This window comes from Cricetulus griseus (genome assembly GCF_003668045.3).
Source record: "Cricetulus griseus strain 17A/GY chromosome 1 unlocalized genomic scaffold, alternate assembly CriGri-PICRH-1.0 chr1_0, whole genome shotgun sequence".
Lineage (NCBI taxonomy): Eukaryota > Metazoa > Chordata > Mammalia > Rodentia > Cricetidae > Cricetulus > Cricetulus griseus.
This window is the reverse complement of record NW_023276806.1, coordinates 120,854,308-121,140,340: the sequence shown is the minus strand read 5'-3', so window position 1 is coordinate 121,140,340 and position 286,033 is coordinate 120,854,308. Positions and strand designations below refer to the sequence as shown.

The 286,033-nt window shown below is 43.0% G+C and overlaps 2 protein-coding genes across 3 annotated transcripts; one reads left to right on the top strand and one right to left on the bottom strand.

The window, feature by feature from the left end:
• Positions 1–14,813: 14,813 nt before the first annotated feature.
• Tmem212 (transmembrane protein 212) lies at positions 14,814–28,667 on the bottom strand. Of its 2 annotated transcripts, XM_027392078.2 has the most exons (3): positions 28,509–28,667; positions 16,796–16,855; positions 14,814–15,399 (listed from the first exon to the last, which is right to left on the bottom strand). In XM_027392078.2, exons 1-3 carry the CDS (start codon positions 28,665–28,667, stop codon positions 15,034–15,036), a joined length of 585 nt encoding a protein of 194 aa, XP_027247879.1. In that variant the 3' UTR covers positions 14,814–15,033. The 2 variants fall into 2 exon arrangements, 1 of the variants encoding a protein (XP_027247879.1); XR_004772079.1 differs by lacking the exons at positions 14,814–15,399; positions 28,509–28,667 and adding an exon at positions 18,863–18,996.
• A 119,194-nt stretch (positions 28,668–147,861) lies between these two features.
• Pld1 (phospholipase D1) lies at positions 147,862–271,761 on the top strand. Its single transcript, NM_001246828.1, is given in 25 exon segments — positions 147,862–148,021; positions 148,930–149,057; positions 153,498–153,643; positions 153,960–154,065; positions 155,556–155,621; positions 164,338–164,396; positions 165,793–165,885; positions 169,848–170,000; positions 172,732–172,881; positions 173,883–173,966; positions 182,011–182,092; positions 189,507–189,617; positions 191,282–191,482; positions 192,867–193,080; positions 201,638–201,766; positions 202,734–202,852; positions 204,480–204,593; positions 213,612–213,722; positions 216,813–216,901; positions 231,208–231,321; positions 233,526–233,575; positions 245,849–245,983; positions 258,401–258,554; positions 270,004–270,121; positions 271,537–271,761. Coding segments are annotated over 25 exon segments (3,111 nt in total).
• Positions 271,762–286,033: the final 14,272 nt, after the last annotated feature.

Here is a 286,033-nt window from a genome sequence, read left to right as displayed (position 1 = left end):
ACACACACATGCGTGTATATACATGTGAACATGTGCACACATGAAGGAACATCAGAAACACATGCACACAGAAGAATTGTCCTTTGGGCTTTATAGACATGCACACATGTGTGAACATGTACACATATGAACATGTACACACATGAAAGCACATACAGAAATACACACAAAGGGAAAAAATTGTCAATTGTTCTCTATATACATGCACACACAGGTGAACATGCATACACATGGAGGAACATACAGAAACACATGCACACAGAGAAATAATTGTTTTAAGTCTCCTGAGGGGATTTGTTTCATCTCAATGTATTGCTTTGTGCTATAACTGTTTAAACTACTGCCCATTTTAATTATTTCCTTGATGTAATTGATATAACCACGATACTCTTTGGAAAAAGACAGAATAAGAAACATTGATGTCAAAATCCAAGTAAAAAAAATGATGATCATTGACAATATGCCTCAAGATTATTTTTACTAAGCCTTTAGATTACATTTTTCTCCCTAACATGTGCTCACTGACTGCCATTCTAACCTGTTGGGTGAGCTTAGGCCAGAGAGAGCTGACTGATATCCAGAAGGTGACTGGCCTTCCTGAGGATGACACCCAGCATTGTCCTCTGACCTTCATGCACACACACACACATAGAGAAACTTACACATATATACATTAAAATAATTTTTTAAAAACCATAGGTTTATTGACCAACCATCAAGAAATAACTAGAAAGAACCGTTTGTACTGTTGTATTGCCATTTATGAAGACTTTAAGAAGATAGATTTCCAAGAAAGAAATCCTTGTAATAAAATCTTGCCATTTTGTTTGGGCATTTTCTTAAACTACCTCCTCCTTTAAACAAAACCTGGCTAGATGTCCCAGGCTGGCCTCAAACTCAGTTCAGGTTGTCTCAGTCTCTCAAGTGCTGAGGTTGCAGCATATAATGATTCATACAATTTGAAATGTTTTTTTTAATATTTTATTTTATGTGCTTGGGTGTTTGCCTGCAGGTATGTCTATGGACCATGTGTATGAAGTGCCTATAGAGGCCAGACAGGCCATTGGAGCCCCTGACACTGGAGGTACAGACCATTGTGAGCTGCCATGCCAGTGCTGGATATAAAACCTGAGTCCTCTGGAATAGCAGCCGATGGTCTTAACCACTGAGCAATCTCTGCAGCCCCCAACTTGAAGTTTTTAACAGGCAGTCATCCCTTGGCACCTCAGAGGACCTGTTCTAAGGCTGCCCTTAGATACAAAAATCTGTGCTACTCAAGTCCCCAATATAAAATGACAATACTTCCCCCAGATTTTTGATCTGAGATTGATTGAACAAGAGAATTTGGAACCCATGTCAAATGAGGGACAGCTATATTATTTGTAAAATGAATGGTTTGTCAATAATATTTTGAGAACTAAGTCCCAGATGAAAAAAAATCAATAGAGGAGATTTATTGGTTCACTTAACAATCCCCAAAAGTGGGATTTATTTTTAAAATTAGTTTTTAAACTAGATAATATCCTGGGAGTGAGAAATCAGAAATAGATCAGAGTTGAATTGCTGTGGCCTCTTCCATCAAAGTTTGAAGCCTATCAAGAAAGTGGCAAAGGCATGTCACTGGACATCAGCATGGAACCCAGAGTTAGCACAGGGGTGGATGGGTCTGCTTAGTCCAAGAATGGCTGGAAGAAAAAACAACTCATAGGTTCAGTCCTAAATTTGATGACAAATACGTCACACCCCTTTCCACTAAAGTTTAGGGAAGAGGGGTGGGAAGATAGTAAGAGACAAAAAGTCAGAGGACTGCTGGGAAACTGTCTTCTGGACATGACAGGGTCATTGAATTCATGAACTCACAGCAACTGTGCTTACCTGAGCAAGACCAATACAAGATCTAGCCAGTCAACATTCCAGCATGGATGAGAGGTGTTCCCAAGGCCCCACCCTTACCCAAGGAACTACTGAGTTGATGGCTATTGGGGAAGAGAGTCAGTTATCTTCAAGGGTGTTGCCTAAGGTAGGTCACCCAAGTTCAAGTGGATAGCCCAGCATCCATGCACATACAGGCAGTACTAACTAACTAGACTCATTGATGAGGAGAAGGAAGAGGAGAAAGAAGAGGAGGAAGAGAAATTAAATTGGGAGGGGGTCTGGGAGGAGGTGGAGGGAAAAGTATTAGGGGCCTATGGTATAAATACATTGAATTCATGTATAAAATTACAAAAGAATTTTTAAAAAGACAACCAAAAACTTGTAGAGAGGGTAACAGAGATAGCCCCCGTCTCCAGGACACTCAGAGCTCAGAAAAGAGCTGAATGCACCAGGCTATGTCAGGGCTGAGGTTTGGATGATAGTCTGAGGATGAAGGGGTCCTAGTCAGTACTTTGTTGTGAAGAGACACCATGACTTCCGCAACTCTTATAAAAAAAAGCATTTAATTGGAGCTGGCTTATAGTTTCAGAGGTTTAGTTCATTATCACCATGGCAGGAAGCATGGCGGCAGGCCAGCAGACATGGTACTGGAGAAGGAGCTGAGAGTTTTACATCTGAACCCTCAAGCAACAGGAAGAGAGAGACTCTGGGATTGGAGTGGGTTTTTGGAAACCTCAATGGCCACCCCCAGTGACACACCTCCTCCAACAAGGCCACATCTCCTAATCCTTTCAAATAATGCCACTCCCTTGTGACCAAGTATTTAAATCTATGAGCCAATGGGGGGGGGGGGCATACACATTCAAATCACCACAGATATAAAGCAAGCAAATGATAAAAGCAGATTTGAACTTGATAGAGATCATTCTAGAATCCAGGTTCTAGAATGGATATAAAGGATATGTCCTGGAGTGAGAGAAGATGGAGTGCAGAACCTCACCTAGCAATCAGTGCTGTGAGGAGACAGTGGGGACGCTTTAGATTGCAGTTGTCAGGATTTGGTAGCTGATCTGAGGTGCGAGGAGTCTGGGAGAATGTCAGGTCTCTGGTGGATCCAGTGTCAGGAGTGCTGGGAACTGAGGTGGAGATTAAGGAACGAGAGCCCGAGAGGAGACCCCCAGCCCCAGCAACGTCTTGAGTTATCAGCTGATGTGCCTGGGAACACCTAGGGGAGGTGTCCAGGGAACAGACAGTTGTATGGCTCATTAGAATGGGAGACTGCACTCAGTTGTAGAAATGGAGGTGTGAGGCTGAAGAACTTGAAAATTGGTAAGGAAGCCACCATCCTAAGAGGTAATCTAAGTAAAGGAGGAGAGAAGAATTGGAGAAAAGAGGGAACCATGGGCTAAAGTATGGACATTGAAGGGGGGGTGCTCTAAACAGAAAATGGTCCATGGGTTCAAAGGCTGAGGAGTAGTCAAAGGACACACATATTAGAAAGGATCAATAGAACCTGGCCACCTTTGAGTCCTTACCCCAGCTCTTTATCATGAGAGAAAGGGAAAGCAGAGAAAATTGTAATGGTTAGAATCACCTAGCAGACAGATCTCTATGAATTTAACTGAGGTGGGAAGACCCACCCTAAGTATCAGCAGCATCGCTTGAAGGGCAAGGGCCCAACACCGAATAAAAAGGAGAGAGAGAGAGCCAAGCAGCAACAGTCATCTCTCTCTGCTTCCTAACTACAGGCACAGTGTGGACAACCACCTCACACTTCTACTGACTTCCTCACCAGACCATCAGACTGGAAGCCCAAACCAGCTCTTCCTCAAGTTGCTTTTGTCAGGCATTTTGTCATAGCAACAGGAAAAGAAACACATACATAAATCATTTCATAATACTGAGTTAAATTAAGACTCTTACAGCCCATGGCATTGAACATTAGATTTATTATGAGTTCAAAGGCAAGGCACCATTTGTATGGACTATGTAAACAACTTAAGTCTGGAGTATTCCAGGACTCTCTGGCTGGACTTGCTGGCCTCTGCTTTCTTTTTGGTACTCACAGTGGCTTTTATTGATGGCGAGAGACTGGGAACTGTTTACCCGTTAGGAATATGACTCACATTAAAGTTGGTCACTCAATTTCACCTCTCATGATCCTTTTGTGTCTGTGTGCACCTCCTATCTCCATGGTAACTGTCTCTGAGTCCTCTAGGTTCCCCCTTCTGAATACTCTGGTGCTGAATCTTGGATGTCCACCTGACCAGATTAAAGGCCATTCAGAAAATTGGCAGATCATAGTCCTAGGCATGGCTGTGAGGGTGTTTCCAAAGAGGATTGACATGTGGGTCAGTGAATCCAGGGAGAAAGACCTGCCCTGAAGGTGGGTAGCATGGTCCAGTGGGCTGGGGCATAGATGAAACCAAGAGGTGGACGAAGAGAAGCCTGTGCATATGCTCTGTCCTACTGAGTAGAGGCCCTCATTGCTGCTGCTGTTGGACTCCAGACTTGAGCCTTCGATTATGACTTTGACCACTGACTCTCCAGTGGTCCAGCAGACCTTCATTCAGCCTCATCCTGGAGCTGTGTTATTGGTCTCTTTGGTTCTGAGATTTCTAACTTCTTCGATTCATCTGCTACTGCTTTCTCTAGCTGGCTAGCCTCAGACAATCATGGTGGGACCCAACTAGTCAGTAACTGATCTTGTAAACCTGCCTTAACATGACATGTGGAGTCTGGTGGGCTTGATGCTCTAGAGAACCCTGCATAATGCAATCTGTAAAATGTGTGTCCTCTTCCCTCTTCCCACAAGTCATTCCTACACCAGACACTGCTGTCCCTCACCTGGCCTCTTGCTTCCAAGTCTTTTGTTCGTTAGTCTCTATTACTCGGCACAGCACAAGTACACATTCTAGCTCTCTCCCCCTCTTCACTGCAGTTTGTGGTAAGTGAGTGTGAATGATGAGTATTTGAAGTAATACTTGAGTTTCTGAATGTGGACATTTAACAGGAAGACCATCTTCATAGGTTAATGGTTCATAAGGTAAATATCAAAGAGGCTCTGACTAGAATCCAGCCCTGATGCCACAGCCCCCTTTTCCACTTGTGACATGAGGTTACCCTACAATATAAGAGAGGAAAGAAATACCTCATTGTTTTCTGCATTTTGTATTGTGGGAGTTTTAGGGAGATAGTACTAGGCATTTATTTTAGAATTCTTTTAAAAAGATTTACACACACATACACACACACACACACACACACACACACACACACACACACACACACACGTTTATATGTATGTATGTATGTACTGCCTGTAGCTCCTGGAGCTGGAATTACAGGAGTTGTGAGCCACCTGATATCTGTGGTGGGAGCCAAACTCAGGTCCTTCAGAAGAGCTGGAACTACTCTTGACTATGGAGTTCTCTCTCTTGCTTTAATTTTAGTTTTTTAAGACAAGGTTTTGCTATATAGAGCAGGCTGACTCAAATTCATGATCCTCCTGCATCAGATGCCTACGTATTGAGATTACAAGCCTGTATCACATGGCTAAGAAAAACGTTATATATATGCACATACATTTGAATTTAGATGTAGATTCCACATATGAAAGAAAACATGCAGAGTATCACTTTGTGGGTCTGGCTTACTTCGCCTAGCATAATGACAGTCAATTCTATCCATTCTTGCAGAGGCTATGACTTCATTTTTCTTTACAGTTGAATAAAATTCCATTGTGTACATGCACCATATTTTCTTTATCCATTCATCTGTGGTTGGAAATTTAGGCTGATCCCATTACCTGCCGGTTGTGAGTAATGCAGCAATAAGCATGTTGATTTCACACCCTCTGGTCTATACCCAGCAGTGGTGCAGCTAGGCCATGTGGGTTCTGGGTTAAGATTTAGTGCAGACTCCATGCTGATGTCCACAGTGACTGCACTGGTTTACACCCCACCAGCAGCACAAGGGAGCTCCTTCCCCACATCCTTACCAGTGCCTGTTGCTGTTGTTTTTGATGATAACCATTCTAAGTGGGGTGAGATGGAATCTCAGAAACAGCTTAGACTCATGTTTCCTGGATGGCTAAGGATAGTGGGTACCTTTTCAGATATTTATTTCTGATCTGTATTTCTTCTTTTGGAGACTGTCAATTCATTTCACTGGCTCATTTATTGACTGCATAGTGTTTTGGTGTTTAAATTTTGCATTCCTTTTTATAGTCTAAATACTAATCCCTTGCTTGGTGCCATTCTGTAGGCTGTCTCTTCACTTTGTTGATTATTTAGGGAAAATATTTTAAGACAACTCTCCTCCTCCTTCTCTTCTTCCTTTTCCTCTTCTTCTTGCAAGTAAATGGAGAACTGTCTCTTATCTAACCAATAATATAGTGGAAAGTTGTTTGTTTTCCCAGACAGCCGACACAAAAATTCTTGTCAGTTTGATATGATAGATTGAATATTGGGTGAAGGAAAATTTACTGAAAATGCACTGAAGTGGTTGAAGTAAAAAAAAAAATATCAAAAAATGAGAGAGTGGTTAGAGTGATCTGAGGAGTTCTGAGTAGATACATGCTTCTCACACGAGCAATGCTACTAGTATGTACTATGTCATGGGCTGACGACGTAACTCAGCTGTAACCTAGGGACACATGAGTGTATTCAAACAGGGGAAAAAAACATGCAGTCCTTAAAACAAAACAAAACAAAACAAAACAAAAACAAATAGAAACCTCCTTTTCTGCTTGTTTGCACATAGTGCTCCCTTCTGGGATCTCAAAATACTGTGTCTGAATAGTGTGTCAGAAGAAATGAAATTTTCACTTCAGAGTTATAAACTGTGAGAGATCTGGAAAGCTGTTGGGAGGCTGTCTGTGCAGCGCCCTTCCACAAGATGAGCCAACAGAGGCCATGGATGATGTGTGTAGAGCACAGCAATGTGGCCCACACAGTCCCTCCCACATCCTCAGGACAGTGTATAGGGGAGAGTCACAGTGTCTCTCCTCATGCCCATGCTCCACTTCTCATCCTAATTATGTCTCTGATTTTCTTCTTCTTTGACTATGAGGCATGAACCCAAGCATCCTGGGATAGCTAGCCAGGGTTTCTTTAACCTAACATAACGTAAAGTAGGAAGTGTTAGGAAGTGTAACTGCAATGTTCTTTGAATTCTTTCACAGTTCTAGAGAATTATTTTTTCTCTGTGGCTTTGGAGGCAGTCCTGGGACTAGCTCTTGTAGACCAGGCTGGTCTCAAACTCACAGAGATCCGCCTGCCTCTGCCTCTCGAGTGCTGAGATTAAAGGCATGAGCTACCACCGCCTCACAGGTTGCAGAAGTGGGAATACCTGCATTGTGATTCTCTCTCTCTCTTTCCTCTCTCTCCCTATCCTCCTCCTCTCTTCTATCTCCTCTTTTTCACTCTCCTCTCTCTCCCCCTCTTTCCTTTCTCTATCTCCTTTCTCCTTTCTCTATCTCTTCTCTCTCCTCTTTTACTCTTTATCTCCTTGCTCTCCTCCCTCTTCTCTCTTCTCTCTCCCTTCTCTCTCATCTCCCCTCTTTCACTGTGGTATGTGTGTGGCTATGTGCATGGGCAGGTACTGTCACCGGTGTGTGCACATGTTAAGGCCAGAAGCTGATGTCAGCTTGCTTCTATCTCCCTCCACCTTGTCCTTTGAGACAGCCCCCCCCCCAACCTGAAGCTTCGTATGATTGGCCCATGAGCCCTGGGGATCTGTCTGTTTTTTCTTTGGCACTTTAACACCCCAAGCTGTCTCCCCAGCCCTGTGATTATTCTTCTAGAGTCTAATTTCTCTACTGACTATCTGAAGACAATGCAATAGACTACAAGAGGAAGAAATACAGTGGATTCGGTCTATTACGTGGGCCTACCTCAACTCTACTGTATCTGCCTGGGGATTTGGTTCCCAGGATTCTTACAAAGATCTTATTGTAATTCAATTTGAGGCCTCAGGCCCTAATGCAAGAGTTATAGATGAAAACACATCACCCATGTTCCTGGAAGCAAACCCAATGAACCAAGAAAAGAACTAAACACATGAAAGCAGAAGGGAGCCAGTTGGGAAGAGGAAGGGGTTTAGTGGAAGTGAACAGGGACAAGAGAGGGTGATGGGGATGGGGTGGGAATATGATCAAAGTGGACTTTACACTTATGGAAACATCACAATGATAATTACTATGAGAAATTATTGTATACTAATAAAAAGTAAAAAATAGCCTCAGGTGAATCCATTTCAAAGTACATTTATAGAAGCTGCATGTGGTGGATCATACCTGTCATCCCAGCACTGCCCAAGCAGAGGCAGGAGGATTGCTAAGAGTTCCATTCCAGCCCCACCTACGTAGTGAGATCCTATCTCAAAAATATATTTATATTTGTAATGAGGCAGAGAATTCTACTCAAGATTTGGGCCATTGCACGGCAGCTTATTTGTCTCCTACTGTGGGAAAGAGCTGCCTATTAATAAATATTTTGCTCAAGTGTCTTTAAATTGCACTTGAAGGACTCACCAGCATCTTTTATGTGAAGCAAGCAGATCTCCATTCATGAAAAAAAAATAAAGCTCCCATTCATACGACAAGGCAGGAGGGGGGAAATGTTTTCTTACCCCTTTTCATTAAGGAAGCCACAAACATAACAAAAAAAATAATGAAAGAAAAATAAAAGGAGCCGTCCCACCAGGCAGGGGAGGGGTAGAGCAGCTGCAGGGAATGCCTGAAGGGTGCCAGAAATCCTTACTGTTATTTACCAAGACCTTGATTACTTATTGGACCAAGAAAGCAGACAGTTTTGGGTATAGTGTTTCTGGTTTTGTTGTCCTACTGAAATTGTGTGAGACTATGTGGGCCAGTGTGGGGCTGTGTGGGGCAGGGGGTCCATCCTATTTTTACAGTCCAGAGTTCTTCCCATTCAGCCACCGAGGTCAGAATGGCTGCACATGTCTTCATGTTTCTCAAAGTCTTCAAATGCTCCATGCCTCTTTCAATCATTTCTCAGTGTGATTTGGTTGGTATTGAAGAACTGCCCTTTCTCCATGTGACCTGTAACAAAATGACTTCAATTCTACAAAAGACAGTTGAGGAGAGAGGGGAGTGTGGCTGAAGATGAAAGTTTCTGTTCCACCTGGTCCCGCAGCCATTTAGTCCCAAGTAAACACACAGAGGCTTATACTAATTATAAACAGGCTTCTTATTGGCTAGCTCTCTTAATTATTAACCCATTTCTATAAATCTAAGTATTTCCATGTGGTCTTGGCTTACTGGAGAATGCTTGGTATCCATCTTTCTGGTAGCTACATGGTGTTTCCCTTGAGACACTCTCTCTCCCTCCCTCTCTCTCTCTCTCTCTCTCTCTTCTCTCTCTCTCTCTCTCTCTCTCTCTCTCTCCCTACCTGGCTACTGGCCAGTCAGCGTTTTATTTAACCACTAAGAGAAACATAAATTCAGAGCATACAGAAGGCCCTCCCCCATCATGTGATGTTCTAGCAAGTGCCTAGCTCATTTCTGAAAACATGTATCTAAACATACAGGGAAAACCCTCAGAAAGATGTACCTGGTTGTTAGAGAACAAGTGTGACGCCCCACCCCTGCCACACACATACCATGCCCTCCCATTCCCCTTCAAATCGTCACTGCTTCTTTACCTTTCTTTGTTTTTCGAGCATAAATTATTATTTCTCGGAGGATTGTGTATGTTGGCAATGTATTTTGATCATTGTTTTCCCTTTTTAAAAGACAGAGCCTTCCGACTCTCACAATGTTGTGCAGTGTTCCTGAAGAACAGGGATGTTTGGAGGGACACTTAAACTTGCCATTTTAGAGTGTTACTAATGTTTTATTTGTAAGAAAACAAAAGTACCATCCAGGAGGAGCATGTTTTATAATATGTATCATAATTAAAGTGAAAATTTAGAGTATTATTAGGAAGAATAAAAACAAAACAAAAACATTTACCTAGTCACTTTCTAGCAGCACAGAATGGTGAGATGGCTTCATGGTAAGGACACTTGCTGCCAAACCCGAAGACCCAAGTTCTATTCCCAGAATCCACATGGTGGAAGGAGAGATCCAGCTCCTAGAAGATGTCCTCTGACTTCCACATACATATTGAGTATTTTGCAGTTATCATTGGCATCTGAGCACAGTCCCCAACAAATGAATGTAATAAAGGAAAAAAATCTATCCTTATAACTATCTATAGGCTCATCACAGAAGCACTATGGAGGGATCCATACCTAGGTTGATCACTGTTTTTTTCTAAGCCTGTGTTTTCTGAAATTTTTATACATAATATACTAGTTTTGCTGTTGGAAATTATGTCCAATATTTCAAGATGTGCATGGAGACTGGCTTGGTTGGGCTGTGTAAATGTGGGTCAGGGGGCAGAGTCCTATGTGCTAATGTAGACCTTTGGGTCCCTGAATAGTGGCTAGCCTTGAATAGTGGCTAATGAAACTGGATCTGCTGCCATTCTGGATTAAGCAGTGTCAAATCATCCAAGAATGCTCTCTCTTGGGAAATGCCACTTAGTAAATTTATCTAGATGTTTACCTAAATTTGGTGCTCCATTGTAGGCAGATAGGGAGATGGGACCTCTGTCCAGAAATGGCAGCAAGAGGAAATTCTTTCATAAAGAAATACGGTCTAAGGGGCTGGGCATGTAGCTTAGTTGGTAGAGTGCTTGCCTAGCATGCATGTGCCCACGGGTTCAATTCCTAGCACCTCATAAACCAGGTGTAGTGTTCACACTTAGAATCCCAGAATTTAGGAGGTAGAAGCAGAAAAGCCAACCAGTTCAAGGTTAGCCTTGGTTACATTGCAAGTTCAAGGCTAGCCTGGGTTATTTGATACCGTATTTTGAAAAAAGAAAAAAAAAAAGGGAATGAAGGAAAGAAACAAGTTGTAACGTCAGTTCTTTGACTTCTACAGCCATTAGCATTTCCCAAGATGTGTGTTAAAAATGCACATTGTTTGTGTTCTTCCTCAGGATTCTGACACAGGGCACAGGTGGGGTCCAGAAATTTGTTTTAATAAGAACTCTGAAGTCAGGCATATTACAGCCTGTCTGTAGTCCCAGTAAGAGGGGGGGCGTGGGCCGAGGATGAGGAGACACTTATCTCAAAGCAAACAACAAACAAATGGTCTAACCTGCCTGAGTGCTTCTGATGTCATCTGCTATGAGAAGTGTATTAATCTTGTCGTGGGTTCTATGGGCTGAGAAGCTCTGCTGCAGCAACAGGAGTGACTTCATGTTGGTGTACTTTCCCTCTAGCCCAGTGCTTCTCAACTTTCCTAATGCTGTGACTCTTTAATACAGTTCCTCATGGTGTGGTGACCCCCCAACCATAAAATCATTTCTTTGCTACTTCATGACTGTAATTTTGCTACTGTTATGAATTGTAATGCAAATATGTGATATGCAGGATATGTGATATGTGACCCCTGTGTGATGCGGATGTCTTCTGTATATGTTTGTCTTATTGGTTGATGAATAAAGCACTGTTGACCAATAGGGAAGCAAGATAGGTGGGACTAGGAGATGAGGAGGATTCTGGGAAGCGTAGGTAGAGTCAGTCACGATGTAGAATGCAAGAGGAGTAACAGGTCTGGATTAGTTCTCTGGTAAGAGAAGACCACGTAGATACACATAGACTAGTAGTTATGGGTTAATAATTAAGACAGAGCTAACCAATAAGAAGCCCTAGTCACCGGCCAACAGTATTCATAACTAATATAGCACCCGAGTGTTTATTTGGGGCTCTGAGGTAGCTGTGGAACTGGACAGGAAATCTGTAACACCTGTGAGAAGGCTGTTCGAGCACCAAAGCAGTTGAGACCCGTAAGTTACTACTTCTGCTTCCTATTCATTTTCTCTCTCCAGGGACTTCAGGTAGCCTCCCGGCATAACTTCTGAACTCACTTAGCAAACTCTTCATCCAGTTTTCCTTTCTTTCTCCCTGCCCTCCATCCACGCCAAATGTAAGTATTTTGAGCATCATGCATAAAGAGGACAGCCATATACCTAGGGAATCCCCCAAGGTGGGGGATTATGATGGCCAGTACTTGACTGGTTCTCATAGTCATAGGTTACATCCGACAAGAACTATAGAAAATGTGGGTTGTTCACTATCTGGGTGAAATCTCAAGTCCTAAATTTCCAGATGCCCTGGTAGTTCAGGGAGGGGGGTAATGTGGGTTGGCTTGCCTTGACTTGGCAGGCCTCCCTGTAAAATCAGCTCTGTTTTAGGAATGGACAGGATTTCCTTTACAGACTTAGGTAGAAGCCGATGAGGACAGGATTGACCACAAAAGGCATTGAGAGTGCCAATTTCCTGTATTTCAGCTTTGCCGGTTGGGGGAACACAGAATCAAGCTGGAAGAAAATAAACCAACCAGCACTACCTGACCCCAGTAGATACAAATCTGAATCACAAAAGCAGAGTTTGCAGTGGGAGCATTCCTGCCTAAGGGAGGCTCTTCCAACAGCAAAGGACTGCCATCAGCCACACCTGGAAGAGGTAGGGGCAGAAGTCATTTCTGTCTTCCACCTTCAAGTCTGTGGCAGTGGGGCTGGGCTAGGGTCAGCAAGCCAGCAATAGTAACAAGAAAGCAACAAGGCAGGCCAAATGAATTGGGCTTGGTCAGAAGGTGGTCTGCATTTTCAACTGGGTTCTGTTCTTAGGTGAGTGAGTTTTTCCTTGTTTGTTTGAGGCTGGTCTCATGTACCTCATGAGGGTTGAATTTGCTTATAGCCAAGATGACTTTGAACTCTTGATCCTCTTGCTTCCGCCTTCTAAGAGCTTGGATTACAGAAGTGTACAAACCATCCCTGGTTTTTGTGGTGCTGGGGATCAAACCCAAGCTTTGGGCATACTAGGCAAGTACTCTACCAACACCCCCCAGCCTTTAAATGGACTGGTTAGGCAGAAATTCAACCTGTAAGATGCAAACGGCACCACACAGTCCGAAGCTAGCTAAGATCATGCATTCATATTATAACTAGCTCTCTTGGAAAAAAGTAGGAAGTTCAGCTTGGTTTGGGATATGCAAACTTCTCTATCATGACCCAAACAGAAATACTGAGAGAACTTTTTCTGCATGTTATTTAGCTGCCAAATTAAAGCAGCTTCCTTATTTGACTAATATTTAAAGCATAGAAGATGTCTCTACAATCATTTTCCACAACATTTTTAGTATTCTCTATGTTTTAAAAAATATTATATGGTAAAGCCTAATGTGGTAAAATAAAGCAAATGATTAACTTTATTCTAACACCAGAGGAATTACAAAGGAACATGTCAAAACATGATTTAAATTTTGGTTTGTGGCTGGCATGATGTCAGCAGGCAAGAGCCCTAGTTGCTCTTACAGCAGACTCAGCTTCTGTGTCCAGCATCCACGTGACAGTTCACAGCTATCAGTACCTCCAGTTCCCTGGCCTCCACAGACATTGCATGCATATGCTCCACAGACATACATGTAGGTAAAACACTCAAACATGAAATAAAAATCGAAAGAAAATATGTAAGTGTAAGAGTCAGGAACGGTGAGGCACAAGTATAATTCCAGCATATAGGAGGCTGATATTGCCAAGATGTTGAGGCCATCCTAGGTTACATAGTAAGTTACAGGTTAGTTTTGGCTACAGAGAGAGACTGCCTTTCAACATAAAACAAGCAAAACTATTTTTTAAGATTTGAAATTTGAGGTTAGTTTCTTTTAATACACATTTTCCCAGAAGAAATGCTCACCCTGCTCTTACACTCTGTACAGAACAGGGTGGACACACGCCTCTTCTGTAAGTAAGAAACTGAAGCAAACATGGTAAGTAATACCATCTAAATTGAAGTTGTACCATACAGTGTGTCGGCAAATGTCTTTCCGCAGTCAAATTAGTGAATCTGTCGTCAGTCAGCTCACACATTACTGTGTGTGTTTGTAACATGTATTTGCATGGTGAGAACACTTAAGACTTACTGCTTATGGGACCTGGGGAGGCAGCTCAATGAGTAAGAGCACTTGCTGTGCAAACCTGGAGACATGGACACCCACATAAAAGCTGTGTGGAGACAGGCCGATCCCAAGAATTCACAGGTCAGTCTAGCCCAATAGGTGAGTTTCCAGGTCTGTGAGAGATCCTGTCTCAAAGCAGTAATGGGGAGAGCAATAGAGAAAGCCACTTGACAGCTTCCTTGGGTTTCTACATGTATACATGGGCAGTACACCCCCAATTCATGCATGCACACTCACATAGAATTTACTCCTAAAGACCCCAAAACACTCACTTTGTAGAGGATGGTGGCTACTGCACACTCATGATTGCTCGAAGTGCTAAGTGTGGAAATTGTGTACTCAGCCTGAAACTTCCATGGCACCTCCTCCAAAGCCTCGCAGAAGTGGGGCTGGGGAGAATGCAAAGGCTGGAGGATAAGGAGGCAGGCTGTGAAATGCTTCTAGACACAACATGGCCAGTGAACTCATGAACTCACAGCCGCTGTCGTTACCTGAACAAGACCTAAGACCTGCTCATAAGACTGGATCAGCCAACACTCTGTCATGGGGAGGAGTAGAGAGACCCTCATGCGGCCCCACCCCTTCCAGGGGAGCTCCTGGCAGTTAATGATTGCTGGAACAAGGGGAGATGTTTTCTTCAGTGGTGTAGTGACTGGTTAACTGCCCGTGTGCCAGTAAATGTCCCCTCAACCATGATCCCAAAGAAACTTCAGTGAACCCCATAGGGCCAACTGAGCTCATGCATGTACACACACACACACACACACACACACACACACACACACACACACACCCATTCACACTTGCACACACACACACACACACACACACACACACACACACACAAAGACATGAAAGTCAAAGGGGAACTAAAAAGAGATAAATACTGAAGAGGTGAGAGTATGTGTGCACCATTGTCTTGTTCAATTTTAAAATTCTAGGTTGAGATAAAAATTGGCAAGTGGTGCCGACTATCGGGGAATGAACCAGTTAGTCCCTCAACATGACCCCATTCATCCCAAATCAATTATTGAGTATATGTAACATGCTGGACCCTGGTTACCATGCAGCAGATGGAGTGAGAACACTTAGGGAGTCCCACCAGTCCTCCTCTTCACCGTTCAGGACTGAGCAAGTCCAGCCTCTGTCTGTTGAAATCTTACACGTATGTGTCCGCTCTGCATCAGTCTGGCAGAAAGCTTGATGAACACACCCAGGGACACACAGAACAGGATGAAGCTCAGGCACAGGTCCAGGGCTTGAAGTGTCAGGTGGTACTCTTCATAGTGGAGTGGATCCACGCAGACTGATGGAAACTTTGTGTATGGGAAAGGAAAGGTAACTGCATAACCAAGATAACTGGTCCCTCCAACCCCTGAAAAGGAGTAGAAGCAGTATGGACCAAGGAGGGCAGATTCCAAGGCTATTGCAAAATGAAGTGGACATCCCATAATGCTCAGAATTACAAAGGTGAAGCCAGCTTCCCACTGAAAATAAGCAGAAACAAACTGTTACTTGGAGGAGAGCTGGTGGCCAGTAATTTCCTCAACATGGAAGAGGAGAAATTCACACAGCTTCCTTATCTCATCTAGGTAGAGTCTACTGTAGCCCAGGCTGGTCTCATGTGGCCAAGGTTGGCCTTGAATGCTTGATCTTTCTTGCTTCTCCATCCCAAGTGGCACACTGGATTACCTCGCACCCCACCCCACCCCACCCTCAGTGCTGCCGTTGGAAATTTAGACCCAAGGCCTTCTGTATGCTAGGCTAGCACTCTACCACTGAACTCTCCCACTAGCCCCTTCAATCTTCCTTTTAGGACCCTTTTCCCTTGCTACCAATCTATGCTACAGGAGGAAATCATGTCAGCCAATTTGAGCTAAAATGAAATCAATTCAATAAAGTTATATTTGTTTGTTGGTGTTGGGAAAAGAAAGCCCTTCTTTGGGACCTTGCTGCTAAGGGTGCCATCTTTTTTTTTTTTTTTTTTTTTTTTTTGGTTTTTCAAGACTGGGTTTCTCTGGGTAGCTTTGGAGCCTGTCCTGGAACTAGCTCATGTAGACCAGGCTAGTCTTGAACTCACAGAGATATGACTGTCTCTACCTCCAAAGTGCTGGGATTAAAGGCATGTGCCACCACCACCTGGCCTTAGGGTGCCATCTGTGGTTGGGTAGTGCTACACTGCTGAAGAACCTCTCAGAAAGGCTGCCTTTCAGACCTTTCCAGACCCCAGTCAGGGCCTGGCCTTTAACCCAAGGTCCAGCTGACCTGTCTACAGCCTTTGCCACAGAAAAGAGGCCAAAAGCAGATACTGCACTCCTTCTGTGACATGGGAAGAGCTGGTTTGGTGCTGTTAAATACAATCTAGCTTGGAGTTCTCATCCTTTTTCAGATCTGAGAGAGCTCAGAAGGTGAGCACAGGCTGAGGAGTTGAGATGTGACCTGCTGGGGGTGTAATTCAGTGGGTAGGGTGCTTATCTAGCAGGCACTGAATCTTGGGTTCAATCCACACCCCACCATACACTCACCATGGGCACTTACATTATATAAACAGAAGAGCATGCTGTTTTGTCCCTACAACATTAAATTCAGGAGTACTGACACTGACCCCAATCGAGAACTTAGAGAAATTATTTGGAGTAAGAATTGGATAAAAATGATACATTTTAAACATAGTTTATAAAATTAGGCACATGCCTGTGGTCCCAGAACTTGGGAAATGGAAGAAGGAGGATGAGAAATTTGAGGTCAGCATCAGCAACATGGCAAGAAGAAGGACAACCTAGGATACATGAGACTCAGACTTCACACACACACACACACACACACACACACACACGACTGTCAAACCCACTGTACCATCCCTGCTGACATTTTTGTATTTACCAAGTATCTTTGGCTCCACTGTCTGTGAGCAAGCAGTACAAGTGCCCCAGCTGTGATGGCCTGTGAAAAGAAAATTGGAAAAAAATAACATCCACAATCGAAGAGACCTCTGCAAAGAGTTCAATCTGTCGCACAGCTTGACAACTTTATCACAAGCTTGAAGGCAGGGCAAAGGGTGAAATGGATTTACAGCTCTGATCCCTTCTTCATCTGTGAGAGGAACTGTGTTGACAGGGAGGAAAATAAGCCATTAGAGTCCTCAGGACAAGAGTCACACCAACTCATTTTCCTTTCTCTATGTTGCCTTTGCTGTCACAGTCACCCCCTCTGCTACTGGTCAGGTCACCACAGTTAAGTCTTGTTTCATAGGTCTTGCCCTATGCTTTGTGAGGTGGGTTGAATGAGAAAAGGCCCATGGATTTGAACCCTTGGTTCCAAGTGGATGGTGCTGTTTGGGAAGGGAATAGACTCTTTAGGACTTGGAGCCTTGCTGGGGGTGGGCCTTGAGGGATTGTACTCTTGCCCCATTTCCTGCATATTCTCTGCTTCCAGCTTTCTGTGTGGGAATAAAATGTACACAGCCAACTTCCTCTTCCTGCTGGCATGCCATGCTTTCCTGCTATCATAGACGCCAATCCTCTGGAACCATAAGGCAAAATAAACTCTGATTTTGCTTTTGGTTGTGGTATTTTTTGGGGGGGGGGGTTGAGACAGGGTTTCTCTCTGTAGTTTTGTAGCCTATCCTGCCAGTTGCTCTGGAGACCAGGCTGGCCTCGAACTCACAGAGATCCGCCTGCCTCTGCCTCCCGAGTGCTGGGATTAAAGGCATGCACCACCAACGCCCGGCTAGTTGTGGTATTTTTAATCACAGCAACAGAAAAGTAATGGGTGTGTGCACATGGGTGCACACACACACATTTTAAATTTTAAACATTTTAAACATTTATTTATGTTTATTTCCCCCTCATGTGTATGTAAGTCAGATAAAGTGATGGCACTGGTTCTCTCCTTCTGTCATGTGGGTACTGGGGATTGGACTCAGGGTGTAGACTTGTCTGCAAGCATCTTTACTCTTGGAACCATGTTGCCACCCCAATATTCTGTTTTCATCTTCCCAGCTGCAAATGGGACAAAATGAAGTGGAGACCTGTCTCCAAGCCCAGAATCATTCCTAGCCGGGAACTGGTCATTCACAGCTTGCTTTCTTTTGATCTTGTAACCTTTACCTACTGATGGGATGCAGACACATGACCACTGTTTCCTAACTAACAAAGACAGTCATTAGGAAGGATGCGCAGCATGGCTTTTAGTGCTCTGGGTGCAGGGGTGTCCACTTTTATGAAGATTTTCTCTATAGTCCATGTTTAAAGAAAGAGACCCAAGGCACAGAAGGAAAACAGTTAATAAAGGAGGGCATGGTGTGTCCAGAATGTTGCAGTAGATAATGGAAAAAGAATTTCTGAGCTCATCTTGGATTCATCATGAGGTCTGATGAAGGAGCCGTTTGTGGTTATTGAGACTAGAAATCACTTCTCCCCAAACCACAAAAATCCTCACTCTCAAGCAAAGCGTGGGCTTCTGAGGTCCAGAAAGAAAGTCCAGAAGAGATGAATGGAGTGTGGAAAGGTTTCAGAAGAGCACAACTTTGATTTTGACAGAGGACTAAATATGATGGCATGCACAGAACTGCTGGATTCAGGCGAGAAAGCAGAGCTTTGGGCATGTGATCTAGTGGCGTGCGGCTTGCAGAATTCCAAGTTTGGTGTATTTACTGTTTTGAAACTTGGATTTAGAGAAACTGGGAGAGGGGAACTCCCGCTCACACATGACTCTGGTTGCTGAGCTCAAGATGGCAGACTTGGTGTGTCTACCATGAATGTCCCATGGATAAAAAGAGAACCGTCTGTAGTAGAAAGAAGTTTCTGGCTTGATTCCGAAAGAGGGACCTTGCCAGGGGATGTTAAGGAGGCAGAGGCAGCACACACAAGCATAACAAATGGGAGACGTACTAAGAGCAGAAAACTGGAGCCCGGGGCTGTCTAACTTCCAGAGTGACATATCACTCACCTGTCATCAATCAGAGAAACTCAGAAGCAGGAGTGTAAGGAAAAGCTCCTGTCCCTTTGCTGGCTGAGCTCTGGAAGACAGCTGCCATTATGGGATGCTGAGAGTCTAGCTTGCCATAAGTGTGTTGGCAGGAGTTCCTTTCCTTTTGAAAGCTGAAAATCGCTGCAGAATTGCAGTTTCCTGTTATTTTGGTCACAGCAGCCAGTTTGAATTTTGCCTTGTTTACACACAACTCTGAAAAAGCTCTTTCACTGAGTAGCAGCCTAGGATATGGCTGTTCGGTAACTTGTTAAATCCATTGGCTGATGGGGATAGGTGTACCAAAGCAGAGCACACCCACCTTCATGATGCCCCCTCCTATATTTAGATAAGAAGGGAGAAAGAATTAAAAAGAAAGAGATTTGAAAGTAGGGAGCAGAAGTCATGAGGGAAAAGAAAAGGAGGAAGGAGCGGGTGTCTGGGAAGCGAAAGCCTGGTGAATCAGTGTGGGTTGGGGGAGGATAGGGAGGCGAGGAGCCTGCTGGTAGGAGAGAGAGCATTCCCTCCATCTGCCACACTATTGGCTTGCTTTCCCGTTAATTGTGAGCCTTTCTACTAGATGTTTAAACTGCTTGAATACAAGCATGGGGTTCCCAGAAGCAGGTGAATTGAAGGAAGCAATTGTAGCGGCATCATATGAAGATAGGATATACAACTTAGTCATGTGAAAGCCTCTATTGTGGGTCTACTACAACAGGAGCGAGGCAATCCTGGTGCAGGTAAGTCATGATAGCAAGTCTCATACCAACTGGATATAGGGCAGGCGCGGTGGTAAGCACGCCGGTGTTAACACGTTGCATCTATACAACGGGGCTGAAGAAGCAGTTCTGCTAGTGGCATGCCTTCCCAACACACAGAGTGCTGGTTGTGATCCCAGCTTTTCATGAACTGGGCATGGTGGCACACTTTTGTAGTACACTCAGTCCACAGAGGCAGGACAATCAGAAACTCATTGTCATCCTCCATTACACAGAGAGTCTGAGGCCAGCCTGTGCTACACGGAACCCTGTGTTACTTACTTTCTTATTTCTGTCATAAAAGCAGCTTCAGGGAGTGAGGATTTATGTTGGCTGAGTTTCAGGGAGATACTGTCCATTGTGGACAAGAAGACATAGCAGTAGACTGAAAAGGTATGGTGGCAGGCTGGGGAGGCATGGTGGCAGGAAGGCATGGCAGCAGAAGCAGGAGGCTGTCTGTTCAGTTGCATCTATACTCATGATGCAAGTAGTGGGCAGGAAATGGACCTGAGCTACAAGGCCTCAGGATCTGTCCTGCGTGACTGACTTTTCTAACGAGGGTCCATGTCCCCAAGTTTCCACAACCTTCTCAAATAGTGCCACTAGCCAGGGACCAAGTGTTCAAACTCCACACCTATGAGGGACATTCCACATTGAAACTAGACTCTTAAAAATAAAGTTAAATAAACTGACATGTAGCTATTCTCCTTCTTTTCAAAGGAAGCCAAGAGGCTGTATGAGATGAAGAAGAGCACCAAGTAACCGCATGAATCATGATTCCCACTCTCGTTGGAATTTGTAATCTAGATCAAAAAATAATGAATACATACAATGCCACCATTGAAGAGGCTAAGAAAAGATGGCTCAGCAGTTAAGAGTGTGTACAGCTCTTACAGAGGACCTGAATTCAGTTTCCAGCACCCATGGCAGTGGCAGGCAGCTCCCACCTACCTGAAATGCCAGCTCCAGGGGGCCTGATGGATCTCTTTTGGCCTCTGAGATACCCCCTTTCTTTCTAGTACATGCATGCACACACATTAAAAACAACACAACAAATTTACTATATAAAACAAAGTAAAAATAGCAAGAATGAGAGTTTGGCATCAAGAAGCATGTGGTCTTAAGTTTGGGAGGAAAACAGATGAAGGCTCCAGGACAAATAGAGCGTGGAGCAAGGCTGAAGGATGGCTTCCATTTCCATGGCCGTGACAGGTGAGAGCAGGCCAGCTGGAGACCAGCATCTGCAGAGGTGAGGAAGTGACATTGTGCTTGGGGCACAGACAGGGAGGAGCCAAACCTGCAGCAGGGTGGGGTTTTGGTGGAAAAAGCAGAAAATCAGAGTTGAAATCAACTATGTTACACCGGGGTGAGGAGGACCTCAAAGGTGAGGTCAGTGCAGTTGGGGTGAATCTGGGGACGGCCAAGTAGCACTGGTAGCTTTGAAGAAGCTAGCCCGATCACAGGAGAATTTAGACATCTGACACAGATGTTTCATGTGCATTGAACTGGAATAGGTGTGTTCTTGGGGTCCCTGCAGGATCCTGAGCTTTAGACTTTAAACTTCACTTGTGGTGAGCAGTACATCTTGTATCTTGATTTAGTTACAAACCTTTTTTTTTTTTTTTAACAGGTTCTTGTTACCCATGTTATTAGGGTCACATCCTAGACCTTTGCGGCCCTAACAAGCCACATCAGCCACCCATCCTCCCAGTGGGAAGAACTGAGTGGTCCACCTGCCTCTGCCAAGTTCCTCTTCAGGATCTTCTTAAGAAGTTTGGGTTTATACACAGAACCATAATTAAGCAGGCACAGGTGAGCAGTCCTGACTGGCTAAGATGGGTTCCTGCCATTGTTTTCCCAAAGTTGTTTGGGATTCCTGGGGATACTCCAATTACTTAGAATTCATTGTTTCAATGGTCTCATGGTCAAAAGGAGGGCACAGTGTCTCTTTAGACAATCTTCATTCCTTCTAGGGCAGTTACAATGTCACATGACTCAGGTTAGCCTCCAGCTCCCCTGAGGGTGACTTAGAACTTCTACTCCTCCTGCTTCTGTCTCCCAAGTACTGAGATCTTTCACCACCACGCCCAGTTTATGTGGTGATAGAGATACAGCCTAGGGCTTCACAAAGGATAAGCAAGCACCTTCGCAACTGAGCTACATCCTGAATCCTATCAGTCTAATTTTATATCTAATATATTTAGTGCCATGTCTTCTCTATTCTATTGTATTCTGTTCATTACAGTTGCTGTTAACTACCTAATACATTGGTTTTATAATCTGCTAATGCATATATCTTTTATGTTTGGCTTTCAGGGTTGCCTAGACATAAAATCTGAGTAGGCCTGAAAAGGGAAAGAACACAGTGAGGAGCAGAAGGAAGGTGTACATTGGGACATGTGCTGGGAAAATGTAATGTCCCATGGCAGGTGATTTAATCAGGGCTGGCTTAGGGCATTGCTCCACAGTGCAGGCCTAGAGCTGACAGCATGGCATTCTCTGATTCTACCAAAGTTTTTAGTTGGCACTAAAACTTTTAGTTTGGACCTTGGCAGGATAAGTAAGCTGGACTAGGCCACCTGTCCTCAAAAGGCCAAATAATGAGAGTAGAGAGAAGTAGAGAAAGGTGATCTATTCATTGAGGGCATGTTAGGAAGAAGGACAAATACTGACCCTCCAAGTCCACCTTCCAGTCCCCAAATGAAGTTTGTCTTCAGAAGATAAGAGATCCGAGCAACTATGCAGTCTTGGTCAGTATGTGCACACACCATGACTGACCCATCACTGTCCAGGTCCAAGTCTGTCTATCAAGGTGGTCTGACAAGCTTTTGGAACTATGTAGAACCTTCTTGTGGAGATAGGTGCCTAATGGCACCTTTCCCTTCCTTCTGTCAGCATGAGATTCCTGGGGGAATTCCAATTCCTTGGGCTCCGTGGTTTCCATAGCTTAATGAACAAAGGGAGGGGTGAGCCTATTTGTCTTTAGAATCTCTTCCCTCCTGCCAGAACTGGTTAAGCAGAAGCTGCCTAACAAGCACGACTGAGGCCCCAATGTAATCCAGCCCTAACCCTGCCATCTGTAGATCCCCAGTGCTGACCCTGCCATCTGTAGATCCCTAGAGCTGACCCTGAAGTCCACAGATCCCCAGTGTTTGCACAATCTGAAGATTCTACTTTAGCAGAGAGAATTGAGTTAAAGGCCATTTTTGGTTTGAAATTGATTTCCCAACACAAAGAAAGGGAAGTTGGAGAAGAAAGAAATGGTTTGGATGATTAGATGACTAATTTGTTTGTAGACAGGCTGACTATAAAGAGGCTTAGACTATGTAAGTGGGAAAAGAACCATTGACAAAGATCAGTTTGCTTAGCCCGATTTCAAGCAAATTACCAGAATCAGCACTTCCTTGCAAAATCTAAGTTGGGGGCCTATGAGACAGCTCAGCAGGTAAAGGCACTTTCTACCAAGCTGAAGACCTGAGTTTGACCCCACTTGGTGGGAGGAGAGAACTGGCTACTGAATGTTGTTCTCTGACCTCCATAGGTGTACAGGGGCACCCGTTTGCATTCATACACACAATAAATGAATTGAATAAATAAAGCATGGCAATGGGTCAATAGAGAAGCCCATCCTCAAGACCAGTCGTGTTTGATTAACTATACACTTGGTCTTTTCATCCTTCATCATCACCTGCCAGACAATGCCTGATCACCTAGTGTGTCCTCAGAAAAAATCCCCATCATTTCGTCTTGCTGCTTCCTCTTAGTAATTTCCTATCCACTGCCCCACACCCTGCTTGCTCCTTGACCTACATTCTCTCTTGTGCTGTGGTATCTGGAGTTGAACCTGGGCTTGTACTGAGGCCTCCTCTCTCCATTCTGCATTAGTACTGAGTAAACTCTGCTGTCGTTATTTTACCCGATGCCAAACATTGTCTTTCCTTTGCAACTGTCTGGTAGACGGAAGTCCCTCTGTAAAAGTGAGATGCCTGCTCTGCAGGCCTCAAGTGGAACCCTGATCATGTAACCTCGAGGCTCTGGGAGCTAGTCTGTGGCTTGTTTCTGGCCAAGACCCCAGGCTCTCTAGATGTGGGTCCTTTGATGAGACTTATGGGACCCAATCTCCATCAGAGATGGCTCTGCAGGCCATGTGTTCCAGGATTATCAGGGCTCAGCGCTGATGGTACTGTGACCTGCTGGCTGCATGCTTCCTAGCAGCTGATGCCTTTAAATAACCTTGCTCAGACATCTTAGGAGAACTGTGTGCCATGGGGCTTTCAGAACAGCTTTAGGAGGGCGGGTAGACCAAACACGGGCCTGACTTTAAAAAGTTTTGAAGAATAAAAACTTTGAATGAATACAAGGGATTGTATCATATGCAAAACTTTCCCTTATACATCTCAAAACCAAAAACCATTTGTAAAGGAAATGGCAACGCGATTGAAATACACAAGTCATCATTTCACTGGAGTTTGTGTCTCAGCAGCCATTAAAGAAGTGATTGGCAGGGGTGGTGCGTAGTAAGGCAGAAGCCTTTTGAAGCTGACCTTCATCAGACAAAACTGTAGCTCAGTAGAAAACTCTAGAGGAAAAGACTATTGTTGTTCCGAATTTAGACATGGGAGGAGTGAACACTGTACTGTTTCCTTCTTGGGGGGGGGTTCTTCTGCATAGACCCCAGCCTCACTTGTAGTCCTCAAAACCTAAACAGAGTTCAACTCTCTGACACAGTCTGTGTTGCCACAATGCAGGGCCCAGGAGTAATCCACTCAGTCAACAGCATCCATCAAATGTTATTTTTTTGTCCCCAAATCTATGGGGTAGCTGTCTTCATTCTAAGCTCTGGAGATAGAGGAACACAAAACAGAGGCAGAACCCCATCCTTGTGTGACGCATGGTAGGTAGTTTGAAGGAACCAGCTCCCCATTTCGACAGCCATGACAGTAACACGTGCTTGCCATAACCTTGCCTTGATCACTTAGAGGTCAGACGCCTGCCTCATGACAAGGAACCAATCAGAAGTTAGCTGGTGGCGCTATGCTTTACGACCCTGGGTGTACTTTACAGACAAGCACACAGCAATGACGCACAGAGCATAGCAACCACCCTGGGAGGGCCTATGGGCCATAACAACCAGTTGGCCAATCAACACAGGGCAAGCCCTCCAAGCCTGGAGGGCACACCAATCCTGAGCCTGTGTGTACCCCTAGACACTCCCCTTACGCTGCCCTACAAGGTCTCTCGGGAGCCCCTTGGAGCTGTCTTTTGTAGCCAACCACCATGGCAGGTGGACAAAAGACCCGAACTAACATGGGGTTAGCTCGTTAAAAAACAATAAAGCCTCATGCAGTTTGCAGCAAGCTCTCGAATCTGCTTGGTGATTGGGATGACCGAGGTTGTGGCCTGGGACCCCGGATACCTGAGTTTTCCGGGGGTCTAACAGTTAAGGTTAGTAATGCAAATGGGGTGGGCCACAGGGCTGGGAACAGCAGGTGGGTGCAGGGATGACAATTGTAAAGTTGCTCTTTGCATTTGCTTTAGTTATTTATTTTGTGTGGGGCTGGGGGAGTGGGAACATGGGTACCTCTGATGGGAACTGGTTCTCTTCTCCCACCATCTGGTTCCAGGTATGGAACTTGGGACTTCCAGCTTGGCAACAAGCACCTTTTCCTGCTGGGTCATCGCTGCTGGCCTCTAGGGGATTGCAATTTAAAATAGAGTAGAAAAGAGAAGACACAGGTGGAAAAGTGGCCCTTGATTGAGAATTGATGCTGGGGAGTTGGGTGTGCAGCTCAGTCAGTCATGTGCTCACCCTGGGCTGGACCTCCAGCATGGCTGAAAGGCCCAGAAGCTCTAGATTTCATAGTGAGTTCTAGAACAGCTTTCAACACATGAGATCCTGCCTTTGAAAAAGTGGTTTGGCAGCCAGCCAGATACAGGAAGATTTTAGACAAAGAGTCCCCAGAAGCAAAAGCCCTGGGGTGAAACACACCTTAGCATTCTTGAAATGGCAGTCATGAATGTGAAGGGGCAGACATAAGCTAAGGGCAAACTGGCTGACTCTGAGGTCCAGGAAACTGCACTCCAGGGGACAGGACAGCAGAGCAGGGTTGGTAGGGAGTTTGGACAGAGCACAAAAAGGGAAAGGCTTGGTGTTAGCTAGCAATTGAGTACAAAGCTCTCAGCAGTCTGTTCAAATTGCCTTCATCCTCTCCAAGTATCTTAGGGATAGACAGTTGTTCACATGGTGTCTTTTTTGCCCGTGACTGTCCCCATAGCACAGGAAAAAGGCAAGAAGGAACTAGCTTGCCTAGACTCCTGCTTTGAACCACATAATAAGAACATTAAAGTCAGAAATTAAACACGGGCTTTCCCCTACACCTTGTGTCTCTGACTTTGCCCAACCCCTGCCTGCCTCTCTTACCTCCTATAGCCACTCAGTAGTGGCATGCTAGAGACACTCATGTGATTTTTCATTTGACCTATGCCTAAAATGTATGTTCAGCCTATATCAAATATACACAGTCTTAGTCAAAACCAAGTCCAGTGTGGTGACAGGAGCTTGTAAGTGATGGACAGTTGCATAATAATCGAAGCTTCACTATATAACCCAGGCTGGCCTCCAGCTCACATCCCTGCCTTAATCTTCCAGGTGCTGGAGTTACAGGTCTGTGCCACCATACTCCATAAAGAATTTCTTTTAAGTCAAAATGGATCAAAGACCTCAACATAAATCCAGCCACACTGAACCTATTAGAAGACAAAGTGGGGAAATACCCTTGAATTAATTGGTACAGGAGACTGCTTCCTGAACATTACACCAGTAGCACAGACACTGAGATCAACAATTGATAAATGGGACCTCCTGAAACTGAGAAGCTTCTGTAAGGCAAAGGACACAGTCAGCAAGACAAAATGGCAGCCCACAGACTGGGAAAAGATATTCACCAACCCCACATCTGACAGAGGGCTGATCTCCAAAATATACAAAGAACTCAAGAAGCTAGTCTCCAAAACACCAAACAATCCAATTAAAAAGTGGGGTACAGAACTAAATAGACAATTCTCAATAGAGGAATCTAAAATGGCTGAAAGACACATAAGAAAGTGTTCAATATCCTTAGCTATCAGGGAAATGCAAATCAAAACAACTCTGAGATACCATCTTACTCCTGTCAGAATGGCCAAAATCAAAAACACCAATGACAGTTTATGCTGGAAAGGCTGCAGAGAAAGGGGAACACTTCTCCACTGCTGCTGGGAGTGCCAACTTGTACAGCTACTTTGGAAATCAGTATGGCGACTCCTCAAGAAAATGGGAATCAGTCTACCACAAGATCCAGCTATTCCACTCCTAGGCATATACCCAAAAAGATGCACATTCATACAACAAGGACATCTGTTCAATGATGTTCATAGCAGCACTATTTGTAATAGCCAGAAATTGGAAACAGCCTAGATGCCCCTCAACCGAAGAATGGATAGAGAAAATGTGGTACATTTACACAATGGAGTACTACTCAGCAGAAAAAACAATGGAATCTTGAAATTTTCAGGAAAATGGATGTAACTAGAAGAAACAATTCTGAGTGAGGTAACTCAATCACAAAAAGACAAACATCGTATGTACTCACTCATATGTGGATTTTAGACACAGAGTAATAGATTACCAGCCTACAATCCACACTGCCAGAGAAGCTAGTAAACAAGGAGGACCCTAAAAGAGACATACATGGTCCCCTGGAGAAGGGGAAAGAGTCAAGATCCCCTGAGCAAACTGGGAGCACGGTTAGAGGGGGGAGGGATCTAGGAGAATGAGAAGGGAAGAAGAAGAGGGGTGCAGAGGACATGAGGGAGCAGAAAGGTTGAGTCAGGGGAAGAACAGAAGATAACAAGAATGGAGATACCATAATAGAGGGAGACATTTTAGATTTACAGAGAAATCAGGCACTAGGGAAATGTCTGGAGATCTACAAAGATGACACCAGCTAACAATCTAAACAACAGAAGAGAGACTACCTTAAATGCCCTCCCCTGGTAATGAGATTGATGACTGACTTATATACCACCTGATAGCCCTCATCCAGCAGCTGGTGGAAGTAGAAGCAGACACCCACAACTAATCACTGAACTGAACTGGAATCCAGATGCAGAGTAGGACGAGTGAAGAGCAAAGGGGTCCAGACCAGGCTGGTGAAACCCACAGAAACAGCTGACCTGGACATCAGGGAACTCTTGCTCCCAGATTGATAGCTAGGATACCAGCATGGGACTGATCCAGACCCCAGGAACATGGGTTTCAGTGAGGAAACCTCGGAAATCTATAGGACCTCCAGTAGTAGTTCAGTACTTATTCCTAGCATAGGTGTGGACTTTGGGAGCCCATTCCACATAAAGGGATACTCGCTGACCCAAGACACACAGGTATGGGCCTAGGTCCTATCCCAAAGGATACAATAGACCCTGACGACACCCTATGGAAGGCCTCACCATCCAGGGTGGAGCAGAAGGGATATGTGATAGGTAGGGTTTTAGTGTGGGGGTGGTGGTAGGGGAGGAGGGGAGGGAGAAGGGAACTGGGATTGTCATGTAAAACAATCTTGTTTCTAATTCAAATAAAAAATCTGCAAAAAAAAAGAATTTCTTGAACATTACTTTGTTGTATACATTACATACAAATACACATGAAACAATGCTAACAAATACATGTTTAAAATTCAGGTAATAGAAACTCCCACTCTAAATTCAGGATTATGATTTTCTGTAGGATATAGACTTTGAATTATTGGAAAACTCTTAACTGATAAATTATTTTACTTCCCCTTTCCTTTCACCTCCCTTTATGTCAGTATGTTTAATGAGATATGCCCTACCAAAGCCCCGTTCCAGATGGGACAGGCAATCCAAACGCTCCATCCTGTGTACCAAAACTTGCAGGAAAAGACTGGGAAGAAGGCAAGGACTCCTGAGAAGACGCTGAGGCTCCCTAGAGCAAGCAGGGTCCGGCCAGCAGCCTGGTAGAGGCCCTTCATCTTCCTCTGTGACTTGAGTCTTTGCTCTGAGACAATTTGCTACCAAAACACAAGGTAAGCCAGGCCTCTGTAAACATCAGTTTCTTAGAGACTGTAGCTGCGATGACTGCAAACATGGGCAACAAAATCCTGCAGACAATAGCCATTGTTTCTCCAAAGGTGAATGGAAGGAATGATAGAGCCCTGGGTTTAAGTTAGACAGGATAAACTCTAACACAGTCTTTTTTTCAGAGCATGTGTGGAGGTGGGGAGGGGATGTGGGGGAGGACGGGACACACCACCTAGGACGACAATGACTGATTTCTCATTTCAGAGTGGCTGCCTTCACTCCCCTCATTTGCTGTGTCCTGGGGAGTGACCACTTCCTGGCTTAATCAGATTCAAAGGCTCACTGACTGAGCTAATTGTTTCTGAACTCAACCTGCCTGGTGGTTACAGCATAAAGCCAACATCCTCTGTGTACAATAGAGCCACATTCCCAGCAAAAGTTCCCACAAAACAGGGCAAGAATCATACATGCCAACCACTTTCTATTTTTCATTATAATTAATTTAAACGGTTTAAGCAAACAAGTCTTTCCTTTCCAAGTTTAATCCCATACAATTCTTTATTATTATTTTAGACAAGGTCTGGGAACTCACTATGGAGACCAGGTTGTCCCTGAATTTGGGGATCTTCCTACCTCTGTCTCCCAAGAACTGATATTATAGGCATCATGCTCAGCTATTTTCAATTACATTTATTGGTACTAAAGAAGTGGCTTATTGGTTAAGAATATGACTGCTCTTCCAGAGCACCTGGATTCTAGAAGGAATAGACTGGAGTTATAGACAGTTGTGAACCAGCAAATAACTGCAGTCTCAGGCAGGGGATCTGATACCCTCTTCTGGCGTCCTTGGGCACCAAACATACTTGTGGTACACACACATACATACAGGCAAATTAGCCGTACACGTTAATTACATTTTAAAGTAATTATATTTATTTACTCTCTCTCTCTCTTTCTCTCCCTCTCCCTCTCCCTCTCTCTCTCTCTCTCTCTCTCTCTCTCTCTCTCTCTCTCTCTCTCTCTCTGTGTAAGAGGGGTGCTCATGCCATTGTATGACAACTTGCTGAAATCAGTTCTCTTCTTCCCCCATGTTGGGCCCAGGGACCAAACTTAGGTCTTTGGGTACAGATACAAGTGCTATCTCATCAGTCCAGAACATGGGTTTGAAGTCAGGCAGAATGGGGGCCTGATTCTGGACTCAACCTTTACTGGGTTTGTGTCCTAGAGGAAGAACAAGCTACTTCTGGGTCCATTTCCTCACCAGAGAAGCAGGGGAGCCTAATTTTTATCTTGCCAGGTGGCTGGGCGAGAGTGCCAGTTGAGCTCATACATATAGATGCTTAGGATGGAGCCAGTTCTTCACAGGGCACATCCTGAAATCACCCTTCTTTGAGGTTCCTGTGACATGGCTCAGACATCATTGATTCTGTTGTTTGTCACCTTGGGGACATTAGGCTGGTCTCTTCTGATCAGTTTGATAAAGATCTCCGAAGGACCCTCCTAAAAACTGGAAAAGGGACACCTCTCACCAGTTCCCTGCATTTTCCCCAGTCTGTCTTCTGATCTATAACAGCCATTCCTCGAGTTAGATTTCAAAACAGTTATATCGCAGCTACACAGAATCCGGAAAAGCTGCTCAGACTGCCTGGCATGGCCACTGTGCTCTGGGTCCTCTCAATGCTGTGGGCTAGATCCTCAAATTGTTTTCTTTCTACATAAACTAGAGAAGTTCCTGGAGGCCAGAGAACTTGTGAGTCTCCTGCATTCAGTAAATACATATGAGCTCTCCAGCAGCTTAAGACTGGTCTCTGACAGTTTAAGACTGTGTCTATGGAGCAGATCCACACCAGTTATCGAACACTTGCTGAATCAATTCATGGAGATGTTAGTCTGTCCAGTTTGCATTTGGGGCCCAGGGAGCTGAACAAGGGTGAGTGTATGTGAGTTCAAGTTCACTAGATCTCACACCAAGGCCAGCTTGTTCCCTCATGCCCGGGGAACTGGTCTGGGGGAAAGGCAGATTTGTCTGCATTTGTATTTGGTTGAGCTGTTTTGACTTTTTCCTTTACTTCTTATCTCAAGATTACAGCTCTGTGGTGTGCTTACTTGCACACTCCAGGTCAGCTCACTCTCTGCTGTTTGCACGTTTGGAAAACAGACTGTTGAAATCCCCAAGTTTAACAGTACACAGTGCTAAGGATGTCAAACAAAAACAATGGTTTGTTTTAATTTGGGGAGACTTTAAATGCCTGTAACATTGGGGACTAAGGCAGATGTTGTCAATACAACTTTATTAGTGGTTCAAAAGCATTACCACCAAATATGACCCAGTAAGAAGTGAGGAGGAACTAGGGACATCTCCCGCCATGATTTTCAGAGAGGTTGGGTACATGTTAACTGTTAAAACAAGAACATCTTTCAGGGAGAACAGAAGTGGGTGGTGTGCACCTGTTCCCAGCTTCCACTCTATCAGCCAGGGCTCTGTACCTAGGCACTGGCAGTTACCACCGCTGGGAGAGCCCTTCTTCTTGGCAGTAATTTTCTAGAACAGGAATTCTATAAATTGAAGGCGGCAGAGTCAAAGTCTTTGCACATCTTCCCTTCTCTCCAACTCAAAGAAACCCCAAGAACTCAAGGAAGAATGGTGGAGGCTCCACCAACATGTCAATCCCACTTTGTCACTAAAGACAAAAACAAAACAAAAACAAAAATCAAACCAAAGCAATGTTGGGTGTTGAATGCCTCTAATCCCAGTACTTACGAAGCTGAAGCTGGAGGATCAGAACTTCAGTATCAGCTTGGACTACACAGCAAATCTCTATCCCAGCCACTCACAGAAAGAAAATGAAATAAAACAAACAAACAAAAAAAGCCATCCTAAGTCAACATTTGAATTCAGCTTCCTTCTGCATACTGCACACAATCAAGCAAGGGATCGCAGACTCACAAAGGTGAGATGAGGTCAGAGAGGCTGAGGGGATGCTGATTCCATCATGCTGTGTCTTTTTAAGTACATTCCTTCACATGTGATCCCTATGAATAACAGCCCTGTGGGTGATAGAGTTTTAGTGTTTAGAAAGGTTTAAAATTATGGGAGAGATCCATTTATATGATGAAAAATCATTTAAATCATATAAAGCAAAAGGGAACGGGGCTTCCAAAGAGAGATGTACTTAAATGTATTTTCCTAGCAGTTCCAGACATCTGTCTTATTTTTGGAATCGAGGGGTAGTCACCCATATAGGAGACAGAGCATACACTCTGATGTTAGAAAGGCCTGAGTTTGCTACTTTGATGGCACATGCCTGCAACCCCAAGGTAGAGTTGGAGGATCTGGAATTCAAGGTTACTCTTCACCAGTAGCAAGTTAGAAACCAGTTCCACGAGACTCTGCTTAAAAGTTGGTAACTGTGATAGGGAGATGGCCCAACAAGTAAAGTGCTTGCTGCTCAAGAAAGGAGACCAGGACTGCAATCCCTAGAACCTGTGTGTGTGTGTGTGTGTGTGTGTGTGTGTGTGTGTGTGTGTGTGACTGTTTGTGTATATGAATGTGTGAGTGTGTGTAATATTCACTAGGCCAGATGGGGTGTATAGAAACAAGAGAAGAGTATAAGAGAATTTCCTGGACTCTGTCAGTCCAGCTCTGCTTACCCAATGGTAAGGACCCTGCCTCAAAGTGAAAGCTTGAGGTGGACACCTGACTTGTCATCTTACAACCACATGTATGCCATTCTCTCTCTCTCTCTCTCTCTCTCTCTCTCTCTCTCTCTCTCTCTCTCTCTAGAAAGGACCTTAATTTAGTATTGAAGATTCCTTCTAGAAAGGTTCAGGCATTACACTGGCATGGCCCTGTACCTGTAACCTGGCAGGATCCATTCAGGCAGTACCCTGGTCAGCCTAGGGTTCCATGGGAACTAAGTCTGCACGCAGGTATAAAGGACCCCTTTAAAAGACAGACCCCTGCCCACTTACGCTATCTTCTCCTACTCTCACGCCCTCCTCTCTTTGCTTTCTTCTCCTCTCTTCTCTGTCTTCTTTCTTACTCTCTGCTCTGCTCTGTTCTTCCATTTCTCTCCACCCCCTCGCTCTCCTGCCCAGTAATAAAACTCTGGTTAATGTACTCTATAGTTCATGTTCTATTCTTTCTATTTTTCTAATTTTTAAACTTTTTCAAAAGAACAACACTTCTAGTATGTAATAACATACCAACAATAAAAAAAAAATAACACTGGTGACACAGTGTAGTAACTGAGTCCAGCAGGGGCCATGGAAGGGTATTAAAGGGAGAGAATGTCGGTGTAGTATATGTCTGTTGCCATAGTAACAAGTATTCAAACTATGACCTGTAACAGGACAAACCAATATCACCGCCTCCTAATATGACAAAATGGCCTGCACAGGGTCACCTGTGTAGTATTTGTGCAAGAATACCTCAATGGACTCTAATAAAAAAGAAACAATTAGATAAATTCAGGTATTAGAGATATTTTATAAATGTCTGAACTCTTCGACATTATTTAAATATTTAAGTCATGGAAAAGAATAAGAAGGATGCTAGGACAGTTCTGGAGGTCTGAAATTTTCAAGTTAAAAATTGAGTGTGCTGGCTCCATGAGCTTTGATGGTTCAGTGAATTTTGGTGGTGTTGACAGACTGATGGTGCAGGGACACACAGTTCCTGTGTATCCTTCAGTAGCCAGCTAAAGCCTGATCTCTAGCCTAACATGGAGGCTGCATGTCAGGCTGCACTGTGGAGGTTCACCTCATGCTTAGAGGTACCTTTCTGTAGACTTCTGTTTCTTTCAAAAAGCCCGATTCTCACCCATGTAAGGAAGCCTTCCCTGTGTCCAGGTACAGCTTGTTTCTTCTGCTTTTGCTGCTTGTTCAGTTTCAACTCTGACAGAGGGCAAAGTTCAATGTTTATTATCCCTAAGTGGCAACTGTCAAATTTCAATTTTAAACCCTCCAATCTGCAAGATATTTGGACCTACTTAGAGATTGTTGCACCAACCTATACTTAACCTAATTCCAGCTGTATCTGCTTTTGGTATACCTCCCCGAAAGCGTGTTTTGAAGTCATCTGGAATCTATCAGCCTTTCCCTGTTGTGGGGGGATGGGCAAGACAAGTTGACTGTCACCAGCAAGCTTGTGCAGCTAGTTATCTGCATCAGCCCAGGCTTTTCAGCTCAGGGAGCAGCTGTGACTTGTGTTCTTGTCTCTGCCAGCAGCCCCCCTTGGGCCACCATAGTCACTGTCCTCTGCAAAGGCCTCTCCTATCTTGTTACACCATGGAAATAAAGAAATCACAAGGGGAACAGTGATGTGACAGACTGTCACTCTGGCCACCAAGAAGAGTAAGGAACTTAGCCAACAGGAAGGAAGAAACAGTAGGGTGTCTGAGGGGAGAGGTGTGGGGAAGATGGAGAGGGCAGGAGGGAGTCAAGTTGGAATCAAGAGGGAAAGACTCCTGGGGCCACAAACAGCTTTCTGTGGAGATCACAAATTTAAAGTCTGCACCTGGAAGCATTGGTCTGGGAACACAGAAACCATAGAAGTTTTGAGCTGCTTGTGTAGAGGTCACAAAATGTTTAAGGAGTGGAGGAAAGAGAAAGAAATAGAGAAAAGGACAAAAATAAGCAAATCAAAGTGAGGAAGATACTCAAGGTGCCCAGAAAATTCTGATTTTGTTTGTTTTAAAGGTTGCTTTGAGAGAGAAAGCTTTGACTCATGTATTTATGCATATATATGTATATATGCATATATATGTCACTATGTAGTCTTGACTGGTCTGGAATTTGATGAACAGACCAGGCTAGCCTTGAACTTGCCTCTGCCTCCCAAGTTCTAGGATTACCCTTATGTACCATCACCTCAGGCTTAGTCCTTTTAATTAGGAAGTGTACCATCATTTAACTCCGTGTTTTGACATGCTAGAAAGAAAGAAAGAAAGGAAGGAAGGAAGGAAGGAAGGAAGAAAGAAAGAAAGAAAGAAAGAAAGAAAGAAAGAAAGAAAGAAAGCGCCTACTCTCCCTTGATTTACTTTGTGATCCAGCAGTGGTGACACATTGCTGACACCTTGTGAGGCGTTTGGTTACAGTCCTGTGCTGAGTTCTGCTTCCTCGACTCTGGTGATTGAGGCTTTATTCTTCTCCACTAGATTAGTGTACAGGTGTCTCTCTGTCCCGCCCGCCCCTGCCCCGCTGTGTGTGCACATGTGAACATTTTACCAAGCACGTAGAACTGCACTCAGTTTAAGCACACCTGAGAGGAAATGGTGGTGGAGCTGACACACCAAGAAAATGTCAGAACATGGGATAATGATGTCACTCCCACATTTAAAAAAGAACCCAACAAAGAGACTGCTTACTATTTCTCCCCACCACCGCACCATTCTTTTAAATTAAGCTAAAGGAGAGAGTTAAAGCCAAAGCTTTGTTTCTATACACAAATATAAAAATTCAGGCTCAGGTAGGTGACTCATTGAGAAAAAACACTGTTGTTCACACCCGACATCCCCGTTATCTCCAGAATCCAAGTAAAGGTAGGAGGGAGCCAGTTCCACAGAGTTACTCTCTGACCTCTACATGTGCACCATAGCATGCACCCCCGTGGTAACAATGCATACAATGTCAGTTAAAATGTGTGTGGGTGCATACATGTAGGTGTGTTTACCTCTGTGTGCGTGCATGCGTGCGTGCGTGTGTGTGTGTGTGTGTGTGTGTGTGTGTGTGTGTGTGTGTGTGTAACTTCTCAATTTCACCTAGAGTATCACTGAGGATTAAGCTTTTCAGTGTTTCATTCCTTAGTTCCTGCCCTATATATGAACAGACTTGGAATGTCTGCTGGAAGTTTCTAGAAAAAAAAAAAAAAACACAACTCCTGGGGAACAAGAAGGGAAAAAATGACCTCGTGTAAGTTGCAACCCTTCCTACTCTTGGTATCCTCAGTAAAATGTGGAGACGGAACTTGACAGTTTCTGAGATGCTTTATCTTTGGGTTTTTACCCTAGGAGCAGAGACACCTGTGAGATGAAACTGCCTGCACCAAAGATGTCTTCATTCCTTGCACTGTGGTCTAAAAAGTTGAGATCAAGTCACAGAGCTCCTCTATGTACAAGCCAAAGACAGCAACAATGGAAAGAATGGAAGAATAAGCCAACTGAAGAGTCACAGACAGAGCCAGAGGGACATTAAGAATTAACCACGCTTAGTCTGTCATCCCATGGAGTGAATCCATAGTTAACCTTCAATAGCTTTTTGTTACCATTCCTCTGCTATGTCTGTGTTTAGCACTAGGTGCTGCTCTACTGCTATTTATAGACACGCTTTTCTTTGCTAGGGGGAGGGAGCCTAACCTCTCAGTTACACTCTCTTTCAATCATCCTCTGTCAGCACAGCCAATGTCATGTTCAGTTTCTCTGAACTGGCCAGGTGTGATACACTGAATGCACTGAGACAGCAGCCCTAGGAAGGAATAATCGATACATCCCTTGGAAAGGCTACTCCAAAGTTAGGCTTTTGTAATTGCCCTAATCAAATATTTACTTAAACTCTGTTTTTATATTCGGCCCAATTCAAGGGGAATGACATTGTCAGCTGTGTGTGTTTCCTGGAACTGACTGTCTGCTACAAGGCCACAGATAAAGTTTGTTTATAGAAAAACAAAATATGAAAAAAAAGGACACTGTTCTTTGGGGATTTACACTCCCACACATACTTGAGTGGGAGAGAGAGGACAGTGTTCTAGGACTTTCCCTCTAGTGACCAAAGGCAGAAACACTTTCACTCCATCTAGTGATGAGTGTGTCATTACCAGACAACTTAGTTATCAGTGGCTTTTCTCATTGCTGAGACCTGACAACTGACAGAAGTAGTGTAAGTAAAGAAGATGTCAGCTTGTCTGATAGTCTGGGGGAATCCAGACCATCATGGCAGGGATCACATAGTGACAGGGAGGAGACATGCTCTGTCATAATGTCGTCTACAGCCAGGACACAGAGGGAAGAATGCTGGCTCTCAGTTTTCTTTTACCTCTTAATTAAATCTTGGGACCCTAACCCATGGAATGGTGTCACCCACATTTAGGATGGACCTTCTCACCTTAACTAATTCAGTGTAGAAACTCCCAGATACACTCCAATATTTGTCTCCTGGGTGCTCTGCATCCTGACATTGTTGGCGGCATTAACCATCACAGAGGGTTTAGGAAGAAAGCAAATTTTCAATTTACCTTTAAGTTTTTTGTTTTTTTTTTGTTTGTTTGTTTGGTTGGTTGGTTGGTTGGTTCGTTGGTTCATTGGTTTTGGTTTGGTTTGGTTTTTCGAGACAGGGTTTCTCTGTGGAGCTTTAGAGGCTATCCTAGCACTCGCTCTGGAGACCAGGAGATCCACTTGCCTCTGCCTCCCGAGTGCTGGGGTTGAAGGTATGCACCATCAATGCCCAGCTATCTTTAAGTTTTAAAGAACTGTCTAGTTATGGTTCTTTAAACCAGCTGAGGCAGGATGATTGCTGTGAATCCTGGGCTACGGTGTCTCAAAGAAGCAAGCAAACAAACGGACAACTGAGCAACAACACTGTTTTAAGACTCAAAATTCAACGTTTACGTGTGAGTCCTCAGCATCTTTGCTTGGTTCTGTGGGATCAGATGAACTCAGGTAGCTTTGGCACAGCATAGAGGTTCAAGGCCTACAAGTTGCTTGTGCTGCGATTGCCTGATGCTAAACTGGAAACCTTTCTGGATGTATGTAACAAACCAACATACGACTCATTGTTGCTACCCATGCTATCTTTTTCCTATTTGTGTTATTTAGCACTTACTAGTTAGAGTAGCAGCAGTCAGGCAACATTCTCTCAGTGCTCCAAGAGCTTGCCTTTTATTTTATTGTTTTGTTAGTGGTGTTGGATACTGAAACCATGTGCACACTTAACATGCATTCTCTAGTGAAATGCACCCCTATCCCTAGCTCTTTTGTTGAAAGAAGAGTGGGAAGGGAGGGCTGGGAAGATGGCTCAGTGGTAAAATGCTTGCCTTGTGTGCAGGAGGACCTACCTGAGTGTAAGACCCCCCCGGAAGCTCAGGCCTCCAGGATCTCAGCCCAGAACAGTGGCCACCCCATTCACCATGTGGAGGTGGAAACTTGATGCAAACTGCACGAGGCTTTATTATAGTTGTTTAACGAGCTAACCCCACGTTAGCTCGGGCCTTCCATCCACCCGCCATGGCAGATGGCTAGGAAAGACAGCTCGAAGAGTCTGCATAGAGATCTTATAGGGCAGCCTAAGGGGAGTGTCTAGGGGTACGCACAGGCTCAGGATTGGTGTGCCTCCAGGCTTGGAGGGTTTGCCCTGTGTTGATTGGTCAACTGGTTGTTATGGCCCATAAGCCCTCCCAGGGCGGTTGCTATGCTCTGTGAGTCATTGCTGTGCACTTGTCTGTAAAGCACACTCAGAGCCATAAAGCATAGCACCACCAGCTAACTTCTGATTGGTTCCTTGCCACGAGGCAGGGGTTTGACCTCTTAGTGACTAAGACAAGGTCAGACAAGCATGTGTTTGGCTGTTATGGCTGCGAAATGGGGAGCTGGTCTCTTCATGAGTTCCCTTCCCAGCATCCATGTTTTAAAAAAGAACCCAAGTGCCAGTGTGACTGTACATACCTATGATGCTAGCACTGGGAGGCACAAGGCAAGAGCATTCTCTGGGCTCTGCCAGTATAACTGAGTCAGCAAGCATCAGGCTCAGTGAGAGACTCTGTCTCAGGTTCAGTGATTGACTCTGTCTCAGGCTCAGTGAAAGACTCTGTCTCAAGAACTAGAGAGCAACTGAGGAAAGCACCTCATGTCAGCCCCTGACCTCCACACGTGTGTGTATACATGTAAACACATATGTGCACAGAGACAGAAAGGTGGATGTAGGAAGGGGCTTGAGAATGTAGTTCAATCAATAGAGTGGTTGACTCCACAAAGCCCCAGGTCAACTCTTAGCTGCATAAAACCGACCTGGTGGTACACACCTGTGACCTCAGCACTCAGGAAGTGAGGGCAGGACAACAGGAAGTCCAAGGTCACCCTCAAGAATATAGGAAGCCTAGCCACAGGCCAGCCTGGGATTGATGAGATAATGTCTCAAAGAGGTGAGGTGGGGCAGAGGGAGGGAGGGAGGAAGGGAGGGAGAGAGGAGAGTGGAAAGATGGAAATCTTTATTACAGAGCCTAGAGAACAATGGAAGGAAGCTTTGAAGAGTTAGCTGATGGGACCACAGCACAGGCCCTCCAATCTGTCCTAAAGAGAGGGTTTCTTCTCATTTTTATAGTGCTGGCCTAAGGGTTGATGGAATTAAATACTTGGCTAAAATCTGACTCTTTTACAAACTGTTCTCCCAGCTCTCTCCCTATGACAAGCACAAATGGCTCTTCTTTCTGAACATTCTATTAATTTCTACCTTTTGACGATAGAATGGTGCACCATGGAACTTTGTGATAATCAGGACATTTAGAAATGAAGGAGACATTCATTCTCCAGACACACTAAGGAGAGGCAGCAGTCTGAGGCTTGGTGAAAGGCTTTTGCTTCTGAGGGTTCATGACGACAGGATTGCCAGTTCAGGTGGGTAGAGGTAAGAACTATTGGCTTGGCTGCTTTGCTTCTCTGATCTTCAGCTTGAAGCTTGAACCCCAATATCTGTCTCTGGTTTTTTTTTTTTTTTTTTATTCGTACTACAACTATCCTCCATGCTTTCCTCATCAAGGTCTTGTTTCCCTGTTCCCCACAGTCTGAATACATACGTACACACAGGAGAGATGCAGATAACCAGATAACGTGAGGCAGTAAACCCTTCCTCCATACAACTTGCACTGTGTGGCTAGGAGAGGTAGGCAAAAGTGGCCAGATGTCAAACCTTGACCCCTGCTCCCTTCAGCCTCCAGGAAGAGATGTTTATATATCCATCAAATTTTCCATTTCCTGTAAGAATGGGGAAAGAATTTTTTGAAAGAATTCATTTTGGATATAAATGGTACATTAATGAGAGAAAGAGAAGACAAAGTGAGTAGGCTATGCCTTCTTGGATAATGGGACTTCTACATAGCTAAGTCTGTGGACCTGCTCATAGTGGTGAGCAGGGATGTAGAAATGGTAACGTCTGTGCTGCTAAAGCACACGAACCCTGGTGTGGTGGTTTGAAAGAAAACGGCCTCCCAAAAGGGTGGCACTATTAGGAGGTAGGTCTTTGCAGGAGTGGGTGTGGCAATGTTGGAGGAAATGTGTCACCGTGGAGACAGGCTTTGAGGTCTCATATATGCTAAAGTCACACCCAGTGGCTCAGGCCACGTATTGTTCCCTACAAGTCAAGATATAGGACACTCAGCATCTCCAGCACCATGTCTCCCAGCATACCACCATGGCACACCATGATGATAATGAACTAAACCATTGAAAATGTAAGCCACCCAGGTTAAGTGTTCTCTTTTGTAAGAGTTGCTGTGTCATGGTGTCTCTTCACAGCGACAGAACAGTAACTGAACACCTGGTTTGGATCCCTAGCACCACATAGAAGCCAGACATGCTGGCTTGTGTTTATAACCCAGGGCTGGGGTGGCATGGCAGGATGACCTGGTGCTCTCTGGTCAGCCAGTGTAACAGAGCCTATAGTCTCAAAAATTGGTGGGAAGCAATAGAGTAAGGCACCTGATGCTAACCTCTGGCTTACACACATGCATATACATGTGAACACATGTCTATGGACACCTATATGTAACAGATTTAAAAAAGCCATTTTAAAAAACCTGTGAAAATAGACATATTTGCATGTCTAGACATATTCACAAATTACCAAATATTTACTTTCAGGTCTTCTTTCGGCTGAATTGATAGACGTTATAAAAATTCTGGTGTGTGCGCTTCTATTAATCTCTTCCATCCCTTACTATCCACCTTCAGGTTTCATTTACATAATTCCAGAAGGTGACTATGATGTCAGTTAAACAGTCTATGAAATAGTCTATGAAAAACTAGTTACAGTATTGTTTGACAACTATTTTTCAATTTTATTCCAAATTTGAAACAAAAGTTTACTCTAACAGTAAAACAAAAGCCTACCCTGTTGCCTCATTGCATGTTCTTATTCTGTTTTCTAATAGTGAATGTCTATAAATATTGAAGAGAAACATGTTCCGTACTACAGAGGCAAGGTTACACACATGTTAACCCAAGTTGCAGTCCCCAGAAGACATCCATTTCAGACCACATATGATTTTCCTACTTCCTTGATACAGAAAAAAAGAAATTACAAAACTCAATTACAGGGGCTGGAGAGATGGCTCTGCCACCAAGCCACACCCCCAAGCCCAACCAAGGATCTTAATAACAAGAGCAGAGTTGGTTTGAGTTCGGGCTGGGGGATTGTTTGATGTCAGTTAAAAATAAAACACACAAGTCATAAAATTCAGTGATGAGACTAACTATGTCATCATAGCTCTTACTGCAGGGGGCCTAGACGTGTGGGCTGTGAAGGTGCCTGCTGTCAAAGCTGAGAACCTCAGTGGGGTCTCTGGGACCCATATGGTTGAAAGCCATCCTTTAAGTTCCACACTGGGGCCATGGTACATTTATTTGTGCCTCATCCCCATACCAAATAAGTAAAACATTTAGGATGTATGTATATAAAAAAAGAAAAAACTTCATAGAATTATGAGTTATCTGAGTACTTTTTTTCTCCTTTTTGAGACTGGGTCTCAGGTGGCGTGGCAGTGTATGCCTTTAATCCCAGTACTCAGGAGGCTGAGTTCCAGGCCAGCCTCATCTACATAGTGAGTTCTGGTACATCCAGAGCTGCATAGTAAGACACTGTTTCAAAAACAAACAAATGAACAAAAAGAGACAGGGCCTCGTGTAGCTCAGGCTGGCCTTGAAGTGCCTGTGTAGCTGATGTGATCTTCTGGTTTCAACCTCTAGAACTATGGGCATGTACCACCGGGAGTGTTTCCCGGGGGGGGGGGGTTCTGAGTTGTTGGGGTGGAACCAAGGACTTCATCATGCTAGGCAAGCCCTCTACCAACTGAGCTACACCCCAATCTATATTGCGTCTTGTTCAGCCAAATTTCCTATTTAAGGTACGTGGAATTGATCTGTCAAACTCTATACTTATTATAGTTTAACTTCTTGGACATCTTTACCTAGTTTTCTGCTTTACTGAAGCCATTGTAAATATTTAATCTGACATTTTCATGAAGTTTCTATCTGCAAATTTATTAAACACAATTACTTAAAATTCCCACCCAAGCTATTCAATGCTGCTTCACTAAAGACTGTTCCCTGGGTGTTTGCCTCCTCCTCCTCCAAGCCTCAAAACTAAGGAGATATGGGCACAGTAAAAAGGAAAAAATGGGGCATAGTGGCTCATGCCTATGGAGGCCGGGGATCACAACTTCCTGGTCTCTGGAGTGAATACTATGACAGAATGATGGACAAGATCCTGTGGTGGTGGGGGGGAGGGGAGGGGAGAGGAGAGCAGAAGAGAAGGGAAAGGAAGGAGAGGGGCCAGAAGGGAAGGAAGGGAAGGAGAGGGGGCAGAAGGGAGAGGAGAGGGGAGAACAGAAAAGAAGGGAAGGGGAGGGAAGGGAAGAAGAGGGGAGGGGAGGGGAGAGGAAGAGGAGGGAAGGGAAGTAGGGGTGGGAGAGGGTCATTTTCTTCAGTGGTATAGCTCTGGTAAGTGAACTATGCTTTTTTTTAACAGGGCCTCAGCATGTGGCCAAGATGGCTGTTGACTTCTCACTCTTCCTTCAATATCCCAAGTGCTGGTATCACAAGGATACATTAATATGCTCATGTCAAATGTCCCTTGTAAACATTGATTTGGTTTTGCTTTCATGTCTGTCTATATTCAAGTGTGTGGGGGTGCACCTGCAGAGAACAGAAGACACCACACATTGGACCCTGGAGCTAGAGTTACGGGTCATTGTGAGCCAATAGATGTGGGTGCTGAGAATCAAACTTCAGTCCTCTAGAAGAACAGCAAGCACTCTTAACCCCTGGGACATCTCTCCAGCCCCTGGACTATTTCTGAAATTCGATCCCCGTGGTCTGGAGGCCATTGGGGAGTGTTGGATAGAGGAGACTAAGTGCTGACTTTACATTAAAGGAGTTAATGTGAGCTAGTTACGATGCAGTTTCAGCACTTGGAAGTTAGAAGCAGAAGAATCAGGAGTTCAAGCTCATCTTCAACTACAGAGTGAGACTGAGGCCAGCCTGAGATGCATGAAATGTGTGTGTGTGTGTGTGTGTGTGTGTGTGTGTGTGTGTGTGTGTGTGTGTGGGGGTGGGGGTGGGGGTGGGGGGCACAGTTAAGATTCCTCACTCTGCAATCCTAAGGACCAGTGTTTGGATTCAGCATCCATGGAACAAGCCAGGCATCCTGCAAAAACCTCGTAACTCCAGCTCCAAGTGGAGCAGAGACAGACAGGAGGCTTGCTGCAGTTGCCAGCTTCCTATAAAGCTCAGAAAATCCTGAGCCCCTGGTTCAGGGAGAGATGCTTCCTCAAAGGAATAGGCAGAGTGATAAAGGACATCTGCACTCTCCTCTTGTCTGAGTTCATGAAAAGTTTGCATGCCTGCACACACACAGACACAGACACAAATAGATAAAACACAAAAAAATGTCAATGATACCCTTCAGATTAGAATGCAAAGTAGGAATTGGAAATTAGGGTAAGCAAATCACATACCAGCACATCTCAATCCCCTCACACTGGGGATGCCCATGCTGTCTTTGTTTGTAAGATGGTCTTTAGCTATGTCTACAACCTTTGCCACTACTCCACTGTGGTGTTCTCCTCTAATTGTTCCAGAACTCTGACCTGAAAGCACTTTCCTGTCTCATTGCAGGATATGACTAATACACCAGACCTCAACTGTGAAAGTCTTCTAGATATTTCTTCCTTACAGGGTTACTTTTTGTCCATTTAACTCAGTAGACCTAGATTACCGAAGGCACGTGTTTTTCTTCAGTTTTGATCAATAAGTCTTAGCCCCAGGCATAAAAAATGTTTTTGATTTTTAAGTTCATGTAGGAGTTATTGTTGCCTGAGTCAGAGTCTCAAGTAGCTCACATGGACCTCAAAATTGTATGTAGCCAAGGAAGATCATGAATTCCTTGTGTTGGAATTGTAGGCTTAAGCTACCATGCCTAGGTCAAGCTCAAATTTTAATTTATTTTGCTCACATTTTATCAATTAAAAAGCATTTTAGTTAGCAATCCCTCAGCTTCCAGGATCAATGCAATCAGCAGGACAGACACTTCCCAGATCAGAGCAATCATACGTGAGCAGGAGGCTGCACTCCATGCACACAGCCAGGAGGAGCCACACTGGTCCTCTTTGTGCTGGCAGTGATGAGCAGTGAGGAATTAATCAAGTTGGGTCATAGCTGATGCCTTTCATCCCAACACTTGGCAAGAAAGGCAGAAGGATTGCTGTAAGCTCCATGACTGCTTGGACTGTGTGGTGGTTTGAATGAGGATTACTCAAAGTGGGAGGCGCTGTTTGGAGGTGTGGCCTTGTAGGAAGAAGTGTGTCACTGGGCCTTGAGTTTTCAGAAGCTGGGGCCAGGTCCAGTGACTCTCTCTCTTCTTGCTGTTCCAGATATGGAACTCTCTGCTTCTTCTTTAGCACCATGTCTGCCTGTGCACCACAGCCACCATGCTTCTCACCATGATGACAAGGGACTACACCTCTCAACTGTAAGCAAGGCCCAATTAAATGCTTTCCTTCACAAGAGTTGTGGGCTGTCATGGTTCCCTTCACAGCAATAAACCCTAATAAACTATAAAATGAAGCCTTGTATCAAAACAAAGGAACAAACACAACCATCTTACAGGACCAAGCTGAGACAATGGATACAACCACCCCTTGACAAACCGCTTGATTCTGCACACTTCTTGGACCCCAAGATGACTTGAGATCTCTGTCTCCCTTTACATCTTCATCTTCCCAATGCATTAAGTAAACTTCCATTCTTTGTTTTCACCATCACTTGTCTGTCTGTCATCTGTGTTTTTGAGACAGGGTCTCAATATAGACCCAGATAGCCTAGAATTTGCTATGCAGAACAGGCTGGCCTAGAACCTTTAGTGATCTTGTCAGTGTCTGACAATGCTAGAATGAAAAGCGTGTACCACAATGCCTGGCATCCTGTCCATTTCTTTAGTTGGCATGGTGGGATGGGTGGCTGATCCTAGCTTTTGGGAACTGTATAAGTGGGGCTTCAACCCCAGTTGTAACATTTGGCTTTTTTAATGTTAATGCAGTGATCTCCATTGCTATCTATGCTCCAGCAATTATTGAATTTTCTTCTTCATCATGGTCAAATTGTGTATGTGATGGCTATTCTTGATTGTCATCTTGATTGTATCTGGAATGGACTACAATCCAGAAATGGAGGGCACACTTGTGATCCAATCTTGAGGCAGGATTACACATGCCTTTAATGCAGATATTGAGGTGGGAAAATATACCTTTAATCTGGGCCACATCTTCTGCTAGGAGCCTATATAAGGACACAGAAGAAGGAAGCTTTCAGTAGTTCTTATCTGCTTATTCTCTCCTTGTCAGCACATCCATTCCTTCACTGGTGTTGGAGTCTACTTCTAGATTCCAATATATACAGAAGACCAGCAGAGGCACCCTCGTGGGACTAAGCAATTACTACATTCTTGGACTTTCCATTCAGAGTTAGCCATTGTTGGACTGTAGCTTGTAAGTCACTCCAACAAATTCATATACATATACATATATATATATATATATATTCATTTTTGTAAGTTTTGTAACTTTGGAGACCCCTGATTAATGCAGTGTATATACCACATTTTCTATAACCATCCCTCTGCCCATGGGCATGGGCTCCTTACTTTGTCTACTGTGAATAATTAATAATAAACATGGTTGGGCAGGCATCTATCCTGTGACAGAGTTTTTGTTGTTCTTGTTTTTTGTTTTTTGTTTTATCATGAACTTTTGACATGTACATGCATACATACTCACACTTACACACACACACACACACACACACACACACACACACACACACCAGTGTCAGTGTTACAGGAGTGCACCACCATGCTAGTTTGTGCTGTGCTAGGATTTGACACAGGTTTATTTGAGACGAGATTTTGCTCTACAGCCCAGATTGTCAAACTCATTTTGTAGTCAGTTTGCCTCAAACTCATGATGATTCTCCTGCCTTAGCATTTTAAGTGCTGGGATTGGTATCATTTTAACAGATTTTTAATTCTATTTAAGATACAATAAAACTTATAAGATATCCTCAATTTAATGTCAAGGGCCAGAGAACAGAATGGATGAGGGATGGGGACAGTTCACCAGCTACCAACATTTATATCCAAAGAACAAAGACCCTTTCACTCTCCTGAGTGTCATGACTGGGATATTTCCTGTTCAGTGTCCCAACCAACTCTACGCAACTGTCCCTTCTGCAACAACTGTCCCTTTTGCTGCCTGTGCAAAACCCAAACTTTTTATTCATAACTAGTATAGGTATAATGTAAATCACTTAAGACTTTCTTTTCCCAAGTTCCATTATAAAGTAATGATCATAGAGCTGACCCAGTGAAATTTTTCCAATAGCTGCCTTAATTGCTAGAAGCTGTGGGAACTGGCTTCAAGATACTGTCCAGCCACAATGGCTCAATAAACCCTTGTTGATTGGATGGTTTACTCATAGTATGTTATGCAGCCCAGACTGGCCTCAAACTCACTGAACTGTGAAGGGTGACCTTGGATTTCTCATCCTCCTGTCTCCACCTCCTGGAGAGCTAGGATTACAGTTCCCTCCTCTAGGAAGCTTTGGCTTATAAATCACAATAAGCAGAAATGAGATGTAATTCCTAGCTAGTCCCACACATCTGAAGGCCTATAGAAGAGGGCATAAAGCCCTGGGGCAGACACTCTGGTAATGTCCCCACTGAGGTTCTCCCCTCCTGCTCACTGTCCTGGCCCTAAGCAGCTCAGCCTCGCAAGAATCCTGTCCACCTTTACTTTTCCTCTTCTGCCTGGTTGGAGGGTGGCGGGGGAGGGAGGCAGGGAAAAACTGGCCAGTCACCTTCACATCTTGCTCTATCTTAGTCAATGTCTGAGGTGTTTGACAAATCGTACCACAGCCTGTTGGCACCCACTGGCCTCTAGGACCACCACCAACAGGTTTCCCTTCCACAGAAGCATGCACACCAGAGGCCTGTTAATACTTGATGTCAATGGTGCTTGCCTCATCACTCATCCCTGTATGGCATCCAGTTCCCCAAATGTACATGCACCCTGTTCTCATGCTCTTAGGAGCTCTAGTTTATCTTCTGACTTGACTATCACAAACGCTAAGGGGAGAGGCTGGGGGACACCTCCCAGTGTTCCTCTGGACCATTTACCAACCAGTGCTCCCTTTGTCTTAATGTACCCCTTACATCAGAGCTTTCAGTGCAAGGATGTTACAAGTGAGAAAAAATTGGAAGTTGGTTGGGTTTGTCTTTTTGCCAGACCGAGACTTGCAAGGGACATCATCACTCTTCTTTCTTTGTGGGCCACAGTTTAGACACCACTCACAGTCTCTATCTAGCCCGAAATGGGCAGATGTTTTCTAAAACAATTTTTATTTTTGTTGCCTTTGCTTATTTTCTTATTTAACAAAGGACCTCATACATCCCAGACTAGTCTCTAACTCACCAAGGGAGGCTTTGAACTCCTGATCCCCCTGCTTTGGCCAACTGAGTGCTGGGACTACAAGCATGTTCACTACAGTAGGCTCACAAGGTGCCACACAGTGAACATAGGACTTCATACATGCTATGCAACATGAAGTGAACTAGATCCCAGCCCATAGTTTTCCATTTGTCTCCTCTGCCATCTTCCTCACTACAAGTAAAGGATTTCTTAACTTGGAAAGTCACTGTTCAGCCTCTCTGTAGACTGCATTTCTTTGAAGGGACTCCTCTCATTCATCTTTTTCTTCAGTAGTAACATGCAAAAATCTTTGACACATAAGTAATTAATGCAAAGCTTCAAATTTACATTGCTTATTATCCATATGCTTTTAGTGGTGTGCAGCCAACAGACTGCATAGAGACAAAACACAAAAGGAAAAAAAGAAAAAGAAATGAAGTCATTTCTCATTTGCAGCTAGCAAATCTGAATTATTCTTAAACAGACATTGTTGAAAAAGACAACAAAAAACAAAACACCTCTCTTAAATGCTAGCCTGGATATTTTTTAAAAAATCTACAGATCTTTAAGTAAATTTATAAATTTGTGTCCCTGTGTGTGTGAATGGGGTGACTGGCAATTAGAGAACAATTTGGTTCTATCTTTCCACCACGGATCCTGGGGATCTAACTCAGGTCGTTAGGCACTTTACCTTCGGAGCCATCCTGCTGCCCCAATATTTATGTTTTTGATTTATGAATACTTTGTATGAAATCAACCTGTTTTTATTGGTTGTAAGCAGGTAAAATATTTATATAGTAACCAATCGAATATAACTAGTGTACAGGGGTAGGATTGCTCACTATGTAAATATGAGAATCTGAATTCAAATCCCCAGAACCCAACTAAAAAGCCAGGTGTGAGCCCCTGTGCCTGTGACATCAGCTCCAAGTGTGAGCCCCCCTACCATGCCTGTGACACCAGCACTGCTTGAATGAGGGTAGGAGTAGGGCTGGGGGTGGTGGGGGTAGAGGACAGAGGTGCTCTGGAGTGTGCTTTCTGCCAGCCTAGTGTGGGTTCAGTTAGACAGAGATCCTGACAGAATGAACAAGGCAGAAGACCCCAGCAGAAAACCCAGTGTCCTCCCTTGGCCTCTCCTGCACCCGAACATAAGCACATTATCACACATTCACAAAACATGAATAAAATATTTCTCTGAAGATGTATTTATGTTACTTGTAAAATCAGAACTCCTAGACATAAACAGGAAGCTATGTAAGTCAAAGCAAAGAGATGACTTCATTATCCCTTGTGAAGTGGGAGATGGTTTTAAAACGTAAAAACTGAAATATTGCCGGGCGTTGGTGGCGCACACCTTTAATCCCAACACCCGGGAGGCAGAGACAGGCAGATCTCGGTGAGTTCGAGGCCAGCTTGGTCTCCAGAGCGAGTGCCAGGCTCCAAATCTACACAGAGAAGCCCTGTGTCGAAAAACAAAACAAAACAAACAAACAAACAAAAAACCTGAAATATTGTTTGTTACTTTTTTCTGGTATGGATCTTTATTTCTTTATTTTCACAAAACTACAAGTCTCCCCATACACAAGTATTCACGAAAACCACTTCCTTTTGTTTTTGCTCTGCTTTGGTTTTTGAAACAGGGTTTCTCTATGTAGTGCAAGCTGACCTTGAACTAAGCACCCTCCCTCAGCCTTCAGCTTGTGGGAACTGCAAAAGTTTGCTGCCCTGCTCAACCAAATATTAAGTATTCATCACATTTTTTTATTGACAAAACCATTGTCCAGGGTGATGTCAAAAGATATTTTTACTTTGTATGTGTGTATTTCCTGTTTTGCTTTTGTTTTATTTTACCTTGACTAAAAGCAGGTTGAGGAGGAAAGGGTTTATTTGGACAGGTTATATAACCCATCTTCAAGGAAAGCCAGGGTAGGAGCTCAGTGCTAAAAGCTCAAGGCAGAAACTGAAGCATAGACCATGGGAGAATGCTATTTACTGTCTTGCTCTCTGACTTACTCAGCTAATTTTCTTATTACAGGCCAGGCCCCCTGCCCAGGGATGGCACCTTCCACCATGGGCTGGGACCTCCCACATCAACTAGCAATCAAAAAAATTCTGGGGGGGCACACTCACTAATGGAAGCAATACCCCAATTAAGACTAACTCTTTCAACAGTGTTTGGTGGCAAAGGCTATTAATCCCAGCACTCAGAGGCAGGTGGATCTGAGTTCAAGGCCAGCCTGGTCTACAGAGTTCTAGGACAGTCAGAGCTACACAGAGAAACCCTGTCTTGAAAGCCAAAGAATTCCTCTTTCCAGGTGTGTGAAGCTGACAAAAACTAACCAGCATACTGTGTGTGTGTGGGGGGGGGGCGGGGAGGACACACACATGTGTGTAGGAGGGGTATACGCTATGGCATGTGTGTGAAAGTCTGTGGACAACTTTTAAGAATCAGCTCTCTCCCTCTATCATGTGGGCAGGGATCTAACTGTCATAAGTGCTTTACCTGCTCAGTTACCTTGCTGAGCCTGTGGAGACATTTCATGAAGTGAAAATGATAAAAACAGAGTAAGGGCAGCAGAAAAAAAAAATGGAATTTTGAAATTTGAAGGAAAAAGGATGGAACTCAAAGAAACCATTCTGAGCGAGGTAACCCAATAACAAAAAGACAAACATGATATGTACTCACTCATATGTGGACCTGCTTTATGATACATAGTAGTGACCGTGCTTTATCAGAGCTGTTTTTAATGATGTTGCTCAGAATGTTTTCCTTCCAGATGATGATTGAGAAGCTAATTTAAAAAAAAAAATGGTGCCAGGTACCACAAGAGTAACAGAACTGTGCTGTTTTTCTGGGATTTTGTTTTTTACTTTTTTTTTTAAATGGAGAGTGCTGGATGTCTCTACAATTTTGTTCAAATGACTGCAGAACCTGGAAAAGCTGTTGCTGCTATTGATGCATAACATACTGCCATTATTGGTCTATATATATATATATATATATATATATATATATATATATAATTTGAATTTTTGAAAACTTTAGCTGTGTTGTCAATTTTGGAAAAAAGTATCCCAATTTACCGTGTTGAGTTGGCATTGTACAAAAATTAGCAGCCATATTGTTCTAGAAATGTTGAACTTAATTTTTTTCCATTTGTACAGGGGTAACGCACTGTATTAAATATATACGGTCTTTAAAAAAAGAAGAAGAAGGGATTTTTGAGAGCCCATCCCATGTGAAGGGATGTTCTCTTGGTCTGGACACACAGGGAAGGGCCTAGGCCTGGCCCAGGATGATGTAGTAGACTTTGGGGAGCCCCTTTTGAGGGCCTTACCCTGCCTGGGGAGTGGAGGGGGGATGGCTAGGGACAGGTGGCATATTGGGGGGGAGGGGAGGGAGAGGGAGAAGGGATTGACATCTGAAGCAAGCTTGTTCCTAATTTGAACTAATAAAATAAAATAAAAAACAGTAAGGGAAACAATATAGGAAGCAAATGTGATCAAGTAATTTTTGGAAGAATCAAACTGTACAATATGGGATGCTTGCTATACGGTGCAGGGAAAAATCTTATGGATCAGTCTTATGCTGGAATCTGCTTAATTAGATACTATCAGTACTATTATACCTGTAATTTGATTATGCATACAGGATCAATGGTGGAGCTACCAAGAGGTTAAAACATTTGTTGAATGGCAATTGCTAAAAAGTAATGCCTGTCTTGGGTATTTAGTTAGAGATGGGTCTGCAGACAGATAAGGGGTAGCCTGGTAGGTTATTTTTTTTTACTCTTTGCTCTTTTGGGGATGCCCAGCACTCAACACCCATATAATCACAAGGGGAGGCTTAGTCTTACTTATTAATTCCTGGCCTAAGCTTGGCTTGTTTCCAGCCAGATTTTCTTAAATTATGCCGTCCATCTTTGCTCTGGGGTCTTACCTTTCTCTATTTCTGTATAACTCTTCTTTCTTTCTTATTCTTTTACTGGTTGTGTAGCTGGATGGCTAGTCCTTGATATCCTCCTCTTCTCCTTTTCTTGTTCCTTGATCTTTTCTTCCCAGATTTCTCCTCCTATTTATTTTCTTTGTCAGTCCCACCTAATCTTTTTCCTGCCTTGCTATTGGCCATTCAGCTCTTTATAAGACCAATCAGGTATTTTAGACAGGCAAAGTAACCAACTTCACAGAGTTAAACAAATGCAACACAAAGGAATTCAACACATCTTTGTATCATTAAAACAAATGTAACACATCTTAAAATAATATTCCACAACAATGAAGTCTGGATCTCATCTCGAATTAACTCCCCCAAAAAACACCAAAACAAAACAAACACCACCTTAGTTTCTGAATCCAGAATCTAATTTTGTTTTATATATAAGCTCAAAAATGTTGTTTGTACATGTTTATAAGTATTACATTTTTTCCTGAGAAAGGAAACTAGTGTATAAATTGGGGATACTATTTTATTTAATTGAGTGGCTCAACACCAAGTTTTATTTATTCAGTAGCCACAACTGTTCATAACTTACTTAGTGGCTGAACCAGGGCTGAGTTGATTTGAGATTATTTTAAAAATCATGGCACCTCCAGCATCACTTTTCTATGTACAGAGAAAAGCCTAACCTTCTTCCTCATTCCAAATGTGGTCCCTGGGGCTTAAAGTGGTCAAGAGCAATTGCTTCACTTGTTTGATGTGAGGCCTTGTGCTTGTTCCTTGTTATGCAAAATAAATAAAAATAAACAAATTTGGCCAGGCAAAGTGGTTTGGCCTCAAATCCCAGCATTTAAGAAGCTGAGGAAGTAATGTTTCTTTTACTAAAATGGGTGCCTTTGTATTTGGTGCATAGATGTTCAGAATTGAGACTTTATCTTGATGGATTCTTCCTGTGATGGATATGAAATGACCTTCTTCATCTCTTTTGATTAATTTTAGTTTGAGTCTAATTAGTAAGATATTAAGATAGCTACACTAAGGGTCATTTGGTTGGAAAATCTTTTCCCTGAAGAGACCAGCTCTCTATTTCAGCAGCCATGACAGTCTAACACGTGTTTGCCTGACCTTGCCTTGGTCAGTAGGAGGTCAGATCTACAAAGATGACACCAGTTAACAATCTAAGCAACAGAGGAGAGACTACCTTAAATGCCCTCCCCTGGTAATGAGATTGATGACTGACTTATATGCCACCCGATAGCCCTCATCCAGCAGCTGGTGGAAGTAGAAGCAGACCCCACAACTAATCACTGAACTGAACTGGAATCCAGTTGCAGAGAAGGACGAGTGAAGAACAAAAGGGTCTAGACTAGGCTGGTGAAACCCACAGAAACAGCTGACCTGAACATCGGGGAACTCTTGCTCCCCAGACTGATAGCTAGGATACCAGCATGGGACTGATCCAGACCCCAGGAACATGGGTTTCAGTGAGGAAACCTCGGAAATCTATGGTATCTCCTGTAGTAGTTCAGTACTTATCCCTAGCATAGGTGTGGACTTTGGGAGCCCATTCCACATAGAGGGATACTCCCTGAGCCAAGACACATGGGGGTGGGTCTAGGCCCTATCCCAAAGGATACGATAGACTCTGATGACACTCTATGGAAGGCCTCACCATCCAGGTGGAGCAGAAAGGATATGTGATAGGTAGGGTTTTAGTTGGGGGGTGGTAGGGGAGGAGGAGAGGGAGAAGGGAACTGGGATTGTCATGTAAAACAATCTTGTTTCTAATTCAAATAAAAAAAATCTGCAGAAAAAAAAAAAGAACCATGGGTGTCAGCTAGGAGCACTGGGCAGTCTATGGGATCTCTGGCAGTGGAACCAGGATGTATCTCTAGTGCACTAAGGGGCTTTAGGAGCCCATTTCCCATGGAGGGATACTCTCTTAGCCTTGATACACAGGGGAGGACCTAGGCCCTGCCCCAAATGACTTGACAGATTTTTGATGGTTCCTCATGGAAGGCTTCACCCTCCCTGGGGAATGGATGGGAGATGGGATGGGAGGGGTCGGTGGGGGCATGGGAGGATGGGAGGGAGAGGGAACTGAGATTGATATTTAGAATAAGATTGTTTCTATTTTAAATAAAACTTACATAAAAATAAGCTGAGGAAAGAGGATTGCTGAGTTTCAGGCTAATTTGTGCTGTAGAAGGAAACCTTGTGTAGGGATATTTGGGGTCTGCTCAAGACACCCCAAGACCAAGTTTGAGGCATAAAAGAGATTTATTTGCCCCAGAGGGACAAAGGTCATGTAATAAGAGTCAAAGACAGGAAATAGAATGCGAGAGAGAAGGGGAAGGGAACAAGGGAGAAGGAAGGAATATTTGTCCTGGTATGGTACAAGGACTGCCTCTGGATAGAGAAGAGACAGACTCTGTCTGTAGGAAAATGGCAGTTTATAAAGGTAAAAAGGGAAACTCCATGTTAGGATGAGGTGTTTAATTTTGATTGGGCAGGTTTATTAGGGAAGCCACAGGGGGCTTTTGATTGCTGGACTTCAATACTTTGGTAACTGGACCTTGGTAGTCAGCTTCAGGTGGAGGAAGTGGCCAAATAAGGAAATAGACCTTGGTGGTTAGCTTCAGGAGGGTAATCTAATGGTTTTTAGCAAGGTAGAGGGAAGGCCCACCAGAGCCATGTTTACCATGTTCAGCTAGAGTCCCTTCACCTTTTCTCAAAAGGAAGAAACATAAATAAACACAAAACTTCAGACCCTATGTTACCATCTAGAAATCACTCGTGTGCTTGCTGGAAGAGGACCACCTCATACCCATGAATCAGAATCCACATTTGATTAATTTGTTTGAATCCACAATTAATAAATTAACTAATAGTTTATTGTGTTCTAAGAAAGGGTCTCATATAGCCCAGGTTGGCCATAAACTCAATGTATAGCTGAGGATGACTTTTGGAACTCCTCTCCTCTTGATTATGTTCCCAAATTCTAGGATTACAGGCATGTTCCACCATCCATGTTTTACGAGGTGCTGAAGATAGAACCCAGGACTTCATGTGTGCTAAACACTCAACCAAATGGGCTCTATCCCTAGCTCCCAGAAGTCGACTGTAACAAGATCCACCAGTGACCTGTATACACATACAAATGTAAGAGGTAAGCAGTAATTAGAATTGCTATGTCTCATGTCAAGCCATATTCATCAGGGATATTGCAGACATCTGGCTCTGTTGTTATACAGTGTGGTTGGCAGATAATTTTGCAGATACTCTGTTTTATATGAATTGAATTTCTGTTTTTCTCCTTTACTGTTAGTGTGTTATGTGCATTTTTGAAACGATAGTTGATTTCTAGATAATAAGGAAGCTTGTTCCACTAGAAAACATGCTGTTCTGTGGAGCTGAGGACCAGGGAATAAGGGGAAGTTCACTAAGGAGAAAATGCATTACCTGTACTCAGATTTTGAGAATAAAGAGAGTGTTATGCAAAGACTGGCTTATGCAAACCTGTGCCAACACAAGTGAGGACAGAATATTACTTGGACTGCAGTAAAATTTGGATTCCAGGATTTTATAAATAGCTCCAAAAGCCATCCCCATTGCTTTCATTCAATGAATGAAATTCTTGCAGCAATGATCCAAACTTGGGTCTGAAAACTGCTCTCTCATGTCACTGACAGGGTACAAGAGTGAATCGGCTGAAGGCTACTGAGACAGCCAGTGAGACACCATGTCTAGGCATGTTTATGAGGGTTTTTCTGGGAGAAATTTGCACAGGAGTCCAAAGACAAGAACTCAAGCAGGGCAGGAACCTGGAGGCAGGAGCTGATGCAGAGGCCACAAAGGAGTGCTGCTCCTCCTGGCTTGCTCAGCCTGCTTTCTTATAGAATCCAGAACCTCCAGCCTAGGCATGGTTCCACCCACAATGGGCTGGGCACTCTTCCAGCAATCACTAATTAAGAAAATGCCTTATAGGCCTGCCTATAGCCAGATCTTACTGAGACATTTTTCTTAAATGAGGCTCCCTCCTTGCAGATGAGGCCAGCTTTTGTCAAGATGACATAAAACTATCCAACACACATCAGTTTGGTGGGCGTCATTCTGAAGCAGAGAGAACAAAATGGCAGGGATATGACCAGTTGAGTCTCTCTGAGGTGGGATCTCCATCTTCTGCCCTTGGGTGCCTGCATGTTTTGTTCTCAGTATTGGACATGGATTGGAATTTACCCTTTGCCTGGAGCTGCTCTGTCAGCTTTGCAGCCTTTGGCTTGGGGATAGCTCAGCATAGAACTTCTCAGCCTCTGTAACTGTATAAGACACTTCTTCCTAGTAAGTCTATATTTATTTTTATGTGTGTACAGGAGTTGTTTCTCTTCTTCCACCATGTGGGATCCTGGATCTAACTCAGGTTGGACTTGGCAGCAAGTGCCCTTATCACTGAGTCCATCTCACAGTCTCTCAAATCCATAATTTGTGCATCTCTTTTGGTCCTGCTGCTTCTATGGATAGGGCCTATAGTTTAGTGTCAAAATGTTAGTCAATGAACACACATACACACACCACACACAGGCATGTGAACACAAATTTTTCTCTTTCATTTTGTGCTTACCAGGAAGTCCTTATTCCCCAGAGTGCCATGAACTCATCTGAAACCGAGAAGTGACTGGGAGGTACTGTTGTTTCAGCTGGGTTGTGTAAGAAAGCTGCCTTGACTACCTGAAAACACAAGTGTGAAAATTGGTGTCATTCACAGTTGTGTGTGCCCATAGGGTCCACATTCATGTGGGAAAGTGAAAATTATGGCAGAGATGAAAATGATCCGCCTTGGTTGTTAACTGATGTTTGCCAGTGAAACACTTCCCATGATTCTCTGGAGGTCCAAGAAGAAGAGGAAGCACACAGGCAGGCAAGGATCTAGATCAACCCTGGAAGAGACTTTCATCATTATGGCAAACTTTATGACAAGCCATACCATCGCTAGCCTTTGTTTCAATTGAAAACATTTGCTGATACCACAAACATGACTCCTTAAATCTGGAGAGTGTGACATCAAACAGATATTTGCAGAGACATGGGCTTAGGAGCTGTAGAGTGCTAATGTATAACCATCTTAGGATGGATGACTTCCGAGACCTAAAGGACAGATATTGGCTTTACAACTAAAATATCTCAACTTATCCTATCTTTATCTAGGGGAAGGTTGAAACACAGCTTGATGGGAAAGAAAATTTGTCTTTAGGACTTATTAGACAGCTCAGTGGTCAAGGCTGCATGTACAGGCTTGATGGCCTGAGTTCTGTCCCTAAGTCTGAGGTAGTGAGAAGAAATTCTACAGAAATGTTTTCTGACATTCACACATCCATACCCCAGCATGTGAGCATTACATACATACATAAACACACACATATTGCTAGATGATCCGAAGTCTGTAAGGCCAAGATTTCTTTATTCAGATAAACACCAGCCCAAACACAAGCCAGAGCATGCCCAGAGGCCGAAAGCTAGCGTGGCCAGAGAGAAGGGGCCTCTATGTGTGCGAGGTCTTTTAAGAATTGTCCCAGCATCATCTTTGACATCCCCTGACCATGCCCTCATGGGTGTGGCCAGGCACACCTGTAGGGGCTACTAGGAGGCGGGGCTACAGTGTCTCCCTACACACACACACACACACACACACACACACACACACACACACACACACAATAAATGAGCACAATTTTTGAAGAAAAACTGTCTTTAACGTTGCCATGAAGTGCAATCTGACACTTGTGCTGGCCTAATGAAGGTGGAAACACAGCTTGGACTTACACTTAGAATACAAACAGAGCATTGTTTAGCCAAAGTTTAAAAATTCAGGGGCTGGGAACATAGCTTGGTTGGTAGAGTCTGTGTCTAGCTTGCATGAAGCCCTGCGTTCAGCCCCCGGCACCAGAAAAAACAGGCCTAGACTCAGGCCTGTACTCCCAACACTTGGCAAGTGGGGAAAGAAAGATCAAGGCTGTTCTGAGCTGCACAGTTAAAGCGACCTGGGGTACAAGAGAAACGGTCTCAAAGCAAAACAAAGAAAAAAAGTGTTGCAACTTCTGTGGCCCACTGATGTCTCTCCTAATCCATCTCCCCATCATTTTACTCAAGGGCTGAGTAATCCCCCCACCCCAATAAGGCTCATTTGGTGTTTCACTGACATGCTTACTCTAAAACACACGTTGGACCTAAACACTTTGAACACCTCTGTGGCTGGAGTGCATCCTTGCTTGGACCACTGCTTCTTCTGTTTTCAAGCTTTCACTTTGTACCCACACAAGGTTTCTGTATAGCAGTCTGTTGTAGTTTGAATGTAATTGGTCCACATAATCTCATAGGGAGTGGCACTACTAGGAGGTGTGGCTTGGTTGGGGTTGATATGTCCTTGTCACTGTGGCAGTGAGCTTTGAGGTTTCTTATGCTCAGGATAACCCCCAGTGTCTCAGTTGGCTTCCTGTTGCCTGCAACATGTAGCACTCTCAGCTCCAGTACCATGTCTGCCTGCACGCCACCTTGTTCCCGGTCATGATGATGGTAGACTGAATCTCTGAAACTGTATTTAAACCTTCTCAATTAAATGTGCTTCTTTATAAGAGTTGCCATGGTCATGGTGTCTCTTCACAGCAATAAAAAACTAAAACATTCATTTTTTTCTTTGAAAAGAATTCTATTTATTAGCTGGGCAGTGATGGCACATGTGTTTTAATCCTAGTTCTCAGGAGCCAGAGGCAGTGGGATTTCTGTGAGTTCAAGGCCAGTCTGATCTACAGCGTGAGTTCTAGAACAGCCAGAAGTGTTACACAGAGAAACACTGTCTCAAAAAATCAATAATAAATAAAAAATATCATCTATCTATCTATGTATCTATCTATCTATCTATCTATCTATCTATCTATCTATCTATCTATCTATCAAGACAGTATCACTTTGTACTGCAGGCTGTTTTGGAACTCATAATATAACCCAGGCTGGCTCTAAAATTGTGGCACTCTTCCAGCATCAACTTTCTAAGTGCTGGCATGATAGGCATGAGTCACCATGCCTAGCTGTTTGGTCCTTCTATAACAAAGGTAGATCGTACTGCTGTCTGGTCCAGAGCTTTCTATGCCAATCTACACTTACTGGGCACTCCTTACCTCTTGGAGTGTGCCTAGCCCTTGCTCTGGCCCCTGACCCCATCCCCAACCATGGTCTTTCTTGATCACCTTACAATACAAACCTTTGTCTCCTTATCTGCCCTTGAACATTCCACATACTTTCTTGCTTCTCAGCACTATTGGTTCTTCTGCATGGATGTTCTTTCCAGAGACAACTGAAGGCCTTGCTCCTTTTCCTTCTTGGGTGTTGCGACTCCAACTCAGGTATTCTGCGAGAGCAGTACATGCTCTTCACCCCCAAGCCAAGTCTCCAGACCCTATGATTGATTTTTGTTAGACAAATTCTCACACTTAGTTCAGGGTGTCCAGGAAATCAGTGTGTAGTCCAGGCTGCTTCAAACCTGTAATGATCCTCCGGCCTCAGTCTCCAAGTGCTGGGGTCACAGGTAATCACCATCATGCATGGCTTATGACTGTTTTTCCTCCCCACTTCATGGAGTGTTTCTGGGATCTGATCACAGCTGCTTTAACAGTAATCTGAGTGCAGCTGAAGTAAGACATTAGCACACAACTGTTTTGCTCCAAAATGCATCCTTAATTTTAAATGTCTTCTTGTATGTTTGCTTATTTAATAGTCATTTTAGTTTTCATAAGTGTGCAAATCCATAAAAACACAATTTAAAAAGTATGCCAATAGCAGGAATTTAGAAGTTAGTTTATTTATTTATCTGTTTTTGAGATAGGATCACAATGGATCCAGGCTGAGCACAAATCCCTACAGGGCTAGGATAATTTTTAAATTCCCTGTTCTCCTGCCTTGACCTCCCACATTCTGGGTTACAAGCTTGGATTGGAGACTTGTGTTGGATCTCTTGAGGTCTGCTGGGTGTAAAACGCCCATGGCAGCTGACTGTGGGTGACTACAAGGCTTCCCTCCATGTTGTGCCTATGACTTTTTATTTTTTTATTTTTTGAAGTAGGTGTCACGTGATTGACATCCCACTAGTTGCCTGTTACTATACAAATTTAGGAAGCTAAAATAATGTTACAGAGTCAGGAATTTCCCTACACCCTGGCAGTATCTGCACTGTTTCTCATTCTCTATGGAGGCTTTTGGTCTTTCTCATGGTTGTTTCTTTCTTTTTAAATTTTGGTACTAAGCATGTGATTCTCTTTCACTCCATATGCCCTTGTGGTTGACTGACTCATGTTGGCATGTGGCTGAGGCACAGATATCTTGCTCTACACCCTGTGTCTCCAGATAAACATGCATGTGTTGCCTAGTTAATCAACATTGTTTTTGGATACTGGGTCTCATGTAACCCAGGCTAGCCCCAACTTGTTATGTAGCCAAACATAGCCCTGACCTTCAAGTTGTCCTGCCTCTGTTTCCTAGGTTCTGGGTTCCAGGTGTGCACCACCGCTCTTGGCTTACACCATGCTGGGGCTTCCTGCAGACAGGCAAGCATGTTATCACGGAACCACACCACTAATTCCTTGATTACCATTAGTAATTAAATGCTTGTGAGTGAATAAAAAGGTGAAAGTAGGTGTGGTGGTTTGAATGAGAATTACCCCCATAGAATTCTTGGCTCCCTGTTAGTGGAACTGTTTGGGTAGGATTAGGAGGTATGGGCTTGTTGGAGTGGATGCAGCCTTGCTAGAATAGGTGTGTCACTGGGGGGGGGGCTTTGAGGTTCAAAAGCCTGTATGAGGTTCTCTCTCTCTATATATATATCTATATATATATAGATATCTATATGTATCTGCCTGCTACTTCTGGATCAGATGTAAGCTCTCAGCTATTGCCTCAGGGTCATGTCTGCCTGCCTGCTGCCAGGCTCCCTGCCATACGGATCTTGGACTCATCCTTTGAAACTATAAACAAAAGCCGGGCGTTGGTGGCGCACACCTTTAATCCCAGCACTCAAGAGGCAGAGGCAGGTGGATCTCTGTGAGTTCGAGGCCAGCCTGGTCTCCAGAGCGAGTGCCAAGATAGGCTCCAAAGCTACATAGAGAAACCCTGTCTCGAAAAACCAAAAAAGAAAAAAAAAAAAAAAAGAAAAAGAAAAGAAACTATAAACAAACCCCTACCTTCCTAAATGCTTCCTTCTATGGGCTACCTTGGTCATGGTGTCTCTTCATAACAATAGAACAGCAACTAAGACAGGAGGTCAGGAAGGAAGGAATGAAGAAAGAAGCAAAGAGGGAGGGAAAGAAGGAAGGAACAGAGGAAGGAAGGGAGGAAGAAATGCAACAAATGGTTGCTATTTGGTGGAGTGGATGACTTAGGGATCATGAAGATTATGCCAGAGACAGTGTGGGGGACAAGCAATGGATGCAGACTCTCCACGTCTGAAGAAGAAAAATACCAGGGACTCAGAATCAGGGTAAGGCAGGCGAATAGCAATGCCAGAGATGTTCCAAGGAGTCAAAATAAAATTGGGAAGTCCAGCATCATGGCTGCATAGTGAGTTCAAGGCCAGCTTGGAGCTACTTGAGATCCTGCCTCATTAAAACAAAACAAACAAAAAGGCCCCTTCAACTTACATCTGAGAAATCTGATGCATCTCCATCTCATCTTGGTTTCATAAATGCCTCACCGAAAGGCAGTAGTGCTAATCACTGTTTTCTGTATTAATTGACATCTATATCATTTATTCAGAACGACTAGTCTGTTCATTGTCTGGCTTTTCTTTCCTTCCTTCCTTCCTTCCTTCCTTCCTTCCTTCCTTCCTTCCTTCCTTCCTTCCTTCCTTCCTTCCTCTTTCTTTCTTTCTTTCTTTCTTTCTTTTCTTTCTTTCTTTCTTTCTTTTTTTGTTTTTTGAGACAGGGTTTCTCTGTGTAGCTTTGGAACCTGTCCTGGCCCTTGCTCTGGAGACCAGGCCGGCCTGGAACTCACAGAGATCTGCCTGCCTCTGCCTCCCGAGTGCTGGGATTAAAGGCGTGTGCCACCAACACCCGGCTTTCTTTCTTCTTTCTTTCTTTCTTTCTTTCTTTCTTTCTTTCTTTCTTTCTTTCTTTCTTTCCTTTCTCTCTCTCTCTCCCTTCCTCCCTCTCTCCATACTTTCTTCCTTCCCTCCTTTGTTTCCTTTGAGACAGGACCTACCATAAAGCTCTGGCTGGCCTGGAACTCACAGTATAGACCACACTGGTCTCAAATCTGTAGCAGTCTCAGCCTCTGCTTCCCTGGTGCTGAGATGTTCATCAGGATGATCAACTTATTTGTATGTTCACTGTTTGTGTTTCAAAGTTTTCTGACAACATTTTTATTTATTTGGAGACAGACAGACAAACAGACAGACAGACAGACAGACAGAGAGAGTCTGTGCCATGTGGCAGGTGTGAGAGCACTTGCAAGTGTGGCAGCCAGAGGACAACTTTCCCCTGGGTTGCACTCAGTTTAGCGGGTTTGGTAGTGGATCCCTTCACCCTTTAAGACATCTCATTTGCTTGATTTACTGTTATTTTGAGACAGGGTCTCACAGAGTCCAGGCTTGTTTGGAACTCAATATATAGCTGAGGGTGACCATGAACGCCTGATGCTTCCACCACGACCACCGAAGTGCTAGGATCACAGTCATGCACCAGTAGGCCTGGCTTTGGAGAGTGTTTGTGTAATATCACAGAGTCTTTGAAATACTTATCTATGTTGTTTTTCTTTTAACAGTTTACCTGAAAAGTTAAGATTTTGACCCAGGTAATAAATCCAGTGTTTGTCCCAGCATCAGTTATCAACTGCAAATAATTCTGAAAGTATTCTAGAAATCATAAGATTCAAATTGTCTATGTAGCAGTTTTCTAAGGTTGCAACACTTATTCATAAAAAAGAAACTGAAAGGAAATGTCCCCAAGTATTAACACTGAGTGTATATGTGGTGATTGTACATTATTTTGATTAAATGGGCTTTTCCTGAAGAATTACTGTATCCCCCAGGTTCTCCCACCCAAAGAGAGTGGTAGTATTAGAAGGTGTGGCTTTGTTGGAGTAGGTATGGTCTTGTTGAAGAAAGAGTGCCACTGTGGAGGTGGGCTTTGAGGTCTCATGTAAAGTGAGTTTTCTTTCCTGCCAGCCTAGTCCCAGCTGCCTGGCCCCAAATGAACACATGGATGCTATATTAATTATAAAACTGTTGGCCAGAGACTTGGGTTTCTTATGGCTAGCTCTGTCTTAATTATTAACCCATAACTACTAAGCTATGTATTTCCTTGTGGTCTTATCTTACCGGGAAAATGCTGGATCTGCAACTCCTTTGCCTACTACATCTCGACTGCTCAGTATCTCCACAAAGAAGAGAGAGACTTCCTGTTTGTCCTTGCTTATGTCCTAATTCTGCCCAGCTACATCACTTCCTGCCTGTCTATACAGACCTCCAGACCTCTATAGTTAGCTAGTAACAGTTTCTGCCCAGCTATGTCACTTCCTGGGATCACTTGATGACTCTTCTCTGCCTACACTTCCCAAAGTCCTCCTTGTCTCCTATTCCCACCTACCATCTTGCCTCATTGGCCACAGTGCTTTATTTATCAACCAATAAGATAAACACATACACAGAAAAACATTCCCCATCAGTCTCATACATGCTGAAGCCACTCCCAGTAACTCAGACCACTTCCTGTTGCCTGTGAGTCAAGATGTGAGGACTCTCAGCTCCTGTTCTAGCACCATGGCTGCCTGCATGCTCTCTTGCTTCCTGCCATGATGAAAATGGACTGTAAGCCAGACACCACAATTAAATGTTTTGTTTTGTTTTAAGAGTTGCCATGGTCATGGTGTCTCTTCATAGCAATAGAAACCCTAGCTAAGACAGAAGTTGGTACCAGGTGTTCAGTTGGAGCCTCTGGCTCACTCTGCAATATCCTGAAAGCCCTATTCCTGTCTCTCCCGTCCCCCCCCCCAAACTCACATACTCAGAGAGTCTCTAACAAAGGAAAGTCACAAAAAAGCCCAGTTCCACATTCTTAGTGGCTATAGCAACTCCTCCCCTGAAGTTGCCAGCTATCCAAGTCCTTGCCTAAAGCATTCAGCTTTTGACCATACTTGTGTACAAACTCAGCTTGTGGTGGACATATCATTCCTCACCTACAAGCTACATAATCTTCCTGCTTTAGTTTGGGCATGTGGCTTCTCTGGCCTTGATCTCTGGGACTAGAGAACCCACCTGGGAGTTTCTTTGCTCAAATAAACCTGTTGTTATACTTTTTCAGTGAGGCTTGATCTGGCTTACTGCATCAGTGCAGAAACCTATTATTGGGAGCAGAAAACCTATTACCAGGGACTTAGAAATTGCAGTGATAGACCTGACCATCTTTTGTTTGAAGGAATATGGACCTTGGGAGATTGGATTAGAAAAGCAGTTGAACTCTTTACGTGATGCTCCATGGGCCATCCTAATAGGAACATGGAAGACAATGGTGCTGAGGGTGATCTGATGAATTGTGGGGGGCTGGCTCAAGATGTTTCAGAGGGGAAGAATTTTAGTACATTGCCTACAGATTGTTCTTGTGATATTTTTGGTGAAGAAAGTGGCTTCTTTTTGCCCTTGTCCAAGGAGTCTGCCTGAGGCAAAAGACAAGAGATTTGGATTAATTCCACTGTCAGAAGAAATCTCAAACCCCGGCCCTATCCCAAAGGATATGATAGACTCTGATGACACCCTATGGAAGGCCTCACCATCCAGGGGGAGCAGAAAGGATATGTGATAGGTAGGGTTTTAGTTGGGGAGGTGTTAGGGGAGGATGGGAGGGAGAAGGGGACTAGGATTGTCATGTAAAACAATCTTGTTTCTAATTCAAATTAAAAAATCTTAGAAAAGAAAAGTCAAAAAAAAAAAAAAAAGGAAGAAAGAAAGAAATCTCAAACCAGCCTAGTATAGACTCTGTTGTGTGGTCATTAGTGGTCAATCTTATACAGATTTATAATTAAAAAGAACAGGAAAATGTAAAGTTTGAGGAGAAAAAAGAGCACCAGGAAATGGAATGAAGCTAAATCCTGTGTTCAAGGAGATTGGCAGATTAAGAAATGGAGTAACACAAGGTACGTTTCAACTATATATGTTGTCATTATTGCTTCCATATAGCTCCTTTATCTTCTTTTGTATTATTGTTAAATTGTGGTAAGGTAGTAAAAGATATGCATGTCCAAATTAAAAATAAAATGGAGTAACAGGAGTGGTAACCTCAAAGTAAGATCCCACCCAGCTAAGTTTCCAATTTGTGAAAAGGAAATAAAGAAAAGTTTAGAGCTGGGTGTGGTGGTACATGCCTTTAATTCCAGCACTCTGAAGGCAGAGGAAGGCAGATCTCTAAGTCTGAGGCCAGTCTGGTCTACAGATCCGGTTCCAGAACAGCCAAACCTAGGCAGTGATGGAAACTATAGAAAACAAAACTGGTGAAGATTTAATTGAGCCGTTGCTTGCTGGGCCATGTTCCAGCCCCAGCAAGCAGTGGAAGTTGGCAGCTTCTGCCATGTGGTTCTGGCTTTAGAGTCAAGGATTTAAGAAAGAGTTTATGGAATATCTCTCCATGGCTAAGGAAAGCTGCTAAGGCCAGGCATGTGTCAGAGATGTCCCTTCATGGAGGTCTAGAAAAGCCTTTGTGTGAAGCTGTGGAGGTAAAGCCTGGATTATCTTGGAGACTTCAAGATGTTGGAGATGCCAGAGTTGTGGGATGCCTGCTAAGGAGAGCTGCTAACAGGGAGTGGATCCAGCACAAGGGAAAGAGGTATGTTGCAGTCAAAAAAAGCTGAAAGGAGTTGGAGATCTGAAGAGAGCGCTGACATCAGACATGGAGATGCAGAGTTTCGAGTTCTGGTCTTGTTTCAGTCCAGTATTTCCTCCCTTTTGGAATAGTAATATTTATCTTATGCCATTGTATGTTAGAAGTATGTGATCTGTTTTTTCACTTTGATTTTATAGAGGGCTGTAGTTAAGAGATTGCCATGAGTATCAGAGACTTTGAACTGTGGACTTTGAAATAGTGGTCCAACTTTTGAAGTTGTATTAAATGCATTTTGCATTATGATATGGCCACAAGGCTATGGGGACCAGGGATTGGAATGTGATTGCTTGAATGAAAATGTCCCCCCATAGGATCATAGGGAGTGGCATTTCTTGAATAGATTAGGACTTGTGGCCTTGTCCTTGTTATAGGAAGTGTGTCACTGGGGATGGGTTTTGAGGTTTCAAAAGCTTAGACCAGGCCTGGTGGCTTTATCTTTACCTGTCTTCTACCAAAACGGATGTAGAACTCATGGCTCCTTCTCCAGCACCATGTCTGCCTGGGTACTGACTTGTTTCCCACCATAATGATAATGAACTGAACCTCTGAAGTGTAAGACAGCCCTAACTAAATGTTTTCCTTTATAAGAGTTGCTGTGTGCCGGACATTGGTGGCTCATGCCTTTAATCCCAGCACTCGGGAGGCAGAGGCAGGTGGATCTCTGTGAGTTCGAGGCCAGCCTGGTCTCCAGAGTGAGTGCCAGGATAGGCTCCAAAGCCACAGAGAAACCCTATCTTGAAAAACCAAAAAAAAAAAAAAAAAAAAAAAAAAAAAGAGTTTCTGTGGTCATGGTTTCTCTTCACAGCAATAAAACTCTTAACTAAGACAGAGGTCATTGTCTGAGAGAGTCCCTAAACTTCCCATTCTCCATCTGTATCTATTTTGTGCAGACAGTGTCATCCCTGAATACACTGTATCTAAATTATCTGGCCAAATTTATATTACCAAACAGTTTTAGTTTTTTTTTTCTATATACTATGAATTGAGATGATATGTTCAACTAGTAAGTTTTTTGGTACATTAAAAACGTAATTTTTTAGCCGGGCGTTGGTGGCTCACGCCTTTAATCCCAGCACTCGGGAGGCAGAGGCAGGTGGATCTCTGTGAGTTCCAGACCAGCCTGATCTACAAGAGCTAGTTCCAGGACAGCCTCCAAAGCCACAGAGAAACCCTGTCTCGAAAAACAAACAAACAAACAAAAAACCAAAAACAGCAACAACAACAAAAAATGTAATTTTTTTCATTAAAATTTTTCCTAGGGTCTCCAAAAGCTTTGTATTTTTGCAAAATACAAATGCAAACATTATGAAGTAAACATATATTACTTTTATATTCAGAAGAAAAAAAGTTTTAAAAGATTTAGAAAAGAAAATTGTGTGATTAAAAACACCAACTCTGAGATAAATGTTTGTACTAGTTGCCTATCTCCTTGCTGTCAGCTGCCAAGAAGGCACTGAAAAGTGGAAGAATTCATCCCAGCTCACAGTTTGAGGTGCACAGTCCACCATGGCAGGGAAGGCATGGTGGCATAGTCAGTTTGCCCTGAAAGTTGGAAGCAGAGAGAGATGACAGCTGGTATCCAGTTCAAATTCTCATCCTATTCAGTCAGGACCCCAGGGAATACTGCCACCACATTCATAGCAGGTCTTCCCTTAACATAAAACCTTCCTGGAAATGTCCTCACACACCTGCAGATGAGACAGAATTTCTCAGTCTCCCCCCACCCAGACAGATCTCACTTTGTAGGCCAGGCTGGCTCAAACTCAAGGAAGTCTTCTTGAGTGATGGTATTATAGGGTTTTCTTAGTTATTTTTACCCTGGCATCCCTGAAAAGAAATAACCATGGTAAAATCTCAGAGGACAAGAGCAATGAATTCTAGTATGTCTAAAATTCATGTTAGCTACAGCTTCACTTCCCTGCTGGCTGACACCTGGGGGGTGGGCAGGGGGTGGTAGAATTCTGGTCATTGTACAGTACTTGTGTTATTTATAGTTACAGTTACCAGAAAGACCCATTGTTATGTAGCAATTCCAAACGTTTCAATGATGACTTTAAGTAATCAGGATGTAATTTTACAGCCAGTGATTCTCAACCAAACAGCTCCCATTATCTAAAGGCAAGCTTGGAAGAATGCAGTGGCCCATAGGCCTGTGCTTATCAAATCACTGAGACTAATAAAGTAGAGAACAGGAGGAAGGAGGCTCAGGCAGCCTTTCAGTTACATGCTTGTCATAATCTTGCCAAACTCCCCTTAGGCAATACTCTGTTTCTCAGAAGGCTGTGCACATAATTGCAAAAATCTGTGAGAATTACAGAATGCAAAAGACATCAATTATTTATGTCAACAAAGAAAGAGTGATGACTGTATGATTCTTCGGTCATTAGGAGCAATGTGCTCAAAAGAGATGAAGCTAGGGAGGGCTGGGCAGTTGCAGGTTACAGGAAACGGAGTCAACACTGTAATTCCATCTCCTCCTCTGTCAGGACTGAAATATTATATTTTTTATTTCATGCAGTGCCGTGAGCACAGTAAGACATTATGTAACTGGGTCTGTCTCACTGTGTAATAGTCAATAAACAGTTTCAAAAGGCCAATGGCATTAGTGGTTTGATGTACAGGGGATCATTGCATATTTGTGTATTGTTGGATGCATTGTTGTGCAACCAACTTGGAAGTGAACTGTACTCAAAATTATATTCCAAAAGGGTTTTTATTTAAATACATGGACACTGGTTTTCTCTTGATGATGGCTATCTTAAGTGGATAGCAAAATTGTTATTTGGACAATTCCATAGGTGTAATGGGAATTTCTCATGGTTTCCTCCCATTTGATTTTATTTTTCCCATTAAGATTTCTGAATTAGACCCCGTACTGATGGCAAGTGGGATGGAGAAGTGTGGAGTGTGAGGGTAATGTGTAACTGAGACAGGGGGATCATGTAGTTTGAGCTCCACCTGGTCTGGTCTTCATAGCCAACCAGGTCAATAGCAGAGACCTATCTAAAAACAGCAACAACAAAAGAAAAAAGCAAACACACACACACACACACACACACACACACACACACACACACACACACACACACACACACACAGTGGGTGAGGGAACCGGAGGAAGAGAGCGGGCTGGAGAGGAGATTCCTGTCTTCTGCAATCTTGGCTGGGTGGACCAGGCTGGTTACTACACTATTTCCAGACTGTTTCCTTACTTGTAAACAGGCCATTCCACCTACCGAAGGGTTTGCAAGAAGGCCACAGTTGATCTCCATAAAGCCCCTACTTAAGTATGTCACGCAGGCCAGGAATATTTCACCAGTTGGCTAGCTGTTGGCTTGTAAGTGTCTTGGCGATTAGATGTTATAGACAAGGACTGACCTCAGAAATTAGGGAAGTGACTTCGGTAAGAGCAACGCTAGCGTGCGCCACGCGGATAACTGCAGCTGAATTAGGAAACTTGGGGAGAAGAAAGTGTAAGAACCGAGGCTTGTAGGAAGGCCGGCAGAGGCTCTGTCACCACGGCTGGCCGGCGCCGCCCCGCCCCACCCAGCAGACGGGCTGGCGAGTTCCGGGCGGCAAGTCCCCGCGCCTTCCCCTCCTCCAGCCGTTCCAGCTGCGCGGGGACCCCTCCCCCGCCCGCCCCGCCCCGCCCCCGAAGCCGCCTCCACCGCCGCTGCAGCGTATGTGCTCGCGCTGCGCTCCAGGCCCGCAGGTAGGAGCCATAGGGGCCAGGCTTGCGGGGCTTCCGAGCTCTCAGGGCGTCCTGACCCTCTCTCCTTTCGTCCCGCCTTTCCTGGCCCTCTTGGAGCTGATCTCAGCTGCGGCGTCCCTGGAGGTCCCCTGGGACGCCGCACCCCCTCCCTCTACCCCCACCTCCCCCCACGCCCCTCGTAGTCTTAATTCCTGCAGTGTCTGCACTGGCGAGAGCTGCTCACACCGTGGCCGCAGGCGAGGACCGCTGCCCTGAGCGCAGAGCTGGGTCAGCTGCTGGTGTCCTAGACCCACGGCATCCTCAAGTTCCTGAGGATCCCGGGCGAACTCTGCAGGATGCACACCCCACTCCACTCCTCGGGCCGGAGTGCGGTGGGTCTGTATGCTCCCACTAACTAGATAGTCTCGCTCTCCCTGAGCTGGTTAGCGCTGTGGGCCGACCGGGATGGCGATGGCACCAACATCCCGGGCCAACCAGGAAGTGTTGCATTCCAGCGGTTTAGCTGAAGCATAGTCCCAGGCTCTGAGCCACACAGCTGCTGCCTCGGGGCTAAAGATGTGCAGTGTAGAAGTGGAGGAGGGACAAGGGTAGAAATCAAGAGCAGGGCGTGTTCAAGGTGGTTGTTATTTTAGCTCTGACCCAAGATATTTGAGACTGAGTTCTCTGGTCAGGGAGTGAGGTCCTCCAAGCCATGGACTGTTTGTGTGAAACTAAGTTTTCTGTAGCCCAGGCTGCCCTTAAAGGCTATGTAGCAGAGGTTGAGGACTCCTCCTGCCTCCACCTCTCAAGGTTTACACATCAGGACTTTTTAGGATTTTTTCCCAGGGCCTTCCCCTTTACCCTGGGGCTATCTGCCACGCCCGTTTATCCATTTCCCCGCCCCCTCCCTCTAATCTCAGATCACTGCCATCCTTCATGAAGCTCAAAATACAAGTACAGTCTTAAGAACCACAGGGGCGTCTGCATTTGACCATTTCTAGGTCTGTCCTTGGAATGGACCGATCTGTTAATCAGCCAGGCCCACTAGTTTGAGATTGGCCCACTGCTGATCATCTGCCATGGGCCCCTGGAGATAGTTACCTAGGAACTTCAGAGATACTTAAGAGAGGTGTGTTAGTGGCTCCGGCTCCCAGGCTTCCCTAGCCTGAAGAGATCAGGGAATCCAGTTAGAACTATTCTGTATGACTATTTATGCAAGAATTTCTTCTAACAGTCAGTGCCTCTCAACACACAAGTGAATTTGTACTCAGCGGTTAGCTTGAATTTGTAAGTATCCTTTAAATGACGTGTTATGTAAGCTAGTATCTCAGTTTTTATGAGCCAGTACAATTAGCTTTACAATTAAAAAGTGAGTGGTGAAGGCTCTCTTAGGTTTATTGATTTACTGATACCTACCTGAGTAGAAGGCAGTTAATGCAGATCCTGCTCATCAGAAGTTCACTTAGTATGCATTTCTTAATCTGAATTTATAAACGGTCTTATGTAACCCTGTACAATTAAAAAACACAATGACAAAATCCATCAACCTTTAACTTCAACATATTTTAAAGGTTTATTTTATTTTAATTTATTTAATTATTAACATTTAACTATGTGAATATGTTTGTCTTGGCATGGGTATGTGCCGGGGTCCGGCCTGTATCAGTCCCACTCTGCAGGGGCTATTTATTCCATACTGATGTCTTTGGGGCTGTGATCAGAACCAGCCGAACAGCCCCAGGTCCGACCCTGAGTGAGGGAGTGTGGATGAGGGAAAGCCTAGCTACCCAATGACATTAAGGACGAGACAGAGACATCTGGTCATCTCAGGAGGGCTCTCAGTCAATACTGGAGACCATGGTTTATTCCAGCATCATCTTTTAATTTTAGAGATATTTCTAAACTGCATATACTCAAGCCCTCAGACACTCCAAAATAGCATGTCTCACCAGCCCTCAGGGTGGGTGTAGATTCACCCAGGGCCTAGATGTTTTGTTACACAAACTAGGAACCATTCCCCACCACCCAGGCCTTCTGGAGCAACCAGCCGACATCTAAAAGACAATAGGAGATCTGAGCACCTAGAATTCTGTCGGTTGGGCTAAGGCATATTTCTGAAATATTACCTTCAGGCCCCAAAAGGTATGTGCATATGGGTGCTGGTGCCTAAGAAGACCAGAAGGGGGTGTTGCCCAAGCTGGGAGCTATGAACTAAGTCCAGGGCCTTTGCAAGGGCAATATGTACTCTAAACTGCTGAGCCATCACCAGTCCCACTTCTGCAGGTTTTAAAAAAAGTTTTACGTTTGTTTTTATTTTGTCAAAATACACGCACATGACTTTGCCATTAAACAACTTAAGATGTTTGGTTGTGCTCAATCCTGTCTGTCACTGTGCTGTCATTGCCCTCTCCATTCCCAAAGCACATCTCAGTTTCCTTCCATGGGATTAATGACTCTTTAAGAATGACAATTGCATTGCAAGCTTCCATTTTCTCACTGAGTGGAGTCATGTTCTTCTTTTCATAGCTTTAAAGAAATGCACTTGAAAACAACTGTTTTTGAGATAGGGTTTCTTGTATGACCCTGGAACTCACTATAAGGTGAAGGTGACTATGAGTTACTCATCTTTCTTTCTTTCTTTTTTTTTTTTTTTACTTTTCCTTTTTTAATTTATTTTTATTTTAATTAGAAAAAAATTATTTTACTTGTCAATCCCAAGTCACTCTCCCTCCCCTCGCCCCCTGACCCCCCAACTATCACCCTACCTATCCTATACCCTTTCTGCGCCCCAGGGGTCATCAGAGTCTATCATATCCTTCGGGATAGGGCCTAGGCCAACCCCCTGTGTCTAGGCTCAGGGAGTATCTTTCCATGTGGGATGGGCTCCCAAAGTCCATTCCTATGCTAGGGATAAGTACTGATCCACTACAAGAGGCCCCATAGATTTCCAAGGTCTTCTCACTGACACCCACATTCAGGGGGTCTGGATCAGTACCATGCTGGTTTCCTAGCCATCATTCTGGGGATCAAGAGTTCCCCGATGTTCAGGTCAGCTGTTTCTGTAGGTTTCATCAGCCTGGTATGGACCCCTATGTTCATCAGTCCTCTGCAACTGGATTTCAGTACAGTTCAAGGTTTAGCTGTGGGTGTCTGCTTCTACTTCCACCAGCTGCTGGATGAGGGCTATAGGATGGCATATAAGTTAGTCATCAATCTCATTATCAGGAGAGGGCATTTAAAGTAGCCTCTCCTCTGTTGCTTAGATTGTTAGCTGGTGTCATCTTTGTAGATCTGCAGACATTTCCCTAGTGCCTGATTTCTCTTTAAACATATAATGTCTCACTCTAATATGTTTTCTCTTATCTTGCTCTCTTCTGTTCTTCCCCCAACTCAGCTTCTCTGCCCCATCATGTCTTCCTTACCCCTCCTCTTCTCCCCTTCTCTTTCTCCTAGCTCCCTCTCCCCCTCCCCCCATGCTCCCAATTTGCTCAGGAGATCTTGTCCCTTTCCCCTTCTCCAAGGGACCATATAAGTCTCTCTTAGGGTCCTCCTTGTTTACTAGCTTCTCTGGCAGTGTGGATTGTAGGCTTGTAATCCTTTACTCTATGTCTAAAATCCACATATGAGTACATACCATGTTTGTCTTTTTGTGACTGGGTTACCTCACTCGGAATGGTTTCTTCTAGTTCCATCTATTTGCCTGGGAATTTCAAGATTCCATTGCCCCCCTTCCTCCCCTGCTGGAGTTACTCATCTTTCTGCCTCTGCCTCTACCTCCCAAATGCTGGAATTATAGGCCTGCACCATCATTCCTAGCTCAAGAAATCCACTTTTGTTTTCAGGTGGTTTGGGCTGGCCTCTTTGAACTTGCTGGGTTACAGATGACTTGTGCCTCTGAACCTCCTGACTCCACTCTGAATGCTGGGATCACAGGCATGCACCACCATACCTGTTTTGTGTTGTACCTGATAGGCAAACACTATCAGTTGAGCTACATTGTCAGCAAGACATGCACATTTAACGAGAGTGACAAAAGGCTTAGCCAGATAGAGAATGTTTAGTAAATCCTGCCTCCAAGAGATGAGGAAGCCTATTTGAGGGTCAGTTGGTAAGCTAATTTGAATTTGTGGTAGAAGCACCACAATCTCTAGCTGTCTAGAGATGAGAACAGGGAAGAAAGTTATTCTTAGTACTTCCTCCTCTGTATATGTAACAACAATAACAAAAAACTCAATCACTTCCTCCCCTTTAGCAGTGCAGTGGGACCAATCCATACCACACATTAGCCCAGATGATGACACATTTTTAGTACCCAAAGACCTTTTGATGAAACCAGTTGCTGGGTTTAGCAGTTTCCTGTCTTCCCCAGGCATAGCCGAAAGATAGGTTAGAGGACGTGGCACATGAGATTTGGTCTTTAAACCTGTAGTTCTACTGAGTCATTGTGTACAGGAGAAAAGCTGTCCTGTTGGAGGCCAAGTTTTATGTTTACAGTTCTTTAAGTCTTAATAGCACACAGAAAATGTATTTGCTAAGGTGTGGTTAAGAGATGTTTCAGGATTCAGATGAGAAGCAGAACCTCAGCTTCTGGTAAGCCTGGAACATTTCTGGTTAGGAAGGGAATCATATAGATTGCATCATATAGTTCGGTGTGAATGCACTATATTAGCGTGTTTCCCCGAACTCACAGTGCCACGACAAATCTGGATCCCAGATGTTTTAGTGGTGGGTTATTTGACAACAGCATATGTTAGGTAGCTGTTCCATAGGTTCACAGCCTTTTTTTTTCTATTGTGAAACTTTATCAAGTTTTAGATTTATTGAATAAACAGTATAAATAAGATACATTATTAGTTTAATCAACAACTACATGGTGTCCGCTTGGCTTTGGACACCATTGAGAGCAGGAGAAAATGTCTCTTTTGTATAGATAAGGCAGTTAGAGGCACCCGAGGTCACAGTTTGCACGAGGTATAGCTGGGGCTCCAGCCCAGGCCACCTGACCATATATCTTTTGTATTGCTATCTCTCTAAGAGAATAGACTTGGATTCTACCTCCCTAACTAGCCACCTTTCTAGTTTTTTTTTTTTTTCATTTTGTCCTTGTTCTTAGGCATCAATAACATGTCAAAATTGCAAAGTATCACACAATTTACACAATCAGTTCATCAGTTCAACTCCTTCATTTTTTGAAGAAGGAGGCAAAATGGATTGTGGTCATGTTGCTGGTGAAGGGTTGTGTTTACGGCTGGGCCAGGGTACTCCAATCCTGGCTGTGAGGAATAATTTATCCTATCTATCTATCTATCTATCTATCTATCTATCTATCTATCTATCTATCTATCCATCCACAGGTAGGCCAGTCTGGCCTTGAACTTGATATGGACCTTTGTAGTCCAGGATGACTTCTGATCCTCATGTTTTCACCTCCAAGTGCTAGGATTTCAAGCCTTTCTCATGGTTTTGTGGAGTGTTGAAAACTGAACTCCGGATTTTAAGCATGCTAGAACTGCATTCTGCCAACCGAGCTACACCCTTAACACACTCTAGTATTTTAAGAACCAGTTTGCTAAATAAGGGCCCAGGTTTGTGTCAAGAGCCCAGAGTAGACTCTTGCAGTGATTCTGGGCCATGGGGATTTTGCCCCAGATTTCCAGTCTCCTTTCCCAGCTGCTTCATGGCTAGTGACACTGGGCTGTCTTCAGGATGAAGGGAACATCTTGTTTTATGGTTCAAGGCTTGCCTCTGGATGAGGGGAATATCTTATTTTGTACTTAATAATTTTTGAGTGTTTGGATCTGGAGTTGGAAGTCTTTCCCGTGACATACAAAGGGAAATCAGCCAAGAGCAGCAAGGAGTAAAAATAGCCTGCTTGATTCTTTAGAGGTAATCGAGAGTTAGTTCTGCGTCTAAGACTTACACACTGTGTGTGTATATATATATATTTAGTTTTAGAGACAGGGTTTCTCTGTGTAACAACAGTCCTGACTTTCCTAGAACTCATTTTGTAGACCAGGCTGGCCTCAAACTTACAGAGATCCACCTGCCTCTACCTACCTCCTGAGTGCTGGGATTAAAGGCATGTGCCACCACAATTGGTCCTGCAAACTGTATATTAAAAACAGAAAACGTTTATATTAAATAGTGATTCTTTTCAAAGTAGACTTGTACAGACAGCCCCTTTGGAAAGGGGAGACTGAGGATTGGCACAGGAAAGAGGAAAACAGAGCTATGGCTGCACCCAGTGGAGGAAGTCTGTGTAATAGAATCTATGGCAGGTGTCTGTAAAAAGCATGGAGACTCCCAGGAAGCACCAGGCTTAGGGAAAAATCAAAGACTCTGGCTGTTTCCAAGTGATTTTAATTTTAAACTGTTGCTAAGTATCCTAGTTTGCTTTCTAGTTCTGTGATAAACACCACCATCAAAAGCAACTTGGGGAGGAAAGGGCTTGTTTCCACTTACACTTCATAGCATCACTGAGGAAGTCAGGCCAGGAACTCAAGACGAGAACCTGGATGCAGAACTGAAGCAGAGGCCGTAGACCAATGAAGCTTACTGACTTGCTCAGCCTGTTTTCCTTCCTTCCTTCCTTCCTTCCTTCCTTCCTTCCTTCCTTCCTTCCTTCCTTCCTTCCTTTCCTTCTTCTATTTTAAATTTATTTATTTTACATCCTGGCCACAGTTTCCTTTCTCTCCCTCCTCTCCTCTTCTGTTCCCATCCCCAATCCACTCCTCCTCCATTTTCTGTTCAGAAAAAGGCAGGTCTCCCATGTGTATCAACAAACCATGGCATATCAAGTTGCAGTAAGACTAAGCACCTCCCCATGTATTAAGGCTGGACAAGATGACCCAGTATGAGGAATAGGGTCCCAAAAGCCAGTAAAAGAGTCATAGACAGTCCCTGTTCCTGCTGTTAGAAGTCCCACAAGAGGACCAAGCTACACAAGTGTGATGTAAATACAGAGGACCATGCAGGCCCCCTGGTTGTCAGTTCATCTCTGTGAGTCCCCATGAGCCCAGGTTAGTTGGTTCTGGGGTTTTCTTGTGATGTTCTTGACACCTCTGGCTCCTACAACCCTTGATTTCCTCTTCTGCAGGATTCCCCAGTCTCTGCCTAATGTTTGCCTGTGAGTCTACAGCTGTTTCCATCATTGCTGGATAAAGCCTCTCTGATGACAGCTAGGCTATGCACCAATCTATAAGTATATCAGAATATCATTAGACATCATTACATTGACATTTTTCCCCTCTAGTCATGTTTGGTTCTATTTTAGGTCTCTGGGTCATCTAGCCTGTGGGTCCTAGTGCTCCAGGCAGTGTCAGGGATGGACTTACTCTCCTGGCATGGGTTTTAGGTTAGACCAGTCATTGGCTGGCCACTCCCTCAATCTCTAGGCCACCCTTACCACAGCACAAACCATAGGCAGGACACACTGTAGGTAGAAGGTTATGTGGCTGGGTTGATGTTCCACTCCCTCTACTTGAAGTGTTGCCTGGCCAGGGGAGATGGCCAGTTCAGGCTACAGATCTGCTATTGTTAGGAGTCTTAGCTGGGGTCAGACTGCTTTCTTATACAACCCAGGACCACCTGCCTCAGGGTAGCACTGCCCAGCCCACAGTGGGCTAGGCCTTCTCACATCAGTCATTCACTAAGAAACTGCCCCACAGGCCTCTTTACAGATAATTCTAGTTGACAGCAACAAAAACTTAACCATCAAATTAGTTAAAAAAAAAAAAAAAAACCTACAGTGGAACTGTCTCCAGAAATCCATTCTGCTTCATGCTGCCTGTCATCCAGGTGGGCTTTCGGGGAACATGGTGGTGTTGGAATCCCTGCATCTTCGTGGCTTGCTGTCTATAGTCTGGGAGAAGGCACAGTCTTGGAGGCCATGGACGGCATCTTCTGTGTATCAGCAGTTTGCAGGCCATGGGAGCTGAAAGAAGAGTTCAGTTAGTGCTGCAGGGAAACGGTTAATCACTAAAGATCTGTAGGCATTTCGGGAGAATAAGACTGTCATGGTTGGTGTTTTGTTTATATGTCCTTCACTGTGCCATTTAATCACTTTGTTCTAGTTTTGTTGTTGTAATTGTTTTGTTTTGGAGACAGGGTATTAGATAGCACAGGCTCACCTTGAACTCTCTGTATTAACTGAGGCTGACCTTGATTTGTGATCCTCCTGCCTCCACCTCCCAAGGGCTGGGATTGTAGGCACAAACGTTTATACCTGTCTTAAATACTCTGTGTGTGTGTGTGTGTGTGTGTGTGTGTGTGTGTGTGTGTGTGTGTGTACAGGATTTGGGGAGGAAGTGAGAATTTTTTTAAATCTAACATTACAGGGTTGTCAACAACATTTTTAAAAAATGGAGAGAGGCATGTGTTAGAAATCCAACCAGATCTTGTTATCCTGAGCAGGAAAAACCACCTGTTAAGGTATTGATGATTCTAAGTGTGTTACAATTTTATTATTGGTGTGTGTGTGTGTGTGTGTGTGTGTGTGTGTGTGTGTGTGTGTGTGTGTGTTTCTGCATGTGCATGAGGAAGTCAGGCAGCTTTTGGGAATTGGATCCCTCCTTCTTTGGGCTGGAGAGAGGGTTAGTGATAAAAGCACTTGCTGCAGAAGCCTTGGGACTATGAGTCCAAGTCACTGACCATCCTGTCAGCCCAAAGATGGTAAATATCTTAATGTAGTCATGTGTAGCTACTATCTCACCTCTAATTCCATGCCCAAATCTGTCAGTTTCCTGGTTTGAAGCTGGCAAGGGGCCAGTGACTGGGCAGGCTTTATCTGGGTGATTTATCAGTCAGTGCTGAGCTCCCAGGGTCCTCCCAGGCGATGGCTTCAGATCTCTAATAGCCAGCAGGCATGGAGTTAGAGGTCGCCTTTCTGAACTCATTTGCACATGCCTCAGTTTCCCCACCTGTATAGTGAAGATAAAACAGCTCTCTCACATCATTCTCAGGAAGTGTCTGGGCAGCATCTAGAGCCCAGGACATTGAGTTGGCACCATAAATGTTAGTTTCTCCTGTTTTATATTTGTCACACCACCCTCCCCAAATTTAACCAGAGAAACATTCATGAAAAAAGCAAACAGAGTGGAGTCAGTGCTAGCATGAACAATGGAATGTGGTTCCATGAGGATATGAACTCAGCAGAGATTAGCTGTGTGCAGGGAGCTCTTGGGTGAGAGTGGGGTTCCATGAGACTCTCATGGTATGAGTCTGGGAAAAGATTCTGGTGGCAGAGCTGGTCACATTGAAGATATGAATCATAAGCCTTTGATAATCGAAATTTTAGGGTATATGGGTTGACAGTAGCCAGGCAATGGTTTTTGTTTGTTTGCTTTTGAGACAGACTCTCATTTTGTTGCCCAGGCTGTCCTCAAATAATGTGGCTGTCCTCTTATTTCTGCCTCTTACATGCTGGGATTACATGTGTGTGCCACCAAGCCCCACTTACTTGTTCTTAATCCATTAAGATATAGCATTTGATTGAATGAGTATAATTCATCGATGTTTTCCAGTGTGCATATGCATAGACATGTATTTTTCAAATCTTTCAAGAATTAAAAACATAGGTTTTATTGTCTGTGTGAGAGTAAGCTACCTCATGTTATGTTGAAAAAAAAACTCTTCACATTGTTTAGCTTCATGTTAAATGTGAGAAGAACCCCCCTGACAGTATTAATTTCTCCTTTAAAATTGTATTTTGTGTGTGTGTGTGTGTCCTTGTGTGTGTTGTATGTGTGTACACTGCAGAAGGATGTTGGGTGTCCCGTCACTTCTTCATGTTTTGGTCTTCTTGAAGCAAGAGGAAGGCTATACCTTACCATCTGCCCCAGATTCAGAATTCCAGGGGATGGCAGGAATGGGGTGGGGGGGGGGCAGGAGTGAAGGAGGCACCCACATTGTTCCCATTCAGGACACAGCAGGGAAAGCTTGTTATTAGGGTTGTAGCTCAGTTTGAGGGCACTTAACTTGCATTCACAGAGCCCTAGGCTCAGTCACCAGCATGGGAATCCTCCCTTCTCCAAAACAAAACAAAACAAAAATATGATTTCTTCTTAAACTCAATAAATTTAGATGGAAAAAGAAACCACTCTAATATTTCATGGCAGAATAGAATCCTTATGATCATTTCATAGAGAAACTTGGCAATATGTTTAATATAGGCAAGTATTTTGATTTAGGGAATAAAAATAGTAATAATCCAAAGGAAATAAACATGTATAGGAGGACATACTTTTAGTATTTTTTAATAATGATTTCATAGTTTTTGACACAGGGTCTCATATAACCCACATGGGCCTGGAACTCACTGTGTAGCTGAGAATAACTTCACACTCCAGTCACCTGCCTCTGCCTCCCAAGTGCTGAAATTACAGATGTGTGCCACCACAACCGATTTAAGACAATAGTTTTGAAGCTTTTGTAATGGATAGAATTGGTTCATTCTGAGAGCTGCTTTTTCTATTTCTCAGTTTTATTGAGCTAATTGTGAAAGCGTGTCATTATTAAAAAGGTTTCTGGGGCTGGGGAGATGGCTCAGAGGTTAAGAGCACTGACTGCTCTTCTAGAGGACTTGGGTTTGATTCCCAGCACCCACTTGGTATCTCACAACCGTCTCTAACTTCAGTTCCAGAGGATCCGATGCTCTCTTCTGGCTTCTGTGGACATGGAATGCACATGGTACATGGACATACATGCAGGCATAACACCCATAAACAAACAAACAAAAGGAATCTCCTACATTTACCTTAAACAATTACATTAACATTAAAGGCTACTACTTGGGAAAAACCCATCTTTTACTGGTTATTACACCCACTGCCTTCTATTCTTTTGAAATTATTTATACATGTTGTTTTTGTATAGTAGAAATGCTGTAAGTACTATGTCTTTCTTTCCGAGGTGCGTGTTCTGTAGTGATGTAATATTGGCAGCTTGAGAATATCTACGCTGGGAATATGTGCATCAAGGAAACGATAACCACTGCAGCGAGACCACCCTCCCCTCCCCCACCTGATTATTAAGCGTTTGTCAGCACTTCAGGCACATTACCTGTGTGTGACACTGGAGCTTTCCCACTCCCTGCTTCCGGCCCACCGGGCTCAGTTCTTTCCTTTTACCTGTCCTGGTGCTTTTGAATCTAGAAATGTGGTTGGTTGGAACGCAGTTATGCAATATTCTCTTCTCGATGTTTACCTGCTGGAACAGGTATAACACATTCTAAGGATTTTAGTCCAGCTTATCTCTCAGTTCTGTTCTTTCCATTTTTGTAGAGCAGGGTGCCTCTGATCCCACCCCATTCCCCAGGAAGAGCTCTTCCATCACAGCACTTCCAAAGTCTTGCTAAAGAAATCAGCAAGAGCTGGGCATTGGTGGCTCACACCTTTAATCCCAGCACTCCGGAGGCAGAGGCAGGCGGATCTCTGTGAGTTTGAGGCCAGCCTGGTCTCCAGAGTGAGTGCCAGGATAGACTCCAAAGCTACACAGAGAAACCCTGTCTCGAAAAACCAAGAAAAGAAAAGAAACCAGCAAGGAACTTAACAGAACACAGATTCCTCAAAGTCCCAAGTGAACCCATAAAATTGACATTCCTGGGGGGATGGGACTCAAGCGAGTATATTGTAAGTTTCCTTGAGACTCTGACCACCCTCATTGCCTGCTTGGCCCTTCCTGAGGATTCTTTCTAGGAAGGTCCCTGTACCTGTGTTTCTTGCTCAGTATCAGCTAACTTGGCTGCTGGTCCACCTTGCTTGATAGCCTAGGTTTTCCTGTTTAAATACAAATTCTGGGCCTGAGAAACTGTAACTTGAGGTGTTCATTTGTACATTACCCTGTTACTGATGCCAGGCCTCATCCCTTGCGATGACTTCTTTGCAGCACACACCCCTCCCTCGTTGGCCACAGATGGAGATTAGCTGGAGAAGCAGGTGGATTTACATTTCCTTAGGCCTCTGTTGGACATTAGTTGGTTTTGACTTTGTTGTAACGCAGCTGCCTTGCTCTCTGTCGGGAGGGGTCTCCTCTCTTACATCATGCTCTTCTCTCTCTTCTTTCTAACTGGAGTGTCTTGCCCCAGTTGTCTGCATGACTTGCTTTTTCTGTCCTCTGTCTGGATCAATGACAAAATGGTCAAATGTTACATTCATGGACAGGGAAAGCTACTGCTCATCTCAGGCTACACTGATCTGTCTATTGCCTCACCTGATTTTAGCTTTTTGCCTTGGGTTATCTCAATGGCAGCCATTTCTACATAGGAACTTGAGCTCCATGAGAGCAGGTGTGTGCCTGCTATATAGTAGCTGTTCATTAGCCAACTGGTAGATGAACCTGCCTGCATATCATTAAATGCATCCGATATTGGTCTTAACCCTGGGTTCCCAAGCCACTCATCTGTTTCTCTTATGTTTCTTCTCTGCCCTCACAGATACTCAGTGTTGAGAAACCTCTGTAATTTGGAACGAGTACTGCTGTCAGTAGACAAGAAAGAAAACATGGGACTTTCTCTGTGAATGCCACCTTTCATTTTCAGAAAACTCACAAGGACCTGATTCAGTTGTCGTATTTGTCCTGTGGGTGAGTACTCTATGACAGGAGCAAACTGGAAAGCAGTAGGAAGCAAATGCAGGAAGCAAATGTGACAGGAAAAGGAGACCTTTTCCTTTTTTGTATCCTAACAGTAGTTTTTGGTTGGGATGCTTTGGACTAGGAGGCCATCTCTCTCACTCTTGAGCTACCTGGAGGCTAGAAGTATCTGTTGGCCACATGTGTCCTGACTCACCTCAATGGAGGAAATAGGATTGTGTTGACTAACAGTGAGGTAATTTCTGCAGACCTGTTGCAAACAAGGTTAATAGGTTACAGTGAAAGCCTTCATCCTGCATTCATAGGGGTCCCTGCTCATCCTGACATTGGGGAATCTACCAGACACAGTCTTTGGTGCCAAGAGTGCTCAGTAGGAGTTAGTTGGTCTAAGAAGTGATTCCTGCAGCCCAGTGCTGACAATCTAGAACCTGTAATGATATCTAGCCTCTGGCCTGTGGGCTGCATGAGGTTGAGAAAAGATATGCATCCAGCCCAACACAAACACGTAAAATTACTTGAAACAGGAAAGAGTTTTCTAACTTGACAGTGCAGTTCTCGGTAGTGGAGTTTGTAGCTGATGACATCATGCCAGTGCTGTGATATCAGAAAGCTGGGTACAACTGCATGCATCCATTTGAGCCAGGGCTGGACTGTGTAGAAGAATTGAGCCAGATCACCTGAAGTGGGCTGGTATTTTGACCTGATAGTAGGGTTCAGCTTTCCTTGATGGCGATCTTCAAACAATATTATGATTTTTTTTCCCTCCTTAAAACCAATCCCCACCCTCAAGGCTATGGTGATATGAACTGGCATCTTTGGGAGGTGACTGATTAAATTCTGGTGGCTCCTCATGAGTGGGATTATTGACCAATCCAGGGTCAGTGGAATGGGACCTCATACACACAATAATAATATGTATTTTTTTTCAAAACCCAATTTTATATACTTAAAAGTTGTGGGCTGGGGGTTGGTGGCACATGCCTTTAATCCCAGCACTCGGGACGCAGAGGCAGTCGGATCTCTGTGAGTTCAAGGCCAGCCTGGTTTTCAGATCGAGTGCCAGGATAGGCTCCAAAGCTACACAGAGAAACCCTGTCTTGAAAAACTAAAAAAAAAAAAAAAATTGTGTTTGTTTTAGATTTACAGACAGGTTATGGAGGTGATAGAGAATGTCCCCGAAGGGATGCCAAGGGGTGTTAGCCTTTGGCTTCTCTGGATACATGAGTGAAGGACTGTTTTAGGCCAAACATTGCATGGCTCCTCTGTGTAGTTGCATCTCTAATGCTGTATCTCATTACTAACTAAAGTCCATGCTTTATTCAGAATTCATTTACTCCTAATTGGCTTTTGTTCTGCCTGTATCCTGTCTAGGACACCGCCTCACAGTTTGCAATTTGGTAGTAACCTGCTTCTGTGCTGTGCTGGCTCTCCTGTCTAGGACTTCCCCTGTTTCTGATGACCCTAGCAGTTTTGAAGAGTACTGGCTAGGCATTTTGTTGAATGTCCATCATTTAGGTTTCCTGATGACTTCTTATGAACAGACTGGAATTATGGGTTTGGGGAGGGAAACCACAGAGGTGAAATGCCATCCCCTTGACTTCATAACAAGAGGCACATGATTAGACTGACTTTATGAGTGGCATTGGCCTTGATTGCTGCCTGAGAACATGTTTGTAGCTATTTCTATTATGACGTATTTGTAGCTATTTCTATTATGTTCTCTACCCTATCAACAGTGTATACACTTTGTGAAAGCAGTCATAGTTTAGGGGCAAGGTGTTACTAGACACTTCTTAGGAAGGTGAGTAGCTACTGAAATTTGGAATTATTGCATATAAAATATTTGTCTCTGAACTCATTCACCTATTTGTTTATTCAATTATTTATATTGTATGAACTAATGCTATTATCTTATGTTTTGAGCTATTATCCAGGGCTATTTTTCTTATTTAGTTATATTTTACTTTTGAACAACTTTATTTGAATACTGCTCTATGTGTATGTGCTGTATGTGTGTGTTTGATGTGTGTGTGTGTGTGTGTGTGTATGGTTTGTGTGTGTGTGTGTGTGTGTGTGTGTGTGTGTGTGTGTGTGTGTGTGTGTATGTGTGTGTGTGTGAGTAGTGTGTATTGTTGGGGTGAAATTTAGGACCTTGGATATATTAGGCAAGATTTCTACCACTAAGCTATTTTACCAGTGCCTGTTAAAAATGTTAGTTATTTCATTTTATTTTTTAAGGATTTATTTATTTATTATGTATACTGTGTTTTGTCTACATATATGCCTGCATGCCGGAAGCAGGCACCAGATCTCATTAAGGATGGTTGTGAGCTATTACATGGCTGCTGGGAATTGAACTCAGGGCCTCTGGAAGAGTAGTTGGTGCTCTTAACCTCTGAGCCATCTTTCCAGCTGTGTTAGTATTTTCTTAATATGATGACTTCTTCCTGGGCCACCTGTGAGTTTTCTGTAAACAAAATGATCATGTGTTTATTAAGTAGGAATGACTAGAAGTGATTATTTTTATCATCATCATCATCATCATCATCATCATCATCATCATTAATTATTGCAGGGTCTTCTGTGACTCAGGGTGGCCTTAAACTTACTATGTTGAAGATAATGACCTTGAACTTCTGATCTTCCTGACTTTACCTCCTTAGTGTCAGCATTGCAGGGGTGTATCATCATACCTGGTTTATGCAGACTGGAGCTTGAACCCAAAGCTTTGTGTACTCTAGGCAAGCACTGTACCAACTGTTCCAGCCTCTAGAAGCAATGAACCTTATTTTATTTCTTTGTCATAGAACATAAGCCAAGCTGGTCCAGGAGGAGGCAGATGTTATATTTAAATAAGGCTTGCATTTTATCTGGTCTGTGGTCCTCATGACTACAGCCCTCAAGCTGACTGGGGTCTTTAGACCCTGAACTGGCCCTTGGGCTCCTCAGCCACCCTGGATCTTCTTTCCCTCAGGGGGCAAGCCTGGAATTGTTTCCCCAGACAGAAGCTAATGTCAGAGGCTGTTTAAGTGACTGATTGCTGGGCACTGGCTTATTGTTGTCTCTGCAAGTTCTTCTGCAACATTTGCATCTGTTTCCCTTGTTTCTGTCCCACATCGTCTCCTGCCACCCTGATTATATGGTAGGCCAGTCTCACTTATGTTATGTGGATTCGGTGGTCTGAGAGTGTCAAGAGTCAGTGACATTTACTTTATCTGTTGTTTAACAGAGGCATGGGAAATGACAACCTTATGACACATTTGAGGAAAGTTATCGAGATTAAGATGTAATAAACCTCTCAAATATTCTAGCAATGGAAGGAAGAAGAATAAATTTAGCCAGCTTCGTTTATACCAGGAGACCCAAAATAAGTAAGTTTAAGATCCTTATTCCTGGTGGTGCATGACAACCCTTTTCCTATTAGTAAGGTATTTGCATATACCACTTACCTTTCTGGTTGGAGTGACAAAATACCTGGCAAAAGCAATTTAAAGGAAGGAGGGGTTTATTTGGATTTGAGATGCACGTTGACATGATAGGGAAGTCACTGTGGTAGGAGCTTGAGGCAGCTGGTCACATTGCATCCACAGTCAGGAAGAAGACATTGAGAAATGTTGGCCTCGGCTCACTCTCTCCTCTTTATGCAGTTTGGGAGTCAGTCCAGCCCATGGACTGGGGCCACCCATGTTTAGGTGCCTGTGGGGGTCAGAATGCTAGATCACCTGGAGCTGTACTTGCAGGCTATTGTAAGTTGCTGGACATGGATGCTGGAACTTGGGTCCTCTGTAAGAGCAGCAAATGCTCTGAGATGAGAGCTGGAATTTCGTGCTGAGGTGTTCTGGGTTTTGACTTGGTCAGCAAACAGGCCACAACTGGACAGCCATAGCATTATGATGGTTGGCTTGGGAAGAAAGTGATTTCAGGAGAGTAGTTAAGAAATTATTGCTTCGAGGTCGTGGTGCACACCTTTAATCCTAGCACTTGGGAGGCAGAGGCAGGCGGATCTCTATGAGTTCAAGGCCAGCCTGGTCTACAAAGCTAGTTCTAGGACAGCCAGGGCTACACAGAGAAATACTGTCTTGAAAAAAAAAAACAAAATAAAATTATTGAGACAGCCTGACCCAGATGTAGGATGGGCTGAAGAAGAGCCCGAAGTGTCAAAAATGAAGTCCTCTGGTACACCTGCAGCAAATGTGGGGACTATTTCTTTGGTGGGGCGAGGGTGAGTGAAGAATCAACACTGGGGAAAGATGTAGTCAGAACTCCTGCTTTTCAAAAACATTTCTATAGATTGCTACCAAAGAAATATACAATTCCGCTGTTATTCCCAGTTCTTTACGACTCCATGTTCAGTTTTCAGAAATGTTATAAGTAAGATGTTAAATGCAGCAATGGTTTAATTGAGGAGTATTCTTCTAGAAAACCATGGAATGCATAATCATGAGGCTTAGTAGACAAGTGAGGCCCAGGAATGTACCTGGTCTCACGGTCCATCTCACACTGAAAGGAAACATGGGGACCTTCTTTCAGCATAGTTTGGCTATAGATAAAGGAGTTCAGCAGAACCTAACAGGACCTGGTAGAATCAGTTACTACATAAACTTTATAAAGAAGACTATTTTATATTCTAGTATTTAGAAGTTACATGCTATATATCTTTATCTAAGCATCTTTACAGTAGACATGTGTATACAGTACACATAAATAAATGCCTATGTTTCTCTGTGGAGGAACACAGCTGTGGCTCAGTAGGTAGAGCGTGTGTCTAGCATGCACAAAGCCGTGACTTCTAGCCCTAGCTACACTATCACCTAGTGTAAACCTGGTGCAGTGGCACACTCCTGTAGTCCTAGCAATTGGGGAGTGGTGGCAAGAGAATCAGATATTCAAGTTACCAGTTTGGGCTAAATGGTGAATTCAAGGCTAGCTTGGACTACATGAGACATTATCTCAAAGAGAGAGAGAGAGAGAGAGAGAGAGAGAGAGAGAGAGAGAGAGAGAGAGAACAATAGCCCCCTGTACTAACCTCCTTTATGCAAACCTTCAAATCCTCTCCAGCTCACCTTTGATTCCCACCATTGCTAGTAGCCAGTTCTATGAAGAGTCCTAGCAGCCACATACAGTGCCACCAATGTATCACTATGAGACTCTCCTCTCCAGAAGTAGGGGAGAGACACTGTTAACTGATGGCAGAACAGAGCTACTCCCTTTTCTCTCTAGGTGAGCTGTTCTGAAAGGCATCTCAGAAAACTTCTCAGAAGGCCCCAGGGTTCCAGCAGTCAGCTGCCTCCAGATCTAGTTCAGCTCTACAAAACTTCCCTGTGTGGGCTGGGACTTTCCCCTTGGTCCTTCATCCTGTTTCTTGATGGTATTCTCTACAAGCCACCTGTCATAACTCACTGTCGCACAGATGTGGACAAGCTCTTTTGTTGTAGTGGAAGCAGTCTTTGTTTCCCTTCTCTTTTAGTTCCCATTGTGTCACACCTGGTCCCAAAGAGCAGAGAGTCTTGCCATCCTTGATGTTTTGTTCATGCTGGACCTTCTGCTTAGAATCCTTTAGTATTACTGTTATTATTATTAACTCATTTTTATTTTATGTGTATGTGTTCAGCATGTCTATATGTGTGCCACTTGCATTCCTGGTACCCATAGATGACTGAAGAAGGCATTAGATCCCCTGGAACTTGATTTACAGGCAGTTGTGAGATGCCTGACAAGGGTGTTGGTAACCAGACTCCAAAAGCAGTATAGACTCTAACCGTTGAGCCACCTCTCCAGCCCTGCTTCCAAGAATTCCAGTGCATAAGAGTGCTCGGGAAATTACAGAATTTCCTACAACCCCAGTATCACAAGAGAAGAAACTGAAGCTCTGAGTGGAAAGGCCCCCAAGTTTTCAACATTGATGTAAGGCAGAGGTGAACCCTATTCTACGTTTTATGATCGTCTGTTTCTGGCTCCTGAAGTATCCACAGATCTCTCCGCTCTGGTCCTGGGAGTAACTAAATGTTTCCTCCTCCTATCTCCCAAGATGAGTAGCATCCATTCAACTGTGATTCTTTATTGCCAGAGATGCTTAGTCCCTCTCTGAAGACCAGACAATAGCTTACTTTTACTGAAAAATTGAATCTGATTCCTCAAACATTTGTTGACCATGTTTGTTTGTTTGTTTGTTTGTTTGTTTGTTTTGAGACAGGCTCTCACTCAGTATGTAGTCCTGGAACCTGTTTTGCAGACCAGGCTGGCCTTGAACTCTCAGAGACCTTCCTACCTTTGCTTTCTGAGAGCTAGAACTAAAGGATTGTGCTATCACACTCAGCTTTGCCGACCAGTTTTTATAGGTATTTATGATTAGTGCAGTGGAGGACTAATTGAGGAAGAGTTGTTCCTTATTCAGGAAGAGTTCGTAGGGACTGGGGATTTAATACAGTGGGAGAGCTGTGTTCACAGCCAGAACTACAACCACTACCAAAGTCAGAACTCAGTGGGAAAGAGAGAACTGTCTATGTATGATTGGGATGTGAAAACAGCGAGCCGTATGGAATACCTGCCCTACTTAAGTAGAAAATGCGCATAGCTCAGTTGAACAGTGCTCACATTTCCAGTATACAGAACGAGAAGAACAAATGAACATGTTAAGGGAATGGTAGTCTGATGCCTGCAGCTTCCGTGTCAACACCCTGAGGAAATCCTTACAGCCTGGGGCTGGGGAGCTGTTTCATATCCAGAAGGCCCATAGGGACCTGACTCCCTTTATCTAATGACACTTCAAATATCTCCAGTTAGGAATGCTGGCTTGGGCCAGTAATTCTAGCACTTGGGAGGTGCAGACTGGAATATCAGGAGCCCAAGGTCACCTTCTTTGGGTTTTGCTAAACTCTGGTATTCATGGCCAACTTGTGGTTAACAATCAGTGAAAACAAGTCCCCTGATTCCTTTTCAGTTAAGGACGAAACAAATGTGAAGCCCGACACATCCTTCAGGTCAATTCTTCACCAAGCATCGTGCTTATGAATTTAATGCTGTGCTAGAATAATACTCCCCAATTGTTTGTTTATTCAGTGTGACAACTACAAGCACCACACATCCCATCCACATTTTACCCATCACCTCAGGGTTAACAACAAAAATCAACTGTGATGGACAGTGTTTTTCGATTTCCGTGTGGACACGTTCAACTAACGGGGCTGTGGGGAGATGTCGCAACACAGTGCACTGTGTTTCACACTAGTAAACAGACAAAAGTGTCCCTGAGAGTGGAGGAATTAACAAGATGTAAAACCATAAAGCAGCAGTCGGTTTTGAGTATTTTATTGCCCCCGGGGCTTAATAAAAGTTACTTTAATTTAATTTTTAATCATTGCTACATCTCACAAGTGACTTGTAACATTTCCAAGTTTTCCTCGGGAGCCCAGGACGCCATTGGAGTTATGTTTGACAAGATTGCTGTGGTAGCTGTTTGTAGATATGTCTTGCAGAGGAGGGCAAAGGCTCTGAGTGAGAGTTATTAGAGAAGAACATGAAATGGGTTAATGGAATGTCCCCAGAGCCCACTTCTATGACTTTAAATGAGATCCACATTAATAAAGAACAGCATGGAGACCTAACTGCAGGACTTATTCTCCTGAGACATGATCTTATTCATGTAGCCCAGGCTGGCCTCCAACAACACCTTCATGTAACCTTGAACTTGATCCTCCCGCCTCTAACCTCCCAAATGCTGGAATTTCAGGCATGTGGTTCCATAGCCCTCTTTAAACTTAATTTGTTCTTCAGACGGGTCTCATTGCAGAGCCTACTCTGGCCTCAGACTTGTTATCCCCTTGCCTTAGTTTCCAAGTGGCTGTGATTTGTTTACACCAGGACGCCCCACCCCCACCCCCACTCCCCAATGCAGGCCCTTTAATAAAACTCTCCTCTGCGCATCCTTGGTGATATCTTGGAGTCATCTTCCATGTTTACAGAGCTGTACCCCATTCACAATCTTTTGCTGTGCTGCCTGCTTGGTGACCACCCACCACCTGCAGCTGGTCAGATGTCAAGACTTGTACTCTCAAGCGTGAGCGTCTAGGTGAGAGGGCTCTAACCAATGCTGGGACCCCATATTCACTCTGCAGCACATTCCTAGCTCCCTATGTTGACTGGAGCCTGGGGGTGCTGGATGTGGTTCCTGTGAATCACATCAAGGGTGGGGACGACTGGAGGGGGTGACATGGGGAGGAGAGAAGTCCGACGGGGTGGGTGGGGGAGGCAGCCCTTCCTAGTTCTTCCTGTGGCCTCCTGTTGCAGTGGCTGCTGGAGTCTGCCTTTAGGCAGGAATACAGAGCCTCTTCCCTGCTCCAAAAGCTCATACAGGCTCTGGCCTTAAGGCCCCCTCTCTCTTTGCAGATCCTCAGGGACACACTGTGTGTCCCAGATCCATTCTTGCTCCTAGAATGTAGGAAGTTCTTTCTGAGTTGTCCCACAGCCCCCTATACTTCATAGATGGCCTGCAAACAAGAAAGGTAAAAATGATGGTCATAGCTATGGTGAGTCCACGGGCTTGAATTGGAATGCAGTTTAGGCTTAGGCATAGGACAGGGAGGGAGGACCGCTCTTGAGATTCAAGATCATATTTGATTTGAACTTGATGAAATAGATACCTGTGGGAATTCAGAGGGCCCTGAGTATTCCAGAGAGAGAGTACAGAGGGAGCGTGGTGTTTGGAAGAGGAAAGCTTTATCTAAGTTTACAAATGTTTCCTAGACTCCCCTCTCTGTGGAAACACAGAAGGGCGAGAGGCTTAGGTGCCAAATAGACTTAAGGAGATAGAAGAACTCTGCACAACGTCTGTGTTTAAGGGAGGTTGTTGGCAGAGAAGCCCAGAACTCACCAGTTGGTACCCCTGTGAAAGGAAGCAACATAAACAAAGGGCCTGGGCCCAGCATTGTGACCCAGGATGGGAACAGGCGGACCCATTGTACTGTTCATGTATTCATAGCCGGGATCACAGTGGAGAATCCCTCCTTCCTGCCTACGAAGAAGGATCAGATTTGCTGCGATACTGGGATGGCCCATGACGAGGAAGATATTTGATACCCCTGTACCTTGTCAGTGCTGTGATCCCACTTTTTATAGTTAGCCCTACCAGACACATTTACACAAACTGAAGGGAAATATCACTGTCTTCCTGTTTGATAGTCTACAGGTCTTGTCCGTAGTCACTACATTTTCCCCTTAGTCACTGGCTTGGTATTCTTTTCCTCTCACTTGTCTCCTGCCTGATGTGTCAGGCAAGTTCTTTACTGTAATTTAGTGACACAATAGATCTCAAGCTGTCCCAGAATGTGTGTTGCTCTTGGTGATTCTGTTACCAGGCATGCAAAGAGACTGCTGAGCAGATAGGTTTCTGAATGGCCACATAGTTGAACTGGCATTCAGCAAAGGGTACACTGAAGAGGTGTGAGACGGTTCAGAAGATAAAGGTGTGTGCCACCAACCTGATGACTTGAGTTCGAATTCTGGAGCCCGTGTGGTGGGAGGGAGAATTCACTCTCATAAGTTGTTTTCTGGTCTCCATAATTATGCTGTGATACACAGAGACTCACACAGACACACACATGCATGCACAGAATAAATAAACTTAATAGCATGTCCTGGACATGTAAGAGGTTGTTGGTTTAGGAAAGAAGATGTCACAAGCATGAAAAGGACAGAACGTAATTGGGAGATATCAAAAAGTAAAATTTCTACAGCCATATCTTTTGACAAGTGAGTTTGGCTATAGCCCACAGGCTTGACGTATGAAATTCTATTCCACGGGAATTAAAGTGTGTGGTTTTGTAAAGGCATTTATTGCAGATGGTAAAAACTTTTCTCATGTTCTTGTGCCAAAGCCTGTAAAAATAAGGATGGGCTATTTACTGAGGCTGTGTGTCTTTTCTTATCCCCTTAAACATTTAATGTGTCCCCTGCACACAGCAGAGAAGTTTAACATTGCTATTCTGTATAACTTAAATGTAGAAGTCTGTTGCTAAGGAAATAGGAAAATGGGAGAAAGACACTTAGGAATTGTGTTATTGTGTTTTTCTAAGAGTGTCACAGATCCCAAGGCAATGTCAATGTCTCTTGCAAAGGCAGTTTAGATGCAGGCCCTTGGGAGCTGGCATGGTTAGCACCAAGGTACCTTCCACATCTGCAGCTATTCTAATGTGATGTCTCCAAGACGTGGGCCTTGTCAGAGAAGCAGTCTGGTGCTTGGCATGTCTCATTCACACTGTGGGCAAAGAATGAAGGTAAGGCGAGGGAAGGTTCTGCCTCCTTGTGAGGGACCTGCTTCATATTCTAACACTGTCACTAGCCAGAGCTCAGTCACCTCAGCCGCTGCACTTGCCACACTCTGAATCTCTTAATTATTATGAACCTCATTTAAAAACAGTTAAGTAATGGTCTTGTGTTCTCTTTGCCATTGTAGCTATATACTAAGAAAAGTCTCCTGTAAAGGGGGACTCCCAGGTGTCTTTCTGGATGATTTCATATCAGAAGCCTTCCCTGTGTCCTCTCTCCAGTATAATTGTATGTCAGGAGCTAGCTAAGTTTGCCACAGCCATGGGTTAGTAAATTACATGTGTTTAGGGGTTTATTACAGGGAAATGACTTACCTGCAGGGTGGGATAGGCCAACTAGAAAGAGGTAGTACAACAGAACCCCCATTAGCAGAAGTGGAGGCCTGGAGTTACTGAAGTGTGGGGCTCCTAAAGGACCGTCAACGGATAATTCAGGCCTGTCAGGGGAATCGTCTGCTGCTAATTATTCTCAGTGGAGGCTCCAGAATCCCTTCACAGCATCAAGGCTGGTAGCTGATTGGTAGCTAGGGAGCATGTGTGCATACATGTGCACACACCATAAAATGACTGCTGCCTCCTTCCGTGTTTCAGCTCTGATGAGTCGTGGTGGCTAGCCCTGACTAGACACATGAAGAAAGGACATTTTGGGGACTGATGTTCATCCCAGTGAAGTCAGTATGTCACGTATTACTATTTAATTGCCAAGCAGTGACAGAAAGTCAATGAGTATGTCCTCATTTCTGGTACCTGACGGAACTGCATGGATGCTGTTGTAATTATCACCTCAGATGGCAATGTGGAACTAGTTAGGCAGTTTATTCTTTTGACTACTTTGTTCTAATTTTCCATGTTTCATAGGTAGTTAAGACTTTGGTTTTTTATTTTTTATGAGATGAGTGAAGAATTTTGAGACTCATCTGCCATTGTGAAAACATTCAATGCAGCAGCAGTTAACATTGTTTTAACAACTAATGAAAATATAACCAAGTTTTTAAGTGCTCCAATACTTTTCCTTATCTGCACCCATTTTGATCTTCTGTATACACATGCTCACTGCTATTTTTCACCTTTGTTTCTCTGTGTGTGTTTGTGCATGAGTATATGTCTTGTGCATGTGTGTATGTGTGTCTGTGTATGTGTGCATGAGTATATGTGTGTGTATATACATGTGTGTGCATGAATGTGTGTGTATGTGTGTGTGTACATGTGTGAACACACACACACACACACACACACACACACACACACGTGCTTGTGAATGTCACTGTGCTTCTGTGGATGTCAGAGAACAACTTTTCTGAGTCAAGTCTCTTCTTCCACCACAAGGGTCCCAAAGATAAAATTCAGGTCATCAGGCTTGGTAGCAAATGCCTTTACCCAGCAAGCCATCTTGACAACTCATTTATGACTTTATCATAATAAAACCATCCATTTATAATGGGCAAAGCCGGTTTAGATACACTTCACTATATACAATTAAAGACTAACATTATAAGCAATTAAAATGTCATACACAACAAATGTTACCGGGCATTTTCTATCAGCAAACTATTTAAAATAGTCACTGTTGCTTTTCTAGTTCAAAGCAAAGGAATTTTCTACAGTTACCTTTAATGTTATTCCTTAAAATAACCTCATGCCTCCATTCTTGGATGCCAGAAGTATTGGGTGGAAATCCAGCCACTTAGCTAATGGAACCTGGCATTGAGTCAACATTTGGGAGATTTAAGGGTCCAATTATTTTTGTTTGCTTATGAAAAGAGAGTCAATGTTCTATCTGATTTAAGTTTCTTTTCTTTTCTTTTTTTCCCCCCTGAGACTGGGTATCTCCATATAGCCCTTACTGTCTTGGAATTTACTTTGTAGACCAGGCTGGCCTTGAATTCACAGAGATCCACCTGCCTCTGCTTCCCAAGTGCTGGGATTAAAGTCATGTATCACCATACCCAGCCCTGGAAGTTCCTTTTTAATTGAATTTTTATGTTCTTGTTTTTGAGTATGTGCCACAGGGTGGAGAGGAGCTAGCAGGAGTCTGCTCTCTGTTCTACTACATGGGTCTGCAGGACGGAACTCAGATCCTCAGGTTCTACACTTGGCTTCCAGTGCCCATACTTGCTGAGCAATCTCACCCCAGATTTAAGTTCTGGAAACAGACAAAAATGCATAACTAGTTGCAGATGTTTGTTTCAAGCAGAGATGCTCCTTTATTGTGGGATTTTCTGCCCCGGTTGGGTCAATTCTTCCTGCAGGTGCCATTCTCAATGGAGGCTTTCCTTCATCCCTGCAATGCCTAGTTCTGGTCCTTTGCTAAGTGCAAGCTCAGTGACAGACACTATTGATCCAAGAGTCAAGTGAGACTTTCCCAGGATGTGGTTCAGAGGTGGAGAGACTGGAAGGTTATCTGGTGTTCATGAAAGATGTTTATTTTGTTTTGTTTGAGACAGGGTCTTACTATGTAGTCCTGGCTGGCCTGGAATACTCTGAGTAGATTTCTGTGCACAGAGAGCTACCTGTCTTAGACTCCTGTGTACTGGGGTTAAAGGCATGCAGAGTTTCAAGTGGCCTGGGCTGGCCTTGAACTTTCTGTATACCTGAGGCTAGTCTTGAATGCCTGATCTTCACGCCATCTCCACCCCTAAGGTCTGTACATGTATCACTTCATGACAGCATCTTGTCCGTGTTCTCCCTCCCCAGCACTGGTGTTACAGTACAGACATGTAGCCATGCCCTTCCTTTATGTAGGGGCTGGGATCCAGACTCAGGTACTGTTGCTTGCAAAGCCAGCACTTTACCCAATGAGTGGTCTTCCCAGCCCTTCACTGATCCATAGCAGCATGGCTCTTCTCACAGGACAAGAAGATGCCACACTCAGGTGTGCCCTGTAGGCAGGATGCCATATCTATGACTTTCAGGAGGAAAGTGGGCAAAAACTATAATGAAGATTTTGAGAATTCACTGGAGGAAGAGACCCAGATCTTCCCAGGGGCTGGTTTCACCACAGATGCGCCATACACTGCTAAGTTCTTCTATGAAGTGGATGTGATCTCTGAGGAGAGTGGGGGATGCTGCTCACTGGAGTAGATATGAGCTGAGGGCTCTCACTGTGTGCTTGCACAGTCACTCCCTTTGGAGCGCCACATTAACAGTGGTCATTAGAGATGCCTTCCCCAACCCTGCATCTACAGTATATCCTCACCCTGTGGTATGACCACTGCATTATACACAGGCATTGCTTCTTCAGGGACCTTGCTTGCCCCCACTGCTGTTCAAATGAGCTGTTGTGTCCTTTGTAGTGCCGTGTCTGGCAGGCCGTGAGTGAGAGTACAAATACCGTGCATGCAGGAAGGAGCCAAATAAAGATACCAGATCTTGAATTCGGTTTATACAGTTCCCTCATGAAAGCACTAATGGGTTATCTGAGTAAATACCCTGGAATATTTCTGTGTTGGGGATGTCAGATTTGATTGCCTCATTATAAAAACAGCATCTTTGACCTCTCCTGTTCCTGTACCTCTGCATGAAGCTGAAGATAGTGGGGGATGGGAGGGCCTGGTAAATGGAGCAACTTCAAACACATTGATAAATAACTAAGTAAACAAACCAATAAACATTTAAAACCATAAGAATATAAAGTGTCCGTGTGCACACACATGTCATGGTGTGGAGGGTATGGAGGTCTGAGGACAATGTGTTGGTTCTCTCCCTCCTCCTTCATACGGCTTCCATACCTTTACCCACTGAGCCACGTCTCTGTGTCTCATTTTTAAAAATTTTAATTTCCCTGATGAATATTAAGTTAGCACTTTTTCTTGTGCTTGCTTAGGTTTTCCCCAAACAGAGTCTCAGGTAGCCCAGGTTGTGTAACTGAGTTCCACAGGAGCAGGGAAGTTCCGTGTTCACCCTCATATTCCCAGAACTTAGAACAAGACGTGGCACACAGGAGAAACAGCGAGTGTCCATAGGCCTCGTTGCTTCCTTCTCCAAGAAAACCCTCAGAAGGAACCCCCTGTGCTCATCAACAGCTCGGAAGTCCTTCTCTGAGTGCTTTTCTTTTCTTGGACTGTCTGTGGGATCCCCTTATCCCCTCGCTTTCTGGTTATTATCTTAGGCACTTTTATCGTCGTTGTGGCAAACCATCTGACAGAATGCTACCAAAGGAAGGAGTTCTTTCTGTTTACAGTCTAAAGAGATGCCATCCATCATGGCAGGCAAGGCCTGGCCACAGACCTTGATGTGTGCTCACAGTGCATCTGTAGCCAGTAAGCAGAGTGGATAGGACTTGAGGCTGGATTTTAGAACATCAAGGCCAGCTCCTCCTGGAGTGAAACTCCACCTCCTAAAAGTTCCACAGCCTTCCAACACAGCACCAGCAGCCAGGGCCCAAGAGCTCAAACACACAACCTGTGGAGGGAATTTCCCATTCAAATCACAACAGCTCTGAGCCCTGTAACCAGGATCCCATCTTTTCTGTAAGTGTACTTTGTGTGTGAATCTCCAATGCACAGAATGTCTTGCTTTCCTGTGGTCTTTCACCCTTCTGATTTGGCCAGCCCTATTTCAGACTTCTCCCCAGCTCTCTCCAGTCCCCTGGAACCCTGGCCTTGGAATTACCCAGCCCAGCCAACAGTCTGGGCAGCTCTCCCACTGCCTGGCTGGCTTGGTCCTGTTGATTTCCTCCGTTCTTCTCCTATGTTCTTCCTGCTTTTCTGCATCTGGCCTCCTTGCCTCAGTGAGTAATGTGGATGCTGGCCTTTCTGTCTCTTCACCCCTTTCTGCTCCACTAATGCCTTCCTCATGAGCACCCCACATTTCACACTGCAGCCACCAGCCCTGTGAGCTCTGATCTCACAGAGTACTGGTTGTTCTCTGTTGCCAAATTTACAGTTAGGTGTGTTTCCAAAACTCAGATTCAAACTTAAAACCTCCTATGTTCCTCATCGGATTCAAACCTGCCTCTCCCACTTCCTCAGTCTTCCTCTACAAGGGTTTTTAGTGCGAGAACTTGCCTTGTATACTCCTGCACTGGGACTCTTTCACTGGGATGCTCTTCCTCTGTTGTAGATAGGCATCCCGTACCTTTATAGAGTCTACCCTGATGCACACTTTCCTGCATGCTGAGTCATTTCTGCTCTCTTCCCTGTCCCTAAAAGTCTGTGTACTACATACTTGTGTTGGTTGGACCATAGACACTGCCTCATCTATGAGTTTTCCAGCTTTGTGAGGTCCATTTTTTAGTCAGCGTTGAACCTTCAGTATCTACAGATTTCCCATCACATATTAGGTATTCAGCAGGCATTGGAATAAAGGTCCCATTAACAGATGCAGAGCCAGACATGGTAGCTCATGCCTGTAAACTCAACATTTTGAGAGCCCGAGGTAGAAGGATTTCCATGTGTTGGAGCCAGCATGGGCTACATACTAGGCTAAGCTCAGCTATAGGGTAAGATGCTGTCTCAAAAACTAAACAAAATAAAACAAAACAAAACACTACAAAACAAAACAAAACAAAGGTTCAAATTAGTCCTTCTGCTAACAGAAGGTTTTATGCTTTGGACCTGTCTCAATTTGTACCCCAGGCTGGCCTTGAACTCCCAAGATCTTCAGCCTCTAAAGCACTGTGATGACAGGCCTGAGTCACACACTCAGCTAACAGCAGAGAATTTAAGCTCAAACAAGTCAGGAGTAGCATTGGCAGTAGAAGCAGCTAGATGAAACGTTAATAAATGGTCTTCTTTGTCCTCTCAAGCCAGGCTTGACAGTGGGTGCTTTGACACATGTGGAAAACCACTGGCAACAGTCAGAGCTATTTGTCCCATTCCGGTCCCTGTAGTATTTTCCTGGTCAGTTTGTAAGAGACATGATGAGTTTTAACAACAGTTTAGGCACAGTGTAATAAAAATTTGCTTAGTTACTTCAGTTTTTGCAGATTGCCTATTGCAGTGGTTCTTAACCTTTCTAATGCTTCGACCCTTTAATACAGTTCCTCATGTTGTGGTGACTCCAGCCATAAATTTATTCTTGTTGCTACTTCATAACTGTAATTTTGCTACTGTTATGAATTGCAATGTAAATATTTTTGGAGACAGAGGGTTGCCAAAGGGGTCTCAGCCCACAGGTTGAGAACCACTGGCCTACTGAGTTTTGTTTTGCCTTGGTTTGTTTGTTTGAGACAGGGTCTCCTGTAGCCCACACTATCCTGGAACTCCTGATGCTACTGGCTTTGTCTGTTGGTTCTGATTTGTATTTGGGAAGTGGGTAAATGGGTTATTAGGGAACCAGTGTCAAACCGTTTGTTTCAATGAGATCCTTACCAAATGAGTTCAGTTGGATAAGGGGTCTTGGGGTCCTCTGCCTTTAGGACCACTTGACTCCACACTCCAGGGTGTTGGTAGCTGGTGAACCTGGCCTCACTTTCTCAGCATCTGGGAACCCAAGTGTAGTGTTTGTCAGTCACCGTCTTCATTGGTACAGTGACCACAGACTCTCCTTTCACTCTTCTCAGAAAGAAAAGGCAGCTTCCAAGCTCGAAAGCTAATATTGCTCTTAGGGCTTGTAGTTATAACAGTTTCTTTTCAAAAATCATTGTCAGGGATGGTATCAAACTCAGTGGGTAAAGTGGTTGTCTGATGTGCAGAAAGCCCTGGGTTCGATCCCCAGTATGCCATAAGTCAGGCAATGGTAGTGCCTGCCTATAATCCCAGACTCAGGAGGCGTGGGTTCCATCCCCAGTACTCCATAAGTGAGGAAACAGTAGAGCCTGCCTATAATCCTGACTCAGCAGTTGGAGGCAGGAGGATCAAAAGATCAAGGTCAACTTTGGCTACAGAATAAATTGAGACCAAACTGGGCTATTTAGGACACTTTCCCCGAAGGGGACAAAAAATGTTTGTCTTCTGTTTTTGAAGCCAAATTAATTCTTGTATCTAATTTTCATTAACTTATCAGGGAACTATATTTATATTCCCCAAATGATAATCCAGGGATACCCTTATTGCCATTATCCTCCTTCTCCTTTTTTTTTTATTTTTTTTTTTTGTGTGTGTGTGTGTGTGTGTGTGTGTGTGTGTGTGTGAGAGAGAGAGAGAGAGAGAGAGAGAGAGAGAGAGAGAGAGAGAGAGAGAGAGAGAGAACAACTACTTTTGGGAGTCAGTTCTCTCTCTTCTTCAGACAGGTGGATCAAATTCACATTGTCAGTGTTGGTGGCAAGCCCTCCTACCCACTGAGCCATCTTGCCAGCTCTAACAGACACCATTCCTGTTGCTAGGAAGATGACTCCTGTCTGTCAACTTGTATTAGCCTCCTCTGTGATAGTCTGCCCACCCCGACCCAGAGGGCATATATTGTACCATAAATGTTCACAAAGGGAATGGTCTTTATTTTAGTTAGTGGAAATGGTGACGTCTAAATGAGTCATATCATGTTTGATACATTCCAGAAACCTTTCCAGGTGTACAAATCCATCATAATTGTTCATTGGTAAACATTATGCATGATCAAGAGGTTGTTTTTTTGTTTGCTTGTTTTTGTACTTGATCAGCTCTTGCAGTAGGAGTGGGAGAGAAGTATTGGTTACTTGGGGGCACCCAGGCATTTATTTCACAAGGACAGTGGAGGTATTGCCAAGGAAAAAGGAACAAAGGAGAGAACAACTCAGGTAGATGATGGCACAGGAGCCCAGCCAGGAGGCCTGTGTTGAAGGCAGATACCCATACTCTAATGAATTCTGACTCAATGAACAGGATCATTGAAAACCTGGCCAAATGATGCTTCATGGGAACTTCTGCATGGCAGGCAGCCTTGGGGACCTCGGGCAAAGCCAGAGGTGAAAGAGCAGAATGGTCCTGATTGGTCAGCTTCCCCATTTATTTTGGACTTGTGCTAGATGCCTGATAACTGGCTGAAGTTATGCATTTATCAGCACTGTACAGTACATTGCTATAGATGGAGGTGTGGATGGCAAAGGCTGGAAGGTTTAAAGTGATGATAACACATTCACGAAAGGCATTATCGTGAGGCATTGTGTGTGCTGAAAATTCACAGATGCTCCTCATCTTCTAATGGGATACAGAGACAAAGCAGGGCTCTGAGTGTATCCTAGTGGCCTCTGTATATGCATGCAAGCATGCATACTTGTGTGCACAAACACACACACACAGGTTTAAAAGTAAAATAAATTATGAAAATACACTTAATGAGCTGGGGGGAGGGGTCTGTCAGTAAAGTTGCAAGCATAAAAACCTGACTTCCTTCCATTCTCAGAACCCACATTAAAGAAGTCAAGAGTAGCACAGTCTGTGATCCCAGTGCGGGGGAAGCACAGTCAGGAAGGTTACTGAGGATCAGTGGCCAGCCAGCCTCACAGAAGCAGCAGGTTCCAGGCTGGTGCAAGACTGTCTGACAAAGAAAAAAAAAAAAACAAACAGAGTTAGAGGGCATCCCCTGAGGAATAATAAACCAAAGCTGACCTCTACACCTGTACACACACCACACACACACAGGAGAGAGAGAGAGAGAGAGAGAGAGAGAGAGAGAGAGAGAGAGAGAGAGAGAGAGAGAGAGAGAGAGAAATAGAGAGAAATAGAGAGAGAAATAGAGAGAAAGAGGTAACACATAAAATATGTTTTAAAAGATTAGCCACCACACTTGTGATTATTTTCTCTGCCTCTCCTCCTGTCAGACTTTCCAGAAAATCCATCCATGTTAAATCACAGCTCCGCACTTTCCCAGCAGCTGAACAGGCCTGGAAAACACCCTTCCACAGCTCTGATGATGTAGGTCGGTCATCTTCCCCTCCATCTCCTCACCTTGCCTCCACTCACACTCTTTGGCAGCTGTATCGCATTCTCCAGTGAGTTAATTGTCTTATCTTACTGCATATCTTTGTTTCTTCCCCCAAACCTACATTTCCTCCTTCCTTTCCCAACTAAGGATCTTATCTCCTGAAGAACCTAGAAGTGGACAAGAACAACCCTATCTCTCCACAACCAAATCCTCCTGTGTCCAACTGCCGTTCTGTTCCTCCAGGCCCTGGTCTTTAACATGGTGTGTTCCCCTGAGCTCCATTGGTCTTACCCCCAGTACAGAGTCTATTTCTGCCTATTCAGAACTCTGCATCCTCCTACATTTTGTGTCATTAGACTTCCCTAGCTTAGTGGATAATTTTTATTATCCACATACTCTATAGAGTCCTCTTTAAAGATTTCCCCGTGTATCATGTTAAATGAGATAAACTAGGCACAGAAATCCAAATACCACTTGTCTCTAATGTGGATGCTAAAACATTGATGTGCTAGCATTGATGTGCTAACATTGATGGGAGAATAGTGCCTCCCTGAGCCTAGGAAGGGTGCTGGGAGGGAAGACAGAGAGACGAGGGTTGGCAGGTACCAGGAGGCATTGTAATGGGAAATTAACATCTGTATTCTATATACAGTAGAGTGGGATAATTAGGGTTGACATCAGTTACTAATGTAGGATTTTCAAGTTCCATATGTAAACTAATTCTAAAGGTTTAAGGTTATGGTTGTGCTGGTTATTGTGACTTGATCATGACACATTGTACACTTATCTAGAAAGGTCACACTGTATCCCAGAAATATGCACAATCACTGTTTCCCTTAAAAATCTAAAAACACCCTCTTAATCTCTTGTCCCCTCTACTTTGCCCTGTATTTCTGTTTTTTTTTTTTTTTTTTTCTTTTGACACACAAGACATTAGCTCTGGCAGTGCAGGCTGGCTTTGAATTTATCGTGTAACTGAGAATGGCTTTGAATTCCTGACCTTCCTGCTTCCCCCTTGCAAGTACTGGGATTACAGGTGTGTGACACTAACCTGGTAGACAGTTTCTGTGGTTCTAGGGACCCAGGGCTGGATGAGTGCCAGGCAAGCACTCTACAAACTGAGCCACAGCCCCATTCGTCCCTCTGCTCTTCAAAACTGTGAGTAAGTTAATCCTGCTTCCAGTCCTTCCCTCACAGTCTCCCCTATGGAGTCTTCAAATGAGCATTTAGAGGCTACAGATGGACCCCTCCCTTGCTGTTTTGCTTAGTTGCCTCCAGGTTCCTGCATTAGCCTCTCTGATAATTGACTGTAACATGTGATCCAAATACAGCATTCCTCCCTCAAATTGTTTTTGTCATGGTAGCAAACCTTCATTAAGATCTCTCTTGAGACAGACCCGCTCTGAGCACCTGAAGAGCTTGCCACCTCTCTGCTCCACATCGTTCTGACTTCCCGTCCTCTGCTCTGCTCTTCATGGCATGTAGCATTGTATGATTTCATATTTATGTCTTTTTGTTGTTGTTTGCTTGTTTTCTGTTTTAGATCAAACCCAGGGCCATGGCATGCTAGGCCAATACTGTACCATTGAGCTATATCCTCAGCCTGCATGTTTTAATTTTTGGTAGTCTGTTTTCACTAATAGAATATCATCTCCCTAAAGGCATGGGCATTTGGTTTTGTATAATTAATTCTGATAGCAGTGCTCATGACATAGTGTGTATTAAATAAACAAATGTGGAATGAATGACCTCAGCCAAGTCAACATTTCTGGCTTAGTTTTCTTCATCTGAGAAATGGATATAACAGTATCTACCATATTTGCTGCACATGAATACAAAATAAGATATCGAGTATGATACATAATGGTACTATCACTTTGCTTATTTTGTGACTGTCAAATAATAGAGATGGCTTAAATTGCTTAGGATCAATCAATATAGATGTGGTGGGATTTGTCTAAAATACACTGTTTGCGGGGATTGCTTTCAGTGGCAAAAGTTGGAATTCACAAGTCCTGATGTCCCCATAATGACTTCCTACTTTGTGGCATGACTGTGCCCACAGATCATCCAGTTTTCAGTTTTAGTATGGTATTCCTTAAACAACAGGATATTCAATCTTTATTATAAAGTAGGCTTTGTGTTGCTGGACTTTGCCAAACTCTAGGCTAATATTAAGAATTCTTAGCATCCTTATGGTAACAAGTTAAACTATGATAGTCAAGCCAAATGAAATAGAATGGGGCACAAAAAAAATGTTGTTGGGGAAGTGAGGAGTAAAAAGATAGATGATCAATGTTATCAGAATATGTCATATATTAAATTACAAATAGTTTCTAAATTATAATGCAATCCATCTAGCTTCCTTTTGAGGCAGGTCTTTTGACTTCGATTCTTTTTTGAGACAGGTCTCATGTAGTTGAGGCTGGCCATCAACTCACTGTGTAGCCAGTATGACCTTGAAGTTCTAATCCTGTGCTAGGATACCATGTGTTTACCACTATGCTTAATTTGGGTGCTGGAGACCAAACCTAGGGCTCTGCTCATATTAGGCAGTCTACCAACTGGGCCATGTTCCTAACCCCTAGAATGGGGGCATTAATTGTACCTTGACTTTTAGCATTTTCAGCTTCACCCTGGGTTTGTTGGAAGGTAAGATCATGATAAATCAGGGGACATCTGATACATGGTATGGGAGGTTAAATGAGAAGGGCTCCCATAGGCTGGTATGTTTGAATATGTGGTCCCTAGTTAGTGTGTCTGATTGGGCAGGATTAGGAGGTGTGGCCTTGTTGGAGGAGGGGTGTCACTGGGGTGGGTTTGAGGTTTCAAAAGCCCATGCCCTACCCAGACAGCTCTCAGTCTCATGCTTGTGGATCAAGATGTAAGCTCTCAGCTGCTGCTCCAACATCGTGCTTGCCTGCCTGTTGTGATGCTGCCTGCCACGATGATCAAGGACTCTAACTAACCCACTGGAAGTGTAAGTTCCAAGCAACTTTCTTCTCTAAGTTACTTTGGTAATGGTGTCTAATCATAGCAATAGAAACCCAGCTAAGACACATGTAGAGTTAAGTGCTATGCCATATTTAAATAGCCAACTTGGGCAATGCAAAAAATGTACTAAGCTTTTGGCTAAAGGAAGCACGGGCAACAGGAATCCCTTACTTAAGTCATGTAGGGAAGGAAGGAAATATTCTGGGTTACTGGCTGAGAAGAGAAATTATCCTGGGCTTGTTGCCCATTGAATTTGTTCCTCCCAAGAGGGCAGGGCCTAGGTGTTACCTTTTCTTCCTTCCTCTATAGCCATGTAGACTGTGCACAGTGTTCAGGCCACCAGCAGGAAGGTATAAGAGCTTCTGTTGCTGGAGTCCAGGAATATAGCTGCCTGTGATCTTGAATTACTGATTCTCTACCCTCCTCCTCTAAAGTGCTGGGATCACAGGTGTGTACCACCAAGTCCCATTTATCGGGTACTGGTAATCAAAGGTGGGGCTTTGTGCAGGCTTTGTAAGGGTCCTACCAAATGAGCTACATTCCTAAACCCCTTCAATTTTTTGTTTTTGATTCACAGATTTCTCTATGGGCAAAAGCTAAATTGCCATAAATGAGAAAAGAAAGTGGGCATAAGATACGGTGAGCAGCCAGTGAACTGAATGGCAGGTTCCCTAGTCAAACTTGAGATAAAATTTGCTTGAAACTATACTGGGTTTTTTTTTTATCATTTTTTATTTGAATTAGAAATAAGATTGATTTACATGACAATCCTAGTTCCCTTCTCCCTCCTGTCCTCCCCTACCACCCCCCCCCCAGCTAAAACCCTACCTATCACATACCCTTTCTTCTATTGAAACTATACTGTTTTGTATAAAATTACAGTAATATAGAAAGGCTAACGAGTCTGGAGAGATGGCTCAGAGGTTAAGAACACTTGCTGTTCTTTCAGTGGACCTGATCTTGGTTCCCAGCACCCACCCTGCTCATAACCATGTGTAACTCCAGTCCAGAGGGTCTGACAGGCTCTCCTGGCATCAGGCATACACACACACACACACACACACACACACACACACACACACACACACACACACACACGCACATGTCCACATAGATCAAAATAAAATAAATCTTAAAAAAATCCAAATATAAACTTTAAAGAGTTTTAATCACCAGAACTTTCAGTTTTGTGCCATCAGTTCTCAAAATGGTGTTACATTTTGGAGGATTACACTAGATTTCAAAGTAATTTGCAATAGTTAAGGAAATAATCCTGTAAAAGTAAGAACAGCAAAGTAAAGTTCACAAACAGGAGGAACCATGAGAGCTGCAGAAGACCATGGAGTAGACATGGCAACAATGAGTACCATTGTCCTTTCTGGCCATCCTGGCAACATGCATCACAGATCAAATAAGGTATGCCAGTTGGCAGGCACAGAGAGCAGAGAACAAAGCCCCATGTCAGCTAGTCCATCTAATTCCAAACTAATTTCTTTAACAGAGGCTTCTGTTTGGGTTATGGATGACAGAAAATTAGACAGGTGTACATCGTAAATCTCATAATTCACACGTTGACAATCAGAAGAGCGGTGGCTGTGAATGGAAACCTGGGAGAAGGGTGGGGTCATCAGTTGGCTCTGCACTCACTGGCACTTCTTATGATGAGTTCTGACCAGGGATAAGAGTGGGATCTCTTGCACTCATGGCTGAGGGTCCACTATGTGGGTGACGGTTACCCTATGCCAAAAGGCCTGCCCCAGTGTTGGGATCAGGGTGTGGTATTGTCATAGCTGGCAGCTTCTGCTGAGGTTGAAAGCAGGCTGGAGTGCCTGCCAGTCTGAGTGGCTGTGCTGAGCTGATGTTGTTTCTGTCAGTGACAAGATGGGTGTTCTTTATTAGGGAATGGAGGCAGAAATCCCAGTTTTGAATTGTACAACTGAATTCTGGCTTCTACTGACACTAGTGTTTTCTCTTTTTACTTTTTATTTTGTTATTGTGGGGAAAACATGCCATGGCACACATGTGGAGATCAGAAGATGACTTAATGGAGTTGGTTCTGTCCTTCCACCTTTACGTGGAGGATCAAGCTCAGTTCACCAGGCTTTGAGAAAAATCACCTTTACCCAGTGAACCATCTTCCATCTTGCTACCCTGCAGATGCTTTTGTGAATGCCACTCCTGAGAGTCTTTTGTTGTTGTTTTTCTAGATAGGGTCTCTCTGTGTAGCCCTGGCTATCCTGGAACTCACCTGTAGACCAGGCTGGCCTTGAACTCAGAGCTCCACCTGCCCTGCCTTCTAAGTGCTGGGATTAAAGGCATGTGTGACCACCACTACCGGCTCTTCAGGGTCTTCTTACAATTTCCCCTTTTTAACATGTACTTTTTAGTTTTAGAGGCAGTTCTTTTGTAACCCAGGCTAGCTTCCTTGAATTTAGTATTTAGCTCGGGATGACCTTAAACTTTTTTTTCTTTTTCTTCTCTATTTATTTATTTATTTACTTATTTTTCTCTGAAACAAGATTTCTCTTTGTAGCTCTGGCTGTCCCGGAATTCCTGCGATCTGGCTGCCTTTGCCTTTCAAATGCTGGGATACAAGTTATTCTCCACCTCACCACATACCACATGACCTTAACCTTTTGATCCTCCTGCCTTTCCTTCTAGAGTTATTGTCATGTACTGCCACACATGGCTTATGTCTTGCTAGGGACCAAACCCAGACCCCACACATGCATCATGGATGCTCTACCAGCTGTGCCACCTCACTCCTACAGATCAAATATTCTTCACTTTTTGTGTGCCACAGAGACATCTGACATTCCAAGGGAACTGATGAATCCTTTTGAAGAGAATAATCTTTACTGCATAGAATTAAAGTGCCCAGGATTACAGAGAAAATTAGTAACTAAGAATCATAGGTATGACATGAAAAAAATGTTGTACTCTTTCACCCCCCACCCCCTGCCAGCCCCCAGCTAGGCTGTTCTTTCTGTATTGGAGCTTCCTGTTGTACATCACCTTCCTGAGGGCAGCATTGGAGTCCCAGAGCCTCCCGGGACATGCTGGACCTTTCCCTAGGTAGTCAGCAGGACCTAGCCTTCCACAGTTGGGCTGGGCATGGCCACTCTGGCTTGTTCTTCAGCCTAAATTCCTCTTGTGCTCATTTGCTCTGTGAACAATGTTTCCACCCTCTGATCAGCTCAGCTCAGATCTATGTTCCCGAGAGAGCAGGCTTAGCTTTGGAGCCTTCCTTTTCTAAGTTTCAAAAGAGTTTTAGATTGTGGGGGGGGGCAAAGGGGGGGAAGGCTTGGAGGCCACGGGCCACCTGATATGAGTGTTGAGAACTGAAATTCTGTAGAAGAGCAGGAAGTACTCTTAACTCCTGAGTCATCTTATTAACCCTTGGGTCCCTGTACAGCTTTATTTATTTATTGGCTTATTTTTATGTGTATGGGTGTTTTGCCTGCATGTATGTCTGTGTACTCTGTGGGTGCCCAGAGGCCAGAAGAGGGCATTGCATCCTCTAGAACTGGAATTACAGATGGTTGTGAGCCACCATGTGGGGACTGGTAATTGAATTGGGTCCTCTGGAAGGATAACCAGTGCTCTTAACCATTGAACCATGTATCTAGCCCCTCTTCAGCATTGCTGATGATACTTGCCAATATAAACTTGAGCATTTTGTTTATTTTTATTGCATTTTATTTATCCATTAATTTACTTAGTATTTTATCTTTCTCTCTGTGTATGATTATGTGCATGTGTGCAGATACACACCTGTGTGAAGGTCAGAGGACCACCTTGGCTGCTGGTCCTCATGTTCTACCTTGTTTGAGATGGCAGAGTTTCTTGTTTCTCATTTCTGCGTATGCCCAGGCTGGCTAGGTGGCCCAAATATCCTAAGGATTTTCCTGTGTCTATGTCTCATCTCCCCATGAGAACATTGGGATTACAGAAGTGCATTACTGCATCTTGAGTTCTGGGTAACCTAACTCCCATCTTCACACTTGTGTGGCAAGTACTTTACCCTTATTTATTTATTGTTGCATCCATTCATCACTCATGAGTATATACATATGTGTGTATGAAACTGTGGTGTGTGTGTGTGTGTGTGTGTGTGTGTGTGTGTGTGTGTGTGTGTAGGTTAGAGAACAGCCTGCAGGATTTATTTGGTTCTCTTCTTCTTCCATGTGGGTCCCAGTGTTCAAATTCAGGTCTTCTGGTTTGGTGGCAAAATGTATTTATTAAATGAGCCATCATGCCTGATGGCTTTCTTAGTTATTTTTTGGAGACAAGGTCTCTAGCCCAGACTGGCCCTGAATTCATCATGTAGCTGAAGGAGACCTTGAACTTCTGATCCTCCTGTTTCTACCTGGGGTTACAGGTTTGCCCACTATGTCTGACTTATGCTGAGCTGTTGAGCCCAGGACTTTGTGCATACTAGGCAAGTGTTCTATCAGCTGGGCTTTATCTGGGCCCTGAAGTTCGACATTTGAAAACACTACCATGCACCTGTCTTTCCTTTTTTGTGGATGTCTTCTGTCTTCTACTTCTCTGCCTGGTGCCTTCTTCTTGTCTCTTCACCATGCTCTCCAGTCACACGCAAGCCTTCATCAGGTGAAGTCAGGATTTGCCTTCCTCCCGACATCCCCGTGGTATGTTCTGCCAGTCTTCCAGGCTGAACATTGCCACCCATGTCTCTCTCTGCCTTGGCAGGATGAGCAAGTGTTTTCTGTCTAGGCACACTTGCCTTCCCCTGTCACTTCTGGCTGTCAGTCCTGTACTGTTTCTCTGGAGAGTCTATTGAGGACTGTCCCAGGGGTCCTTGCCTGCTTCCCTTCTCTAGTACGCCAACCAGAGTCTGTCCAAGAATGTGGCCAGTTCAGTACAGTGTCCCGTGGCCAATGGAAATTACTGCAAACCTTCCCTGGGTACTCACAGATTTGGATTGTACACATCCTTTATATAAAATGACACATGATTTGCCTGAAACCTACATGTCTTCCATAGGCTTTAACTGGCCTCAAGCAAGATTCCCTATGATACGTGACGTAATATATTTGCTGTTTAAAGAGTTGCTATGTCATACAGTGACTCTTTTACAATATAACAGCAATTATGCTGTTAAACTGCAATTGCTTAGGGATAATGACAAGAAAAAGTTCAGACATGTTCAATACAGACATTTTCGCCACAGCTATTTTCTGTCTGAGGTTGGTTGACCCATGGATGCGGAGGGTGAGAAGCTCATAGTTAGGACCAGTGGCTTTCTCTCTAGACCTGGCGCTGTGGCTGTGGGAATCAAGGCACTCATTCTTGGACAGCTCTGCTTTCTCGAGTTAGCCAGGTGTGGTTTTGTAGTGGTGAGGCACCTGACATCCATTCCTGACTCACAGCAGGATCTTCAATAATGTCTGTATTATTCATTTTTACTTAAATGCATGGAACTTTTGTTTTGTTTTTTTTGAGACAGGGTTTTTTTTGTGTAGCTTTGGAGCCTATCCTGTAACTAGCTCTGTAGACCAGGGTGGTCTCGAAATCACAGAGATCTGCTGCCTCTGCCTCCCAAGGGCTGGGATTAAAGGCACACACCCCCACCACCAGGCTATGTTTGGGCTTATTTAGAAGTTGCATCCCAGTGTAATTTCACTTTGCTGCAGTTTAAATTTTTTTTACCCTCTCTGAAGTTGGTATCAGGCTTGGATTTTAGAAACTTATCTGTGTGAGTCCTGGGAAACACACCCTGGACACACCTGTGGAGGTCAGAGGACAGCCTCAGGTGTGGGTTCTTATCTTCTACCTCCACCTAGTTTGAGGACAGGTCTCTGTCCTCTCCCCCACGCCCCCCCTTGTGCTGTTTGCCCAGCTAGTTGGCTCCTGAACTATCTGGGATTCTTCACTCTCTGCTTTCCATGTCTCTGGGAGGCCATAGACATGTGCTACCATCTCCAGCTTTATGTAGGTTCCTGGGATTTGAACCCAGGTCCTTGTGCTTGCACATTGACACTTTACTGAGCTGTCTTCCAGCCTGAATTCTTTTTGCCCCTCATTGAGACAGAGTCTGGAGTAGCCCAGGCTGGCATCATACCCTGTAGCTGAGGATGGCTGTGAGCCACTGGTCCCTCCTCCTCTTCTCTCTACCTCCCAAGTGCCAGGATTACAAAAGAGCTACCACACCCACTGCTTCTAGAGGGTGAACCCAGAACTTTGTACACAGCAGGAAAGCATGCTGTATCCCCATGCCTAAAAAGAAGTACATTTTGATAGGAAAGATAAATCCTAAAGATAGACTTTCTTTTTTAAGATAGGGTTTCACTGTAACCAAGATTCCCCTGCCTCTCCCTCCTGAGTGCTGGGATCACAGGTGTGCACCTCCACACCCCGGGAGAAGAAGCCTTATGAAATGAAGGAGGCACACTCCCACCAACAGCTCACCTAGCTGAGTTGGGATCTATTTGTACATTTCTATTTCACAGCTATGCTTTTGTGACTCTTGTAGGGGGAGAAAAAAATATATTAGAAGATAGAGGTGTCCTTGGGAATACAAATCAACTATGTTGGCAAATTAGAGCCACACAAAAGAAATGGCTTTAAGTTTAATTATTTTTGGCATCAACATTTTCCATAAATAACCTACTTTTGTAGGTGAAAACATTTTAATGATTCCTAACAGCACACCACTTGTGACATCAATGTTGTCATGACCGGTTCTTCCTGTTAATTCTTCCAACACTAGGACTTCCTCCCCTGAGGTTTGTTACAACAGTCCTGGCTTCTCCTATTTCTGCCAGCAGGTGGGGTACTGGCCCTTTTTAAGCCACCAGCTATTTACCTGCCTGGGCTGGTTTTCCTCTCAGTGCTGGCATTCTCCTGTTGAACTCAAACCTGAGGGAGGGAGATGGAGGTGTGCATGAGTTTTCCAGCCTGACACTGTTGGCTAATGTGCTCAAATGCCTTCCGTTGCATAGGTATTGAGGAACAGTTTTAGAAGAAATGCTTGTAAGTCTGCTTGGCAACAAGTGGATTGGTTTTTCTTGCCCTATTTAATTCTGTGTTATAGCAGAGGGGAAATCTGGGTTGTTATGTTAAAGTAGATCTCACTGAAATACATTAGAATTTTATATATAAAAGAAGAGCAACTTCTTGAAATTAGCATCATTCCTGCGGTTGAAAAGTAGGGTTCAACTGGATTTACTGTGAGTGCATTTTGTTTCAGAGCCGAGTGAGCGAGCAGTCACTGGAACTATATACACTCTGTTTTAGGGTTTAGCCACTCGAAGAATATTGTTAATTGCATTTTTGTAGAATGAAAACTAAATTGCTTATTTAGAAACCACGATATATGATAAGGAAAGATAATAGCGATCCACTTGAAAATATCTTTGAACATTTTACTTTTTGTGAGTACACATGTGTTTGAGTGAATGTGAACACGTGGAGATCAGGGGAGGAGCCCTGGGAGTCAGTTCTCTCCTTCACACGTGGATCCTGTGATTGATCAGTCTTCAGGCTTGGCAAGTGCCTCCTTATTGGACCATCACCCTGACCCCTTGGGGAAAAAAAAATCTTTTTTAATCCTACAAATGTATCCTAAATGATGAACTGATGTGAAAAAGTTGACATAGATTTACAGACACCCAAGTCAGGCCTAAAGTTAGGAAGTCCTTTGTCAGATTTTCCTTGTGAGCTGTATTAATTTTTGAGCTGTTGTGAGTAATGAGGTTTCAAGCTTATTCTATGTAAAAATTTGGAAGCTAGCGATATTATGAGTTTGACTCTCGGAAACAATAATGCCATACATCTCTCTCATAAAATGTGAAATTACAGAGCTGCATGTTTCGTGATCAGCACCACTTATAAAAGTCATGTCATGGCCCCCTAGAGGGGAGACTGTGTTGCCTTTGTTTAATGTGAATCAGCCCCTGTAATGCAGTGTCTAGGGGAGACAAGTGAATGAGACTTCCTTTGTTTAAGCGTGTGCTCTGGTTTTGTTGGGGAACCAGTGCAACCCAAGTCCTGACGGAGCCTCAGCACAATCTCTGGTGGCAGTGGCATTCCTTTCGCACAGCAGAGTGTCTATTTAGCATATGGGGTGTGGTTTCAAGTTCATTACTGAAGCTTATAGGCTAAAGTTCTCTGTGGGCTTGGCCGACTTGACTTGCCTTTAGGGAGCCTGCAAAACTGAGCTTGGAACAGGAGGGTGTTCCCTGTTTATGTGCATTCTTGGGGGCAATAGTTTCCCCCATTCCCAACTTTCAGCTGCTTTGGACATTAGTTTCATAGGAGGATTCGTTCTTTAGAGCGAAATGGAGCGACTCTACTTGGCAGGGGCCTCAGGTTAGTAACGCTTTGAACTTTCTGGTTTGTGTCGGATTTTTTTTTTCTGTGCTGGCAGGGAGAAGGGGTGACAGAAAGGAGGAGACTTGTCCTATTGTTGCCTTAGAGAAGAATACGTTTGAGTAGCTCTATCCTGCTGGGCTGGAGCTTACATCCTGCTGACTAAGATATTTTTCTGTCAATCCAAATGGAGCCAAGATGAGATAGCTATGTGTGTCGGAGTGGTAATTTAAAGGGTTGTAGTTGTTTGTAAGCATTACTTATTTTTTACTTTTTGGTAGTGATTTTCTCTGTGTCCTCCAAGGACATGTAGGCAGAGCTCTGATTTTATTTTAGTTTTTGAGCTAAGCAGTGTGTTGTTTTCTAGCAAGCCTATTTTCTTTCATTCCACTTGTTGGATATAGTTTCCCCTTGGGCCTACTCCTCAGAGTCACAGTGGATCAGGTGTCACTTCATTTTTACCCTGGAAACCCTGGTGCTTTTCTAGATGCCTTGTGAAACACCTACAGAACAGCCTATGTGGATGCATCCAGGTGGGCTCTGAGGGGCCCAATTCCTCCCTTGTTTGTTATTGTTTTTATTCACAAGTAGCTCCCTAGAATATGAGGTCACCCTAGAAATAAATATGATTGTAAAATTGGAGTGTGATGTGTAAGACATGAAAGTCATGTTAATAATAATAAAGAAATGAAGCCAATAAAATTAAGTGCCAAGAGAATAGCTCTCTCAGTTTCCCAGAGATAGGGAGCTAGGGAGCAATTTTCCCTCCATTCCTTTCCCCAGGAGCCATCTGGCATGTGACCGCTCTGCAAGAGGGGTTCCATTTGACAGTGTTTGAAAGCCTGTACTTTTTAGGAACTGTGCTTTCTCTGCCTTGTATGTGTAAGTAAGCATCTGCTCAAGTGGATGAACTAATGTTTTAAATATGCTAATATGTGTCTATTATTGCCATTCTCTTTTTGTCGCAATGGGACAGGCAGTGCATTAATGTCGTCTATCATCTTTTTCTCTTTGTTATTTTTAAAGTTGGAGGGAAAGGGGAAGCAGAAATTCGTGTGTGTGTGTGTGTGTGTGTGTGTGTGTGTGTGTGTGTGTGTGTATGTGTGTACCTTTAAGGTGCTAAACTTAAAGGCTGCAGCTAATTCCTGTCTATGCTGAGGCTGATGCTATAAAGTGAAGGCTGTGAGCCATTTGAGATTATAACCATGTACTTTACACCTCTCAGAGGGTGGCGCAGTTACATTATTGTCCCCACCTCCCCAGATACTTCCTTTAACCTCAAGTCCACCAGGCAGACTTTAGCTTCCTAAAAAAGACAGATTGCTCTGGCTTTGCTCTACTGCAAGGATACACTATGTGTATGCTCCCACTGCATAAGGCTATGCTGTTGTGTAGTTACTAACCTTTTGGGATGGGTTCTAGACAGAGTCTCTCTGTGTAGTCCTGGTTGTCTGGAATTAGCCCCATAGACCAGGCTGGCCTTGAACTCAGAGATCTAACTGCCTCTGCCTCCTGTGGGCTGGGATTAAAGGCATGAGACACCAAGCCTGGCTAATTGCTATTAATTTACATCTAAAGGAGAGCATTTATCAACCTGCTGATTTTATTATTGATACCTGCTGATTTTAAAGTATTAAAGCATTTCACTCATTGATCACTTATCTGTGCTGAATAACTATATGTAAATCTTTAAGACTTAGAATGTCTTATGCTTCTGGCAACCTCAGTTTGTTCTGTTGTACTTTGGAGCTTTTTCATCTAGCAATGAAAACAGAGTAACATTTTACCCCTGGTTGGAAACAGAAACAAACAAAATGACAAATAATGTAACAAGTGGGAAAATACTTACAAACCACATTTTAGGGGCTTTCCCAGAGCATATACACATGAAATTAAGCGTTCTCCAAATACAAGGAATGGGAAGGCTATGTAGCAGTGTTCAATATCTGAAAACTATGGCTGAAGTAAGCAATCTAGACCTGCACCTTATGACAGCCACATAGATCTCATTACCTTGGCAGACCAGTCTAGCACACCCCCTATATCACTGCATTTTCCGCTCAGCATTTTGCTGGTTCTGTGCCACCATATCTCAAGTTGAGGTTTAAACTGGTTAGTTTTTATCCCACACCTGGTTGCCAGTCAGGGTGCTGGAGATGTGGCATGGTCATCAGGCACTTCATGACCCAGCTGATGATCCTGAAGCTGATAATGATGAATGGCAGTTTTGCTTTTAGAGCAGATCTAAGCCAAGGTTGGAGACAGACCTTGGGCAAACTATTCCACCCTGAGTTGGCCCACACCTGAAACAAATGGTGCTAGAAGGAAAGGCCGCAAAGGAAAGACAAGAGTAGCTGAGAGTGGCTGTGCATTAAGAGGTGGCTTTTCTGTCAACATGTTTTCACTTAACCATTGAATTCCTTTCATCCTTCAGACCACTCCCCAGTCCCACAGTCTTCATCTGTGATGTATAAGTTTGAGAGGCTCCTGAGCCACAATGTGTGGCCCTGTCAGATTTTATTTAGGGACTACAGTAAACACCATGTTCTCTGCCTTTGCCATCCTTAACTCCATGGTTCTTGTCCTTAACCTTGCTTACTCAAGACACTGGCATGCTTGGGTCTTGTGCTCATCAACAAAAATGAAGGAACAGAGTAATCCCGTCCACCCTGGGAATTCACTGTTTTCAGAATGACAGTAATAGCTAACTTCCCAGGATTGTAAAAGCTGATAGATTAGCTCTCAGAGCTTTACAAACCACACCCTCACCAGCTCTGAAGAACCCAAAGGAAGTTTGAGTTGATGTGTCCTGGAGTGGTGATAGGAATGGTTACAGTAGGAACAGTAACAGAATGGTCACCAGATGCCACTCAAATGGCATTTCCTGGTGTGGCTACTCATCTGAGTCTCTTATTCCATTCCCCCATTCACCCCTAAAAGCTTGACTATCTTTTATTTGTTTGTTTTGTTTTGTTTTTTGAGACAGGATTCTCTGTGTAGCTTTGGAGCCTATCCTGGCACTCGCTCTGGAGACCAGGCTGGCCTCGAACTCAGAGATCTGCTTGCCTCTGCCTCCTGAGTGCTGGGATTAAAGGCATGCACCACCAAACCCGGCTAAGCTAGACTATCTTAATTATCACCATTTTACATTTAGCAACTGCCCCAGGGAGTCCAGTAAGGCAAAGGTCTGTGCTGGCAAAGACAGGTTTGCTTTCTTAGAAAACATCCCCTGGTGTTTATTACTAATGACAAGTGACCATGTAAATGCTGACATATGTGCTGATATTCCAAGCAAAGGTACAGTTAACCGCTGGCACTCAGGGAGGCATGCCTGTCCCATCTTTACCCACTTAGATATGTGTGAACTTGTGCTGTGCTTCCCTACCTGCTCTGATGGTGACCAATGGCAAAAGCCCAGTGACACATCACAGAAATATAGAGGTTGCCTGTGGCCAGTAAATAAGGCCAGTGATGGACGGGGAGATGGCCAGTTAGTTAAGTGGTTGCTCACAAGCATGAGGACCCTAGCAGTTGTGATGGGAAAGGAAAGAAAAAAAAAAAAAGCAAGCCAGATACAACCATGCTCACCCGTAGTCCCAGCACTGGGGTGGCAGATGCAAGACGATCTCCTGGGCTTGAGAGCCAGCCAGCATAGCCAAAATCTGTTCCAAAAGCTCCAATATCCAAAGTAAAGTGGAGAGCAAGTGAGGAAGACACCTGATTCTGGCCTGTCTCCATGAGCTCGAGCTCACATGTGCATGCTCCCCAACAATGCCTGCCATGTGCATGCTCACCTCCACCCCCAAACACACCTATGAAGGCTAGAGGTGGCCAGTTGCTGTGGAAAATGAGCTCTACTAGGTTGAATTCTGTCTTCTACTGACCAAAAATTAGTCTTGGAACTATTTTAGACTTTTTAAGGCTAAAGTTATCAAATCACTAAGACTAGGAAACTTCTTACTGTTTAGTTTTCTGTCCTCCTCATTCCTGCCCAGCATGACTTCCTGTTGATAAAGAAAGCTTGGGTTATTCTGTAGGCCCTCAGGGCTTTCTGAAGCTCCGAAGAAAGCCAAGAAAATGAGATGTGAAGTTTCCTTAAAAATGTAAACACTCATTTAAAAATGTTGGATGGACATCTTACGCTCAATTTAGCTAAAACATAAACAGTTGGCAAATGCATTTACAAAATTTACTGAAGCACAGTAGTGTAGTCCAACTAGAGTAGACACTGGTGTTTGTTTGTGTGAATGTCTCTCTCTGCCTCTGTGTGTGTGAGAGAGAGAGAGAGAGAGAGAGAGAGAGACAGACAGACAGACACACACACACACACACACACACACACACACACACACACACACACACGGTGGCGGGGGGGGGGGGCTTGGGGTCCCATGTATGCCAGGTTGGCCTCAAACTCAATAGGTAGCCCGGAATGATCTTGAACTTGTGATCCACTTGACTTGGGAGGTGTCCCAAGTGCTAGAGTACAGATGTGTGCTACCCAACCTAATTGATGCAGTACCAGATCTGAGCACAGGCTTCATGCATATCAATCAAGTTCTACCAACTGAGCCCCTATACCCAGCCATAGAAGTGATTATGGTAATATTTTTTTTTATTTAAAGCATTTCTTCCTTCCTTCCTTTCTTTTTTTTAAAAGATAGGATATCTCTCTAAATAGGCTCATCTGCCCTGGGACTTGCTGTGTAGATCTGGGTAGCCTCTAACTCATAGAGATCTGCCTTCTTTGACACTGGAATTAAAGGCATGTGCCACCATGCCCAGCTAAGTTTTCTTTAATAGGGATTACTATTGTTATTATTATTATTATTATTATTATTATTATTATTTGTTAAGAATAGTACTTGTATGTACACAATCCAGCTGTGTGTGTGGCCTGTGTGGAGGACAGAGGTTGTTATAGGGATGTCTTCCTCAGTTGCCCTTCATCGTGTGTCTTTCTGTTCTGAGTCTCAGCCTCACTGAACCCGGAGCTTACTACCTAGGGTTAGACTGTGACAATGAGTGTGAGCCTTTAGGACCCCAATATCCCTGCAGTGCTGGGGGACAGGACCGTGCCACCTCTTGGCTGTTACATGGGATCTGGGGATCCACACTTAGATCTCATGCCTCCCCAGCAAGTGCCTTACCCACTGGATCATCTGCCCAGTCCAAGAATTGATTTTTTTTTTAATCATACAAATCAGAACAGATTGGGGTTGACAGGAGAGAGTTGAGGCAAGATGACTTTCTATAGCATGGGATGATTTCACTTAATCCTTGAAAGACCTTTGGATGTGTTTCCATATATCCAGTGTGTTGGTGACACTTGTTTAGTCTGACAGAAGTGATGATGTGCTGGAAGGGCACACCAACATCCTGAGGCATCCTCAGAGAAGATGGGGAAATGAAGATGGGAGGAACCTGGGAACAGCTTTCTCTCCCCCCCCCCCAGTTCTTATTTAATCGAGGTCACTGAGGGTCAGGAGAAGTGAGTCCTCAGGGCCACAGTTTCCAGGGGAGCTTTCCAGTTTCTTTCATTGTCCCATTGTTACCGGTTCTACTCTTCACTTCTGTTTAATTTAACACATTTCTGTGACAATGAATAAAACAATATTTCCATTTAATCTAGGTTGGGAAAAGTCCAAGTGAATTCTCCAGCTCTTACTGAATGGTACAAAAGGCTGACCACCACTCCCAAGGAAAACCAAATGGCTTCTAAGCATAGCCATGGTTCTCATCATAGTTGTTTGAACATTCTGATCTTGGTTCATACATCTGGTTCCCATGTTTATTCTGGAAGAGATCGGTCACATGGGGTGATCTGATTCTTGGATGTTATTTTCTCATTGCTGTTTTAGTTTTCTTGAGGAAGGATTTCATGTAGCCCAGGCTGACTGTGAACTCTTGATCTTCTTGCCACCTCTTCCCAAGTGCTAGACTTACAGTCCTGCACCACCGCTTTCAGTGTGTAAAATTATTATTTTATTATCGTTTTCATTTATTCATATGTATAAGCACATTTCACAATTGGAGAAGCTGTTTTCCTCCTCCCATGCACTTCCTAGGGACTGACCTCGGGTTCCATGGCTTAGCAGTAAGCTCCTTAAAACCTACTGACTCTGGAAATTGTGTTTGAATATTGTTCTTGATATTATATAATTGACATGTTGTGAAGTTAGCACTTTGGTGTTGTTTAGCATGAAGCTTTGTGCCCATCACAATAATCCATTTTAAAATATTACCTCCTTTCTGTACCAGCCCTAGGCAGCCTTTGTTCTCCTTTCAATCTGCTTGGTTGTTTCCCATTCTGAGCAGTTCATCTGCATGAATCAGTAAGACTTCTGGAAATTTTAGTTTAATGTTCAGATGTTGTTCCATTGACACAGAGGCTGTGCTTTAGTCTGCTGCCGTTTTAGCCAGCAAATGTGGCTCCAAGGTTACTGGCCTGCTTCTCTGGCAGGACCAGCTACTCAGGCTGCAGCCTGGCAGAAATTCTGTTTCTGCAAGTGCCAGCTTTGTCATTGCCACCAAATATGCCTTTAATTAAGTCTCTATTGTTCTATTTATCAATAAAACTTGGGAGTTAAAGGCTGGGGTGAAAACCCTCTAGCTCAGAGAGATTGAGTAGCAATTAGCTGACCTTCTCTCTTTGCTGTGTCTCCAAAAGAGAGTGTCCTTCTGCTACACCAAAACAAAAGAACCCACACTACACTAAGTTCCTCCTTACTCCTTCCTGTGTATCTCTCTGTCAGCTTACAGATACAATATGACTTTCTATGATTACTTTCTGTTAACTCAGCCTCCTGACCTAAGGATGACTTTATTTAATCAACACAAACTTGGATTTACAGTGTTTCAAATATCCCACAACACTCAAAGGCTGCTTCAGTGAGCATGTCCTCATCACTGTGTGGGACTCTCTCTTCTCTGGTGTCTGGAAGAGTGAGAGTAAGACAAAATGATACAATTTTGTCATCTATTTTACTAGACTTAGTTATTTTTTCTTTAAGAGCTACAGATTTGCTGGGTGGTGGTGGTGCATGCCTTTAATCCCAGCACTCAGGAAGCAGAGGCAGGAGAATCTCTGTGCATTCCGAGACCAGCCTGGTCTACAAGACCTAGTTCCATGACAGCCTCCAAAGCCACAGAGAAACTCTGTCTCGAAACCTCCTCTCCCCCCAAAAAGAACTACAGATTCTTTCCCTATTCAATTTTCTTAAAAAAAAAAAAGAATGGGAATACATAGTTAACATGAGATGGCTGTAAGTTATGTTGTAAAATTGTTGAGTAGACCACTAGTATCAATTGTCACCTTGGATGAATGACCTACTCTGGAAGGTTCAATTACAGTATTTCTAAAATAGAAATAACACCAGTATTTACTTCAGAGGACTGTTTTTAATGACATAAAATGCCCATCACAGTGTTGATGCATTATGCATATTGAGCAAGTGTTAGTTATTGTTCACTGAAAATAAACTGGTAGGTGTTATTTTATTTCTTTTGTTTGGAGTTTGCTCATATTCTAGTAAGGATTTAAGTTAGTTGCAAGGATATTCATATACTATTAAATACAAACAAAGGAAGGAAATATGCAAACATGAGACCATAGCTAATAGTGTTGGCAGAAAGATACCATCAAGGAAATATATAAATAATAATGACAGCTAACATTTATATAACAGGTTTTCTTTCTTTTTCTTCCTCTTTTTCTTGTTCCATTATCTTCCTTTTCCCCCCATCCTTTCCTCTTTTCCTCTTTCCTTTTTTCTCTTTCTTTCCTGGGGTGCTGGTAATTGACTCCAAGGCCTGGCCCATGCTAGACAAGTGCTACCTACCTCCAAGTTATGTCCTTAGCTCTTACCCAGGTTGTAGGCAGACTTTCCTTTTTCACCTGCCAGTTCCCATATAATTGACACAGAGACTTAACATTAATTGTAAAAGCTCAATTGATAGTTCAAGCTTATTGCTAGCTAACTCTTACATTTAAATTAATTCATATTTCTTATCTATAGTTTGCCACTTGGTACCAGTAGCTTGGTACCTTTTATCAGTATGGCGTGCCCATGTTGCTTCTCTCTGTGTCTACTGGTGTCTCCTCTGACTCTGTCCCTCTTGTCCCACCTATACTTCCTGCCTGGCCAATCAGCTTTTTATTAACAATGAGAACAACATATTTTCATAGTATACAGGATTATTCCACAGCCTCCAGAACCCTTTTCTTTTTCTTGTTTTAATTAAATGAATAACTAATTTTGTAATTGTTGTCCAGATAGGGTTGAGACAGGCCTGAAACTTTTGGTGTAGACCACTAGGCTGGCCCTCACACTCAGAAAGATACTCCTGTTTCTGATTCCCAAGTACTAAGGTTACAGGCATTTGTGACCATGCCCAGCAGATTTTCCGCAAACTTTTCTTTTAGTTTCTTTCCTTTTGAAATGAGAGAATAATGGGAAGATGTGATCAAATGACAGCCAGGCTTGGAGAAATGTTGATTATGTTTAGTCTATTCTTATATGTATGGGATATGAACTCACAATATTAGGGAGTTCAGCACCTCACTAAACAGCACACCACACCTGGTTCCTGGCTGTGTGTGTGCATGTGTGTGTGTGTGTGTGTGTGTGTGTGTGTGTGTGTGTGTGTGTGTGTGTTTAGTATAGTGTAGGGTAGTGTAAGCATTTTCGAGTTGACTAGAATCAAAACCCAAAAACTGTCTTCAAAAATGATACCAATAGAAATTAACATTGCCTAGTCAAGACAACGAAGCTGTTCTGCTCCTAAAGCCAGAACAGTAGCACCTGGGGATTAAGACTGCCCGGGCTTTCCATTGGGCAGTCTTACCTTGGCAGATTGTAGACTGACATCCTGAGGGAAGCAATGGGCTTTTCTGTGGCATAAGCCTACCACCTTTGCTCAGTGAGATTTGGATAAGATTAGCTGGACATTTTACTGTGTGGTCAGATCCCAAAGTTCATGATAGCGTTAACTACCAGTGTTTGAATCCATGCTGATAAACTATAGTCCAAAGTCACGTGAATGCTACAACTTCAGCAGCAGCTCATGGAGTGTGGACAGAGATTGTTCCTCAGTGCATGAAGGAAGGGTTTCTTTGAGAACAAGTCTGTTACTGAGGAGACAATCTCCATCTGAACAAGAATGATTCTCACCAACTGTTTGCTGCAATACATAAAACTTTGTTCATGTCTTAGAGCTGGGTAGATAGATGAGTTGGCCTAGCACAAGGACCAGAGTTTGATCCTTGAGTGGTGCTGGGCATGGGACCCACATTATCTGAAAGAGCACCACTCAATGACTAACAACTATATGTAACTACGTTCCTAAGTGATCTGGTCATCTCTTCTGGCATCTTCAGGCACTGTACACACACGGTCGACAGACATACATGTAGGCAAAAAAACAAAAATTAAAGTAAACCTTTTTAAGATTTAATTAATTCAGGGTCCTACTGGATCACTGTCCATGGAATGAGCTCCATGCTAGTGATGATGTTGATGGATCTCTTACTCTGAGAACTGACACTCACACATACCCACTCCGTGAACCCTGAGAGCTGACCCTCATGCATACCCACTCCGTGAACCCTGAGGGCCCCACAGCCCTGCATCTCACCCCAAGTTTCTCTTGGCCAACTTCCTCAATGCAACTTGAGTCTTTGCCTTTCAGGTCTCCTGCCGCAACACTAAACCCCAGCAAATCCTTCTTCCTTCTATGTTGGTGGGTTAGGAAGCTACTTCTGATCTGAGTGGTCCCCAAAGAATTGGCCCAGGTCTGAGGGAACATGGTAGCTATAGAGCTCTGAATCCAATAGGAGGCTCCTCTAGAAGGTGCTCACATGGGTGACATGAGCACTGAACAGGAGATACTGTATTTCCTGATGCCTACTTACTCTTGAATTTCTCACTGGGTGACTCTGACATTACATGGGCCCCACTGAAGTACACTGTGGTGTTTGAATAATGATGGCCCCCAATAGGCTCATATTTGCATGCTTAGTCATTAGGGAGTGGAACTACTTGGGTAGGATTAGGAGGTGTGACTTTGTTGAAGGAAGTGTCACTAGGGGTGGGCTTTGATGGTTCAAAAACCCATGCCAAGTCCAGAGTCTCTCTTTCTGCCTGTGGATCAGGAGGTAGCAGCTCTCAGCTACTGCTCCAGTGCCCTGACTGCCACCATGCCCCTGCCAGGATAATAAACTAAACCTCTGAAACTGTAAACAAGCCCCCAATTATATGTTTTCTTTATATAGTTGCCTTGGTTGTAGTGTTGCTTCATAGCAATAGAACAGTGACTAAGACACACTCTGTGTTCCCTATTTTATCCTCTGGAGCCAGAGGCACTATCAGTTTTTGGATTATTGGATAGGCCTCTTGTTTTATTTCAGCTGAATAGCTGCAGACTCTGTCAATTGCACCCTGTAATAGCTTTCAGATAGATTCAGCCTAACGGCTGTTCTCAAACTCTCTGTGGTTCTCTCTTCACTGTTCCTACTGAATGCTATGTTCCAAGTACAGAATGACTGAGGCCTTGTTTCTCAGCTGCTTTTCGTGGGTACTGCCTTCATTTTAATTCGTTCCTAGTCTGCATCAGCTCTGAAAAAGCAATGCTGTTCGCATATGCCATTTTATAGTTATGAGAGAGGGAGAGAGTCCAGGGAATGAATTCATGTTGTCAGGCATGGGGTAAGTGCCTACACCTACTGAACCATCTGGCAAGTCCCATTGCAAGGCTTTAGCAGGGTCCATTGCTGCTGTCATTGGAACTAGGAATGTGGGGCTGGTATGAAGACCATGGATGTGGTTTACTCCCAACATTGCTCTGACCTGGGGTTTGCCAGGTCAATGTCTCCTTCACTAGTTAATATGTATCTGGGCTGCAGTGGCCTCTGGACTTGGCACTGAGTCAGATTGCTTGGGGGCTACGCTGCCCTCAGCTTTGCTTAGTTTCCTGCTGGCTCTTCAACTTCAAGCATGCTCACCAACTTCCTTTTCTGTGATGCAGTTCACAGACAATCTCATAAGCCAAAGGATGATTCTTGACAGGCTGAGAATGTGGAGAATCCAGGGGCTGGGGAGAGGGTTCCATGGGTTCAAAGAGTGTTTGCTGTGCAAGCTTGAAGTCCTGAGTTCAAACTCTAGCACCCATGTAAAAATCAGACATGGTAACTCTAGTGCCATGGGGAGTAGAGAGAGGAGAGTGACTGGGGCTTGCTCACTGCCACTCTAGCTCAAGCTTCAGCAGAGAGCCAGTCTCAGGAAATACACACACACACACACACACACACACACACACACACACACACACACACACACACAGTGTATCTCATGTAGCTCAGGCTGGCCTCAAACTTGCTATGTAGCAGCAGGTGACACTGAACTTCTGACCCTCTTGCCTCTACCTCCTGAGTGTTGGAATTATAGGTGTGTGCCTCCACACTGGGTTTTATGTGGTGCTAGGGATCAAACTTGGGCTTCATGCATGTGAGGTGGACACAACATATCCTCAGCCTTTTAAGATGGAAATGAAGAAAAAGGTGATTGAACATCTTCCTGGCAAGGCCTCTGTAGGCAGAGCTATCACAGTTTAACTCCAGTGAACCAGGAGAGCAATGCTGAGCCAACTGGCCAGGTGTTCCTTTAGCTTCTGACTCACTGTCTCATGGAAAGGTGGCTGCCCTTCACTTTGAAACTGAATTTCCTGTCTGGAGATGACATGCCACGTAAAAAGTGAACCATGAACTTTATTGACAGCTATCTCATTTAAACCTTGTATAAACTTAAGTTAGGCTTACTGTTTTACATGTGTTTATAAATATGTCAGTATTCCAAATGGTGCTCAACCTTGATAAGAAGCAATTCTTCTTGATAAGAAGCAAGGCGTTCTTCTATACCATGAGCTGCCAGTGTGCACAGCTCTGTGCCCCTGAGGGACTTCCAGAGACATGTGCATGCGTGCGTGTGTGTGTGTGTGTGTGTGTGTGTGTGTGTGTGTGTATGTGTGTGTGTGTGTGTGTCGTGGAGACCAGAGGCCAGCTTTGGTGTTGTTCCTTGAGAGCCATTTGTACTTCATATTTTTCTTGTTTGAGCTGCTCTCTCACTGGGAACTAGGGTGGGCTAGCCTGGGTGGACAGCAAGCCCCAGAGATCTGCCTGTTCCTGATTCCCAAGTGCTGGGATGACAAGCATCCATCTCCTTGCCTGATCACTTACAAGGGTGCTGGGGATCCAAACTGAAGATGACAAATACCTTACCAACTGGGCCACCTCCTTAGCCCAACATAGTATATTTTTGTTTCATGATGCATGCTTCCAAAAACACAAATTTCAGAACTGAGTGGAGTTATAGAACATTCCACATACATGATGTGGGTCTTTTGGGTTTTGAGACAGGGTCTCTCCCATGTAGTTCAGGCTGGCCTCAAACATGAACACTCCCTGTGTATTCAGCTCTTGCCTCTATTGTCAGCTCGTTCCAAGGAAGGTCTGTTGTAGCCAGGTAAGCTGTTTGCATTGTCTCTAGTGTCCAGCTTGTTCCAAGGAAGGTCTGTTGTAGCCAGGCAAGCTGGTTGCACTGTCTCTAGTGTCCGGCCTCAGCCACTCTTCCTTCTCCAACTTCTTTCTTCCTATCCCTATAGGAAGAAAGGAATTGTGTTAATTTGGAGCTAGTTCAAATCATGGCTCTGAAACTGAGCACACTTAGCCCCTGAGCACCTTGTTAAAATGTGCATTTTGGTTTCTGAGCATGGCCAAGATCCTGCTTTTACTGTGAGTGGATGGGAGGTTCATGAGCTTCTAGCCTAGGGCATGACCAGCAGGGTCTCTGAACCTCACTGCCCAGCTTCTCTGGAGACAGGGCTGGAAAGCAAATAGTAGGCAGGAGAGACTCGTATGTTTACTGTTCGCTCTCTTACATTGGCCAGTTCCTAGCAGCCAAACTCACTGAATATAAGAACTCTTCCATCCTTTCTGCCAAAGAACAGAAGAATCATGAGTGCCTGTCAGTAATCTCTGTAGAGTTTGACTCGTTCATTCAAAACATGCAGATGGTATGAAAGCATACTTTTTAGTGTTATTGAGCTGATTAAATGAGATGTGGTGTGTAAAACACCTACTAAGTGCTTGCTGAATATTAACAACCTAAAGCAATTCAGGAAGCATTTATTGAACACTTACTACATGAAGGTAGTAGCATGTAAAGAGTAAAAGTCAACCATCTCATTTTGCTATCGATTTTTTTGTTTTAATTTGTGTAGTTCTGTCAGGACAAGATTTTATGTAGCCCAGGCTGGCTACTATTTCTAAGTGTTAGAATTATAGTTTTGTGCTACCATACATGGCTGGATTTTTTTTTGGGGGGGTAGGGTGGGGGGTTGCTTTTTTCTTTTAATTTTAAAATTGTACCTACTGTGTGTGCATGCCTATGTGTGCCCACATGCATGGGCATGTTATATTACACATATGTAGGTCAAAGGACAAACAGTAAAAGTTGGTCCTCTCCTTCCATCATATTGGTCCTGAGATTCAAACTCAGGTCCTTGGGCTTGGTGATATGCATTTCATCCACTGAATCATCTTGCATTGTCTGTTCTGTTTTTTGTTTTTGTTTTTGTTTTTGTTTTTTTTAGACCAGCTAGGTAGCTCAGACTAGCCCTGAACACGGGACCCTCCTATTTGATCTTCCTAAATCAGATCTAAAACTTGACTGACTCTAAGGCCAGTGTTCTGTCTATGATGACAATTGAGAAGGCACATTAAAACAAAGCTGGTTATAGACCAGCTTTGATCGTGTGTATCCCGTGTGTTAGAGAACAGCAGTTATAACATCTAACTTCAGAAAGCCATAGCATAGTAACACGTGCGCCCTTGGGAGCTATGTACCTTTGCTTTCCCCACCTCTGGTACCTTTGTTTGGAATCCTGTCTTAGAAAGAAAATGACCACTGATGCAGAATGTTTCTTCTTCTAGTCACTGAGACTTGTAAGATGCTCTTTCTAAACTTTTCACAGAATGCTGTGTGATACAAATTAAAAAGATGCTAGTCTGGGGGAAGCACCCAGCATGACACTGTTTGGGGAGAATTAATCACCTCTAAGTGGACTTTTCCCCTGCAGGAATTGAAGGCTGTGTTCCTGCAGGCGTTGACAGTGATTTTTTGCAACATGTGACAATGTCTGTCTTCCCTTCCCATCTTGATGTTTTAAGTACTGATATATATATATATATATATATATATATTATATATAATAAATGATTCCTGCTGCTGATTTTCATTTCTTGGGATCAGAGAAAATTACCTGCTTTTCCTTTAATCACTGGTGCTGGTTGACTTTTCACTATTGCTTGTTCTTTTAAACATTTTTTTTTTTTTTTTGGTATATAGCTTACACCTGTAAAATGAACCCCACTTGAGGTGTATAATTTGATGGTCTTTAGTATGCTGTCAGAGTGGTCTCTGCAAGTGCAGTTTTTCTCTTATTTCTGTGTGTGCTCAAGCCTGCCCATACTATATTTTTGTTGCTTTGCTTTTGGAGACAGGGCCTCATGGAGCCAAGGCCAACCTCTTAAGCTCTGGATCTTCCTAACTACTACCTCCCAAGTGCTGAGATTCCAGTTGAGTGCCACCATGCCCAGTTCATACTGTTTGTAAATATTTTTGCTGCTTATATAGTTGGGCAGATAACAAAGAACTTTTTAATGCTTAATAATTTTACTTTATTGTATGTGATGAAAATAATATCAGATCATAAAATATTTCTATATTGGAATAGTTCTACAAATTGCTATTTTCAAAGGAAAACAAACAAACAGAAGGTATCCATGAAGTCAGAAAAGAAAACGAATATAGAGATTTAAGAATCCAGGATGCCTGGAGAGATAGTTAGTCCTAGGTGCTGGGAACTAAACTCTTATCTTTTGGGCTATGAGCCTAGCCTTTAATGGTTGAGCCATCACTCTAGCCCAACAAAGAGCTTGTAAACTCTATTAACTTTTGCCATTTCCTAGTTACTTTGTGACTTTTTTATTAGCTTCCTATCAATGCTGTCTTATCAGTGCCGTTTTAATGGGTGAATCGATAGTTTGTCAACTGTGTCTCCAGGTTATTAAGCCTGGCATGTCCTTTTTTTCAGGTTTCCAATGCTTTCTTCCATCTGAGCTCATACTCTACACTTCATCCTCTTTGCTTACTTTTCTTTTTGAACACAACAGAGTTTTACTCTTTTGTGTCTCTGTGGGTTTGTGAGTGTGTGTGTGTGTGTGTGTGTGTGTGTGTGTGTGTGTGTGTGTGTGTGTGTTTGTGGTCTACATGTGTGTACATTTTTGCAACTTTGCAAAACCAGAACCACCATCAACTGTCAATCATTCATTAGCTGTCAAACACCTTGTTTTGGTGTCTCTCATTGGTCTGGAATTGCCAGCACCATGAATCCACCTCCCCAGGCTTGGGATCACAAATACATGCTGCTATGCCTGGCTTCTTATAGTTGTTATGTAAGTTCTGAGGATCAAACTCGAGTCCTCATGTTTGCAAGGCAAGCACTTCACCAACTGGGGTACCCTGAGTCTCCAGCACAGCCATAAGACTGACCCTGCTGACCCCTCTAAGGCACTGCTTTGTACAGCTGATGCTCATATGGAAGCCATTCTGCCCTGGAAGGACTTGGAAGGAGGAAGGAGCTCGTTTTCTACTTAAGTAGCAAATGGTTTTATATTTAGGAGTGAGCATTACTGTTTAGAAGGGTAATGAAAAATAAACATATGAAAGTGATGTTTCTTATCCTGTATAAACCCATTTGAGTAGTAAAAACTTTCTTGCTGAAAACCATTTAGCTACAGGTCCTCAGGACCAAGACTACCCTGCCCAGAAGGCCATTGACTAATACCACTTGCCCCTACCCAATGCCTAGCTTTGAAGCACCTTCTCTCATGTCCTTATACCTGCTGTGCTGAGGGAAAGAGAATATTATGGTCATAGAGGACATCTTTATAGCTGGACAGGACTTACTAGCTGATTGATACAGAGAATTAGGGAAGAGAATTGCTAAGAATGAGTCCCAAGATTTCACTCTACACAGCTGGGTAGATGACGCTCTGAGTTCTTCAGGAAGCAAGCAAAAGACAGGAAATGTTCTGTGGTTAGAAGATGAAGAAGTCTGTTTCAAGGCTTGGGCTGGGACTTGGTAGAAAGCTTGCCTTGCCTGAATGAGGCCTTGGCTGCAATCCCTAGCACCACATAAACTGGGGTGGTAACTCAAGCCTCTTGGCAGGTTGAAAGAGGAAGATCAGAGATTCAAGATTGTCTCTGGCTACATTCAATCATGCTACAAAATATAATATAAAATAATGATATCTATCTTGGGCAGAGTGAGTAGAGATTACTTATGGGGTTGGCCAATGGGAAAGTTCACAAGGAGGTAGATGCTAGGACTGAATCTCAGGAAAAAGAATGCGATGGGACAATTACTCAGGAAAAAGACTTGTCTCGGGGACAATTACTGAGAGTCCAGTGGGCACCAGTAGCTGTCAGTACAAATGGTACCTGTCCATAGGAGTCTTCTGGGGGACATATCAAGTGGAAAGAAATGTACTCTGTGGTGATTTCATTTGGGACCATAGAGGTGCCCACAAAAAGAAACACCAGAATGTATTTTCATCACTAAAGTAGAAGTCATCATCTGGAGAAGTGTGTAGAGTGAGAAAGAATGATTGAGTGTCTCAAAGAAGATTAGCGTGCAAGTGCTGTACAGCATCAGGACCCCTTTGCAGTGGCAGGAGAGGGAAGAAGAAAACTTGAACATCGTGGAAAGCCAGCCAAGGAAGGGGTTTGAGCAGGATGGAAGCGAGGCTGGCACAATAGAAAGGCTCCATGAGATAAGCATGGGACAGTGGCCTGCAGATTGTGCAAATCCAGGTGGCCTAAGCCTTTGATGCAAGAGTTTGTTGAAGAGTGAAAGTGGAGAGAGATGAAGCAGAAGGACCAAACACATACTTGAGGGAAAGTTGAGAGAAACATGATGGATGGTCCAGGGATGACAGCTTATAAAACTAAGGATTTTTTCCAGGCACTGAGAAGATTTGGGTAGGCGCCAAGAAGGGAGATGTCTACATTGGGTTGGGATTGGACAGAACAATGGGACATACAAGTGGAGGTTTTGGGGTAAGAGAGGATGATGCAGTTGGCTCCATGAACAAGTGTGCAAGGCCGATGGAGAATCCACAGCTTGTTGAATACTCAGTGTTCTTGGGTATCAAGGGCATTCTTAGATAAAAGTGGCCTGCATAGTTATACTACCAGATACGGTTGTGATTTTCTCATTTGAGGCAGTATATGAGTGTGTGTGTGTGTGTGTGTGTGTGTGTGTGTGTGTGTGTATGTGTGTGTGTGTGTGTGTGTGTTACATCTGTCTGGCTATCAGTTGCCTAACTGATGTGTTTGTGATTTCATTCTCATGAGTAGTTTGGTTATGTGCAGAACAGGGAGACTGATTTTCACACACCAGCTTTTGATGAAGAGAATGTAAAGGGAATCAGCCCACCAGAATCTGGAGGCAACAGTTTGTACATAAAGGAGAAATCAGTGACCATGAACTTCAGAGGTCAGGATTTGAGTCTCAGGCCAGCTGGTGATAGACTTGTCACCATGGGCACTTTGAGCCACTTACAGTTTTAGAGAAAGAAAATTGAGAATACTATTATTTTCTCGGCTCAGCATAGACCCAAAAACTACATGGTTTCTCTGTCCTGCTCATGCCTTCACCTCTAAGTCTTATTTGCGTCTATTCATTCCTTGTTTTCCCCACAAACGGTGATGGGGAGCCAATAGAAACCAGGGACTTGGGACCTAGACATGACCTTTCACCTAAAGGAGCACAGTCTTCTGGAGGGGATAGGGCCCAGCAGAAAGGCACAGATTCATGCTCCAAGGACTCAGTGGTTGCCGCAGAAGCCCTAAGAAAAGGTGTACAACCTGCCAGCCAAGCCCCAGGAGGCTTCCCGGAAGAGGAAGCACTGAGTCTGTCAGACAAAGAAGTCTGAGGGATGTGGAGGAAGCTCAGTGGGTAGAGTGATCACATCCAAAACCCATGTTAGAAAAAAAAAAAAAAATCGGGAGGCAGAGGCAGGTAGAGCTCTGTGAGTTTGAAGCCAGCCTATGCTACAGAGCTAGTTCCAAGACAGCCAGGGCTACAGAGAAACCCTGTCTTCCCACCCCAGAGGGGGAAAAAAAGCTAGGCATGATGGTGCCATTCTATAACCCCTTGCCAGGAAAGTAGGCAGATTGCTGGGATTATTGGACACTGAACCACACCTATTTAGTAAACTCCAGGTCAGAGGGAGACCCTGTTTCAAAATAAATAAATAAATAAATAAATAAATAAAAATTAAAAAGAATGGTTCCTGAGGAATGACACCAAAGATTGTCCCCTGGCTTATACACACACACACACACACACACACACACACACACACACACACACACACCTATTCACACACACATGAACACATGAACCCATAAACAAAAAGGGGATCTAAAGATGACCAAGCCAGGGGGAATGGGGGCAGTCTATAGGAGTGAAGCTTGTCTAGTTTGGTCCAGTTGAGCAAGGGAATAGATACTTTGAGAAGTTTGTCCACAAGTCACAATAATAGAAAGTATTAGCAGAGGGGGCTTTCCGTGGAATGTGCTTAAGTTTTAAGGGATAAAGGAAAGCCAAAAGTTGGCGGGGAAGTTGATGATGGATGGAGCAGAGAAAGGAGGGTTAGAAATAGGTCTGGGGTCTAAAAGTAGAGGGCAGCAGGAATGGCTCCCCCACAGGTGTGGTAAGGAAGGTGTTCATTGCCTAAGTAAGGTGAGGAGGAGTGAGAAGTGCTGGTCCCCAAGACCCCCTCTCCACTTTGAGCTAAAAGGCATTGGCTGCTTACATCCCATCCACACGGAGTGGTGCTCAGCACCTAGTGTGTGCTCAACACATTGAGGTTGAGGGAGTGACTGTTACACTGACAGGAGGCTTAGTCTGTCCTTGAAATGTCCTGACCAGAAAGCAAGATGGTACAGTCAGTTGGCTGATGAATGCCTTGGTTTTCTTGCTGTCTGTCTGTCTGTCTCCTACCACTTCTCTCTCTTATTTTTGGGAACAGGGTCTCACTTCAAGTCTAGACTGACCTGGAGCTCACATTATAGCTCAGACTGGCCTTTGACTCACAGCCATCTTTCTGCCGCTGACTTCCAAACACTGGGATTCCAGGCCTGGAGCATCACACCTTGCAGTATTTTTTTGTTTGCTCTGGGGATGCAACACAAGTCTTCCTGACTTGGGCAGGGTATCTGTGAAGACAGCTGGTCTCAGGATAGCTCTGCTCCTTAGCCCAGTGCAGGATAGTGAGGCTTCTAGAGTGAGGACTGAACTGGTTCTTTCCAGTAAGTATCCTGTCTACACATGCTGGGTGGAGTTTGGAAGCCGAACAAATCAATTGGTTTATCCTGTCTGTCTGGTTGGCTTGCTGACACATTTGCAGTGGTGATTCAGACTTCATGCTTTGGAAAAAATCCACTCCTGAAACATGTCTGGGCAGGTCATGTGTGAAGAGGCCAACTTCTATTCTCTTCTGTCTCAGGCTCTGTCTTCTCAGGGCATTGACAGGAGTTGGGCTAAATGGATGCCCAGGTCATCACATGTGCTGGCTTTAATGGATACAAGTGTTGCTTACTTAGTCACTCTGAAGTTTCCCTGGGATCTTAACAGTGCTTGCCACCAAATGCATGGACTACAGGGACTTACTGAATTTTATCACACTAACTTCTGATTCTTCATCTAAATGCACACATACACATGCTCACTGAGTGAGGAGTTGCTTAATTCTGTTGCTCATAATAGGTACCGAAGACATGGGGTAGAACAGACTGGATTTTCGGTTGTTGATGATTGGAGGTGGTGGTGGTTGTTGTAGTGTGCTCTGTGTGTGTGTGTGTGTGTGTGTGTGTGTGGTGGGGTGGGGTTGGGGGCAAAGGTCAACCTTGAATAGTTCCTCAGGAGTTACCCACCTTGTTTTTGTGAAGGGGTCTCTACCCGGGACCCAGAGCTTGCTGATTAGGCTGGCTGGCTAGAAAATCCCCTGTGCTTGCTTATCCAGTCCCCTCACCCCCATCCCTGGGATTGTAGCACATGTTACCATACCTTTTAAAACACGGGCTCTGGGGAATCGAACTCACAGTACACTTGCATGGTAAACCCTACAACTGAGCCATCTCCCCAACCCTAGGCTAGACTTCTTCTAGAGCTGCCTAGGATCTGACAGCTGCTAAAGTTTGGATGCAAAGACTAAAGAAGGACTAGTAGTGGAATCAAAGAAGAAAATGGACTACAATCTTATGGAGATGTCCACCATAAGGACACCCTGAGGGATTCTGGGCAAAATTTCATCCTGTTGTCAATCCCATGTTCCTAGGGCGATCATGGCACAGTAAGAGTGAAGGAAGCATGAGCAGATGACCTCAGTTCAGTAAGGAAAAGACTGTGCTGGATTTGCTGGTTGCAGATGAAGGACAACTGGGCTGGGTTACTTTTCAGTCTGTTAGGCACTGAGTAAGCAAGTCTGTTGCTTTTAAGTTTTCACTTCATTCGACTGGACTGTTAGGGCCCAATGATTGGCATGCTGTCCCTTTGGTGATAGTTATTGTTAACTGTTAACACACTTTGTGTCAGGATCAGGGAGAAGTATTTTTACATGCACTATTACACCATCCTATGAGGTAGGGTTATCCTAGGATGAAAAAAAAAAAAATCAAAGCTCAGAGAGCTTAAGCAATACAGTATAATATGAGCCAAGCATTGGTGGCACACGCCTTTAATCCCAGCACTTGGGAGGCAGAGGCAGGTGGATCTCTGTGAGTTCGAGACCAGCCTGGTCTACAAGAGCTAGTTCCAGAACAGCCTCCAAAGCCACAGAGAAACCCTGTCTCACAAAAAACCAAAAAATAAAAAAAAAACAAAAAAGCAATGCAGCATGCTATTGTAATATAAAAGCAATACAGTATACTATAAGTCAAGTAAAAGGTAGTATAGTAGAAATAAAGTAATATAAAAAGCAATGCAGCATGCTATTGTAATATAAAAGCAATACAGTATACTATAAGTGAAGTAAAAGGTCACAGTTCCACCACCACTGAGTCAGCCTGGTTGGGAGAGTGCTAGCATAGCATCAGGAAGGCCCAGGGTAAACCTGGTACGGCTCATACCTGTAATCAAAGCAACCAAGAGGGAGAGGCAGGTGGATCAGAAGTTCAAGGCTGTCCTTCTGCACATATGGAGTGCAAGGCGAGTCTGCATATTGGTAGTGAATAAGTCCAGTAGTGTAAGGGTGGATGAGAGGCAAAGGAGAAGCTGGACTTAGTAGATTAAAAGTTTGACTTTTAATTGACTATTACCTTTTTCATTCTGCAAATACACCTTGCTATGCACATCTGTGGGGATGATACTGATGCTCCCACCCCGAGAGTTCACAGACGAGGTGGGGCATGTCCTACACTGAGGAGCACGTACCTCCAAGGAGCTTCACTGTGGAGTGCAGCCAAGGGGTGCATTGTCATTTGCTTTCCAGGAATGAATTCAGGGAAAGCAGAAAACCATTAGGAAGGCTTAGGAGGTAGCATCAGGCAGACAACCGAGGAAGGTGTTTAATGTAACAGAAAGTACAAGGGTAATGGGGAGACCAGGCCCTCGGGGACAGTGTGACAATGATGGCACATCATTCACCAGTTAATCATTACTCAGATCATGAAATAGCAGAGCTCCTCCCGGAGCCCATGCCACTCACGTCTCAACCCTAACCCAGTCATGGTGTGTGTTCTCAGCCACCTTTAACTGGAGGTTCCACTGTATCTTTATTATTTCTCTATTGACCTCTAGAGTTACCTTTGCTATTGTAACAATATGCCTTGTGGGTGATCCTCCTGTCTCTGTTGAGTACTGTGATTACAGGTGTGTGCTACCACACCTTGCTAAAACACAATTTTGCTGTATTTATTTCCTGGGCTGCATAGTTTTTTGTTGTTGTTTTTGTTTTTTTAAATAACCCTCACACTTTTTTGTTTTGTTTGTTTTGTTTTGTTTTGTTTATTGGGGTAGCGTCTCTGTATTAGACAGTCTTGACTGTCTTGGAACTCACTATGTAGACCAGTCTGGCCTCGAACTCACAGAGATCAACCTGCTTCTGCTTCTTTCACACACCGTTTTGGTTTCTTTGTTTGTTTTGTTTTAAGACAGGGTCTCTTATAGCCTGGGATGGACTCCAATGTTGTATGCAGTTGAGGATGATCTTGGCCTTCTCTTCTGGGCACTTCTACCTCTTGAGTACTGGGATTATATGCGTGCCATTTGTGTATAATGCTTGACCCTAAAGCAGGTTGTCTGCTCTCATGGATGTGTGTCTTAGTTATCCAATTTCCTTTATTGTGATCAGAGTATCAGAGCATGTTCTTTTACACCCTTATGGAGGAGATCTTTTAAGACTGTACCTAAGGGAAGACTTGTGGGACAATAGGTTGTGCCATCTTTAAGTTCACTGACTGCCACCACATTGCTTCAGTAAGTTTATTTAGCTCACATTCTGATGAGCAGTGACTGAGAGTTTCTTTTTCTCACTGGTGTGAAGTGGCTGTGGGCTTGCACAAATCTTATCGGTGCAATGGGGTGAAATGGCCCTTGTTTCAGTGAGAACACAGCAGCCAGCAAGGCTAAATGTCTGAAGGACTATATTACTCTACAGTTAACCATGTTGAGATGCTGATATGTACACAACCTACCTCCTATCATCTCTGGATCTCTTTTTCTTTCATATTTATAGTCATTTCTTTTCTTCAATCTGGGATGCTTTTTAAATTTATATAGTTATGCCACTTGTCCAATACAAGTATTAAACTTCAGCCTGGTTGAATTTCTCAGCATTTCCATGGTGATTTTTCTATTTGTTTGCTTGCTTGGTTGGTTGTTTGCTTAGTTATACACAGACAGGCTTGTGTCACATAGCTCAGGCTAGGCTCACATTTGCCTCAGTCCCCGGAATGCTGGGATTAAAGGTAAGAGCCCCCACTCTGGTTGTGTTTTTTTGTGTTCTGTTAATATCCCTTCTCTTATGGCCCTAATAGCAAATTTTTTAATATTTTATTTCAAAGATTTAGGATTTTGTTGTGCACATTTAGATTTTAATACTAAAACCACATGTTGTCTATAAAAGGACTATAGTCCAGAAGTGTATTTATGGAAAATCTCAGGGAAACAACTAATTTTACTTAATATCTCTTTATGAATTGTCAGTTTCAGCATTACTTACTGAAGAATCTAATCTCACTAATGGTTTCCATCATTGTCATAAATGAGAAACTCATATTTACATACCCAATTTGGGGATCTTGATTTGGTTCCCATATTCCTCTGGTGTAACATGGATAATAAAAACCCAGAGACTGATACGTGGGTTCAAGCTGAAAATCAGAGATGCAAAGCAGGCAGCCACTAGCTCTTACCGCTCTCTACCTCAGGCTAAAATGGGTAACCCTGTCTCCATGAATCTTCAGAGTGCAATGCAGACTGTACTGCTCTCCACCCAGCCTCAGACTGCAATCCCTCAGTTCCTGTCTGCTCTTGCCTTACATTCCTTTCTCCACCCAGCCGTATCACTCCTGTCTCCACCTCCCTAGTGCTGGGATTAAAGGCATGGGATCCCAAGTGCTGAGATCATCTTTGTGTGAGCTATTTCTCTTTTAGACTGGATCAGTTCTGTGTGGCTCAGTGTAGCCTGTGTAGCTCACTGTGGTGTTGAACTAACAGAGATCCATCTTTATCTTATGAGTCCTGGGATTGAAGGTGCGTGCCACCACTGCCTGGCCTCTATGGCTTGTGGCTAGCTTTGCATTTTGATCTCCACTTGCTTTATTAAATCATAAATAATATATCACCACACTCCAGTCTTATAGCAATTCTTGATATATATATATATATATATATATATATATTATGAAGAAGACATTTCTTATCTGCTTATTTTTATAACTTCTGATATGAGTTTTAATATTATCAAGGTTGGTGGGATAGTGTATGGAATTTGAAAGAGTAAATTAACACTACAAAGCAAACATTCAAGACTACAATTTTTGAACATTATCTTGTGCCCTCCATTTTGTTTATTCTTTTTTATTGTTCCTAGGTTTTATTAGATAATCATACAAAATATTCCAGATAAATAGGTGTGGGAGCCCACAAATGACTCAGTTTCCATCTGGAGTCTATTCTGACTTATAAGACATTAGAGTTCAACCTTTCTTGTTTCAGTCTCCTTGAGAGCCTTAAGAAAGTTCTGATTAAGCCTATGGAAAAGAGCATATTACCTAACAAGCTTCTGATGCCAGCTGAAAGGCACATAGAAATAGGTAATAAAGCTGCTTGCTGCTAGCAGGACTCACGTGATAGATGGTGAACCTGACTGCTTCTCGATTCAGAGACAGTGCAGGGTGACGGTTAATTGACTATGCTGCTCTTTGTTCTGCTTTGCCTCTTGTCTGTGTATAAGCAGGGTCTAAATTAACCTTGGGGCTGTCTGGTGTGCTGAAAGGCATGGACTGGGCAGGCCTCTCCAATCTATCCTATGTTTCTGTCTCTGTTTCTTTCATCTGCCTTTTCACAATCCTCACACCCCTACTCAGCTAACTCATGGTAGTAGGCTCCAACAAATAGGTTCTTCAGATTTTCATTTATTATTATTGTGTGTGCACACATATGATGTATATATAAGCATATGTGACATGATAATGGGAAGATCGGAGAATAATCTGTGAAATTGGTCTTTTCGCCTATCTGTAGCTATGACAAATACCATGACCAAAGCAGCTTTGGGAGAAAGGAAAAAATTATTTCTTTTTACACTTTACAGTCTATCATGAAGGGAAGCCAAGGCGGGAATGCAAGCTGCTTTCGGGTTTGCTTCCCGTGCTCGGCCAGCCCTCTATCCAGCCCCGAAAGGGCTGCCCAGCAGTGGCACTGTTCACAGTAAGACAACACCCTCATACACATTCCACTGGCTAATCTGATAGAGCCAATTTCTTGATTGGGGTTCCCTCTTAGGTGTATCATCTATGTGGCCTCAAGAAGCTTCAATAGATGTTTCTGTGTTTATCAGCACCTGTGTGAGCACTAATTAGCACTGAGGAAGCCTGGAATAGATGGCAAATGTCCGTGTGTCAACTTCCTTTGGGTCCTAGGTGAACCTGCTGGGTCACTGAAAGGGCTCTCTGTGTTGCCTACACTTGTTACAATGTGGGTTGTTGGCTCATTCCTTTGGATGGAGTCAGATTTTGGATACCTGGGAAAAATTTTGTTGATAAGCAGTTTACACAAGAGAATCGAGTTCTTCTAGCTAACTGGGGCTGTCTGTATAAGACACCAGCACTTTCAGGAAAGGAAGCAACCATAGTGGAAATAGTTAAAACTACTAGGCCTGTAATCCCAGCACTTAGGGGTTGGGGGCAGGAGGATCAGGAGGAGTTCAGGGCAGCCTGGACTACATGAGACCCTGTCTCAAAAAAAAAAAAAAAAAAATCTTAGCAGCTAACCAACCAATTCAAATGGAAAATAAAACACCCCTCCCCACTTTTATCCTTTGTGCATGTATACATGTTTCTTATTGCTTTTTGTCAACAGCATGAGGTTTGCAAGGAGTAAGAAAATGAATGAGTCTGGCTTAGTCCCCAGTGGAGAGCCCCCAGATTCTGCCAGAGCTCAGCTGCTGCTGGTATTGAAGTTGTTCAGAGTCATTTTCTCTTGGTCAGACATTACTGGGTCCAATGGGTAGGCTGCATAGGTTCTCAGATCTGCATAGTCTTCTCTGTGATATCAATCAGACCCCGGCTGCCAGGTATGGGCCAGTGTGACAGCAATTCACACACAGGTGGCAGATGCAGCTTTGGCTACTTTTGTCACTGTCATCACCATTCTTGCTGTAGCCTTCATCATTTGTGCTTATCAGAAAGTAACCTCCCTTGTTCATGTGTATAGTTACTGAAAGGAAGTAATTTCTTTATGTCATTTCCATGTAGGTAAATGCTATTTGTGTGTTGAGGGGATGTATTTATTTTGTCTACTAAAACATTGGTGGACTAAGTTTATCTTGTTGAGACGTTTATCTCACCTTGCTTAGTATGACTCTTTCCACAAGAGTAAAGTTTTCCCCATAATTCGTGTGCAGTCATCACCCTTTCTTGAAATGCATTATGTGAATATTCAATTCTTGGCCATAAAAAGTTGAGTATTTATTTATGTGGCAATTTGAATGGTGATGACTATAATAGGCTCATGTGTTTGGATACTTAATCCCTAGCTGGTGGAACTGTTTGGGAAGAAATAGGAGGTGTGGCCTTTGCTGGAGGAGGTGTGTCACTGTGGGTAAGCTTTGAGGTTTCAAAAGCCCATGTTCTATCCAGTTAGTCCCTTGTTTGTGTCTCATGTTTGTGTCTCAAGATGTGAGCCCTTAGCTACTGCTGTGGACTCATGCCTGCCTGCTGCGTGTTCTCTGCCACATGGATTCTAGCCCACTGGAACCATGAGCCCCCAAATGAAACACTTTCTTTTACTAGTTGCCTTGGTCATGGCATTTTGTCACAGCAATGGAAAAGTAACTAAGACAATTTAGAATAGAAAGGTGTGGTGTTCTGTAGCTGGAGCTGGATGAAGAATGTGTTTGATGCAGGTAGCTCATGTTGCAGTGGTTGGCCCAGAGTAGGAACTCAATGAACGAACGTATCACTTTCCCATAGTAGTTGGATGTGCCTCTGGAAACATAGAACTGACACAAACTAGAATCATCTGGTTCCTGCAAGGGGGCAATAGTCAGCTCCAGGATGCACAAATTAAATGAGTTGAAAGGCTCTTGCCAGGGTAAGTGCACCTGGGGTGTTTCAAGTTTATCTAAGTAGGTCCAAGGATTTAGGGAAACTTGGGGGCAAACCAAGAAGCATCCCTTTTGCTGTCTCTGGGATTGTTCTTTCTGGACCCAATGGCATCTGTGGGAACTGACTGCTGTTTCTATGTCATAATGTTGCCCTGGTTGCTTGGGGTCAATATCTACAATGGTTGTCAGGGATCATTATTATAAGTATGCAAATGACACACAATACTAGTTGAGATTTGCTAGTGGAAAATTAAGCGTGGATATGAAGAGATAGCTCACTGGTTAAGAGCACTGTCTGTGCTTCCAGGTTCAATTCCCAGCACCCACATGGTGGTTCACAACTGTCTGTAACTCAGGTACAAGAAATCTGAAGCCCCATCCAGGACTCTGTGAACACCATGTACTTGTGTTGCACAGGTATACATCCAGGCAAACAATGACACGTAAAATTAAAATAAAATACCAGAGAAGACAATAGAAAATGAACTATGTAAACACCTCCATGTAACTGGACTTGCTGTGTCTTTAGCTAAATAAGAGAAAGAGTAATCATCTGTCTCCTGGTTCAAAGGATCTGAGTTCAGGTTTCTTATCAGCATCTCCTCTAGTCTTGACATCTTTGGGAGAAAATCATGCCATTGTTAGACATTTTTTATGAAGGGTTTACCATGAAGCCTGGAGAGGAGAATCATGGAAGATTGTTCTGAAATCACCAAGTCAGATTTGCTGTGGGATTCTGAGAGAAGACTATGCTTAGAAATCACACTTAGTACCAGCCAGAACAGCAAGCTGTCCACACAGCTCTGGGCAGGAGAGGAATGCAATTCCACATCACACCATCTGCTCTTCTTGGCATGGGTGCAAGTATAGGGAAGTAGAGACAGGCCTGTGACTTTCAGGTCAGCTAGAGCTCAGCTGCTAGCTGGTGTCCCTATCTCTGGTGTCCTGGGCCAGCTTGTCTGGTTATTGGTTGCAGTAGTACTGGTTTGTGAAGCTGTTGCCAGGACTACTTGAGGTGGTAGAGGAGAAGCCCTTGGCAAAGGCCTGGTGCAGTAAGTTCCCACAGTAATTCTCTGTTAGTTTCCAATGATCCATGTTTTTGTTGTCTTCTTGGGGCCTTTCCCAAACAGTTTAGGAGGAAGACATTTTTCTGCGGTCTGTATTAGATGGCCTGTAGACAGCAGATTCTCTGTGGACTGCTCACTCATTAATAACAAATAATTTCTGAGTATGTGTTCTGTGAGATCTGAGTGGTCATGGCATTGCCCCATCCTTCCCCAGGAGTGTCCCCATCTCCTGGAGAGGAGACCCTTCACCTCAGAATGTTACTACAGTTCAGTGGACATGGCTTCTCAATGTGTACACCACAGGGCGCTCACAGGCCCAGGAAATATATGCTGTAAAAGAACAGCTGTGCTTTGTGGGGCTGTTATCAAAGTCACACACACACACACACACACACACACACACACACACACACACACAAAGACTGGACCCATGTTAGAGACTTTTCTCACTGCTGTGACAAAGACATGGCAGAAGCAACTTAAGGAATGAAGGGTTTATTTGAGTTCACAGTTTGGGGGTACAGACCATCATGATAATGAAAGCATGGAGGCAGGTGTTTCAGGTGACTGGTCAAATTGTGTCTGGAGTCAGGAAGCAGAGAGAAAAGAATGTTAAGGGTCAGCTTGCTTTCTTTTCTTTATTCAGTCCAGGCCCCCAGCCCATGTGTTGGTGTCACTCACATTGAGGGCTTGTCTTTCCAGCTCAGTTAATCCTATGGAGAAGCTCCCTCACAGATGTGCTTGGAGGCTTGTGTCCCAGCTGATTCTAGACTTTGTCAACGTAACAGCTGATATTTCAGCACTGCTGTGAAGCAATCAGGAGCCACTGTAATGGAAAACAAGGGGACAGTTCCATTTCGGGACCAAGGAAGAATTGCCAGAGGGGAAGGGAGGGCAAGGACCCAGGCCGGGGAGGATGAGAGGGGCAGTGTCTTGAAGGCTAATTCCATCCATAGTTGGGTTTTCAATGGAAGGCTTACTGGCTTCTCTACAGTTTGTGTAGTACAGTCCAGAAGTCAGAGGACTTGGCTGACAGGCAGAGCTAGAAGGACAGCTGTTAAATGGCATTGTTACTTTGGGCAGCTAAGTAGAGGTAGAAGGCTAGACACTGCCTCGCATGTCAGCCCTGAAGACAGCTACAACCAAACAGGCTTACCTGTGTATATCTTTTCACCGAGTCAGAGGACACACTGGCAGCCAGGATCGCCTTTGCCCAAAGATACACATCTTTCTCAGCTTCCTCAGCTGGGAGTGGTGATGTAGTTCTCAGAGGTAACACAGATGTTCCAGAGTCGATAGTTGTCAGCCACTACAATAAGGACAGAACCATCATGGTCATCTGAGCTTCTCTGTACCACTGACATTTAATTTGCATTTTTAAAAATTAATTTTATTAGCCGGGTGTTAGTGGCGCACACCTTTAATCCCAGCACTTGGGAGGCAGAGGCAGGCGGATCTCTGTGAGTTCAAGGCCAGCCTGGTCTCCAGAGCGAGTGCCAGGATAGGCTCCAAAGCTACACAGAGAAACCCTGTCTCAAAAGACCAAAATAATAATAATAATAATAATAATAATAATAATAATAATAATAATTTTATTATTTTAAGTGTATGGGCCTTTTGCCTGGAAGTATGTCTATGCATCATACGTTTACATCACCCATGGAGGCCAGAAGAGGGTGTCAGATCACCTGGAACTGGAATTATAGATGACTGTGAGCTGTTAAGGGGATTCTGGGGATTGAACCCAGGTCCTTTGGAAGAGCAATCATTGAGCCGTCTCTCCAGCCCCTGACATTTAATTTTTTGGTAAAGGAACTTAATAGATTTCCCACTGCCTCTTTGTGGATGCTATATTCTTCTTAAAAATTTCTAGGACCCAAGAAAACATTAAAAGGTTTTTTGTTTGTTTGTTTGTTTTAAAACATGTTTTATTTTTTCAAAATAGGTAGTTTGGAAGACGAAATATGCCAATACTTTATTCAAAGTCAGCTAACCTCAAAAATATTTACTCAAGGCTTACTGTATCACTGAAGATTTAAGGCAGTTTTTGAATTTTCAGTTATGAATTTCATGCTTTAGGGAACATCAAGTCTGTTCCATATAAATAACTTCTGTGTAATCATAGGGAGTTCTGTGATCTGGATGGTACTGCCATCATGGACTATGGTATACCATAAATCCTATTTTTTTGTTTTTCAAGACACGGTTTCTCTGTGTAGTTTTGGAGTCTATCCTGGCACCGCTCTTTAGACCAGGCTCAAACTCACAGAGATCTGCCCGCCTCTGCCTCCTGAGTGCTGGGATTAAAGGCGTGCGCCACCACTGCCCCGGCCTCTACTAATTTTTTTATATAATGGTTTTCTATGCTTTAACATATTCCTGGTGAGTGTCTCTCAGTGACCTTCCCTCCCCACCTCTAGTGGCAGATGGTTTGTTAGCTGAACTTTGGAGTTAGGGGTTGGTTCCCTCACTTCTTGGACTTGGGACTCTGTTTCCTCTTTCCTAAGCCACTCTTCAGAGTATGGCTGCCAGTGGAACCCAGCTTCCAAGATGGCTATGGACTTGTACAGTGCCTAGCACATGGGACATACTCAAATGGTAACTAATGTTAATGTTTAAAGTAAACATTAACATACTCAAATGGTAACTAAAGTAGCATCAATAACTACAGTTGGCAGTATTATTGTTATTTAGCTAAGAGCATGTTTATGTGTTTATAGTGTGAAAAGGAAAATACCTGTTCGTTCTCTTTCCCAGTCCTGTTGAAAAATGAAGAGAAGCCAGGTGGTGGTGGCACACATCTTTAATCTCAGTACTCAGGAGATAGAGGCAGGTGGATCTCTGTGAGTTTGAGGTCAGTCTGGTCTACAGAGCTAGTTCCAGGATAGCCAGGTATACACACAGAGAACCCTGTGTGTTTTTAAAATATTTGAAGAGAAAACCCTATTTCTCTGCTTCCTTCACTGAATGATGAAATTATCAAATGGTTGCTGCAATGCATTTTGACTCTGGTATTCAAAACCAGAAGAAAGGAAGAAACAAAAGCAACTTTATTTACTTCCCGGATACCATTGGCAAATAGAATTACAGCCCAACTGCTCTTATCTCACTGCTGCAGCGATTCTTCTTAGTACAGAGTGAGATAAAGACCCACAGTTTAGAGTATAAGAGATAAGAGAATGGACTATGTTATCTCAGATGTAAACATTAAAGGGCTTATCCCACTGCTAGGTAACTCAGGCTGTAACTATGGCAGCTGCTCTCCCCCAAGATAGACAGCTCTAATTGAAATAACACAGTGACAGACAAGTAAAGACCCAGCAGAGGAACAAACATGACCTTACCATTTGATTCTGAACTAGCAATAGAATTGTGGCATGAAAACTCATGAAGTGGTGTGGAGTCCAGTAAAACAATGATGCTGGAATCATGCCTTCTACTTACTACTGTTAGTGCTAAAATCTGCACAATCTGATGTGTAAATATCCAGACCTGTTGGGTCCCCTAAAATTTCTTATGATCCTATGTTATGAATCATGGAAATTCTGGGAGCTGTCCCGTCATGTTTCCATCACTGCAGTGACAGTGGGTTCAGATGATCCCCCCACAAGGTGTGGTGTTTAAACTAGAGGACATCTCTTAACTGTCATAGAACACTGGCTTCATAGAAAAGATTAAATTTCTAGTCACTGAAGCCATAAAATAAAACCAGTGTATGTGAACCTCAATAGCCAAGTTTATAGTATGTTAGCACCAGTCAAATCCCCTTCAAAAAAGTCAGCTCTCCATAGAAGAGATCACTTAATTGTTGGTTAAGAGTAAGTGGTAGTTTGAATACAAATGCCCCCAGAGGCTATGATATTTGAATTTTTAGTCATAAGGGAGTGGCACTACTTGGGAAGGATTGGGAGGTGTGGTCTTGTTGGAAGAACTATGTCTTTGGGGGTTGGCTTTGAGGTTTCAAAGTCCATGCTAGGCCAAGTGTCTCTCTTCTCTTGCTGCCTGTGGATCTGGATATAGAATTCTCAGCTCCTTCTCTAGAACCATGTCACCTGTGTGCTACCATGCTCCATGTGATAATGATAATGAACTGAACTTTTGAAACTGTAATCAAGTCACAATTAAATGTTTTCTTTTATAAGAGTTGCCTTGGTCATGTTGTCTGACCAAGACAGAGCTCTGGTGGAAGACTTGAGTTCTGTTCCCATCAGCCATATAGAGTAAGTACCTCATAACACCTGTTATTCAAGCTCCAGGGCCTTTGATGCCTTCTGACCTCCTCAAGCATTCCCACACACATATTCACATATAGACATAAACATGTTCACATAACTAGAAAAGGAAATCTTTAAAAATATGAGATGAGACCCTGACACAAGTTGAGTGCCCTTGGACAAATATCTAAATTTCATAAGGCAATCATAATTCTGAAGTATTAAATAACCAAATTATGCTAAAATTGTTCTTATCATACAATAGATGCTTTAAACTAAATCATGTGGGGTTTTTTTCTTTTACACTTTCTGTTTCGTTTCTCTCGTTTTTTTTCCCTGCAGTTAACATTTCCCCACGTGTTATCATGCTTTTCTCTTGGCCTGAAAGAAGGTATTTGATTTAGTTTGAGCCAATGCCTTTTCCCTACTTACCCCAACATATAGAATAGACTTACTATATTAAATATATTTATGTTTTTATTTATTTACAGACTAGTGCTTTACTCAAAAGGAAGGTCATTTGGAATAACCCCCCTTTGCTATACTGAGGCAGTTGGGAAAGTTAACCATAAGTCTATTTAATCAATAAAACCCTCTGAAATCTTTAAAAGTTAACAAATGATAATAATATGATGTAATTTCTGACTCAGTTTTCCTTATCTCTTACTTCTCATTACCTTGTCTTTTAAATAACACAAAATTTGGCTCATGGTTGGCATCTAACAAGTGGCTCTTTGTTGAATTAGAAGAAAAGGAAACAAATATTTTACTTGTGGCTCAAGGCAACACCTCCCCAATGGGAGCTGAACAAACATTACTTAGATAATTTTGGCTGGAAGGCATTCTACCACCTACTCTCTTATTTAAATGCAAAGCTACTTGAAGTAATTCCTGGAGATAAGAAGATGGTTAGATTATTTAAAATATCATGGAGGATAAACAACTTTATGGAATCTTTTCTATATAGTTAAGGCTTTATTGTTAAAGTGGCACTGGGAGTGAAATTTGTAAATGAGAAAGTCAAGACCCTAAGGCTGAAATGGCTTTGTCCTGTGAATACTAAATTGTAAGAAAATTTCATTTCCTGTTATGCCATTACAGCTAGTATTTACAAAGACTTGCCTCAGGATATGTGTGAATATCAGCCCTTTCAAGGCAATTTATACATCTCCCAAAATTAAAAAGATAATTTGGAAATGAGTGAAATGAAAGGGAGAGATACAGGCAATGATAGCCCAATAATTTGGCAACAGTAAGGTATAAATTTAGATTTAAACTTCCTTACAGTCAACAGAGGGAAAGAATGAAGTGTAGTTAGTTACTCAGTTCAATGTATGATCACATGTACAGGGCAACACAGAATTTCCCTTCTCTACCCGGCTTTGCATTTCCAAACAAGGGTCTCCACCAGACACAGAGGCAATCGAGGCTGTGTGTCTAGGTTTTGGAGACTTGTTATCTTAAGAGCTGCCTAAGTTGGCCCCACATGGCACACCCACCCTCTCCACAGAACCAGAATCCAGCCAGGTGGCTCCTCTCAGGGCATTCTATTCTCAGGAAGTTCAAGGCCTTGGAGGAGGCCTGGGATGAACTTGAAGTTATGTAGCTGTTTCCCCAACCCATACAACCGGTGTACTGTTGTGGAATATTCCTTTACACTGTATGAAGATATATGTCACTGTGACTGGTTTAACAAAAAGCCAAGAAGCCAATTGCTAGGCAAGATTTTCAGGGCAGAGAGAATGCTGGGAAGAAGGGTGGAGAAGCCAGCCAGATGGAGAATGAGTGAGATACACAAAATGGGGTAAAGGTAAAGTCCCATGGTAGAACGTAGATTAATAAAAATGTGAGTTAACTTAAATTAGAGAGCTAGTAAGAAACAAGCCTAAGTCCAACGACAGTGTTCCTTAGCTCATCTTCACATTTTTTAAAATTTGTATTTGATCTATCAGTGTATGTGTAAATAAGTATACATGAGTGTGTGCATGAGTGCATGTGAGTGCGTGCATGTGTGTGTGTGTGCCACTGCACACATGTGAAGGTCAGAGGATGACTGCCAGGAGCTGGTTCTCGCCACTGTGGGATCCAGAGGCTGAACTCAGCTTTGTACATTTTACATTTTCATCATTGCTATTGCTTCTTGTACACGGTGAATGCTAAGTGAATGTTTGTGAGCTGCAGTAGACAATGAGCATGTGCAGAACAGTTAGCCATGTAAGACTCCTCTCAGTTTAGGCCCGGCGGTATCAGAGATGGTTTCTATATTGGACAATATGAATTTTTCATCTAACTCTGTCAGTGTGTTCAGGGTTTAAGCTTCTGTATTTTAAATGAAGATAAAATCTATATGAAGTCTTCTCCCTGGGTACTGATGTGCAACGACTCAGGTTATGAAGTGTCAGGATGAAATAGAGCCCACCAGCTTTCATAAAAGGGGGAGAGAAATGCAATCCTAACACCTCTGCTATCTTTATGAACAGGTATATGAATCCATTTCTTTTTAAAACGCACACACCTCAGCTCATGCAAGGTCATGGCCTCACATCTCCAAGTGGTAGTTCACATCACTTGGGAAAGCCAGCCCAGAGAAAATGTAGAAGGGCTATGTCATAAAATTTTTATTTTTACTATTGGTTGTGCCCGACATTGCCTGTTGTTGAATGATATTGCAGATGAGTGTCAGAGGACTTCTGGGTGTCAACATTAGTCTTTTCAGTGTGGTTTTTAGGGTCATCAGGCTTGGGTGACAAGCTCCTTTATGCACTTAGCCATCTCACTGGGCCATAAAAGTCCTTTGATTTTCTTTTGGAAAGTGTTACTTATTTTACATGTATTCTGCATTTTATGTGCACCTTTCTTCCTTCCTCCCTTCCTTCCTCCCTTCCTTCCTCCCTTCCTTCCTCCCTTCCTTCCTTCCTTCCTTCCTTCCTTCCTTCCTTCCTTCCTTCCTCCCTCCCTCCCTCCCTCCCTTCCTCCCTCTCTCCCTTCCTTCCTTCCTTCTTTTCTTCCTTCCTTCCTTTCTTCCTTCCTTCCTTTCTTTCTCTCTCTTTCTTCCTTATTTATTTATTTATTTATTTATTTATTTATGCATTCATTCATTCATTTATTTTGAGACAGGATCTTACTATATAGCCTTGGCTGGTCTGGAACTCACTATGTTGCCCAGGCTGGAGTTGAACTCATATGATGTGCCTGCCTATGTCTTTAGAGCACTGTTTTGTATTCTTTATTTGAACATATTTATTAAACAAGGAGGCATATCTTTATCTCTGAAAAAGCATCCCAGTCACTCTTTCTTCAGTCTTCTCACTTAATCAAGTGCATAAAAGGCAATTAAATGCTGCCATTTTGTTCCATGTGGAGTTGCTTTACTTTTTTCTCTGCAATCGCTTTGCTCCATGTCAGTTAACGAGGTAGGAACTGTTTGAGTGTGCTGCCATGAGTGCAATCAATAGAATGGCTGTTAGAGATATCCAGGCCCCACCTAGAGTTGGTCTCTTTGTCTATGCTATAGCTAAGCCTGGTTCCAAACTGTGTGAAAGAAAGGGATTTTCACAATGGAATGTATCTGAGTGATGACTGTTCTTCCTCCTCAGCCCCTCTGCTTACCTCTGAGAACTCAGCATGTCACTGAAAAGCGAGCACAGGGTGAACACCTCAGCACTGCAGAAAATCGCTGCAGACATGAGCAATCTAATAGATAACCTCGACACCCGGGAACTCCACTTTGAGGGAGAGGAGGTAGAGTTTGACACATCTCCTGGAGACCCCAAGGCTCAGGAAAGTAAGTACAGATGATGCAGGGACTGGTCAAGACTTCCTCAGGGTTGGTTGTGGGGCACAGAGGTAAATAACAGAGCAACCACCTTTCTTGGAGAGAGGGCTTCCAGAAACTTTTTAACTATGTTTTTTTTTTTTTTTTTGATATTCTGTTTGATCATGGCTCTGTCTCTTCAAGACATTGATCTCTCTGAGTGACCAGATCCCACAGTCGGCATGACCAGATCCCATGTCTCCCAGCAGCTCTGAGGCAGAGTCGGGCTATGCTCTCCTGTGGCTTTGCGGCCCCTAATTTATGGTTCTGCCCAGTACCTAGCTTATTTCCTTGTTTTGCAGGCTATCCCAGACTGAATCACAAGGTGTATAACTTCCCCAGGAAAGTTACAAGAGTAATTTCCATTCCTTTGTCTCTGGGATTTCTCTGCATGTCCTTCTCTGGGCTTCCCTGTCACTCTGTGCCCGTCAGCTGCCTCCTACTCTTGATTTAAGCTACACCTCTCCTGTCCAGACCTTAAGAGGAAGCCTCTCTTCCCCTTTAAGGACCCATCATGCTGTCTCTGATGGAACATAGCGTCCCTTCGTGCTCTCCCATCTCAAGGCCCAGTCATGGCTCCCTTACTCCTGGGGCCCTGTGATACTCTCCTACCTCAAGGCCCAGTTGGTTCTGAGGCTCTGCCTCCTAAGAAAGATGATTCCTGGGTGGAGGTGGGGGTGGGTGGGGTGGGGGCCAGTTTTATGTCAACTCCTTTCCCAAAACGATCATGTGGGTCTCCTGGGTGAAACTTGGGTCATCAGGCTTAGTGGCAGCACCTTCACCCACTGAGCCATTTCATCAGCCTCATCTTAGATTTTGAAGAGGTGCAGCTGCTTCTGTCTGTGACTGGAATAACCTGTTCCCTCTGTCCTTTGCAGAGTACATCCCATTCTCTTCCATTTACAACACTCAAGGATTTAAGGAGCCCAATATCCAGACCTACCTCTCCGGCTGTCCTATTAAAGCCCAAGTACTGGAAGTGGAGCGCTTCACGTCTACAACCAGGGTCAGGGCACTTTGGGTTCATCCGGGTTTGGTTTTTGTCAACTATGTGTCAATAAACAGCCCTGACTTCCTGACTCCGGATTCCGTTCTCCCAGCTGTGATGCTATTGGTTGAGCTTTAGCTACCACCTCATGTAGTTGTTTCTTTTTTTTATACTCTTTGCTCTTTGGAGGGCCCACCACCCAGCTCCCAAATAATCACTCAGAGACTTATTCTTACTTATGAATGCCTGGCCTTAGGTTGACTTGTTTCTTGCCAGCTTTTCTTAAATTATCCTGTCTACCTTTTGCCTCTGGGCTTTTATCTTTCTCTATTCTATATATCCTCCTTTGCTTATTACTCTGTGGCTTGCTATGTAGCTGGGCAGCTGGCCCCTAATGTCCTCCTCTCCTTCTTTTCTCGTTCCTTGTTCTTCTCTTTTTCTCACTCTATTTATTCTGTGTCTGCCAGCCCTACCTATCCCTCTCTCTCCTGCCTAGCAATTGGCTGTTCACCTCTTTATTAGACCAATTGGGTTTTAGACAGGCAAAATAACACAGCTTCACAGAGTTAAACAAATGCAACATTAAACAAATGTTCCACAGCATAAATAAATGTAACACATCTTTAACTAATATTCCACAACAACATCTAAGTGCTCTTTACATCTCAGGATTTCACTTCCTTCTCATGTATTCTTTATTCTTATCTACCTCTTTTCCCCATTTTATGAACAGTGATCCTTGTTGTTGGAGATGGGGTCTCATGGAGCCAAGCCTGGCTGTCATCCCTTGCTCTTCCTTCCTCCACCTCCCCAGGGTTGAGATTATAGGTATGAACAGCTATGCTGCTACAGTGTTTCTTTATTTTTATCTTGGATAGCACTCAAGAGCAGGTGAGGTGGTTTAATAGGTAAAGGCTCTTGCTGCCAAGCCCGAGAGCCTAAGTTTGATCTCTGAAACCAGGTGAGGGAGTGGAGAACTGCCTCCTGGAAGCTGTCCTTTGGCCTCCCCTTGAGGTCTGTGACATATGGGCATGCACACAGGCACACAGACACTTAGAAAAATAAGTAAATGCATGAAAAGAAACGAATACGAACATATCATTCCAGTAACTTGGCTTACATTTGTTAGATCTTAAACCTAAAACGAAGGCTAACTGAGGTGCCTATTTAGTACATCAAAGTGGACCTGGCCACCAGGTTCTCCCAACACCCCTCAGTCCCTACCTGTTACAGGGTAAGTGTTCCAGCACAGGGCTGGATTTCCCTTCCCCAGCTGCCCTTCTGTATATAATCCTGCCATTTTCGTTACCCAGCAATTTCTGTCTATGTTCTCCCTTCCATCCACAATAAGCCTTCTCCTCCACTAAGGAGCAGTCTTGTCCTTCCTTCTGGTTTCTTTATTTCATTCAATATCCATTCTAACTGAAGGCCAAGTATAAGTCAAGAGAAATTTTTAGCCGGGTGGTGGTGGCGCACGCCTTTAATCCCAGCACTTGGGAGGCAGAGGCAGGCAGATCTCTGTGAGTTCGAGACCAGCCTGGACTACAAGAGCTAATTCCAGGACAGCCTCCAAAGCCACAGAGAAACCCTGTCTCAAAAACCAAAAAAAAAAAAAAAAAAAAAAAAGAGAGAGAGAAATTTTTATTTTTCCTATGCCTTCTTTATCAAGAAACTATGAGTGCTACTTATCTCTTAAAAGAAAAAAAAAATGTCTGGACATTGGTTTGTAGATGCTATTATATTCATAGGCACCGCTGAGAGAATTCAGTTGGCAAATTCTGTCTCTCATTTATTTTTGGGACTTTACCCTTCAGTCCCTGGGACCCTGCTCTTCAGCCCCATGGATCCTTTCCTCAGTCTCCTACATGTCACCTTCAGTCCCTGGAGTGCCACCTCCGTCTCTGATACACCATCCTTTCTGTTTTCTCTGAGCACAGCAAGGCTTTGGAGTAGACTATCTCTGTGGAGCAAAGCTGCGCCCTCAGAAACAGACTGGATCAGGAGAGGTCTGGGTAGCTGTTTGCTTGCTGCCGCTTGGATTTCATAGTAGTAGGGGACCTTTGTCCCTCAGATTAAGCAGTAGTCAACATTGAGTAGGCCACCACCAGCTTCTGCTTTCAGGCACACACAGAATCATACATAACCTTTGGTCAAGGGGCCGTCAACAGTGCCTGTCCCCCCACCCTCTGCCTCCTCACTCCCCTATCTCCCCCTGGCCCCACCCCCTCACTCCCCTACCCTCCACCCTGCCCATGGCTCCAGCCCCTCCACTCCCCCACCCCTCAGTGTTCCCAGTCTCTTAGGGGCAGCTAGGCAATTATGCCTTCCTGTTGGTTTAGAGGCATGATCTGTCTGATTTTGTTCTATAGACTCCAATTGACACCACCCTGTGCTGTTTGGCTCTTTTCTTTCCTTCCCCCTCTATCTCTCCTGTTCTTCTCTTTCAGAGACAGTCTCATGTAGCTCCACTGACCCTTAAATTGTTGTTATGTACCTGATGCTGACCTTGAACTCCTGCATCTACTGAGTGCTGGGATTTATTCACTGCAGGGGTTCTGAATCTAGACAGAGGTACTGAGCCCTGCTTTAGGCTTTTTCTTTGTGTTAGGTTCCCATCTCTTGATGAGCCATGTCTCTAATGCCCTTTGCCTCTTATTTTCCTGCTAGCTTTTAGATGGCAAGGCATATTGTTTAGGGCTTGCACACAAACTCTGGAGCCTGACTACAGGACTGAGTTTGTGTCTTTGATTTGAAATCTTGAACAGGTTACTGAACCTCTGAGTTTCTGCACCCTCATCTGAACACTGGGTCTAATGGTGCTTACCCTCTGTGTTTTCTGTTGTTAAACCCATTGGTCAAGAATAAGACCACTACCACAGTCTAAGGTCAAATTTGAAGCAGCTTTAATTAAATACTGATCAGGTTGATGTACTCTCTGGCCTGGCCTGGTCCATTTCTGGTTTTTTGGAAAATGGCCTTGAGCACATTTTACAGGGGCTTAAAAAGGCAAAACCCATAATTCACTGCATTTCCAACAAGGTCCAATCAGGGGAAAGAATACATCCTGACATACTTCCTGACTGCATACCCCCCACCTACATCCAAAGAGGGGTAAGCATACATCCTGATGTACTTCCTGCCTGCATACTTCATGCCTACATCCAATCAGGGGTGAGGGTACATCCTGACATAGTTCCTGTTCGTGTACTTCCCGCCCACATGTGATCAAGCACATCCGGTACAGATGAGTCAAACAAGCTTGTTTAGGGGAGTGAAAACATGTGGCTTGTTATCTCCCATAAACAACAGACTCTAACAATTCAGGAACTATCTGTCCTTGCTCGGGGGCTTACAGATCAGAATCATTTTTCTTTCATGGACCTCTTAAGCATAGTAATTAAAACTTAAAATGCAATTTGGCTCTCACACTTTAAAGATTTAGCACCGATGCTGACAAGATCACACTCATGTTATGCATGTATATTCAAAACTGTAGCAACTTTCTCTATCCAGTGTTCTTGAAGCCTAGCAGTGCCTTAGGCAGGGGTTTGGGTAGACAAGACTGGACCTTGGAATGTTCTTTTTTGAGAAGAAGAGGTGGTATCATGATATGTGCCATTTGTTTAGGACAGAAATGACTAAGACGCTGGTCCTGCCTGCTTGGAGTTCCTTGCTGCTGCCTCCTCTCAATCTGCAGCAAGTCTTCACTTTCCATGTGTGATGAGGGCCATTGGTATTTATCAGGGTCTCACTTACCATCTCCTTCATTTCTGTGTGCAAATATGTGTGGGTGTAGTACAGTGTCTATACGTTGAGGGAAAAGGGTTGGTAGAGGTTTGTCTGTGTGATACATAGCTTGTTTCATCTAATTTATCATGTGAACATTTAAGAAAATATTTCTATAATTGATTGCTTTAAAAGAAAATGTTAAGCATGATGGTTTACAAGTCAATTAGATCCCTAATTGAGATGCCACCTACAATGAATGGCCACTGTGAAATTGAGAGTTAATTTTCTGTAAGGGTGTGGCCCCTGGTGTGTCTACCATGCTCTGGTGGGTGTGGCCCCTGGTGTGTCAACCATGCTCCAGTGGGTGTGGCCCCTGGTGGGCCCAGGCTACTCCAGTGGGTGGTTCCTTCACATGAGTATATGGGCACAAATTGAACTGGGTGATTTATTTTTAAAGAGAGAGAAAGGAAGGATAGAGGAGGTAGAAGGTGGGGAGTGTATCTGGGAGGAGGGTCCAGGGGTGAATATGATCAAAATACACTCTACGAAATTCTAAACAAATTAATAAAGATAGTATGTTTTTAAAAATGCTAAATACTAACACAAAATAAATAGACAACTTAGGTGTACTTTACTATTACTTGACAATTAGCTGTTGTTTGCTGAGAAATTTCAGAACTTTCCCCATCTAAGATAACAATAATTTTTTTTTAACATCTATCACTGTAGGTGCCAAGTATCAATCTGTACACTATTGAGTTAACACATGGGGAATTCACATGGCAAGTGAAGAGGAAATTCAAGCACTTCCAAGAGTTTCATAGAGAGCTGCTCAAGTACAAAGCCTTCATCCGAATCCCCATTCCCACGAAAAGGTAACCACGGCAGAACTAACATAGTTACCCCACTATGCATGAATGGAAGTGCGTTTTATCCTTTTCATAAAATGTCCAGTTGGCGTAAACATTTTCAATTGCATAGCTCTTATAAAAGTTAGTCACCTCAGCTGGGTACATTGGTGCAAGCCTGTGGTTCCCAGTGCTTAGGAAAAGGGAACAAGAGGAATTCAAGGTGAGTCTGGCTACATAGTGAGTTGGAGGCTGGCCTGGGCTAGATGAGAATGTTTTAAACATTGACAGAATGAAAATAAACCATGACATGAAAGATAATACACATGTATCTATATTTTAGACATACTTTTAGAAGACAAAATGTCAAAGAAGAGCCCCGAGAGATGCCCAGTTTGCCTCGTTCATCAGAAAACACCATCCAGGAAGAACAGTTCTTTGGCAGGAGGGTGAGTTTTCTCTGTTCTGCTGCTTTATGCAAATGTAATTTTACTTATTACCGTGTGTGTGTGTGTGTGTGTGTGTGTGTGTGTGTGTGTGTGTGTGTGTACACCCATACACACTCATAGAGTGTGTATGTAGTGATTAGAAGACAACTTGTGAAGTCAGTTCTCTCCTTCCATGTTTTCATGGCTTATCAAGATCAAGCCCAGGTCTTGAGGCTTGTATGGGAAGCCCCTTTACCTGCCTTCTCTCTGGCTCTTGTGCGGTTTTGAAATCCTTTCTCAGCACTGTAAGGACCTAGTACTTAAGGAGGGGAATGTGGTTGATACACCCCCACCCCCAACCCCAGGCTGACTGACACCTGGCTTTGCTTTTCTGGAACTTAGACATCTCCTGGTTTCCCAAGCCAAGGAGGAGGCAGAGTGTTTGTTAGATAATGGACAGCTATCTTCCCGATGGAACATCCCTGGGCTTGAGGGGAGAGGAAGACAGCATATTCCAATAGGTTTTGAGAGTCACTCCTAAAAAGCAGACATTTCTACCCATTTATTTGATTTCTAAGAGCTCATTTTAAATATATGTGAAATCATATTCCTCCTCCTTAAATGGGGTGGTTACGGTCTGAAATCATCGAGATGGAGCACAAACAGGAGAGAGAAGACAAGGTCAAGGGCATCTCTGCCCACCCTGCTTCAGTGACTGTCTGGTGTCACTAAGGCAGGGGATAGATTTGTATTAGCATATTAGTAATTCTGTCATTTTTATCAGTTCAGTTCTGGAATCTGAAATGTGTATGCTGTAGAGAATAGAGACCACCAAACTAGTCTACATGCAACAGTCTTTAAAATAAATTCAAACACCTAACTCTTATGGGCAATGTTGTTCTGCTAAGTACAGAAGAATAAAACCACACAGCTAGAGGCTTGTTAGCTTTAAGGTTAGCACTGCCACTTGACAGGGTCACTAGGAGAGAAGCCTCTGGACATGCCCAGGAGGGTTCTCTGGATTAGGTTTACTGACGGGAAGAATGACCTTAACCATGAGCGCTCATGGGCTAGGGCTCAGGACTGAATAAAAAGGAAAGAGCAAACTGAGCTCCAGCCTTCCCCACGCTGCCTCTGACTGTGAGTGCTGAGAGACCAGCCAGCCTCCCATTCTTGCCATCGTCCCTTCTGCTCCACAGTAGACTGTGTCCTCTCAAACTGTAGGCCAGAATAAACTCTTTCTTGCTGGGTATTTTGTCACAATAATGATGAAAATAACAAATTCGAAGACCTAAACATCTTGAAAGTTAAATATTAATAGCAAGAAGAGCTTTAACTAACACCCCAAGAGTATGATAGGTGTTACACCTTACTGCCTAGCCATGGAGTATAGTTATATATGACTGACAGATGTTTAAATGAGACCTGATATCATCATTTCGATTGTTTAAATTTTCCACAGACATGATTGTGTTCAAATGTATCCAAAATATTATTTTTTTTTATTGTAGAAGCAACTGGAAGATTACTTGACAAAAATACTAAAGATGCCCATGTACAGAAACTATCATGCCACGGTAAGTACCCTCCAGTGGTCTTAAAGGAACCTATAGAATCCTAAATTGAATAATTTCATGAACATAAGTGCTTTGGGTTCTTGAGCTGCACTAAATTAATAAATACAAAATTGTTTTGGCAGTCGATCTGGCTTCAAGTTTACAGTGATGACTGTGTTTAAAATACTGAGTAGAACTTGGTCTGTCTGCACCAATAGATCCAAATAAAGTTGGAATGCTAAACCAGCCCTCTCCTCCCCTCAGGTTTTTAGAATAAAACAAACAAACAAACAAAAACCCCAAAAAACATTTCAATGCAAACTGTCAAGCAGAGTTGCATACACACAGATTAGATGAAGCCTAATTTCATTGCCATCTGATTGGTGTTTTCTTCTGAAAGTGAGAAGCATGGGAAAACCAGGGAAAGAAAGACCTCTTGCAAAATATAAGAAAAGAGAAAGAGAAAATGGTAGTGCTGAGAAGGGCCACAGAGGCTGAGCCTGGAAGGCCAGCAGCCAGCCAGCAGGAGGAAGCAGGCTTTGCAGTGTCAGCAAACAGAGCTTTGCTTCCCAGAGGCCCTTGAATGGGGAGTGGAGTGTTTTTTAAAAGATTAGCTTTCAGTTCTGCTGAGGTCTGAACAATGGTGAATGCCTGGATTATAATATTTCTCTCTGGTAGCACCGACTGAGGTTGGCTACACGGAAGTGTTGCATGTAGAATGTATGAATCCACACAGGTGTGCCTTGGCCTGTGCCTTGGAGAATGGTGACTCATAAACACAGGGACTGAAGAGGGGAGAGGAAGGGAAAGTGCCTGGCTCTGCTGTTTCTTGTGCAAGAGCTTCCCCATTACTGTCTGCTGGGCCAAACACACCCAGATGATCCCTATTTACGCACATGGCCTGACCCAGGCTTCTGATGCTTGTGCGATGGTCTGCAGTGAGGTGGTCATGGACTTGAGGAGCCTGTAGTGGCCTTCAGTGAGGAACTTGTGATGGCAACAAACCCCACTGTTTTAACAAGGAAAGCAGTCCCCAGCTGTGTTCTCTGAGCTCAGGAGTGCTGCTCCTTTTACTTTAGACCTATGCACATGTGACCTAGCATCTGCCCTCCCTCTGGCTTGCTCCTCTGCTCGTGACCTGACCTGCATCATTTTTTTTTTTTTTTTTTTTTTTTTTGGCTTAGAATAGTTCTTGCTGAGTTCGGTCTTCTCTTTCCAGCTGCATCATTACATTTTAGATTGTAGTGTGTAGTAAAGGTGTGTATATTTTTAAAAGATGTTTGGTTTAATTACTGTTCCAGTCACAGAAATCTTTCCAAATTGAAGCCACATTATATTTATAAACCCCAGGGTACCTATAAGTACCACTTTTGGAGGAGAAAAGCTAGCTCCCAACCTAATGAATGTACCCTCCCCACTTGTTCCTGATGGTTGACCAGATAGTCCCTACAACAGCTGAATCCTCCCTAGCGATTCAAGCAAGGGTACTATTGATATATCTTAATTTGCTAGCATTTCCGTTCATGGTAAATTTCACCCAGCCTCAAGACTAGATACACAGACAGCCTATCATTTTGTAAAATTAGATTATTGTCTATGTGTTTCCTGTAATAACTGAGGAATATTTAAAGTCCCAAATGCAAAGGACATATTTCAAGTTATTTATTTATTTTGCAATGTAACATCCTTCTGCTTAATAAATCAAGCCTCTTTGAAGTTAACTCAAGGCTTTTGTTTTCGTGTGTGATATATGCATGCTTAGAGGTTCACTTGTGTGCGTGGGTAGGGGGTCAGAGGTTAATATCATATGTCCAACTCTATCTCTTTCCAACTGACTTTTGAGACATGATCCCTCAGTGAACCTGGAACTCAGCAATTAGCAAAGTTGGCTGGCTGTGGACCTCCCTTCTCCAAGGTCTGGGAGACAGGCATTAGTTGCCATGCCCAGAGTTTATAAGGGTACTGGGGATCTCAACTAAGGTTCTCATGTTTACATAATAAGTTCTTTACCCACTGAGCTGTGTCCTTAGCCTTTAGTTCAGGTCTTTAAGACTAACCACCGGCCATAAGTCAAGGGACTGGATAGGATACATGTTTAACTCTACAACTTTGCAGATCTATATTTAAGGACAGGGGTATAGCTTAATTTATAGAATGCCTGCTCTAAGTTCAAGTCCCAGAATTGCACAAGACACTGTGGTGCTGAATGCCTGTAATCCCAGTCATCAGAGCGAGAAGGAAGCAAGAGAATCACAAATTCAAGGTCATCTTCAGCTACATAGTTTGAGGTCACCCCCAGCTAATTTCACAGAGATGAGACCCCACCACTTCAAACAAGCCTACAAACAAACAACAAAGTTAACATGCTGTCTTTGGAACCTGTATTTTTAACAAAAGTTTGGGTGGTGGTTCTCATCAGGAGATTTGGGAACTAAATTGCCATGCTATGGCTTATTTGGACTTGTGTGAAGGACTTTAAAGGCCCAAGAAAGGTTTGCTGTTACAGTGTTGGTTTAGGAGGATTTACCCAGACAGATGGAGCTGGGCTAGGCCTCAAAGGCTGAGGTCTGTTTTGCTGAGAGCTAGCCATGACTAGTTCTTCCCTTCCTGCTACACCGTCCTTTGTTGATTTTCCCCAGGAGCATGGAGACTTCTTCTGTTTTTAATCTCCTTTTTCTAGCTCTGACAAAGTAGCCTAGCTTTTAAGGGGACTCAATGTCAGGCTCCCCAGGGAAATTGCCTCATTAGGTTCTCCTGACTAATATGTAAAAATTGCACTCGGCAATGCAAAACTGCAGCGCTCACCTCAGAGTAAGAGATGATTTGGGGGCCAAATATGACTGGTCATGTGCTGGGAACACAGCCTCGGGCTTCCCCAGATCCCATGTTCCCCCTGGGAAGTGGTTATGTGAGATCTCAATAGTTACAGAATGAAGAAAATCCTTAGTCACATCGGTGGGGACAAGCAGGTGGGTGACTGCAAAGCAGGGACAACTCAGATACAGTTTTAGGTAATATTTGATGAATTTCTTAGCCTTTGGATTTATGAAAGCCAGTGGTTGGTTAAGTTTGTATTGTGAAGCTTTGGTAGTCACAAGGAAGTTAGGTCATACACGGGGATGACAATGACTGATTTTCAAAGGGACACTAAATAGTCCTATAATTTGACTCTCGTCTGCAAGGTTGTATCTTGCCATAGTTAGTCATTTGTGGAATCTTTAAGGCAAAGACAGCATTTCCCTCTTTTCATCATCATGTTTGAGAACTATCACAGTGTGTTTCACTTCTATTGACATAATCACACACACACACACACACACACACACACACACACACACACACACACACACACACACACAGAGAGTCACCATGTGACTGAGCTGTGCAACACCAGGGAGAAAACTGCAGGCAGAAAATCTTGTGGTCTGAGATTTTTCTGGTATTGGGTGTCAGACAGAATCCACAATTTGGGTGTTTTAGGTGCAAACTGGAAAATGCTTTTCTCCCAGGGAATTAAAGGAAGTGGATATGTAACAGTAATTGTGTTGTTCCCCTTAAGATTAAAATCAGGACGTAGAACAAAATGCCCAGTTTCCAAGAAAAGGCCATAAACTGCTGGCAGCCCTTGGCAGTTGATTGGTCAGTCTGCTGAGGTGACGTCTCTCCAGGGTAGGGATTAGCTTGAAACATTAGATAAAACACTATAAACACTTCTCAGATCAATATTTCTGACTTCACTTCTCCCTCCTTTTGTAGGGCAAGTAAAATTAACTGAAGGTGAGGAATAGGTAATAAATAAAGAGGCCCTGCTTCCATAGCAACAGAGAGAAACTGTGCTGGCTTGAAAGGCTACATTTTCAAATTAAGTGGTTTGTGTGTTGTTTTCCACGGCCGAATCTTGGGGGTATGGGGCGGGGGGAGAGTGCACACATGACCATGAGTTTTGTCTACCCTTTCTTCTCTCCATAGATTGGATGTCTTAGTCTCCTATAGCTGTGTAAGCTGGTGTATACAGGAGAGAGGCAGAGATTCTTGGAGTACCTGGTCCTGCCTCTCTCCATCTATACTTGCACGTGGTTCTGCTGAAAGCTCTTGTCTTCCTGTGTCTTATAGCTTCCTGATCAGCCATCTTTAAAGTGTTGTTGCTACTTGCAGCATGAAAGGGGTCTCTGAATATTGCTCTCCCTTATAATACAAACCAAGATGTCCGAAAAGGACAATGTGGGTGTGATCGATAAATCATCTCCACAGCAGGTTGCTACCTACCCAGACAGTTTGCAGCTTGCTGGTTGGCATGGAAACCTTTGTGCTCCCTTGTTTCCCCCATTTTGCTAGCTTTTAAGTTTCCAGTTGGTAAGGCACAGTGGCATTTTGTGCCAGAGACCCCTTCCACCCAGTGCCAAGAATATTTTTCATTGAATTGGATGCAACTGCCGCTTCCAAAATGAAACCAAGATTAGTTCTTTTTACTCAGCCCTGTGGGATACTATTCTGATAAATTGGTTTTAAGTCTTGGTTTGAGAAGCACCTGTCTCAGTGAAGGACCAAATTCTTACTTAGCATTGTCAAAACACTGAGAATGTTAAACAATATAATCTTTTTAAAATTTTGTGCTTTGCTAATTAGTTTTGCCTCCCACTTCACCTCGGCACAATTAAGTCTGTATTAGAATGCCTAAAGGCTGGACAGCCTCTCTCTCACAGTGCTGGCTTTTCCTCCACATGTTTCTAGTCTACCTTTTGTAACTATCAAGTAAAACCTTTTTTGTTCTTGTTATGTAGTGTTTATTTTTCTAAGTCCATGTGTTTATGTTTATGAGTGTGTGTGTGTGTGTGTGTGTGTGTGTGTGTGTGTAAGTTTGGGCATATGTGTTCCACCACACACCCATGAAGGTTAGAGAGCAACTTACCCGTGTCTGTTCTTTTCTTCTATCATGGGACTCGGAGGTCGAATCCAGGTCCTTAGGCTAGTGAAGCAAGTTCCTTTACCCACAGAGCCATCCTGCTAGCCCTTGTGTGGGCTTTTTGAAACAGGGTCTCACTACATAGCCTTGACTAGTCTAGAATTCACTATATCTACACCCAGGTGAACTTAAAGTTGTGGTAATCCTCCTGTCTCAGTTTTCTGAAGAAAATTCTAAATTTTAAATTAATATGTAAGTGAGATGACTCAGTAAATAAAAGTACTTGCTATCAAGCCTTATCTCCAGGACTCACACACAGTAGGAGAGGGCCCATTTCCAAAAGCTGAAATCTGAGCAACATTCAGGAGACATGGCAATTGAGTACACACACACATATACACAAACACACACACTTACACATACACCAAATAAAACTACTTTTTAAAGAAAATATCTATGTGTTAATAGACATGTGGTTTCCCCTAATTTTTTTTTTTATTATTATTTGAGACAGTGTCTCATGTAGCCCAGGCTAGCCTCATACTTGCTATGTAACAGAGGATGAACTTGGCTGAGTTCCAAGGTCTGGAATTACAGGTATGCAGTACCACCCCTATGTTGTAGAATATTAGTTGAAGATGTGTTACATTTGTTTATGCTGTGGAATATTTGTTTAATGGTGCAAAGATGTGTTGCATTCTTTTATGTTGCGTTTTAACTTTGTAAAGCTATATTACTTTGCCTGTCTAAAACACTTGATGGTCTAATAAAGAGCTGAATGGCAAATAGCTAGGCAGGAGAGAGACTAGGGCTACCAGGCAGGGAGAATAAATAGAAGAAAAAAAAGAGAAGAACAAAGAACGAGAAAAAAGGAGACGAGTATGCAAGGGGTCAGCCACCTAGCTACACAGCCAGCCATGGAGTAAGAAGTAAAGAAAGATATATAGAATATAGAAAGGGGAAAGCCCAGAGGCAAAAAATAGATGGGATAATTTAAGTTAAGAAAATCTGGCAAGAAACAAGCCAAGCTAAGGCTGGGCATTCATAAGAAAGAATAAGCCTCTGTGTGAAATATTTTGGAGCTGAGTGGTGGGCCCCCAAAGAGGAAAGAGGAAAAAAATCCAACTGCATCCTGCTTATTGTTTGTTATTATTTTTTTCTTGTTGGCTTTTGTGACAGGGGCTTGCTGTAGCTTGCATGGGTCTTCCCTTAGCCTCCTGACTGCTGGAGTTACAGATGTGTGTATCACATGCTGGGCTTGCTTTCCAGAATCATTACTTCCACGTCTTATTCTTCTATTTACAAGTTCTGTTAAGTTACACAAGTTAGCTGTCCCCAGTAATGGTTTTTTCAGATGTTAACCAGGATGGACATTGTCTGTTTGCTTCTTGGAGATAAATTAAAAAGCCATGACTTAGGATTCTAAAAGATTTTGGTTCTCATATTTACAATCTGTCATTTCTAAGTAACTACATTTCCCAATTGAATTTTTTTTTCCACAAACCAGATAGAAATTGTGCAGGGCTGACCCACGAGAAATGAAAACCAAAGACCTGGACTTTCAGAATCCTAATTTATAAAAGTGCCATATGTAAATATATTCAGTGGGGGATTTTAGAAGTTATTTAAATCCTTTTAAATTTGAAAAGTTTACTTTCTTCAAAAACACATGCAGGAACCTTCAAAGTCCTGACAGATCTGAGACAGTTCTTTTTTTTTCAAAGCTGATATTAGATATTTTTAAATACGTAAATGTTTCAAGGAAAACTGCTGTTTCCTTTTGTTAATCGCAGTTAGAAGCCAGGTACAGCTTCCTCTGACCATCCAGCTCTGCCCTGATCTGGGGTTTATGACTACTATGTGACTAAATGTTTCTTCCACTGGAGTCTGTTGCTTGTATAATATCCCGTCTGCTTCCCCATCCTGGGTGAATATTTTTTCTGTTAAGGGTTTCTGTTTTGAGTACACTATGTGGCAAGAGATTGAACTTCTGATTTCTCTGCCTCTGCCTCCCCAGCACCAGGAATGCTGGTATGTTGAACTTCGTTGGCTTATGAAGAGCTGGGGAGAGAAGCCAGCCCCCTGCCAACTGAGCTACATTCCCAACTTGTCTTTGTTTTCTGTCTGGCTATTATTGATCCGGTACAAGCATTACTGGAACACCTCGGCTTATGATCCTTTAAAAAGGAACCTGTACATTGGGAGCATCCCATGTTCAATTCTAGTTGTTGCAAACACTTTTGAGACAAACCCCTGGCCTGTGTTAAGCACTGCATGTTGTAAATTCCCATGTTTCACTGCCTGCCTCTATGTTTACAGTGTGCCCTCACCTCACTATCATATGCAGGGAACTCATTTGAAAGTAAATGTTGATCTGGGTATGACAGTATGCGCATGATTCCAGCGCTGAAGCAGCAGGTCATGGGCTTGAGATTGTTCTGGGCTACCTAGGTAAGACTTGTCTCAAAATCAAAACAAAATAACAAAACACCAAACACACACACACACACACACACACACACACACACACACACACACACACACACACACACACACGAGAGAGAGAGAGAGAGAGAGAGAGAGAGAGAGAGAGAGAGAGAGAGAGAGAGAGAGAGAGAGATGAATGTTGAATGACATTCTAATTTTGGTCTAACTTGAAATCAGTTCTACCACCCCTAGCTCTATGGTCTTGGTGGGTTAGTTTCCTTAAACCATGGATTGGCAGATCAAAACCTTTGTGCCAAATTGAGTTCGCAGACTGTTTTTATATGTTCTCTGTTAAGAATAGCTTTTGTAGCTTCCCTCTCCTCCCCTCCCCTCCCCTCCCCTCCATTCCCCTCCTCTCCACTCCTCTCCCCTCCCCTCCCCTCTTCCTTCCCTTTTTTCTTTCTTGAGACAGGGCCTCATGTATTTGTGCTAGCCTTGAACTCACTGTATAGCTGAGGATGACTTCAAATTTCTGGTCCCCAGATTTTACCTCCCCAGTAGCTGAACCCTGTTTTTTTGTTTTTGTTTTTGTTTTTGTTTTTTATTCTCTTGTATTCACAAAGTCTCACTTGCTACAGCCACACCCACTTGGGTATCCCCCCAGTCTATGTTCACATTATAGTAGAAAAGCTGGGCATTTGTAACAAGGAGTCAATGGCCCACAGAGACCAACATATTTGTATATTTTTGTTGTTTTGATGCAAAAAAGCTCTACCTATGCTTGTATTAATCTTAGTCTCCTTTTTATGCTGGGAAATAGTAATATCAAAGGGTATTTAAGAGAATTTGTGAAGAACCACTTAATGCAGTATGAGCATGTAAAAAGCCCCCAGTAAACTGTGTCAGTAAGAGTCATTATCGTCCATCCCAACTCACAGAGGAGTAATTCTGCCGGTGGTAGCTCAGCCCAGCAAGCCCAGATTCTCCAGAACTTGAGGGGAAAAGTTCCAGGCCTGGGCCACTAAGTGACTCCAGGTCCACTTGGACAACTTAGTAAAACCCAGTTTTACTAAGAACAGAGACTTGGAATGCAGCTGAGTGACAGAGCCTGGTGTGTGTAAAGACCTCTTGGACTCCTGGTGCAGGGGGAAGTTCTGCTGCACCTGATGTTCCTGAATCTCTGGCCTCCTAGGCAGTGTGGTTTTTCATCACTCCTTTTTCCTTTTCTCTACAGCTCGACTGCTTCTGTCTGTTCTTTTCCATCCCTTGTCTCCCACTTCCATGTGCTTAAGATCAGTCCATCTTCTAGAATCCTCACCATCCTGTCTTCACACATGCTTTATTTTGCATACATCGTGCCATGAAACCCTCTCCTCTGAAAACAACTGTTTTGTGTTTCTTTTTTAGACAGAGTTCCTTGATGTAAGCCAGCTGTCTTTCATTCATGATTTGGGACCAAAGGGCCTGTAAGTTTCAGGGTTGGGTCTTTACAGAGAAGTGTGATGAAGCTGGTGGGTATGAATGCCTGATGCCATAGCTGGTGACAATGATGGGACAGCTAGGCCTTCTTGGGGCTTCTCCCGCCATACTAGAGTGAGATACTCTAGTCTGCAGAGCGCCCCCTGCAGGAAACAGTGGCGGCAGCCCTCTCATCTTCCTGGTATCCTGACAGCACCTCGTGCTAACCCACCAGTGGGAACATTCAGTACACATAGTACTCTCCCAGCGGTGAGTGATCAAATGCAAATACATAAGACACCTTCTCCCAGTCACTTATGCCAGGCATTACAGCTCCTTTAAATGAGGATTTAAAAGTAATATTCGTAAGGAAATTTACTCAGTGGCTCTTTTTCCTTCACAATATTAGGGCTTGCTCCTACAAAGGGCTTACTCTTTTGAATAATATTTTTTATTAGTTTTAGTTATGTGTCCATGTATGTTTGTGTGGGTATATACACACAAGTACAGGTGCCTCTACAGAGTTCAGACGAGGGTGTCTGATGACTGTGAGTTGGGTGACTGTGAGCCCAAGGATGTGGGTGCTGGTCCTCCAAAAGAGTACTGGATGTTCTTACCCACTAAGCCATTGCTCCAGCCCCAGAGCTTACACTCCAATTTTAGTTAAGCGCAATGCTGGTAGCCATTTCAAAATTATTTTCTCAAGTTGTTGTTGTTGCACATTTTTCAAAATCAAGACATTAGGTTTGCTTTTTGTTTTTGTTTTTGTTGTTTGAGACAGGGTCTCATATAGCCCAGGCTTGCCTAGAACTCTTTTATGTAGCTGAGGATGACCTTGAACTACTGAATCTCCTGTCTCTACCACCCAAATGCCAGGACGATAGGCACATGCTACCATACCCAGCTAAAAAGATCAGCACTTCATAGCCAGTAGCTTTGGTCTACTTTCTTCATATGGCTTGATTGATAGAATTGTGTGTGAAGCCAGACTCTGGAGGGGGGCAAACCCCATCTCAGCTGCAGTCACGGTGGCTGTCCCACTCACCATCTCTGCTGCAGTCACAGTGACTATCCTACTCCCCAGCTCAGCTGCAGCCATAGTGGCTGCAGGGACGGTTTAGCCTTAAGATACAGAAGCCAGGGTGCAAAGATTCTACATCGTGTCCGATAGATTCACTGGCCCATGAATGCTAAAAGGGTTACATTTGGCCACAGTGCTTGTAAGAGTCTACTGTTGTGCCCAGGCTGATAAAGAGAGCAGTGAGCAAGTGGAGAGTCAAGGAGGGGGAGAGGAGAGGGGAGTAATATGAGAGATGTTTTATACAGTCCCGGGCTGTGAAGCTGAGCAAGGCAAGTGGGAACTGTAAATGTGAACTTGATGGCTTAATGTGATGTCTCCTTCAGGGAGGGGATGATCATGAAAAGATCTGGGGGACACAGGATACCAGGTTTGAATTGCTGTGGCCAAGGAAGAGCCTGCTACCGATGGTCAAAAAGGTAGGACTTGGGAGTTTTATGTATTTGGTTGAATAAACTGATCATTTAGGTGTTTATAAACTAGCTTTGCTTGTTTGTAGCCTAGTCTGGACTCAGCCATTATGTCTTACATGAACCTTGAACTCCTGGTTGCAGCAGTACTTTCTTGTTGGGACCATCAGGTCACCAACAATAACACGAGGACTTATTATTAATTATGAATGCTTGACCTTAGCTTAGGCTTGTTCCTAACTAGTTCTTATAACTTAAATTAACCCATATTTTTAACCTATGCTCTGGTACATGGTTCGTTACCTCATCTTCATATTGCCCAACCATCTTCTTCTCTGTCTGGCTGGCAATTCCACCTTTCTTCTTCCCAGAGTTCTCTCTCTGCCTAGAAGTCCCACCTATACCTCCTGCCTAGTTATTGACCGTTCAGCTTTTTGTTACACCAATCACAGTAGTACATATTCACACAGTGCACAAATATTTCCCAACACCTGGGCTCCTTCCTTCACTTCCTAAGTGGGGCATTACAGATGTTTACTGGCATGACCAGCTCTCAAATGTGACCTTGCATCTCCTTAGACTATAAGCAATGGTATAGGAAAGCCAGAGACTCCCACATGAGCTGTCTTCTTACCCTCAACTGTACAGAACCTTGGGCAGAGGCTAAGGTACATGGAGTTTGTTAGATGTTGTAACAGTAGCAGAGGAAGACAGAAAGAAAGAGCAGTGAAGGGAGCTCCAGAGGATCATGGGTAACACAAGCTCGCCATGCAAGGATGAAGTTGCAGGACTTAGCGGTCACCAGGGCTTCCCTTCTCCAATGGTGGCCTCTCCTGGAGGTGGGTTTCCCAGCCTCCTGTGGCTCTGCTGGCCTCTCCTCCCCCTTTTCCTTAGTCATCTGCTGTGTGGTAGCCATAGCTTTCTACACTTAAGCTTTAAACCCCAGGGATTTTTTTTTCTTCCCGGAGACTTTGGCCTGCTAGAGTTCTGCAGCCTGTGAGCAGACCAGACTAGAAGAGTCAGTGGAGTCATCAGTGGTCAGCACCACCTTGTTGGAATGAGTCAGACATGCCAGTAGCTAATGATTGAAAGTATCAGTCAATTCTGAGCAATGACAGTGGGTGTGCTGTCCTTCCTTCCTTCCTTCCTTCCTTCCTTCCTTCCTTCCTTCCTTCCTTTCTTCCTTCCTCTTTCTTTCCTTCTTTCCTTCCTTCCTTCCTTCCTTCCTTCTTTCTTTCTTTCTTTCTTTCTTTCTTGAGCCTCAAATTGAAATACTCTACATGATCCCAACATCATACATTGGATACAAATACTATGTTCATATAGCAGGAGGATTCAACATTTAAGATAAGTCCACACATGAATTCTTACTGAGGAAAATGAGGTCTTATGTAAGTGGAGAGGTGGCATGGATTTAAGTAGTGATGGGGGTGACATGGGGAGGACCCAGGCACTGTGGTGGCAAGGGATCTGGGGTTGCAGCATTGACTCAGCCCCAAGAGCCCCATCAAAGGTCCCAAGGATACAGTTCTGAGCTCTATCCCCTGGAGGAGGGCTGACCACAGATGGTAGGGGAAGATTTTGTTACTGATGTATACTTGGGGAGGAATCATGTTTCATTCAAAAGAACTATGATTCTACCTGGAAGGGAATTTTGTCTTTTTAAATTTGGTAAATGTTTGGGTAGAGACTATAGCCTCAACTCCATATTTGCATGTTCTGCATCACAGCTGATGAACCTCAGGTATCAGACATCATAAATAGATGATAGTGTTCAGAGGACAGTTAGTGGGGCAATCTTCCATATGGCTTGACTGGTGTTTAGAGGTAATAGTTACTTCTAAAGGTGACATTTATTCACAATGCTTAGGTTTAGATTTTTAGACTTCTTGGCTGGCCATGGTTGTGCTTGCCTTTAACTCCAGCACTGGAAGTGGATTGAACTTTACAACAGTCCCCCTGCTTTGGCCTCCCAAGTGTTGAGATTGTAGGTGTCAGCCACCATACACTGCTGAGACCTTATCTTTCTTCCCCTTTCTTTCTTTCTTTCTTTCTTTCTTTCTTTCTTTCTTTCTTTCTTTCTTTCTTTCTTTCTTGAGGCTCAGTTCCATTTTAGTGTGCTGTCTGTCCCTCTAGGTGCATTTACCTTTGTGGTTTGCCCCAACCTTGATCATTTTCCTTTTAGTAACTTAATCATATATTCATCCTTTACTGTAGGCTGTAGTTGGCTGTTTTTTACTCTTACCCTTTGAGGGAGGGGCTCACACCCAACTTCCAAAGAATCACAAGACTTATTCTTACTTATGAATGCCTGACCTTAGCTTGGCTTATTTCTAGCCAGCTCTTCTAACTTAAATTATCCTATTTACCTTTTGCCCCTGGGCTTTTCCCTTTCTCTACTCTATATACCTTTCTTTACTTCTTATTCTATGGCTTGCTGTGTAGCTGGCCCCTGGTGTCCTCTTCCCTTCTTTTTCTCCTGTTTCTTGCTCCTCCCTCTTCTCCTTCTATTTATCCTCTCTCTTGCCTTGACATTGGCTGTTTGGCTCTTTATTAGACTGATCAGGTGTTTCAGAAAGGCAAAGTAACACAGCTTCACAGAGTTAAACAAATGCAACATAAAAGAATGCAACACATCTTTGCATTATTAAACAAATGTTCCACAGCATAATCAAATTTAATACATCTTCAACTAATAGTCCCCAACAGTAGGCTACTTGCTCTATCTCCATGTTCCAATCAGGAAAGAGGCAGCCTACAGGAGAAGCCAAATGAATGCAACAAGACTATGTAGAAGTCAATGTAGATTTGTCTACATTGCCTCTACTCATAAAGCCCACTGAAGTACACCATGGCTAGTAGTTTTAGTAAAGAACTGTTCTAGATTTCTTTTACATTTATTTATTTACTTATTTGGGCGGGGGAGGGGATGTGGTCTTCAGCTTTCAGTCCCTCACTGTGGTCTTAGCTCATGTCCTGCTGTCATTGTACACATACTGTCCTCAAACTCGAAGTGTTTCTTCACTTCAGTATCTCTGCTGTCTCTCTACTAACCAGGATGACCTTGACCCTGCTCCACTTGTTGGGCTCCTTCCTACCTAGTTCTTTGCAGCCAATACCAAGATGCTCCTCCTGCCCCCATCACCCATTTATCCAAGAAGGATCCTGGCTTCTACCTCCATGGGACTCACCAACTCCTCTGGGAACAAATATTTGCATGTTTTCTATTTGGGCTGCATTTACGCTATACCCACTTTGCCACTCTACTTCATCATGAATGAAGCTTTTGGGTATTGAACTAAATGAAGCAGTTTTGAGAGCTACTTCTGTTCTGTTGAACACCATTCATTAATGATCCTTATGCCAGAAATATTTTTGAATGAACAGCAGAATTGTGGAGTATTGGATGTAGTTAAGTTTTCTAGACTCAGTTGCCTAAATGATAGTTTGTGTGAGCAAACTCCACCCTGTTCCATTCTTCAGTAAGGGGCTCTTCAGTGTTTCCTGTCAAAACTGGGATGTTCTTCCAAGAATGAATGAATTCTTTTTAATTGCCTGGTGTCCACACACAGAGAAGGGAAACCCACAGGCCTGTTTTTGTAGTAACTACTCTCCCCCATGGGAATCAGACCCAGTACCCTGTGCGTGCTAGGCAAGCACTGTGCCATTGGCCCACGTCTCTAGCTCTTGCTTCATGGTGATCTTTAAAAGGCACCACCAGGTGAGACATGACATTAAGACTTGAGTAACAAGCTGGACGTTGGTGGCACATGCCTTTAATCCCAGCACTCGGCAGTCGGATCTCTGTGAGTTCAAGAACAGCCTGGTCTACAACAGCTAGTTCCAGGATAGCCTCCAAAGCCACAGAGAAACACTGTCTCAAAAAACCAGAAAAAAAAAAGGACTTTAGTAACAGTTGATTCTCTCACTTCAGTTATTCAGCTTTGAAACCTCCTGTTGTCTCCTACCAGGTGGTTAATAGTGAAAGACTCTTTCCTGCTGTACATGAAACCAGACAGTGGGGCCATTGCCTTTGTCCTCCTTGTAGATAAAGAATTCAGAATAAAAGTGGGAAGGAAAGAAACAGAAACGAAATATGGACTTCGAATCGATAATCTTTCAAGGTAAATCTTTCTAATGTTTAAAACATATTTCTCCCCATCTCTCTAAGGCCAAAATTTTCTCTCACCCATGAAAAATGTTAAAAGAGTTAAATATTTATGATTGTTGCTTGAAGTTCATCTTCTATCAGAAGTAATGGAACTTACCTTCGCCTGTGTGTGTGTGTGTGTGTGTGTGTGTGTGTGTGTGTGTGTGTGTGTGTGTGTGTGTGTGTGTGTGTGTGTGTGTGTGAATTAATATAGGTGCCTGCAGAGATTAGAAGAGGACATTGGATCCCCTGGAGCTGGAGAACAAAGTTTGCCAACCTATTTACCAGTTTGTTGAATGAATTAATTGGTAGTTGGCATTTTTTAAGTAATACAAATTAATATATTTTGTTAATGAACATCTTTAGAGTTATTTGATCTACAAAATTTTGTCTGAACACAGATTTTGAGAAATATAACTTGAAAGATGGTGAAATGTTCATGTGCTATATATTTTATTAATGATCACATTGTGTGTTGATGTAGGTTTCTTTCTAGCAGACTGTAATCATACCTTGAAAAAGTGTGTGTGTGTGTATAGTCACTCTCATTCATATGAATACTCATAATTTCTCTTTGCACAGTTGCAACAGATATGTATATCTCTCCTAACACATGTGTGTGCAGCCATGTGTGCTGGCATGATGCTTGGATGTGTGCATGTATGTAATGTGATGTGGGGTAAAACAATATGGAGCTTCCTACTTCTCTCTCAGAGGTAGCTTTCAGGAATGTTACTGAAATGCCTGTTTTGTTAGCTTCCTCATCTCCACTCCCCACACCAAGTGGAACTGTTTAAATCTAGGGTTCTTCAGTCTCCTTCTAGGCAGAGGTGCTCCTTGTCATTTTTTTAGCTGACAAGACCAGCTTCTCCATTTACTTAGGGCTATTTCTCTCCGTGTTTTATTTGTGAGTGTCCTTCCTACAGCCTTTTGGTTCTGTGTTGACAGTTCTCTTTACAATCCCTTCGCACACATTTATTTTTGTTTTGCCTCCTCCCTCTTGCTCCATCTATTACTTATTCATCCACTTATTTGTGTATATGTGTGAGTCAGTCCTTTCCTTCCACTGTGTGGATCTCAGTGATTGAACTCCCTTCATCAAGCTTGGTGGCAGGTATGTCTACCCACTGAGCCATCTCACTGGCCCTCCTATCTTTAAAAAAGATTTTATTATTATTATATGCATGTGTGTGGTATATGTGTGAATGGGGGTGCATGAGTGCAATATCATACATGCGGAAGTCACAGAGAATCTTTGTGAAGTTTCTTCTATCTTTACATGGGTCCCAGGGATGGCGTTTAGGTCATCAGGCTTGTCCTGCAGCGCTTTTGTCTGCTGAGCTATCTGGCTGGGCCTCGTTCTATTTCTATGCTTGGAATAGTTTTCCCTCCTCCACCACTAGGTCTCTGTCTGATACTCATCTCTCCCACACAAACATCTTCCCAGAACAGGTTTGCCCCAGGGGTAGGTTGACCCCAGGCAATTTCTGAGCCCTCTTGCTCCTGTATGGCTGCATTGTTACACCTATTGGGGATGCTTCTCTCCCACCCCACCCCTCTCGCCTACCTATCCCCACACTGCACCAGCCCTTCTGTTGGACAATGGCTTTCCAAGGCCAGACTCCATCTGTGAAGTATTGAGAGAAGCTGTTTGGACACTTTTGATCTTTATAAATAATGAATTATAGAATCTGTGCTTATTATAGAATCTGTGCTAATTATAGAATCAGTTCCTTGTTTTCCACAAGAACTGTTGTACACCCCCTTCCCGGCAACACAAACAAAAGCAAAGCTCTGCCTTCTCACCCTGTTCCATCTATCAGCATGGCATAGGGCAGCTAGTGCCAGTGCCTTGTCCTTTGAACTTCAGTTCTTGGTAACTTATTTTCACTCTTGGTAATAGCCATTCATTCTGACACTTGGGATAAAGTTTTTTTTTTTTTTCCTGTAAACCACCAGAATTTATTCTCAATGTTTTTAATTCTGTAATGAGTTAAGATAGCTTGCTCCAGTGATAGAAAAACCTAATGCAAACTGGCTTATTGCAGAGCAAACTGGTTAGTCATGTTGGGTGATTAATTCTCAAGCTCAACTATACCATTAAGACATATTTTCTAGGTTTTCTTAGCTGTGGAATCTGCCTCATCCTCAGACTAGTCTTCTTGCTGCAAGATGACTGCTCACCACCCTCACTGCACACCCAGTGGGAAGGAGGGCTTCCTTTTCTCACTGCTGGGTTCTCAGATCTGCTCTCATGGGGAGGGGCTGCCTTTTATGCCCTTACCCCAGCCCACTAGCACTAGAGTAGTAGGGGATGCTACTGCTTTGCATAGCTTTGCTGGATTCCAAGAAGAAGGAGATCTCCCCTAAGACAGCAGAAGCCAGGGTAGTCAGTGCAAAGAGAACTGTGTTAGAGGAACCAGCAACTCCGACAGAAATGTAACCTCACAACCCTCCTCATCTCCTGGTGTAGTTCAGGGTCTACTTCAACTCAATTCCTGTGTGTCTGTGTACTTGCCTGAGCAGGGAGCCAGACAAGAAAGTTATGATCCACTCTACCCAGGTGTTTTAGAAGCTTGTTTTTTCAAATGTTCGTTAACTAGAAACGTCAATTCATGTTCGCTGTGACATTTCATCTTTAGATTTGTTTTAAGAGCTAAAACTCAGAGTAAACCCCCAACACCCACTTTTGCTTTTCCTTATAGGACACTGATTTTAAAATGTAACAGCTACCGCCACGCTCGCTGGTGGGGAGGAGCCATAGAAGAATTCATTCAGAAGCATGGCTCGGACTTCCTCAAAGACCATCGCTTTGGTTCCTACGCCGCTGTCCATGAGAACATGTTAGCTAAATGGTGAGGTGTTTGTCATAATGCTTTAAATTTACCTGAATCAGCCTCAATACTAAACCAGCGATTTACTCGGTGATGTCCCAAGGTCTCTCCTTTCCTAGGCCAAGGTAGGGCCGAGGATCATACTTAAAGAAAGGCATGATCACAGGTTAGTCTTTAATTTTGGAATTTGAGCATTTTCAGTGGTGAGCTTCCCTGCCTTTAGATTTTGAAGTTTGACTTCTTTTGTGAGATAGGATCTAGTGAAGCCCAGGTGGACCTTGAACTTGCCACATAGGCAAAAATGATCTTGAGCTCCTCCTGATCCTCCTGCCTCACCTCTCATGTGCTGTGATAGCAAGCCTGCCTGCACCACTGTGCCTAGATAGAAATCTGATTTTTAAAATCAACTTCAGGGCTGGGTACATAGTGCAGTTAGACAGTACTTACTTAGCATGCATGAATCCCTGGTTGGATCCCTACTACCCCAGACATGGTGGCACAGGTTTGTAATCCCAGCAACTGAGAAGTGGAAGCAAGCAGATCGTTAGTTTAAGGTCATGTTTGGCTCCATGAGTCAGAGGCTCAGCTATCTACCTGAGACCCAATCCTAAAAAAGAAAAGTAAAATGTCACTTCATATCTCTCTGAAAGGTACAATGTGAGTTTAGTTAAATCATTTATGTTTTCCACCAATGGATTTGAGCTGGTCTGTTTTTAGGCTCAGATGAAAACCCCATTTGATAAGGCGGCTCTCTCAGAGTGATTGACATGCTGTCCTCCAAACAAAGATTGCTTGGGTCAGTATCCAAACTGCCTTCCAGGTAATAGACGGAGGCAAGATCATGTTTGCAATCTTGTTTCCAGTTATTCAAAGGAAAATGGTGGTAATCTAGATTAGACAGGCAGAGCCCTCTATGCTTTGCCTTAGCCTAGTATTGTTTGCTTTTATTTTTGTCTTGTTTTATAAAAATAATTATAAAAATAACATCAAAAGAAACCCAGGAACAAACCTCTATCTTCCAGGTACGTGAACGCCAAAGGTTACTTTGAAGATATTGCAAATGCAATGGAAGAGGCGGCAGAAGAGATTTTCATCACTGATTGGTGGTTAGTATCTGTCCAGGAGAATGCTGTATGGAAGCCTCTGTTTATAAGTGTGTTATTGGAGAATTCCACACTATGGAAACCAGTAGCTATGATAGCTTGGCCAAGCCTCAACCAACTAGGTAGTAGACTGCAGCAGAAGACTTTTCCAAAATTGTCCTTCAAATGTTATATTGGTCACATTTCTAATTGCTGTGACAGAAATAACATAGGGGAAGGGCTTGTCTTGGCTCACAGTTTGAGTCCATCATGGTGGCAGGCATATGAGAGCTGTCACTTTGGGTGCATGGTCATTAAGCAGAGGGAGATGAACCCCTGTGTTCTGCGCACATTCTCCTTTTTATTCAGTCTGGGATGCCAACCCATAGATGATGCTCTCTGTATTTAGGACAAATCTTCTCACTTCAGTTACCCCAATGTAAATACTCCCTCATGGACCTGCCCAGAGCTTAGTTTCCAAGGTGACTTAGATTCTGTTAAGTGGACAACCAATGTTAACTATTGCAAATATCTCCTTAAAGTATTTAACTTGATTTGGTTTTGGATGCAAATATTTGTGTAGATATGCGACATGCAAGTGTGGCTGTGGAGACGGGAAGCCCATCCTCTCTAGCTGTCTTTTCATCTCCTACCATGCCCTTCGCTCGATCCAGGGAACAGCTCCTGAACTTTCCCTTTGAAACTGAAATAGTTACTCTTGTTATTACTGTTGAAAGGACTAGGTCTGGGCAGCTCTTCTGGCCTTGCAGTGTACTTTAACTGTCTAGTCCGTTGTGAAAACCATCATGGAGTCATGGATTTTCATGTTACCTAAGTCACTGGAAATCTCATATCTAAAGCTCATTAGTTCTTGAGGAGTGCAACCTGTGGAGTTGGTATTGGCTTTGTATTTGTAGTCTGTCTTCAGTTCTGAGTATCCACTATCTTAAAATGTTGAAGCCCATCACAGATGCCAACACTGGCTAAGATGGAGATGAAAATAACTTGGAATATGTTCCCTCCTAGGAACTGAAATGAATATCTTTTTTCTTTTAATTAGAAAGACGATTATTTTACATGTCAATCCCAGATCCCTCTCCTTCCCCTCCTCCCCATGCCCCCCAACTAACACCCTACCTATCTCATACCCTTTCTGCTCCCCAGGGAAGGTGAAGCCTTCCATAGGGGGTCTTTAGAGTCTGTCATATTCTTTGGGATAGGGACTAGGCCCACCCTCTTGTGTCTAGGCTCAGGGAGTATCCCTCCATGTGGGATGGGCTCCCAAACTCCATTCCTATGCTAGGGATAAGTACTGATCCACTACAAGGGACCCCATAGATTTCCGAGGTCTCCTCACTGACACCCACATTCAGGGGGTATGGATTAGTCCCATGCTGGTTTCCTAACTATCAGTCTGGGAACCAAGAGCTCTCCCTTGTTCAGGTCAGGTGTTTCTGTGGGAATCACCAGCCTGGTCTGGACCCCTTTGCTCATCACTCTTCCTTCTCTGCAACTGGATTTCAGTTCAGTTCAAGGTTTAGCTGTGAGTGTCTGCTTCTACTTCCATCAGCTGCTGGATGAATTTTAGACATAGAGCAAAGGATTTCTAGCAGGAACCTATGTGACTTCTCCTCTACCTTCTGAAGGAGAGTGAATTAGGTGCCATTTGTTCCTGCAGCAGCCCTGGGCCCGCATCTTACCACAGCACACATTTTGAAATGAAGCCTCTACTGTGACCATTATTCCAGAGTGCATGCAACCGCCCCTTGTGGTTATGTATTTATGTATTTATGTATTTATTAATCAGCAATTTCTTTAAACAATGAGCATGTTCTCATGTACTTTGGGGGCACTTGTTTACTTTTTAGAGACACCCCTCCTTTCCTACTCCCCCTCCTCACTTGCTTTCCCTCCCCCATAGCCCTTTTTTCTCTGCAGGTCTGGGGAATTCCTTCTGGATCTGGATGTCTTCATTGTCCATTGTCAGGATCTTTTTTTTTAAGTTTCTTTTCTTTTTTAAATATTTTATTTATTTATTTATTATTTATTATGTATACGACATTCTGCTTCCATGTATATCTGCACACCAGAAGAGGGCCCCAGATCTCATAACAGATGGTTGTAAACCACCATGTGGTTGCTGGGAATTGAACTCAGGACCTCTGGAAGAGCAGCCAGTGCTCTTAACCTCTGAGCCATCTCTCCAGCCCCATTGTCAGGATCTTTATGCATTCTGGTTAAACAGTGCTTCTGAGGAGAAATTTTTTAGCAATATACTATTTTTCTCTTTAGTGCGTTCAAAAATTTCCACTGTTTGGTTTCAGCAGTTTGGTTATGATTTGGGGTTTATCCTGTTTGGTACCCTGAGGTTCTTCAATTTATTGTCTTATGCATCTAGCCAAATTTGAGAAGGTCTTCCCACTGTTTCTTCAGATATAAAAAGTCCTCTTCCAAAGCTTCCAGTTCTCAGACTCTCCTTCATGTCATCTCACAGTCTCCAAGGCTAGCTTCATATTTTTAAATATTTTCCCTCTTGGTTGTTGTATTGGATAATTTTTTTTAATTGATATTGATTACTTATTATGTGTGCATGTGTAGGTTTGTGTATGTACATGCATGTGCCACAGCCATCACATGTAGAGGTTAGAGGACAATGTGTGGGAGTCACTCCTCTCTTTTCACCATTCAGGTGCCAGGCCTCAATTGGGGGTCATCAGGCTTGATGGCAAGCATGGTACCCACTGAGCCACCTCCCCAGCCTCTGGGCTTGATAATTTCTATTTAGCTACCTTCATAAACCTTCATTCTATTATTGAGCTTAGGAAGCGAAGTTTGGTACTTTTATTTTTCCTGTTTTTGTGGTGATTGTATTTCTATTTCAGAATTTTCTGATTCTGGATATCTTCTGTTTCTCTGAGGTGTTTTCTCTTCCCATTCATCCTGATGTATAGTTGCATTTTTATAATATCTCATAAGGGATTAAACTAGATAACCATCCCAGTGAGATGGCTCAGTAGGTAAAGGCACTTGCCACTGCCATGCCTGATGACCCAAGATCCAGTCCTAGAACTCCATGGCTCAATGGGAAAACTAACTCCTATGAATTGTCCTCTGAGCTCCAAATGTGCAGTGCACCCCCCCAACCCGCCCTGCCCAAATAAATAAACAGATATGGTTTTATGGTTTTTAAACATATGTAAATAGTGATAATCTCATACAAGTTGATTTTTTTGTTGCTGTATGCCCACTATTTTTTAAAAATTGTATTCTAGAAAATTTAACATAATGATGTTAAGACTTTTCTTACTTAAATCTGTGGATAGTTTTCTCTTTTTGCTTTTTGTTTTTGTTTTTTGTTTTTTTTTGTTTTTGTTTTGAGACAGGTTTCTCCGTTTAACAGCCCTGGCTGTCCTGGAACTTGCTCTGTAGACCAGGATAGCCTCAAAACTCAGAGATTCTCCTGTCTTTGCTTCCAGCATGCTGGGATTGAAGGCATGTGACAATACCACTAGAAAATTGCATTTTCTAGAATGAAATTTAAAAAACATACAGCAACAACAACAAAAATCAACTTTTGTGAAATAAATACCACTGGCTTCTTTTTTTTTTTTTTTTCCTTAGTAAGCCATGGCCTCATTTGGGTTAGGCAGAAAGCTCCAAGCAACATTTGGGGTGCTTAACAATTTCTTTTAGCTTTATTTACTTCATTTTTGTGTGTATGAGTGTTTGCTGGTGTGTGTGTGTGTGTGTGTGTGTGTGTGTGTGTGTGTGTGTGTGTGTGTGTGTGTGTACTGTGTGCTGGCTGAAGGCAGAAGAGGGTGTCAGATTTCGTGGGATGGAGTTATGGGTGGCTGTGAGCTATCATATGAGTGCTGGGAAATGAACCTGGTTCCTCCACAAGAGCAACAAGTCCCCTTAACTCCCTCTCCATCTCTCCATCCTATAGGGGTGGAGTTTTAATGCCAGTTTTCCAAAGCCTTTGCTCTGCTGTTGTCTGCTCTATATAATGTCTGCCACCTGGTGGTCGATCTGTGGCATGGCCGCAATCAATCTGTTAATTCCTCAAACTCCTTAGATGGATTTTGCTGTGGTTAAATCTCCACAGGGACAACTTATGAAAGAGCCAGGAGACCATAGACAGCTTCACGGCACAGTTTTCCTGAGCTCTCCCCTCTCCACGGTCGCCCAACTGTTTTCTAATTCTTCACAGCTTCCATTATAAGTGCACACTCTGGAAATGGGGGTTTTGACTTACCCAGCTTGGACATGTGACCCTGAAACAGTGCCAACATAAGGAGCTGTTGTCACCCTCTTGGGATCAGTTCTGCTCTGATTGGAATCATCTCTTCCGTGGGCTCTGGGCTGCTGCCCTGGCCTCTTCAGGCAATCCTGTTCTTTCTTGTCAAGATGCAACTAGGGTTCCCTGTGCTAATCCATTTTGGAGGTTTTTCTTCAGACTAAATAACCAATAAGCTGATTACATGAGCTGTAAATCCTTTTGCTGCCCTTCACTGAACCTTTCAATTAACAAGTATTGCAGTTCATTTAAATTTTTTAATAGTGTTTTGTACTGATCTGCATAGAGAGCTTTATAAAATTGTCGAGGCCCTGCTTGTCTCAGCTTTAACCCACGACAGAGGTTCTGCCTAAGTGGGGGTGTGTGAACCAGGAAGCTTCTTGGAATGCAACGATGATAAAGACCAAACACAGGCATCTTGTCATCTTCAGAGAGCTCTCAGTTCCATGTTTTGGAACTAGAGCTATTTGTTTATTAGCCATCTTTTCTGATGTCCTTTAACATCCTGCTAACACTACGAGGCAGCCATTTCTCTCTTGTTCTCTCTCTCCGCTTCGCTCCTAACCTTCTCTGCTCCCGTGTTACTCCCATACCACCAGCACCTCCGCCCAGGTGAGGGCCTATTCAGATGCTTAGGCACATACTGATGCAAATAAGAGGCATATTACCCTCAGGCCAGGTAAACAGTTACAGCCTGGTGTTAATTAACAAGCCACCGCTATTTATGTGGTCAGGGCCTGGAACCCAGAATATTCCATAACAGGGATATTCGGTCCCCCACATAAAATTGTGTGTTATGCATGTATATGCATGTGTGTACATGAGCCACAGAACCCACGTGGAGGACAGACGACAACTTGCAGGACTTGGTTCTCTTCTACCATGCAGGTCCTTGGGATGGAACTCAGGTTTTCAGGCTTAGAACTTTCACTCACTGAGCCATCTCACCCTCACCAACCTCTGTAGGAGTCCTATAGGTACAAGTTGATAAGTTTCTTAGTAAGCACTTCAGTTTTTTTAAAGTATTTATTTTTATTTTATGTGCATTGGTGTTTTGCCTGCATGTGTGTCTGTGTGAGAGTGTCAGATCCCCTAGAATTGGAGTTACAGTCAGGAGTAAGCTGCATGTGAGTGCCGGAAACTGAACCCTGGCCCTCTGGAAAAGCAGCCAGTGCCTTTAACCTCTGAGATTTCTCTAGCCTGCGCTTGACTTTATATCTTATAACAGTGTTAAATTCACTTAGTGCTTGTAAACTTTCTGTAGATTTTTTGGGATTCATGACATCCATGAATGAAATTTATTTAGCCTCTGCCTTTCAAATTAGTTTGATTTATATTTTGTTTTCCTACCTTATTGTATTGCTAGAGTTTTGAATGTAAATGGATATTGAATTTTGTTTATTTTCTCTGCATGTTTTGTTCTGGTTTTAATTTTTCTTCCTTTTTCCCAACTAATGTGAATTACATTGTTTTTCAACTGTTAAAAATAATTTTCTTTTAATTTTAAGGCAGAAAGTGTTTTTAATTTTTTAGAAGAATTTGAAGGTTTTATTTTCAAGTATTGTTAGACCCCCGGAAAACTCAAGTATCCAGGGTCCCAGGCCACGACTGCGGTCACCCCAATCACCAGGCAGATTCGAGAGCTTGCTGCAAACTGCATGAGGCTTTATTGTAATTTAACAAGCTAACCCCATGCTAGCTCGGGTCTTTCACCCACCCGCCATGGTGGATGGCTCACAAAAGACAGCTCCTAGGGGCTCCCGAGAGATCTTATAGGACAGCGTAAGGGGAGTGTCTAGGGGTATATAGGACACAGGCTCAGGATTGGTGTGCCTCCAGGCTTGGAGGGCTTGATTGGCCAACTGGTTGTTATGGCCCATGGACCCTCCCAGGGTGGTTGCTATGCTTTGTGCATCATTGCTGTGGGCTTGTCCGTAAAGCACACCCAGGGTCGTAAAGCATAGCGCCACCAGCTAACTTCTGATTGGTTCCTTGTTACGAGGCAGGCATCTGACTTTCTAGTGTCTAGGACAAGGTCATAGAAGCACGTGTTTTGCCTTTATGGCTGCCGAAAGGGAAGCTGGTCTCTTCATTATATATATTTTCTCTTGAGAATTTTGTTTTTTGAGACAGGGTTCCTCTTGTAGACTTGGAGCCTGTTCTGGAGCTCACTCTGTAGACCAGGCTACCCTTTAACTCACAGAGAATCCACCTGCCTCTGCCTACCGAGTGCTGGGATTAAAGGCATGTGCTCTTGAGAATTTTATACATGTTCACAAAGTAATTACTATATGCCCCTCCATTTCATCTCAACCCCACCCCCCATCGTGTCCTACTCTAAACTTCATGTCCACTAAGTATCTGTCTGCGTGTGGATGTGGGGTTACCCACTGGAACTTGGCCAACCTTCTGGGGACCACACCCCTAAAGAAAACGGGCTTTCCCCACAGCCAGCAGCTGCCTGCAGCTGGAGGCAAGCTTTTGATCCCCACCCCTATGAAACTTTAACTGGCTTGATATTGTGCAGATGACCAGAGCGTGTGAGCTCATGGTGCTGTAGTCTGTCTGTCCAGGGAACACTTCCACAGCAGGTATGACTCTTTCCGCCCACAGAAGCTGTTCATGTTTTTAATGGATGCAACAGTCCATATATATATGCTTTTCCTCAAGTAGAGGACCTCTTGGAGGTTCTCCTGCTCCACCAGGCTCCCATTTTGGGGAAACCTCATTACAGAAGAGTTATATTGGATAGAGATTGTGCTTGAGTTGCCTTTAGACCCCAGTAAAGCAGTTGGGGGAAGTGTGACTCTGGGGGGTATTCTTAACTGCCTGTAGCTGGACTTACTAAGGGAAAAGAGCCCAGGGGTAACTTTTACCTTCTCAGAATTTAATAATTTTGGTGTTCCTAATCAGAGAGCCCCAGTTCCCACAGACACTGCCTTTATAATTGGAAGTCACTGTGTGTACAATTGTGTCAGTTAGAGGCCTCTCAGCTAGCTGTAGTTGAATGCCCATTTTAAGAGGGCTTTGTCTCATTTAATGAGATACCCAAAGTTGAGCAATCCTGAGGTTGGGGAAATGGCCTAGAAATTTCAGGGTTCTTGTTATCCCCTTAGTATTTAGCTGTGTCTAGACCCCTCTAAGCATTTTGCCCACACAGCACCCATCCTACAGCTACAAACATGGGCCGTCCTTTTTTTTCTGATGTGTGTGTGTGTGTGTGTGTGTGTGTGTGTGTGTGTGTGTGTGTCTGTTCCATCAAGGGGGAAACTTTCTCATTAACTCCATTTACCTTGTCAAATATCTCATTGTCTGGGATCAAGTCAGCTCTAGCTGCAGAAACATAGAGTATGTAAATTGAGTAGTGGAAGGTGGCTATGACAGCAAAGAAGGAAATGGTAGAGAAATTGGGTGGATAGTCACTAATATCTCTCCTGCCCTTCTCTCCTCTCTCTGTTCTCTTCTCTTCCATGTGTGTGAGACAGGATCTCATGTATCCCAGCGTGGCATAGGGGCTCGTGTAGCCCAGAGTCCTCAAACTCTATGTAATTGAGAGTGGCTTTGAACTTGTGGACCCTGCTGCCTCCACCTCCCAAATGTTGAGATTAGGGGTGTGGGTCTTGAGTTAATTTGACTGAACAAAATTTCCTCTATGAATTTGCTCGTAGCCTTGGGGCAGAGACCTGCCACAGTAGACTTGGTCTGATCCCTGTGACACAGAGACCTTTATCTTTTGTTTTAGTCCCTTTCATTTTTGTTTTGTGATTTCAGGTTAAGTCCGGAAATCTTCCTGAAGCGGCCAGTAGTGGAAGGCAACCGCTGGAGGCTGGACTGCATCCTCAAACGGAAAGCAGTGAGTATTCCCACAGGACACACACACATTTTAAACTCTTGCATGGAAGCATGAGGCTGGGTCATAGCTGGAATACCTGATTAGCCTGTATGAGGTACTGGCTGGATTTTATCCCAAGGAGCATAGGAAACTAATTGTGGTGACACACACCTTTAATACAACACTTAGGAGGTAGAAGAAGGATTAGGGGTTCAAGGCCAGCCTAGGCAGTATGGCAGTGTCAAGGTCAGCCTGGGCCTTTTGAAACTGTCTCAAAATAATTTTTTTCAAATATACTAATAACTTTTGATTTTAGAGCAGCCGTTCTCAGCTTTTCAAATGCTGCAACTCTTTAGTACAGTTCCTGATGCTGTGGTGATCCCAACCATAAAATTATTTTTGTTGCTCCTTCACAACTGTAATTTTGCTACTGTTATGAATCCTAATGTAAATATCTGCTTTCCAATGGCCTTAGGTGACCCCTGTGAAAGGGTTGTTCAACACACAACTTGAGAACCACTGCCTTAGAGCTTGAAAACCAACACACACACACACAGAGTACATGTACACACACACACAGCAGATGCACCTGTGCACATACATGGAGAGGGGACTTCTTGTTTCCCAGTTTGTTTCAGATAAAAGAGTATGGGATGGAGAGATGGCTCAGCAGGTAAGAGCTTTTGCTGCCTGCCCAGTATAAATCTGAGTTCGAATCTTCAGTACCTACATTATGAAGTCAGATATGGTTGTGTGCCCTTATAACCCTATAACTGTGTGAGATGGATACAGGAGCGCTGTTGGCTTCTGTTGGCTGCCAGCCTGGCTCTGGATTCAATGAGAGATCCCATTTCAGAGGAATAAGATGGAGAATGATAGAAACGGGACATTGATGTCTTTCCCTGACCTCCATACACATGCATGTTGGCATATGCATTAAACAATCCCCCACACACCCCTCACACTCCCCCACATACACACATGCATACACCACATGTCACACCCACACACCATAGAAGGGAAGATGTTAAAGACTATGCGGTTTGGTTTTAGTCTGAGGACAGTTTACAGTGAAGCTAGCCTGTAGATTCTGGGTGAACACTGAGTATGTTCTTTTTGTTAAAAACAAACAAACAAACAAACAAACAGTTGAAGCAGTGTAGCTACACTGATTTTTTTTTTTTTTTTTTTTTTTTTGGTTTTTTGAGACAGGGTTTCTCTGTGTAGCTTTGGAGCCTATCCTGGCACTCGCTCTGGAGACCAGGCTGGCCTCGAACTCACAGAGATCTGCCTGCGTCTGCGTCCCAAGTGCTGGGATTAAAGCTACACTGATATTGTTAATGAACTCTGTTTATGTGACTAAGTTAGAGTAAATCTGGATTTATTATTAATCTTCTAATTAGGGGACACTAACCCTTTTACTCTGGTTTGAGTCTATCTTTTTTTTTCCTCCCGTGAAGCGTGTTTTGGCAGATGTTTAGATTTTGAGTTACTGGGAGCAGCATTTCTACTCCTAGAGGTCTCCACACCTTCTTCCTCCTCTCCCCACTGTCTCCTCTCTGCCACCCACTTTTCATGCCTCCTTCCATTGTCCTTTCCCCATACTTCCCAGAGAATTCCATCAGTACAAAGACCTCATTGCTCACCCTAAGGGAAGATGATATTTTCTTGTATTCATCCAGCATGGCTCTGATGGATAGCATAATCCTTTCCATTCATAAAATGGGAAACTCTGAGCCTGGGAAGTTCTATTCACGTATTCCTTAAATAGCTCAGTGTATCTCTGATGAGCTATATAGGATGCAGGTCACCAGGGAGGCTATAGCAGATGTCTTTCCAGCCCATCCCAGCTAGCTCGTATGAAGACTCATGTCCTAGGCTCACACCTAGACTTACCAATCCCCCACCTCTAATTTTTTTCTATGAAGCAATGCCTCTCCTACTTCTCCTTAAGAGGTGTTTAGATGTTCAGGGGAGGAGGGTGGGTCAATAAAGTAGGATTGGGATGTGATAATGAGAGAGAGTAAAGGGAACCATGGATTCAGAAAGCTGAAGTCTTCCTCTCTCCCTCTCTTCCTTTGACCTCCTTCTTTTTACTTTCTGTCTCTCTGTCCCCTTTCCCTCCTCCCTCCCTCCCTCCCTCCCTCCCTCCCTGTCTTCCATTGACTTCCTTCTTCTTTCCTCGTTCTGTTTCCCCCTCCCTTTACTCTTTCCTTCCTTTCTGAACTGGGGATCCAGCCCAGGCTGTTAGCTGAATGCTTTATTCGTGAGCTGCATCCCCAAGCCTAGAGAGGTCCAATTGAGATGCCCAGAGTATGAGGGGTCTGTAGACATCTACATAACCCACAAAAGGTAGCAAATGTTGACCAGGGCTCAGGAGGAAGAGTCTGCAGCCCTGGTCCTCCACCAAGTCCTTGGCCTTCTACATCACTGGTGTAGCTTCTCATAGCTTTTGACCCACACATCCTGCTGAGGTCTCTGATGAACACCATAGTGGATGAACATCACGGCTTGATGGTAGTGTTGCATTTCCAGGTCAGATGCTTTCTGTAGCTTGTAATCTTTAACTTTTGGATAATGATGTGTTTTAATGTCCCGGGGAACAGTGATGCCCTGAAGTGGCTCCATCGCACGTTTAGTGGAGTGTTCTCCTTCATCTCAGTGCACTGAATTTGCACTTTGCTCATCAAAGTTTTAACGTCTGCCATTCCAATCTGATATGTCATATGCACATGAACATTGCTTCTCATGCATGATTTAGCTTCTGGAAGCTACATGCTAGATTAGAAAAGAATGGGGTATGACATAGTACTTATTTTTGTATTAGTGTGTCCCGGAGGTATGTAAGATTGAAGATGAAACATTTATCTTGTATTATACAGATTGGTTGGTTTTTTTTAAACATTTTTAAGAAGAATCTACAAATTTGCCTGCCTGGTGGCTGATGAGCATGTTGGTCAACATCTCTTATGATGTTATGTTTTGCTTTTCTGGTAACAGCAAAGTTGATAATCTCATCTTTTCTGGGCCTCCTAATATGTGATGCCATCTTTAGTGCCAGCCAATCTTGACAGTCAGGTTGTTTATTGCTTGGGCATCCTACTGCCTCATGTTGCCACAGCTCTGCAGTTAGGACCCTAGGAGCTAGGAAGATAAGTTGCCACAAGTTATGGTAGCCAGAACTCTGCACCACAGTTGTGTGTATTTCAATCTTAGAAATATGAGATTGATACCAGAGGAATTTTTCAGAGTGGTAAGATGGCAACAGTCAAAGGGTTTTGCTTTTCATATTGAATTTGTCATCAAGTTGATTCTTTTTTCCTTTTTGGACCACAAGACACAAGACTGCTGGAGTGATAGCTGCCATCAAAGGGAAAGATGTCCACATTAGAGAACGGAGATAGAGAGATAACCTTCTACCAGGAAAACCAGTGGGGTCCTAAATAGGAGGCTGTAATGGCTTACTGGAGAAGGCAGAGGGTATCTTTAACCACCAGGACCATATTTTAAACAAAACTGGTTAAAAATGCATAGGTACTTATGCTGTGGTAATCTAGTGTTCCTTTTCTTTAAATAGTGAGGATATGATTACCTCTTTTAAAAATTTTTTTCTTAAATGATATTCTAAATTTGTGTGTGTTACACATGTGGGGAAGTCAGAGGACACCTTGAGGGAGTTGTGGAATTCAAATTCAGGTAGTCCAGATTGGAGGCAAGTGCCTTTATCCACTGAGTATCTCACAGGCCTACATTCTGCCCTCAGTTTTTTGAGATGGGATCTCAGATAGCCCAGGCTGACATCTAACTCCTGATCCTCTGCCCACTCTCCATATGCGCTGGAATTACAGCTGAACACCTCCACACAGGGATTTTAACTTTCCTTTCACCATTTGTTTCCCATTACCTACCATAGTGCACCCCAAAAGAAGTTCTTGGGAAACATGGAATTGTTTCTCTGGGGTGGGATTGTATAGGATAATGACAGGCAGCCATTGGACAAACTTGGCTTTGCTTTGGAGATACTTGGACCATGTTACTTTCAATACTCAGAAGAAGCAGGCTATGAAATGGGATCTTGTTGATGGCCACTGTATTTTTTTTCAGTTGTCTTCATGTGTATTTTGTGTATCCAAAGCCCCTAAAATTCTTGTGTTTGTCATGTTGTGCTTTTGTATCTAATGACAAGTTACTTAGGAAGGAGGACTGAATGTGTGTCTGCCATTTCAGCTCACTCTAGAACTTTGTTTGCTTAAGTTCAGCAAAGATAAGAAACATGTTATCTCATAAAGGTCCCTCCAGAGAGCCTTCTTACTTACCAATAGTGCCCTTCTTCTCTGGGCATAAAAGAATGGAACTTGTTATGTAGACCAGGCTGGCCTGGAACTCACAGGCTGACCTCCCAGGTGCTGGGATGAAAGTCATGCCCCACTGTCCCTGGCCTGAAGCTGACTTTTGTACCGGATGAGACATCAGGATCTAGTTTCATTCTTCTACATTTTGAAACCTAGTTCTACCAAGACCGTTTGTTGAAGAGGATGTCTTTTTTTCCAATCTTGTTTTCTTTTTAAACTTTTTGCCAGAAAGCAGGTGGCTTCACTGTATGACTTTAATTCTTGGCCCTCTCTTCTATTCCATTGAGCTACATGTTGGTTTTTGTGCCAATGCCATGCTGTTTTTGTTACTCACACTCTGAAGTGTAGCTTAAAATCAAGCATCACAGTGATACATCCAGCATTGATTTTTGCTTAGCATTGCTTGGTTATTGAGGTCTTTTATGCATCTGTGAATTTTACACATTTTATGATTTTTTGTTTTTCTCTGAAGAATGTCATTGGAATTTTTGTAGTGATAGTATTGAACCTGTAAGTGGCCTTGGGGGACACAGCCATTTTCACAAAATAAATTCTGCCAATCCTGGAACATAGATCTTTCCACTTTCTGCTGACATTCCACACAGACAAATATATCCAGGCTGACATTGAACTCATTATACAGCCAAGGATGACCTTGAACTTCTAACCCTCTGGCCTCAGACATCACCATGACTGGTTTATGCAGTGTTGGGGACTGAACCCAGGGCTTCCTGAATGCCAGGCAAGCAGGCTCCCAGCTGAGCTATACCTCCAGCTGGTTGTCTTAATGAATTGTCTTTTTTGTGTTTGAAATGTTCCACGTAGAGGACTCTTATTTATTTGGTTATGTTTATGCTGAGGTAATTTTTTTTTTATTTTAAGCTTTTATGAATGGCATTGTTTTACTGATTCATTATTTCTTCACAATCACTGTTTGCATGTAGGAAGGCCACTTCAAAGTATTACTTTTTAAATTACAAACAGCCTTGTCTTCTGTAGATTTGGCTTTTGGTTTACCGAAATAAGTTTCCATGGTTTCATAAGCCTGCACTGTTACAACAGAGCAAATAGCTTTATCGAAAAGGAACAATTTTCCTTTGCCATTTATAGAGTTTATGGCTGCATTGTGATATGGTGCACACTTTGCATCTCTTGAGTTTGTGGCTGCTCTGTAATATGGTACACATTTTGCCATTTATGGGGTATGGCTGTGTGATATGGTGCGCACTTTGACATTTACGGAGTTTATGGCTACGCTGTGATATGGTACACAAAAGGGAAATTACTGTTTTATTATCTTGGGAATCTGCCAGGTGTTAACTGCTTATTACAGGTATAAGCATAAGTATATAAGCCCCATTAAAAATAATATTTGTATAATTGCTTCCTTGTTAGTCATTCGTATCTAAGATAAAAGGGAACAAAATTTATATGCTATTTTCTTTATATTCACCTTATTCAAGTGAGAGAAGACACAGTATAGAATAAAATACCAGGTGTAATATTTGGAATGTATTAGTGCAATCCATAATCTTTATCTTAAAGGCCCACCAGTTATTTGGGTAAGTGGGAAACTTGGATTTTGACCAAGTACCTAATTTTTGAACACTGTGCTTAATGAATAATAATGTTTTAAGCTCAAGAGCCAGAATTTAGAGGGCTGGAGAGATGGCACAGTGGTTAAGGATGTTTGTTGCAAAACCATAAGGACCTGAGTTCAGATCCATGTCCACAGGAAACAAACTGGGCACGGTTTAGTGTGGACCTGTCACCCCAGTGCTGTGGAGGCAGAGACAGGAGGATCACTGGGGTTTACTGGCTTGCCAGCCTAGCTTAATGGGGGGGCACACACGGCCCTTACCTGTTGTTCACACACTGATGAATCCATGTGTGCCACACATCACCACACTCATGGGGTCTTGTGCATGGGAATGCATGTGTGCCACACATCACCACAGTCACCCCCACACACAAAAGAACACTCTCTAAAAATAAAAGCAGACTTTGAAATAAATGAACCACAAGGAATGATGTCAGGTATATGCATATAATACTTAGGTTGAAATTTTGGGTTGAATTAGACTTTTCCCCCCAAGAGACTTCTTTTTAGCACTGACTGTAGTTCAGTGATAAATTTTAAAATATTTAAATAGAAAAATATAGCTGAATGACAGAGCTAAAAAAAATTTAATTTTCCTTTCGAGACTGACCAGTTTATCAAAAATCAACCTATTCCCTTCTTGTTTATATTGTTATGTCCTTTATTCCTTTATTCCCATTGTCTTTTGCCTAAAAGCATGAACTCTTTATGTTATTTGAAGTTGTGGTGTGAAAACACATGGTCTTGTTGGTCAGATGGTACCACTTGAGAGTTGTTCACTGGGCTCTTTCTGATTTAGTTTGACAGTGAAATGGCCCCCAAGAGCCCTGTCTGTGTTCTTCTGACCTAGTCTAGGGGCAGATTCAGTTAATCTGTGTGCCCATGTCACATAGTTACTGCTACAGTGAGGTCCTTTTGCTAGGAGCATAGACATGGCAAATCCAATTGTGAGTTAAGACTGAGCACATTCGTCTTTGAAGATCTAGAACTGTTCTCTCCGTTTAAACCATTGTTTTCCCAGAGACAGTTAGGGTACATTTGGCCCTAGCTGTTGCCTCGAGGGTTCAGGTCACAGTTCTCCTGAGTGATAAGTGCTTGGGGATGTCTAGAAAGGCAATAAGGCTACTGGGTACCTTCAGGAGCTAAGGTGTTGGTCTTTGCATCCTGGATCTGTAAGTAGTCCGGTACTTGTACAAAGGGAAGGAGGATGGCTTTCTTTTGAGATATGTAGCCTAGGCTGGCCTTGAACTCCTGTTCCTCCTGACTCTACCTCCCCAGTGCTAGTATGACCAGTATTTGCCACCCCAACAAAGTTCTATATTTTCTATTTGTGTCTTGACAAAATACATTCCCTTCCTTGCACTGCCTGTTCATTAAGTGTTGTGATACCAGTTTATTGAATAAAGGAGACCTAACCTAGGGAAAGAAAGGAGGGAAGGGAGCCACAGCCCTCCAGGGACTCATTCCTGTTTTCTCATGACAGCAACAAGGTGTTCGGATTTTCATAATGCTTTACAAAGAGGTGGAACTAGCCCTCGGGATCAACAGTGAATACAGCAAGCGGACTTTGATGCGGCTGCACCCCAACATAAAGGTACCCTTCTACCAGTGCTTACTATCTCACAGGAGCCTTTCCATGTAGATTCCCTTAATCTTCATTTTGAACAGCATCAGATCCTCAGAAATGCAAGCTCTGTTTTCTTTTCAAAACTAGCATGCAAATACCCAAGGGATGGTTATTTTAGACATACCTTGTTTTTGTTTTTTTTTTTTTTTTGATACTCCTTCCCTATTTCCTTTGCCCAGCCTCCTGCTCCCCCTTTCCTTCTTCCCCATAGAACCCTTTGCTTTTCTTTCATGTCACATGTCTTTCCATACCCTCTTTCCCCTTCCCCATTCCCTCCAGACTTCTCTTCCCCTCTCAAAATCCCTTTTCAGTTTCTTGACCCTACTCACACCCCATAGGTATGCATATATATAAATGTTTAAATGTAGGATCCACATGTGAGAGAAAACATTTGGTATTTATCTTTCTAGGTCTGGGTTACTTGAATAGTTTCCTTTTCCATCATTTTCCTGCAAATGTCATTATTAAATTTGTTACTACTAAATAAAATTCTATCGTGTATACATACCACATAGTCTTCATTTGTCTGTTGATGGGCATCTAGACCGGTTCCATTTGCTTACCATTGTGAATAGAACAGCAATACACATGGATGTGCAAGAATCTGTGTGGTGTGACTTAGTTCTTTATGTGTCCAAGAATAGAGCTGAGCTCTATGGCAGTTTTCATTTAGTTGTCTTCCTCCTTCCTTCCTTCCTTCCTTCCTTCCTTCCTTCCTTCCTTCCTTCCTTCCTTTTCTTTCTTCTTTTTGTCTTGGAAAAATGATCTCACTGTGTAGTCTGATTGGCCTGCACCTCTCTATGGGACAAGGCTGGCTTCTGACGCAGAGATCCTCTTGCCTGTCTGTCTCCTGGGTTCTGGAATTAAAAGCATGCACCCTAACTCTACCCTAACCCTAACAATAAATAAAAGCATTAGCCAATATTTTTGGTGTCTTCCTACTTACAAACATGAACATAAGAGAGGGGTTCCAGTGGGGTCATGTAGGGAATAGTCATCCAAGCATTTATCAGTGTCTCCAAGAACCTTCACATAAGGAGCTGTCCAGGTATCCATGTGCTTGTATCATCAGAGCAAAAATACGATTTATTAAAAGTCTTTCCACAGATGCATGCTGTCTAAGTATTATTTACTTAATCATTAATTTATTTATATTAAGGGTAACTATTGGAGGGGGTGGAAAGAGAGCCTCGAGCTGTTAACTTGACATAGCTTTAATGGCTGCCATTCAAGTCAAAGGACAGCTTCCTTAAACCAACGCATCTGGCTGAGGACTTAAACCATGGGAGGGTACATGTGGCACTTGGAATGTCAGCATTAAGGAAACTGAGACAAGGGGGGTCTCAATTTCAAGACCAGTCAGAGTAATCCAAAAAAAAAAAAAGGAAGGAAGAAAGAAAGAAAGAAAGAAAGAAAGAGCAAGAAAAGAAAGAAACACTGGATGGAAGTCTTTCTCTGCTAATGCTGAGAATGAAATCTGAAGTTTGTGGGACTCTCTTTGACATATGTAGAACACATTTTTGTGCCTGAATTATTTTTTAAATTGCTTTTAGGGAGGAAGCAGACCTATTCTATTGGGACGTGAAGGGCACTTCTAAATCACATTCTCTGTGGATTTTTCTTGTCTCCAGGTGATGAGGCACCCAGACCATGTGTCATCCAGTGTCTATCTGTGGGCTCATCATGAGAAGCTTGTCATCATCGACCAATCGGTGGCTTTTGTGGGTGGGATTGACCTAGCCTATGGAAGGTGGGATGACAATGAACATAGACTCACAGACGTGGGCAGTGTGAAGCGGGTCACCTCAGGACTGTCTATGGGCTCTCTCGCAGTAAGTACCTGTCACCTTTGTGGGACAGCACAAAATCGACAGCCTTGTCTAAACCCATACAAATAGCATGACTGACCCAGTGATTCAGAGGTGGCATCTGAGAGGTGTGGTGGACACACCTGCTTTCCTTTAGAAGCCTACCCTGCCTGCCTTACCTGGAACCTGGCCTCTCTCAGCTTCTCCCCTATAGCAAGGGAGAGCAAGTTCGGTATAGTGTATGTTATCTCAATCAGCACTCTGGTTTTCTATTTAAATTTAATTTTCTATTGAGAAAAGATGTTTGTGAACAAAAATGTGTGACAGTCAATACTGAGGTTAAATAAGAGTAAGAAGCCCATGCCAGGCGGCTGCTAGAGCTGGGTTTTGTTCACGTATGAGAGTGTGCTCAGCTACGGTTGGCATCCGTTTGTTTTTAGCATTTTCCCACTTATGGACACAAAAATCAGTAGATCATTCTGGGGTCATTTAGAGTGAATTGGAGCAGGACATTAACTAGTGACTTCTCAAAGTACCTGCTAATCAGGAGCTGCCTAAATACTTGCTCTGTGTTTCAGCTTTACACGGCCCAAATGCAACATCCTTGTCCAAACATTTTGTGGGCTTTTCTTATTTACTGATGGGAATGCTGCTGGCTTTTCTGAGGGTTGAGAAAGAACAATGCACTGCCTAGATACGTGGGTCAACTGTTCCCCTTGCTGTGATGAGAAACGGCTTAAGGGAGGCGGGGCTTGACTCCACATGTTAAGGAGTACAGTCCATTGTGCTGCTGAAGGTGTGGATGCAGGAGCTTGACTCCTGCTAACCCCATTCCATCTGCAGTTAGGAAGATTGGGAAGACAAGCCATCAAACCTCAAGGCCTACCCCCCAGTGACTCTTCTCCCCCAGCAAGGTTCCATCTCCTTCTAGAACACTGCCACCTACTGGGGACTAAGTTTTCACATAGCCTGCAGAGGACATTTCACAGTCAAACCACAGCAATGACAGAGGAAGTCTGTTCATCAGAGAAGTTGTGTGCTTTGACGGTGAATTTAGATAGTGTAATTACTGTGAGGTAAAAGCATCAGTAAAATGAAATTTTGAGAATTTTAGCTGGGTGTGGTGGCATGAACCTTTAATCTCAGAATATGTGAGGCAGAGGCAGGTAGATCTCTGAATTTGAGATCAACCTGATCCACACAGAAAGATCCAGGACAGCCAGGTCTATGGAGAGAGAGCTATCTCAAAACAGCCAAGGAATCTCCACTCTATGGAGAGTCTGTTCTGGGGCCATCACTGGTCACCACTTGTAAACGGCCTCTCTGCTCTCTGCTTGGGTGAAAGCAAATTGCAGTATACTATATGCATGGTCTTTTTTTTTTTTTTTTTTTTAAATAACTTTCTCAGGCAGCAACAATGGAATCTATGGAATCCTTAAGCCTCAAGGATAATCACAGATCTCATAAAAATGAACCCATCCTGAAGAGTGTGGATGATGTAGACCCCAAGCTGAAAGGAGTAGGAAAGCCCCGGAAATTCTCCAAATTCAGTCTGTATCGACAACTGCACCGTCGCCATCTTCACAACTCGGACAGTGTCAGCAGCATTGACAGCGCCTCCAGTGAGTCACATTTTTGCTAGAATTTGGCTTGGCTGTGCTGTGACCTTCGCAGCCAGTCCCTTACCTATCTGTTTTTCAAAAAAAATCTGTGGTGGCATTCAATGAGTAAGTAATGCCTAAAAAGTGCCATGCCATCTTGCTTGACACCATAGTGCCTCTGGCACTGTTTGTATTTTGAGACAGAGTCTCATGTAGCCTAGGCTGGTCTCAAACTCACTATGTGGTAGAGACTGATCTTGGGTTCCTGTCAATTCCATGATGGGATTGCAGGCATATACCACCATGTCTGTTTTTATAAGGTTCTGGGATTAAACCAAGGAAAGGCTCTGTGCATGAAGCAAGCACACTACCAATTGAGCTCCATGTCTGGTCTCCTTTGCCTCATTTAAAAAACATATTATTAAATACAAAGTAATCATAACAACCACTATTGATACTTTTGGTGGTCACATAATGACTAAACCTTTCTAAAACATGACAAGTTATAAAGGGAAAAGGAAAGCATTTAGGTGTACTTCATAAACATTTTATAGAAATGTATTTCTTTTCATCCATGAATATACTGTTTGTATCAGTAGACATCAGATATTCTATATTCTTACTATTTATTGCAAATCATGCTTAGAGTACTGTGATTTTCTATCACACCAGATCTCATGGCTAATTCTATACATCTGCTTGTTTTAAAAATAATTAAGCTTGCTTTCAAGTTTGGAAAATTTGATGTATACATGTGCACACACATACATGTATATGTAAATATGTTTCTTTGTAAAACAAAAAAGAACTCTCAACTTTCTCCAGGTTATTTTAACCACTATAGAAGTCACCAGAATTTAATCCATGGTTTAAAGCCACACTTGAAACTCTTTCGCCCTTCCAGGGAGTCCCAGCAGGGACTCACTGGGCACAGCACTGGTAAGTGGCTTGCTAGTGTCAGAACCCCATGGGCTTCAGCTTTTGTTGCTTCCTCTGTTGCACAAGTACAGTGAGTGTGTGTTCATACCGGCTTTCTGCTCAGTCTTCATGTCTCATGTTAGGTAGGTGCTGCTCCATGCAAGTGCAAGCTCTGTACTTCTAAGAACCTACACTCCAGTGGTGAAAAGAAGAAAACACACTCAACAACTCTGTGGCACACACACACACACACACACACACAACTCTGTGCAAGGCAAAAGGATATCCATCCTCTTGCTCACCTACAGCAATGTTTTAAGGAGGCAGCCTGTCTAGATGGTCTGACAGTAACTTGAGTAGGTAGGTGAGGACAGGGAATTTGAGGGGCTAGGCAGAACAGGAAAGAAATGAGCCCAGCAAAGGCACTGGGATGGAAAGACCAACATCTTACTTGTTAATAGGGCATGCCACTTTCAGCTAAGGCATGGTGACTGGTGTTAAGAGGATACATTTGAGGCACAGAGTCCCATGCAAAGTGGGGAAAATGCAATTTCATTTGTTGAAAAAAATCACAAAGGTTTTTGATAGAGCTATCATGTTTTACATGGGACTGGTTAAAAATTGTTGTCTGATACCTTTTATGAGAAGCATCAGATATGTGAGGAATGAATTAATCAGGGTCTAATTATGAAGGTGAGAAAGAAGAAAGTTTTGGTAACTGATCTGACCTAAGGATGGGGAATCATTACAATAAATCAGCAGCCAAGTGCTCAGACGGTCCCACACTGCCCTGGACACTTGCAATGCCTGACAGGAATATTATCTTTTTGTCACAAATGAGAAAACTTGACCAGATGGCAAGAGACTCATTTGCCCAGTGTAGACCCAGTACATCAGCATCCTCGTGTTTACACATGTGGCTTAGCAGAAATGCAAACACTCCATCCATCATGACCTCGGCTTCATGCCGAAGCTAAGATTCTGTTCTACTAGATTGGGATGTTGGAAGCCAGCTGATAGGCTGGGATGAATCTCCAGGGAACCTGACTAGTAAGGCTGGAACTTAAGGAGTAGCTCCAATATTCTTTAGGAATCCAGCTTCTAATTTTTTAATGATATGTGTTTATTTTTTGTGTGTCTATGAATATGCCTAGGCTATGTTGTCTGTGTGGAAGTCTGAGAACAATTTTCAGGAGTTGGTCTTCTCTTTCTACTATGTGGGGCCAAGGGATTGAACTCAGATCTCCAGGCTTGGTGGCAAGCCATCACATGGACCCAGACACAGCAATTTTTTAAATGCATTAACTATATGTAATGAACCAAAGCTCAGTGTAAATTCTATTAATATTGACACACAATTAAAAATGGAAAATATTATATGGGATTTGTCTTAGTTATTTAACGTGAGGTTAGTTCTTGATTGGCACATAAGTTTAGAACAACTTTCATTTATGTCTGTGCCTACGTGCACCTCACTATTCTGAGGTCTGGAAGCTTTTGGGTAACTAAGGGGACCAAGACAGGGTACCTGTGCATCTGTAAATATTAAGAAGAATTCTTAGTTAAGGCAGTTCTGGAAAGTGGCATTCTGGTGTGTGTGTTTGCTGCTTTATAACTGAGCTTTAAATGAAATGGAAGGTTGCTGAAGTGTGTAAAGGTCTGCACGCTGATGGTTAGTGGTGTGCACAGTGGAAGCAAGTGGAACTGAGGCAGAAAGGTATGTGGCACATTAGGCCAACCCCTGGCTGACGGCCTGAGACCCACAGTGATGATCTAGGACATGATGCTGCTGTCCGTGACAGGCATCCCCCGTCTCCTTCACTCACTGACTGGAGACTTGTTTATTTTAAGAGAAAGGAAGAAGTAAATAACCCAGATTTTAGCCTCTGGAAATGATAAGGAAGTAGGGAGTTGGGTCATCCTTAATGAGATGGAGCAGACATTAAAGCAGAGGCTCACATGGTTCTTCAAAGATTTATTTGAATACTAATTATGTGTGTGTTTCTGGTGGATGCTGGAAGCCAACCCGGGGTCCCCTGAAATAACAGCATGCACTCTAACCACTAAGCCATCTCTCTAGGCCCCTTTTATGCTCAAATGAATAAATATGTACTGAGCTCCTAAGAAATGCCAACCACCGTCCTAAGTACTATGGATGAAATTAATGTAATAAGGATGGGGTTAGTATATCAAACAGTGACAATTATTATAGTGGAAACCAATGGTGTGAAAGCAGAGGGATGGATTACTATTTTATATAACTTGATTAGAGAATCGTACTCTTATGGGTTGGAAGTCAAAAAGGAGAGGAGGAGCTGGGCGTTGGTGTCGCACACCTTTAATCCCAGCACTTGGGAGGCAGAGGCAGGCAGATCTCTGTGAGTTCAATGCCAGCCTGGTCTCTAGAGGGAGTGCCAGGATAGGCTCTGAAGCTACACAGATAAACCCTGTCTCGAAAAACCAAAAAAAACCAAAAACCAAAAAACAAAACAAAACAAAACAAAACAAAAAAAGGAGAAGAGGAGAGTAAGAAACTGTGTGGGGTAGTGTCCTAAGCAGGAGCTACAGCAAGTTCAAAGAACACATGGCCAGGGATGATTGGGATGTTCTAGATATGTGGCTGTGGAGATGGGAATGTTAGCAAAGCAAGGTGGGGGACCGGATAGACTACAAACAGCTTTGTAGGCTACTGTAAGAATTTGATCTCTGGAAAGTCAGTGAATAGTGTTAATGTATAGATAGCCACATGGAAGGGCCTCCCAGGATGCCTTGCCATACAGAGGTCACAGTGCAGGGTACAGGTGTGAGGGGTCCCTGCAGGTGTCCATGTGGGGAAGGGAACTACATGAAGAGATAAGTAGGAAAACAAGGTGCAAATTGACTTTGTCAACCTGGATCAGACTCCGGGGAGGCAAAAAAGAGACATTCTTCCCAATGTATTTCAGCACAGCATAGTTTAGAAAAAGGCTTCCTGGTGTAACGCAATCCCTGGTGCACAAGGAAGCGTGATTACATTGAAACTCAACTCAGGGTACATGTCATTTCCTCCAAGACAATGGATTCTCCGGACAGACTGCCTGTGCTAGCTTAAGGGCCTAAAGGTCTGGCCTGGTCTGGTCATACAGAGAGCATAGAGGTCATTTGAACTGTTAGCCACCTCTGGTCCTGGTTGTGGGAGCTTGGAGGAGCCTCTGACTATAAGGGTCATTTAGATGACTAGTCACCTCAGGTCTTGGTTGTGGAAACTTAATATGACCTGGCCCAACAGATGGCACAGAATACCAACAGTTTATCACTCCCAATTCTCAGCTTTCTGGATGGAAGAACAGGTTTTTCATCTTTCCCACTGGAAAGACAATCCTGTGTGCTTAATTCAACATTCCTAGTTTCTCTGGAAATCTGTGGGCACAAGGAGCTTGGTGCTATGCTCCCAACACAGGAGAGATGATTGGCGGGTTTAAACAGAAAGACTTTACTAAACACAATTCTGCTTTAGGAGTTCAGTAACCAGGGTAGGTTCTGTAATATGTATTTTAACTAGAAAAGCACCCAGCCACCTCCAAGGATTTCTCTTTTCAGAATTATGTTCTAAGGAGGGTTCTAGGTTTCTATTGCTTTGTTTGACACTGTTTTAAATACAGAATTTGATTCCTATAACATTTATGGAGCATTTGCTGAGCTTTCCTTTGTAAATAATACTGACCAGATCAGTAAGCAGGATTTCACATTGATTGGGCTGATAATTGGGCTGTGGCTTCTCTAGACTTCTGTGGGCCGTAGTGCACTGGGTGCAAAAGACTTAGCGTTCTCCCAAGAAGCTTAGCTCAGGTAGACATGGTGGCTCGTATCTGCAGTCTCAGCATTTGGGGGGACAGAGGCAAATACTGTGACAAATTCCAGGCCAGCCTGCCTTACATAGTGAATTTAAAGCCAGCAAGGGCTAGATAGGTCTTGTCTGAAAACAAAACAAGACAAAACAATACAAAACAAAAAACAAAAAACAAACAAACAAAAAGGCCCGCTTACTGTGTGCTAGTTGATCATGAAGCAGTTTGGAATGTTTTGCTGGTTAGCACAGTGGTTAGTTCTCTTCCTTCAGGTGGAACCTTATTAACAGACCCAAGACATGGTCACAAACCCTCACATACACTTGGAAATTAGAAAGTTGAAGACTGAACGTTTTCAAAAACACATAACTTAATCAGGACCTGGATTGGAACCAACCTTAGATGTGAATATAGATTCAAAAGGTAGGGTACTGAGGATGTAGCACAGTGGTAGAGTGTTAGCCTACCATGCACGAGGCCCCAATACTACAAAAAAACTTGGAAGATAGGGACTAAGAAAGGAGAGAACAGTTGTTTCAGGATAATTTTTTATCATGGGGCACAGATTTGAAAATCAGTACCAAAAACACTTTCAGTTTTCAAACTTAACTATGCAGTGGGACAAACCCACAGAGGTCTACGGGAAGCCCTGGAGCCAGACATGCTCCCGTAACTAGAATGTGCTAGGGTTTAGAAGAGTGATCTTGTATCTATACCCTGTATTATATGTCACTTCCACCAGGCTCCAGCAATACAGGCGATGTAAGCATATGTGCAGCTTGAGTAGGGACAATGCAGTCAGGAAAACTTCCAGGTCAGTTCAGGGTAGCATCTGATAACAAATGAATGATGAACACACCATTGGGTCTTCAGAGTTTGGGAACTTGGGGGTTGTGATTAAGGATTAATTTGTGTAAACTGGGCTAATGGAGTCTATCTGGGTCAATTATGGAGGCTCCAGAGAGTCAGGCTAAAAGAGTCTAAATCAAAAAATGTTGGAGAACACCATGATGGGGGTTGGCTAAAGGTAAAGATTCATGAAGAATATACTTGATGAAAAGGGATCCAACCAGGTTGTGCCAATGTGCTCAAGATTGAAGGAGATGGAAATTTCCAGAAGAATTATTACAATGTCCTTATGGTTTTGGAAGTGGTGATGGGAGGATGTGAGGAAGATAACTGGAAGAGAAATGGAGAGCTGCACAGACACCTGAGAGGGTGGAACTGAGTCACCCATGGCTCGGAGAGGGGGATATTGATGCTGTAGGCAGCTGGCAATTCTAGTATTAGGTGTGACAAAAAGAGGTGACTACAGCAAGGCCTGGAGACTCCTGGCAGGAATAGGAAGATGCTCTTGTGCAAACTTTGGCTGCTGACAGACAAGGGCCAGAAAACTGGCATGAGGCCCCCAAGGAGAAGAGATGCAATTGTGATGATGTCATTCGGGAGCCAGCTATAGTGCTGCTGTGGCTGCTCACAGATGTCCATGTGTGCTCGGCTGCCTTCCTGTGTTGCGAGGACCGCCATCCTGTGAAATACTTGAACCTTGGCTACAAACAAAAGCAAGTTTGAATTGTGGGCATCTGAATCCAGTTTTCTGAGACTAGAAAGTTACTTCCATTTTTGCCCTCAAAATGATAACCAACTATCATAATAACTATCATAATATTTCAACAAGCATATGGGTATCCATGTTAAAGTCTTCTCTTTACTTCTTAAATTGATGAGAATCAATTATGTGTATGCATATATTTACAATCACCACACACAACTAATATCATATCTCAAACTTATTCCATGTTTGTATTTCCTAATTTTCTATTACAGTGTGTGTGTGGTGGGGGTGGGTACACCTGTGTGTATGTGGCACTGGCAGGCCTGAGGAGATTAGAGAACAATTTGAGCAAGTCAGTTCTTGCACCATTTGAGTCCTGGGGATTGATTCAGAGCCCTAGGCTGGGTTGCAGGTACCTTTATTTACTGAGCCATCTCTCTGTTCCTATGTTTTGTAAATCTGGAATTGACTCATCATTTATTTTATATTCTCACCCTCTCTTTGCTTACCCCCATCTCTCTAGCCCCCCTTCCCAACAATATCCATGCTTTCTGTGAAGAACCTACAGGGCAGCCCACAGCCACCATGTGCTCTTTCCTTTCAGGGGTACACATCAGGAAAGCCAGTAGCTGAGAAAAGATAATAGAAGTCTGTTTCAAACGTTAGTTGCTTTTGTTGACATTGGCAATTTAAACTATCTTTCATACGATATATTTAATGACCTTTGCAAAGTTAATTATTAATTTTGATATATAATGTTAGGTGTGTGGTGACTGCATAAAAATATTTGTTCTGCAAACATTTATTATTACTTCCTGGATGCTAGAAGCTACAGCAGGTGGTGAAGTTATATAGTACCCACTCTGAGTTTATAGACTCCTGGAGGAGGATTATCCACTCAGTGTTTTGTGCAATTGCCTGGCCTGGTCAAAGGCTTTTGGAAGGCATTTCCAGACAGGACAACATCGATGCTGGGGACGCCATTCCTTGCAGGGGTCTGTTCTGTCTCTCTTGAGGCCAGGATGATGTGGCTCATAATGAACAACTAAGAGATCAAGCAAAAGGGAGGGAAGGACATTCTACACAGAATGGGTAACACACAAGCTGCACAGAGGCAAGGCGGGTTAGCCTGCCAAAATACTGTGAAAAATAAGGCATGCTCAAGCCTGGAGCTAAGCGAAGGGAAAAATGGAGAAGAAAAAGACAGATGGCTGTAGGTCTGGGAAGTACCTCCTACACACACTAAATCCCTTAACACTTGAACCTCCTGTAGATGGGAGGTGATTCTAGAGATGTTTTTAAACACTTTGCATTTGGAAGGGACATGCAAGGACAGCTCTAGGGTGATATGTCAGTGGTAATGTGTGTTGGCCAGCACGACTCTCACAGGCTACTTCAAGTGGTACTACTGTTATTCATCTAACAATCGTTCTTGCACCCCATGCCTGCCTGTCTAATGCCTCTCTTGTGCCAAGTACTGCATTTGTGGTTTCAGTTCTGCTTCCAAGAACCCCTGCTTCGTTGTCTTTATGACTGGCACATCCCTGAAACTTTCTCACTGTTTAACAGTTCTTAAGTAGAGTGGTCCATTCGGCTCTGTAGAATGCTGCTGCAAACTGTTGCTTTAGTGCCGCGATTGTAAGCTTCTGTCTGTTATATTTTTATGGATGATGTTTGTGATAAGAATGTTAAAGACTGAAAGATCTTAGCTGTCATCTAGGCCAAATCATACACTTTACATGTAAGGCTTTATGACCCTAAATGTAGGCTCTTGGTGCCATGTAGCTATCTAATTCTGAGGCTGGAACATGGACTGCCTATATGTATGAGACTTGTGCTTTTTGAGATGAGGAAGGCGTGAAGTATCCACCGTGTTGGTAGCCTGGCTTCTGTTGCCTCTGCCTAGTGTACCCCCATCCTCACTTGGTTTTAGTGTTCTCTTGGAGCCCCACCTGGGGAATTCTTTATAGTTTACTCTGTGGTCTATTCTCCCTGACCTGGTAGGCTGTGAGAATAACCTACTCAACTGCCAAGAGTTAACTGCCCTGTTAACTAATGATGACTCTGGTTAGGACCTCTGTTGCTACTTAAAGAGAATCTCGTGACTGTTGGAATACTATGTCAGCCCACAGTCCCTGACCAATGGACACAGGCTGCCCTAGTGACAGGATTCAGGAAGAAAAGTGAGGGGGGATGGAGTGTTTAGCAAGGTACAGGAGGTTCCTTTCCAGGGCCTAATCAACTCTCAGCCTCTGAGCCAATCTTGCAATGTTCACAGACACTGGCTCCATCCGAAGTGTACAGACGGGTGTGGGAGAGCTGCATGGGGAGACCAGGTTTTGGCATGGGAAGGATTACTGCAACTTTGTCTTCAAGGACTGGGTCCAACTGGACAAGCCTTTTGCTGGTGAGTACTGGGGAGGAGGGTAGCTCAGGTTCCAGGCTTTTTTTCACTTTGGGGCATCTCAGCTATGCATGTGCATGATCTAAGTGCCTTCTGTTTTGTTTATTTCAAGTTTTAAACTTGCATTTATTAATTATATGTTGTGAGTTTTATTATGAACTTTTCATACATGTATATATTTTGGTTCTCCCCACCCCCTGAATTACCCTTTTCCCCCCTCCCGTTCCCACTGGTCCCCTTCCTCTTCCCAATGAAAAGCCCTTGTGCTCCTGATGGTCTAGTGAGTTTAATTAGATTTGCTGTCAAGAGCATGGGTAAGGAGTTACAGGAGCACAGGTAACTGACTACAAGTGGCTACATTGCTGAAGAGTGCCATTCCCTTCCCCGCCTACCATTAACTACCTAAAGATCCTCAATGGATGTTTTATTCTTGTCTTTGAAATTTTGGTTAAATTTTGGAGATCCGATTTGGTCATACCCATAGGAGTTTTTTGCTGTAGTGGTAAGAAAACATGAAACTTAAAATTCCAAATTTCCCACAGCTATATTTTAGGGTATAAACTGAAATTCTCCACCAGAGGGTATCCCTCATTTGGTCATATTCTTTTGTATTTATTTTCTCAATCTTCCTTCATTAGAGAGATGTCTTAGTGATTGTGCTTGTATGTCTAAAAGGTAGGCAGTATGGTGTTGTGTATATTGATAGCCTGCTGTTATTTCCACAGATCTAAAGGGGAATCCTATTAAGCATGTAGGCTTTGATTTTTTGTACCAATTCACATTTTGCTCTGTCTGCAGATTAAAATTGAGCATATAGCAGGGTCCATGGAGAGGGTAGATGATTGAATTTCTTGATTGAATATCTGTGTTTCCTTGACCATGATTATGTTGTATCCTAGTTGAGGTCAGAGTATTTCTGTCCCCTGGCACCGAACTCAGCGATGGGTCCTTGCCTGGTGCCCCCGGGCAGATTTCATTGACAGGTACTCCACCCCTCGAATGCCTTGGCATGATATTGGTTCTGTGCTTCATGGGAAGGCAGCTCGAGACGTGGCTCGTCACTTCATCCAGCGCTGGAACTTCACGAAGGTACCAATGTTGTTAGAACTTGGCCCACATTAGTCCCTGGCTGAGGAGAAGCTCAGAGGGTTGGAAGGAAAGGGCTGCTGTGGCCACATCTGTGACACCATCCATTGTTGTGAATATCATTGTCATAATGCTGGGCTGTGGAGCACTACAAAAAAAGGGAACTGTTTTCTAGAGTATTATGCCAGACAGCTCCTATGTGGAGTGATAGAAGTGGCGATCACGGCCTGTGAATTTAAGCAAGGGTTAAGTATTTGCAGAGACAGAGTCAGTAGATGTGTAGACACTATTATAGGGTCTGTAGGGCTTGTTTAGATGAGAGGTTCACCTGCAAAGTCCCTTCCGATCTTGGGCTGTTCTGGCCTTATACTGGCACTGAGCTGTGGAGCTGGCTTTGCACAGGGAAAGCAGGATGAGCCCGAGCCAATTCTTTTCTCCAGATGGAGCCTACTTACAAGCTGCCATTGCTATTGCTTTAACAGCAAGACCATACCATGCAGAAATTCAGCCAAATCATTGGTGCTGTTAAGGACCCACTGTATTTACTTGAAATAATGATGCTAGCTACTCTCATAACCTGGAAAAGGGACCTAGTTGAGTTACTTTCATGAACAACTTAGGGTATCAGTTTACTTACCGGTCATATGAAAGTAACAAGAAAATCAGTGCAGTATTTTAAATTCAAGTTTGGAGAGAATGCATGAGTAAGCAAAGCAATATTACTTTTATTACTTTGTGTTTTCCACACAGTTTCTTTGTGTAGCTCTGGCTGTCATGGAACTCACCCTGTAGATCAGGCTGGCCTCGAACTCACAGAGATCTGCCTGCCTCTGCCTCCTGAGTGCTGAGACTGAAGACATGTGCCACCACTCCCTGGCACAATATTACTTTTAATCTACTGTGCTATCAAAAATAAAAATATGGCTAATATTTAGAGTTGGATTTTTTTCTATACTCCTGTGCCCTGCTCCTAAGAGGATAAATTAACATAACACTCAATAATATTTTTAGGTATAAAAATCTCTTCCCAGAAAAACTATTTCTACATCACTTCTAATGGTTCAAATACAGCTAGAATTAGTTACAATGTTAATTAATAGTACTAAAAACATTTTTGAGACAGTGTTCCTATGTAGCCCACCATGGCCTGGACCTCACAGTATTCCTCCTGCCTTAGCCTCCAGAGTTATAGAGTGACAGATGAGCTCTCAAATTCCTGAATAATATAAATCAAATCATGATTCTTAGTCCGATTTTATGTCGAAGTTGTTTAAAATGAAAACATGCCTAATTGCTGTGGTAAGACATTTACAACATAGTAAAACATTGGCCCACAACATAGGAATTTCATTTTTGCAATTATATATCTCTGTAACTGTGGATCACATCTGATTTTCTCTTATAATATAAAAGAATGCATGCCTGCTGCAAAGGTGAAAGGGAGAAAAATGGACACTGAAAACAAAGACAGCTTCCAGCTTTTAACTTAGAAATATCTATTTACCTTATTTATTTATTTATTTATTTATCTATTTATTTATTTATTTTGGCTCCAAGGAACTACAAAGTGAGAAATAAAGGACCTCTTTTCTCATTTGAATCTCTTTTGAATTTGCCTTTTCTGTTTCAGATTATGAAGCCAAAATACCGCTCCCTTTCTTACCCTTTCCTGCTCCCAAAGTCTCAAAGCACTGCACATGAGCTGAGGTATCAGGTGCCAGGGGCGGTCCCCGCCAAAGTGCAGGTGAGAGACATACTGCTGGGTAATGTCTTTGTGATGGGACTGTCTGCTATCTTTACTTCAGATTTTCCAATAAGCATTTTTCTGAGGTCCACCTAAGTGGATCTTTGAAAATTCAGTGTTATATTTATTTACTCTTAATGAATTCAGTTTGTCATCTAAAACTCACGTGTTATGTCTAATAAAATGCATGTCCTCATAAAGGCCACAGTGCAGGCATAGCTGTTCCCACGATTCCTTGAGGGGTTCCCATAATTCCTTGAGGGTGACCCCGACAACACTTACACAGTAAACCTGTGGCTGGTGCTGCTTAAGCACGAGGGATGAAGCTGGAAACTTAGAGTCTGAGAAGTGAGTTCCTCCTTCAATTGAATTTTAGTGCTTAATTAACCAAATACCTTTTAGAGGCCCTTTTAAAACAACAGGAAGTTGTTTAATAGAGTCATAAAATTTTACAGCTTCCATTCCAACCGCAGCAAGTTACAAACAAGAAAACTCTGACCAGTGGATTCTGGGGCTTATCCAGGGCCACCCACTACTGGTGGATTCCAGCTCTGGCTCAGTGGTCGTCAGTTGGCTCCCTTTATCAATGGCCTCCCACGTCTTGAAGTTATGTAAGGACAGAATGAGGATGGGCTGCCTTTAGCATTGTGGCATTGTCCCTGAAAAACCCAAAACATTGTTTGGGCAGAAGCCCAGTGCCCTGCTTGCTGAACATGTCACCAGTGTGGACTGACCTAGCTCAGTTGGGAGTCTAGTGAACCTGCTTTTACAAATGAAGTGTCTGAATCTGTTACTTTGCACTGTGTGCAAGCACTGGTGTGTGCCCAGCAAATGCAAAAATATCCTACAACATAGACAAAATAATACAATAAAAAGAACAAACCAGGGCTGAGATGGCTAGGTTGGTGAAGTGCTTGCCGCAAAAGCAGGGGCCTCAGATTGTGATTCCCAGAACCCATATAAAGAAGTTAGGCATGGGGATGTAAGTTTGTAATCCTAGCACTGTGTTGGGGGTTGGGGAAAGCATAAGGATCCTGGGACTTACTGGCCATCCAACCTAGTCAGCCCCAGGCCAATGAGAGATGCTGTCTCAAAAAATTTAGGTGGAGAGATCAAAAGCAATAATATCCAGGCTTGTTCTGTGGCCTCCACAGCAATCACACATATGTGCATGTGTACCCACCCACGCAAAGGCAATTCACCTAAACACCCACATGCAAACACACATGAAAGAAAAAAAAAAAAAAAAACTGGACAAACCACTTGAGAAAAGTACCTGTAGTAGAAATGTAGTCATCTCTGTTTAAAGAGATATAAAAACATTAAATTGTATGAACCTATTTAATTTATTCTTTGTGGTAAGGAGAGCTTACTCATTCTGGAAGACAAAACAAGGATGCTGGTATTGAGGAAAAAACCAGGATTTAAGATTTGAACTTGCATTAAAATTGGTGTTGGGGGGGTCATCTTACCGAAGCTAGCTTCTGTCAAGTATTGATTGGCTGTGGAGATGCCATGGGGTGGAAGCTTGTTGCCATGCCTGATGATCTGTGTTTGATATACTACACTCACACAGTAGAAGGAAACTCCAGCAGGATGTCCTCTGACCTTCATACCCTTCCTGGGGCAAGTGTGAGTCCACACACATACACAAATAACTCAGTATACATGATAATTTAAATATATATGTTTAAATACCATATGTTTATATAAGTATATGTTTAAGCACCAGCTCTTTACACTCTAAGCCATCATTTGCATCCCAAGGGACAAAAAAAATCATTGTTGCTGCCTCTGGAAGTATAGTTTGCTGGGAAGAGGAAGTGTGAGGTTGAAAATTCTCTTGGCAACTCATTTGGATGCCCTCAGAGCTTGCCAACAAGGAGGGACAGAGCTGGTCCTTGTGCCCGAGGAATGAGACTGAAAGACCCCCACAGGGTGAGACCCCCAGGGTTACTACTCGGGAGTGGTGACCTCAGTCACCAGGAGGAGACGAGAACTTAATGCAAACAGCAAGAGGCTTTATTATTCAGCAACCCGAGTCCCGGGGCCCAGCATGTTACTCACGCAGGAGCAGAGGAGCTGGACCCCGAGTTGTGGTCTAGGGGCTTCTTAAAGGTAAAAACAGTTTTGATTAGCTTGTTCCAGGTGGCCGACTGCAATCTCCCAGCGCAATCTCTGGGCTCATGGGTCGTTCAGGGCAGTTTCATCTCTATCTCTGGGAACCATTTGTTAGGGTGGAATTCTTCAACCTTAACGGCTCTTTCCTGTTAAGTTCATAAATTCAGGTTCTCATGTATCTGCAAAGAAAACATCTTAGGCTGGGGTCCTTCAGGATCTCATTGCATAGTGGGCAGATGAGATACCACCCAGCCAAAAGAGAAGCTTTTCAAAAGGGCAGACCATAAGGTTGGAGGCCATAAATTACAGAGTTTCCATGGTTACTTAAGGTCATACAAAGTACAGAGTTAGTAGCTATGCATTTTAAGGAGGATACATTTGACTGAGATAAAACAGGGCATAGGCTTGCACGGTTACAGAGTCACTGGGTCCGTCAGTGATCTCCAGGGCTGGGGGATCTTTATGATCAGCAATTAGCAAAGGAATGTTGACAGGAGTGGTGGACAGTTACCTCTCCTCTGAGAGCAGGGGATCAGGCTCCAGTCGTGGCACTCCTGATTTAAGGAGTTAAATTTTCCTTTATCATTAGAGGTTCCCTAAGTTTTTAAACTTTTATTAATTTGAATTTTTGGTCCTTCAAGACCACCTGCTGTAAATAAATCACTGCCCTTGGAGAAGGTTAGGTAGTAGGGTAAGGCCAGAAGAGGGGCTCTGAAGATGCCTCAGTGACCTTGAATTTGCCCATTACCTCTGAAGATTAACCTATGACAGCAGTTCCCAAACTGGCTTTTGCCTGTGAAATGCTGATAGGCTTTCACAACAGAGGGTTTCCAAGGCTTCTTTACAAGGGTCTGGCAGTACCTTTGTTATGCTAATGTTCCAGGGAGCCATTGAAGGGCTTGAGAGCCATAAGGCCATTCACAAAGTTTATCTGAGGGAAGACTTCTCATTTCAGTTCTTCCCATCTATTTCTGTCAGAATACTTTGGAGCTTGAGGCGCATGCACATGAAGAGCTTTCTGGTGGAAGCCAGGGCAATGGAGGTCTCTGAAAGAACTAATGCCCTGTGGTGCTAAACTAGGAATGCAAGGAAGGGGCAGAACGAAGAGGAAAGACAGACACACTGAAAACGAGGGACTAAAATTGAAGAAAATTAGCTACATAAATATAGTTGATGGCATCTTGAGAGAGGAATGTGAGTGTGGATTTCTTCCTGGGCCAGTGTGTGAGCTGAGGTCACCAGGAGGAATGCTCTTCATGGTTGTTAGGTCTGTTCTGTGGAACACAATGTATCTGAGAGTGGCCATGATTAAAAAGGTGAAAAAGTTTGAGGTAGCACTCCTAGGGACACAGGATAGTGGTCAACTAAGTACAGTCAATATGTTAGAAAGCCAGGCAGTCAGGAAAGCACAGTGTCCTAGTGCAGCTGCCAGGGGCATGAGGCCTTAGTGGACCCCTCCCCCTCCTCCTATTCCTCACTAGAAAGCCTCTCATAGAGACCCTTTCATTCAACATATTTAATAAAGGGGCACTGTACTGCATTATCTTTCATTGACTCCAACTGATGTAGCTTGAAGCCCACATAAAGCTCAATGGCTACATACCCTGACTTTAAAAGGTGTTATAATTGTTTATTACTAAGCAGAAGCCACTACTAGAACTTGTGACTAGTATTAAACCCATTTGGGTGGATCTCAGAGGAAAAAGTTACAAAAACGAATCCCAGCATTGTAGGTACAGTTGGTCACATAAGTAGCTATCAGTTAGTGGCTACTGACATCACAAGGACACCAAAGTAGAAAATACATCATTCCTGAGTTCTGTAATTCCTTTTGTCCTTCTAATCCTCAAAACCCAGTATTTGGGGGTCAGGACATCTCACTGCTCAATCCTTTCTCAACTCTTGTACCAGGGCTAGGGCTATAGCCCTGCTGGTCAAGGCCTTGTCTGCCTGAAGCCTTGGGTTTTGTCCTCAGCATCCCATAAGACCCAGAGTGCCAGCACAAGCTATAATCCCTGAGACCAGAAGAAATGCAAGGTTATCCTTGGCTACATAGCAAGTTCAAGCCTAATCTGGGATATATAAGACCCTGTCTCAAAAAAAGATATATAAATTTTGTGTCATTTTCCTGATGGGCCCTCCCCCGTTTTAGAATATGTAAGACCTCGTGAAATCTGGGGTTCTACTGGTTTTCAGCTAAATAGCTGTGGTTCTGAAAACTAGCTGCCGCAGGAAGATAGGAAAGCCTAGGTCAGCAGACTCACAGAATGTCTCTCACTGGGTTGTTTACTCCTTCAGTCCTCACACGGGTTAGTTCACCTCTTGTTCGATCACTCTACACTACCATCTCTCTCTAGATTGTTTTTCCAGAGCTATGGCTGTTCAATGCTTAAAGGCTGAAAGCAGGGATCTAGGCCACTCCTGATTTTTTTTTTGTTTTGTTTGCTTGTCTGTTCCATGAAACACTGGGGATTGAACTTAGGTCTTTGGACACAGGAGACAGAGAGTTCTACCACCTCTCATTTCCCAGAGAATCACAAGTGACAATGAGATAGATGCTTGACTTTTGTATTCATCTTCAAAGAATTTGTCATGTTTTCCAAACTTTCAGTCTCTCGTCTGCCAAATGACAGTAGCCAAATATTTTACCGTACCTTGGGAAACTTAGTAATATTTACCCTTGTATTTATTGGATTGTCAAGAGACAATGTCTCGTGGAGGCTGGACTGGGTTTGAACTTGCTATATAGTTAAAGATGACTTTGAATTTCTGATCCTCCTGCCTCCACTGCCAGAGTTCTGGGATCACAGGTGTGCACCATTACTCCCAGTTTCTGTGATTCTGGGGATAGTGCACTCAGGGCTCTGTGCAGCAGGTGTCCATCACTGATGAGATACAGTCTCAGCACGCTTTACTGAGGTTTTCGAGCATGCTTTATTTAATAACAGAACTTAGAGGCCTTGTCTTATTTGTAAATATGCATTATGATCTTGACTGTGATGAGGTGGGTTCTAGAGTCAAGCTCTGCCACTTGCTGCGAACCTTGGGTACATTGCTTTACATATTTTCTTCCTTTGTAAATCAGGGCTAATGGCACTGTTCATCTCCTCCATAGGACCAATAATGGGTAGTGATGAGTAGAAAAGCTAATACAGGCAAAGCACTGGAAGGGTGCCATGGTTGAGGTAGGAGGATAGCCTACCAGTTCAAGACTACTCTTGGCTATAGAATGAAGCCCTGTCTCCCAAACAACCTACATGGGTCAATGGTGCATCCAGCTCGAAGGTTGTAAGTGCTAAAGGTGGGCTCTGTTTTTAGTATGTCTCAGGATGACTGTAACCACAAAGGCCCCAGCAAGGTGACAGTGCTTCATTTGTCACATGCTTTAGCACAATCTCCCATTGCCTGTCTTTTTTTTTTTTTTTTGTATTTTTTTTTTTTTGGTTCCCCGAAGTCCCCACAAATATCTGCACCCAACCTCCCATGTTTCTCCCCTTTAATGTCTTTCTTTAAACACTGTTTTCTCTCTCTGCTTCAGCCTCAAGACTAACTTCTTTCTTTGGGTCTGGTAAAAAGGCCATTCTTGTGAAAATTGCCTAGCCAATTGAGCAGCAGGTCCTCAAACCCAGAGGTTGTTAAAGGAGGGAGTTTGAGAAGGAGGCATACACCTAGGTCACTTCTTTACTTTCTTGACTGTGGTTGTTTTTAGCCCAGACTGGAAGAGTGAGGCTCAATCTTGGGAGCATATATATATATACACACATACATATACACACACATATACACACTTTTGTCCTAGGCAATCTTTGTCCATATTTCACTTGGACACTTAGGTAAGTAAGGAGGAACCAAGATATAATACACACACACACACACACACACACACACACACACACACACACACACACACACTGGATTTACAGGGAATAGAAGCATTTAGGAGAAAGAAACTTGGGGCCGATACTATAATGTCCTGAAGGTTTTCAGGCAAGAGACATTTCTGTTCTTTATGTATACATCTTAGGCCCATTATATGGGAAGGGAAGGTTGTGGTTAATGAGAAGGCTATTTTTAGTTTAAAAAAATAGGACACTGTACAAAGGAAAATTCCTAGTCCTAGTTATGATCTTGTCCTAAATCATCAAGTCAGATCTATGCCATTTTCATGATGCATATTCAAATTTGAGGTCTGAAAAGTATAGGTTAGATTTTTATTCCCAGCACATTTGGGATATTATTTTGCATGTGAGGGGATGGCCCTTATATTGTTTCAGAACTAGAAATATGAGACAAGCTGGTGAGGTCAAGGAAGCACAAAGAGAATGACTCTCAAATAGAAACCAAATGGAAATGAACCAGCACATGCTTGTTGTTCTTGACTACTGATAGAATTTTCTAGACCATTAAAGATGGAAATTGATTGAGATGATCTTCTACAACTTCAGGGCTGCAAAGGCAAAAATGCAGGCAGGGCCAAAAGGAAATTAGTTTCAATTGCTCTTGTGGTAACAGGCAAGTTTCAACTAATTACAAGATTAAATGACTAATAATCCCAAGTAGTTTTTTCTTTTCCCTCTCTTACTTAAAATTTAACTTTCAAGTTTGTCCCCAGATAATGACTGTTTTTAATGAAATGACTTTCCATTTCGAGTTAAAGCTTGGGCTTAGGCAATGGATTCATAACCATGAGCCCTTGGGAGTTGGGCAACTTCCTGCATTTGGGTGTTGTGAGCAATTTGAGACCCTCCACTTTGGCATGTGGTCTGTCCCATACAATGGGTGTGTTTTGTGGGCGATACAGCTTGACTTTAAGCATTTAAATCCCTCTGATTACCTGTCCCTCGTGGAAAATGGCAGGTGTCTGACCTCCCTGCTTTTCATCCTGGCAGGCATGGCTAAGCAACCTCAGAGTTGCCTATCAGTGTACCCTACCCCCAAGAATTTCTTTTCATTATAGCTTGAAAGACACTCCAAATTATTGTGACAAGCAGGTTGACACCTGCTATGACATCTGGTTGCTGCTAATTTTTACGTTTCATGAATGAGTGTACTGAGTGTGAATAAGAGCAGGTTTTGAGAGTGAGAAAGAAATACAGGTTTTTGCATCTTAGGGGAAGGATAGGGCTTCCAATCAGGGATGCTTATAATTTAGCCGTATCAGATCAAGGCTTAATTTTGAGGGTGACACAAATGACAACTTCTAGCAAGCACTAGCTTTGCAGTTCCTTAGGCTGGCACATATTACTTTAAAATTATTAAGTAGTTTACCAGACCTTTTTAAAGGTATCTGATATAAAACCAATTATCTCTTGGTTTTTATTTTACAGACCTAGTTCAACCATTCGTTTCACTTGATTTTAGATTTTAGTTGACTCAATGAGGAACAGTTTCAACATTCATTTAAAATTAGAAACAACAAATATGTTTTTATATTTCTCCTCTTCCTTCCCCTTTCAATTCCCCCCCTTTCCTTTTTTTTTCTCCTCACTTTTCCTTGTGAGAGACAGGGTCTCACATAGTCCAGGCTTGCCTTAATCTCACTATGTAGCCAAGGACGCCTTGAACTTCTGAGCCTCCTGCCTCCTCTCTCCAGATGCTGAGATCATAGGTGTGTGGCAATGACATCTGGTTTATGGGGTACTAGGGATGACAAACAGAGCTTTGCGTGTGCCAGGCAAACACTCTACCAATTGCTACAAGCTCAGGCCTTTGATGAGTCTTCTGCAATGATACCTAGTTGTTTAAGTAAACCAAGAGGTATATAGTAAGCGCTTACTATGTATAAAAGACATACATACCCCTTTAGTCTCAGCACTCGGGAGGCAGAGGCAGGTGGATCTCTGTGAGTTTGAGGCCAGCCTGGTGTACAAAGCTACACAGAGAAACCCTGTCTTGAAAAACCAAAGGGAAAAAAAAAAGCATACTGCAGCAGTTAAAATCCTGGAAGGACTACCAAGTGAAGGTCATTTAGTGTTGGGAAGTCTATGGGATCCTCCAGTGTTCCCCTGCCCCGCCCCCACATGCACAGCCACGCATAGTCACGGTCTGCTTTGTAGCCTTTCTCTCTGATGTGATCTGCCATAGCTCAACTTCACCTGCCAATGCTATCATCATTAGTCAACAGTTACAAACTGTTTACTAGGTATGAGGCTTGCTGATAGACACATCACAGTCATTAATCTCTGCCCTACATCACGGGCCTTAATCTGCATGTAGGTGCAGCTTAAGGACTGTCATAGGGAAAGAGGACAAAGTTATGTTAATTGTAATGACCTAAATAAGTCTTCAAAAATATTCCTTGTAGGAACCACAACTTAAGTCTCCAAGCTTTGAATGGAAATAATGCTGGATGGAAGGGTGCAGTTTTACTTTGCTTTTCAGTTGCTATAATAAATGCCATGGCCAAAAAGAAATCAGGGAAAATAGGGTTTATTACATCTTACAGGTTTTGGCCCATCATCCAGGGAAGCCACAACAAGAACTGAAGCAGGAACCATGGGGAAACACTGCTTACTGGGGAAACACTTCCTCCCTGGCTCCCATTCACACCTTTTTGATACAGCCCAGGCCCACCTGGCTAGGGGTGGCATTGCTCATAGTAAGCCTGGTCCTCCTACATCAATTAGAAATCAAGAAAATGCCCCACAGACTTGCCCACAGGCCAATGTGATGGAGGCAGTTCTTCAGTTGAGGTTCATTCTTCCCAGGTGTAACAAGCTGACAAGTAAGCTTAGCCACCACAAGGATGTATTCTGGGTGTGTCCAACTCTCCCTTGGGCCATGTGGGACTCAAGCCACTGTGGTCATTGGTTTAGAAGGAATGACTTCATCTCATCTGTACAAATAGTGCCATCTCTCTTGTCTGATGTTTGCTTGTTGCTGATTGCTGTCTTGTAGTTGCTCCGATCTGCTGCTGATTGGTCTGCTGGTATAAAGCACCACGAGGAGTCAATCCACTCTGCCTACATCAACGTAATAGAGAACAGCAAGCACTACATCTACATTGAAGTAAGTGTGTCAGCAAGTCAATTACATAGCCTGCCTTCCCGGGTGTCTTAGTTCCTATTGCCGTGATAAACACCATGGCCCAGGGCAATTTGAGGGAAGGAAAGAGTTTATTTGGCTTGCATTTCCATGTCATAGTACATCACTGAGGGAAGTCAGGGCAGGAACTGAAACAGAGGCCATGGAGGAACACAGCTTACTGGCTTATTTCCCATGGCCTACTTCTTGTGTCACCCAGGACTACCTGGCCAGGACTATTTGGCAATGCCCCATGGAAGGACTAGACACTTCCATAACAATCATCTACCAAGAAAATGCTCCACAGAATTACTTGCCTATGAGCAATCTGATGGAGTCATTTTCTCAATATACGTTCTTCTTCCTAAATAACTTTAGTTTGTATTGAGTTGACAAAAAACAAACAAACAAACAAACCCCCCAAAAACAAACAAAACAAAACAAAGAACCTAACTAACCAGGACACAAAGTATCATAGAAGACTGTAGGAACCCTAGTTCAGGATTCAGTATGGCCCTCAATTCAGCATGAATTGAGTTACGAAATACTGATTGTGGTAATTTGTATTTCCGTCTCCCAGCATACCTAAATTCACTCTGCACCATCTTTAACTCAAGACTCATGGAACCTTGTAAACCCTTGTGGTACTGACATGTATCAGCTTATGAATACATGTTTTGCTAAAACAACCCCAGCATGGATGTAGAAGTTTTCACTGAGGTATGGTTAGAAATAGTGCATGAATCATGCACTATTTCAGGAGAGCACACACATGCACACATGCTCATACACACACATACATGCACATGTGCGCGTACACACACAGAGTAAGTTGCTCACACAGAGGACCTACAGGATACCCCTGCTGTGGGGAAATCCTGGAGTAGGAAAAGACAGGGAATGGAATATGGGAATGGGTGACATGAGGACATTAAAGCTCAGTGTCACTGTTCATGATAAAGCCTTTCCAGAACACAGCTTGTGTTCAAAGCCCATGAGAAAATCTGGGAGCATCAAGTTTAGTGTGGGAACTTTAATTGAACTTCAAAATAGATACAGAAATAGTACAGACTCTTTGGAACCCCTGAGAAAAATAAAGAATCTCCATAATGGGGGGAGACCCAAGCCAACACATAATCTCCCTCCTCTATCCTGGTTTTATTTTTCCATTGAATAAAAATAGAATGTGTAGCCAGAAATGGATTGTGGGAAAAACCATTTGAGCCCTGTTTTTCTTCTCCTAGAGTCCCGTATTCTTCTCTTCCAAAGAGTGACAGCGATTAAAGGCATCAGCAAACAATTGTAGCTGTACTTATTCCTCAGACCTGGAGAAAAAGAAAGCTAACTAAAAATGTATATCCCACATGCAGCTGATAAAGGGCATTAGTGGAAATCAGGGAAGTCCACTCAGGAGTTTAGTAAGATGCTTCTTATCATTAACTGTGAGAATGATGTTGTCATTGCAAAAGATGTGACAGTTGCCTCACCCAGCATCCAGCCATTTTGTTTCATTTTTAAAATAGCATAAAGACCAGTATCTTAGTTACTTTTCTTTATGCTGTTAAGATAGCTGACAAAAGCCATTAAGGCAGAAAGGGTTTGTTTTGGCTCCCAGTTCTGGAGATTATAGTCCGTCATGGCAGGGAAGTTATGGCAGCAGGAGCAGGAGGTGTCTGGTCACCTTACACACACAGCCAGGAAGCAGGGTGATGGATATGGGTACTCAGCTCCCTTCTCCTTTTTAATAAGTCTGTGGTCCCAGAACAGTGCTGTTCACATTTAGGGTGGGACCTACCTCCTCAGTTAACCTAATCTATGTAAGCCTCACCAACATGCCCGTGATTGTAAATTCCATCAAGTTGACCACGTGACTAGTCCAATCAACTTCTCTCTCTCATGCCAGCATGGCATTGAATGAGGTCAGCAGTGCCGTGGGCATTCATGGTTGTGACATTTCTCTGGGTGATAATCTGTATTTCAATAGGCGGTACTAATAATATTTATTGGTTATTTTTTATCATTCTTTTATGCAACAATAAAAATCCTTTGTATCATTAGGATAATTATGTAGCCATTTTCTAACAACAGTTTCAAAGAATGTTTTATAGATCTATGAATAACAGAAATACTTAAATAAAACCATTTTCTTTCTATTTTATTAATAATATTTCATTAATATTATAATATATATAATCTCATATATATATATATATATATATATATATATATATATATATATATATATATGAGATTTGAGAGCTGGGTAAATGACTCCCTGAAGAAAGTCCTTTCCATATAAGCGCAAAGGATCAGAGTTCAGATCTTTAGTACCCACAAAAATTCTGGGTGAGCATGGAAGCCTGCCCTCACTTGCAAAGTGGAAACAGGAGATCCAGACTAATCCTTTTAGGAAGTTCTGGGCTCAGCTGGGAACCCTTGCTTTAGTTAAAAAGGTGGAGAGAGAATAAAGGAGACTCCTGAGGTCAGCTGGGACCTTTACAAGCACACATGGCACTCTGACCAGCACAGACACATGTGCCCACACACATGACCATTCACATCAAAAAAAAAAAAATTATTTGAAGGAGATTTAGAAACTTCTTGAAATAGAAGTTCAGGGACAGGAGAGTCCCAAAGACAGAGGACAAGGTGAAAGTAGGTGCTAGGGAACGCTGGAGAAAACCTCTGCTGAATGAGCAGGCCCTCTGCCCAAGACAGTATGCTTGCCAGTGTGGAACTTTTAATACCAAGTGTGTGTGTGCTGTAGGAATCAAAAGGAAACCTAACTTGGAATGCCCATGGCATTCTCAGAATGTAACTTGGATATGTGTGTTAGGAAAACCACATAGCCTTCTTCTTGAGGAAGATGTGGTAAGCAGAGTGATGCAATGCTCATGAGACCTGGGGTCAGATAGCACTTCCCATACTCTGGGCTGTTTACTTTTCCCCTGAGATTCAGTGGCCTCAACATACCCAAGTGTGAACCATGTTTATAGCAATATAGTGTTTGTTCCCTCATTCTCCATATCTTCCAGAGAAAACAAGGCCTTACACGGTGTCCTATTTTTCTCACAGAATCAATTTTTCATAAGCTGTGCTGACGATAAAGTTGTGTTCAACAAGGTGGGAGATGCTATTGCACAGAGAATCCTAAAAGCCCACAGGTAAGATTTGCTTTGACCAAAATTTGAGCCAAAGTACTGTAGCTGCTCTTGCTTTGCTGTGGAGGTGGTTCCAAAAGCTTGTTGAAAACGGACTCTTCGTTATTTTGTGAGTCAGTTGCTGAGAAATATTCAGTTATCTTGATGGGAATTTGAATTTTTCCAGGATGTAATCAGCTTCCTGGCCTGCCTTTTTTCCCACATATGGGGTTTGTGTTCTGATTTATTTCATGGAAGACAGTGAACTATGCTCACACAAACAAAACCAAAAGGACAGAAAATATTGCCACAGAGTTATATTTAAATTCTCAATTCCAAATGTCATATTTCTTTAGCTCATGGAATCATTTCTCAAGTCTCATTCTAATCATATCCATATACTGTGCAGTCCACTCAATAAACTGAACAGTCCAACAGCTTAGCATATTCACAAAGCAGCTGCCGTTGACTGATTTTGTTATCTTTATTTATTTTAATAATATTACTATTGTGTATGAGTGCACACATGGTGCACCCATACACAGCATATGCCATGGCCTATGTGTAGAGCTTCTGTGAGTCAGTTTTCTCCTTCTTCCCTGTGGGTCCCAGGGATTGAGGTCACGTGGTCAGGACCAGCAGTGAGCACTTCCATCTCTGGCAGCCTTTATGAATATTTTGTTCTAAGAATTTTTTTTTTCATTTAAAAAATGTTATCTTTTTGGTTTGGGGTGATTGTGTGTGTGTGTGTGTGTGTGTGTGTGTGTGTGTGTGTGTGTAGGTGCACACATGCCCACTGAGCTATCATGCTGTCCCAATACTTTATTTTTTAGTTTTATGTGTTAATATTTGTATCTTTGACTCACTTTGAACTATTTTTGTATTTTGTGTGAGTTAGCAGTTCACCTTCACTGTGTTTGTAGATGTAGACTGCTGGTTGAACAGACTATGGTCACACACCTTGAATGCACCCTATATGGTCTCAAGGGTCTTTCTTCCCCTTACTGAGTTGTTTGGCCTCTGGGACTAATGGTGTGTGTGTGTGTGTGTGTGTGTGTGTGTGTGTGTGTGTGTGTGTATCTAATTTGAGTTCTATGTAAAAGCAGCAAAGTCAACAGAACTATTACACCTCACTAAAGTCTTTGAAGATATACAGTTAATATCACATTTATACACATCTGGAAATAAAACCATTTTTCCATCTTTTTAAGTATAATGTTTGGGGATTTTAGAAATGAATGAAATCTTAGTGGTAACTATCAATATTTTATCTGTTTTGTAGTTTTTATTTACATCATCTTATTGAACTTTCACAATTGTGAAAGCTGGTCTTATAGCTGTGGATGTTCAATAAATCGTAGGACTTGTGCTGTTATTTTCTTGTCATAACTTTTCTTGTTGTTATGACAAAATACCTACAAAAGCAGCTTAAGGCAGGAAGGCTTTGCTTTGTCCCACAGTTTAAGGATACAGCCCACCACAGTGGGGAAGGCATGGCAGGATGCAAGGTGGTGTTTGCCTTCCATCTGTAGTCAGGAAGCAGGGTTGGACAGTGGTACTCAGCTCACTGTCTTTGTTGTAATTCAGTCTGTGGAATGGTACTGCCTTCATTCATAGTGGCCGTGTCCATGTCAGTTGACCTAATCTAGTAACTCTCTTCCAGACACTGTCTCTTCAGTGATTCTAGACCTTGTCAAATTGACAATATTTACCACCACATTTGTCTAGGTTGCTTTTCAGCAATAGGCCACAAGAGTGTTGAGCCCCTAGTCTTTGGGACTTTGAAGGACCAAGTGTTTTCCTGATAGCATGTAAACAGGATCCATAGATGGTTAGGAATTAAGGTGCCTTCACCACATGGGGTTTTCTCATGTGGAGACAGCTGAGGTGGAGACTTCTATGACTCTTTCCCCTTCAGCATGCATACTGATCCCAGAGAGTGGGAATGAATGACACAGGTTCCTTTGGCCTATGGAGGGTAAAATCTGGAGAAGGTTGTTACTGTGAATCAGCAGCCAGGCCTCTCAGCAGTGGGGATGGCTGTCTCAACCCTGTGCTGAGGGGATCTGGGTAGCCCCGAATTCTGTACACCTTGTGGACGGACGGCTCAGCAGTCCTTACACTGCACTGTTCATTAGAATCTACCTCAGGCACCTGTAAAATGGCAGTTTCCCTCATCTTCACATTTCCTCAATTACAGTTTCCTTGATGGAAGCCATTGGGTTGTATATTGCTGCAAAGATGGCCCAGGCATAGCTAAGTTTGTGTGGTATTCACCTGGAACAAAGACAGCTAGGAACGATAGCGTCTGTGTTCTGCCTTTACAAGTCCCATTTACTCTTTACCCTCTGGATGCTTTTTAAAGTCACCAGCGCATATGTTGCTGGGTTTATAAGCAACCTTGCTTGTGGTTGGACACACACACACACACATATGCTCAGAGATTTCTCACATTCCTGGTCTCCCTCGTCTCTGGAGCAATTGGGGGGATTTGAAAGAATGCATTATTTTTGACATCTCATTGATGTAGAGGTACATGCACATTTGGCAAGAGGGGGAAAAATGTGTTCTTATGAAGTTGAAGTAAATCACAGAAAAATATCAAGTTAGCAAATGAGTTCGTTGCAGTGAATGGTGGTTTGTGAATTTTGGAACTGTGATTAACAAATAAATGCAATAGAGTAAGCTAGAACTTTCATCTCTCCTGATAGTTCCTTATAGGTACCTGCAAGATTGGATTGGGTAGTTTGGGAGCCTGAGAGGATATTTTTCTGTGTGTATGTATATACATGTGAAGGTGAGGGTGAGTGAATGTGTGTGAGTGTGTGTGTGTGTGTGTGTGTGTTGTAGGCCACAGGATAGCCTCAGCTTACATGTTTCTATTCCTTAGGTGCTACAGGCTATCACTAGATAAGAAGATTGAATAGTTGATTAAAATGTGCAAAAGCATTCAAGTCAGAAATGCTTGAGAATGTGAACTGTCAGATCTCTGAGTTCAAGGCCAGCCTGGTCTATATAGTTCCAGGATAGCCAGGTTGTGCAGAGACTGTCTCAAAAACAAATAGGTCAATATTGAATCTTTTCATCTATCTGTCAATCTAATTATCTACCGATCTTTCTTCTCTTCCTTCCTTCCTTCCTTCCTTCCTTCCTTCCTTCCTTCCTTCCTTCCTTCCTTCCTTCCTCTCTCCCTCCCTTCTCTTAATTTCTTCTTTTCTTCTTTCTTTCTTCCACTCATTCTCTCATCTCTCTGTCTCTCTCTCTCTGAGACTAGTCTCTCACTAGTCTAAAATTCACAAAGTAGTTAAGGCTAAGCGGCCAGTCAGCCTCGAAGATGCCTCCTGGCAACAGGATTAAAATCATGTACTATCATAGCTAGCTTTTTGAAACATGTGGATTCTGGGCCAGGTCACCATGCATACAGAATGAGTACCTCACTGACTGAGCTGTCACTGCAGCCCAAGAACATTTTTCTCTACCATTTTAATTCACACCAAAAAAGTTGGACTATTCCTAAAATTCTAGTATTTTGGAGCAGGAAGGAATTTATGGTATTTTCTGATTATATGTTTCCTAGCAGCCTTGTGACAGCTGATTCTGATTCATAGGAGTGTGGAGGCAGTGTCTGCCACAGACTGTACCTTTTGATTTGACTTAACTTGAAGTCTGTGGGCTAGTTTTCTTAGGCAAGGTCAAGGAAGAAGACAAAGCCCCATTTGCAGGCTGCCTGAGGTGGGTGGGTGGGGGTGTTTTGCTCAGCAATGGTCTGGGCCTTGCTCTTTCTCTTCCTTCATAGATCTCCCTTGCCAAAGACACATTCTTATCAGCAAGTCTAACTCAGTGGCCAGAGAAGGACTAGATGACAGCACAAAGCAGGTGCAGGGAAGTGACAGCAGACTGCCAGGTCTTACCAAGGACTATGGGCCCTTAGCCAGGGCCTTCTCACCTCGGGTGTAGATATGAGTCCCCAAGGTGCCAGCTCCCTCTGCAAGGCTGTCTTATTTTCTCCCAGTGATGGAATGGAGCCTTGTCCCAGTTCCTCAGAGATATTTACTTCCTTTTCCACAGCCATCATTCTCCACAGAAATGGGATTCTGCCAAGTCTTTGCTATGATCCATGATCTAGAGTTTCAAGCCCGTGTTCATTCCACAGTAACTGAAGAGAAGAAGCCAGGGGAATTGTTGCAGAAAACAACATGTCTGCTCTAATACCTGAATTTGTCTCAGAGTGGAAACCCAGCCCCCTAGAAACATGCCTTTGACGATTCAAATGTGTCTGGGCAGGCAGGATCAGTCATGACTATCTCAAATCATCTCAGGCACCATGGCTGGGTAATCAAAGGGATAGTATAATAACAACCAATCTAGATGGAAACATTTTAAGACACTACATGTCATGAGTGAATGATTTCTGGGGACCATGTCAGGTCTGCCTATTTGGACATGCAAAATTTCCCTGCCTTGGTACAATTCCAGAAGATGAGAGAGTGCATGCACCTCACATGACTCTCACCAGAAACTTGATATACAGTGACAATGACAATTGGCTGCCCGTGTCTGTTAAAACCGAATGGCATTAAAAACTGAACCATTAAGCCACTTTAAAAACATGCAGGTTTTAAATATTGTTTAACCATCCCAGATGGTTCTTACAACTGTGGGGAGTTACAGTTGGCAAGTAAATGGATGGTATGAACAGTGGCCAATAATGAACTCTAGTATCCTTGGGGACCAACTGCCTGGGGGCTCAGGGCCTTTTCCTGCTGTGTTAGCCACAGATATGTGGCTATCGGTTTGTGTTTTTTTAATGCTGTTTCTTCACCAACAGAGAGAACAATGACACAGTCTATGTGAGTGTTTATGGTGTCAGTTAGGTGACAAAGCACCAGTTCATGTGGAATCATAGCATTCCAGGGCCATCCTCATCTGGGAACACACTGCACACTCTAAATCAGGAGTATAAAGAGCCGTTACCACTAAATCATAGTTCTTATTTGTGCTAGAAACAAAGATTCCAACTAAAACAATGTTTAATCAGCCCTATTTTAAATTGTTAGGTTCATACTATAGAATAAAACTTGCTATGGGAAAAATTTATTATTTTATTTTATTTTTTAAAGATTTATTTATTTATTTATTTATTTATTTATTATGTATACAGTGTTCTGCCTGCATGTATGCCTACAGGCCAGATCTCATTACAGATGGTTGTGAGCCACCATGTGGTTACTGGAAATTGAACTCAGGACCTCTGGAAGAGCAGTCACTGTTCTTAACAATTGAGCCATCTCTACAGCCCCAAATTAATTTATTTTTAATAAAAAAAATTCTTACTTTAGTTCCCAAACACTGGCTCACACTGAAGCATTCTGCCTTTAGGGAACCTGCCAGGACTATAACAGATTTCTCTTTCCAATTGATTTTTCTATTTCTCTTTTTTAAAAGGTTTCATTGCATTTATTTATTTGTGTGTGTGTGTGTGTGTGTGTGTGTGTGTATGTAGTTATACACATGCCACTGTACACATGTGGAGATCAAAGGACAACTTGTGGGAGTCAGTTCTCTCCTTCCACCACATGGGTCTTAGTGTTGAGCTCAGGTTATTGGGGTTGGCAGCAAGCTCCCTTACCCACCAGGCCGTCTTGCCTGGATTTCTCATTGAGAGGACACACCTCGAAGAACTGTCAAATGAGAGGTGCTTGCCAGCACCATCCTGTCAGTTCAGTTTAGTTTTGCCTTGTGTCAGCTACTGTCTGCCCTGTCATTCTTGGGTGATACAAAAGCTTTAACTCTAATTTTAATTGAATTAAACTGCCAGCGGTCAGTTTTGAGTCTTGATGATAGGTGCTTGTCATGGATTGCTTCATTCAGTCTTCAACTTTGTGGGGCGGGATATGTAATACCTCTCACCCTAGAGAGAAAGCAGCTGAGACTAAGTATAACACAAAAAATAAAAGACCCAGAGACTGATAATTTGGGTTTAAGCATCAAGTTGAAGATCAGAAAAGCAAACCAGCCGGGTACTAGCTCTTACCTCTAGCTCAGGCTGAAAGGGCTGATCTTGGAGCTCTTTACCAAGTCTCCTCAGGCTGGAGAATCCTCAGACTGAGACCCTCCCATCCTCAATAGGGCTGAAGAATGAATGCCAGCTCTGAGACCGTGCTCCTATCTTATATACCCTCCCTAATGCTGGGATTAAATACCTATGATCCCAGGTGCTGGGTTCAAGGCATGAGCTCTGTTACTCTTCACTCTTGGGTAGGCCATCGTGACCTTGAACTAACAGAGATCTATCTACCTCTTAGTACTGAGTCCCGGGATTAATGGTCTGTACCACCACTGCCTGCCCTCTATAGCTTAAGACTGATTTTGCTCTCTGAATCATCAGGCAAGCTTTAATAAATCATAAATGATATGTCATCACAACTAAGGGACTCACACAATCCTACTGATGGAGGAACGGGGTACCCAAAGCCTGTCAGCAAGTGCCGTGAAATGTCTCCCATGGGCTCATATGTTTGAACATGTGAACCCCTACCCGTAGTGTTGTTTTGGGTTGTGTGTCCTTTAGAAGGCAGAACCTCACTGGAGGACGTGTACCATAACTGGGTGTAGGAGTTAATGTGGTCGTAGTGGTGGTGGTAGTGTTTGTCTGAGACAGTTTCTTGTAGTCCAGGTTTACCTGGATATCACTGTGTAGCCAAGGATGACCTTGAATTTCTGATCTTCTTTCCACCTCAAGTCCTGGGATTACTGTCATGTGATACCAGACCTGATTTATGCAGTGATGAGAATCCAACCCAGGGCATTATACATGCTGGGTAAGCATTCTGCCATATGAGCCACACCCCCAACTCAGGCCTTGAAGTTTTATAGCCTAGCCTACTTCCTGTCCATTCTATTTTCTAATTAAGAAGGCAATGTGATCAATGCCCTAGATTTCTGCCTCCATGTCCTCCTCACATGATGGACTGTGTGCCTTCAGACTGTAAGCAAAACTAAGTTGTTCCCTGTGGTAGTTTGAATGTGATTAGCTCCCATAATCTCATAAAAGAGGTGTAGCCTTATTGGAGTGGTCTTGTTGGAGGAAGTAGAGGCAGACTTTGAGGTCTCCTATATGTTCAAGATACTACCCAGTGTCTCAGTCTACTTCCAGTTGCCTTCTGATCAAGATATAGCCAGCACTGTCTGCCTGCATGTCACCATACTTCAGGCCATGATGATAATGGACTGAGCTGTAAGCTGCCACCTCAATTAAATGTTTTCCTTTAAAGAGTTGTCATGGTCATGGTGTCTCTCCATAGCAGTAGAAACCCTAACTAAGACACTCCCTTAAGTAGCCTTTGTTGGGTCTTTGGTCCAGCAATAAGAAACTTCGTAATGAGGTATCCAGGACTTTAGTGTCTGCCCCTCATCACCAAGGTTCAAAACTTCCCTTGTTTCTAAGGAAGTGGGCATTTTTAATAGTTAAGCTTCAAAACAGACAAGAGAGCTATTTTATTTAAAACTATACAAACATTTTGTTTCTTAAAGTAATTATTTGGCGGATAAGTTTCTTTCAGTTAGAGGATATCTCTATCCTATAATTTTCAGATCCTGTAATTTTGTGCAGTGGGAAGGCATGCCAGACTGAGTTCAGAATCATTGTGTTGAAGAATCAGAGCTGTAGTTATCAGGAAAAGAAGGAGAAACATTTCAGTATGACAATTGCCAGCTTTTCTTTTTCATTTTTTCCTTGTGAGCTATCTTCTAAGCTCTAGAAAACTTTTAGAGAAGCGGTTACATCAGGGCACAGATGACAAAAAATCCTGGAAGGAGAAGTTTTGTTTGAGATAGTTTAATTGCTTTTATTTTGTTCCAAAACAATCTTATGAATGGTCATCTCAGTATCTAGATATAAAAAGGAGCATAAAGTTGGGGCCAGCAGTCAATTTGAGCCTCGCTTTGTATCCTCACTGGGGTGGGGTAGGGTGAAGAATAGTTGGGATTAATATATGATTTTGTGGGTTTTTTTTCTCAAGACAGGGTTTCTCTGTGGCTTTGAAGGTTGTCCTGGAACTAGCTCTTGTAGACCAGGCTGGTTACGAACTCACAGAGATCTACCTGCCTCTGCCTCCCAAGTGCTGGGATTAAGGACATGCACCACTATCGCCTGGCTTGTGGGAGCTCTTTTGGGGATATGTTTTAGCAAATGTTATCAAGCCTGGAGTAAAGTTGAAGTCATATAGGCTGGGCTATCTTCCAACTTTCTTATACTTCAAGCTTGCCATTTTCAAAAGACAGCAATGAGAACACTCCTATGTGTGTTTGCGTGTAACATGATCTGCCACAGGTTATGCAGCCTCTTACAGAGTTGGTAAAGATCAGTGTTAAAGTCACGTGGACATTTCTAGCACACTGATAGATCTTAAGTCAATTCCATCATGGACAAATGTGAAGCAGGGGGGAGGGAGTGTCAGAAATATTTATCACATCTTAAAAGATTTGCCAAGCACAAAATTAAAAGGGTTATGACCCGAACTTGCAAGAGGCTTCGGATCTACTAAGTCCAGCATGACTGACCCCAACACAGTCTAAAATTCCCTCTCTAAAAGGTCCCGAGGAGTCCCCACTGCAATTGCTCCCATTTCTAGCAGCGTTCATTGCTGCTGCATAGTTCATACCTTCAAAGTCTCCCAGTTCACAGTAGTTAACCTTCTGGCCTAACTGCTCATTGCTGCAGAAGCACCATGAGCTTCCTTGGGGTTCCCATACAGGTCCCAAGACCCAATTGTGAGCTGACCTGCTTCTCCTAACTGCCCTCCGCACTGCTGAGGAGTGAGAGACTCAGGCACCAGGAAGGAGGGGTTATGAGGGAAAGGGTCTCATAAAAAAAAAAAAAAAAAAAAAAAAGAACAGGAAGGGAATGGAGAAACTGTCAGCTACCTGTCACCTACTTGGAGGGAACAGTTTCTCTGCTTTTTAAAGGTGCAACAGTTTTATAACAATAGGAAGCCTTAAAATATTCATCTTCAATAGTCCACACCCATGGGCTGGAGAGAGAGAGCTGTCTCTCCAGTATGAAGACTGAGTTTAATCCCCATAACATACATACAAAGGCTGGGCATGGTCGTAAAAGCATGTAACCCCAGGGGGCCTCAGAGACAGCTAAATCCCTGGGGATCACTGGCTAGCCTAGCCCAATTCCAAGCCAGTGAGGGACCCTGTCTCAAAAAACAAGTGGACAAGATTCAGAACAATGACACCTGAGTTTGACCTCTGACTTCCATACACATATGTAGACACATGAATATGTATTCACACACATGAAAACTTACACACAAACACATGTAAAAAGAATCATAAAATAAGAACAAATGAAGTGGGCTGAGGCCTGCTCTATTTCCTCTGAAATTCTGCTTAGGATGGAAGAACAGTTTTTGATAGCTTACTCTTACTCCTTTTATTCCTTTTTTTTTTTTTTTTTTTTTTTTAGAAAAGACCTACTATTTGTTGGCTTTTGTTGTTTTTCAAGACAGGGATTCTCCGTGTAGCCCTGGCTGTCCTGGAACTCACTCTTGTAGACCAGGCTGGCCCTGAACTCAGAGATCTTCCTGCCTCTGCCTTCTGAGTGCTGGAATTAAAGGAGTGAGCACCACTGCCCCAGCAAGACCATGCATTTTTGCAAGATCTTCTATGTACACATGCATGTGTGTAGGGATTTGTACATGAGTGCAGTTCCTGCAGAGCCCACAAGAGGGCATAGGATCCTCTGGAACTGAAGTTACAGGCTGCTGTGAGCCTTTATCTGACTTGGGTGCTGGAACCCACCTCTCCAGCCCCTGCTCTTCCTTCTTAATTCTCCTGCCTCAGCTCTCTGGGTCTTTGTCTAGCTCCCCCATTCTGAAAGTACACATCCCTGGTTCCTTTTTGCATCGCTACCCTAGGAACAATGCCTGCTTCACTGGGCATCTCCAGTTTAGCTGCCATATTTGTGTTCTCTTATTGCTTTGCTTGGGGCCATTTTTAATCATGGTACCTGAAATATTTTGCTATTAAGCAGTTCCAGCAGCTATAACATAACTTAGTTGTCTTTCTATTGTTGAACATTTATTTCCATTGTTTAGCTCTTATATGTCACATTGCCATAAGAACTCATGAATTTTCAAAGAAAAACTCATTTTAACAAGACCCTTGAGGATGTCACTTTACAAGATTATATCTTAACTCAAGTGGGGAAAGCAGCCACCTGCTTGACAGGTCATTGCTCATGGCTTGTTGCCCATCAGCTCTCACATTGCTTTTAAACACAAGTCACTTTGCATGTTAGGGACTTCCTCCCCCTAACATGTTCTGATGTTCTGAGGGTGCCATGTTTCCAGAGAGACCGGAACCTCAGCACAGGCTTTTCTCTTCATTGGCTTCCATGCAACTTCAACCTTACAAGTGACATTCCTCCTCCCTTTATCAACAACAGTGAAACATGTCATGTCTGCCAGTGTGTGTGGAACCTTAACATTTTCATCATCCGGGAAGCTAAAAGAACCACCATGTCAAAGCAGCCAAAGGCTTCTGTAGAGATGAGAGTCCAAAAATGAGGTAATATGGATGCAGAGTCTCACAGAGTATAGACTGTAAGGATACTTTACAGGGTTTTCATAGGCCTTGTCTTAGTCTTTCCATGAGCTCTCTTTTAAAATTACCTTCTCATTATAAAAAACCCCAAGGACCACATCACCTACAAACAACATCACCAAGACTGGGCCTTCAAGAGCGACAGTGTTGAGGAGTGATTTATGTTGCACAATATGTGTGTGTGTGTGTGTGTGTGTGTGTGTGTGTGTGTAATTTTTCACATACTTTTAAAAAAAGTCAAACACTTTAAATTCCTGTCAATAGAGTGGTGATTTAACATTAAGGGTCAGATATGCGGTAGACTGCACTGCCCCCTGTTGTGTTCTTGTGTGAAAGGAGTACTGAGATGTACTGTTAAGTGATAAATGAAACAAAACAAAACAGCATTCAGAAAAGTAGTCACAACATTCTAACCTTGTGTGGAAGAGAGGACTACATATATGTGCTTAGACCATGGACTGAGTCTACAGGACCATGGCGGTCACTGAGTATGAGACTCCTCAGGGAGGAACAGAGGTGAGGACAAAAGAAGAGAAAGGTTTTGTTGCTTTCTCTGTATAATCTCTTAGATTTTGCACTGTATTGCTCACTGGGAAGTCTTATTTATTTTTGGTTCCTGGGAGTACTAAGCATAGAATAACCATATGACTCAATATTTCCATTCTTCAGTATGTACCCAAAAACTGAAAATGAGTCAGACAGACATGATATGCTAATACTACTGGACTTTGTTTTCAGTTTGGTGTTTTTGTTTGCTTTTGGAGTGAGCCTTACTCTGTTGCTCTAGCTTGCCTAGAACTCACTATGTAGACCAGTCCAGCCTGGAACTCCCAGACATGGGCCTGCCTATGAGTGCCGTAATTAAAATTGTCTACCACTATGCTCTGCCTAATAATGCAATATTGATAGCAGCTTTCTTCCCAATAGCTACAAGGCAAAGACAAGCTGACTGCCTGCCAGCAGATGAAAGTGTATACAACACAGAATACTATCCAGCCACAAAGGAGGAACTCTGATACATGCCATAGTGTGGATGGACCTTGAGGGTACTATGCTAAGAAAAATAAGTTAGACCCCAAGGGACACTCATGTAAAATCCAGACAGGCAATTCATAAAACAGACAGTCCCTAAGGATCATCAGAGGCTCTGGGAAGGGAAATTTCTATCTGCAATGATGAAAAGCTTTGGATAGGGAACGTAGTCACATAAAATTATGAACACAATTATTGATGAAAATCATATACCTACAATGTCAAAATACCCACCTTTTCATTTTATATATTTACCGTAACGAAAATTCAAATTAAATGTAATTAAAGAAAAAAAAGGCATCAAGTAGTTTGACCCATTCTCTGCTGAATTCTTCCACCCTGACCCTGCATTCTCCAGCCAACAGTGCTCACTTCATTCAGAGCGCGGGTGCTTTACTGAATGCTGCCTAAAATAGAAATGCATGTGGACATCCAATCCATCCTGTTTGTTGGAATAGGTCAGCCCTCAGCCCAGGCCATAAGCATGTCATTATGGCGTGAGGCACGGAGCCTATGGGTCAGCTTTCTGGCTGTGGGAAAGCAGAGGCCAGTGTGACCCGGTTCTGACTGCACGTCAGAGAATTTCACTGATGAAGGTGACCTAGAAGTGAAGTCCATTGTAGGCTAGGAGCTGAGGAGCCAGGGTATCTCAGGGGGTGGGGTGGGACACGGTGGGCATCACTGAGGTGATTGTGGGGGATCTCACTGAATATTATTTTAGCTAGAAAAGCAGTGGAGGCCAAATGGTGCAGTCCTTGGTCCTTAAGTCTCCATTTGCATGCATCTGAACTTTTAAATGCTGCTGTGGGAAAATGGCTTAGGGCTTCCTGCTCTTTTCTCTCATCCTGTTTACCATTTAAAGACTGTGCCTTCTCTCCTAATCCAGCCGATAACTAGGGCTGTTCAATTTCTTTGTAGTCTTTCCAACTCAAGCTATGGCTGCCATCTAGTGAGTAATCCTTGGCATTACAGCATCCTACTTCAAATGCCACGCTCAGTTTCCACACTTAGGTCCCTTGGCACACATCGCCCTGAATACATGGGCTTTGAGGCCCAGTAGTCAGATCTGAGCCATCAAAATAGTGAAAAATCTCATGAGAAGGGACACTGTGCTGTTCATAAGATAAGCTCGCTCTGACAATTAGGTGTTATAAAATGTTTAAGCAAGACAACCCACGAGAATTAGCTAACAGCGAAAGAAAATGTACTCAAGCAAACTATTTGCACATTCATTTCCAAGCTTTCTCTTCTTGTGTGTTCTACAAACAATTCCAGAGGCTTTAGCAGTCTTGGACTCTCACAGTCCGTGCTGCCTCATGGGCCATCCTACTTGTGGCCAAGGACAGCTGCACACACAGCTTGACACAAAACGTTAAACTTAGACAAAGCATTATGAGAGGGTTTCCCTGACTCTATTAAACCATCCTCCAGCATGACCTTTGGAGATGACAGTGTTCTGCCTCAGAGTCAAAAGATTGGAAATGCCTGTTAGCATAATATTCTGGGTTTCTGAATATATATAAAAAGAGCTACATTTTCTTCTGTTGTTTTATCTATCATTAAGAAGCTTCATTTTCCTTTAAAAGGTGGCCTGACGATACTGCATTATATGTGCTGGGGATTTAAAACTGAATACTGGTTGGGGCTGGCTCAGTGGGTAAAGGGGTTTGCCACCAAGCCTGCTGACCTAAGATCAATCCCTGGAGCCCACGTAAAGATGGAAGGAGAGAACCAACTGCATAAGGTTGTTCTGCAACCTCCATACATTGGCTGTAGTTTATGTGTGCTCATGCCCCATGTACACAATAATAATTTTTTAAAATAAAATAAGGGCCACTGAGGTGACCCAGCCAGGGAAGGTGCTTGTTGCCAAGAGAGATACTGAGATTTATCCCCAGGACTCACATGGAAGAGAAAGAACTGACTCTTACAAGTTCTTCTCTGACCTGTGTGCACATGTATGCACTTGTGCACGCGCGTGCACACACACACACACACACACACACACACACACACACACACACACACACACGTACGTAAATGTTTCAAAAATAAAATAAAAATTTACACCAGTCACTCAGAATTCTTGAAGAATCCCTGGTAACATTCTGTGGCTGGACCTTTAGAATTCCTAAACAATGATGACTCTATTTGGAAAGTATCCTGAATTCTGTGTGTTTGCTTCTAAGACATGGGCCCTGGGAACCCCCCAATTATAAAATGGAATGCTTACAACTTGCCAAGCTGTAGACTGAATCCCTATCGCTGTAACTTGTTTTATATGTCTATCTATATCTACACATATGGATTCATATAGTTAAATAAAATAGAATCTGATTTAAAATTTTTTCATTGTGATAGCACCTTTTCCTAAACTTTGCTGTAAGTCACTTCCTACCCCTCTTCTGAGAGATCCAGACAGACTTATTTTAAATTACCTTCTGCCAAGTACTATGAATACTGAAGAGACAGTGGACACAATTCCACTTTATTGCCAAATTGAGTTTATCATTCAGTGTAACACTCCACAGTGATAGCTGGGATCCAAGAGCCATCCAGGCTGAGCATAGAGGTTGTGTGGAAGCATTCATGTTGTCTCCAAAGCCCCAGGACCTGCTTGACTGGTGATGTAGCTGGTACTGTTTTTTTCTGTTTGTGAGTTTCTGTGCACATGGCTTTTGCAGGGAAGGCCAGAGATACCGGGTGTACATCGTGATACCACTGCTGCCGGGATTCGAAGGCGACATCTCCACAGGTGGAGGGAACGCTCTTCAGGCGATAATGCACTTCAACTACAGGTGCATTTCAACTACACATGATCTTTGCATCATGCATGGAATCCCGGGAAGGGAGCTGCAGGATCTCTGCACATTTGTTCAGCATTTTACTTGCAAACCTTAGTATTTGCTAAGTGATAAAATTCAAATGTCACAGTCATACATGATGAAGCTTTCTCCTCTCTCTGTCTCCATTTCTCCCTCTCTCCTTATCCCCCACCCTCTTTCTCTTCTACTCTACTCTCCTGGGTCTCATTATACAGCTATGGCTGCCTGGAACTTGCTTTGTGGACAAGGCTGGCTTTGAACTTCAGTGTTACCCCTACCTCTGTTTCTTCTATATTGATTTCTAATACATAATATTAATGAAAAATATTTTTATACTACTAATGCCTCCACTCCTTTCAGTAAGTAGGGAAAACTAAAACAAGAAAGTAAGTGCTAATACGACACAATTTGAGTGCATTCAGTTAGACAGAACAGAGATGATGACCAGAATATTTCTTTATAAGTGTCACACTTTTCCAGTCATCCATTTTGGGGTGGGAGTGGAGAAGGAGACTTTACAGAGAACCAAGGGCTTCCAGGCCTTGGTCACACTGCGGGGAAGGGTTACATGCTCTATGCTTGGCTTCAGGGGAGCCCAGCTGCTTCTGATAGCACAGTTTGAGGGCACCACTGGGTGGGATTGTAGCAGTGTTTGATACTAAGCCTCATATGACCCAGGCTGGATTTGAACTCCCTGTAGCTGAGGATGACTTTGAATGTCTCATCTTCTTTACTCTACCTCCCAAGGGCTGTGATATAAGTGTGTGCCACCATGCCTAGTTTGCAGAGCTGGGGATGAACCAAGGTTTTCTTGCATGGGATTAAAGGCATGCACCACTATGCCCAGCAGTTTGTTTCTTTTTACCACTGACTCTTCCAACTTGTGTCTGTACATCTGCCAGGGTTTTAAGTAAATATTGGTGCTGAAGCTGTTATCTCAGGGATGAATTCACCTGGTTACAGTCAATACCTTTTTTCTATGTACTTGTACTGAAGATGGGTCCATATATAATGTTATCTGACTAAGTACATAACCAAAAATGTTTTTCTGAGCACTTGTCATGATGTTTAATTGTTCTCTATCTGCTTTCTTGGCAATTCAAATATTACTTTCGGAATAATGTCACTTGTGAGTATTTCCTATGACTGTCTCTTTGATTTTTAAATCAGCTGAATGAAATACACATTTGGCTGTTTGCTGTTCAGCAACCCAAACCTTTTGTTAACCAAAAATATCTCTATTTGTTGGTGTAGGTTTTAATAATATCAGCCTTTCCAAGCATGTCTATATTTTTAATTACATTTATACAATAGGCAGATAGAGCACAGAATTTTGTTTTTTTTCTTTTTAACATATACTTTTATTATCATCCAGCTCAAATATTTTAATTAAAATTTTAAAGTTCTTATTAGCATATACTAATAATAATCCGTTTTTATTATAACCTTTTCTTACATGCATACAATTTCAATCATATCCACTCCCCTTTATTCTCTTTGGTCCCCTCTCTCACTCGGGCCATCCCCTACCTCTTCCCAATTAGTCTCTCATGTTTTCCTTCCTTTCTTCTCTCCTCTCTCTGCCTTTCACGAAACAGTGAGTTCTATTAGTGTTTGCAAGAGCATACAGGAGAGGTGTTGTGTGTAAAGGAGTGCCTTTCCAAGACTGTACCACTGTAATGTCTCCCTCTTTCGGGTTTTTGGTGACTTGATGGAAACAGCCCAGTGGAAGGGTTATTTTTATGATAGTTCAGACTTTATAATAAATTTAGACCTTATAATAGTCTGCTTACTTCTTGATGTTCTGATGAGAGTGTGTCCTTTTCACCCCAGAAAGCAGTATGATTTTATAAACACTCTTATCTGTGAAGACTCCTAAATCTTATCCTTGCTGTCACAAAATTTTCTAAGGGAAAATTCACTCATAGCCCATCTGTCTTTCTGAAATCTGATTTCGGTTTCATACCTCTTTCATTGATTCACATCAAAATAACTGTCTTTTCGGTAATTTTACAGAAAAGTCCTATTGCAGTTTTCATTTTTGAAAGTAGGCATAGCATTTTCTCATGAAAGTACTTGTCCCATTTCCACTTGGGTTAGGGTGACATCCATGGATATTACTGTTAGTTAGCTTTAGTTGTTGGAACCTCTGTAACTATGCCTTTCCATGTTTTCAGGACCATGTGCAGAGGGGAGAACTCCATCCTTGGACAATTAAAGCCAGAGCGTAAGTGTTTTTCTTCTCTTCTGTGACTGTTTCTAGGGAACATCAGGAGTTAATAGAATTAGCTATGAAGATGAAGTGGCAGCATCTAGCCCTTATTTTCCTTGTTGGTGTGACCCTTATTTGACAAAGTAGCTGGAGGGAGGAGGGTTTACAGCTGGAAGCCACAATCAGTCAGGGCAGGAAGTCAGGGCAGCAAATGCTTCAGAGGCTGGGCACATTGAATTCAGTCAGGAAGTGGAGCAGTATAATTGAATTCAGTCAGGAAGCAGAGCAAGATGAATGTTGCTGTACCCTTTGTCCTTTTTATTGTCTGGAACCCACACTCATGGACAGTGCTGCTCACACTTAGAACAGACGTTCCTACTTTAACTAACTTAATCTAGAAAACTCACACTCACACTCCCAATTCTAATCAAATGAACTGTCATGTTATCCGTTAATGTTCATATAGCGTGCTTACAGAAGTTTGTTCTTCACGTAAGCCTCTTCACGAATACTCTGCTGAGGTAAAGCACTGCTTATCATTGAATTGCCTGAACCAATGTTCATATGAAAACACCTTTGCATGGAGTGCATGGGTGATAAACAGTGGACACATCTCTGTACTTTTATTAATTATTTTTATAATTTCAATGATAACTGAGGAGTTTCACAAGGACTGTCTACATGTATTCCCAGCTTCTTCCCTCCCTGTGTATCTGGATTTATGTTGAGGTCTTTGATCCATTTGGACTTGAGTTGTGTACAGAGTGATAGATATGGATCAATTTGCATTCTTCTACATGCTGACATCCTGTTATGCCAGCACCATTTGTTGAGGATGCTTTCTTTTTTCCATTTTATAATTTTAGCTTCTTTCTCAAAAAATCAGGTGTTCATAGGTGTGTGGATTCATGTCTGGTTCTTTGACTCAGTTCCACTGATCCAGCTGTCTGTTTTTATGCCAGCACCATGCTGTTTTTATTACTATAGTTCTTTAGTAGAGCTTGAAATCAGGAATGGTGATGCCTCCAGAAGTTCTTTTATTATACAGGGTTATTTTAGATATCCTGGGGGGTTGTTTTTCTATACGAAATTGAGTATTGTTCTTTCAATTTTGGTGGGGACTGCATTGAATCTGTAGATGGCTTTTGCTAAGATGGCCATTTATACTATGTTAATCCTGCTGGCCCATGAGCCCATAGTACTTTCCTACAGCCTATACCATAATCATTTCCATAATGTTTGGGACAACTGTGGATGAGGAAGGGAACAAAGCAAGGTACCATCTTTCATTGCTGCAGTTCTTTCTAGTACATTCTTAAGTGGAGGAGAGAAGAAGAAAAATGAGTGAGAGAAAAATGTTTGATATATATATGGGACTAGTATCTAGACTATGTAAAAATTCATGTAACTCAGTAATAATAAAAAAGTAGATATTTTGAGCTAAACAGACATTCAACTTCAAAGAAGATACAGAGATGACTAATAAATACATAAAAGATTCTCAATATCATTAACCATTGGGGAAAACCACAATAAGATGCAACTTCACACCCTCTAGGATGACTAAAATAGTGATCAGGTATTGGCAATGATGTATAAATAGTGGAACCCGAACCCTCATACATTGCTCTTGGGAATGAAAATTGGCACGGTGTCATTTGAAAACAGGTCGGTAGCCTCAGAGGCTAGACAGAGTTCTACATAGGCCAGAAATTTTATTTAGTATAGAAAATACATCAATACAAAATTTGCACATGAGTTCTCAGTCAAAATAGGCAAGGTGAGAAAACCATACAATGTCCAATAGCTGATCAATGTATAAATTGTATGTAAATCATACAATGTGTAATTTGTATGAGCATGTAGGCCAGAAAAGCACATTAGATTTGCTCTATATTTCCCTGTCTTATCATAATGGTGGGATGGTATTGATAAATGATAAGAAGGAATTAAATGGTATGTGCTAAAATATGGATGAACCATGTAAGTACTGGGCTAACTGAAAGAAGCCAGGCACAAGAGTCCATGTGCTATATAGTTATATTTTTATGCAATGTCTTTTGTAGGCGAGTCCATAGCAATAGAAAGTTCTATAGTGGTTGCTAAGGTCTGGGGAGAGTAGGTGGGATCAGATGCCTATTAGATGGGCATAGGGGTATAAACTATCTTAAAATTAAGTAGTGATGAATACAGCTTTGTGAATATACTTTTTAAGAAAAATCTACTGAATTGGACCTGGGAATGCAGCTCAGTTGGCACAGTTCTTGATGGCATGTATAAAGCCCTAGATTTAATCCCAGTACCATAGAAACCAAGTATAGTTGTGCACATCTATAACCCAAGCATTCAGAAAATAGAAAAAGGACCAGAAGCTCAAGGTCATCCCTAGATATATACAGTATGTTCGAGGACCACTTGGGATGCATGAAAGATGAATCACAAAAAATATCTACCTAAAAGAAAAATCTGTAAGGTGTAGCAGTGCACGCCTTTAATCCCAGCACTTGGGAGGCAGCGGGATCTCTATGATCTCAAACAAATAAACAAAACCACAAAAGGCATTGACTGTGCACTGTTTATTTGCACTTCTGGGATTGAACCGAGAGCCTTGCACATGCTAAGCAAGCATCTGAATCCACATTTCCAGCCCTGTAGTATAGTTCATGCTATAGAATTCTTTGGAGATATTTATAGACTGTTATGGATTTTTAGGGGATTTCATAGTTTTGTAAAACTAAACTATGGGTTTAGCTGGATGTGGTAATCCACATCTTTAATCCCAGCACTCAGGAGGCAGAGGCAGGGCTCTGTGAGTTCAAGGCCAGCCTGGTCTACAGAGTGGGTTCCAGGACAGCCAGAGCTACATAGTGAGACTCTGTCTCCCCAAAATAGATAGATAGATAAATAGGCTTAAAGTTCCCCACAACAGTTGTCCTCGACCTTCCTCATGCTGTGACCCTTTAATACATTTCCTTATGTGGTAACCCCAACCATAAAACTAATTTTGTTGCTACTTCATAGCTGTAGTTTTGCTACTGTTATGGATTATGACATAAATATCTGATATGCAGCCCCCAAAGGGTTCATGACCCACAGGTTAAGAACCACTGTCCTACAAGTGTATTACATATGTACACAAATGTCTATCCGTGCTGTGTATTTAGGAAGTGTTCAGTAACGGTCTGTCCTGACACAGTTATGTGTATCACCTAATTGTGCCTAGGAGAGAGTAGATGTCCCAGAGTGTCACCTTGATAGCTATTGGTTGATGAATCAATCTATATAAGAGACATATTGATAAACAGTAGGAAAGGCATCCTATGCTGCCTGATGTGGGTTGTAAGGAGAAGGTGAGGTTATAGGAGAGAAAGGAATCAAAGCAAGCATAGTCTTTCCTTTCTCAGCTGTGAAAATGTCCTGAGCTTAATATAAAGCACTTTCTTTGGCTCCAGACCCTTTTTTGCCTTTGCCATTCAGGGGAAATAAATTGGATTTTAACACAAGAAACAATTTCAATGGTAAGCCTGGTTGGGGGAAAATTTCTAAGCACCCTGGGAACAAGTCAAAATAAGGCTTCTCTGCGGGAGAGTGTTCACATTCTGAACATGGAGAGAAAAGATTAATTACACAGTGCCCTTTTCTGAAGCAGAGGGTCACATGGTTGGTTTTGTTTCGGTTAGTGCTGGTGGGTTTAAAGCCCCAGCAGCCTGCTCCCTGACTGGGGGAAGGACTGCAGTATGCAGAGGTTGGTGTTCCAGTTATTTGCAATAACAAAACTGCAGCTGTGAGGAAGTTAATTCCCTGAAAAGAATTCTAGCCCCAGCCAGTCTTTGGACCTATAATCTCTCCAGAGACCTGATGTCCAGTTTAAAGCATTTCCTTATCATTTTTAGAGTTTTTGCAAATTATAACCTTTTAGGGCCAAGTAAATTAGTGGCCAGGGGTATTCAAGCAGGATTATAAATACACAGCTATCCCAAACTCCAATGTTAAATATTATATAAGCCTGTGTTAATTCTTGGTATTTTTTTGGTTTGGTTTGGTTTGGTTTGGTTTTTAAATCAAAATTGCCTTGTAAACTTTCAGCACTGGTGTGGCGCCTACCTTCCTTCTGGTATCCAGACAGCAGTTTCAATCATAGTTAGTCCTGGAATGTTGTCTCCAAAATCTCATATTCCATGACAACTCACCTGGGAATCCCACAGGACTTGCCTTTCCCTTTTTTCCCAAAGGTGCTTATCTGTGTTGTTGGATTTTTGTTTTCCTCAAAAATCACTCGTGTTCCGCATTACAACTTGGTAACAGCACGTCAAACACCACTGACTTTTTGCCCATCTTCTTTCAACTAGGAGCACATGAGGTGGGAGGCTGACCCGTCCCGAGAGTCCAGTCATTCAGGGTTCCGAAGGGGGGGGCTGCCTGAAAGAGTCATGGATGAGAGAAAGGAAGGAGACCCTGTGGCGCAAAAGAGGGGACCAGAGTCCATCTATGCAATTGTCAGGGCCTCGATTTATTGGGGCTCAGAGTGGGCTTATATAGCCCTGCAACAAGGAAATTAGGCAAGCGGGGGAATAGCAGGAAGGAACGTCTGGTATTTGCTGGGGCTGGGACATTCTTTCAGTATCTTCGAAAGAGCAGGCAGAAAGCCCCACGCCTTTTCTCGGAACAGCAGTTGTTAGTAGTCCCGGTTGGCCAAACTTAATTCCCTGAAAAGAATTCTAGCCCCAGCCAGTCTTTGGACCTATAATCTCTCCATAGGTCACATGAGGCTCACAGGGTTGGGCTTCAAGCCGCAAACTTTAAAGGTCATAAAAAGCTTACAAAAAGTGGGCTTTAAACCGCATAGTTCAGGGCCCATGGCCCCTTACATCTCCCCCTTATTTTTCCTTAACAAAGGAGGGAGGTGAGGACTAGGCCACAGGTAGCATTCTTAGGGGGTCTTTGTACATGACCGTCTCTGTCTTAGGTTAGTTCGACCTTGCCACCTCACTGACTTTACCCGTCTTCGGGTGATAAAAAAACCCGCCATCCAGGGATCCCATGTCTTAGGTTAGTCTAGGAGGGAAGGAAGTTGCCCGTCGTGGAGGCGGCCATTTGTACCCGGGGCTACCAGTGTTGCATGCCTAGGGATGGCAAGTATGGCTCTAAAGCCTGTGACGAGACCTTTAACAGTTTAGAAAAATTAAGCCTCTCTTGATGGCCCAAGGGGTTGCCTGGTTCGCTCTGCTCGCCACGCTGCTTGTCGCCTGGGTTCTGGATCTGGTGATACTGTACGGAGACAAAAATCTTTAGGGAGAAGTGAATCTATCTGACCTTTTATAAAGCGAGTCATTCTTTGGAAGGCCCACGGGCCAAAAGAAATCAGCAGCAATAATCCTATAAGAGGTCCCAGGAGGGAAAGCCAGGGGGAGGTTGAAAACCAATTTTTATACCAGGACTTTTGTTGCTCTCTTTGTTTCTTTCTATCCTCCAGATTTTTCTTTATTTTTTCTATACTATCTTGTACTAACCCAGTTTTATCTTTATAAAAACAGCACTCTTCTTTGAGAGCTGCACAGAGGCCACCTTCTTTAAGAAAGACCAGGTCAGACCTCTCCTATTTTGCAACACCACCTCAGATAGGGAGACCAATACGTCTTTTAAGTTTTGTAATCCTGTTTATAATTCCTTTATATCTTTGTCCACTGCCATAGACAGTTGTGCATATTGCTGTTTGGAAGTTATCAGGGAAGCTAATCCTGTCCTGGCTCCAGCTGCCCCTAAGCCCAGCAGGACAGCTAAGGTAATGGCTATAATGGGCTCTCTCTTGTGCCAGGGCCTTTCCTCCCGGCTAGGGAGCAGCTCCTCTGGGGCATGTACCGTTAGGCGGGGCAAAAGCCATACAAAAACGCAATAATCTTTACTCTCTAGAAACTGAAAGGTGGAAATAAAGGTGGTGAGTCCCAGAGATCAAGCAAAATAAGTTCCGTCAGGTGCAGCTACATATGTAGATGACTGGCTAATAATGATAGTTTGGTTGCACATTGGCTGTAAGGGTTCTGGGAAACGGAGTTCCGGTCCTCTAAAACAGAGGCCTTTGCCTGAAACCTGATTTACGGTCAAGCCTGCATGATTCATGGAATGCCATCTTAGTGAGGGAGTCTCATTAGTGAAGATAAGATTTTCGAAAGTCAGCATGCCCTCACAGAAGGGTGGCCGAGGGGAAAAGCAAATCCAGCATTCCTGATATCGAGAATTATTAAGGGACTGTAAGGCTAAAGCAGAAGCATTTACCATGGATTTTAAGGCCTGAGAATTCCAGTCCCTTAGGACTGTGGGGGTTTTTTATAGTCATCAGGCAGCTCAGAATCTAATGCCTCTAGGCGATGGTAGTGGATCAAAACCTGTTTTTCAAGGATGGCCTCAATCTGAGACTTAATGAATCTGATTAGTTTTTGAAAAGGTAAAGGTGACAATTTAAGTAATCAATCCAGTAGAATAGGCAAGGTAGGAATTAGTAAGTGCCTGCAATTCCCTGATAAAGGGGAAGGATAGCAGATCCAACAGTCCTCCATAAGGGAGTGGCTGGCTTGATGAGGGGCCTGAACAGTAGGGTTAATTAAGGATAGAATAAGGTCAGCGGAAGAGGGAAGTCCTGGGGGGAAAATGGTTAGGGGTTCCCTAGTTTGGAGAGGCCCCTAAGGCTAAAGCACATAAGTCAACTATCAGGGGGGAATAGGAGGGGGTGGTCACAATAGTTGTGAAGCTTCGGCAGCATCACTGGCTCGGTTGAGGATCATCCAGGTGTAGTTGTAGATCTGATAAGAGCTTCCAGCGGCAACGGCAATTGAAGGTGATAAACGCCCAAGTAGCCAGAAAGACAGCATTTTTTATCTAAAATTAAGCAGAATTAGAAGGCTTCCCGGGGGCTTCTCCTGGGTGGATTATATAGTTTTAAAAGGCATTCAGGCAACCATCTAGCATTATTGGCCTGAGTATCAAAAATCCATGCATGTCCTTTTCCCCAAATGAGGACAGGATCTGGTCCGTGCCATTTGTAAGTTAGGGGATCTTTCCATAAGGCTTGAGCATAATTTTGAGCTGTTGATGGATGCCAGAGGCGATCCTCGGCTGATTTTCCTGTAGCATCATAAATGAGGAAATTTAGCACAGACAATGCATGGCATAGAACTCCTCCTCCTTAGGCAACCTGGTGGCCACCCGCTCTCTGGAGGTCACCATATTGATGCTGAATTTTGTTCGGACACCCGATCAGCATAGCGAACTACAGCCCAAAATTCCTGGACTCAAGTGATCTCCTGTCTCAGCCTCCCGAGTGCTGGGATTAAAGGTATGCGCCACCACTGCCTGGCCTGTGTGTCCAGCCTGCTTGGGAGCTGCCGCTGCCCGAGCTGCGGGCTTGCCTCATGTCTCTTGGAGGCAGGCTTTTCACTCCCCCAAGTCAGCAGCATGCTGCATCCCCAAAGGCCCAAAGGCCCAGCCGTGCCCGCTGCTATGGGTTCAGCAGGCAGGTCCACGCGCGCTGGGTGGGATTAGGCCATACGGGCTGTTCTGGCAGCACCGGTCTTGGGAATTAAGCACAAAATTGTTGGAAAGCTTTGCTAGTATATCCAGACCCATTATCTGTTTTTATAACTTTTGGCATTCCCATGTAAGCAAAACATCTTAAACAGTGACTTATAACATGCCTGGTGGCTTTTCCTGTTTGTGGAGTGACACATTTTTAACTTGCCAAACTCTGCAATGTGAGTCACATCCATTCGCCATAAATGGTTGGGGAGCAGGCCTTGAGGATTCATCCTTAAATTAGCCATAGCCATATTGTGGACATATTCCACATTGTTTGATGATTTGACCAGCAGTCTCTCTGGTTAAGCCAAATTTCTTACTTAGACTTTTGCTATTATGAAGAGAGTTACAAGCCTGTCGAGCCTTGTCTATTTGAGGCAAATCAACTGATTTTGTTAATCAGATAATTCATTCCATTTGGCCAGTAATCAGGGAAAGACCTATTTAATGGGTTCCCTCTGTGACCCATAAACATAATTCTTAGGTGAATAACATTTTAAATTTGCTCAAATAACATTTTGACTTTTCTTTTTATCTTCTCCTTTTTAACTCTTACTCCTTTTTATCTTTCTTTTTAACTCTTACTCCTTTCTCCCTGCGGGCTACCTTAACTTCTGTTATGAATTTCAATTCTTTACCCATAACATGGTCCATGGCATTGGGACAGCAATGATTGGTACCTTACCTCCACCTGGAGAGGGCTCGAGTCTAGCCAACTGCAGGATCCTCCTTGTCCCTGGTTGTCTTTCCGCCGTCCGACAGCTTAATCGTACTCCGGGTCCCCTGTTCCGGCGCCACTTGACCCGTCCAAGAGTCCAGTCATTCAGGGTTCCAAAGGTGGGGCTGCCTGAAAGAGTCATGGGCAAGAGAAAGGAAGGAGACCCTGTGGCGCAAAAGAGGGGACCAGAGCCCATCTATGCAATTGTCAGGGCCTCGATTTATTGGGGCTCAGAGTGGGCTTATATAGCCCTGCAACAAGGAAATTAGGCAAGCGGGGGAATAGCAGGAAGGAGCGTCTGGTATTTGCTGGGGCTGGGACATTCTTTCGGTATCTTCGAAACAGCAGGCAGAAAGCCCCACGCCTTTTCTCGGAACAGCAGTTGTTAGTAGTCCCGGTTGGCCAAACGTATCTAATTATGGGTCACATGGGGCTCACAGGGTTGGGCTTCAAGCCGCAAACTTTAAAGGTCATAAAAAGCTTACAAAAAGTGGGCTTTAAACCGCATAGTTCAGGGCCCACGGCCCCTTACAGGAGGCAGGATTCATTACCTTCATAGGTGCATGGCAGTTGTATCTGATAAGTCACACCAAGATTATCCATGGTGTCTCCCTTCCAGCAAGGACTTTTTCCTTTTCTCTGTCCTCCCCCCTCTCCTTCCTTCCTTCCTTCCTTCCTTCCTTCCTTCCTTCCTTCCTTCCTCCTTCTTCTTCCATCCCACCCCCTACACCCTTAAGCTTTCTTCTCAGCCACTTTTCACTTTCTGAGCCCCACTGTTTGAGGGAGGCAGAGCAGAAGGTGTTATGCACTGTGTCTGGGCATCCCTGATTGGCATGTGCTTGGCTGATGGCCCTAGGCCTGCTGTAGAATAGTGCAAAACCTGAACTTCAGATACCATACACTAGTGCACATATTAAAATCCAAGTGGCTGGCAATGAGTTAATAAGTCTTTTAAAACTAGTCTTTTAAAACCAGTCTTTGAAAAACGATTTTTAAATACTTTCAGGTACTTAATATAATTTATTCATTTTATTATTACTGGGTGGAAAACATGTGCCACATCTCACATGTGGAGGTCAGAGGACAACTTTCAGGAATCACTTCTCTCCTTTTACCTTTCCATGGGTTCCAAGGATCAAAATCAGGTTTGTGAGGCAGTAACCTTTACCCACCGAGACATAGCTCTGATCCCTAAATCCAGTGTTCTAGGACAATTTCTGGGGCTCCATCTGTCTTTTCATCCTGTGTTTCATACACTGACATTTTACCTTTTCCTCTTCTTCACATCTCTTCGTTCTCCTCCACTGCCCTCTCCTTCTCTCCCCTTCCTGTCCTCCCTTTTACTTCCCAGGTCCCTAAGAACCTCCACAAAGCATCCTCCACGGGACAACACATTCAGCTCTGTGTTCCAACTTTAGCAAGTCCTAGAGATGGGCGTGGACCTATGTACATTGAGAACTCCTGTTTAATGTGTTTGGGAACTTTCAATAGGCAAATCCCTGTTTAAAAATATTTACTTTGGCAAAGGCTTTTCTCCCTGAGTCCATTGAGTAACTGCTTTTTAGCTTAAAATGCTATACTCTGGATCATAAGGCCACCTTAGATGATAGACAGGAATCAAAAGCTCGGGCACTGTGGCCTTGAGTAACGATGAACATGCCAAGCGGTGGGGCACAGTGCCAGTGCCAGAAATATATATTCTACAGTATCTGTAAAAATTAGGCATTTAAAAATATTTCCCGGGAATTTTATGGACATAAAGGACTTCAAAGAGGACACACTCCTCTCTTTTTAATAATGAGAGGAGATATTTTTTTTTCCAGACAGGGATTCTCTGTGTAGCCCTGGCTGTTCTGAAACTCAGAGATCCTTCTTCTTCTGCTTCCTAAATGCTGTGATGAAGGGCCTGTGCCACCACTGTCTGGCCATACAGAAGGTTCTCTAAAGGAAGTAATGGTCTGGGTCATGTCCAGGCTTTGATATTGTCATCTGCAAAATTCATGCCGGAGAAGTATGTAATTAAGTTACAAAAAAAATGCCCCACCAGTAAACCTCAATGTTTTAAATGTTTGTGATTTTCGTGTCTGGCCTTCTTCGTGTCTGTCCTAGGGCTCATGTAACCTGTTGGCTGCAGGTTAAACACACTTGCAACTTAAATGCTGTTTTAATGTAACATTAACACATGGGGTGGGGGTTTTGTGACTATTTAATGTCTGTAGATCTCTAAGAAAGGCCTTTACATGTGAAGCACCAGTGCCCCGACACAGCTCTTTGTCAGTCAGTGCTCTGAGATCATTCCTGTTGTGCATTCAAGAAGGTGATCTGTCAGGGAAGGACTCCCTGTGTGTACCTAGGAATGAATTTCTTTCCAAGATACCTGATCTTAATAGAGCATAGGAACCCTAAGTAACAAATGGGAAGCTCAGCAAATGCAACATAAATTAGCACTGGGGCTGTTACTATGTTTCATAACCTCCTAAAGAAAGTCTCAATTTTCTTTGTTAGAATTCATAGCAGCTTGGCCCCCCTCCATTTGTTCTGAGTCTTAGACTTAGATGCAGGACAAAACTGTGAAGGAGAGGGACCATAAAACCTTGTGATCAACACTCAGACCATGGTAGTCATTATAGTTAGGTGTGGAATGCAGGTCTTGTCTCGTGGTAAGATAAGTAAGCAACCATTTACAGTACAAGCCTGGTACTGTTCACTCTAAACCCAGTATGGAACATCAAAGTTTATTTTCTTTTCTTAGTATTAACCATCTAGAAGGGAGAATTTTAAAAAATTCTTTGACAATTGCATACATGTATATGATGTATTTTCATTTTCACCTCTCATTGCCCTCTCTCATGTCCTCCTCCTCCTCCCTAACCTCTCCATTCCTGCCTTCATGTTTCTTTGTTTTTCAATGACTCACTGAGATTAATTAGCATTGCTTGCAGGAGCACAGACAACTTAGCAGTGGCTACACCACTAAAAAAAATGGCTCCTCTTTCCCCAGCAACCATTAAGTGCCAATAGCTCTTCAAGGAGGATGGAGCCTCTCAGAAGCCCCTCCCCGACCTAGGATGGAATGTGGAGGGGGGCCCCTTCCACAGTCGCTGTGAGTTCCTGAGTACAGTGGCCATGCCATGAAGGCAGCTGTTCACAGCCCTTCTCTGCATCCTGGGGGCAGATTATTTAATTGGCAACATTTCTATATAGTCGGCAGACTTAACTGCCACTCAGTGCTGCATGTGTTTTATGGTTTCAACATGCACTTGACCTCTGGCTTAAACTGCCTGCCACAGGTGTCAACTGAGGTAGAAGCAGCGAAGATACTGAAATCTTGTGTTGTCCTTTCTGCCTCTACTACTCAGTAGTGAACCCACCAAATCATTAGATGGTTCAGATTGGAGTACATTTCTAGATTGCCTCAGCCAAAGGCAGAAGACACTTCCATATGATGTTTTTTAAAATGTAGTCACTGTCCTAGTTAGCCTTGACGACACAGTCTAGAGTCATCTAAGAAGGGAATCTCAATCAAGGAGTTGCTTACCTCATATTGGTCTGTGGACATATCTATGAGGGATGCTTTTACTGTTAACTGACGTCCAGAGCCCAGTCCACTGTAGGCCGCACCAACTGTGGTCGTTGGTTTTGGAATAGATGAGAAATGACTAAGCATGAGCCAGGAAACAAAGACAGAGAATGAGCTAGCGTGAATGCTTCCTCTGGTCTCTGCTTTAAGCTCTTACCTTTAGCTGCTGCCCTGACTTCCCTCAGTGATGGAGGGTGACCTGGAAGGATATGTCAGATAAACCATCTCCTCCCCAAGCTGCTGTTGGTCAGAGAGTTTTGTCACAGAAACAGAAGGAAACTAGGATGCTCATTCAAGCTATCAATGCAAATTACCGTTATCAGAAAAAATTCCTGGTTAAATTTTGCAATTATAACTAACCCCGAGTAAGTGATGTCTGTCTCCGAAAACAAAATTGATGTATTTCCTTTCTGATCCACAGTTGGTAATCAGTGGATAAATTACATCTCGTTTTGTGGTCTGAGAACACATGCAGAGCTTGAAGGAAACCTAGTCACTGAGCTCATCTACGTCCACAGCAAGTTGCTAATTGCTGACGACAACACAGTTATTATTGGTAAGTACGTGGTCTGTGCCCATGCTTCTTGTCACTGACAGCCCTGTGCCTCAATTGTCCTTTCTTTTCCATGCTTCCTTGGCAGTTGAGATTTGTTGTATAACACCTAACCTGTTTCAGAGAGAGTCATTTTCTTTTCCATACCCCCAGCCTGTTTTTGTTACTTTTGTTTTTAATCTATACAGAATTAGAGATCCAGAGCAATGGAAGGGACCTTGTGCACACACAGCACTTAGAAGCAGGGCTTAAGCCACACATCTGTTCATCTGCCTGAACTCATTGACTCATTTTAAAGTGTTTATTTTGTTTATTTGGTTGGTTGATTGATTTTGTGCATGCTATGCATTTTTGTGTGCAAGTCAAAGGCCAGCTTGAATGAGTTTCCACCAAGAGGGTCCTGGGGATTGAACTCTAATCTTTAGGCTTGGCAGCAAGTGTCATTTCATGCCAAGCCATGTCACTAGCCCTGATTTTTATTAATTATTTTTATTTGGTCCAAATGCCTAGATTTCTGGGATTCAGAGGAGAGGAAATCAGCAATGAAATTGTTTTGAATAAGAGATGTGTGTGGTCTGTTCATCCCACATCATCTGACCTTCCCTACAGATCTGGTGTCAAGTAACAGTCAAGGCCAGAAGGATGCTAAAGTCTTACTGTCAGAGTTTACCACTATTTGTTCTAATGTTTATATCTTGGATATTCTCAATCAGACGTGGAACTGTCTGTCGGCTTTGCTGATATGTGTGGAAGTGGAGAGAATCGTGTTTTAGTGAAATGACATACCTTTGTTTTAAGATCAATATCCTTCTCCAACAATGATACAAGGTGCACTTCTATAAGCCCCCTCACTGGCTCAGGAGACAGGCATACACAGTTTGGATTGGAACTTCTGGGCAGAGGGGTGGATATTCAGTCTGCTTCCAGTTTTACACACACTGAACATCCTGTGTTAACTAACATCAATGTATTGTTTCCCATTTAATATTGTTACATGAGTGAACACTGGGAAGGTGGATGAGATGCAGAAAATTAATAACCTGTCCTCAATAAGTGTTTCTATTGCTGTGATGAAACACCATAATCAAAAACAAGTTGGGGAGGAAAGAGTGTATTTGGCTTATACTTTCACATTGCAGTCCATCAGTGAAGGAAGCCAGGACAGGAACTCAAGACAGGGCAGGATCCTGGAGGCAAGAGTTGAAGCAGAGGCTATGGAGGGGTGCTGCTCACTGGATTGCTCATCATGGCTTGCTCAGCCTGCTTTCTTATAGGACTGCCTGTCCAGAGATGGCAACACCCACAATGGGCTGGGCCATCCCCCATCAATCACTAATTAAGAAAATGCCCCACAACAAGATCTTATGGAGGCAATTTCTCAGTTGAGGTTCCCTCCTTTCAGATGACTTCATCTGTGTCATGTTGACATAAAACTAGCCAGCATATAATCACTCTAAAAATGGAGTGGTCAGTGTGTGTGTGTGTGTGTGTGTGTGTGTGTGTGTGTGTGTGTGTGTGTGTGTCTGTCTGTCTGTCTGTCTGTCTGTGTGTGTGTCTGTCTCTCTCTCTGTGTGTGTCTCTGTCTCTCTGTCTCTGTCTCTGTCTGTCTGTCTGTCTGTCTGTCTCTCTCTCTCTGTGTGTGTGTGTGTGTGTGTGTGTGTGTGTATCTGTCTCTGTGTGTGTGTGTCTGTCTCTCTGTGTGTGTGTCTCTGTCTCTCTGTCTCTCTGTCTCTCTCTCTCTCTCTCTCTCTGTGTGTGTGTGTGTGTGTGTGTGTGTGTGTCTGTCTGTCTGTCTGTCTGTCTGTGTGTGTCTGTCTCTGTCTCTCTGTCCTCTCTCTCTCTCTCTCTCTCTCTGTGTGTGTGTGTGTGTGTGTATCTGTCTCTCTGTCTCTCTGTCTCTCTCTCTCTCTCTCTCTCTCTGTGTGTGTGTGTGTGTGTGTGTGTGTGTCTGTCTGTCTGTCTGTCTGTCTGTGTGTGTCTGTCTCTGTCTCTCTGTCGTCTCTCTCTCTCTCTCTCTCTCTCTCTCTCTGTGTGTGTGTGTGTATCTGTCTCTCTGTGTGTGTCTCTGTCTCTCTGTGTGTGTCTCTGTCTCTCTGTCTCTGTCTCTCTCTCTCTCTCTCTCTCTCTCTGTGTGTGTGTGTGTGTGTGTGTGTGTGTGTGTGTGTGTGTGTGTGTGTGAACTTGTTATCAGTAGAGATAGTGCATGGCACTGCTTGGAATCCTGATCATCTGTTTTAAATAAAATGTAGCTTCTCAGCTGTATTAAGATAATTCCGTAGTATTTAAGAAGCTAAATGTCATGAAGTATTTTGACACTTGTTGGCAGTTATAAGCCCTTTTCAAATCTCTATGCTTCACTGAGAAAAGAAAAAAAATCTCATGACTAGTAGTAATGAGATATCTTATCTGGAATATAATTTTGGAAAAATGTAATACTGAAGCAAGAAAATGTCCATATCTCAGTGTATGCATATGTGTATATAGGGGCATACATGTATGTATATGTCTATAAACATAGCTTGAATATCTGTGTATATGTACACACATAGGGAAGAATACTGGAGAAATGGATTCTTTTAATATTTGTAGAGAACAGTTCTTAAAAAGTTTCATATCCCAAGATCCTTTACTCAATAGCAATGGTTCTCAACCTGTGGGTCTTGACCCCTGGATATGAACATTCCTTTCACTGGTGTTACCTAAGACCATCAGAAAACACAGATATTTGTATTATGATTTATAACAGTGGCAAAGTTACAATTGTGAAGTAGCAGTGGAAATAACTTTATGGTCAGAGGTCACCACAACATTGAGAACAACTGCTCTATAGGGACTTACTCCATGGAATAAAACATGACTCCAGTAACCCAATCGCAAAAAGACAAATATAGTATGTACTCACTCATATGCGGATTTTAGACACAGAGTAAGGATTATCAGCCTATAATCCACACTGCCAATGAAGCTAATAAACATGGAGGTCCCTAAGAGAGACATACATGGTCCCCTGGAGAAGGGGAGAGGCTCAAGATCTGCTGAGCAAATTGGGAGCACGGGAAGAGGCAGGAAGGAGCTAGGAGAATGAGGAGAGAGAAAGAGGGATGCCGAGGACATGAGGGAGCAGAAAATATGAGTCAGGGGAAGAATACATGATAACAAGAATGGAGATATAATAGAGGGAGACACTTTTGGTTTACAGAGAAATCAGGCATTAGGGAAATGTCTGGAGATCTACAAAGATGACACCAGCTAACTATCTTAGCAACGGAGGAGAGACTACCTCAAATGCCCTCCCCTGATTATGAGATTGATGACAGACTTATATGCCTTCATCCAGCAGCTGGTAGAAGTAGAAGCAGACACCCATAACTAACAACCGATCTGAACTGGAACCCAGATGCAGATAGCTGGAATACCAGCATGGAACTGATCCAGACCCAAGGAACATGGGTTTCTGTGAGGAAACCTCGGAAATCTACGGGACCTCCTGTAGAAGCCCAGTATTTATCCCTAGCATAGGTGTGGACTTTGGGAGCCCAGTCCATATAGAGGAATACTCCCTGAGCCAAGACACATGGGGGTGGGCCTAGGCCCTACCCCAAAGGAAACGAAAGACTCTGATGACACCCTATGGAAGGCCTCACCATCCAGGGGGAGCAGAGAAGATGTGTGACAGATAAGGTTTTAGTGGGGGGGGGCGGGTAGGGGAGGACGGGTGGGAGAAGGGAAATGGGATTGTCATGCAAAACAATCCTGTTCCTAATTCAAATAAGAAAAGTTGGAAAACCAAAACATGACTCCAAATAGATCAAAGGCCTCAACATAAAACCAGATCAATGGATGGAGCTAAAAAATAAATAAATAAATAAAAAATAAAAAAAAAGTCATCTTGAGAGAGGTAGCCCAGATCCCAAAAGACAAATATGGTATGTATTTTACTTATTTGTGGATGCTAGCTCTTAAGTCTTCAATAAGCAGGCTGCAATCCATATAATCATGGAAGTTAGGTACAGAGTAAGGGACTAAAGGGCAGTGATAAATCTCCCTAGGAAGGAGACATAAAATAGATAATTATGGATGGACAAGGTTGGGGACTAGAATGGGAGGATCAAATGAGGAGGAGGGAAGACAGAGGTGGATGACAGAAGGAATACGGGGAGGGACATCTAAAACTAGGGGCATTTGAGGGATGGTATGGAACCCAGTAGGAAGCTTCTCAAAATATACACATATACAAACATGATCTAATTGGAATTGCCAAACAATGGGATTTTGGTTTTGTGATTTTTGTGGTGTATCTGTGTGCATAAAACGTGTATCTCTGAGTCTGTATTGTGTCTCTTGTTCTTTTTCTTTGGCTTTTCTTGTGTATTTTGTTCTAGTTTGTTTGGTTTTGTTTTATCTCATTTTGTTATTAGTTTTTTGATGTCTGTTTTCAAATGAGGGACAGGGCATGAACTTCAATGGGAGCAATTGAAGGAGGGGAAATCATAATCAGAGTATATGTATGAAAAAGGTCTATTTTCAATTTAAAAAGTAGAAAAATTACAAGCATGTACACAAGTCTGAAACATTTCATATAAAGCAAGAGAAATAGCCTAGAATTCTTTCATGTAACTCTATAGTCTATACCTGTTGACATGCAGTGTGGTTTTATTTTAGTAATATGATTTACTTCTCTGAAATATGTAAACTAATGTCTTTTGTTTTCTTATATTTTAACATACTTTTGTTACATAATTTCCAATTCTGTATTTGTTTATACATTTATTGCTTGTATATCTAACGGGTCTGTTCCTTTCTTTTCAGCTGTAACTACTCTCTGGTTTATTATTTTTATTTCCTCTAGTATTACAAAGAATTGCCCTCAATTTTGTTAAAAGCATGTTCATTTTCTGATTTGTTGTATTCATAGTTTATTTACAGTGAAGCCTCAGTTTATTCACCAGTGTATTCTTGGCACTGAGAACAGGGGCATGATCAAGGCTGGGGGCTTGTCTGGGAATGTCTGCAACAGTGCAGTTACAGATGCATCTTTACCCTCACAATCAAACACAGTCCTTTCCAGTTGGAGGGACTTACCTTTAAGTCCATGGCTCCTTAGACAAGGAGTTTCCAAGTTTTTAATCTGTTCACTAACCACCTTCTTTAATTCCCTTCAGGAGCTTCTTCAGAGGTAGGTAGTGCAGAGCCCTGGTCTCCTGCAGTGTCCCACAGCTGCTCCTGCAGCAGAGCCACCAGCTCCTTCAGTATTTCCTTTATGTCATTTCTGAGGAGTCCCCTTAGCTGTGTGTGGTGCCAATCAGCCTGCTCCTTCATGTCCTCCTTCCTTTTCACCAAATGATCTTTTCCATCACATTTCCTTTCTTTTGGTTCTTGGGACATTTTCTGCTGAAGAGAAAATGAAAATTAATTTACTTTGAAATAATAATCATCATCATGTAAAGGGGATAAAAAGCAACAACTTAGGGAAGATTACACAAAACATTTAATATTTAAAACACAAATGGTTCTGTGGTTAATAGTGAATGCTGCTCTTGCAGAGGACCTGGGTTCAGTTTTCAGCACTCCAGGGGATCTGATGCTTCTGGCCTCAGTGGACATGACCCCCATATATATATGCGTATGTGTACATGAATACTTAATAAAATTTTAACACATAAGGAACACACTCAAATTAAGAATGACAAATATCCAACAAGAAACTGGCAAGAGAATTTTCAACAATGCCACCAAAGAACATCCAAGGCCCATAAACAGAAGAGACTCATGTTTTTTCATATAGAAATGACAAATTAACAGTTCTTAATTGGCAAAAACCAAACATTGGTCAATCCAAGCATTAAATGGTCTGTGAGGCCACAGAAGTGCCATCTACTGCTGGGAGCTCAGTCTAGAAGCCATTTAGGAAAATATTCTGCTATCACACACACTGTAACTCAGAATTCCAGGCCTGCAACACAGAGCCTACATATATGCTCACATGCATGTTTCACAGCACAGATGCTGTCAACCATGTAACAGTACAGCACACCAAACTCTGGAAATACTCCAGCATCCATCTAGAGGAGAATGGTTTATCAATTGGTTATGGAAGACAAATAAATATGTTAGTTATGCACAGATAAATCACAAAACACAACATGGAATGGAGGAAGCAACTTTCATGCTTATCTACCAGTCAAGTAACACATCAGAGTGAAATAGTTATATTTAGGAAGGCACAGCATGATAAACATGAAACTTACGTTCCCTTTTTGGGGAGGGAAGAGTACATGTGGAAGGTGCTGGAGAGATTTGGGGAAGAACTTATATTCTCAGCCTACATGATGGATTTGGTGGTGATTTTATTATTGTTTTGTTTTGTTTTGTTTTGTTTTTTTCTGGTTTGTGGCACTTCTTTTTATTTTAAATATTTATTTTTATTTTAGAAGCCATTTTATTTACATATCAATCCCCGAATTCCCTTGCCCTCCCATCCTCTCTACTGACTCCCACCCACTCCCCAGGGATAGTGAAGCCCTCTATGAGGGAACCATCAAAGTCTCTTGCATCATTTGTGGGCGGGCCCAGGCCATCCTTGCTGTATCTGGGCTGCAATAGTATCCCTACATAGGGAATGGGCTCCCAAAGTCCATTTGTGCTCTAGGGATAAACACTGGCTCCACTGTTAGAGGTCCCATAGACTGCCCTGGCCTCCTAGCTGACACCCACATTCAGAGGGCTTGGTTCGGTCCAAATTCTGGTTCCCCAGCTTTACAACTAGGGTCCTCCATGCTCTCACTAGGTCAGGTCAATTATTATTGTTTTGATGTTTGTTTTCACTTTTTTTTTTTGTATTTTGCAATTGCCCAGTTTCCTATAGCAGATGCAGAAATGGTTTTTAAATGATCAAGGAAATGACTCAATAAAAACAAATCAGTTCCGTAAAAGTTAGTATACAAACAGCACATATTTGCTATCAACAGTACAAACTCAGAGGACAAATACTGAGCAAAAGGTCAGTGCCAGAGTCCAGCTCAGGATGAAGGCAGGGTCTGAAGATGGGTGTATGAAAGAGCAGCAATGGGAGGAATCACATCCCCTATAGGCATACAGGTCCCTAGGATGGCATATAAGTCAGTCATCAACCTCATTATCAGGGGAGGGCATTTAAGGTAGCCTCTCCTCTGTGGCTTAGATTGTTAGTTGGGGTCATCCTTGTAGATCTCTGGACATTTCCCTAGAGCCTGATTTCTCTAACCTGATTTTTAACCTGTAGTGGCTCCCTGTATTATGATCTCTCTTTTTTTTTTTGTAGTTTTTCAAAGATTGCTTATTTTTATTTTATGTGTATGGGTGTTTTCCCTGCATGCATGTTTTTGTACCATGTGTCCACAGTGCCTGTGGGGCCAGCAAAGAATACTGGATCCATGGAACTACAGGTGGTTGTGTGACATATGGTTCCTTGGGACTGAGCCTGAGTCCTCTGCAAGATCAGCAAGTGTTCTTATTATATATAATATATATATATTATATATATATATATATAGTATGTAATATATATATAAATATATATTATTAATTCAAGTTAGGGAACAGGCTTGTTTCACATGTAAGTCCCTCTCCCTCCCCTCACCCCCATCCCTCCTCCCCCACCTCCAACCTACCCCCCACCCCATCCACCCACCACTCCCCAGGCAGGGTAGGGCCCTCAACAGGGGCTCTGCAAAGTCCACCAAATCTTTGTGTGTTGGGCCTAGGCCCTTCCCCATGTGTTCAGAGCCAGAGTGTATCCCTTCACATGGGATGGGCTCTCAAAGTCCCTTCTTACACCAGGGAAAAAATGCTAATCCACTTCCAGAGGCTCCCTGGAGTGCAGGGGCCTCCTTATTAGCATCCATATTCAGGGGGCTGGATCAGTCTTGTACTGGTCTCCCAGATAGTGTCTGGGGTCGGTATGCTTTCCCTTGTTCAGGCCAACTGTCTCTGTGGGTTTCTCCAACCTGGTACAGACCCCTTCGATCTTCATTCCTCCCTCTCTTCAACTAGGTTCCAGATTTCAGCTCAGTGTATTTCTGTGGATGTCTATCTCTGCTTCCATCAGCCACTGGATAAGGGCTCACGTTGTATCAGTCGGCGGAAAGGGCGTATTATAATATCTCTTATCTTGTTCTCCTCTATTCTTCCCGAGATTCAACCTTCCTGCTCCCTCATGTCCTCCTCACCCGCCCCTCTTCTCCCCTTCTCATTCTCCTAGCTCCCTCTCCCCTCCTCCCATGCTCCCAATTTGCTCAGGAGATCTTATCCCTTTCCCCTTCCCCCGGGGACTATGTATGACTCTCTTAGAGTTCTCCTTGTTTCCTAGCTTCTCTGGCAGTGTGGATTATAGGCTGGAAATCCTTTGCTCTATGTCAAAAATTCATCCAGCAGCTGACGGAAGTAGAAGCAGACACTCACAGCTAAACACTGAACTGAACTGGAATCCAGTTACAGGGAAGGAGGAGTGATGAGCAAAGGGGTCCAGACCAGGCTGGTGAATCCCACAGAAACAGCTGACCCGAATAAGGAGATAATCTTGGTTCCCAGACTGATTGCTGGGAAACCAGCATGGGACTGATCCAGACCCCATGAACTTGGGCGTCAGTGAGGAGACCATGGGGCCTCCTGTAGTAGATCATTACTTATCCCTAGCATAGGAATGGACTTTGGGAGCCCATTTCACATAGAGGGATACTCCCTGAGCCTAGACACAGGGGGTGGGCCTAGGCCTATCCCAAAGGATATGACAGACTTTGAAGACCCTCTATGGAAGGCCTCACCCTCCCTGGGAAGCAGAAAGGGTAAGGGATAGGTAGGGTGTTAGTGGGGGGCAGGGGAGGAGGGGAGGGAGATATGTAAAACAATGTTTTTAAATAAAAAAATGGGAAATATGAGAGAGAGAGAGAGAGAGAGAGAGAGAGAGAGAGAGAGAGAGAGAGAGATACAGATCCCAGCAGGGGATGTAAGGAATAGGTGAGGGAAGGAAATGAGCCAGGCCATGGTGGTTGGGGAGAATCTTGCAGCCTGACTGACCAGTAGCCAGAGTATGTCTTTATTTATACAAAATGTAATAAGTAGGGATATATTCAAGTTGTTCCAAAACATAGATCATATTTTGGTTTTGGGACATATGTTTAACACTTTCTCTTGTTCATCTTTTAGTTATCATTAATAAACTGACAGAACAGAGTTAGCATTTCCAATCATTTTCCTTCAAGTTTTGATGTCATTGATAAACAGTTACCTTTACAACCATCTTTACTTGTCAACTCCATAACCCAAATTTTAAGAATCTAGAAGCAAATGACTAGAAGCATGTTTTCAGGCTGTTAGTTTTTGTGTATACAAGGGCACTAGACCAAACAATTTTTAAGCCATCCTGGGCATATTGCCATGTTCCAAGCAGTACATTATTAACTCTTAATGGTCAGAGGGCCCAAGAAATACCCTCAGGCCAAAGCTGATGGGGCTCAAATTCTGGCATGCTGGGAGAAAGAAAAGACTGCAGCCAGCCAGGAATTTGTCTCCTAGCAAGAGATTTCAGTTTTAACAACTTACCAGACCACCTCACAGCAAGAGACTGAAGCCCACAATGATGAGTCAGTGGGGGCGGGGTTGGGGGGAGGACTACACCTTGATGGGCACTGCTTAGATGTTCATAACCTTGGCTCTATTTAAATTTCACAGTTTTACTGCAGAACCCTGAAGATGGATTAGGGGCTTCACTTAGGTTTCTTTTTTCTCAAGATGGCCACATTGAATAAATCTCTTTTTTTTTTGTTTGTTTCCATTATTAAACTGGCTCTTTTAATTGACTTGTTGAGGATGTGTGGCTTGGGGCACAGGCTGTGAGCCTCAGGTTTGATAAAACGAGTACCAGAGTTCATGTCCCCAGAACCCATGTAAATGCTGGGAGAGCATGGTGATCCACCTGCAATCCCAGTATAAGGTATGCAGAGAAAGTGATTCCTGGAGCAGGTTGGCTAGCTAGATAGTGTTGGATTTTCTTTTACTCTAGCCCCATGTAGGGAGTCAAGATATTGTTTGTTATTCTTTGTTCTTACTCTTTGTTCTTTTTGGGGGCCACCACCCACCTCCCAAATAAATAACATTTTGATGGTTATCCAGTACCAAATGGTCAGCCCTGGAATCATATACATTCAAGTAACTCTAAATGAACTAAACAAGTTGTGTTTATGCATTTATACATACGACAATATCATTATAACATATATAACATTTAAATTGTTATAAATATATAGCAATTAAAATGAGGCCATAAATTTGAGAAAAGACAATGGAAGGAACATGGGAAGGGCTAGAAGGAGAAAAGGCAAGAGGGGAAATTATGTAATCATATTTTAACTGAAAAAGCAATTGAAGCCAGGTGTTGGTGGCACATGCCTTTAATCCCAGCACTCGGGAGGCAGAGACAGGCAGATCTCTGTGAGTTCAAGGCCAGCCTGGTCTCCAGAGTGAGTGTCAGGATAGGCTCCAAAGCTACACAGAGAAACACTGTCTCAAAAAACCAAAAAAAAAAAAAAAAAAAAAGCATTTGAAAAAAGCTGTCAAACCTCATGGTGTAATACTAAAACTAATTAGTGCGTATCTATGCTTTACCATAATCCACCACAGTGTTTCTTCTATTATAAAGACTCAGGTAATAGAAAGGAGTGCTTAGTACACACACACACACACACACACACACACACACACACACACATATATATATATATATATGAGATTGGTCCTTTCCAAGTGAAAGTCACTATCCTTGGTGAACTGAGGTTTTATCTCTAGACCAGTAGACCAGGCTGGCCTTGAACTCACAAAACTCTGCCTGCCTCTGCCTGCCTCTGCCCCCCTCTGCCTCCCGAGTGCTGGGATTAAAGGCCTGGACCACTACTTCATCCTGAATGTTTTCAAAATAGAGAAAGTTGATACCAAAGCTATGGCCTGCCACACAAGTGGAGGTGGAGAGTTGCAGCTATCAATGGCAGACTGTATTTCAGATTAGCCAGGGACTGTGAAAGCATTCCTGGCATTTAATGTTCCTTGTTGTATAACTTGAAGACTAGAAAGCTTGTTCTTGTTTTTGTTTTTTTCTTGTTTTTGTTTAAAACAAAAACTCACCAACCTCTGTACTGAGCTGGATGGTGTGCTGTTTTCTTTGAACTCCTTCATAATTCAATTAGCCAGCATCTTTTCAGATGCATGTAGAAAACTGAAGCATGTGAAACAAAAAGGAGAATGTATTGTTTCATAAACAATGTAAGAATGCTCTAGTGTTACTAGTTTAGAATCTTCCAGATTTTGTTGTGGAAGGCTTTCTTGGACTGCCAGCTCCCAAATCATGACACAGAGACTTAATATTAGTATTGCATCCTTGACCTTATCTTATGCTTGTCCCACTAGCGCTTATAACTGAAATCAACCTATTTCTTTCCATTGTTGTTTTGCCTCAGGGCTTTTTTACCTTTCTTTCATTCTGCGTGCCCTATTCCATATCTTGCTGTTGGCTATCCCTGGGCATCTCCCTAGCTTTCTCTCTTATTCTCTTTCTTCTCCTCTCTTGTTATCTCTGCCCACCAGCCCCACCTATCCCTCTACTGCCTACCTATTGGCAGTTCAGTTTTTTACTAGATCAATAAGGTGCCTTAGGCAGGCAAGATGAAACAGAAACACATCTTTGCATAATTAATAAATACAGCATAAACAAATGTAGCAATCTTTCCTTAAACAAATGCAACACACTTTTACATAGTTAAAGCAATACTCCACAACATTTTGTAGTTCCTTTTACCATTGTTTTCATGTATGTGTATTGTGTGTATCTCCATGCGTGCACACATATGAGTGGGTGTCCATGGAGGCCAGAAGAAGGTATCAGATCATCTGGATCTAGAGCTACAGGATGTTATGAGCCACTGGACATGGGTGCTGGGAATGAACTTGGGTCCTCTGGAAGAGCAGGAAGCACTCGTAGCTGTTGAGCCATCTCTCCAGCCTATGAGCATTCACTCTGTCCTTCAGCCTGGCTTGTTGGGTTACCCCTCATGATGGATCTTCTGAGGTCAATATCCAAAGGATAGGAAAGATGGTATAAAGTTCTGTTTTCTTAGAAGCTCTCATAGTCTGTGGTCCAGAACCGTGCCACATGTTACCTCCTAAGCTAATCACTGATAAAGATGATGGCACTATGATTCTAGGCTGCTTTAGAATGATCAAGGTTCCACACTTGGGCTAATCCTATAGAGGCTCTTACCTCCCTAAACTACATCTTCCCTAGATCACTTTGACAAAACTGGGGTGTTGTGAGCCAGGAAGCATGGAGTAGGGTTGGCCCACTGGCAGTGGTTGTCATGAGAAGTTGTTCATTTCTGTTGTTTGTCCTTTTAGGCTCTGCCAACATCAATGACCGGAGCATGCTCGGGAAGCGAGACAGTGAAATGGCTGTCATAGTGCAAGACACAGAGACAGTCCCATCAATAATGGATGGAAAAGAATACCAAGCTGGCTGCTTTGCCCAAGGACTTCGGCTACAGTGCTTCAGGTGACCCCTACAGAGCCATGATTCTGTTATTAGTTCCACAGTCACAGTGTTGGGGGCTCAGGTTGGCACCCCTGTCATGCCAGATTCTTTTTTTAATCTAGAACAATGTCTCTCAGAGTGGAGGACATACACACTGGTATAAAAAATGACTCCAAATACAGATTATATATATATATATATATATATACATATATATATATACATATATATATATATATTCTGTCATCTTTATGTATAATAGCACAAATTACCATTTTAAATGTAATCAATTTAAGGTCAGGCCAGATCAAACCATCTAGGTAGGATTTGTTTACATTTTTAAAAGTAACTTCACTTTTAAAAACCTAAATAAACAGGTACTTCCATAGGTAAAGACACTCCCCACCTAGCCTGAGGACCAGAGTTCAATCACCTCAGCTTATAAGGTAGAAGGAGAGACTCTTCAAGTTGTCACTCACACATGGGGACATGGTGAAGAAGAGAACCAATTTCCTCAGGTTGTCCTCTGACCTCCACATGCACTGTGACATGAGCATCTTCAGGCACACAAAAGAAATTGCAAGGATATAATAAGTCCTGCTAAAAGTGTTCTAGTGATTGTGGCAGCAGATTTATGTATGAACACTACATTTCCCAATTTAAAAGGATTCCAGACATGAGAGATCCCTGGTCTTCCTCACGAGAGACAGGGTACTGAGGACTATGAAACAAGACTGTGTGACTCTAAGGGACTCAGTGCTGCTGTTGGCCCTGGCTAGGGTTAACTGCCCCCAGACCCTTTAGTCTATTGTTAACAGTCATCCTTCTAAACCTTCTAGATCATATCACTCCTTTGCTCACTACCTTTTAACTCCTTACCTCAGAACTAAGCAAGAAACAGGTAAAACTTCCCAGAGGTATTAATCCGCATCCTCTCCCCAAGCAGTAGACCTTGTCAGGAGTTCCTTATGATTCTAGAACTGCCCTTGCTCTGATGTCATCTCATTTGTGACCTATAGGGGTCTCTGTGACCACCAGAGCCAGCAGAATGCCAATCTGAGTGAGGCAAGAAGGAAATCAGGTTCAACATGACTTAGGCAGTACTGGTTCAAACTACCCTGACCCTGAGTAGTTTATTATAGGACATTTAAGTGCAGTGAAATTTTGAGAAAAGTTTCCCGTTGTAACACAATCCCCTGTGCACAGGAGGCATAATTACATCAAAGAAACTCTTTTCGTAGTACATGTCACTTCGTCCATGAAGATGGATTCTAGAGATAGGCTACATATGTTATCTTAAGGGCCTAGGGGAGGATCTGGTGTGGTCTTAGTCCTACAGATAGTGTAGATATATCTGAGCTCTTAGCCACTTCTTGTCCTGGTTGTGGGAGCTTGGGGGAGCCCCTGAACATACAGATAATGCAAAGGTCACCTAGACTATTAGCAACCTCTTATCCTGCCTGTGGGATCTTGGTAAGGCCTGGCCCTACAGGTATCATAAGTCACCTGGTTATTAACCACCTCCATCCCCAACCTTGTGGGTAGAAAAATAAGTCACACATCTCTTCCAGTGAAAAGACAATCTTGTTTTGACATTCCTGTTTCCTTATGCTTGTCTGTGAAAGCAAGGACCTTTGAACTCCCAATAGTGGCCTCAGTGGTGAGATATATGTGCCAGGTGCCCCGAGGTAGTCAAGGGTTGTGCTTTATGCTGCTTGGGGGAGGGATACCCTGTGACACCATTGTTTTCATCCTTCCTGTGATAATGATCCATTTGGCAACTGGCTCACACACAGGGAGGACATGTATTTGGCACTGCACTTCTTACCAATAGGTTGGCCATCTTGATAGCTATCTTCCTTCTTCCTTCATTTCTGGCAGACTCGGCTCCCCAGATCCAGCTTCATTCCAGACAAACCCATTCTTTGCTCTCAGCTCAAAGAGCTCAGCAAAGCCATGCCGGGAAAAAAAAAAAGTCAATACCTTTCAACCGCTTTTATTGCTGTATTTATCACCTTTATTACTAATTATTTGGCCCAGTGAGAATTCTTTCAAAACATTGGTATTACAGAAAAGTGCTGCTAATTTGTTTTGTTTAGCAGGGGAGAATTTAAAATTAGTACCCTGCTAATCAACCCACCGGCTTCCTATTACAACATATACAAGGAGATAATTATTTTACTTTTTAAGCTGAAAATATGCCATATCCTTTCAGTGGTGGGTGAACTTAAATATTCTCTTTAAAGTGGTGGGCTTCTTTATATATCTTTAGGAATATACTAATTATAGAGGGACAGGATTCTGCTTTGCAACCTATTATTCTCTTATAGAAAATTATAAAACTATAAATATAAAAAGATAAAAATTATATTAAAAACAGTAAGAAGGTAAAGTCATTTGTAATTCCACCACACAGTGCCAATAGATTTTAAACTTTATTTTTAAATTGATACATAAATTGCAAAGATTTAATGGAGTGCTATGGGATGTGTTTGTATATGTGTTCACTGACTAATATCTACATTAGTGTGAGGGCAACTTAAAATGCTTATAATACATGTTTGGGCGGTGCCAAAGTGCACATGTGGAGATCAGATAACAACTTGAGGGAGATAGTTCTCTCCATCTGCCTGCTGAGACAGGGGTTTCTATTGTTTCTGCCTTAGTGAGACTAGCTGGGCTACCAGCTTCTGGGAGACTCTCCTCTTTCCACTGGCATCTCACTGTAGGAGTGCTGGGATTAAAGGTGTGCACTGCTGCCTCTGGCTTGTTAAATGGGTTTCAGAAATCAAATTCAGGTCAGCAGGCTAGCAGGGCAACTATGTATGTATGTATGTATGTATGTATGTATGTATTGGATGAACCATCTCTCTAGTCCACCACCATCCAAAGTCTCCCATGAAGCTCACCAGAACTTCTTACTCATGTCTACAATGGCTTAGTTCCCATTCACCAACCAGGTTTCATGTTTCCTTCCTTGTCACCCCAGCACTGGTAACCATCATTCTATTCTCAAACATCTGTGAGGTCTTTTCCATGTTCCATCTACATGGTGAAACCATCCTGTCTTTCAATGCCTGGCTTATTCCTTGATGATCACTACTTTCATCTATGTTGTCACAAATGCCAGGACTTCATTCTGACATGTGATAGAATAGCATTAATTTGTATGGATGAGCAACATTTTCTGTATTCACTCAGCAGTTGATGGACACATAGTTTGTCTCTGCTTTTTGGCTCTTCTGCATAATGGCGTAGTGAACATGGGAGTGCAGTTGTCTTTGACTCCTGAAATAACTTCTCTGGAGATAACCCATAACGAGCTTATGGGTGGGATCATACAGCTCTACTTTAGTCATTTGATGAATGCCCGGTGTGGGTTGTCATCCCTAGCAATACAGTAAGGGTTTCCTCTCAGCAGCTCACAGTATGCTAATGAGTTTTACATTTGGCATCTAGCAGTCTACTGTTTGCCTGCACATGTATTAGTATATATTGCATCTATTTTTGAAAAACAAAATTTAATTCTTACAGGTCCTGAATAGTCTTAATTTTTAAGATTAATCTTTTTATTTTTGTGTACATGTATATGTGTGTGCACTTGAATGTGAAAGTCCAACGATAGCTTGTAGGAGTCAGTTCTCTCCTTTCACATTGAGGGTCCTGAAGATCAAATTCAGGTTTTCAGACTTGGAGGCAGTCAACTTTACCTGCTGAGTTATCTTCTTTCCGGCTGTCTTAGAACTCTGGAACTCAGTCTGTAGACCAGGCTGACCTTAAATTCACAGAGATTCACCTGCCTCTGCCTCCCAGGTGCTGGAATTCACACCTGGCCCCCTGAATCTCCTTTATTATTTAAATGCTGCAGGTGCTTTTCCATGTCAGTAAGTGTTATTCTGTAGCAATTTAATGATTGCATCATTCTTCATGTGTGTATGCCATAATTCCTTAAAAACATAGCTTTATGTCTGACACAAATTTTTGCTGATGTAAAAAGAGGTAGGTATTTTTGTTGGTTTGGTTGTTTTTTTATGTGAGCAAAAAACGTGCCAGTTTTTCTCATATAAGGGAAGCTGCCCCAAATTCCTTTTTAGGTTGCTAACAATTTAATGGCTCATTCCTTCCAATTCTTCAATATCTCTTATGGTAGCTAATCTTTGCCAACTTTTAATTTTGAGTGGGATTTCATTATTTTGTGATTTTAAGGTTTTCTAAAAATGTGTTCATTAGTCAAGAATACTTGCTCTTTTGTGAGTTTGCCCATTTTTTTCCTGGAATGTTTAATTTTCTTTTAATGACTACTTATTTTGTTGAATATGGTTGAGCAATTTCTTCTTACTCCTATTTAGGGTGAATTTATTCAAGTATTATTAACCAAATTTATTAATTTTTTTCCTTTACCTATTTGCTAAGAATATATTCCCTAACTTTAAGAGCCCATCCAATGTGAAGGGATGCACTCTTGGCCTGTACACATGGGGGAGGGCCTATGCCCGGCCCAGGATCATGTGGTGGACTTTGGGGAGCCACCATCAAGGGCCCTACCCTGCCTGGGGAGTGGAGGGTGGATGGGGTGGGGGGCAGGTAGGGGGTTGAGGGGAAGGTCTGGGGGAGGGTAGGGAGAGGGAGAAGGGATTGACATGTGAAGCAAGCTTGTTCCTAATTTGAACTAATAAAAAATTAATTATTTTTTAAATTCCCTAGCCTAAGGTGAACAGTTACTTTTGGATTTTGGTTTTTGTTTTCTTCCTAGTATTTATTTAGATTTTGCATTTTGCATTTAACATGTGAACTTTCTTTCTTTCCTTCTTTCCTTCCTTTCTTCTTCCTTTCTCCTTCCTTCCTTCCTTCCTTCCTTCCTTCCTTCCTTCCTTCCTTTCTTTCTTTCTTTCTTTCTTTCTTTCTTTCTTTCTTTCTTTCTTTCTTTCTTTCTTTCTTTCTTTCTTTCTCAGGGTTTTACTATATAGCCCAAGCTGACCTTAAACTCAAAACCTTCCTGTCTCAGCCTCTTTGGTGGTAGGATTTCAAGTGTGCACCACCATGCCTCACAGAGTAGAATGTTTTGATGTAGGAAATGAGACAGGGTCTCTAGATTTTCTTTCCCTCAGCTGGTCAAGAGGTGAGTGAAGTAGTAGTATTTACCTGCTTCTTTTAAACCTTTGCTGTTGTGTTTGTTTTTGAGACAGCATCTCTCTATGTAGCCCTGGCTGGATTGGAACCCACAAAAACCTGCTTGTCTTTGCCTCCTTAATGCTGGGATTAAAGGCCTATGTCACCATACCTTGCTTTTTCCCAGCTAAGACCTTGTGTAGCCTAGGATGGTCTGAACTCACTTTGTGGTTGAGGATGACCTTGAACTTCTGGTCCTCCTGCCTCCATCCATCAAGTACTTGTATGATGGGTGTGCACTAGCACATTCAGAAGTTTATCTGCTGTTAAATGCTTCTTTATGATACTGGCAATTGCCATAATTGTGGCTTTCCTCCTAACTTTGTCACATTATATTGAAAGTTTGTTTTCTTACACAGCAGTGTGACATCATTTTCACGGCCTCATCTTTTAAAATTATTTTGTCACACTACTTCCTCAGTGTAGTATTTTTTGAACAAATTTGGCAATTCTAAATATTTATTCTTTCACATGAACTTTTGAACTATTTACTCAAATTCTCTTACATCCTTAGTTTTCTTTTTAACTGGCAGTATAATAATAGATCAACATTAAACAACAGATGTCTTTGTAATATTGAGTCATCTTACTGAAGAAGGCATGAGCCTTAATTTATATATTGTTTTATTCTCTGCTTGTCTCTGCCTGTCTCTCTGTCTCTTCCTCTCATGTGTGTGCATGTATCTGTGTGTTCACATGCCTGTATGTATGTATTTTTGTGTGTGTGCATGTTCATGTGCGTGCCCATGCTTGTGTGTGTGCATGTGCCCATGTGCCTGTGTGTGCACATAGCCATGTGTGTGCATGACTGTGTGTGCGTGTGTGTGTGTGTGTGTGTGTGTGTGTGTGTGTGTGTGTGTGTGTGCCTGTTAATGCTTATGCATGTGCACATGTGCCAGTGTGGGCAGGTGCCCATGTATGCACAGGTGCTTGTGTGTATGCATGTATGTGGGGGTCAGGAGACAACTTTGTGTTCTTCCTCAGGTGCTGTGCATTTTTCTTTATGAAGCAGGGTCACACTGACATGGAATTCACCAATTAGGCCAGGCTGGCTCCAGCAAGCCTTGTCTCACTAGCCTCACCAATTACACTAGGCTGTCTAGCCGACCTGCAGGCCCCTGGGATCTTTGCCTCTCCAGCATTGGGCTTACCGGCACATACCACTGTTGGTTTGGGGCCTTCAACTCAGGTCCTCATGCTTTCAAGGCAAGCCCTTTATCAACTGAACCATCTCCCTATGCCCAGTTCTTTGTTTTATTTTATTTATTTATTTTTTTACTGAAGTTTTAGGATTTTTATAACAGGAGGATTGATCTTTAGTAAGACTTCATTTTCTCCTTTATGCTGAGCCTATACCTTTCATGAGAAGATAATTCCCAGGTGTATTTTTTCCTGGAAATTTTTACACTCTTAAAAAGACAGTTGTTCTTGAACAACGATTTTAACTTTACCCCATTGGCAAATACAGATAATATATTTAAAAAGCACCACAAAAAATTTCAGTTTTCCCTCCCTTTATTGGAAGTGTTCCCATAGATAAATACTGTAGCCTAGAGCACAGCCATTTAACATGCAGCTTCAATCCATTTCCATCTGGGCTATTTTTGAATAGAAATTGAGAGACACGTTTCAATGTGAAATCAATTCTAAATAGAGACAGAATCAACCTCCAGGGTCTGCAGTGAATGTCACAGCGATGAGCCAAACAGTCCATTAAATCCTAGAAAAATACCTGGCTTTACAGATGCAACCATCACTCACCAGAAGTCAATGGCCACACAGGTGAGCTCGGAACCACTTAAGAGGAGGAGATGTGCAGAATACAAAGAACAGAGAAAATGTTTTTTGGAATGTTTCTGCCTCCCTAATTTTGTGGTTAAATATCAAATACATATCCAAGGCATAGAAGCAAAGTCATTTTCTCTCAAACTTTGTCCTCAGAAGATCACCTAAACTTATTCATATATTTAGTTATTCATTTTCATGTAGTTAAATGCTGACAAGGGAAAGTATTTGTAGAACTAAGCTTTGTCTGTTATAGACTTATTTAACTTTCCCTACACAAGTCTTTAACTTATAAATTGGTGGATACATTATCTCACCTCTTATTTAAAGAATAAATTAGTGGAAATAGTTCTAATGCTTTAGTTTCCAGCTTCTTAAATGTATCCCAAGCTAATGATACTATTCTAATTAATTTATTGTCATAGCCTCTCTATTCTTCAGATTTAGTGTAATAAAGTTTTGCCTGAATTCTCAGCAGCTAGCCAGGAGTGTGCAAACACTTTGGGTCTTTTTTTTATAGTTATTTTCATGTAATCAAAAAGAAACATTATTTGAAATAGAAATAGAATTTTGAGGCTGTAAAATTTAATAATCCTAGTATACCCCTGGTATTTGATTTAGAGAGATTTTATGTAGCAGAAAAAGTACAGAATGAGATGGAAGCCTTTAATACCTGTGAAATAGACTGAACTATTGCAAGTTGTTGCTGGAGATGCGTGGAGAGTATACAGTGCTTTACAGCCTGTCCTCAAATAGTTACAATTGTTCTTTTTTTTTTCTTTTCTCATTTTTTAAAATTTTTTCAAGACAGGGCTTCTCTGTAGCCCTGGCTGTCCTGGAACTCTCTCTGTAGTCCAAGCTGGACTCGAACTCACAGAGATCAGTCTGCTTCTACATCCTGAGTGATGGGAGTGGAACAGATGTGGTCCACTACCACCTGGTTTCATATAGTCTTTAACCCAGGAATTTTCATTCTGGAAGAATTCCTCCTTATGATGTTACATATTATGCCTAAACTGCATTCATTATGATATTTGCTCATTATAATAAGAACTTATTATTGCATTGGAAATGACACAAATGTCCATCATAAAATAATTGGTTGCATAAACTATACATGATGGGAAACTCTACAACCATTAACAGTGATGTATGTGGGTCTGCATTTGCTTAAGCACAGAAAGGATAACAACTGGATAGTATCCACATTATTAAACTGCTGTCACTGTGCTGGTTGATTTACTTGTTGTGGTGACCAAACAGCTGATCAGAAGCAGGCTAATGAGAGGGTTTACTTTAGCTTACGGTTCAAGAGACACACGCCACTGTGGTGGGAAAAGCAATGCAGCAGGAACATGAGGTGACTGGTCTCATCTTTTACCTCATCAGGAAGGAAGGATAGGAGGAGTGGGAGAGGGTGGGGGAGGGAGGGAGAGAGGGAGGGAGGATATCAAGACCTACTGCAGCCATACATTTCCACTACCACATTTCCTTTCCTAAAAGCTAACCTTCCTGGAGATCCCACAATCTTCTGAAGCAAAGCCATGACCCCACTGGCAATCACTTGTTCATACACACGAACCTGTTGGGGACATTTCATATTTAGATTACAGAAGTCAGTTTTGCATAAATTTGACAAATTCTCCTTGACATAGTTTTCCATGTGGTTATGGGATTCCGTGTCCTCTGGCCTTTCTCCAGCCTAGCCCATTGCCTCTCTTCCCTCCAGCTACGCTGGGTCATCTCCACTGTTGACACTCACTCCTCTAGGGGACTCTTTACAAAAAATGGTTTTACCAGCATATAAACAAGGGCAATTGGAAGGTTGGTATTTCCAGCCAAGCCTCTTTCAAACTCAAGGTCACCACTGTTCACATGATGGATTCACAGACTCAATGTAGAATTCCCAGTCTCTGCACACTAGCTGGGCTTACCCACAGAATCCACCATCCCAGTAAATGGCAATGCCACATCTCTGTCAATTGTCCTCAAGACCAACAGTTTTCTAACAACAACTACTCTCCTGGCAAAACCTCTGCTCCCCAAACAGTCACTGTCATCTCACCTGTGTTGCTGCCAAGGCTCCTGATTGCTTTCTGTTTCAACCCTTGCCTATAGAGTCTGTTTTTAATACAGTGTGTGTGTGTGTGTGTGTGTGTGTGTGTGTGTGTGTTTATCTATCTATCCATCTGGATCTAGAGATATATACAGGATAGAATGTGTCTCCTTGTCCAGTTATTCTTATTTGTTTATCTATTTACATACAGGGTTTCATTCTGTAGCCCAGGCTTGTGACCTGAATTTCACTGTGTGTATCAGGCTGTTCTTCAACATATAACAATCCTCCTGACTCTGCTCAGAAGTTCTATTTTACTGTGTAAGCCAGGTCCTATCTCCCTTCTGTCTGATGTTATCAGTGAGGTGTCCTTTCATTCACTTACCACCAAAACCAGTCTTCACATGTCCTGTGCTCCAGTTGTTCTGTAGTTAGCAGAGGCCTTTCTGGTGTTCGCTGAGTTCACAAGGCATATGAAAAAGGCCTTGCCTAAGCTCTGGGCTTATTCTTCGAACCAGGGTCTCCTGATATGGTCAGTGTCTTGGGAATACTTTTTAATCTACATACAGATTCCTTTAAGAACAAGGGTTATTATACTTTATTTCTTTTTTAGTGGTTTTTGTTTTCTTTTTTTTCTCTTTTTCTCTTTTTATTATTATTATTAATTCAAGTTAGGGAACAGGCTTGTTACACATGTAAGTCCCCTCTCCCTCTCCCTCCCCTTACCCCCCTTCCTTCTCCCCCACCTCCAACCTGCCCCCCACCCCTATACTTTTCTTAATATGGTTCCTAAAACCTGTCTTGTTCCCACTTGGTGATTTCTTGCATTTTAAAAATTTATTTAATTATTATGTATACAGTGTTTTGCATGAATGTATGTCTGCACACTGGAAGAGGGCACCAGACCTCATTACAGATGGTTGTGAGCCACCATGTGGTTCCTGAGAATTGAACTCAGGACCTCTGGAAGACCAGCTAGTGTTCTTAACCTCTGAGCCATCTCTCCAGTCCTTCTTGCTATTTCTTGTCTCTTGATTATACATGATCAGTTTAGATGACATCTTTTATTTTTAAAGATTTTATTTATTTTCTATGTATACAACATTCTGCTTCCATATATATCTGCACACCAGAAGAGGGCACCAGATTTCATAACGGATGATTGTGAGCTACCATGTGGTTGCTGGGAATTGAACTCAGGACCTCTGGAAGAACAGTTGGTGCTCTTAACCTCTGAGCCATTTCTCCAGCCCTTAGATGACATCTTAACATACAACTTCTTATGGCAGACACTCACAGAGATATGAGAATAGCCAAGCCATGCTCTCCCAAATAATTTGTATTCTATTAGTGACAAATCGACCTGCTGAAAAAAAAGACATAAAATATTGCAATTTCTCTAATAAAAGCAAAACACATGAGAGGGACAGTGGGGAAGTGCTAGGCTACCCAGCATCACCTGCAGGACCAGAACAGGGAGCTATGGAAGGGCTGACAGAGTGATCTTGTTCTGAATCTCAAAACATCACAGCTATGTTGTCTGGACTCGATGTATGGCTTTTGCTTTATTTTATTATGTTTTATTTTGTTGTGTTTGGGTTATTATCTCTTAGAACCCTGTTCTTTTCTAATAAAAGGCAGAAAGGGGGTGGATCTATAGGGGAGGGGCGATGGGGAGCAAATGGGAGGAGTAGAAGAGGGGAAACTATAATCAGGATATATTGTCTGAGAAAAAATATTTTCAATAAAGGGAGAAAATGAAAACAAGAAAAAACAAAGCCATTGCATCTGGAGTTGGTAGGAGAAGGGAAAACCTCCCAAGCCATTCCCATCCCCTCCTTTCAAAACACACCCTATCTGTGACAATCACAATGAACTCTTCTTGCCAGGACTCACAATTCACTCTCATTCACCTAATTTAACTACATAAAGAGAAGTCGTGTTTTTCTTTCTCATATCTTATCCAAGAGATGGGCATGGTGCTTGACCCAAGAGATGGGAAGGAAGACAAAAGGGAAGGGTAGAGTAGGATCAAAGGGAGGGGTGGAGTCAATATAGAAGAAGTAGGGAGGGAAACAGAAGGTCACATCACATGGAGGAGTCCCATCTTTACCTCCTACCAGCAGTATGAACTAGAACAGATTTTTAGACTCTACCCGATTTAATTCCTGTCTGTAAAGTGGGCATAGTTGCAGCTGGTACTTAATGAGATAATCCTTGGAAAGGGCTTCTCACATTGCCTTCTGGCCAGTGTTTGGATGCTAACCTTAATGGTCAAGGGTCTGGCCATCCTAGACCACATTACAAGGATTCTTTTAGAACAAAAGGAAGTTTTAATGGGTTTAATGGCGTCTTTGTATTCCCTTGGGAAGATCTCTGTCTCTGTGATTGATCTGCTTTGCTGTTACCACTGCAAACTTCTTATCTTGGTCACTCAATTCGAAGGCTCTTGTATTTCAGGCTTGTCCTTGGCTATCTTTCTGATCCAAGTGAGGACCTCCAGGATCCTGTGAGTGACAAATTCTTCAAGGAGATTTGGGTTTCAACAGCAGCTCGAAATGCTACCATTTATGATAAGGTGATGTTTACTTATCTCCACCCCCACCCCTGCCCTTTTTCATTCATTATCATCCCAATTTTATTGATACATATCGATAGAATATTGCTAGTGGAAAATAATCAATATATCTCCATGTTGTAAAGCTATCTCAAAGATCAAAGATGTAGCTCAGTGGTTGGGTACTTACCTAGCATTCATGAAGCCCTGGGCCATCATTTAGAAGGCCTTAGTGACATCCTGTCCTCCATAGGATTCAAGGCTATCATCAAAAGCATCATAGGTACACAACTAAGCAACTTTTGATGGTGCTTAGTGACAAAGAGAAGGTAGGTCAATTGGGTGTGCTCAACCCATCTCGTCTGGTGACCACTGGGAACTGTGTGCCGCAGCTTGGCTCTCTGAGCTTTCTTTTCCTCCCTGTGGTTACTAAAGAGTTAAGTATTGTTTGATGGTGGATTAGGTTACCTCAGGAAAAAGTCAGATTTGTTGACTATCTGTGAGAAGCTGGGTAAGAATTGTCCTCCTTTGGGTCTCCCAGAGCTCCCTCTGCACAGACATGCCATCTTCTTAGTGGGACAGGACAGTCATCTACGTTGCTTTATTTCATACTGAGGACTCCAGGCTATGATGAAGCAGGCCATGTGTTAACAGAACATTACAAACTCATTGTATGGCCTGTTCAGCCCCTGAAATTGGGGAGAAACAATGAGAAAAGACATTTTGGTCATAATGGGGTAAATCTGCATATGAGCCTGTGGAATCGAGTCTCTTGGGTACAGGAATGATGCTGAATCTGTGGGTTCTTGGTCTCATTTTTATGTAACACTTTTATGTAAAGTGCTGTGGTGTCTGAAACCCTCTTAGCAAAGGGTTGTATGTTAACACATGTTTACACTGAACTTGTTGACATGTGTATCTTTCAAAATGAAAAGTCAGAGAAAGAGAACTTGATGTTTCCCCCTTAGACAGGGATCTCTAGTGAAATTCAGGGATGGTTATTATTTTAAAATGTCCTTCCTAGCAAGCATTCCTAACTGCCAGCTTGTCTTTATTCTGTGGTTAATGAGCACTATAGATGATAAAGTAAGAATGCGGGTGTGGCCTTTTAAAATGGAAACAAGTCTAACAGTGTCTGTAGCATATGAAAACAGCAACTACAGTTCTTTGGTTTGGTTGGTTGGTTGAAACCAGGACATACTGCATAGCCCAATTGGTCTTAAACTGCTGATTCTCCTGCCTCAGTTCCCATGTGCTGGGGATTACAGGCGTGTGCCACTCTGCCCAGCTGTAAACAGTAACCCTTAAACTTGTGCTTTGACAGAAAATTAGTGTTTCATAAACAAAGGTTTTGCTTGTTTTAATGAACATTTTCCATAAGAAACCTGTGCTTGTTTTTAAATAAATAACTCAATTTCCAATTTGTATTTTAACAGGTGTTCCGTTGCCTTCCAAATGATGAAGTGCACAATTTAATGCAGTTGAGAGACTTTATAAGCAAGCCCATATTAGCAAAAGATGATCCCATTCGTGCTGAGGAAGAACTGAGAAAGATTCGGGGCTTCTTGGTGCAATTCCCCTTTTATTTCTTATCTGAGGAAAACCTGCTGCCTTCTGTAGGAACCAAAGAAGCAATAGTGCCCATGGAGGTTTGGACTTAAGACAAACTCCTTTGCAACTCAAGGACTTACAACCTGAAGACACATTGCATATGGTGACTTCCCTAAGGATCTCACAGCCAAAGTGAGGCCAACTCATTGGACTCTTTGGAGTGGATGAGGGGACAGTAGTCACATTGGTGTAAGGGCACTTGACATAAGCAGGACTTCATTATTTCTCTTGCTTGTCCTTGAGAAAAGCAGCCATGTTCTTGTTGATGACCTATGCTCAAACAATACCAAACACAGATACAAATGCCATGATATATATCAAAACCCATCTTATGTACTAACAAGAATCTACCTGTAACTGTGATCCAGGTTGCCAAGAGTCACCTGAACTCTCTTGCTCTCCTCTGATGCTCCTTTATACAGCTGGGGCCCACCAGGCATGCCCTCATCTTGTCCATACAGCCCTGTTTAAGAGACTGCTTATCAACGAAAGATGTAGAGAGCTGCTTTGAGAGTCCTCAAGGTTCCAGAGGGTGCTGTACCCACCTGGTTCTGACATGAGGGTATTTACTAAGCCAAGAAGTTGCTTTTTGTTCCTTTTCAGTCACCGTAGGGACTCACAGACTTTACCGAGCTATCCACATTAGGCACTTCTGAGGACAGCAATGGTGTGTCTTGACACCAGGAAGATGTTAAATTCCATTACTGAAGAAGAAATTTTCCTTGGTTCCCAAAGATACTGCCAAGCTGTGTCCTTGTCATTGAGCCCATCTGATAAAATCTGTAAACACGTGCAGGGTATGCCAAAACATAGCAACCAGATAAACACAGAGAGAACCTCCCAGGTATCAGTGGGAATCCAGTTCAGATAAGGCACACGATTCCCCACAGTGTGTAGTATCCCTGTTAACTACTGGGTTGTTCAAAAAGCTGGATTGCTTATGGAGCAATCCAGTGGATACAATTTGTCTTCCAAAAGAACTGGAGGCATTATAATACCTTCCAGCTAACAAGCAGGAGTCTAACATTATTTACCCTCCAGTTTTTTCACTATGTCTTTTTTAGGGGGAAAGTAATTGATTATAAAGACGAAATACTTTGCTTGCACTGATAACTATATAGTAACATTCCAACACGGCTTCCAAAGAAGTTGCAATAGTAATTCACATTGTCCCAGTCTGAAATGTGCATATCCACTTTCCTTTTCAGATGGTATGGTGATAGAAATTTGATAGACCAAATTTCAGAGTTCTTCTTGCATCCTAGGAGCACCTGTAAGTTCCTGGAACCCTGGGGTCCTTTGGGGTCCTCTTCAAAGCAACTTCTGACTCATGCTTTTAGGAACAGATATACTGGTTTAAAAGATGACACAGGACCACAAAGCCAATGTTATGGGTTAGTAACAGAGTAACAGTCACATCCAATGGAGGATGTCACCTCTAGGGAACATTCCACAAATGAGGTGGGATTTGTAATCAACAATGCAAATGAATATGTTTTTATGAATAAATAACTTATTTCTTATATGGCCAAGGATGGTGAGATGATTTCATTCTATAGTTGTAGTGAATAAGACACTATGCAGGTAAAGACAAGATTGCATTTAAAATAATCAATGTGCATGGAATGCCTAAAGATTCATTGTACTTTATTTTAAAAAATCTTCAAAATGTTAAAACAGTCAACCAGCTGGTTTTTGATTTTGTGCACAATGTTCTCATAAGACCATAAAGGACCAGGAAGGACCTAAATCATTTAGTCTGACCCTTCCACATTGTATGGATGAGGAAAGTGAGACTTGGATTGGAGGAAAAGATGATGTAAGATGTGCACTAGGCTGCTGTAGCCAGTGTCAGCCCCTCTTCACTTCACTTTATGCTGTTATGAACCCTGTGATCTGTGTTTATTTGTCTCCACCTACTAGAATGGGAGCTGTACATGGCAGGGACTTCATGGGTTATTTAGTCTTCAGAGCCTGAAACAGTACCCAATGCAAAGGAAATGCCAATAAATGTTTGTGGAGTGAATATAATATATGCTATAGAAGAGGGAGCCAATGAGCTGAAAAAAAACACACTGAGTTTTAGAAGTCTTCCTGCTGATTTCCATGGCAAGTTTTTCCCACTGTATTTTCTCAAAGACAAGATGCTTGCCTGCAAAGACATTTACTTGGAGGGGTCTTGTGGGAAATTCAGTGTAACGAATACCTTCCAATGACAACTGTTTACAGAGTTCAACTGTCTGCCAAGATGCACAGGGCATGGGCATGAGCTCTACCACAAGCTGATTGCCTACCATTCTTTGACACCACTACTGCCTTCTGAAAGTCACATCATCATATCCATCAGAGACTTGACTAGCTTGTGCTCTGAAAAGCTAGTTCTGACCTGCTCAGCATTTCAGATTAATCACAACCTTTCGAAATGCCCATCAGCCCTCATCCAATGTTCTGCCAACCTCTGTAATAATCTTTGTTTTCAAGAAGCAAAAAAGTGTAGTGTTGCAAGAAGTGAGGAGCAGAAAAAATGGTGATGGCCCAGAGATGCTGCTGTGGACATGGACCAAGCTTAGTGTTGTAGTGGCAAGTGGGGTGCAGCAATTCCCTCCAAATGGAGTATCCATGAAGAGGGGTGGTCTTAACCCTGAGCCACGATGCAGCACAGAGGAACTTAAGGGACTGATTATGCATCATATTGTGAAATAAAAATATTTGTTTTTAAAGTGCTTTTCAAAGATGATTTTGTCTGCAGTTGGTCAAATTGTGGACAGTTAATATCTTATGTAAGAACTTGGGAAAATTGTAATATATCATGAATTAGCACAGTTGCAAAGTCATCGGGCCAGTATGAGTTGGGAAAGTTGATTTTCTGTATAGCTGGTTAAGTGCCTGTTGCATAAACATGAGGGCATAACTATGGATTTCTGGCACCTACATGAGAAGATGGGCAGGGTTGCCTTCATCTGTAACCCTAGCCCTGGGAGGGGGGAGACAAGGGGGTCCCACGGCTTTTGGCCAGCCAGTCAACTCATTCTGTAAACTCTGGATTCTGTGAAAGACCATTTCAAAATGTAAGGCAGAGAGCAAAAGGGAAAACACTCCAATGTTAACTTCTGTACTTCCAACATCCACATGTGTACACACACACACACATGCACATATTCATGTATACATACATAAAGTCTGCATTACTTTTAAATTATTGTTAGGTCATTATACAAAGTAATAGATTGTACCCCAATATTTTCATACATAGGTGTCATTATACTTCATTCTCATTTGTCCCTCTCCCCCACTGCCCTTCCCTTGTCCCTTCTGGCTGGCTCCCATCCTTCCCACGTGCATTCCATTACCCTCTACTTCTTCCTAAGAATCTGCAGTTCTTCCTACAATCATTCCTAATCTCTAAGCAGAGCTCCTCTTTTTAAAAAAGATTAATGTTTTTACTTTATTTATATGCATGTTTCTGTGAACGTGTGCCATTTGTGTGTGCTTATGGTGACCAGAAGAGGGCTTTGGATCCTCAGGAGCTGGAGTTGCAGGTGGTTGTAAGTGCTTCCTCCTACATGAAAACCATATTAGATGACAAGAAAGTTCCCTGGGAAAACAGAAATCAGGCCTGGTGTTTATCTACTTAGACAACGGAAGTCCAAGATCAGGGACCCAGCAGTCAGGTTCCAGTCAGTGTGAACTTCCAGATCTGCCAAAGGCTACTTTGTCACCATGTGGCCTCTTCTTGGTGTAAGCAAGGGGACTGGAGTCAGGAGAGGAGGGGAAAGAGGGAGGGAGGAAGAGAGAGAGAGAGAGAGCTGCTGCTTCCTGTTAGGTACAAGCCTATTACAAGGTCCTCACCATCATGACTTATAATAACTCTCCAAAGACCCATATCCAGGCATCACTCTGCAGGTTAGGGGTCCAGCAGAAGAATTTGGGGAAGGGTGCAAGCATTCAATGTAGAACAAACTTTTGAAATCCATCATGTTTGACTATACTTCTAGTCCCTTTCTAACCCATGTGTGTGCATGTAGGATCTTATTCTATTGCCCTCCGCTGTTGTTTGTTCCTTTATTTGTTTTTAGACAGGGTCTCTCTGCAACTGGAGGTTGCCATTTTGGCTAGAATGGCTGGTCAGTGAGCCCCAAAGATCTGCCTGTCTCTGCCTGTGCATCGGCATCTGGCTTTTACATGAGCTTTGAGCATCTGAGCTCAGGCCATCATGCTCCCAAAGCAAGTGCTTTACCCACTGAGCCACTTCTCAGCCCTGATTTGAGTGAGAAGGGATGCTAAAGAAAGGCAAGAGCCATAATGTGATTCCTGATGATAATTTTGTTTACACATGAAATATTCCTGCTTCTCAAGTGATGGGAAGGGTTCATTATAACAAGGCAAAGTGGTACACTCCTGTAATCCTAGCTCTTTCCAGGTGGAAGCAGAAAGGACACTCAGCTATGCAGTGAGGCCAAGGTCAGCCTGGACTACATAGGACCAGCCTCAAGAACATAAAACAAAAACCTTAAAGCATCAAACTTCGTTGTTTAATTTAGATTTATTTTATCTTTCCTTTTTACCATTTACGAGCATTAATTTTAAAAGCAATCTAACATCGTAGAAAGGGAAATTTGTTGCAACAGTCATTTTAAATTTCAAGTTTTAAAGTCAGATTGGATAGCAGTCCAACCAAATCATGGATTTGGTTGACCTCTGTTTCTAAGCAACAGTCATTTTTCATTTTATTCTAGATAAATGCAGTTCACTGTGTGTTGTTCTGGGCCTGCTGGATTCCAGGAAGCTGAACATCATGTCCTCCTCTTGACTATTCTACTTAAATTAGTCATAGAAAACGGAACGAGCCCCAAACACTAATCCAGCAGTGTTTGAAATGCAAAGCTGATGTCCTGCAGCTGGAACATGCACACTGTGACACCAACAGCAAATGCCAAGTGGCAGTGTCAATGGTCCTGCCAGGCCTCTGGTTGAAGGTTTGTCAAGTCCAAACTGACCTCCTAGTTTTGATAATTGCCTTTTATTAGAATGATGCCACACACAGTGCCTCATATGCCTTGACACCCCATAAATAATACATGTTACCTGTCTTTGGGGAAAGGCTTTCTGTCCTTCTATGGAAGATCCAGGGGACTTCTAATTTTCCCCATCAGCAGAGTTGTCCAGCTTCCCTGTCTGAAGATCCAGAACTTTGCAAAGCATTTTTCTTAGGAATGTAGTCAACATCCCTTTGGGAACGAGATTCACATGTTTTGGCTCCTGGAAAGATATGCTTGACTGAAGTGAGCTTCTCCAGCTGACCGCTTGTAAACAGTGCGGCTGGACATGTGTGCAGTTGGACCATTGCACTGGGTTAGGTTTATCTTCTGAGAACTGAAATCAAGGACTTCTGTGTCCCTGAGTGGGCCTTCCATGGGGCACTGCAAATGATACTAACATCTGGCTTTGCTATGGAACCAGGAATTTCTGTACATAGTACTTTGGCTATTTTTTTTTTTTGATAGAAGTATGCCTTCAGAATATACAATGAAAATTTTGATATCAGCAGTGTCTGCTTGAAACATATTTATCATTCGATGTGGGGATTTCTAGAGCCAGAGTCAATAGGTTTTTGTTAGTGATGGTGCCACATGTCCCTGACATCCTTCTATACACAGGTTGTAAGCAGGACTCACAGGCCATGCCTAGCTCACAGATATGTTTAGCAGCACCAAGCAATGTTGTCTAACATTGAAGATAAGTTGCCAAACACAAATGGGGGATTTCGTGTAAAGTTTTCGTTATTGACCAACACCATCTAGATGCAAATGACCCACAGTATGGATTCCTACAGGAAAAACATAGCTCTTCCTTTTATGTGAACATCTACTGGTCAGGTCACCAGAGTGCTCCCCATTACCTCTCGGGTGCTAGACTTGGGGCTTCCTTTGACAGATGTGAATTGGTGCGGAGATGTTGCCTATTTTTCCATCCAGGCTCCAAGAGAACACAGCATCCTCTATTAATGTCTTAGTGATGCCACCATAAGAATAAGAGACCATGCAAACAAAAGGGATGAAATGACAACCAACCAGCATCAGTTGCCAAATGCAGTGAGGAGGCCATGCAAGGCCATCCAGATCCAGCCAAACTGCCTAGGCATCCAGTCAAAGAATTCTGCAGCTGAACCCAGCTCAAACTAATTCACAGAATTAGGAGCAAGTAAAACTGGCACTGTCTTAATGCTCGTGACACCACAGTAAATCACTCACAGAGACAAATTTCATCAAAGCATTCTGATTATCCTTTTGTACATTTTAATTTCTCCATGACCTCATGTCATTCAGCGTCTAGCCCACTACCTGAACTAACCCACAAAATTTTTACACTTCTTGTTAATGTATAACACATTTAAAACAATGAATATATTATAAATGTACAACTCAATGAGCTTTCACAAGCTTAATGAATACATAGTCATCACCCAAGTCAAGAGAATGAGAGAAAAAAAAAAGAATGAGACAGAAAGGATTAAAGAAAAAAGAAAAAGAAAGGAGAAAAGGAACATGGAGAAAGAAAAAAGGAGAAAACAGAAGAAGGAAAAAAAGGAGAGAGGGAGGAGAGACTCCCACTTATGCTTGCTTGCCTGTGTCACAACCACCTCACCCGTCAGGTCCATGGACTGCAGCCAAGGTCCCCAATGGCTATTCTGCCTCCTGTAAACAACTCCAATCAAACTCACTGGTTTACAAGTTAGACATGGCTGGAACTGTTTCTTTGAACTGTCATTGCTATCTTGAGTGAATAGAAGTGGATAACCTAGGAAAGGTCAAACTGTTACTTTTGGAGTTCCCCTCACAGAAGTTCAGCCAGCGGACAAAGAGGAAGAAGCTTGCCAAAGGTGATGCTTTCAACATGAGGGGATCTGCCCTGCATGGCTTCAAGTAACCAGAGGCAGGTTGAGGGCTTACACACCACTTAATTGTTTGGTAGCAGGGCCTCTTAAAAAGAGCCTTTCGGTTTTTGCTGCTAACACTGAGTCAGGAAGCCTCTCTCTCTTATTTTTTTTTCTTTTTTCTTTTTTCAGATTTTTTAAATTTGAATTAGAAACAAGATTGTTTTACATGTCAATCCCAGTTCCCTCTCCCTCCCCTCCTCCCCTAACCCCCCCAACTAAAACCCTACCTATTACATATCCTTTCTGCTCTCCAGGGAGGGTGAGACCTGCCATGGGGTGGGGGTCATCAGAGTCTATCATATCCTTTGGAATAGGGCCTAGGCCCACCCCCCTGTGTCTTGGCTCAGTGAGTATTCCTCTATATGGAATGGGCTCCCAGAGTCCATACCTATAAGTACTGATCTACTACAGGAGGTCCCATAGATTTCCGAGGTCTCCTCAATGAAACCCACGTTCCTGAGGTCTAGATCAGTCCCAAGCTGGTTTCCCAGTTATCAGTCTGGGGACAAAGAGATCCCCGTTGTTCAGGTCAGCTGTTTCTGTGGGTTTCTCCAGCATGGTGTGGACCCCTGAAGCCTCTCTTAAAGCAGCCGAGAGCCTCTGCTTGCCTCTAGCAAACAGAGCCCACCCGAGAAAATGCTGCTACCAATGCTTGACTTTGTTCTTTTGTTTTTAGAATCCCTTTTAAAATTTTTTTAGTTTTTACCTGGAAAACCTCTCTCCCCATGTGTGGGTGCCACAGAAACTTTCATCTTCAGTACGGGGTTTTCCTACTTGGACTATTTAAAGCAGAAAGCCCACCCTAAATCTGGGTAGCACCTTCTGGGGACTGACCAGCTAAAAGGCCATAGAAGGAGAGATCTTCTGCTTTTTGCCTGGTTGCCCTCACTCTTGTTGACAAATTTGTCTATCTTGTTCCTGTGGCCAAAAGCAAGCACAGTTTGTTCAGGATTCCAGTGTAGACTGAAGACCAGCAGCTCTCCAGGAATCCTGTAGGGATCCAGTGCCTAGATTGAGACTGCTGAGACATCCAGTCTGGTGAGCTGAACAACTACCAGATTCTCCGCCTTCCTGTCCTGACTTGGTCATTGTTGGACTCCTGGGACCATAGCCTGTAAGCCAGTCTAATAAATATAATTCAATTGATATACATTCATTCTATTGATTCTATTCCTTTAGATACCCCTGACTAATACAGTGCCCATCAACAGATGGATAAGTTAATGGATACAAAGACTATGCATATATATCACACTACACATGCACATCATCTTGGCTAGTTGTATCATGTTGGCTAGACATCATCTTGGCTAGTCAACTTGATAAAGGCTCGAGTCATTTGGGAAGAGGAGACCTCAACTGAGAAAACGCGCCTACCAGATTGGTTTGTGGGCAAACCTGTGAGGGCATTTTCTTGACTGATGATTGATATGGGAGGACCCAGCTCACTAGAGGTAGTTTCCCCCCCCCAGGTTAGTGGTCATGGGATGTATATGAAAGCAGCTAAGTGAGTTATGAGGAACAAGTCAGTAACCAGCACTCCTCCATGGCCTCTGCTTCAGTTCCTGCCTCCGGGTTCCTGCCTTAAGTTCCTGCCTGACTTTCCTTCAATGATGGAGTGTGATGTAGAACTTTAGGCTGCAGTAATACCTTTCCTCCCCAAATTATTCTTAGGCATGCTGATTTATCACCACAACAGAAATCCCAGCTGTCCCCCCACCCCCCCACACACACACTATTTGACCATTATGAAGAAGAAAATGTTACCATTTGTGGCAGTATAGATAAATAGATTGTACTTGTCAGAAGTCAGGCATGGAGAAGATGGGAAAGATTTGGTCAAAGACTGTAGACTTTCAGTTAAAAGATGAAATCCTGAGAATCAAATGTACAACACGGCGGAGCTTGTGATGGTGAGTGAGAATGGCACCATAGGCTTGTACATTTGAATACTTGGTGTCCCATTGATGTAGTGGTTTGGGAAGAATTAATGGGTATGGCCTTATTGGAGGAGGCATGTCATTGGGGGGTGTATTTTAAGGTTTTTGCATGCTCTTTTTTCTCTCTCTCTGCTTCCTACCCAAAGGTCAAGATAAGAGTTCTTAGGTGTTCCTTTGTTCCGTTATCATGGACTCTGACCCTCTGAATTGGTCAATGTATTTCATCACAGCAATAGAAGAGTAACAAAGACAGGGCTTTCATAAATAACAATTGTGTTTTACACTTAAGAGTGTAGATCTTAAATGCTCTCATCCATACATTCTCATGTGAGATGATGTATATGTTTGGATGTGTTAATCATTTATTATGTCTATGTAATCAAACCATCATATATCTTAAATATGCACAATTTATCTTATTTTAACATTTTTTTATTTTCTGTTTATGAGTATTCTGCCTGCCTGCCTGCCTGCCTGCCTGCCTGTCTGTCTGTCTGGATGCATGTGTTACATTGCATGCCAGGTACCCATGGAGACCAGAAGAGGGTGTCAGGTCCCCTGGAATTGGAATCATAGATGATTGTGAACCAATCCCCAGTGCTCTGAAAGAGAATCAAGTACTCTTAACTACTGAGCCATATCCCCAAACACAATATATATAGTTTTTATTTGTTACCTTTCCCCAAAAAATCTGGTGGAGGTGGAGGAGTGGGGAATACAGTGACTCTTACCTATTATAGGCATCATGTCATTTCCCTGAAGGTACTATATTCCTTTTCATACTCAAATGTATTGTAATGCTGAGCCTGTTGTTTGAGGATGTGAAAAATGAACAGAAAGGTTGCCATCTTTCCACTTTCCTCCCTACACTAATGATATGCGAGGCTGATTACACCCATCCATAAAGCTTGAGCAGAATCCGAAGGAATAGGAGCTATTTTTCCTATTAGAGTAATGCAATAAGAAGTGGATTTTGTAAATCTTTCTTTGGTATTTAAAAAGCCTCAATTGTTATTTCTAAAATGTGAAATATTGTTAACATTATGATAATGGAATTAAATGTCAGTTCAAAAAATCTCATTTACAAGATTATGAAACATTAAAATGAAATAGTTTTCCCATGATATCTGGCTATCTACTTTCTAAACAATAGGCAGAAGGGCTGGCTTAGAATTGTGCCAGAAAACTCTGTAGGCAAATGTTCAGTGACTTATGAGAAGCACCAAGAAGTCTTTGCAAATCCAGACATGCTATTTTCCGAGCCTCTTTTTTTTATATATAATGTTTTCTCATTCACAAGAAAGTTACTTTTGAGTTCTTCAGGCAAGTATGCAAAGACCTACCATGCAAGCCAAAATGAAAGGCAGCTTGACTTCGTGTCTCCATGCCTCTAATTACCTGCTGCTCTGTCTAGAACAAGGGTCCAGCTCTGTCCACAGGCCCTCTCTATGTTTGCAGATTGGTCTGAGATGTCACTGGATAATGCCTGTATCTTTTATCATTTCCATATGCCTGACTTTTCAATATCTGGATTTATTTTTCCATCCTTCTCTCTTTATCTTTGGGTAAACTCTGCACTTGGGTTTTTACTACAAAGGATTCAGTCAGGACCTAGTAAGATTATGTTTCTTACTTGATTTGTTTTTATCTTGGGACTCCAGGCATAATGAATTTTGTGTTTATTTTTTTAACTTCAAGATGTGGCAAAATGTATATAATGCTTTGTAAATTTTGTTCACATAGTGGTATACATTACATTCTATTTGTAGCATAGAATTTTACCAAGATTCAACTCCTTCAGAGAGGCAGCTCTGTTCTTTCACATTAAGGGTTTTGTGTTGTTCAATTAACACATTTCCGCTTGGTAATTTCTCCAAAATTGATACTCCAATGATGCACCACCAGAAACGCACTAAAGTGAAGATCTTTACACCATGGGGCTGCTTGAGTGACCTCACGACATGTGGCCAGCTTCTCCGAGAATGAGAGGTCCATGAGGTGAAGCAGAAGCCATATGTCTTTCATAACCTACTGCTGGAAGTCACAAATTATTATGAGTATGACATTTTGCTTGTTCTACTAGTCAGTGGAAGAGCAATGTGCAGCTGTCTGAATGGAAGGAGGAGGAAGCCCGGTAGTCTGCATGGAATCTAGCAGCCACACACATCCAAATGACGTCCCTCTCCCATTAGAGCACCTGCTTTTTTCAAGTACATGTTTTTCTTCCCTTGTCTTCATAAGTTGATTGTTTCTTGGGGTATTCTGCTTCCTCAGTGTACGCTTTCTTTCCATGTTTGTAAAACCTCAAGCCATTGTCTTCATATTCCCATTGGGTTCTCTTATAAGAATAGCCAAACGACTCCAAGTTCAAGCCTAGCCAAGTGGATGTATTGAGTTCCAGGTCAGCTAGGGCTACATAGAAAGAGCCTTTCTAAAAAAAAATTAAGTACACAAAATATACCATCTATATTAATGAACTATGTGGCCTTCTGTTAGACATCAAAAGAGAGAAAGAAGGGCAGAGCATTCCCTTTGACATTTTATGTCAGGGAGGCCACAAAGAAGATTTGCCTTATAAAAGCAACATTTCACTGCAAGCTGAAATGGTATTGTATGGAAACATTAAAAGATCATGTCTTCTTTTTGTTTCTGCTATTTTGAAGCTTGGATCGTTCATAGTTTGAGATAGTGATGCACACTGAAAATACAGTCAGGAGTAGTGATGATGTCTAAATATATACTTTATCACTAAGAAAAATAAGGCATGTGAATTTATGGCTACTATCTTTTACTTTGGTAAAGAAAAACTGCCATTCAGCATAGATGTGACTCTCACCATTCAAAGGGGGAATATACGTGAGTATTAAGAGGTTGAGGGAAAATAAGACTCTTCCCAAGTGTTTCTTCTGTAATGTGAGCCAGCGGCAAATACACTGAGATTCCCACCTGAGTTTACATAATGGCCACATGAATCTTCTGTACAGATGTCCAATTATTACAGCATAGTTTTTCAACTTGGCTACTCATTTTCCCTTATTTTCACATTCTCCATGTGTCTGAGGCCTTCAAAGAACACTTAGTTGATGTAGGATATCCTGTAGGCTTCGAATACATGTTGCTTTTATTGGTTGATGAATAAAGCTGTTTCAGCCAATGGCCAGGCAAAATATAGCTAGGCAGGCAATCCAAACAAAGATACAGAAGAAGGGAGGATAGGTTAGAGAGATGGCATGTAGCCACCATGGAAGTAAGAGTCAAGGGCATCACTAGTATGCCACAACCACACGATGATATACAGATTAATAGAAATGGGTTAATATTTAAAAGACAGCTAACCAGTAGGAAGCCTAAGGCATTGGCCAAACAATTATAACTGATATTATACCCTAAGCCTCTGAGTGGCTATTTCATAAGTGGCTTTGAGGACCCAAAAGGCAGAGAGAAACTGGTCCACTGGGACGGGGCTAAACAGAGAAAAGTCCCTTTCTACACTTAGTCCTCTTCTGGAATAAGCAACAGAGAAACAGTTAACAACCCCATTAAAAAACCTGCTTCCAGGTAGGTGTACTCTCCACTATTCAGCTTGTGTTTGATTTGGGGGACAGGAGCCAAGAGTCCACCAGGCTGTACTGTCCATAGACAGCACCAAAACCAATACTACGTGTGTGTATGTGTGTGTGTGTGTGTGTGTGTGTGTGTGTGTGTGTGTGTGTGTGTGTGTGTGTTTTGCTTCATTTGTTGTTAGGAATGAAAATTTGGAAAATTTAAAAACCCAACTTTCCATTACAGATCAAGTTTCTGATTTCATTGTTGAAGGAGCTGAGGCAAAGACTTTTGGTAAGAAATGGATCGATCAAGAGGTCAAAGTGCTAAGAAAATTGCCAGTTAGTGTTAGCTGCTTTTTGTCACTGAAACAAACACCTGAGCTAAAATAAAATTTGGCTCACAACTTATGGGCATTTCTGTCCATGTTCTGTTGGCTCCATTACTTTAGGGACTGTGAGACAATGAATTATGACAGACAAACAAGCTACTTGCTTCATGGCAGTCAAGGGGCAAAGGGAGAGGAAGAGGAGAGGCCGTTGTCCCTCATATACCACCCATCAATAGTTTGCCTACAGTGATTTCCTAAACTTTTTATTAGGTTTCAACAGCACCAATGGGAGATTAAGCCATTATCACACAAACCATCAAGGAGCGTTCTAGATTTAAACTATAGCAAAGGCCATGCCCAGGGCCAGAAACTGCTTCAGAAAGAGCTCAGAGTTACTGTCTGTCTTGGGTGTGGGACATTTGGGTGATAGTAAGCCTGAAATTCCTCTCGTAATTTATTCCTCTGCTCAAGAGCAAGGAATTGGGTCCAAGACAGTCAAAACATGCTATGGTGCAAGGATGTGTTGGCTCCACAGATGAGTGCACTTTTCAAGCACCCCTACAGGCTCTTCACTCATTGGCACATTCCAGGGACATTCTGTAGTCACTGGCCAGGTAAGCTGATGTCATACCATTAAATGGTCAAACTTTCCCCAAAGAGCTTCAAATCCTTCCAAGTTGACTTCAGAATTGCAGCTTATACAGATCTGAGCAGGAGCTTCTCCTCCACATTTTATAGAGCAAAGAAGAGAGGTTAAACAAAGGCCAATGCAACTCTGAAAAAAATAGAAATTGTTTTGTCAAGACAGTCTTTAGACAATGACAGTATTATTTAACAGCTAAGAGAATGAATCTTGAAGTAAAAATTCCAGCTCTGTTAGTATGTTTCTGGGTTTTTTTTTTGTTTTGTTATTTTTTTTGCAGAGGGGGGCTTCAAGGCAGGGTTTCTCTGTGGCTTTGGAGGCTGCCCTGGAACTAGCTCTTTGTAGACCAGGCTGGTCTTGAACTCACAGAGATCCACCTGCCTCTGCCTCCCGAGTGCTGGGATTAAAGGCATTCGCCACCACTGCCCGGCTATTTCTGGGTATTTTCAGAGAAGCTATGCAATTAGTAAGCTTAGATTTTTTTTTCTATATAGAAACTAGCCAAGGTTCACTAGAGAACTAGAAGCAATAAGATGGGTAGAAAGATAGATAAATAGATGGTAGGTAGATTATAGATAGGTATGTAAATAGATAGATAGACAGATAGATAGACAGACAGACAGACAGATATGTAATATCTAGGGTAATACTCAGGGCTCTCTAAAGGAACAGAAATGATGTAATTTACTAGACTGTTTACAGAATGTGATCTGTGTAGTGTAACAATGTCTGTCTCACACTGGAGAGGTCAAGAATCCAGTATTTGCTCAGTTCACAAGGCTGGATGTCTCAGCAGTCCTCAGCTGATGCTGGAGGGTTCTGAAGGATTCTGGGAGACCTGCTGGTCGTCAGAGTAGGTAGGTTGGTGTCAGTGCCCATAAGATGGCTGCATTCCATCTTGGCTCAAGGGCAAAGAGTTCAAAACTGT

What these genes read in the sequence shown, in the direction of transcription:
- Tmem212 (XM_027392078.2), bottom strand. Translation starts at nt 28,667, where the DNA reads ATGAAGGGCCTCTACCAGGCTGCTGGCCGGACCCTGCTTGCTCTAGGG. An exon ending in CCATCTGGAACGGGGCTTTG is followed by an intron (nt 16,856 to 28,508) that starts GTAGGGCATATC and finishes TTCTTTTCACAG; the next exon opens with GCCATCACAGCTGGGGCACT. An exon ending in AGTGGAGCCAAAGATACTTG is followed by an intron (nt 15,400 to 16,795) that starts GTAAATACAAAA and finishes GCTTATTTTCAG; the next exon opens with TGGGAAGCTGGCTTCACCTT.